The sequence below is a fragment of the Folsomia candida genome, unplaced genomic scaffold, assembly GCF_002217175.1.
Source record: "Folsomia candida strain VU population unplaced genomic scaffold, ASM221717v1 Fcan01_Sc037, whole genome shotgun sequence".
NCBI lineage: Eukaryota > Metazoa > Arthropoda > Collembola > Entomobryomorpha > Isotomidae > Folsomia > Folsomia candida.
In genome coordinates this window covers 335,688-622,091 of record NW_019091229.1, presented here as the reverse complement: position 1 = coordinate 622,091, position 286,404 = coordinate 335,688, and the positions used below count along the sequence as shown (strand labels likewise).

The window sequence follows — 286,404 nt, the reverse complement described above, 5'->3', positions numbered from 1 at the left end:
ACTTTTTAACACCACTTGGTATTATTTTAATACCGGATTTCTACAGAGTGTGCAAAAAGGCGCCTTTTTGGGAAAAAATTCATGCCTTTTTGCCGTTTTGCCAGTTTCAATGCCGAATTGCCTTTTTGCGTGCCATTTTGCCCGTTTCATGCCTTTTTGCCTTTTTCCTTATGTTTCCATTGGGTATCGCCTGAACCACTTTACAAATTTTACTATGGACAAGAAAGTGTGACAACAGTGTAATTGGCTATAAATTTTGGTTTTTCTAAAACGTTACCAAATATACACTTCTACAGAACTAAACAACATTATTCAGTCATGATAATTAAAGGTATTTATAAATATTTATGCACCTCAAGATGTGCTTACATTTTTTAGTGGTGTCGACGATCATCCAAATCGGCTTAATAACCATAACTTATTATTCACGTGTCAACAAATCCTGTGAACTCTGAAACATTACAAGATTACAACTAGCAAATCATGGGATCGTATTATCACATTGCCCCAATTTTACCAAAAAGGCAAAACGGCATTTCGGGCAATCGGGCATGGTCAAAATTCACGTGCCTAATAGGCAAAAAGGCATTTTAGGCACGGCATGCCTTTTTGCCCTTGCACACTCTGGATTTCTACATAATAGTGTATCCAAATAAAATGACAGACATTTCTGAGGTCTTCTGAAAAGTTACAAAATTACTAAAACTCACAGTATATATTTAAATAGTTTTCAGAAATGGCGCCACGCCTTTACCCCGTCCACCAATACGCCGACCTGGATGACCTTCTCGCTTCGTCCTCCATCACCCAAAATGAATCCTCCCCTCCAGCCGGACCGCTTTGTCTGACCAATTTTCTCCTCACTTTCTCCGACGAGATTTTCTTCTTTATCTACTCCTTTCTCGGAGTCGCCATCCCGGTCGTGTACGTTCGATGTTGTCGAATGCATAATTGTAGTACTATCAAGCGATCGCGAAGTGGTCAATGGACAAGTAGAATGGTCTTGGCTGCTCTTGGTCTTCAGTACATCATCCAGTCGGTGGGATTCTGTCTATATCTTCTTTTTCGGGATAATTCCGATCCATCTGCAGCAGGGATGTAAGTTTTTTTGAAGAATTTAGCTCAGAGCGCGATAATGTCAATGGTGATGTACATAGAAATACTGTGGAGGTATTTTTGAGGGTCACCTTATTTGCATAAATCTCATTCATGTTCATTTTAAGAGAGTTGAATAAGCTCTAAATATTTCTCTCGATAATGCGGTAAAAGTATGCAAATGAGTTGACTGTAGTGACCTCATTTGCATACTTATTTTCCAGCTATAGCCGAAAATAATTCACGGTACTCACTGTATGTACATACATACAAACAGTTCCATTGTGGTGCTTATTAATAATTGTGCACCAAAAATTTGAACTATTTAACTGAGATTTCAGGGCGAATTTTAATTTATTTATTTTTTAATTTTAATAACTAAAATTGGTCCGATCGAAATCTGAGCTTGGCTGTTGACACTTCGTGTTGTAAAAACTTACTTTAATTTTGGCTGCATTATCTGTATTTCAGGTCAGAGGACAGGAATAGTATGGAGGATGTTGATCGCATTTAAAAGGTGCTGGGCTTTTGAGGAAAAAGCGATTCAATTAAATTTTCACCGTGTGAAATATTCAGGCTAAAAAATTGACACATTGTAGGTTTAGTGGATTTAATAGATACGTTCATATAGCATACTTTACAATTAGTTTATACCACGCAAGTATGTAAATAAGTAAAAGTATCTCAAGCTTTATGAAATTGACGAGATTTGTGAGAAATTTTACAGGAAAGCTGTGTTCGTAAATTTCAAGTCTTCAATCATAATGTCCTCATCATCCTGAGATAAATGATATATCACATGACAAGGTTTCATTGAAATCGAAAAGTCGCCGAGAACCACACCCACTGGGGGTGGGGCGTGTGACCCCTTGAACACTGCTCAGAGTGTCCGGGGGGTCGAGGTATTTTTTAGACATGCGACTAAGTTTTTGTGATTTCAAATTCCGCTACATGCATTACTTATATTTTATGTATTTTTTTAACTTGTGACCTTGATTTCGAGGGGGTGTGGTCGAATTTCAAAAATCTGGGAATATATATTTCGACGATAGATCTGGGCTTTCCAAAACAGTCGCAATTTTGAAAATCGGCAACCAATTGGCAAAGTAGTCCTAGTTTGAATTTTCAATGTTGTTAAGCATTACAAGATCGGCCAATAAGCCTCTCAGCAAGATATAATCTAAAATGTGCTTAATTAAAATGCCTCTACCATAATCTTCCTTGACGATTTTACAGAAAATTTGTACTCAGGAATTTTGCATTTTTATATTTTTCACCATTGATTCGCCAACTAAAGATGTACTTATGCATTGCATATGAAAAGTTGTAAAAATACGTAAAGTAGCGCGGTGTATACTGGACAACAATGATTAGGGAAGTAAGGAATTCATCAACATGTAATTTTAGGTTGTATATTTACTTGTGTTTTTATGCACTTTCACCTTAAATAAGTCGGTGCATATCGACACCTAACCAACCTAAGGATCTGACCGACACTAGTAATTTATGCCGTTCACTTTCTCTTGTCGCATTGCATTTATCTATTTATGATTAAGCACCTTCCGTGTTTAAGTCTTTTAATCAGGGTTAAATAAACAGAACCTGCATTCAATGTCGGTGCATAGGTCAGCAATTGTAAACAATTTGTATACATTGTTACGTAATTTCTGCACATTATGAACTTAAAGGATAAAAAGTAAATATGCATGCATATAAAAATTGCAAATTTTAATATTTCTTTTTTTTACAAAATATGTATTTCAAATCAGTTTATGCTTCTCGTCGTGATTTCAATTTAATTACATTTTCTATTAAACTTCTTTTACCAATTTTAAAGAAACCAACCCGGAATTAATAAATACACATCTTTTTTTATTATTTTGCCACGTTTGAGTTATTTAGAAAATACATCAAATCAAGCTCGTTACCCGACAAAATTTCAAAAAATTTCAAAATTTCAAAATTTCGTTACCCGACAAAATTTCTACCCGCGAACCGCCCTCCTTCCCGCCTTGCCATGTTTGCTCATTTTCTTTCCGGATTTCTTTCCCTTCAGATTCCTCCCCGACTTTTTGCTCTTCTTTCCGCTCTTTCCGGACTTCTTGCCCCCCTTGCGCCCCTTTCGCTTACTACTACGTCCCTTCAGCAGCCTGACGTTGATCGACCTTCCGCTCGCCGCTCCGGTGGCGGTGGCTTCGGCGTCTTTCACAACTTCGGCGGCAGCCTCTGGGGCAGCGGCGGTCAACTAAAAGTTTTAAAAAAATAATTAGTGCCACTTCCGCTCGGGGAAAATGAGACTTTGATTTGACGGAAGACGGTCAGTTTGGCGAAACACTTTCGCCATAAAATAATTCCATTTGGCGTAAAAAATTACCCATTTTATAGTACTTTTTTTGGCGAAATCAATGTCCAATTTGGCGAAACATGCGGGTTTTTCGCGAAGATCTCACGGGTTTTCCGTTTTCGCCAAGTGTGATATTAATTTTGCCATTATGGCTTTTTAAGATATTTTTTACTACATTGGCAAAAATTTATTTTCGCCAAACTGACCGGGAATCGACTTGACGACTTACCTGTTTCTGAGCATCGGCCGGAGCAGCGTCCACAATCTCTTTGACGACCTCCTTTGGCGCTTCGGAGATAACGGTGGCAACCGCTTCTGGATCAGCACTGGCGACCGCGTCGGCCAGAGCGTCGGGATGCGTTTCGGACGCAATATCTGCCACGATTTGGGCGGGAGCTTCCGCAACGACCTGCGCAACGACAGCGGGATCAGCGGCGGCGATCACTTCAGAAGCTGGAGCAGAGGCGGACGTACCACCCGATTCGGTAAGAGCCTGTTGCAAAGCGGGTGACGCCGTGTCGACGAGTTCCGCTGCATATGCGTATAAATTTTCAAACTTGCCCCAAAAAAACATTTTTACCGCTTTTTACCTTGAAGATGCTCCGGTGCCTCGGCCACAACGTCGGCCTGATTAGCTACACGGGTAACGAGAGAAGTAATACACTTATCAATGGGGTAAGATAAGATAAGCCTATTTATCCCTACCTGCCGGCGCAGATGAAATGACCTCGGCCACAGCGGCCTTACTAGCTTCGGCAACCGCTGCTTGCACGCTTTCCGATGGGGCGGCGGCCACCACGTCGCTCACGACCTGTCATTTTTAAATTTTAAAATTCCCGCACATTCTTACTTTACCCTTTCCCTACCGCGGCGGGGGCTTCATTCACTAACTCCTTGACGAGGTGATCTGGCGCCTCGGCAATGGCATCAGCGGCGGCGGCGGCATCGCCCGCATACGCGAAACCGCACCCACAGACCAGCACGATAACTAATACGGCGGGAGACTGCATCTTTTTTAGGTGGGTGTGCTTATCTTGACGAGTTGAGCCAGACTGGGTTACAAATTGCGAAGATGGCAGGATTTTATGTACTAGCTGCCTACCTTTGTGCTTGTTATGATTTCCTGGTTTTTGAACAGAACCCTGCATTTCCTACGCTGCCTAAGCAACGGCATTCTTCTAAATGAGGGTACGCAGGTAGATGCATCGGGGTCAGGGGGAAGTCACCTGAAGTTTGAACCTGGTTAGATAAGAAAGTATGTATGTAAGAACTGACCCGGGGCATTTTCCCCTTTCATTGTTGAGGAATTTATGTATTTATGTAAGACATGAGGGACCGTGCATAAAGTGTGAGACAATTTTAGGCATAATCCTACTAGTAGTCACAGATTAGTCAATACATATGTATGTATTGATACTATAATTATTATGCAAAGGAAATGGAGACGTGGACGTGTCCACTAATTAAATATAAGAAATGATTTGTGTAGGGTCCTTTATACACATATACTTAAATACTTAAGCAAAAGAGAAAACGACCAGATGCACGTACGCATTACTGTTAAGCACGCCAAGCGGCGCAGTGTCTGCATATTTTGCGATTAATAAAAATAATTTGAAGCCTCCTTGACTAAATAAATATACTTATGTACATATTTAATTATTGTGATCATTGTTTTTACTAAATAAATAAAAAATAACCGTTCCATCCACAATTTTATGACTAAGAAACGTCACATGTACAATTTATTTACACTTTCCTTTGTTAAAACAAGTATAACAAAGTCGTGATATTTTTTATCGTGATACATATGTATATGTACACGGCACACGTTTGAATCTTCATAATATATACAATATCTACATTAAATCTTCTAAATTAAATTTTTATGAAAATCGTTCATTTTTTCTGCAATTAAGATTATATTGAAATTTTCTCCTCGCTCTAAGAGGGACCGGATGGATATAAGATAGTGAAAGTTGCAAGCTGCATATTTTTGCATTGACCCACTTTCATTTGTATAAGAATTCTAATAAACAGGTAGCAGATTACTGGGCAGTTCATGCCAAGTTACAAAAATTATCGTGATGCCTATCATAAATTTCCCCATTGTCGCCAGCAACCTCCTTCACATATCCCCCTTAATTAAAAAACTTAAATTGATGACACACCCACTGCATGACCCTGTTTCATTATTGATTATTAAAATGCAAACCCGGATCCAAAATCCACCTGTCGCATCTTTTCGTGCACAAACACACACACATGCACACACGTCGGGAGGGATGACAATTCCCTCGTCGGGGGAAAACAAGTAAGCTTAGCGGCTGCTTTCACCAACTTTCTCCATGACAGGACAGCATGATCATCATGATTCTTGGATGTAGTTGTTCTTGTTTAAATAAAGCTTCAGCTCGCTATCTTCGCCGTGCAAACAAAATAATCTCCATTTTTGATCCGGGCAAAATCCACCCGAAAATCTGTTTCCCTGCATCGTGGTCCAATTTGAAAGTGAAAGTTTCACGAAAAAATTAAGCTTGTAAGTCTGATTTCTAATTTTGTCCATATACATATTCATGCATATGTACATATGCAAAGTGGCTTAAATCATAAAACGCGGAATTTGCATAACTAAACACTTTTACCAAATTATTTTTGAAATTAATTCAAAATAAAAATACACCGCGCACCAAAAATCTAGTATACAGACATTAATTTCTTGGTCGGTATTGAACTTGCTACCAATACCCTTTGGTTGGTAGAGTCATACATATATAAATACCGCTTGGTATTATTTTAATACTAGATTTCTAAAAGTGCTCAAATTTGATTAACGTAACATTAATTAGATTTATGTATAGCCTGAGCTTCTTTCTTAAAGTTTATAAATGTTGCAAAAAAACAATTGTTTCAATTTAAGAGGAATTTTGTTATGCATTTTCAGGTCGGCTTTTTCACCTGGAGCAATATTAGTTTAAACATGTCAAAATTCACAGAATATGATGAGGACTTTACCTTTGAAAATATTTCATCCTCCTCGTCCGACCCAAATTTTGGGATGCAAAAGCTCTTTTCACAATCACACAACGCCCCCTCCATCTTTTTATCCTCGACGTACAAGTATGAATTCATTTTCGTGATAGTTTCCCTCCTCGCAGTCATAATTCCCGTTCTGGTCACACGGGTGGTCATGCAGGGGAAGCGGGTTCGATGGAATTGGAACAAGCGGTGGTCCAACAGAATGGTTCTGGTCGTTCTTGTATTGCACGTGCTCCTGCAGTTGAGCGGATTCGGATTTTATCTCTATTTTCGAGATAACTGCATCCAAATTGAGTCCAAATTGTGAGTAAAATCTTTAAATGTTAATATTCAATTCAAAGTCTCATTCGACTTGTGTACGTCTAAATACACTGTTAGAAATCTGGTATAATCAGGCAGGTGTTGATTTCTCGGTGTTAAAGTTATTACCCCTTGGTGTTTAAAATTACACAGGTCCGTAAAAAATTTCTTACAGAAGCGGTAAAACTTTAGTACCGAGCTATTACTACACGAGCTATTACAAAAAATTCCCACTTTAATAATCAACATTTTTTAGAAACAGTCAAAACTAGGGTTGCACCGAGTACTCGGCCACACCGAGTACCAGTGAGTTTTTTAAAATTCCAGTGGAACTAGTATGTTCAATTAATGTAGATTTTTTACTTAAAAATAACTTAGATACTATTTATTTGAGTTACCTTTAAGTAAAATATCTACCTTAATTGAACATATAAGTTCCACTGGAATTTTAAAAAACTCACTGGTCGGGCCGAGTACTCGGCCGTACCGAGTATACTCGGCACGGCCGAGTACTCGGTGAAACTCTCGGTGAAACTTAAATAACAAAAATTAACATGCATGGGAGTTTAAGGAGCACTATATAGGTATTATCAACATGGGTACATGATGATGACCGTAAAAGTAGTAAATTAAAAGGTCATAATACCGAGTTCGGTTGGTGCCGAAACCTGAAAACTCGGCCAAGTACTCGGCCGAGTACTCGGTGCAACCCTAGTCAAAACATACCCAAGAAAAATGCGATCTTTGTGCGTATTTTGACTTTTTCCTGAAAAATTTTGAGCGTGAAAGTTGAGAATTTTTTACAGATTATATATGTAAAAATGATCTATTCATTGAAACCTTCACGAATAGCGGTCCACCTCTGCATAGCAACTCAACTAGCGTTGTGATATGATAATTGTAAATAAAAATTGATATATTTTTTCTATTTCAGCACTATCGAATTTATCGTTAATAAGAGCGACTTGTACAGTCAATACGTTACCTAAACAATACTTATGGATGGACTGAAATTCCACCGATGTCATCCCAGTTAATTATGCCGTGGTACTTAACCAGAAATATTTATATACGTTCGATTATCATAATTTATTCTTTATATGTCAAACCTACTTATACAAGATGTACATATGTATTTATTATACGTGCTTGTAACAAGTTTTTATCGATTATCGAGTTTAACTATGATTACACATCATTTTATACATTTTGTATTTCTAAAAGTTTGTGATGCTTTATGTTCTTTAATTACAGAATATCGACGCGACTGATATTGTGATATTTTTACTTGATTTTTTTAGACAAAACTTTAGATAATTTCCGCCATGTTTTTTTCAATTTTAATAAATTTTATTTTTTAATTCTTAAATATATATATAATAGTAGATATATAAATATATCGTGAATGCATTGTTCACCTATCAAAACGATAACCTTCACCAGATCCTCACAATCCGATATTTATAAAATATGCAAATATAAAACGTAACATTCTGCAGAAACTCAAGTGTAAATACGTATGTATTTATAATTACTGAAATTTAGCCAAATTTGTGTATCACGTAGATAGGTATTTACCAAACATGCTTACTGAGACGTATTATGGGAATTTTTATATTTATTTCTTCGAAATAAATATAAAAATTTGCAAGTAGAGTTCCGGGTACAACCGTCAATTTACCATAGCTATTTTTGAATTATATACAACCACCCCCCTTTTAAAAATTGAGAAAAGAAACTGAGAAAAATGAGAAATCCAATGTACACTCGGGACAGCAAGAATTAGACCCCAACTTGCATTTGCAATTCTAATTTCCCCATGAATACGGACATTTTGATGCATCAAGACTTTCAAAATTCGAAAATTGGCGGTTTTTCGACCTACATATAAATCGTTAAAAAAGTGACCTTAGCGGTCATTTTGCGGCTGACAACCTGATGCCAGATTTTTCTCCTTCAGAAGTGCTACATTTTCAGCTTTTGTGGTCCGCTGCAAAATGACCGCTACCATGACTTTTTTGGGGTCAAAGTTTCTGAGGGAGGGGCTTATAAAGCAAGAGCCATAACAAACTCTTGCCACTAATCACAGAATATAGATTCTACCAGAAGAATCGATCTTATGTATTCGAGTGACGCTTATGGAAGAACGGGGAGAGCCAACCAAATAACTCGGTGTACATTTGGCCCACCTGGGGGATGGCACCTCCGCATCATCATCATCACCACATCTCCTGGCATCAACAAATGATGATGAAAGCACATAGGTGGCGGTGGCACCCCCATTTGTGCACCAGAACACATCATTCTGATCTGCGTCTCCACAAATTTGATGCTCTACGAGGGTGTGTTCTGGTGCACAAATGGGGCTGCCACCGCCACCTATGTGCTTTCATCATCATTTTTTGATGCCAGGAGGTGTGGTGATGATGATGATGCGGAGGTGCCATCCCCCAGGTGGGCCAAATGTACACCGAGTTATTTGGTTGGCTCTCCCCGTTCTTCCATAAGCGTCACTCGAATACATAAGATCGATTCTTCTGGTAGAATCTATATTCTGTGGCCACTAATGAGTGCAGAGAGAGAAACAGAGTGAGAAAATGGATCGCGCATACGATCCTAACGCACGATGGTGGTGGATACCCACCGCCAACCACTTTTCTCACTCTGTCTCACCTTCTCCTGTGAAATATGGGAAATGATTTTGTGTTACATTTGGCCTGGTTTTCTCCTACTTTTGTATGTACTTACATATGTGCGTATATATGCATGTAAGCGCAGCAAAATAATATGCGGAACTATGTATTTGGATAAATAGATGGCAGAATTCTCGGAAGAATTCCAATTCCAATAAACAATTTTTATCCATTTATGTGATATATTATGTATGTATATAATTTAGCCACGTACATATATATTTATCGTTTGTGCAATTGCATGATATGATCATTTTATAAGGTCGTGTCGAAAGCATAAAGAGTATGACAATATACTACTTATCATTTATGTAAAACAATATCCATCAGTTATATAATTCTAGGAATTCTCTTGTACGTCCTACATACATACACCAGGCATACACGTCTATGTTAAGCCTCTAAAATGGCTCCGTTCTAAAATTCCTTAATAACAATTTAATAAGAAAATTTTGAAGATTTTATACCCAAATTACGAAATATTATGAGTTTTGGAGATAACAAAAATTAATTTTCATGCGAAAACGAAAATAGTTAAAGTTGAATTTTGTAAAATAATTCAGGATTAGTATCCCTCCATTTAATCCCAAGCTTGAAATGTCATTCAAAATTCAACTTGGTCTACTATTCCTAATTGTATGTAACACTTTTAAATCATACACAGCAAATGACTGAGAGAAAAATACAGAAAGCGAAGCAGCCGCAACTTGGAATTCATTTATAAGTAAATTTAACCATGGCACGATCCAAGTATTTTATGATCGCAGAAACTACGGGAGTTGGGACATAATTTCGAAGCAACTCCAAAACCTAAATCTCCAATTCAATTTTAATTTTATCATGGAAAATATCAATGACCCCAAAAATAGATACATTAGAGCCAACGTAACCCAGAAAGATAGTCGTGGAATTATTCACGGTTTTCCATTCACAGAAAATAACTTCAGTCTGATATTCTCAAATTGTCATATCGTCATCATGTTTTCACCACCCGCCAATCCATTACTACTAATTTGGGGGATGGCTGCCTTCAATGAAGATCCAGACTACGTCATCATCATTGACCGATACCCGGGCCGTTTACAATGGCAATTTAACTATTATTTCCTTCACAGCTCGGATTTTCGACTGACATCCATTCTCCTATATAGTAATATGTCTTCGAACGCGCTGTCAGTTGTGTGCCATACCTGCACTCCACCTCAAGCGATAAATGATCAAAACGATGAAAGTATTTTACTCAAAAAATTGTTTCCCATTAAAGACTGGACTCTAACGAAGTTCGTTACTTACTATGAGCAGCTGATGAAAAATATGAATCAACACACCGTAAACTTCTCTCCGACTCGTAAATTTTGGAAAATCCCTTGCAGTTTGAAGCAATGCGGGCTAGAAACACCTCAAACAACTTGTCCTGTCTCCGAAATAAGGTTTAGATTAAACTTTACAACTGTAAATTCTGTCCACAATATTATTGGATACGCTATTTCAAATAGTTTTTATAGTAGCAGAGAAATCAGAGAAAAGTTTTCGATGCCAGGATTGGTTCTTAGATTGACTTGGATCAAGCATAGCATAGACTTTAGGAAAGTGCAGTATACAATTTATGCCTTACCAATTGAGTTAAATGAAAACTCTTTGTTAAAGATTTTTGATGCTTTGTCGTTTTCCATTTTATTCATCTTTGGCAGTTGCTCAAGCCTATTGATTTTTAAAAATAAGAAATTTATATTTGCCCCGGTCATGTGGACTGTCAGTATTTTCCTGCAACAGAGCACAGCCATAGTTATCAAACCAGGAGAAGCAAGGGTTACTAGACTTCGTGTATTTATGGCATATTTCATCGTCTCAATTTGGCTGTTTAACGCCTTCTTCGTGGGGAGTATATTTAGCGGGGAATTCGTATCCCTCTTCACCTCTAAGAGGGTGCCTCAAGTTCCCAGAAATTTAGCCGAGGTAGTCCAAGCTGAAGAGCTTCCAATGATTTCGTTTGCAACAACAACAAATAGATATGAAAATAATAGAGAGGTTTCTTCCATCAAGGAAACCATAATCCCAGAAATGCTTAGACTGACAAGGTACCCATCGGTATTTCGCAAAATGTTAAATGATCTCAAACTAAGGGTGGAATGGTTGGGAAATATTAATGAGTTTAGGTTTGCCCGATAGGCATCACTAAATACACCATTCTATGTTAATCAGACGAACAATAGACCCGCCATTTTTTCCGTGATTGATCCATCATTTATACATACAAATTTGGAAACTTGCTTTGGAGTATTTAAGCACTATTTTATAATCTACAATAATGAGGAGCATTTAGATACCGACCTCGTGCCATGGGTAACTTCTAGAACACCTTTTGGAGTAATATTTGAAAAGAATATTGGCTACCTGACGGAAGCTGGGATTTCTGATAACTGGAGGAAAAACTTTCAAGTATTTTTGTTTCTGGATGTTGTAACATTGTATCATAATTATACCGTGAAGCTTGGAATTCCGGAACGTAATTATACAAACTATTTTCAAAAAGCGATTCTCAACAGAAAAGAAAGCAACTCAGCAGAGCTTGTTAAGCAAGGAAAGCCCATTGGAGTGGACAAAATTAAAATGCTCTTTGTACTTTATGCAATATGTGTCGGTATCTCTGCAGTTGATTATCTAGTTGAAAAATATGGGTTACAAAAATTCCAAATTAAAGCATATTTAATTGTCAATAGTTTAAAAAATATTTTGAAATGCATATTTTTAACTTAAATACATTGAATTTAAATATTTGATGTGCGAAAGAGTCATTTAACTTGTGCCCCAAATTTTTGAGTCCAATTATAGAAGTAGTATATTTAATTACTCATTTCAATTTATTTGTTTATACTAATCTCCCATCATTAGCACATATACATATTTATAAATGCATATAAGTAAACATGCATGTATACAAGAACGGCAAAACAATTTGACAGAATAATGCAATTCCTTATTAAATAATTTTACATTGTCCAACTGCACAGTTTAAATACATAGTCGGAAAATAGTGCCAGAAGACAGCAATCTTTTGAACCTCAAAATCATTATTTTGAGGTGACAGCTTTAAGTAAAAATTTTCTCATGGAGTCGTGTGTACGTTTGTCGTGTTTTTCCGCTATGAATTAGTTTTTCTTATTTTTTGCGATTTGAGAAAGAGAAGTATGCAAAATACGTACATTCGTGACGGCACCTTTAAAACTTTCACTTGTTCCCATTTATCTAATTCCAGCATATTGTATCGTTTAATTGTGGACCTTAACAAAGACCTTGCAAATGGATGTAACTACATATGTAGATATCCATAAACAGACTTGCAATTCACTTTTTACATATTTTTGACATCTTCCACATTCAAGACTTTTTCTCTGAATAATACATGCATATTTACCAATTTGACCCTAAAGTTAGCTAGTGTCAAATTTAGTAAACATCATTATTTATGACTAATTAGAATACTTATTATTAATTTTCCCATAAAACATTTTAGTGCGTATTTAATTCTTAATTTTAAACGTTACATAAGTTCCACAATTTTGTTCCATATTTGTACAATGCTTTCGTAAACATTTTTGTGCCCTTGCAACTCATCGTCCTAAACTTGACAAGATACACAACTGTCTACATATGTACAAGTGTACTATATGTACAATATGTACTTCGTTGTACGAAGCACAACGAAGAATCTCATGCTTTGGCCGTTAAAACTGTAGTAGCACGAAAAGTTAGCTATATCAAAAGAAAACCCGTTAAATTCTATGAAAAATATTCTAAACAGTTTTTAAAGTGCACTCCAATAAAACGCGCTCCTTGCCTTTAAGGTCAAATTTTTTGCATATCCAAAATTTTTTCATGAAGCACAAAAATTCATCCCCCTTCTCACATAAAAGCCCCCAACTTCAAAAATCCCGCGTTCACCCCAATATTATAATCACATACGGGGCAACTGTGTACAAAATCGAGCCTGCATGCCTCACACTTTCTCCACTGGTGGTAAAAACCCACCACCGGCACCATAAACGCGCCCCAAAGAAAGATGAAAATTTCCACCCAGCCGAGGCCGCACGTGTCCCATTCTCTCCTCCGGAAGTTCAGGCCAACCGCGAAGAGTAGTGAAACGTACGAAATGGCGAAACAAATTAGCAAATTTCGTAAAATCATGGCCGCATACACCTTCGTTTCTCTGCTCTCGGTAGAATACACCTTGGTCTTGTCAAGCCAAACCCAGCACGCGGGGCATTGCACGGTCACTCCGGAGAAGGTGCGGCCTTGCGGGGATGAGATAGAATTGGCCGCGAGGATGACGAGATCTTGATCCGCGATGGCGAGGTCGACGGATGTGTGAGACGTTGAGGAGGAGCCATACCGCGATCGGAATGCCATGTGGGAAAATCTGAGGCGTAGAAGATATGAAACTTTTAGAAAAATTACATACATACATAACGTAAATATAGATATTTACACTTCGAAATCTGGCATCATATTAATCGGATATTGATTTCTCGGTGTTAAAGTGTACACAGCTTGATATTACTGGATTTCTAAGAGTGTATGCTCCAGAAAATATGTATGTATGTAAATAAAATTGGGCATAGGATCACTAATAATCAGAACTGATCCGTTGAGACAATTTATTTGAGGATAAACGCTCTTAAAAATTAAGGATTAAAATAATACCAAGCAGTATCAACATACATATGACTATACCAAAGTGATATTGATGAATAATATTACAGTGCATCAATAGCTCGGTATTAAAGTTTTACCATAGCGGAAGAAAATTTTACTGACCGGTACAATCTTAATATCAAAAGGTAGCAATCTTAACACTGAGAAATTAATAACTGCAGGACTATTGCAGCTTTCTAACAGTAAATTTGTGCTTCTAACATGATAACTAAATCAATTATCTTTGTACAATCTGTATTTTTTCCAAATTTGTTTGCGACAGGAAACGCATTTATCAATTTCCTAATACCGGTAAATTTTAATATTTAGAAAAAACAGCTCCAAATCCTGTCCACGCTCTTCCCTCAATAAATAACACAACCCTCAAAATCTTCCTTCCTTCACAAATGATGGGAACGTTTCCCACGTTTTCTATTTTTATCTATGCACTTCCAACTCTCGCTTAACCTCTATATAGCCCGATTAAATTTCTCTCACTTTCCCCACCACTGATTACATACGTACCTTATCCACTTACTTTCACCCAGAAAATTGATGTGTGCAACTCCTTGTCTTGTTTCCCCTCGGCTGCCCAGATTGGATCTGACGTCAATTCAAGATCACTTACTTAGCGATTCCTCACAAATAAGGTGGCAGAAAAGGTGTCAGCAAGGATCATGCTGATGAGTGCAATGCAAATAAAAATGTCTCCATTTTTCATACCAAGATATGTACATATGTACGAAAATCGATAAACGTCCATCTCTCCAACATAGCTATGAAATAAACTCGGAGAAAGTGGTGTCGCATCCTTGTCAGATTTCCGTTGTAGTGAATAAGTTGATCTGATTGAGAAGTAGGAGAAGAAGAAGAAAAAGATATGATTAGATTGAATTGAGCAATTGAGTGGGAAAAGTGAGGGGGCCGATAATTGGATCTTCTTGATTTCTGAGGGGAACGTTCATTTCAGGTGTGGTCAAATTAGAGATTGGTACACCGTTAGAAATTCAGTATTAAAATAGTACCAAGCGGTATTAATATGACTCTACCAAAGTGGTATTGATAAGTCTGTAATACCATGTAGTAATAGCTAGGTATTAAAGTTCTACCATACCAGAAGTTCTACCATATACACACCGGTATAATTTTAATACCAAAAAGTAAAAACTTTAATACTAAGGAATTAATACATGCAGGACTATACCAGATTTCTAGCAGTGTGTTTCTGTGCATATTTACTTCCAAACCTACATAATTATATTTAGCTTGGGTCGTGGTGGTTGAAAAAAATAAAATTGAACACATTCTTTGTGAGCGGTACGTGAAAATGGGGAGAAAGTTACATATGTACTTGTACAGATATCTATTGTGTAATCTATCGTTGTAAATAGCTAGGTTGCGAAATTTGCATATGTAGTAATATTTGTAGCTTGGCAACTACGGCGACATTAATTCAAGATTACAGAGTGTGCTGTGCTCAAGATGTGTATCTTCATTGATATTTACTTATCACTACGACAATGAGTACATAATTACATACGTGCATCCACACCAAAAAATATGTGACATTACACGAACATAGGTAGTTTTATTTAAGAAATATAAGTACGACATATGTAATATTTTGTATGTGCTTAAGTACTTATGTATCAACAGTATGAGTGTGTACACATATTGAAGAGTATGGAATTTTTTATTCACGGTTTCGCAAATCTGTCCAAGCAGTTGACCCTATTTTAATTAGGTTTTCATGGGTTATTTCCACTTTCTAAAGCATTTAATAGATAGGACGAGCTTGCATGTGAAATAATCTTGCGAAATAAAAGCATGTCCAATTGCTGGGTAAATTTGCAAAAAAATACCATGGGTTTCCCGCAATTTTATTTAGAAACGTCGGAATTTCGTTAGCTATGTTGCTACCCTCAATTTACAAGATATGCGAAGGTTGACGTGAGTATCCTCAGCGTACAATACGAAATAGAAAACAATTCAATTGCGAAATTGGATCTGCACATTATTCTAAAATGTGCATATTTATTAATCACGTATGCAGATCGCAGAGATGGAATTTGGCACATTTTGCATTGCACTTTCATCTTCTCACGTAATTTATTATAGAATTAATGCTAAATTGTATGCATCCAAATTCTGGATCCTATATAACGAAGTGAATAATTCTTTTTGCAATTTATGCATTAAACCACCATATTGCATAATGTTTACTGTCTATACCAAACTCACCAAGGAATTTGTAAAACTGCAAAAAATTGATTAAATTAAAAAAGTACGGCTTCAACATCTCTAGTTTGGATTCACTTTCCATTAGAAAGAAAGTTGCACAACGAAATCTACTCCGATTTCAGTCTACACCCAAGATTTCAATCAAATTTTGGCGTAAATGAGAATAGATGACGTTCTAAGGAATACTTTTCAATTCGATGTGCAAATCTCTCGAGAGACGTTCATTTTCTGCGTTGTTCTAGATAACTTGCTCCCCAAAGTGTAAGTATGGATTGCAAGTAAATGAAACTCGGTGAGAAAAGTAGGTCACAATTTCGGTTTAAAATATTGAAATATTATTTTGCGAAATGTATAAAGGAGATGAAAAGTTCAATAATTCTTTGTATTGAGCTTACTCACATAATCGTAAATACTTAAAATTTGTTTATCACATTCTCATAACGTTCCAAATTTTGCCAAAATTTTGTAAATTTTGCCAAAATTTTGAAAATTTTGCAAAATTTGAATTGTTTTGCAAAAATTAAACAGAATGGGAATAGTTTCTTAAGTTTTGTGTCATATATGAACAACTATTTAGTATTTATAAATTATTTGCTTAGTGAACTGTTATAACAAATTAATTATTCATTGCTGCCAATATTCCGAAAATTCTTTACAGAATATATTTTTTACAAGAAAATTCTCTCTTGAGTTTGCAAACTATATAAGCTTTGCAAAATGTATCAACTGCGTTGTATAGACTTCTAATCAACAACAGTGGAGATCTGTGTGAATTGATTACTTAAAGTACATAAATGTAGTTTCCTTGAAATCGCTAATTTTCCTAACACTTTTAACTGCGTTTACACCATGTTTTACCCAAAATCTACAAACAATTCTTGAAGAAAGTCGATCCCATTATCTCAGTTTCTTTGTGACCAATATGTCCCAAAAACCCCAATCACCAGAACTTACTCATATATATACATCTAACCACCCGTCAAAAATAAAATGAACCCGATCTCTCCCTTCTCCCCCTTTGTCCTGATCTTTACAAACGTATGTAAATATGCAAATCGGATCATCTACAAACCACCCCAGCCCAATCTCCACCTCGCGCAATTTACGACGCGAAACACAGCAATGGCATCATGTCACACATTCTCCAAGAACAAATTGAATTCCATGCATGACCAGTTACGAAACTGGAGAGACACACAACAGCACCACCCGAAATTCAATTTGTATTGAAATTTTCTTCTCCTCGTTCTTCTGTCTGCACAAAACGGAAGTGAAAGTCGTCCTTTGTGTCCGTATTTAACGAGTCGCACCGGGACAAGGTTCTCGTCACATCGTCATCATCACCTTGATTATCCCCACCAGTCGGACATGCTATTTTGCATACGGTGAAAAGAGAAAGTCGGCGTGCTAAATCACTCCGGAGGGAAATTCACCTTTCTTCCTTTCTTTTTGGAGATGGTGCGAGTGGGTTCGGTTCAGGCTGAAAAACTCGACACAAGTGAAAGTGCAATAGCCCAGAGAAATTATGGCAATGACTACTTCATGTTTATTTATGCCGCCGTAACCCCAAACACGGACAGGGAGGATCGCTTTCTCTCACAGTCTAGGTGAAAGTGGAGAAAGTAAAGGAAAGCAAAATAACGGGGTAGATCAGGCAGAAACTTGGTCACGTAGGGATATCTGTGAACGTATCGGGAAGATAGGGTTTCAATTGCGGTGAAAATTGAGAGAAAGTGGGAATATTGTTTTAACACTTTTACTTAGGGCTTTTACCTTTATCTAAAATTTGTCAGTTTTTTAAAACTCTGTAATATTTACAAACACAAGTTGTATGTACTTGTTAGAAATCTAGTATAGTTAGGCAGGTATTGATTTCTGAGTATCTGCTACTGTTTGGTATTACAATTATCCCGGGTATGCAGAAATTTTCTATCGATATGGTAAAACTTTAATACCAAACTATTACAACACCGTGTTACTTATAAATACCGGTTTGGTAGAGTGTTTTATGATTACCACTTGATGCATATGATTTTAATACTGGATTTCTAAGAGTGAAAAATTGTGATGTCTGCAAACAATTTAAATTTTACATCATGCGAATACGCAGAGTACTTCCGATTTTGCTTTCTCGTTTTGTCCAAAATTTGACAAAATTTTTGCCACGTGCCAATTTCATAAGTAAAATTTTCCATTTCTCCCACCACTCTGCAACCCAACTACCCAAGTATGTATCGCAGATCCATGTGTAACGTAGTGTGACTACAAACCTGGCTGAATTTGGGCATCATCTCCTCCTTTTATGGCACCCACAATAAAAAGAGAAAGTAGAGAAAACATAAATATAGCGTTTCATTCCATTCCATTCCTTACAAAAGGAAGTGATATTTCTCGTCATTGGGGTGACAAAGCGTAGCAACCGTGATGATGATGGTGACGAATTATTACTGTTACTTATTTCCCGTCCAACCAACAGCAATGAGGTGATACGAATATAGGGCTACATTTTTGCCGAGTCATACTTTCTCCCGTCGATACTCGTAAATATCAAATTTGACAAAATTCCCGTTGAAAGAAAGTACGTCCAAATTTCTCAAAATCGTTAGGTTAGCCATGAAAACCCATGAAATCGGGTTAACGAAATAAATCTCGACCGAAACAGATTAATTTGTAAGTATGTATGAATGTATGTATGTCCTGACACATGATCCACTCAATTTGGGAATTTTGAAAATTTCTAGTGCAGACTCTAGTGTAAAATGACAATTATGTCCATTTTCCAAATTTTTTATAGATTAACAAAAATTGATTTTTTACCCCTAATTTCTTTGCCAGTATAAATTAAGCAAATTCTGAATACTTATTATCTAACTTTCCAAATGAATTGCAGCACGTGACCACGACCACACTAGTGACGCCCTAGTGACGTCTGTCTGTCACTGGGGCTTGATGAATTAATGAGGCCAAATTACATAACTTGTTTTGGCTGTTCATACATTCAGCAATTCAACTTATGACACGCTAATGTTCCAATTCAACGTCACGGTAATCTGGAGTAGAAAAGAGTATTTTCTCTCATCAAGTAATGTCAAGTCAACCAGTTTCCTGTTGGCACTTCCAATTAACGCCGAGAGACGGATCTTGTATTGAATCGGGAAAACCTTGATTGAACAGGGTTTCCAAAATTACACGAGAAGAGATTTCAGAAAATGAGAGAAATGCACCAAAAATTTCAAATTGGGCGTATTCATGTCAAAGAAAACTTTCTAATTAAATAAATACAAAATAATTCGGTAAATAATCTTAAATGAATCAAAAAGTTTCAAGAAATTTCAAAATTTCAAAGATTTGCAAAATTTTACAGTTTTTAATTTCTTTCAAGATTCTGACACCCTGCCCTTTGACACGTCAAGTTTTCGCTAACTTTTATACATAATTCCCAGATTTTCTGGTGGGGGCATGTGCTTCACAAAACACGTGGTAAATTTCCGAACTTTGACCATTCATAAAACCCCCGCCCATCGTTGGAAACATATCATGCCTTGACCACATCAAATCGATTACATCCTTCCTGCATGGCCCTTTAATGGCTGTTCTGTTAAATCAATAAAATTTCTCAAATTTGATTTCACACTTGTACATAAATATTTCTGCTCCTCTTAGGACGACTTCTCGCCTCGAAATTTCCCAGGATTTGATGCTACGCTAACTACTTATGAAGTGGAAATGAATCAAATTTTATCTCTGGGGGAGAAATCAATTGTGCTCGCTCGCTTTCTCTCCCTTTTAATGCGACCATGCAGCCCACGAGGCAACCAACCAGGGAGAAAATCACCATGTTGCAGGGCACTACATTCCCCTCCCCATTAAACCATTAGCTGGGCTCTAAATTAGTGATAAATAGCTACTTGTGTGCCAACCAGGGTGCACAGTGGGGTTGGATTTAATCACCTAATATCACAGCATCAAGAAAAAATCACGCACAGACAAATTTTATGCAACGAAACGAGTAAATCCAACTTGAAAATTTCCCAAATTTTTGCATCAACAACCCAGAAAGATGAAGCATCCTAACTTGTTGCGATACATCTTTACATGAACTTCTATGCAGAATGTATTCACTTGTGTATGTGAAGGCTAAATTTGTTTGCAGAAGTATGTAATTAACAGTGTTTTGTTTCTGCTATATTTCTTGCACCTCAAAGCGAGAAACGAATGAAATTCAAGCTGCAAGAAACTGCACGAAATATGCGCCATCTAGCGACTCGCCCTATGAACCATAGTGACAGGAACTAGTTTCTTGTCCCTTTGAATTTTTCTTGGGGGTGCGTAAATAGCTGCAATAAACCAAACTTATTGTCCTTATTTCTTGCAAGTTTTTACTTGTACCCAAAACATTTAATTATTCATTTAGAAAATATCAAACGTTCGCCAACATTCAAAAAACGTTTTTTTTAAATTTATTTCGTTGTTTTGATCAACTAAATTTTATAAATATTAACTCATTAAAATAGTAGAAACTATTGGAAAGTCGATTTGCGTAAAGGCCATACATAACATGTAATAATTCTGATTTACACAATCAAATATTTCCAAATTCACAAATTATCCTCATAAAATCACATTACTCCCAATTCTCCCCAAACCCTGCCTCAACCTTAAACCATACAAATAAATCCGAGTAAAACTTGCTTAATGTAAACTAACTCAACTCAAAGCCTTGCTTTCTCCCTCTCTCCCTCCTTGTATTCCCATTCTGCTCAAATATTTCGAAAAACAATTACCCCTGATGGAAATTTCCTGAAGAGCTCGGAGAGCAAAACGGCACCCAAAATAAGAGGACTTTGACTTGCTTTCTCCTCTTTTGTTCGTCTCACTTTCTCCAACTTTCACTCCCTCCCACCCACGAATCCGCGTGCACTTTTCCCTGGCTGACAAGTTGTTCGGACAAAGTCATTAATCTCTTCTCTTCACTTCTCGGGTTTGTTGTGGAATCTAAATACTTGCCAATTTCATAATTAAAGCGGCACACTCTGTATGCAAAACTATCCTTCCGGTGGAGGCAGAGAAGTTGTTGTCGGGTTACATAATACAAGTTGGTTCATAATTTTACATCGTAAATCATCCAGTAGCGGTAACAAAACGAGGATCAGGATACGATAAGCGGACAAACTAATATTTATTTAACGGATGTTTTCGACGTGACCAAGTTGACGAAAACAAAAGCGGGGCAAATTTATTTCGAAATTCCCGCTGCTTAATTGGTAATTACATGTGTCCAATTAAGGCCAAGATTGTTATTTTGTGTTCATATGTATATGCACATAAATCTTAACCTGGTGGGAGAAAGTTATCTGGGGAAATGCAGTTCCACTTTCTCCATGACTTTCTCTTATTTAAAACCCATCGTTCTTTGATAGTCGAGCAACTGTCTGTCCTTGGTTTTCTTCGCGGTTGAATAATAACCCTCTCGCATTCGTAGATAGTGCGTAACACCAAAGAGAAAGTTGAAACGGAGGGGAGAAAGTTGGACTCTGACCAAATTCCTGTTTAAATGGTAATCAAGACGACAGGATGATTACTTCTGGGCGAGCGGATTATGTACAAGCGAAACACCACGACTTTCTCCCCCTCGCATTAACTTTCTCCCATTATGAATGTAATGGGGCAACTTTCTCCCATTTTTAGTGCATGCATTATTGCATGGCAAAAACTTATTGTTTACATCACAAATATGACAATAGACTCATTTTGTGCCGACATACCTGCACATATGCATGCTTTCTACAACTTTCTCCACTTTTTTTCTCCCGTGTCCTTAAACCTTACTTCCCAACCTTCACACAAATATGTAGGATTGCAGAAGTCGTCTCACTTATTGAAAGAAAAGTTTTCCAGGGATAAATTAAACGGTAGAGCAGGTCGTTCAACACGGAAAGGAGAAAGTTTTGGTGAACACAGATCACATAATTTTCAAGGGAAAGGTGAAAGTAGTCGGAAACTTGGAGAAGTCTTGAACTTGATGAAATTTTCAAGTTCGTAGATAAGATGAATAGATTAAAATGTAATATGAAACCTTAATAACATTCCTTGAAACAGATATTGGCACTTAACATATACAAATCTTTTATAGTTATTTCCACGCTGTTTTGAGATTATACGTAGACGGTGCGTGCGTAATTATGTGATTGATTTCAGAAGAATTTTGATTACTGGCTATCATTGTTTAACTCGGTGACATGTTAGATACAAAAGTTAATGAAACTATGGAAAATGTCATTTGTATTTATTTGCGCTTCCTACAAATTACATGAACCTGAAGATCATATGACTTACATGGATCAAAATGAAATAAACAATACTTTCTCCGGCAGTACTGACCCATGGGCACTCTGTGCGATTCGTCAACCGACAGGGGCGATGCATGAAAAGCTCACCCAGATACCACGTAACAAAAAATTCAATATCCCAATCCAGTGGGGGATTAGGTTTATTTTCGCTGGGAATTGAAAGGTGACAACGTGTACAATATGTGTGCCAATTTTGTTTAACTCCATCACCACAAACAATGCAGAAAACAAGGGATTTCGGTGGAACTAGATTTCGGGCTGGCGTAGGAAGCAAGGTTATTTGGTTGGGAGCGCGGAGGGCTACACTAAATATTATTTTACACCAGTTTATTTTTGTTTTGACGTACAACTTATACGAAATTGAATGACTTTTACATCAAAATAGAAATAAACTGGTGTTAAATAATATTTTATTATTGCAGCCCTGCGCGGCGCGATCGACAAATCACTCCGCTTCTCCTCCGCCAGCCCGAAATCTAGTTCCACCGAAATCCCTTGTTTTCTAATTTCTGCATTGTTTGTGGTGATGTAATTCTTCAAAAAATTGGCAGACATATTGTACACATTGTCAACTTTCAATTCCCAGCCCAATAAACCTGATCCCTCACTAAATTAGACTAAAATCGTTATCAACTTATCGTGCACACATGCAAACAAACGTATTGCTATTAATGAGTTTCACCCCTTAATAATAGGTCACAGAGGTGAAATATCAAAAAAATTATTGGAAAAATAATTTTCTATCAATATTTTCTAAATTGTGGCAAAGTTTGAAATTTTTTTCGGGACGTGGTATCTGGGTGACCTTTTCATGCATCGCCCCTCTCGGTTGAAGAATCGCACAGAGTGCCCATGGGTCAGTAATTCTTCGAAATAGGATTTTTGAAATCCCAGATAAGTTTTATTGTAAATGATAAAAATTCCTGATAAATTTTAAAAGCGATTTTAAATTTTAAATTGAAGAACTTAATGTTACTTGATGTAACTTTTACATCTAACTGTTATCAGTGCTATAGTTTTGCTAAATAAGTTGTGACATGAAATGACGTGAATTTGCCTAACAATTGATGTTTTCAGATAGAGATGATTTGTTACCACATCATGAATGTCACACTCACCTTGGAAATACATTACCTTGTCTGCTTACGTAAGTAAAATGAAATAATTCCTGTACAAACAAGAATTGTCTACACTCTCACTGACGTAACGCACCTCGAGAGAATTTCATCAGACGGGCCAAGGCCCACAAAAAGTTGTCCTGTTCATTAAACATCGTCTTGTTTACGTTCCTCCCAAAGTCCTCCGATGTCTCCGGATTCCCCATTTAACGAACTATGCCATCATCTGCTCCCACCACAACTGTTCTAACGTCTCTATTCGCGTAACCCGGTTTGTTACAGCCTTTGGGGAAAATGTTGGCCACAAGAACTATGTAACTCCGGAGTGGGACTCAAAGATCAAGGGTTTCGTTTAGGGGTATTCATCCAAATTAAATTTGGAAATGCCACATGAAAATGCATTTTAAAGAGAATCCGTCTAGCTAAAATTAAGCAAGGCTGGAAATTCTTCATATTTTTTATTGTTAAGGGTGTCTGTTACGTAGCGTTTATTCTTGCTTGTTTTGAATTACTAGAAACGATTATGACGAAAAACAATTTCTTGTGGTGTTTTTTTGCAAATTGGGTTTTTATTAGCGGGAAACAGTGCGGGTCTTACTTTGCGTAAAATAAACCTGATATGATTAATAAATCTGTTTAATATTCCTGACGGAAATTGTGATATATTTCCCATTTCTCCCATTAATACCGCCTTCGGTCAAGCGATATTGTTACATTTTCTACCCTCCGTTGCTCTCGAAACCCTGTCACACTTTCCCGAATTGGAGACAAAGTTCAGTACCACGTCACAAGTTAACGACAAGATGCATGTATGCCATGCTCTTAACCAGGTTAAAAATAAAATTTCGCAATTTATCGCCACATCGAGAAAGTTGTCACATTTGACAACCGCATTTCTTCCCAAGCATAAAAAAGTTCTTAACAAGACGAGGAGCCACATCTGGTCTGTGCACTTAAATGCAGTTGGTTGTCTTGCATCTTGCAGCATAAACGTATGTAAGTAAATTGGGTTTCTATGTATGTATGCATGTAATAATTAAATTAACCTAGCTTCTAAAACTGTCTCCAAGTTTAGAGTGCGACACGTTACGATACATACACAGATAAATAAGGTGTGAGAGAAGTGGTGCATCTGAAACAAGGTTTCGACTCGAAATATATTTGTCAATAAATTTAAGGAGTGGACAAGATGCTGCTAAGTGATACTGACTTATACTAAATTTTGATCTTGCAGGAAATGAGAATTTGTTGTCTCCTTTGTAATGCCAAAGTAACAATTAGGTAACTTATCTTATCAAATTGTTTCCAATTTGACGCGGGGATAAGTTATGTAAGGTGTATAATTAAGATATTAGACAAGTATGTAGGCATACAGTGCTTGCAGCCAAACTGCATCTCAGACAAATGATATCAGTAAATTCTAGTAAGATTTGGCAGGATGTTGCACTTGGCAGGAAGGATGTGCTCCTAAATCTGTACAGTGGTGAACATGCACTCACGTACTATAAGGAAATTTGCAATACGGCACATTTGACTAAAATCATATAAAATCAATCAAGTATGTAATCTATGATTGCACTACCACATTACTTATTCAAATCTTTATTTTGGGCGATCACATGTCACATTCTTACATATTTCATACCACATGTTTATTTCATACTACAGTTCGATCAGAAAATGTACATCGATTCATCGATTTAGTCTCCCAAACTCTAAATTAGTATTTCGCGAGATTACTTATAGGTAATCTCGCGAAATACAAAACAAGCCGATTTCGTGGCTAAATTTGCGACCAAAGATAGCATTATTTTCCCGCAAAGGTTTCGCCAAACCTGGCCATCTTCGCATGACTTTGGCAAGTAATGCGATACACCAAACTTGCGAGATTTTCTAAAGAACCGAATGTTTCATAGAGCTCATATTTCCGTCTCAATTTTATACTTTATATTTGCACCAAAAACCAACAATATTTACTTTCAGCTTTCACTTTTACTTCCACTTTCACCCAAGTAAACATCCCTCACCTAAGTGGGTCAGGAACCAAAAGTGCCCAGTGGTCACTTATCCATTTCCCAATTTTAGTGTCCAGTCCGTCCTAATTAAGTTTCGCCCCTCCACCTGTCAATCCAATGCGGAGAGGCGTCACTTTCTCGGACATTCCATAAAGCGGGTAACAGGATTGATGCGGTCCGTCCAAAATTTAATATCTGCTCCACGGCCGGCAGCTGGGTCAAAATGAAAAACGATTTTGTGGACGGATACCCTAATGGGAGACACACTCCCACTAATTGTCCTCTACGAGGGGGCATGAATATTTTAGCAGCGTGGGTATATAAAAGCGGCGAGGAGGACGAGTTGTGTGCAAGCGAAATATAATATTTCTTAGAAGCCAGGGTTCGAAACAATGGGTTTTTTGAGTCACGTGGTTTTTAACAATTTTCGTTAATTTACACGCCATTATTCTAAAAGTGCAATTTTATTTTATGGATCTGGAATTTGCGAATTTCGTCAAACTCCCTCTTAAATAATGCCACATTTGACTTCAACATTAACAAATTTGCATCGATGTGTACTGATATGAAAAGTATGCTAAAAAACTGTGCAAAATTCGAAATTTCGATTTTGCCGAAACCCTATCCCCTCCCAACCACACAACTAATAACCTCTCACTCCTGACTTTCCGCGTGAAGCTACAGCCTGCAGGGAAATGCCAGGATTTGGATGATGCGACCTAATAATCATCTCTCTTTCGCTTGCTTTCCCTACGCTCGGCTGCTTTCACTCTGACACTTTCTCTTCCTCGTGGTGCCCCACACTGCACTAAATACATATGTAGACTGCGGTATTTTCGGCAATAGTGATAAATTCTGAATTTCTACCCTCTTGTGAGTAAATATAACCAGTAATTTCGGTAGGGATACATAACGCGTGTTACAGGTTTTTTAAAATTCTAATGGAAATCTGGTAAAGTAATACAAGTATTAATTTCTCGGTATTAAAGTTGCTACGGCTAGGTATTAAAATTAAAAATATACGTGCCCCTTTAACTTTGCTAGCCATGTGATAAATTTTATTGCCGAGCTATTACTTATCAATACCAGTTTGGTAGACTCATCTATGATTACCGCTTGGTAGAGTTGCCAGCAAGCCGGCTTATTGAGTTGTGAGTAAAAACGAGTCGACTCATTGAGTTGTGAGTCGAAGCAAGCCGAGTCAGAAGCAAGCCGGCTTGGCTTGACTCGACTCGACTCATTAAGAATCTGAGTGAGTCGAGTGAGTGGAGGCAGCTTATTGAAGAAGCATATGTACATACGTATGCATGCATTTTGTGTTTACAAGTTGGAGAGAACTGAATTTGTGTGTGTATGTAAGTACGAGGAGGCGGAGCCAGCCGGCTTATTGAGTGAGTGAGTCAAGCCGAGTCAAGCCAATTCCAACTCACTCACAACTCGCAACTCAATAAGCCAACTCATTGAGTCGACGGCTTACTTGAGGTCAACTCGACTCGGCTTGACTCGACTCACTCAATAAGCTGAGTCAAGCCGAGTTGAAGTGGCAACTCTACCGCTTGGTATTCCGTTGATACTGGATTTGTAAGAGTAAAGTTCAAGCAAGATTGTGCCCATTCCACATCAAATATTGGAAATTTTGAGGTAAAAATCGCAGAAAAATCACATGAAATATGAACTGCCCCCGCAACGGGTAACACACTCCACGAGCAAATCTCTCATCCGGGGAGAAAGTCGGTTAACTAATTTCCATGGGAAACCAAACATGTTTCAGCCCAAAATGGGACGACGAACGTATGTATGTACAGTACATGCATGCATACGTATACTCATCACTTTTATCCGAGGCTCGATTTAATTGACAAATGATGCCGGTAATTGACACAAAAGTGGAAAATCTCGCAGTGACGTATGTTCATACGTACATATGCATCGTGATATGAATGGCTGACACTGCATAACTTCTGATTTTGTACATGAGTGGGTGCATATTTCATCATATTTTGTATATAGATTTGTACGCCTACATAATCTTCCAAAGTGCAGTATTTGCTGCGCTAATTGGCTTCCGACTCTGTGATTTCATGTTCAGATTTGAAGTACTGTGTTTCCGTTTTGGTGCAGAAAAACTAGGTCAAATTGGCACAATTTTTAGTTCGAACTGTTTTTGAAATGATGACAATTTTTGGGGAAAATTATTATTTTTCAGACTTTTCGAAAATCAAGAAAATCACACGACTGGGGAAAGTTTATATTTCCAAGACTCCCCTATTATTTTACATATGTCCGTGTTTTTTAATCGACACGGAACAAGAATAAAGTCACTAGTTTCGTCTCATTGTTTCCTTGTTTACCTAAATTAAAGTCTCAACTTTCCCCCGTGACGGGAATCATGTAACCCTAATCCATGCAAATATTCGAGCCACTGATTAAGCTCTTTTGTCTCCGAGGGACAATTGTTTTCCCTACTTTTATTGAATCCCTGTAGACCATCGTGAACCATATTAAACAAATGTGCGCTTATAAAGTTTGGTCGTTATGAGTAAAAGCCATTTCAATGGGACTCGCCAAAACAGGCCTGACAATTAAACCGATCTCCTCACTTTCACCAGGATATCAAGTTTACTTTGTCCCATGAGTCGAGGATTACAAAATAAAGAACTTTATGAGAATTTTGATCTATTTACATGCACCCGTCACACGATCCATGCCATAATTTAGCTTACAATTTTCGCTTATAACTTAAGCTATTTTCGCTGTTTGAATCCGGTTCCTTACGTAATCGACGTTTCCAAATTTTTGTGCATGCATGGTTCCACTATTTTATAAATGTCAAAACAGATTGGAAATCATTCATGTGTTTGTTTTTTATCAACATGACCGCCGAATATCTACGGTGAAGCTATTAAGTTGGAGTGATCAAAAAACCACACTTCAGTTGCTACATATAGAAATGTATGATCAAAAAAAGCATTTCATTTCTACACATACATTTACATATATTTCCATTAATACCTAAAAAATACATTAAACCTGACCTTCCGCATGTGACGTTCGTACAATTATGGTAAAGTTTCTTCTCACAAAGACATAATGTTTACCAGAGTGCATCTCTTCACCCCTAGCAATCCAAGTAAGTTTCTACCTTTTGGTGCATTTGATACACTATTTTGGTCACATCCCGATAATAATTTTCTTTATTAAGCTTTCTAACTTGGTTGTTCAATTTGAAGTAGAAATTTATTAACATTTTAATCTTCCTCGTAACTCTGAATGTCCCGTGCATAAAGCGTGTCATTTAGAACGTAAGGATCCTGCATATTTACATAAACTACTGTTCAGGTCATCTCAACAGGGTTATTATGTTACTTCTAAACGGACAACATTCTTAGTGCATGATCCTTTGGATGATGTAACAGTGGTCAGACAGGAGTTGAACTGGTCAGGAAAATAAAAGTTTGTTGCACACTCTCTGTTTTACCGAGATAAGGGAATTGCTTCCTGTCCTGCTGAGGAAAAAGCTGTTCCACTTTTTTATTTTGCTGTTAAATCCCCCATGGGCAGGGGAAGGTGTGCTATCTATTTATTATAAATAAACTGAACAAACAGTGTTAATTTTTACGCAGGGTTTCGATAAACAACAAAATATACTATAATGAACCAGAGTTCCCGAAATACTATGCGTTACACGGAGTGATTAATAAGCTCGCTTGATCCAGGGTTACTACATACCAAATATCTGGATTCATATAAGTACTTTAAGAAATTTTAACGTATATAAATAGAAAGAGAAATCTGTTTTTATGGAAATTTCAAATCAACAAAAATCGAAAAGACATGCACATTATACACGCGTTGTCTGTAACCCTGTAAAAAAAAGGTCGTCTTTATTGATTCCCAATTTTAGCCATTACATTTGAATTACAAGTGAACCAAACCTCACATAAGTGAGAAATAGATGGTCACAGGTTCCTAACTATGGTGCCCGTAGTGCAATGGACACCGCACAGACCTGTGCAACAAGTCAGAGAGGAAAACCACAAGGGAAAAAACTCTCTGCCAGTACTGGGAATTGAACCCAGAACCTCCATTCGGCTTGAAGCACAGTGTGATGACCACTCGGCCACCACTGCCTGCCCTCAGTGTAAGAGTAACGATCCTGAAATACCGGAAACTTTATGTAGCAGCAAATTATTATTGCTTGTGTATTTGTAATACGAATAATTCGTTAAACTAGAGTTCGAAGTTAATTGCTTTTTTGGGCACATTTAACTTATACTTATATCCGTTTATTTCATACCGATTTTTCTAAATTTTACACTTCTTAATAAATTCACCGTCTGCGAACAATCTAAAATCAGCGTTCCCATCTTATAAAAACGGGGAATACAGTAAATGGCTTTTTATAAATAAATATGCCAGAATTTCAAATTGCAACTAACTCATTCCACAAATTTGGTGAAAATTGAGATATTTATGCATTCGAGAACATTGAAAACTGTCATAAAGAAATGTGCACATACATATTTATCCATCTGTGAAATCCGCGTATGTACATAAAAATAAAGTTTGGCACAAATAGGTACATGTGTCACAATATTTGCAAAAATATGTCAGTCAGTCATGTCTCGGTTTATTTTCCTGCATCTGGATGGATAAAATCTTGTTTTTTACATAAAGTATTTATCATACGAACATATGCACTTTAGATAATTTATAAATATCTGTATCGACATTTCCTGGAAACTGGAATCTTTTAGTGGAAAGATTGGCTTACAATTTCCTCGCCAAAATTACCATTTTGTAAAATTGAAAACTCCAATTTGTGACATATGTATGTAGATAAAAATTTCCTCCATTAATTCTGTTAAGAAAACCACCTTATTTCAACCGCACATTTGTGCATACATATAAATTTTACATTTTTACGAAAATATAATTTAAATGCATGTTTAATATTTACTTAATAAATAAATAATTTTACAATTTTAACAAAGTAGTTACATGTAACGAATCAAACAAATTCAAGGACATCTTTAGCCCCGTGTTTCTTTACAAAGTATAAAATTTCGCAATTTTTACATGTACATATTTATTATTTTCCTTGTGAGAATGGCTGAATGACAGCTCATTTTTTATTCACCTCCTCCCCCAAAAATAGCTAAAACAGCATCGCTAAAAAGATGCAAAGCTGCAAATGGGACATTCACAAATTATGTACGTACTGATTTTGTACAACTTTCGAACCAAAATCATACATATGTATCATACAATTTGCATTATTTAACCAATATTTCCATAAGAATGCAAATTATGCAATTTATGAACGTCCCCTCCAGCACCCTGCTCACACAAGAGGACGACCACTTTTCCTTTCCGCCTCATTGTTTTGTCGCCTCGTTGCTCTCTCCTTCTTAAGAGCATTCTTGGACTAATTCCAGATTGCGCGGAGAAAAAAGGCATGTTTTTTATCTAAAAAATGTAAACATCAACAAAACACAACTTGGTACACCACATTAACGAAATTGGTTAGTTGTTTCGATGTGATTACGTACAAAAAGTCAGGAAACTTTTACTACGTCGTTGAGGCTACTTATTTTCTCAAGAGTGAAAAGATTAACCAAAATCTGAGCTATGTATGAGTCTGTAAATAAATATCTTGAGTAATTAAGTAATTGAAAATATTTTTAGAACTATTTTTCAAAGCGAGTTTTCTTCTTCATGGAAATGTATAAACAGATACAAATTCCTTGCAATTAAAATTATTGTTCAAATTTCACAGTGAGGTATTTCATAGTCATTGGTAACTTCGTAAAATTCGTCAGTTTCGTAAAATTATTGTACAGACTTTTAAAAAATAAAGGGACGCACTTGATCTGAGGATGAGTTTGAAGAAATTAGGGAGCTCATTTTCCTTAGAAATATTTGTAAAATTTTGTAAAAATTTGTAAGTTGTTTACAGATTTTACAATGGTACCGAGATCCGCTTAAATTTCTCTAATGAGTAGGTTAAGAGTTTATTTCAATTTTGTAAATATGTAATCGTACCATTTATCACGTATGTTATACATTAGCTGTTTAAAGTTATACAATTTTAATTAATATTTAATTGTTTATCATATTCAGCAATAAATAGAGCAATTATTAACTCTGTCAAATTATGTTCTTCTTAAACTGAAGCTAAAATTAAACAAAATTAAATCCTTCCACTCCAAATAATTACTTGCCCTACTTAATTATTAATTAATTACTCATTACATATGCCCATTTTCCATGTGCTACATACATACATATTCACTCCAGACTTTATCTACATTTTGCTTCCCAGAAACATGAGACCTGTTGAAACAAAAAAATAAATACTAAAATCCTATAACACTTTCATTGTATGCTGGCTGCATACACACTTTCTCCCATCATGGTCCACATCCACACCTGCGAGGCAGGCGGACCTAGTGAGAAAATATGATTACTTTTTATTTCGCAATGGCAAGGATTACATCAAAGTGGAAGTGCAAAGCATCAAACTTTCTCCTCCCGTGACTCACTTTTCCATCCATCATGCCCGCTTTCACTGGTGGAAATAAAGTGGGAGATTTTTCTCACTCTCACTTTTTTCACTCCTCTTCATATTATCGCAGGTTAAAACGGAGAAAGCGGCATTTGCTTAATATTCACCCGGAAATGAGGCATCCTGCTTGACTGGAGTTTATACTATGCTGTGAATAAGGAGATATTTTGTATGTTGATGTGTTTACTTTCTCCGGAAATTTGAGGAGAAAGCGGTATGTAGGAAAAGTTAGGTTTCGTCAAGATGTGTGTGTTCTGTACCTTAAATGATTACCTCGTCAATTTAGCTAGCGGGACAGAATTGTATTATTATAAATACTCATATATATTTAAACGAGGGAGATTGACTCGAATTTTTGTAAATGTGTAAAGGTGTCTAAATGTTTGGAAAGTTACACTTTTATCAAATTAATCCTATTCTATTTCGGGTATCAGTTTTAAGTTAATTATTGATTTGTTGTTTCTTTCGCTATGGTTTAACCACTGGAATATTCACGTATAGATTTTACTGTGATACAAACATCCGATTTGACCGAATTTCTGGTATCATGAATACTGTAAAATGTGCAAAAGCTTAAGCATGAAGATATGAGCTGAGAAGTATTTACTAGTTTACTAGTTTACTGTAAGATTGAGGTAAATAAATACGTCTTTCATTGTCTTTTAATTTTGCAAACCATATTTTCTTACGAAAGTTTACAATTCTAGTAGAGAAAACGTTCGTGATGTTTTAAACAGACTCCGGGTTAGATACATACATACATAGTGTAAAAAATCGTGATATAAAAAGTTCTACATTTTTAAGTATTGTCAAGTATTTAAATTCATTTGGCTGTGTATCCGTCAGTAATAAAATTAATGGGCGTACTCAGCACAAACCTTTTTCACTTATCAGCCGTACATATATTCAACACACAACTTACGGGAAGAAATTTGAAAATATTTTTGCTGGAAACCTTATGCGATCTTTATTCAAAAATTTACAGCAAATTTACATGTACTTTTTTGATTTCGTATGATTACAAATTTCGGAAACTAAATATAAATCAGTTATTCGCTGAAAATAAGCTGTTGACTTAGGATTGGGTAAGCTCTATTTATAATCAATAAAGTTACAGCTTTCACAATACATATTTTTCCGCCATGAAGTCCTAAAGTTTATTTACACACCTTTGACTAAATATTTCCACAAATACATACAAACTTCCTCATTTTTTACCACTGACGCATCCCTGTCCCAAAATTACGACTTTCTCTTCTGTCTGCTGATAAATGTATGCAGTCTCGTTCCACGTGATCTCCATGCTTTTGACGACAACTCATATAATCCGGATTTTGGTTGATTGCAGGGATTTGTATGCGTCCTGTGCGACACGATCTCATTTCGAATTCTGGGCAGGCCTCGCCATTGATACAGCACTGCTGCTTTCTACCCCACTGCTTTCCCTCCAGTCGTCCATCCCACCTGGAGGAGAAAGTATGTATGCGTTGTTTCATGGCCTGGAAAATAATGTCCCGTCTTCGCACAGGGCTACGAACAAGGTGAAATTAGTGCAGATCCCAAGTGGTAAAAATAGGTGTGATATATTGGGAAATTTGGAAGTGAAATGTGAGAGAAGGTTTAATAAAGAGGTTAACAGATAAGTAATTATTTATGAAGTAAAAAATTATTTCATTGTTTTCTCAACTTTTCTTAAATTTAACATAATTACACTTTTTGAGAAAACTTATCATGGCACCTAAATATTTCCAAAAACTTGAAAACTTACCAACAAAATAAATATTTATAAGGAAAAAACTTAGTTGATTGTCCTCTTAATTTTTATGTTGTCTAATTTCAAATTAAATTAAAATGTATTGAAATTTCGTTTTTATAAGATTATACTTAAAGATTCCAAAATGCCGGAAACTTTTTCAAAAAATCCTGGTTAACTAGCTTGCTTCAAGAAAAGTGGTCATGTTATATAAATATTTCCGAAATCAAACTTTCTCCTCTTTGCTAACAATACTCAATTATTTCCCATTTTTTGCCATGTAAATTTACCATTTCACACACTCCCAAATCCCACCGGGGAACACTGTCCTTCTATTTTTTACTCCTCTCTGAACCGTGAACTGTTAAGGCTGCGAGGTTAATCAAGCCCCGCCGGGTCGTGCTTTCTTTTCCTCTCCTTTTACTTCTTCCATTGGACAATCCCGCTTTCTCCGACTTATTACACAATTGCATTGCACCCACGTCCGAATTCCTTTCTCCTTCGGCTCCCTCCATTTAGGGTGATGGCAAGATAAACATTGTCTTTACCCAGATTTCATTCTCATTCTCACCCAATCATGATTAACTTTCTCCATTGTTCTCAGCTTTCTCCAGTCCTAGAAACCGTGGAGAACGAGGTGTTTAATTACTTCCAGGCTGGGACTTGTACCCCATTTCACAAACAATTACTTTCTCCAAAGTATAAAGGAAACAATATTTTTGTGGAGGGTAGAAATTGCGAGGGTACGAATTAATTTCGTATTAAGAGGCTGAGGGTTTAGCAGATGGGACATGAAATTACGATTTTGTGGTTGGAATTGCACAATTTTTCACAAATACAGAATTTAATCAATAACTTCTGAATAAATTAACAAAAATTCGGAAATTTCTAAACCACTCGATTCGCTCAGATGTTTGCATTTGTACTTTTTAGCAACTTTCTCCACTTTACTGGATTTCAAAACTTTGCATGAACCTGAAGAAATGAATACAAAAATTGAAAACCTTCAAAAACATGCGATTCACTCAGATGCTTGCAACATTTGCAATTTATTTTGTAGCTTTCAACAAGTAATTTGGCCGCAAAAAATTGGCATAAACCCAGCAAAATTAATATAAAAAATTTTAAAAAACACGTGATCATCTCAGATTTTTCTAACATTTCCAGTAAGTCTTGCAGCCTTCACCGTTTTACTCGGTTACAAAAATGGTCCAGAATAACCTTGCCTTTAAGATCAAACCACAAAACCGTGCCTCATTTTATTTCCTCCGGTCTTCCCAAAAAAACTTGATGTCGACAAGAATACCAATCTCGCAAAAGGCAAAAATCACATAAAAGTGTGGCGAGGAAAAGTTTGGTGAAAGCGACCCGACTGCAATTTGGAGATAGCACTTGCGGTGCATTTGACACTGCATTTTGTCCAATCTTTTAATCCGCACAGAGACAATTTTCTCCTGCTGGCCTACATCCGACTTTTCTGCCCACTGCAATTCACGGCAATCCGCTTATACCAGACATATCTCTTGCCCCGATTAAATCGTATTCTACCCTTTGAGTAGAATACTTTTGCACTTTTCTGGCATTTTATTGCGGGGAAAGACCTGCATTGTGGAAGGAAAAACCGAAGTAAGTAATCTCCATTTTGGAGAAAGGCCTCAAGTAACATGACATTCTTTTGGCACATGCATTATGCCATAAAAATGCACGCCTTCCCTACTATTCATTCATATAAGTCTAGTCGGAATAGCAGCCCACGCGAAAGTCGAATTGATGAAAATTGATATATTTTTGGGAGGAGAAACATGCAAGATTTTGCCCACATTTTCTTCACAATTACATAATTGTCGAAAAATAAAAGTAGTAAAGTTTTGCTCTTCATGTGAATGGCTCTAATGCTGAAGATACTTCTAAGAAAAAAATAACAATAATTGTTGCGACGTCGATTTTCCTGGGAATCATAAAACTACAACATGAGAGAGAAAGGAGAGAACAGCAGGTTTGTCTCTCTCGCGATTATTATTTTTCTTTTTAATTTTTTGTGAGTTATTGACCACTCCCAATCGTCGGGTTTGTGGCATTGTCATACTCTTGGACTCCGTTAGTCAGTGGTAGATGAGTTTTGAAACCTGGACCTCGGCTGACCTTTTTGTGCGACATTGTGATTTGACGTCAGCCGGCCTCCCCTGAGTTGTCTGAATAGACTTTTCCAAGTTCTTGTTCGTGCTTACTTCAGTCAGCTCCTCTTTCATTGGAAAGGAGACTCGGGGGGCACTCATATACTGCAAAGTTTCTTTATGGTTCCTGTCCCCTCCCACAACGTTGTCTCGCCGCTCTCCACATCCGTTTTGGAAGAATTTTCAACATATGCGCTGCGGGCAAAGCGGTTTAATTTGCCCTTGAACAAGAGCGCTCTGACCGACGGTGCTATACAAGTCTCGATCCTCAACAGGTCTATTGTTCCAGTTTTTAAATTTCTATGGCCAACTATTAATTGATAAATTCTGTCCAGTAATTTCAACAACGGTGCTGGAAAGGAACAGAATTCTGAACAACATCAACGGATTCGAATAAGAATTCAAACACAAAAAATGGATCCGATGCATGTCGAGGATGTAGTGAAGCTGGCACATCCGATAACCAATTCAGTGGTCCTCTCTGGTAGTAGAGGGGATGATAAATACAGGGAGCTGCATAATCTACTGGAAGGTCAAATATGGGACGACGAGCGACTTATGGGACCAGAGTGCCACCTTTGTGGTGAAGATGTATATGATTATACCAACCCTATTACGTACAAAGACTCTATTATATATATTATGTTCCAAGATGATTTAATTGAAGATTTTTGTTGGAAGGACGGATTGCTTCAATGTGTTTATTGTTTTAATTATTTCCACAAAAACAGGTGCAATTTGTCTATGTCGGCCCAGTCGTTTTTTAACTGTTTTCTTTCTAAAATCTGGGCGTGTCCTAATTGTATTCCTGATTTTGAATGTAAACCAAAAACTGTTAAACCGAACAAATACCTTAAACTAGCAAGAAGGTTGATTCCTTTACGAAACCAGTATGATGAAATGTACTCTACAATTAAACTTTTTAGCAAAAAATATGACTTATTTATGAACACATTTGAAGATTATGGAATAGGTTAGATATTATTCCCTTCATAATTAATCGATTTTAAGGTTACAATTTGGATTCCTGTGTTGATTTTACATACAATTTTTATGGTTTGATATGGTGAATGGATAAGAAATGTATAGTAGATTTTGAATGTTTTAGTTAGTTACATATTTGTTTATATTTTATGTCACTTGTGGAAGAGCATGGTTTGTTACTGTGAACTTGGTAGACACTTGAATAAAGCTTAATCAATCAATCAATCAATCAATCAATAAAGGCAAAGATATCAACTTGACCATTTCAAGCAATGAATAAAAATTTCCGTGCCGATGATACTCATCTTAATACATATGTGAAAATATACATTTGAATAATATTTAAATTTTAAATAGAATACTAAATTAAAAACACTATGCGACGGGTTTAAAACATTTCAAATTAAATTCAAAGAACAGCTTTAAACAGCTACTTAAAAGAGGACAATTCTTAACGAATCTGGCTTCCCAATAGGAAGCCATTTAACGGAAATTATTCCCTTTCATCTCAACAAAAATGGCTAAGTTTTTTAGTATATTCCTCGAATTTGATTAGGACATGCGACGTTTCTCAAAATTTGACATTTGGATTCATTAGTAAGAAAACATGTTCGCAAATAAATCCAAAATCCCGTTCAAGGAGGATTAATTAAGGCACCTATGTACATAATTTAATAAAATTCGCATCGCAACACAAGACTTCTGGCATTAAATGGTACTCGTTTTTATTTACCAACAATTTCCTCCTTCTTTTATATCTTTTTGATCAAATCGTGACAACTTGATGCAAAGGAGAGCTTATCGCATTAAGAAAATGTCATCTCCTTAACTGCGTCTTTTCCCCTTGTCATTTCATCTCTGCTTTCACTCGCCCTTGGGAAATGGACAAGAGAGAGAAAGCAAAATCTCCACAAAACGGGAAATCAGTCACAGTCACAACTTAACCTCAGGCAACAATATATATCGAAAAGAAGCCGTAGTGACCTCCCTCTGGACGCGTATCCTCACGAGAATTTGATTACGTACTCGGACAACCAAATGAGAATGCAGCCCAGAAGTGAAAGCTGAGATGACACCCAAATCCTTCCAGCTATCGGATTTCGTATATCTCAAAAAAAGTCGATAAATGTGCACCAAAAAACAACGATTAACTCTGCTTGCACCAAAAAACCGAAGCATTTCCCTTGCATCTTGTACAAACCATTTGGTTCCCTTATCAATCCAACAAAAAATCGACTATTGCACAATCCTGATCCCTTTATAGGTAGAATTTTGCCCTATTTTTTTGGAGTACAATCCATTATTCAGGACGATTGGAATGTTGTCTCCTTATCTTTCTGTCCAAATAAATAAATCTGTTTCTTTGTCGTGATATTCCTTCCGGCTATCGGGTTTTATTTACCGTTTTATTTTCTGAAAAGGTCAATATTGCGAGTGAAAATTCTTCTGCAAATAAACAACAGCAGGACAATATTATCACCGCAGCGAGTGTAGGTAAGCTTGCTAACGTACAAAAGTGCGAAAATCTTGCCAAATTATTCAAGAAGGGGACAACTGAAACTTATAGAATTGCATCTATAATAAATTTTTAGTATGATTTTTAGTGATCCACTTACGACACTAACTTGCCCCTGCTGTTACTAGGACACTTTCACTTGTCTCCATTAATTTCACTCACCCACATGAGACAAATAAATATTCTTCTGCATCTTGAATCGATTCCGTTGCATAACGGTATCGAGCAAAATCCATCCTAATGACAAAAAAGGCTTTCATTTTTTTACGTCTCGTCCAATTTTATGACGCTGCAGTCCCATCAAGTTGGCCCATCTGTGACATAATTATGATGCAAGTTTTCTGCACTCCAATAAAAGTAAGGTGGAATGCACTGTGGGCCAAGAGTTTTTTGGACTATACGTCTTGAAAAATGGGCATATTCACGTCATCGGTTTGATATCGCACAAAAATTTACCAAATAAATAAATTGTGCCGTAATTTTTCAACGTAAACATATTGAGCGTACTCACGTCAACCTTCGCATATCTCGCATATCTCGCAAATTGAGCATAGCAACATAACTTGCGAAGTTTTGCGAGATATGCGAGATTTCGCAAAAAATTTGCTGGAAAACCATGGGATTTTTTTCGCAAATTTACCCAGCTGTTGAGCATGTCCTTATTTCGCAAAATTATTTCGCAAAGTAATTCTGCAAGAAAAATTACAGAAATCCATGGAAATAATACCAAAATAGGTCTTTTTCTGTAGATTTGCGAGATAAGAGAGTTTTGCGAAGTCATATTTTGCGAATCCCCTCACAACAGAAATATTTTGATCTTCGCAAGTTTGCTAAATGAGTTGTGATGCGAAATAAGAAGTTGTCGTGAGTACGCCCATTGATATATTCTAGATAAATTTAGCAAAAGATGGCATTGCAAATTTTGAAAATTTCGCAAGACTGCAGTTTTTAGCAAAGGTTTAAATATACCTTTAATTCGTGTATTGCCAGCCAGCTATATACGCCAAGATTGTCGTGAATACGCCTAATCTACATTTTTCCCAATAAATCAAAAACATCCCCCTTTTCTCATGTTTTTTTCTTACAAGACAAAGTAAAATAAATGATGTAATCGCCTAAAAATATCGCCATAAAGTGCGATAACATCGATACTTTCGCCTTTCTAGGGACAATTCTGTATATCTCAAGACCGGAAATAAAGATATTCTTCCCCCAATGCAATACATTAAGTGAAAGTATGTCTGCCTACATACGTAAAACTCGCGGTGAAAGTAGGCATGCAAGGAATGCAATGCAATTCCATCCATATAAATGGGCCCAACATAAAGCACGTGGCGTATATTTCCGGGGAATCTTGATCTCCAAAATTTATGAGAGAAAAACCTAAAAATCGATGACATTATTTACCCATGGTCCCGAAAACAGCTCCATTTTTCAGTTTTATCTCCTCCAATCCCCTCTCCTTCTCCATGCCTGGATGGAATTGGGACCAGATGTCGAATTGATATTGGGCAGAATGGACGACATCAATTTCAGCCTCAAGTACAAGACTCGTTTCCATTTAAACAGCTTGCTTTCTCCTTAAACAGTGCAGGAGGTAGACTGCATGCTTACTTACTTTCACTTGAGAACCACAGGTGTATGCACCAAGTAAGCCCAACCACCCGTGTCAGCAGTTGTTCATCTTTCTCCTACTGAGTTATGTATGTATGCATGTAAAGAACGAGTCAATTCGATATCCGATAACCCGGCCATGCAAAGTGGGCAAACATGTGTTAACTGCCGACACGGGAGGGAAGGGACCTTGCAGACATGATAAGATAAATTTAGAACCCAGTGAAGCGTAAGGAATTTAGTAGCAGAAGATTCTGTAGACTGTAAGAAATCTGGTGCAGTCAGGCTGGTATTTATTTCTCGGTGTTAAAGTTACTACAGATTGGTGTTAAAGTGGTACCGGTTCGTAAAAATTTGCTACCGAAATGGTCAAACTTTAATATCGACCTATTACAACACGGTATTCCTGTATTAATACCATTTTGGTAGAATCATAAATGAATACCGATTTGTATAATTTTAATACTAAATTTCTTAGAGTGTACCGGAATCCATGACATCCTTTACGTATGTACACATATGCATCGTTTCTCAGAAATCGCCTTAACCCCAAATTTACATAAATTTATTTCGGCAGGTAAAATAAAGGTGGGTGGATTAGATGCAAGGAGTGATTAATAGTTCGATTCATTATATACCTTTCACCTGAACCATCTTTCTTAATTACCTCATTAATATTTACATCCATCTCCTTTCATACTTTCACTCGCACGATAATCACTAAACAACCCTTTTTTCTCTATCCATCTCTTCTGACCCGGGTGCATTCTGTGAAAAAAGGTGCCATCATAAAGACTAATGTCGACCTCCCCCTTCTTTTTCTCAATAGACGAAAAAGCTACCTATTGATTTACTTTCTCCTACAGAAAAAAGCTATCTTTTCTTCTTAGTAATTTCTTCTTGGCTGGCACGTGTCAAGTGGAAAATGAACACATTTTGGGTTACGAGTTGTACCCAGTGAAAGTTTATTTTTTTGACATTTCCTTGTCCATCCCCAATTACGCGGGGGCAATGATGATGATGACGGACATGCCACGTCCGACCCATCTTTAACAGTGTAACTGGCTACCCGGCCAGCCAGCAGCCGCCTTTTTGAAACCATATGTCACTACCATAATAAATAGATACGAGTGAAGAAAGTCGGGTTTTCTGGAGATCAAGTTGGAGGAAAATAGTCCTTGGGGCGGTCTGTTTCTGTGATCTTGATCCTTGAGGACGGACGTGATTTCGATGTCGGTTCATGTCAACTTATGCTCCGGATCAGACGCAGGCCGGATATTGGACAAAGTGTCACTCAATCAAATGCTTAGACTACCATTTTGCCATGGTGGTGGGGAAAATGTAAACTTTTTGTGTGTGGGTGTATGTAAGGCCTTTTTGGATGTAAATCTCTAAATTTCAGCATCAATCAGTTGGATTAAGCATAATAACTTGGTTAAATATGCAGCAGAAATTTTGAATTTAATTATTTATGTCTTTAAGTTGACCACATAATATACAAAAACAAATGAAAAAAATATTAAGGAAGCAAGAATTATGTAAATATGCAATTACATTAATGCATATTTCGAGTCATAATTTCCTCAGTTAATTTTAAATGGCCCATTATCGACACTTATAACCCCCAAAGTTGCCCAACTCGTGTCATCTGTCTCACATTTCCCTTCACATAATATGTCGTCAAGTTATTAAACTCTAATTATTTACGACAACTTACTGTCCCATAAATACACTAATACAAACTCGCTGAAGATGAGTATTACATCGGCGGCCCCAAATGGCATGCCCAATCTTCATCTAGAAAATTATTGCTGTTTTCACTTCCATCCTACAAAAAAATGCTTAAGATGGAGAAAGTTCGTCGCTGCACATATGGACATTCGCATTGCATTCCCGTTCACGTCCGACTTTCTCTTCTTTGATGCTTTCTCTCAGATTTCTTTCTTGTTAAGGACCGTGCAGGGGGATGTGGCAGATTTGGCGAAGTTTTTGCACTATAAATTGACACATTTTGTTAAACCGTGTTCTTTAATCATATGCGATGTGTCAAAAATGAAAATTTTTGCATCCTGAAGATCATTATTTTCGCAATATTTTTCTTTGCTAATTCATATGTACATTTATAAATAAATATTTTATGTGGGTCAAAATCCTCCCAAACTCGAGCCACATACTTTACACACGGTCCTTTTTTACATATGTATGCCGGGTAGAAATTGGGACAAAAAGTGTGGAGAAAGTGGAGAAATTTCTTCTTCTTCTTAAAGTGGAGGACATGTCATCATCTCTTTTTACTACCATTTCTGTCTCAATTTCGTCATTCACATGCAGGGTTCGGAAAAACCCAGGGTTTTAATCAAAAATTATAAAACCCATGGGTTTTAATGGGTTTTACCATGTTAATTGGGTTTTATTTGGGTTTTAATGGGTTTTATTGGGTTTAAATGGGTTTTATAGGGTTTTATTAGTTTTAAGTAATAACTTAACAAAAATAATTAGGAATTTGTATCTATTCGGAAATTATTTTGTTTTATAACACTTGAAATCTGTGATGCTAAAGGATGGAGTCAATTATTGAATTGTTCCGAATTTTCATATATTAGAATAGTAATGAAATAAACTGCTTTAGAATGAATTGAGATAACGTCTTCTAACGTATAGGAGATGTATTTAACTTTTAGAATGTAGTTTTTAAGTAAAACTCAATTAAAACCCAATAAAACCCATTAAAACCCAAATAAAACCCACTTAACATGGTAAAACCCACTGGGTTTTATTCATTTACAACCCATTACAACCCATTAAAACCCAATAAAACCCAACCCATTAAAACCCAGGTCGGAATACCCTGTTCACATGCCAACCACGGGACAGAAAGAAATACAAAAAAGTATGTCTCGTCCCTCCTCGCGCCGTCAGCAACTTTCCGTAATTGCAATTATGTAATCGCGAAATTTCCTAGAAAGTATATATTTTTACTCGCGCTAAAAATATCAAATGTTTAACGTAAACTTGAAATGTGTGCCTGGAAAAAGTTGCGTAAACTTTGCTATGTAATTTTGCGAGACAAAGTATGCACCTACGTAACCAAAAAAAATTATATAGAAGTTTCACAACTTTATTAATAATACGTGCGGCGCAGTTGATCAAGTATTAATGAAAAAATTTGGTTTTAATTTTAACTTTAAGGAGCCCGAGAAGTTGTGCGAAAATGATGTTATTAATTTGACTTTCGGATTGTTGGAAATATGGCACAATTTTAATTTTAAAATTTGTTAAGGTTAATTCTACCCCCCAAAATTTTCAGAATAAGATTAATGAATTGGTTGAGATTCGTATGTATGTATGTATGTACATACCTATGTACATACCTATGTACATACATACATGTACCTATGTCTTGGAATGTACGTACATACGTATCTTAAACAAGTTGTTTCACTCCCCCCGAGTAATACTCATCACAAAAATATCACACAAATCGAAATTGGCTAAGAAATCTAAGGGTGTGTGCAAAATCACAGAAATCACATCTAAATCCCAACCCAATTGAAATTACAAATATCACGGTTCATGCCGTGCTGTTGAATATGTAAATGATTTCAACCATTGCGTGTGTAAATAGTCATCCCGAGATTTATTCCGGGACCAATTCACCCAATTTAAAAACACTAATATAACGCATTCCGGCCCGTATTTTGTTAATTCCTCTATAAGTGAGACCGCTTCAAGAAATAGAGTTTATCCGCTTAACTTATTTATTTACAATTATGCAGTGATGCAATTTCTAAAAATATTTCGGAAGATTAAACCATCAAAGCGTTGCACCGACTGGCACAGAGATCACCCACGGCCACAAAGATATCCATTTACAGGGGGGCGTTCAAACATTACGTCACCTGCTTAATTTTCCAATCATACATACATATTTAAATGCACACTAAATACCACGTGCACTGCTGAAAATCTGCTATACTCACACATGTATTTATTTTTCGGTATTAAAATCATGCAGGTCCATATAAATTTGTTACCGAAACGTTAATACAGAGCTTCTACTAAACGGTATTACTAACCCACATCACTTTGGTAGAGTCATATATGAATACCGCTTGGTAGTATATTATTTCTAAGAGTGTGTGACAAATGGGAGGTAAATACATGCGCATTTATGATTGCCTTGGTAACCACTTAATGATCCCGTAATAATTGAGCGGCCCCAAATCCCTGGAAGCCCAATTCCATCTCAAACAACAAGACTAAACATGAGCGTACAAAGTTTCTCATATATCGTAAACAAGTTGAGTGCTTTTTTCATACACAGAAAGTCATTTCTTGCATTTGTTACACGAGATGATCTCCTTCTTCTTTTTCCTCCTCCGTCTGACCACTCATCAATCAAGAAGAACACTAGGGAGCTGTGCATAGTGAATGTTGACAGTTTGAGTTTGGTCAGCGAATGTCCTTATTATGTACATAAGTGTACAGACATCCTGACGGACACAATTAGAAATCCGGTATTAAAAGAATACCAAGCGGTGTTCATATATCTGTATCATTCTATCAAAGTTGTCTTTATACCGTGTAGTAATAGCTCGATATTAAAGTTTTACCATATCAGCAGCAAATTTTTACAGCCCGGTATAATTTTAGTACCAAGCGGTAGCAACGTTAATACCGATAAATCAATGCCTAACAGTGTAAAAAAAGTCACAAAACGGGAATTGTCACGTAATCATGACCACTATTTAATAACATTATTTATGCAGCATCTCTCCCAAATGGGCGACACATCAATCCACTCTCGCACCCGGTTACCTTCCTTCCTTCCTCCCTACAGGACATAATACGTTTAAGTATGTACAATGTATTCAAGATAAGTTGGTGTACAACACAATTGTCTCCAAATAATCTGTAATAATAGCTATAGGATTTTTTTGGCCAGACATCGTTTTAAAAATTGTTAGCATCGCAATGATAATTCTGTCACCAACCCATTTTGCTTGTGGGTATGATTTGAATTCCAAGTGTTTATGAAATAAGTAGAAGGACAGCGAATTCAATTAATTCATGATTCCTTCGTATTCTTTTAATCGAGAAATAAACTACGAAGGTTACTAAGATTTTGTAAGCATCGAATAAGGTTTTGTCATTAAAAGTCGCGTTACTAATTATAAGCTTAGGATTTTTGCGAAGCTTCGTCACTTCTTTTCTCGTCATACATAGGTACTTTATGATACTCAGCCAATTGTGACTACCCTCATTGAAAATACTGAAGACAAGTCAGTAAATATGTAAAGTCGCTCCAAAGCGGTTGAGGTACCGCTGTCCCCAGGAGGAAACTTATTTTTGGATATTTCCGTCCTCATCTTTGCAAGGGTGACAGCATGAACAGATGGCACCCTGCGTAAAGCATGTCGTCCATTTTTTGGAGAGGGTCGTGTTATCCACATACCTATGTATATATATGTGAAAAATGACACTGAGAAGGTAAGAATCAAGGTAAGAATCAAATCGCCCTAATTCTTAATGCACGGTCCTGCATTGTCTCGTCTTTATCTCCTTGTCGCATTAATGTATTTTTTCCACTTGACATTTTACATAGAGACAGATGCAACCAGAAAAGTACTTATAACGAGATCATCACCTAATTCTGCGTATTTACGTCGTAATAGATAAAGTCGTGATACATACTTGTATATTTGTGTAAATACATACATACACCTACGTGTAGATAAGAACGAGAAAGATTTCGGAATTTTCTCGATTGAATTTTTAGTGGAAATTATAAAGAAAATGGGCATTACGAAGTATTCATAATAACACTAATTATGCGAATTAATATTTTGTGTATTTATAGTTTTATTATAAAGCAGACTTGGATGAAATTTGGGAATCTTTGCGTTTATAAAATAATATGGTTAAAAAATCCGTTGTTACTGCAAAAATATGTACATATTTGCACGAAAATTGCAACTATATATTATGTATACGAAAATCAAGAATCCTGAAAGTAAATATCAAAACCTAGTTTATTTCAATTTATGTACATAAATAAATCCAAAAATTCGGTTAATTTTATTTCATATAAACTAATTATCTCAAATACATACAAATTCATTCTTTATTCTAGATTCTCCTACATACATAAATATACGAATCCAGATTTGGTTGAAATTAGCAACTTCGTTAATTTTTGATCGTCTGGAAGAAAGATTTATTAACTTCTGTGGAGAGAATCCGAGTTTGTTGGAGGGTGGCCTGATGCTGGGGGACGTTTCGGACTACGAGCATAAATAATGCCCTGCCGAGACATTCATCACCCACTTCCGCCCACTAATTTCTCTCCTCTTGTCTCCCCCCCAGAAATGCAATAAATAAGTGCAGAGTCGAAACACAGGAAACGGTCGCTTTCTGCCCAATTGGCTATTTGTTAATGGAGAAGAGTGAATCAAAAAGATGGTCAAGGAAGTGGGTTCAATAGACCGAGGGAAAAGTCACGGGTCATGAGTCATGGTCACTAAGGTCACTCATTTTGGTGTATATAGACGTTAGAATTTAGCTTTCAAAATTACGAGCAAAGTTTCAGGAGAGAAATATGATATTTAACCTTATCCAAAATTCTGAAAAGTTTGCCAATTTTTACGTGAACTCGCCTGAATCTAGACCTTCTTCGACGTGCAGATTTTTTCCCCAGTTTTTTAACAACCGGACAATCTGTAATGCAGAATTTGAGACAAATATTTACACGGTTTGGAAATATTGAGATGAACTCGATTAAATCATGACGGTCAAGATTTTTCGCTCATTTGTACAATTTGGCAATATTTTACTTTTTAGAAAATTTACGAAGTTTACCAATTTTGACGTAAGCTCGAATGGCTCATGTCATCTTCTTCGCTCATTTCTTTAACACGTGTTAATCTGCTATGCAAAAAATACAGTGGATGCAATCATAATCGGTTTCCCTCTAAAACCCAGACGTCCACCTGCCCACCCTTCATAAATACACAAAAATCCCCCTTTTTCCGAATTTCCGCCTTCCATTATTCCTCCGATTTCTTAATATCCGTCACCAACTGACATTTATCCAATTATTTCGTAAATTCCCCCGATAAGTGCATCCTTAAACAAAACACCCCTTCAACTTTCCCCATTTTCGAAGAATGCCAACTTGTCAAGGAATCTTTGCATAGAAAAACGGAAATTTTCAACTTGATTATTTTTCCCTCTGCTACAAATTGTTTCTAAAGAGTTGCATGTGGCGGAAGAGATGGCGAGATGATGGAGATACTCGATATAAAATTCTCTCCTCTTCTCGTCCCTCCGTCGTCCTCAAACTTCTCCAGGAACTCATTCAATTACAAATAAAAAGCAGACAGACGTCTTCTCCAGAGTCTCTTCAAAGAAGTCGTCGTCTAACGCACCACTTGGAAAGACAGGGTGCCCAAAAATGTATGTTTTACAATAACAACAATTGGTTTACAACCTGTAGAAAATTTAGAATTTTGAAAATCTTTACACAATTTTAGTTCACACAAAATAAAATTGATTATTCAAAAAAAATTGTGCAAATAGGAGTTAATCAAATTGTGTGCTTATGAATAAGGAAGACATTATGGCTTGTGTAGGAACTTATGTATTAATGAAAGTCTTCCTTCCTTCCATAGATAACTATGAAGTTTTAAAATTTTGAAAAAACGTCAAAATTTTTTTTAACCCAAGGTTTCAATTTTAAAAAGCAACCCACGAGTTTAAATGGGGTTTCTGGGTGTTATGTCTTGTTTTTCCAATTGATGTCCAATTTTATTCATTAAACTCACTAAAACCCAGTTAAAATGGTAAAAACCAACGGGTTTTAATCATTTGATACCCATTAGAACCCATGGAGGAACCCACCAAAACCCTGTATCTGTCTACCCGGCCTCCGGTTTTCCAAATTCCTGGGATTAAAATGGAAATAGGGTGAGCGAAAAGAAAAACAAAACTCTCTCCTCGTCGTCTTTTCCCCATTTTCTCACTTTTATTCTCCACTCCTCTCTTCAAAGTGGAGACTCGCAGGTTGACAACTCATAAAATAAAAACCAAACGGTTTCCCCCCAATATTTGAGCAACATGAAAGGCAGCTTATTCTAATTTTATTCCCATTTGCTGAATGATTCACTCGAGAAAACGAGAACAAGGGAAAACACGCCGTAAAAAAATAGCGATGCAGCTCCTCATATAGTTGCACTCTTAGAAAACGGGTATTAAATCATTGCCGGAGAATATTTACACACTGTTAAAAATCTTATAGAATCACACGTTTACTAAATATGTGTTGGTATTGATTTGGTAATAACTTCCTATATACCAGATTGGTAGCAGTTTGTTTCTGAGTGGTAAGTTTTTCTTTGCAAAAACATTACTAAGCGGTAATCCCTATTGTTACCAATGTCATTAAGGTCATACATATATTTACATGTACTCCGGTCAGTAATGATTTAACACCAGTCTTCTAAGAGTGTGTATGAGTACGTATGACGTATACGTTTGCGTTTACCCACGCTGATAATAACAGGCATTACCATTTAATACTGTTGTGGTAATGAAAAATTTACCGCTTAGCAACAAACTACCACCAATCTGGTAGGAAGATGTTACCAAATCAATACTGGTACAGAGCATATGTGACTTTACTAGATTTTTAACAGTGTAGATGGGTACGTGCATAATGTGTAATTTTATAATCCCTACACAGATATTATCTGTGTAGGGATATCATCATAAAATATGTCACATTTGTGTGCAGCTACTTACAACAGTACTTGCCGGGTCGTAATTGTTTCTCGGTTTAACGAAATGATCTCCTTTCTTTCTGCGTCCCATTCAATTTGGAGGGAGAGTTTTTGGCACAAGACCAAAATCGAAGGAGAGAAATGCAAGTCCAATATCAAGGAGAGAATTAGATGGAGAAATTTATGTATGCATCTGCAGTTTTAAAGTGACACATGTGCTGCATTATGCATATTTGTTTGTGTATGCACAATGGGGTACCTTGACCTCAGCATTTGGCAGAAGAGGAGTAAAATGTTACACGATACGTGAAATGGTTTTCTCACAGCACGTCTCTTGACATTAAGTTATGTAACTTAAAAAAATTGGAGATCATTATAATTTATAAAATTGAAAATTTAGAGAAAACACGGTGTCAAAATGTAGTCCCTTGTTGGAATTTGGCATGAATTGCATTATATAAATTTGATAAAAAGTAGTCATTTAATAGTTAATATACTTTCGGCAAAGTATTATATTTAGCATCACACCTCATTTATTGGGATGCCAAATATTATTTCGTAAATCTGTGCAAATTTTTCTGTTACTGTATTTTAAGTTATGGTTTCAATGGATTATTTACAACCTTTAAAGTATTTTATGTCAAGTGAGGATGAGTTTACGAAATGAAAACCTTCTTAATAGTGAATAAAATCTTGTAGTTTTCCTGCAATTTTTTTTCGAAATTTTGCAAAATTTCAGAAGTTCCTATCAGCTCAATTTGTGAGATATGCGAGATATGCAAATGGTTGACGTGAGTACGCCCCGTAAAAACAAATATATGTACAATTATCCATTTCCTTTACTCATCTAGTCCCCCAAATTATCCAGTATGTCAAATGCTTCGTAACCTTCAAACTAAATCATTTTTTCAAAGTGTGTTCGAAATGTCGCACAAAAATTGTGGATTAAATTACCTTCTCACTCCGTCTACGAGTTACGTAATGTCGTCCAGCTACAGGAATTTCCCTCTTCTTGCACTCACGCACTTTACATAATTTCCTGCCTTGAACTACAAACTACTTCCCATTTTTGTGGAATTGAATCTACCTTCCGAGGCCGTGCAAAAAGAATGAGGACAGATTTAAGAGGCCAAATAAGTCTATCTGTATTGTTCCCATGTCATTTATGACGACATGAAAAATATATGTACATGTTTCAAAATTCCCAAACATTTCCAAAAAAACATCCTTCACGTCGTCCCCGCTTGTTTTTTCTCCAGGTGTACATATTTTCTATGCGGCCCCCACATCCTCAACCTATGTACACTCTAAGAAATCCAGTATTATAATAATACCAAGCGGTATTAATATATGACTCTACCAAAGTGGTATTTATAAGAAATACGAAGTAATAATAGCTCGATATTGAAGTTTTACCATTGTGGTAACAAATTTGTATGAACGGTATAATTTTAATACCAAACGGTAGCAACTTTAATACCAAGAAATCCGTACCCGCCTAACAATGCAAGTCTTTTACGTGTACAACTCAGATCTGGTTGGGACCAATTTTATTTTGTTCAGCACAAAAAATAAGCATACCCGTATTTTTGCATTTTTCATAATGCGCTAATTTGAGCGCGGGGCGCGAATTTTAAAACATTTTTCAGCCAAAACCTCGGTTTTTAAAAATTCTGTAAATTTTCGAATTTTAGCCCGAATCAAAAAATTCGAAAACATGTCTCCTCAGAATGTCTTACCTGACTTATGAAAAATCCACGTATTATTTTTTGAAAAACTAAAAATTTGAAAGAGTTTATAATTTTAATAAATTTCAAAAACTGCCAAAAAATTTTGAAAATCAAATTTTGAGACAATTGGATTTTTCATAAGTCAGGTAAGTCATTCTGAGGAGACATGTTTTCGAATTTTTTGATTCGGGCTAAAATTCGAAAATTTACAGAATTTTAAAAAACCGAGGTTTTGGCTGAAAAATGTTTTAAAATTCGCGCCCGTGCTCAAATTAGCGCATTATGAAAAATGCAAAAATACGGGTATGCTTATTTTTTGTGCTGAACAAAATAAAATTGGTCCCAACAAGATCTGAGTTGTACACGTAAAAGACTTGGATTGTAAGTATCCCAGATTTATAACAGTGTAGCCAACCCAGCTACCTCCTTGTCCTCATAAATGTCAACATGCACGTCTCCCACTCCCTGCATTATTTAGGTTCAATTAAATTCGATCCGCATGTCTGCCCGGGAGCGGTCTCGTAACAGAATATGTTTCCGACTTGTTTCTCATTTTTGCAAAAAAAAATATTTTCTCGGTTTTCATTATTTCAAGTTTTTTATTATTATTTTATTTAGTGGAACTGCAGACGACGACATAACATAACACTTCCCCCCGTGGCGACTTCCTCCGTGACAAGGATGTCGCCACTGCCAACATTTTTCATCTTTATCCCCTTCCGCTTACTGCAAATCAGTCATGGCATGCAAATTTTTATGCAGAGACATAAAATCTGCACATGGTAAATTTTTTAGCAACAAATTTACTTATTTCTTAGGAATGCATACATAACTTTCTTTCAATCCATTGGGTGAAATTGGAAGTTTTAAAAATTTTATTGCTGAAACAGTTGACAATGATTTTTTAGTATTTACAATTTTGGTGAGGTGGATGTGGGCATTCGTTTCGTGTCGATAAACAAGACACAGAGTTTTTAATTAATTAAGATGAAAATTTGCTGAAACAATAATAAGATGCAAATTTATGTATTTCTAACACTATCACGTAAATATTTAATTATAATTATGTACATATTTTAGTTAGCAAACAAAATTCGAATTAAGTAGTAGTAAATACCCCAACGTTTCAAAAATATGTGTTCAAAATTTACTCAAAACATGATTTGCAATTTTTTAAACCTTTCTAAGACAGACATGTTTAATTTCGCAAACAAATGTGAATACCCCCAATGTGTCATTTTACTCCCGTATATTCCAGTATATTTACATGGAACTGATAAATTATTATTGGACAAAATTACGTAAGTACAACACCTCCAATCTAACCTGACATTTACATTAAGAATCCCAGCCACGACTTTTTTTACCTTTAACAAAATCTTAATCTAAATATATGAAATTTCTTTCGTTTGAAGTGTAAACATCGTCATTTATTGCATCTCTCGCATTTGATCAAATCCTCCTCGTCTTTATTACAATGTCAGTTCCATTTCCATTCTGGCTGGAATTGGTGGATGCATACAAAGGGAAAATATGCAAAAATCGAGACAAATATTCAGCCCAAGCTTGGCACCCACGCCGGAACTATTCGTCTCATTTATGCAGCCACGCATCCTTTCGTATTGCATAACAATGTGACAATCACGCTAGATTTGTAACCTTTGTAAAAAAAGTATTCTATGAAGGTTAAGCTTTATGATAGTTTTGGTTTTTATTTGTATTGCTTGCGAAGTACATATTTTATAATTATCCGAGTTAATTTTCACACTGACAAGACAAATATTTCATCAGTTTTTGATCTTCTAAAATGTTTTTGTGCATATTTTCTTAATTTTATAAATTTACAACTGTTACCAACATTTATGATTTCATGAGTTGGGTAGTTTCTACGTAATAAATATGTTACAATGACTTGAAACTAATTTTCTTATTCTATTTTTGTGCTTTTTTGTCCATCAGAATTTTCCAACATTCAAGTTTTTAGTAGTGGGATAATGACATTGAGTTTTAGTCAATTTGTTGCCAAGGAGGTTAAGCCTTGGGGGTTAAAGTGATACAAGTTTTGTCCAGTTGGACAGGTTAATATTGTAGCGGCCGTCATGGTGAGATCAAAATGTGTAATGCTTGTTACTGACTGGCAGCACAAATTAAAATTACGCTTATCGTTTACGTACCATTTCACATGCCGAATTCCCATTGGTTAGAGTGGTGATCATATTTCTTGCTACATATCAATAGTGTTTATTAGTATACATATGTTTCAATTTAAATATTTATCATAAGCAATAATCCAATATGTCTTAGAAGTAATTATATGCGTAATCCATCATTAACTTTAAGAAATAAGATTTAAGTTCGATTTGGAAAAATTAAAAGAAAGCAAATTGATTTAGCCAGGATTGTCGTAAAACTTAGATTTAACGGAAAGAATGTCTATTCTTTACGTTAAATCTAAGTTTCAGTCGAGTCAAGTCCCTCCATTTCGCCGTTAAGTTTGGCACAAGGTTTGTAAATTTGTAGAACATCGAACGTTCCGCAGAGTACCGGCGTAGATATAGACACACGTGGGATCAGCCATGGTGACCGGTAGGTCAACTGGACCGTTCGTCGTTGACCATCTGTAGGACGAGACCTGTTCACCAGATGTCCAGTACTGAGCTGAATAAATAAATGCGATAGCAACGATAATTTTACTTAAAACATATGCATAAATTTAACAATTTGCATCTAGAACAGTGTTTGATTTTCCGCATTTCCTGTACTTCCCGGCAAAAAGGTGCAATCTCCGAGGTGCAAGAATAGGCGCCATTTAGCGGTTCATCCATTGTGCCATAATAGCTATCTGGATCAACCGCTAGGTGGCCCTTATTTCTAGAACTTCTCGCACTCGTGCAAAAAATTATGTCTGAAAAACAATTTCGGTGCAGTAGTTTCTTTCATGCAGTTCTTCTCACGGCAAACGCTGATCTAGATCTTATGCTAATTTTTTTACTCGATCCAAGGATAGAGTTGAGCGCTGATAACTCTTGGGATGTGCGGATGTCAGCGAGAATCATTCCTTGTGAACTGCATCGTGTCTTTGAAGTTGCAAAGTTGGCCTAAATAATTTTGTTGACAAGCATGTTTAACAAATACGTCAGTAAAATTTGCATAGCTCTTAAGTACCGTGGTTTCTTCTGCGCGGAAGTAGGTTTTTCCTCCATACGCTCCCAGATAGGTGAGAGCCAGGGTGGATCCTCCCCCTTGGACGGTGCTATTCGGGGCTAGAGTAATAAGAATATTTAATTTCGATTAGTTGACAGTTAGTACTTATCAAAACAAGAATTTGATAGTGGCGTGTCCCTATATAAACTGGCGCTGAATTTCAAATTGCCCCTGACGGGATTAACTTACCCCAACCCGCGTTTACACGGGGAATAAACTAGTTTGAAATAAATTTTGGAAATTCTTGAAATAATTACCCGGATTTCCGGCCACGCAGGTGATGCCCACTCCCAGAAGAAATATAAGTTGGAGTTCCCGCCACATTTTAGTTAGCTCAAATTAATTACTAAAGTCTCTTGATAGTGGAATAGAATGGAATGATTTTGATGAGCACCTTGCACACGTATTTATATGCAGAATATGTGCTGGATTTCATTGAAAATTCGTCAACAGATTACAAATTTCATTTAATTAGAAATCATAAATCGATTATTCCACTTCAAAGTAAAAAAAATTCCGTCGTTTAGCACATTCTAGTGAAAAACATTAAATTATTGACGTCATAATTAGGTGCAAGTTGTTGCATTTCACTGAATTTATGCAGTAGGTTATCAGATAAATAGATTAAGCGGAACTTGTAGTCAAAATTAAGTGGATGTGCGTGCTTAATTACGGGTGATCAATCAGTTTTTTGGATAAATACATGCCATACTGTGGAATGAGTGGCTGTCATTTTACAAATGATTAAAATTGTCAAGAGGTGTATATGAATCTAAGTAAGAAGATCGGCGTCACGTAACCCTCACACTTTTTTATGTAAGAAACATTGATGCCTAAATAAAAACCAAGGCGAAGGTAGCAAACTTGTAAAAAATATTATCTAGAAAAATTATTTATTGAATTATGTAATTTTCAAAAAGTAAATATGACATCTATCGGGGTAACGGACTAATATAATTTTCCAGCCAAAGTTTATTGACATGTGCATGTATCAGTGTTGTAGTAGTTAACTACAAAACTGTAGTTAATTACATGTTAACTACAATTTTTTGCAAAAAGTAGTTGTAGTTTAAGATTCAACTACTTTTCTAAATTAGTTGAAACAAAGTAGTCAACTACTTTCTCGGATGCTATTGTTGACCAACAATACCTTAACTACTTTTCAACTACTTTTTAACTACTTTTCTACATGGATAAAAGAAGGAAGGGGCATCTCATATATATATATACATTATTCTCCCATAAATGGATGATTTGTTTGAGGCACTTGCAGCTTTGAAGTGCAATTCGATATTTTCGAATGAACTCAAGAGACTACATATCCTGATTAAATCTAAAGTAATAATCTGAATGATGCGATGACTGCCACGTTTTACACAACGTAAATAAAGGCCACGCTACCTCACCTTTCCACATAATATTCTGGCCATTGCAGATGGAACTTAAGAATTTAGTTATTCGTATTTCTTATTTAATTTAGTTGTTCAATTTAGTAAATTTGTCTTTGCTAGCAATATAAAAATAAGTTTACAATTGACGAATCACTTTAAGTGATTGTTTCAATTAAAACATACACTTTATTAACTGATTCACTTAACAATAAAGGAAAGAAAAATAAAGTTGACCAGAACTTTTATTGCCGATAATTTACTATATTGGTAAATGCATATTCTTTTCGTTTCGAAATCTTAATCACGTGTGACACAACGTAATATTTGAATGGCTTTTAATTCTTGGCTTTGATTTATGAGAGATGTGGATGAATAGGGAATGTCATGTTTGGTTGGAGAAGTGGTCGTGTCACAAGCGAGTCCAGAACATGGGGCGTCATACAGGAATCCATTCTGACTGAGGAGAACACACGTCCAGTCATCCATGACTACGGGAAACACAATTGTGGAAGTGGTCGTTGCCCATTTGAAACTCGGTATTTGTTGACCTGCCGTCCAGTGATCTGAAACACCCAATGAGTTAATGCTACATATATTCATATCCACCAGTCAACTTGACACTTGTTTCTTACTTTCGTTTAGCATTTTGCTAACCGCTGTTATCTCTTGAATTGAACGTAAATCAGCGAGAACCATTCCTTGCGAACTGCATCGTGCCATCGATTCTGACCACGTGGCCTGCAATACAAGTAAGTGCACTCTATTTAGATCAACCGTTACAGCACATACATGGGCAAAACCAGTGTCATAATATGAATATGATTTATGTTTTTATCCGTCGAAAATTTGTTAAGATTGAAACGTGGCGTGAGGCTGGTGTGCTTTCGAGATTTTAGACCTTTTCTTGGAGTTCACCGAGATGTCGCAGGTCAAAATGACGAGAGATGGATCTTTAAAACGTACTTCCAAAGTTTCATATCTGTGCACATATTGCGGCCACGAGTTATCACTGTTATCAGAAAGACGGACGGACATAACGAACTATAAAGAGGTTTCACCTCGAAATAAGTACATATATATAGTTATCGACACCACGTGCAATCACTTTTAGCCTGGTAAAGATTTGTCCAATACATATAATCTAACAAAATGTCTGTGAAACCCAAACTGCACATAGCTAAAACATGGAAACATTTAAATATTTATTAATGAATGGACAGGAAATTTAATTGCATTTGTGAAATATACATGTACCTAAGCTTTACATACACAGATAACACGTGGTTATGATTTTACTAAATTCGAATATTCACGTGGCAATAAAAACGTATGGAATATACTTACATAAGTATCTTCAGCCCGATAATACCTTCTTCCTTCCCATGCCCCCAAATAATTTAGGGCCATTATAGATCCCCCTTGCCCAACAGAATCCAGGCCTAAATCCAAAGTGTATCGGAAGAAGAGGATATGAACATCCTCCATAAATTTAGGTCAAGTGAATCAATTACGAAATACCTTTATCTGCCGCGACGCAGGAATACACGACTCCCAAAGGTAAAAATAAGTGAAGTTTCCGCCACATTTTAGATAGCTCGGTTAGCCAAGTGCCTGCACAATGCGATTCCTGTGGAATAAAAACAATGGTATGCTTTTCATGGAAGTATTACACCTGTATTTTTACGCAGGCTGAGAATCGGACTTTACTTTTAAGTCAGATAACGACTGATCCAGGAATTACATGTATATATGTATTTTATAATGTTATAGATAATTAAAATTAATGTGGAATAAGCCTCTTAAGACTTCAACAAGTTTATGATTCCTTGAATAGTAAAAAGAGGTAGAGTCACATGTATAAATCATTAGGATTACTCGGGATTTACATTCTTAGTTTTTGACGTAATTTAAGGTGATAAATCATATTCTCTGATAATACATATTGGTAATTGTGTGGTGTGGATTAGTGAATTACGTTTCTAAATTATTACAATGGACGTATATGTATATAATTTTCCATACATATATTTGTAAGTACACGTACATATACTCTTTTTACATATTTACATTCACTCAAAGGAAACTGATATTAAATTTAATTATGTAATTAATTAATTAAAATTAAATTCTTAACTGGCATCGGCATTGGTAACAATTTCCTACAGGAGTTGTAAAGGTTTGCGACTGATTGGCATCTTTTTTATTACCATCATTTTGCACTTCCAGTGATTATTTTACTACCCAGTTTTTAAGAGTGAAGTATTATATAAAAGTACTTGGAAGAGATATAAACCAGTACGTCAGAATTGTGTTTGCTTCATGTAAATAGTTTAATACCTTTGTCATTTTAATAGATTATGTACGTACCTACAATAAAAACTGGGGTAAATGGTTAATTTAAGGTAATTATTTATTAAATTCTCTTGATAAGATATACAATGGTATGGATTAGTTAATCCTGACCACTACAAACATTTATTGGTGCATATGTATGTATCTACATACTTACATGTATGCATACACGTATTTAGTTACATATATGAATATCTATGTAAGTTTGAAGTCGTACAAAATTAAAATAATTTCGTAACTTTAGCAAATTCCTTAATGAATGCGTGGATTACTTATTTCTAAATAACTAATCCTAATCCACGGAACGTGTAGATTGTTGAAAAGTTGGATTTAGTAAGGTGCTTAGTCATACATGCATACATAAGTTCAAAATCGTACGCAGTAAGAAACTTATATAACTAACAAGGGAAGGTCCTCGACTGCTCCCCGAGTTCAGGGTACCCACTAGGTTTTTTAGAATCTACCAGGACCCCAAATGAAGGATCCATGCATATTTACGTGCAAAACTCATATTTGGCGGCGCGGCGTGGCGCCAAACTTAAAAATCTGAATTTGCAACCAAACCTCCATAACTTTTGCAGTTTCCGTGGGATTTTCAAAATCTTGAGCTTAAAATGATCAAAAAATCCGAAATTTCAAGAAAAAAATCAAAAATTACAAAATGTTAATTTTTGAAATATTTTTAAAGTTTTTTCAGCGAACCCCTGTATTTAAGAAAATTCGGAATTTGTGCAAAAGTTTGAAAGTCCGTTGTTTTCAGTTTTTCAAAAACTTCAAGGAAATCGAAAGTTGAACCCCTTGTGATGATTTTGGTCAAACAATTTTGTAAATCCGTCCAGGATTTCAAAAGTTATGGCGGTTTTAAAAATAAAAACATTCAAATTTCGCGAATATGGCGCCACGCCACAGCGCCAAATATAAGTTTTGAACGTAAATATGCATGGATCCTTCATTTGGGGTCCTGGTAGATTCTAAAAAACCTAGTGGGTACCCTGAACTCGGGGAGCAGTCGATGACTTTCCCTTGTTATTTGGCATGGATTAACGTACTGCGAACAATGATATGTTCCTGTAATGATCCAATCTGGTCCGGTGTGAGGTATACAAATTTAGGTTCATGTGATCCTGCTGATAAGGTCTAGGTGGCTTTACGAAAATTACGGTATATCTATGTATATGTATATATTCACATTCGGGTTTAAGGACATAAAAGCGCAATAAAAGTGTCCACTAATACGTTACTTAAGCAGTATTATTTTTTACTCTAATATTTCTTTACATAAACCATTGTTATACATAAATTAATTAAATATTTAATTTTATATTTACTTCATATCCAACATTAAATAACAAGCAATTTTAAATCTGCATAAATTTAAACAAAACTAATTTCTTTAATCATGATCTGGAAACAAGCTTAAATTTAATGTAGGTACAACACTTACAAAAGTTAATTAATTATCGCGTAGCACAAGGTATATAATTTTTCCGTGCAGGGAAACACACCCAAGAAACCTCCAGGCGTAATGTAGACGCATGTTTCGTTTTCCCTGCGTAAATCAAGGTCCACCCTAGCATTCGTAGTTGCCCACTTGAAGTCGAACACTTGTTTTCCCGAGGTCCAGTAAACCCCTTAAATACAATTTTTGAAATTAATGATTCTTCCCGTTTTAATGCACATTTCAAAATTTGTTATTCACTTGGTCCCAACATTCCAACGAGCGCCGTTAACTCCTCGTTTGAATTGATATCAACGAACTTCATGCCGTAATAATTACAGCGGGTCACGGATTGGTCCCACGTGGCCTGTGCAAGTAATTATTGTATAAATATGGTTAGGGTTGGTAGATTCGATACAGAAAAGTCTGATCGTTCGGATCGGATCGGATTTTTTTATCCGGAAATCGGATCCATGTTAAAGTAAATGGTCGGATAATCCAGCCCGACTAGATAGAATGCGTGTTATAATAAATTTCCGCATAATCCGATCAGATCGAACTCTGCTTTTTTTCCTGGAAATCGAGTCGGATTTTTTTATCCAGCATAAATAGGATACGATCGGATCGATAGTATACTCATTGGTCGAATAATTCGGTTGGATCGGATCGGATCAGATTATCGACATAAATCATTAAAAACTATTGCGGTATATTTTAAAAGCTACACATGCATACGAACCGTAGTATCGTCGGCGCGAAAATACATTTTGTTCCCCCACTCCCCCAATCGATGCGGGGCTAAACAAAATGTGATCATTGCGTGAGAAAATATCCTTAGTTAAATTCCACTGATTTTATTATCTAAAATAAAACAAAGTAATAAGTATTTATCTACCTGCCAGGCAGGATAAGGCAAGTCCAAAACATAGTAAGGGTTGAATAAGTTGACCCCACATTTTATAAATATTTAGTTAACTGCTTAAGTTACTTCTAGAGCAGTGATTATCTCGGACCTCGAGAACCCGTATTTATGCAAAGAGCTAGATATACATATTTAACTTTACGGACAAATTCCAAATTATGTTACATGGAATTGACATTTATATAATTTATTGTCATCCCACTTCAGACTGTTGTGTAATATACTTATGTATGTACATAGATACATAATGGACAATGTTGAGTATGAGTTACATACATAGATATTTAATTGCGTAGGTCAGAATTGTATTGTATTTCAATTGATTGATTATTTTATCAGGGGAATTGATTAGCCGGAACTTGGTCAAAATTCGGTTAAGTAAGTTTGTGCTGTATGTAAATATGTATTTATGTATGTATGTATGTATGTATATACTCAATTAACATGTTGGATAATGATGATACCACTGCAAACAGAGTCATGTTCAATATGCAGTTATTATTTGCCAAAAAATTTGCAATTTGAGACTTAAAGCTATGCATGCGCATATTTGTCTTACAGACTTAAATATCCAAAATAATAAACCGGTAGGTTAAAAATGTTCTAAATTTTTGAGATGGCTGCACTTTATACATTGATTTGAAACAAGGTGACAATTTTATTTGTGTAAAAAAATCATAATTTCGTAATTTGGTAAAAAAAACAAGTCGCCGCGGCATTAACAAAATCTTTGCATTGTTAACAAAATTCCGAATTGCTAACAAAATTTTGTGCTGCTTTCAAAATTCCTAATGACCAAAAAGCTCATCCAACTACTACATGCATTGTATAATTAGACCTGCAATATTCTAAATTTCAATTTCGAAAGAAATTCATTGCATTTTCTGGAAAAATCTCTTTTGGAATTGGTAACATTTGTTTATCACTATGAGGTATAATTAAGCAATACATTAAGAACCTTTAATAAATACCCTAATTCCATCGTGGAAAACTAATATGGAAATTGCAATTATTTTGCAAAACTCAACATATTGGAAAATGGGGGTCCGCAATCGAGGCAGCGGCCGAATTCTAGTCCAAAATAATTTTTAAAATTATTTCGAGTCATACTAAACCTAAGGTTTAGTCAAAACCTGAATATCTCACAATTTGCAAATAATTCGCACATTTTGGCCCAGATCTCGAAAACTGCTGGTCGACCCCCCCTTTTTTATTACGAATTCTTTATCTACACAAAATTACGCAAATTTTAAGCTATCAAACTCGAAAATCGTTGGAAGATGAAAAAAACACTATTTCATTGTATATATCTATCTTAATCATAATTAATAGAGGACAGATGACATGATATTAAATATTCGCTTCCGCTACTTCATTATCACTGCCAAATGTATATTTATCTGCATCCACCACTCCACAACCTCGTGTTACCAACATAATTTATCAACGAGCCCTTAATTACCTGAATATTCATATATTGCTCCTTCCAAATTTTATTCTGGGTATCATATCCAATCAAATTTTATACTTTTACTTCTCATCATCAAATCATACTAAAATCTCCCTTAATCTTATCAACTCACTGATTTTATATCATTAATAAACCCACGGTTAAATTATCTGATTGAATAATTGAGCAATAAAACCAAGAACTAAAAACAAATCGGCTTTAAAACAAAGGTAAATGGTTTTAAGACGGACTCACGGCCACAAATAAACACTTGCATCACTTGACCATGCCATTCCTCTACTTAACATGCACATCAAGTCTCGCTCACTCGGCATTGTTTTGGCAGGCGGGGGGACCGTGCAGGCGAAACGTGGGTAGCATTACATCTAAGACTGTTTAGCACAAAAGTAAATATCGGAACAGATTTGATTGAATATGGAAAACGAATATGGGAAATTTTCCAGTATTAAAGAACAATGTTTCCATCATGGCTTGTGTTTTATTTCAAACTTTTCCACATTAATTTTTCACTGCATTGCAAAGATTTGCGAGGAATCCAAGGTGCATGAAATGCAAGAAATTCCAGGTGCAAAAAATGATAGGAATAAGCGCCACCTCATCATTTTATATTACACTTCGATCGTTTGCTAGATGGCGTTTTTTTCTTGAACATCTTTTACTATGCAAAAAATTATGCATTCCTGAAAAAAATTCATTCATTAGTTTCATACAGGTATTTTTCAGCATATGCCGACCATTGCTAAATATTTTGCAATAGGGTGCCCTTTGGATGAACAAATTTTGCATTAAATTTCCAAGACAAAAACTGCAGCTAGAAAAACATTCGTTTTCTTAAACAGTGTACAATTCGGCTACATTTTTTTATACTCTCAATAAAAAATGAGTATACTAATTTTGTTCCTGTTGTGACATCTTTTTTGCACGCCCCCATCTGCCTGGTGATCCTAGTTAGTCGGTCCTATTAATATGATTGCCCATTAATTCGCAAATCTAATATTTGTTCTTATATAACACATTGCTATTCTTAGCATGTCCACCTCACGTCGTTCGTCCTCCCTGGCTAATTCTGGATGCAAATTAAGGAAGATATTTACGATTGAGATGAATTAAATATTCAATTTAGTCACACATGACAAAAAATATCAGTTGGAATGCTGCCCATTGAAGAAGAAGTGCAGCAAAAAATTTGCAAAACGTATTGTTCGTTTTTTTGCCTGGGTCAAGGTGACTTGTACGAAAGTATGAGTGATCTATGTGCGAAACTCCACCCGTGGAAGATTTATTGCCATTTTGGGGCAAACTTCGTAACCGTGGTCATTTAGTCGAGGTGGATCGTCTCGTTGCGACAGACACACTTTTAGTAGGAAATTGGCAAAAATTTCGCAAATTTGCTAGAATTTTCGGTATCAAAATTTATGCACGCGTTTAAGGATTTGAAATTCTCCAGTAAGTTACACAGATTTAGAGCTTAGACGAAATTTAGGTGCAAATTGACCAAGGTTTTCTCAAAAATTTGCAGTGTTCGAATTTGCGTTTTAAGGGTTTGAAATTCTCCAAAATTAAACTTTGCACAGTTTTAAAAATTTTACGGTTTTATAAATTTTTAAATTCTTCGCATCTCCAAATTTCTGAAATCTGTTTTACTATGGGCGAAATGTAGAAATGTTGGGGAAAGTGAGAATCGCAAAATTGTGTGCGATTTTTCTCCTAAACTTGAACTTTGTGGGGAATATTTTTGTGGGGGGTGAGCTAGACGAGAATGGTCGGTATTTCCTCCCCGGGAAGAAATACCCTTTGACCCTGCTCCCCATTTTGGACGAACTTGACGTGCCCTCCGTTTTCAGGAGGACGCACTATCTCAAGTTCATCTTCAAATGCGTCTTCTTCGAGGGGCACTGTGACCTTATCGGAAAGTGGTTGAAACGTGAGTTCAAATTTTCTACTATTTTTTAAACAAATTTTTCTCTAATTTCTAAAAAAAATTGAAAAATCATTACTCAAATCTTTGATGCAATTCATTCACAAGTGAATTTGTAGAAAAGTTAAGCCCTACAGCGTTACAAAGATTACGAAGGAGAATTAAATTATAAATAAATTGTGTCGACAAACTTAAGAACATAGATTTTTAAGACGTTTTCACAATTTGCAAAATTATGGTAGAAAAAATTTTCAACTTTTTTTGTTTCTCCTCGTAAAGTATGATTTTTCACGATTATTGCAATACAAACTGATTATTAGGTACAGTCACGTCAAAGCCCAAAATATTTATTTTTAGTTCGAATACGTTATAATGTGCTAAATTCTCAACTGTAAAGTTTCATAAGTTCAGAATTAAGCAATCTCTCATTCCGTACTCACGCCAAGTTTCGTAACCTTGTAAATTTTATGCATATGTACATACATTTACAAATGACAAATCCCATGCAAATTAGTTTAAATACTACAAAGCGTTCTTTATTACGAAAATTCCTGAAAATCATTAACTTCTTACAGCCCGAGCCATGGCCGCACTATTTGGAACGTGTCTGGGCTGCACGCCTTTCCAAGAGAGGAATTTAGAGAGGTGGCTGCTCGGCCTTATCGACGCGAACCCCACCCTCTTCCGCGCCGCCATGGTCAAGGTCTGCGTCGACATGGATGTCCCCGTCGGCCAGGAAGACTTCGCACTCCTCGGACCCTTCCTCCCCACAAAAAACAGCTAACGTCACCGTCTTCATTAACTATTTAGCATGTAAACCTTGACACCGTGAGTAATAAATCTTGTGTAAAGTGCAACAATAAATTTAACCCTTTATTTACATAGCATGATTGAGTGGTGTGACGCGAAAGGTTTGACATTTTTATAAATATCGGGGCTAAATAGCACTCTGAATTAGGAAAACATGCACATATGTTCATAAATTAATGGGACAAATTGGCTTCTATTTTAGTATGTAAACTTTGTAAATTTTAAAATACAAAAATCAGGCCGAAAACATGTAAAATCTCCTTAAAAGAAATTATTTTTTGTTTAAGTTTGTAATTTTCGTGAAATTGACGCAGTTATTCTGCAATCTGCATCCCTCTGAATTATCCTGAATACAAACTCATACAAATTTCGTAAATTTGTAAACTTTGTACAAATTTCATGTTTTTTAAACGATTTTCATGTCTAAACTGATTTTGGAAATTTAAACCCTTATTTGTTTAAAACGAATAAGTAATTACAAACAAAAATTTATTATTTTATTCTCGCCTGTCAATACTTTCATAAAAATTACAAAGTTTACACAGTCACATAAACTGTCTCATATTCCGTTTGATGAAGAACTGTCAGCAAAAATTGTGCCAATCTTTTTCACCAAGTCACAATAAATCTCTCACTCTCTCTTAAAGAAAGAAAGCGATGCAATAAAGACGTGTCTTAAATAAACCGACTTTTATGTTCACTTTAAGAGAAAGCCGGCCATTCATCTCATACGTGTTGGGATCACTGTCTAAATTTTTAATAAAGCCGAAATTTCGGTGAGATGGATTACACGAAGGAAGCAAAAGAACGCTCTTTTTCTCCATTGTGCAGATACAGATGAAAGGAGAGAAAGAACTCTTTGGTGAAAGTGAAAGTGGGAGTTTCTTTTTCAAGGGAATGAATAATATGAGAATATTTAGAAAGTTTCCAGGTGAGAATAGCCAATTTAGTTGATGATTCTGAAAAAAAATATTTACACAGCGTGTGATAATCCGAAATAAATTAGTGACTAATTTCATCTCGACAAGTGCGTGAATCAAGAAATTTTATGCAAACAAGAAATATTTTACATTTTTGTAAAATTTTATGTATTTCCAATAAGTTTATCTGAATTATATGATCTGATTTACATGGTTTAAAGGCACATATGTATGTACATATCTTTCTCAGATTTTAAAAGTGAAACTTTATTTTCAGAAGTACATACATATGAAAGTAACCATTTAATTGTAAATTTTGTAAGTCCAAACAAAGTTTTGAAACCTATAATAGGAACATGTTACATAAAACTTACAGTTTAAATTTGTACAAAAATATGGAATATGCGGTTACAAATAAAACTCATTGATTTGCTTATGAATTTTACAAACTAATAGTCATGAGATCCATATCGATACAAATTAATCAGTATTGAATCACCCTCATATATGTACGTATACGGAATTTTGAAATAAATTGATCTCCACTTAACGATGATGTAACAAATGGATGGTTTAAACGATTCGCTTTTTTCAAAGAAGCGATTCATCTCGGATCGCATACATTTTTAATAAGACCGAAATTTAGGTGAGATGCATCTTTACCTCAATTTCTTTCCCATTGTGTCTGCATACATACATACATCCAAGAGAAAGGTGTTTGGTGAAAGTGGGAGCATTTTTCCCGTGGTAATGAATTGATTCTTGTGAGGACGAAAGGAGAGAAAGTGTTGGAGGATGGATTTATCTGTGAACGATGTGTTATTACGCTACCCGAGGGACCGCTTATCGTCCGCACATCCCTCCAACCAAGCCTTCCTGGTGATAAGCGACCCAGCATAAAGACGATGGAGGAAGGGGGGACACATGTTTCCGCCTCATTGAACATTCATCACGACAAATCTTAATCCGAACAATCCTCGAGTATAGGAAAGAGAAAACTTCCACAGACCGTAAAGTCGGCTAAATGGATGCACACGTGACAAAATTCATTTCACGCAGACTTCAATTTTGCTAAAATTGGTACAATTCATTTACCTACAGATTATCTGATGCACCAATATGGCAAAACCCCCCACCACATTAATCGGTAGAGTTACATATGTCTATCGCCATATTTCTTAGATTGTAACAAAATTCATCAAGTTCGTAGAATCCCATAACTCCAAAATCATGGGCGTACTCACGCCAAACTTCATGCGCACATACATACATAGCTCTCAAATATTGCAAATTATATAAATGTTTAAATACAATTTTCCAACTTTTGCGAAATTTGCGACATTATTCTTTATCTTTGACCATATGTATGAAATTCTTGTTATTTAATTTACCAAAAAGAATCGGCAAGCTTTTATTTCGCTGACACATTTACTTTCCAGCAAAATATTGGCATGCGTACATAAATCCATTAATTCCACTATTGACTAACACGTGTAATTCGCACATTTTAATTATTCCGTCACACCCCTATCAACATTCCCACATTCTTCCCTAATTTATTACCCTCACAATCAATAAATCATTCCCCATACATGTGTACCCACAAAATTCGCAAAAACGCATGAAATATTGGCACACACACACAAACGACACTTGACATTCAATACATCCCCTCGCGTTTCATTTCATCCACTCCACAATAATAAATACCAGGCCGTCCCGTCAACAAAAATGTCACTCGTTGTAAAACTTTTCTCCGCGAGGAAGAGGAGGAAAAAAGTCAAAAGCCGCTGCTTTTTCCCTTCTTTTTAGGTCCGAAAAGCTAAAAGCATGGTCAATTCAATCTCACCCGTAAGTGGGCTAGAGTAGCTTAGCCTGTCTCTCTCCTCACAACTTCCGAGAATATTATGCTTCGCAACCACCAAGAAGGAAGGGATGTGCGGAAAGAATGGGCAAAATTGCGAATTAATTAATTTACATATGAGCGAACATTACAAATATGCAAATCGGCATTAAAACAAACGGGGGTATTGGCATACTCGTATTTTAGGTAATAATTATTTGTAATGCGAACTTAATAATAAAGATGTGCAAGTAATAAAGATGTGTAACTTGAAGATGTGCAAGTTCGCAAATGAATTTGCAAGCCAAAATTTTTCGCGAACTATATTTTTTGCTAATGTTACTAAACTACGAACTAGTAATGAATATCCCCAATAATTACTTCCAGTATAACATCCGCATTTTAAATTTGGGTGAACATTTTTATTTTTTTGCGAGTTAGATAGATAACTTTGGCGAAATTTATTAAACCGTGTCTGTCATTTTAAAAAAATCAATTTAAATTTTCCGGAATTTAACTAGAATTGTTAAACATTTTAGCTTTTCATAAATTTGCGTAACTTTAGGATTACAATTTATCAAAATTTTCTACATATATTCATGATAAATTTATAAACCTACAGCTTTTCATGCTACAAATTTCTGGCCAATTCGATGCGCGGGTGACATCTCGTCTGCACGGCCCTCTTCTCTCCTACACATACTACAACAAACTTCTCTCCAGCCTGGTAATAATAAGTTGACTGTGAAGAAGCCGTCGTTCGTGGCAAAGCGATTCATCTCTGACTTCTTCTGGGAAAAAATAAAATCGAGAGCGAAAGAGATGATTTCACTAAACTTGGTAAACTTCTCTATTGGATCAACTAAATTAGGGGGCCTGCATAAAGAATGAGATCACCCACACAAGCTTAGAAATTCAAGTTTTTTTGGGCTGCCAAAAATGCTAAAAATACCGTTAACTTTAAATTTTAGTAGAGCAGAAAGTCAGGCTAAATTACAGTTCATGCAAAAATTTCGTAAAAATTTGTCACATTCATGTTGCAATTTCTCTTTCTTTGCGAGAGAGCTTGGAAACATCCGTACGATTCTGATGTAAATCAACTCATTTCTAAACAGAGAAACATCTCACAATCAAAATAGGAAGGCGCCTTGATTACAGGAAATTGCCAACCTTTTTTAATCAAGTTTTCCAAATAAAGAAATTCTTGCAAGGAAGAGGAAAATAATTCATTTACAAAAATTACAATCTTTCCACACAACCTAATTTCTCACCCAATCGCACAACTTTCCCTAAGCAAAAAAGAAACATGTAAATAAACCAAAAATTTCTTGTTTGTCCTAAAAAATTAAATGAATCTGACAAAACAACAAATTTATAATAAAATCTTAAACCCAAAAACTGTAAAGTTTAAAAAAAACCTATTTTTTAGTTAAACTGACCAAACCTAAAATTTTGATGGTCTTTAACATTAGGTTCAGTATTTAAAAATCTGAAGCCTGAAATTTTGCAAGTCTCCTAAAAAATTCATTTTTTAAACACTGACCAAACCAAGAATTTTCGTAGTTAATATTTAACACTATGCATACGTTGGTGCTTCAGTATGAAAAAAAGTCTTAAACCCAACCCCCACAAGTTAAAAAAAACTGTTTTTAAAAAATTGACCAATCCCTATTTAATTTTCATGCTATTTAGCACCACATTCATGCTTCGGTTAACTATTTAAAATAATCTTAACCCCAAACAGTTTCAAAGTTTCCCAAAAAATCTTTCTTCTTTTCCTCAAAACACTGACCAAACCCAAAATTTTCCTAGACCATTTAACACCAAAGACGAGAAGCTGCCTGCCTCGTCTCAAATTTCATCTTTTTCCTTCCCTTAACCATTTTCCATGTCCGCCGTGGGTGGTAGTCCTAAAGATCCTCCAGTTCCAAGTCCGGCCTACACCACGACTGCCTGCCTGCCTCGAAAGCTGACACTTTTGCCCCAAATTCATACATACCCGAGACCCAACAACACAACTAAAGTACGGACAATATTGTCCTTATATTTTGCAAAGCAACGAGACCAAACCGACAAGACGAAAACCCAGCTTCCACCAGAAACTCAAAGTCAAACCGTGTTTCCTCTGCTCTGCTCTGGATCTGGATCTGTTTTTTGGGTAAAATCCGATCCCACTTTGCACCAGAGAGTCAGTTCTCTCCACTTCCCTCACCACGCAACAACCCCGCTGTGACTGCAGCCATCATCCATCGCTTTAAGAACTGGCTTCCGCATCCGGTAAAAATCGCGTAAAAGAAACGAGACAAAATTTTGTGGGGAGAAAATAACGAGAAAAATTGCACATTTTCACTAACTGAACAGTTTTTCGTTGATAAATTTTTACCAATTTTACCGAGTTACCAACTGTGTTGATAAACAAAAATAATACCACATCCGATAAGTTTCTTATCCAATTAAGACAAAAATTTGTAAAGGAGAGAAATTGCACATTTCTCATTTATGCACATGGACAAATTTTAGTTAACCAGTTTTTAACAGTTCACCAATTTTTACCGATTTACCAATTTGTCTCTGTCGGTAATCATAATACCGCATTTGACAAATTTCTCTCCCCATTTATATAATACGAACGATGTAAAGTGTGCTCGAAAAACGAGAAATGTTGCACAAATTTATAAGTTTTAACTCGGAAATGGTTCGCCAAAAAACTCGAGAAAATCCTAACTGCCAATTTTTATACGTACCGAAAACATGTTACGTTTGACTCAATTTGCCTCGTACTTGGTTAAATGATAAATTACGTCGATATTTCATTTTACCAAACTAATAAAAGGTGGTGATCTGTGCTTTTAGTGGGGTAGAATTTATTTACAATTAATAGTTACATAGTTACATTTACTATTGTTGGTGGGAGTGACGATGTGTAAGAAGATGGGGGGTGCCAAATGTTGCAGATTTTTTGCACAAGGATAACAAGAAACATGGGAGGAAAAGTATTACTGCCACGAGCCCCACTCGTCCTCCTCGTCTTGGTCTTCGGATCATTTGGGGGTGTGGATGCTGCGAGTGGTCCAGGTAAGAAAATGGCTCAAAATTGTATAATTTTCCAAAAATGGGAAAATTCTAGGTTTCAAAATGTGACATTACTTAATGAAATAGCAATTTTGAGGATACATGCAGTTGCATGCAAACGTTTGTCGCAAGAACTGGGGTATACGAATAGGCTGTTTTGTTAGCGAAAATTTGCAAAAAAATAGAATTTGCGAACTTTTAGTTCAGTCAAATTTACATTTATCCAGCTCGTGCATTTTTCCACAAAGGTCTTCAAGTAAAAAACTATTTTAAGCAAAATAAAATTATTGAACTCTACATCAAATTTGCAAATATATTGCTAAAAATAAATACATACATAGCAATAAATGTATACAATTTTCTAAATTCCAGTTGAATTCACAATATAGCACAATTTCTCATATCGTTATGCTACAGTTTGCAAAATTGTGCCATGCAAATCAACTTTGTCAAATTTGCATCCAAGTTTAGCCTCGGCTTTGCGGTATTTAGGTAGGCACGTTTCCCCCTCCCGATACCCGGGCATTGTGCGGATTAAGATTTGTCGTGATGAATGTTCAATGAGGCGGAAACATGTGTCCCCCTTCCTCCATCGTCTTTATGCTGGGTCGCTTATCACGAGGAAGGCTTTGGAGGGATGTGCGGCCGATAAGCGGTCCCTCGGGTCGCGTAATAACACATCGTTCACAGATAAATCCATCCACCAACACTTTCTCCCCTTTCGTCCGCACAAGAATCAATTCATTACCACGGGAAAAATACTCCCACTTTCACCAAACACCTTTCTCTTGGATGTACGTATGTAGACACAATGGGTGAGAAATTGAGTAAAGATGCATCTCACCTAAATTTCGGTCTTATTAAAAATTTATACGATTCGAGATGAATAGCTTCTTGGTAAAACAAAATCGAACCGCTTAAACCACCCATTTCTTACGTAACCATCTTTAAGAGATCAATTTTATTAAGAGGGGCGCATTTTTGTGGACATGAATCCACTACAAATTTGTGTAATGGTTAGTCAGAAAAATACAAATGTGTAATCGCGTAGTAAATAAAGTAGCAAATTTGTTGGAAAACCTAATTTGCTAAAATTTTGAAAAGTTTAAAGAAAGTACATAATCTTGTGTATGATGGATAAATGTGCAATTAAATTAATTGTAATTTTTAATATTGAATAGATTTTTGAAAAATCATTAAAAATCGATAATTCATTCAAAAAATCAAAATCCACTTCTTAACTTTATCGCTAATTTCATAATTTGAGAACGACATACCGCTGATCACTCTGATCAATTGATACCAAGTTTTGTGTATGTAAGCGTGTAATCAAAATGTCGTTTTTGAATAAGAATTTTTTTTAAAATCTGAATTTCATTTAAACAATTTTCATCCAAAATCCACTTATCGCCTATTTCCTAACGTGATAACTACTCACACACCACTTATCACTTGCAATCTATTCATTCCCCCCAAATAAAAGTAAGGATCCCGTAAATAAATACTTTCACCCAAAAGAACTTCTTTCATCTGCACAATGGAGAAAGCGCGATGCATTTTCCTTCTCTCTTCTTTTTTTCCTCCTTCGTGTGATGCATCTCACCGAAATTTCGGCTTTATTAAAAATTTAGGCAGTGATCCCAACACTGAGTGAGATGAATGGGTGCTGAGTCTCAAAGGAGGCTTAAAAGACCACTTTATTGCGTCACTTTCTCCCTCGCACAAGACTTTCTACTCGCCTTATGTAATCATCAAGGCGGCGTTTTGTCTTTTTTCGCTGCTTCGTTTAGAGGTAAATACGGACCCTTTATGGGAAAATGTGTGTGTGCATGGATACGTCTTTGATAAAAGGGAAAAGGTTAAAGAATAGATAACTTTACATAGCCTGTCAAAGTATCAATTTGAAAAAAATATTGGATCCATTAACATCTTTTAGGACGGGATATTTGCACACTTTTCGCAATGAATTTCCATAGGAATATTCTTCAAAGTCGAAATTTACACCTATGTACAAATTCTAAATAATTATCGATTATCTGCGATAAGTAGTTTTACTTTGTTTAAGTAAAACCAAAATTACGAAAGTATGGCTTGTTAACTGTTTATTACGCTGTCGTACAATTTACATCAAACAATGCTCGATTTTTAAAACTCTCAATCCAATTTTTATAACTCAAGCAAGCAGCCAGCGAGCAAATAAAGAGGTTAAATCGATCTTGTTGAAAAATTTGAATTTTTTTAAAACTTTACAATAAATGTGTAACCTCAATAATAGTTTACGAATATCCGAGTGAATTACGTTACTTAATTTTATAACTGAACTTGTTACTTCAACGACTTTGCAATATTTACATACACAAAAAACCTCACTTGTTACCTACCTCGTCAAGTGTACACTTAATCAAGATCACAATGACACACAGAAACCCACCTCCACCCGTTAAACAAGCATACAGGATACCCACACCCTTTGAAAAAGTACCCCTCCCTTCATCCACTTCATAATAATTGAAAATGTACATACAACCCAATTCTATTCATGTATGTACACTCTTAGAAACTTGGTATTGAAAAAAACTTAACGGTATTGATACGTGACTCTACCGCCTTGGTATTAAACAGTTATACCATATTGGTATAGAACCGGTATTGAAATTATACCCCATGGTAATAATTTTAATACTAATTGGTATTAATTTTTTTACCACGTAGTATTAACTCAATACCGGATCAATACCACGCGGTAGAGTCACGTATCAATACCAACGGTTATTGATTTTTTTAAGAGTGTAGCTTTCCCACCTTTAAAAAAATTATTACCAATTTCACCACTTACGTAATCCCCCATCAATTTATTATGGTTCACATTCTGTATAAAATCAAATATTACATCAGTTTTCTTTTCTGGGATTTTTACCCCCTTACAAAAATTGTTGCGTTACTTACATACTAAAATAAATTTTTATAGAAAACTTCTGAACACGGAATCTCTCTCATCGTTATGAAGTGATATTATTTATTATGCATGCACCTCTCCCCGTGTCAAAAATAGTGGTGGGGGCCGTGCGGTAAGAATGGAACGTATTTTTAAGGGATGGGTACGCGGTTAGAAATCTGGTATGGTCAGGCAGGTATTGATTTCTCGGTGCTAAAGTTGCTACCGCTTGGTAGTGAAATTTTACCGCTATTTAACAATGTGTTATTTATTACACGGTAGTATTGATCAATCCCACCTTGGTAGAGTTATATCAATACTACATGGTAGTATTTTAATACCGAATTTGTAAGGGTGTAAATTTAACGAAATCCCTTATAAATTTTGCCTCTTTCTTGTTCCCAAGTTTCCCAGAACAATACCCACATTTTTAATGCGGGGCCCCTTTTCCTAGCTGCACTTTTTCACTTTCCAACTCACTTTTATCAAGTGGTGGAGGCTGGCAGGATTTACTTTTAGTTCACTTTCGGCGAGTAAGAAACAAGTCATGATGGATTTCTCACTTTTCGACTTTTCGAGTTATGTGGGTGCATAAATGAGTCGATTTGTTCCACAGTGAATATTTTACTGGGTGCTGGAAAGGAAGGAAGACCACTTTTCTCTGTAGATATGTATGTACATCACCTTCTGACCTCTTGGAAAAGGCCAGAAATTTCAGGGCGAAATGTCGCCATCAATTTCAGCCAGGCATTTTCCAACTATTTTTAAGGACTGTGTGCAAAAAACGTGGTAATTAGGTACAGAAAGGTGTATCGAAATGTCACAGCGCAAAAAAGTCAAATTCCTAATTGATATGTGACATTATTATACTTTTTCGTGCGTACGAAATTGCATGTAAATGTCTCAGTTTAGCAGTAATGCTATTTTGCTAATAATTAAGTAGGCCCCTGATATTGCTTCACTTTCAGTCTCAATTTGTACCTCGAATTTGACTTAAAACTCGGCACGCATTGCTACACTGGATTAATTTCTTCAATAATTTGTGCACTAAACTCAAGCTTATTGATAAACTTGCTAACTATTGTAACACGCGAGACATAATTTTAGAAAGTCTACAAAAATATGCGAATTTTTGAGCTATTTTATCCTAAAAAATTTATTTAAACACGTCACGAAAACTCCTTTCAAACCACAAGAACACAGTTTCATAAGAAGATGAAAAATTACATCACACTGTGTGATTCACACACCAAAAAACTCATCCTCTGTCTTCTCCTCAAGAATCCTGTTCCGTTTCACCCAAATCAAGTAAAAAAACACTATTTACTTCCGGTCCCCACTTCACCCTGTAAAATACTAAAAATTACCCAGCATGAAATTACCCCCGTTCCACCCCCCGGCACGTGGAGGCCCGTACATATTCCCCCCTCGAAATTGCCAACCCCTTAATTGAACCTAAATAATGCAACTTTCCTTCAATTCCGTCCATCTTGTTTGCCAAGCAAGCCTTCTCAATTTCGAGACCAGAATCAATCTCGCTCCTTTCTTTGTCCTGAGTAAACAAGAAACAAGAAACTCGCCTCTTTTGTTTCTATATACGTGCGTTATAAATAAAATACGACTTGTCCCCTCTCTTCCTTCCTGCCCCATTGTTTCGTAAAATGAAAGGGAAGAGAAATTTCCAAATTATTTTCCATTCATGAATTTTTTCAGGCAGAAATCTCTTAACTAAATTGGATAAGAGTCCAATTTGTCCCGTTACTTATTCTCCTTCCTACGCATAAGAATTTTGGCGCAAACTTAGATATTTTAGGAAATTTGTCCAAAAATATAAATTTTCGAAAATCTTCCCAGAATTTTGTATCACATTTGTTGTCAAATTTACTTGAAACTCGTCTACACATGTCACAAAATTTACGTCTCTCTCCTTAATTTCGGTATTATGGGACTGTTCATAAAGTGTTAACAACGATGTTATGCATGGTAATAAAATAATATTGCCGACGCGTCGGAAAATTTGTAGGAAATTTTTGAAAATTTACATATGCGACATTAGAACTGTTAGATAATTTACCCAAAGTCTTTAACAATTGTTTTAGAATTTTAAGTTTTCAGACTTTTGTCAAATTTATATAACAAAGATTAAGACAAATTAGACCTAATTTCTAGCAAATTTTACAGTTCTGCACGCACAACCCCAAACTTTTATCCCAAAACAGGGTGCCAAATTAGAATTCCACCCCAAATTATGTTACAAACTTGGTGACAGATCTTATTTCCCATAAACCGAATCCCATCCTATCCGCACGTTCCATGTAAAAATTTCCAAATCCGACGAGGGTGACTTGGGGGAATCTTGTTGTTCATGATTTTCTTGTTCTATTCTGGATATGTGCCAACACCAGCTTGGCTCCTTCCGCTGAGAATTCTTTTCCTTCCGCATGGGCACAATCATCCCGCGATGGGAGAAATCCTCCCAGGCAGCGGAACTCGACTTGACATACATGGCAGCTCATCATCATTCCCATTCAACCGACAACAATTACACCCAGCTCGAGAAGAATCACTACCAGGCGGCCAGTGGGGGAGGGTGCGTGCGGGTGAAGTGTGGGGTACACATACTTATACAGTTTTAGGGTGAAATGCGTGGTCCGATGAGTGCTTCAAAGATTTTTTTTGTACTGTTTTGAAATTTTTTGCGCTACAAAAAACTACAGAAACTGCAAGTTGCAAAAAATGCGAGGAATATGACGGGTCACCTTTTGTATTATACAAAAATACATACGTACATAATTATAGAAATTATTCGTAAGATGGCGCTCGAATTCCTTGCAATCCTGCAGAAAACAATTTATTGAAGTAGTTTCTTCATGTAGTTTTATTCTCATCAAACACTGACCACTGAATGTCAGGGAGGCCCGGAATCTGCAGGGGCAAAGGGCGACTTGGGATGAAAATTAGGAGGGCGCGAAATAAACTTTATGTGGGAAGCGTTGTAGCGAAATTTTAGATTTTTGGCAGATTTTCCTCAAACATTGTGAGTGGAAATTGTTATTTTTGTCATTTTCGTATTTCCATACCACGAGTTTGATTCGTACCAAAATTCCATCACATTATTTATGCACGGCTCCCATATTTTCACTTTTTTAGGTATAACTTTTTTTCCTATTTTTTTTTCCTTTGTGTTCTTTACTTCGCCACATTTTCAATAACTTCTTCTTCCTTAGCCAAAAAAATTGCCCGTCCTTTCATCCTCCTTTTCTCCCTGTAAGGGAAACCCAATAAGAGCGTCATGATAATAAAATTGCATACAGCAACAAGATTTCTTCATGTTGCGGGGGAGTAGAGGAACCATTACAAAGTCATATTTACAATCCAATACTATAAAAATTTCTTATTTAATGTTCCCCAACAGGAAGTATTTTGCAATAATGTGGATGAAATTCATAGCGAAAGTGAAAGCTGGACTAAAATGAAAGTAAATTTGATTTCGCTTACCTTTCATGCAAACTTTGCGTATTTTTGGACTAGGTAAACATTTCTAAAAAATTTCATGAAATATTTACAGATTTATGTTTCCAGTCCAGACGTTCTATCCTTACCTAAATTTTCTTAAGTTTCGGAATCAAATCATACTGCAATTTTAAATATGTATGTAACTTGCAAACTTTGAAATTGCATTCTTTGATACTGTGATACAAATTTAGTTAAATGATTCATACCGCAGGACGGTAATTTTTCGAAATAAAATAAAGAAAATTGGAAACTCTGATTAACTAAAATTTATGACTTTACAAAATTTCCGTCTCCCACGAAAAATAAATTTTGTACTTAATTTAATTTAAAAATTGCACAAAGTCCATCACATTAAAATTATTCCATTAAAATTCTCAAATTTTGCTTTCTCAATTTCCAAAATTTTAAATATATTTTTTATCTTCTCAACCTTTCCCCTCCAAATTTAATCCCTTTCCAGAAACACTAAAAACAAGTAGATATTTAGTCATCATCTCCAAATAATGGCTTCAAATTTGCCCATAAACTTCACCACAAAACTTGTCGCCCATTCAGCCAAAAGCCTCAATCTCGTCTTTCTTTCTTAAATGAGTCTCTTCAACTTCTTGGAGTGGAAATCAAGTCTCTTTTCTTTCCCTACAATTCTGTTTTGTTTCTCGTTCTTGGTCGTGGTCGTGGTCGTTGCGACGACGACTGCGACTGCACTTCCTCCTCCTCCGCTTCTTTGAGAAGTTTATTAGTCGTCGTCGACTGCTAATTCCTTCCCACCCAGGAAAGCAACACTCGTCCGCGAGAGAGGGTTAGTTAGCGGGTGCAATCGAGCATGGCCTGATGGAGGGGGACGGTTCCGACAGCCGCCATAAATTACGAGGCAGCCCCATTCATCACCTCCGATCCTGTACATAGCTATGTATGTATGTATGGTGAAGGAGAGGATGGTAAGGAGGGGGGGTCGTGCGGAGGGGATGTGAAGTCAAAATGCTAAATTGGTGGGGGAAAATTGGTCAAAATTTTGAATTGTACCAGTCACATGACCGGAAAACTTAGGTAAAGGGCCATACATACACTGGCACCTAATTCATTTGTATAGGTAATCGCTTTTATCTTACGCATTCCTGAGGAAATTTTTGTAAATGTTTGTCTTAATTTTTAAATTTCTGTACAAAACGTTCTAAAAAAGGGCTGTGCAGTTGGCACGCGTGGAGAAGATTGGCGTAAAAAATTCAGTGCAATATTTGTAAAATTTATACGTGAATGGCACAAAGTTTTCCAGAATTAAATATGAAATTGCGAAACAAAGACGGTTCACAATTACTTAGGATTAGATTTAATTATTGTTCATCAATTAACATTTATTATTATCATATTTATGTACACGATGAACATACACAAGTGTGTTTACAAACATAAATTCATACAACTTTCTTGCTACAAATCGGGTAAATGTATGGGTTACAAGTCCCCCCACATTTTCCCACATCTCTCATGCACCGTCCTTACATATATTTTAGCTGCATACCTTTCTCCTATCATACCTTTTTTATCAAGTTTTGTATTTTGCACTACTTTAGAAAACAATATTAATCAATGCAGTTTACCAGCACGAATTGTTAAAATCCATGTATATACATTAAATTGATTAAAAAATTTTTGGGGGATCAAATTTCATCCAAAATTTACCCACGTCTCCCTTGTCCAGCCCCTAAATACATACATTTGAGTTACTTTTGTCCCATCATGATTTTTTTACCAGGTGGGTGCAGTCATTAAATAAAGCTCGAGAGCAGAATCCAGATTACGTACGTACGTCCATCATTTTCTCCACTACTTCCGGTTCGGATTATGTTTCATTTCATGACCAGCTTGATTCTTGGTCCGGGCTCATGTAAAATAATGGAGAGGAGTTTTTGAGTCGTGGAAATAAATCCCGCCGAGTCAGCGGAGGAGCGAGCGGAAGTAGGAAATCCCAAAAGCCGATAACCTACCTCATCTCATCTCCCGGTTTTTTGTGGCTTTTCGGTTTTACCTCGCGTCCCTGGGGAATCATGAATCCTTTTCATTTCGATTTTATTCATTTTCACGAACCACAAAAAAATAAAATCTACACGGGCGGATGGAGGAAGGGACAGGGTGCAAGTGTGCAGGGAGGATCTCCTTATTCCGTCCCATTGACGCGACAATGTTTGTAATCCGGAGAAATCCAGAAACTTATAAAAAGATCGGGAAGAAAAATCAAGGCATATTTTTTGGCGGGGAGAGGGTCATTTTTCTTGCTGTTTAAATGCATAATTTAGGTATCGCATTTCTGTATACAATTTTAGATATAAATATATGCTGGGTTGCGATTTACGGAGTAAAAATTGCCACAAAAGAGGTTACAATTTTTTAGATTTTTGTGATTAATTTACATAGGTTTGTAAGTTCATATTTTTTGCAGAGTTGTGCAAACGTGAAGAAATTTATGTAAATAATACCAATTACGGTGTAAAATGTCTCAACTTAAAAAAATGGTATCCGGAATTAAATTTGTGCTTGCTATTTTTGAATTTTTTAATTAATCTTTTAATTCATAACTTGCTATATTTACAGTTGTCAAATTGACATATTTTTGTTGGGTTACAAATTCCAGAACATAAATAGCTCATTACGCTCAACTTTTGAAAAATGTATCCAAGATTTCGCAATTTTTCCAACCAAGCAAAAATAAGCAGATTTCGATGCACGCATCATGACATCAATTATATTTAGCGTAAAAATTATCTATCCCGTAAATAAAATCCTCCAAAATCCGTCCCATCCTGTCTGCACGGTCCATTTACCTTTAACTTTAACTTTATCCACCCACCCACCAACCAATTCAGTCAAGAAGTTGAATTTCTTCCTATTTTTTTTTCTTTGCTAAATTGAGTCTTCCTTCCGGCCTGCATCTCTCTCTCTCTCTCTCTCCGTCTTTTCCAGACTTTAACCCTCTCCTCAAGCTATCTCGTCACTATACTTTAACGAAAAGAGTCGTAAACTGGATAATATCCTCCCACCGCATCTTCTTCACCCTTCGCTCTCTTCGTTCGTTCGTAAGTAGTTTGGGAGAAGAGGAGTTAAAAAAATATCCAGCCCAAAAATAGCTTCTCCTCGAAAGTTTCTTCTTTTTGTTCAAAGTCAATTTGCTCAGTTTTACAGTTTCTTTATGTAACTACAAGAATGAAAATCATTCATGAAAGAGTCAATCTGTTGCGAATTCGGTGGTTAAATTTTAGTTATGGAGGCGTAACGAAGCGGTGGGTTTAAGCAAATTAGTTTATGTGGCCATTTTTTAGGCAGAATCGTAACCCTGTAAATGCATAAATTTGCAAAATCTGAGTTAAATTAGAGGTATGTTTTTGCAAATTAATGAATGCCGTCGTTTTTGAGTATATTGGTGGGATTTTTGTAACCCAGTAAATCGATAAATTTTGCAAAATCCGAGATACATACATTGATGAAGGAGAGGAGGAATGATAATTAGGGATAAATCTGTCAAAATTTGTTTCTTAAATTGTTTTACAGCGTGTTATAAACGTGTATTTACTCATTTTACAAAATTTACACACAATTAATCGTTGCATATCTCCGGGATTTTTGTAACCCAATAAATTTTCATAAATTTGCAAACATTGCAAAGGGAAATTATAATCTCGTTAATTGACACAAATCAAATACTTCCTGTGCAAATTTGTGTCTTTATTTTCCAATTTTATTTACCTCGTTTAATTTAAGAGGTTACAGACGTCTGATTGAGGATGAATTCAAACGAAAATATGTAACAAAATACATTAAAATAAATAAAGACCTTAGTCCACTCGAAAATCGCCAAATCTTTCCTGTCCCAAATTTCCATTGATTTCGCAAACTTCTTAAAGAGTCAAGTGCTACAATCGGCTCCACTTGAGGCAGTCTTTTCCTTCCTCTTTGACTGATGTCTCCTGTCGCTTCACTGACAGCGATGCAAGTCAGTCAGTCTGCCTTCTTGCCCTGCTTTCTATCAGAGTCAAGTAGCTTTTACCCAAAAAAGGGAGGCAGCATAAAGAATGTGAGTCAATATTGTGTTACAAGTGTCAAAATTGGAGCACATGATTTATGTATGATCCGAACCATACGCATTAATTTTTTATTGGAAATGTCTATTCATTTATCCTGACGTATGCATTTGCTATTTTTATTTAATAATATGCACATGATTCGGACGAGCTGTTTATTTCATGTCAAGCATCGTGATTATTTGCATCCGGTTTGTTTTAAGTTGTCCATTTCTTAAGGAATTTGCTAAATCGCGGGGTAAAATTATTGAAAAAACTGCAAAAATATTTCCTAATTTTATAGCTAACAAACACATCTGTTAAAAATATTTATCGATTTATATTTAAGCATGCTAAAAATTAAGTGAAACCCAGTAAAATTTAGAATTTATCGTAAAAGCATAATTTTTAATCAGATCCTAACTATTTAGTTATTTAATTATACTGCTTTCACCTCGCTAATCCAACAAAATTTATTCACACACTTAATTCTAAACTGTCAACAGGACACCTACATATTTACACAACCAAATATACAATCACTGTGTTTACACAATTTTATTTACCCATCGTATTCGCATCTCATCCTTTTACCAACTACCTAAAACTTGATGAAGATATCTATTTAATACCCCAAAATTTAATAAATGCATCTCCCTCTCCAAACCAAACCAAACCACAAAATCTTATCCAGTTGCACATTCCAGTCCACGTAATATTAATCAATCTTTGTACATATCCCCTCTCGTACATAATGTTTAATCCTCTCTCTTCTCTCCTCGGCTGAAGGAGACGGAAATATATCTTCCTCAAGAGCAAGAGTCCATTCACTTCGAAATGAATGCAGCTGCCGTCCTGCAATTTATTTATGTACGTTGCTTGCTGTGTATTAAGTGTATGACACGATGTACGAGATGATTAAATATCGTGCCGTTATGTAAGAGATGCATTAATCTTGAGTGGAGTGGGGCAGCTGATGAGAAAGGGTTGTTGTTGTAGTACGTATGTATTTAATGCGTATCATTTATTTATATGTATTTATTTAGTGGTCTGGTTTTCCGGAGTCATGCCTGCAAGAAATGGGTGTACTTATTAATAGATGTGAGAAATTGGGTTGGGTATCCTAACTGACCACACCTACAATAGGCAAGTGTCCTTCATGAAAATTTGAGATAGAAATTATACATCACAAATTAAAATCAGTAGGTTTTTGACAACACTTTTTAGGTACAGCTTCAGTTGAATATGAAAATTTAAAAAAACTCTAATTTATATTTCGATGGAATGCAATGAGAATTAGTGGAAATTTTGAACAGAGATTAAGTGGAATATATGTAAAAAAAAAAAAAACTATTCACCTATTTATTCATGACCCAATTGTTTAGTTAATTTTGCCTTTCTTAGCTTGTAAGATGTCACGGTTCAAAAAATCAGAACTTTCATGAATTTTTAATCGGAGAAAAAAATGACTGAAAATTTTGAAATTCATGAACTAGATACCTATATACTAATTCTTACATAACTAGATTATCTAACACCTTACATATGTACACGTTACGCAATAAACATTTCCATATCTCTCAAATTTCACAATTTCTAATTATCTCTATCCCCTAAATTTTAACCCTCTCTAAAAACCATCTCCTTATTAAACTCTCTCCAACTTTCGCAATAATCATTTCGTCTGTTCTTCTTTTCCCCTTAAAAAATAAAAGCATATCACACACACACATCTCTTTCCCCTCTTATATAATGCATATCCGCACTAAAAGCATTAAATTATGAAACTGCTTTCTCTTTCCCTCCCACCACAAAACTTTCATCTGCTTTCCCCGTATAAATAATTGTATCCCTTTTTCTCCAGAACTAATTAGAAGATGACGGCCTACATGGCAAGCATAGATAGCTGGAGGGTCTGCTTTCTCCAAAATACCATATCCACTTTCTCAACTTTCCCCCCTTTTCCGTGTTGTGCATGTGAATGCCAAAATTGAAGTGGTTGTAAAAATGGAGTAAAAAGATGATGAGAGTTTCGCTCTGATGACATCTTTTACATACGTACGCGCGGCTCCCAAGTTTACTTTCTCTTCTTCCCAGTCACTTTCTCTACCACTTCGTGACACAAACTTTACAAAAATCGGGAAGAGACTGGTTTCTTGTGCGAAACGCGACCCAAATCCATAACTTGGCGAGTTCTTCTTCTCCTTCCACTTTTACATCGTAATAAAAAAATGGAATTTTGTAAAAAAAATTCTTTAAACTTTATCTACTTTCACTTCCGTGCCAATTTTTGGTAGGGATTCTGTAAGCAGAGTAAAAAGTGGGGCAAATATTTACAATCAGTAATTATTTGCAGAATGTGTAAATTTTGTGGAGGGCTTTCACTTTTTATTCATAAAATTGTATCCTTTGATCAGTGTATGGAAAATTCGATTGGCAAAATTTTAGTTAGGAAACATTCCAATTTAAATTTCAAAAATTATTTGCAATGTTTCCTGTAAAGTAAAGAAATATATATCGGGAGAAAAATAACAATTGTTAAAAATTGTTATGTACTTTTGAGATTTACTTTGTAACACAAACGTCCTGCCTGTATTTCCTTAAAAACATCAAACATTTCCCACTTTCACTCTCCGTGCCAATTCTTTATCATGGCAAAAATCGCGAAAAATCTAATTATTATTTCCAACCTTTATCACACATATATCTCGTCCAATCTCCAATATCCGGTCTGACTTTCACTTCACTCCTCTATTCCTTTCTCTCTCTCTCTCTCGTTACACGTGGTGGTGTGTGTGGCCTGGTCCGAAAACGAGCCGTGATTTGGTCCCCAACATCCCAATCACGTCTCTCTCTCTCCACTTGGGTCTCTTCTTACTTTATCAAAACCTCTGAACCAGCACATGTTTCTGTTCCGTATCATTTCTTGCTTTCTCCACGGGTGGACGTGATGTGACATATGGTCGATTTTCTTCTCCCCCTACGCCCGTATCAAAAAACCAACCAGACCAGTTGGTCAACCAGCCAAAAAGTATGGTGTCCATCTAATTGAAAGTGGAGACAACTTGTCCCCCGTCACAAATCGCAGCCTCAGCATCCAACCTAACCCTGCAGCCAAAACATCTTCTTTCTCCATTGTCCACCCATCACACGACAGGAGGGAAATTAATCATTACGCTGGAAAATAAGGGGCAAAAAGGACACGACGGCTTTCTCCAGAGGGCGGAGAAAGTAACCTAATCCGTTGGCAGGGAAGTGATCAATACCTGGTGAAAGAGAAAGTAGGAAAGAAAACGGGGCAGATTATGAGGGGCAAACACCTGATACAGGGTTTCTAAAGAGCCTGGTGTTTAAGAGGGGCCAAGGTTTTTGCGGGTTTTCTGATTAATATGCAAATTATGAGACGAAGGCTACATTTATATATTTAAAATCAATGTTAAAATTGCTAGTAGCAAGCACAAAAGTGATCGTAATTTACTGGACTCTCCGTAAAAAAATATAAGTGTATTGCCAATTCAAAACGTTATATGAAAAACCCAATATCCAATGAAACCCTGATTTTCCTTACCTAACACTCTCAAACACAGCCCGGTCTACCTTATACTTTCACCCGTCTGAATTAATAGATACGTCGACTCGAAATGCCAAACATATCACTCACAGACAACCAACCAGTTCCGACAGGAGGAGCAAAATTCGGAAAGAGAAAGCAACCAGGGAGCAGGCTGTCTCGCGTGGGAAGAGAAAGCATCCTAATGAAAAGAGATTCCTTACCTATTAATGAGATAATTAAGAAAGATGGTGAAACACTAATGAATCCACTATCACTCACTCACCCATTCTTCTCTTTCGCTGTCGAAATTTCTCAAATTATGCAGCCTCACCAGCACCTTTCTCCTTTCTCTATTGGATTTACACATGTTAACAGTCCGTTATTGAATCGTGGTTAATATTATTACTCAAAAAGGTAAGGTGAACATGCCATACCGCCCGCACCGGTGGGTTTACTCGACTTGATCCATCTCACTGCATCTCATACGCCACGTGGCTCCGAGATATCACTTACAACCTTTACTCGACTCGTTCTTCTCACCGAAATTGATGTCCATTTCTCCATTCCCCATCTGCCACCAATTCTTCCTCAAGAGAAAGAGGAGGATTGTCGATAAAACTGAAAAATGGATTCTTCTCTGCTCCGCTATCTCCGAAAAATTCCTAGACTTTCACTCCTTCCTCGAGAACATCTCCATTCCTTCCAAAGACGATTGCCACGTTCCACTTCAAACCTAAAATACGTATTTACTGATCAATTGATCGCTTTCACTTGCCTTTAAACCAAGAAAAAAACGTGTGCAGTTTTACTTTCTGTCTAGTTTTTTTTCGAAAATAGAAAAAATGTAACACAGAACAAGATTTCAGCCAGACAACAAAACCTTCTCCTTCCTCTTCTCCCCCACCTTTTCCCAAAAAGGTGAAAGCAGAGTGAAAAGCACAATGGAGAGAAATCTCGCCCGAGATAAATAAATAGAATGCAACCGGCTTTGTCATCCTCCTCGTCAAAGATCATCTTTCTCCTGCTTTCTTTGTCCCGGCTGAATGACAGATAGACGTCTTGCCCGTGATTGCAGCAGCCCTTTATCCCCTCTGCAAGATATTGACTTTGTTGAAGGGGGATAAACGAAATTCGATAGCCGGAAGGATCCAACTGTAAGCTTTCTCCACGACCAGCCAGCCAACGCGACACTGACTTCTCGTCTGTGTTTGTCCAAGTAATCATTTCCTTCAAGGAGAAGAGGAGAAGGACGATGACGCCCGCCTGTCAACATCTTGTGCCAACTTATTTCGTATTGTTAGCCTCAAATTGTGACTGGGGAAAATACATATCGGGGAGAGAATGTTGCAGTCAAAACGGGAAGACTTTCTCCCTCAAGCAAAACTACGACAGAATGGAATATGTACATAAATGGAGAAGCTAAAAATAGGGGAGGCACGAGATTGCATCAATTCATCCATCATTTCAACTATCATAGGGTTATGTAAGGGATAATTTAAAAATAGCGCGGTTTTTGATCAATAATTTCGTTCGAATTCATCAAAAGACAGGCAAATTTCACGTTTTTCGATAAACTTTGACCCGAACTAACCTTTAAAAAAACGAGACACATCCTTACCTTTAACCTTTCCGTTTTGAGACCCAACGTCACTCGCTATATGACCCGTTTTATCAATAATACCATCTCTACTTCCTCTTCCTCCTCCCCGTTTTATTAATAAATAGCTAATCACATCGCAGCAGGTGATCCGTCGCCTATTTGACTACTCGCTTTCACTCTCTCATACAAAATCAACCCCGACCCAACGAAATCAATTGTTCTCGGGACAAATCCGTCTCTATCGCTGTCTGGCAGTCGGACTGAAATACAAATCCGTCCTCTCCCCGTCCCATTATCCAAAGTGATGATAAATAGTGCAAAGTAGACGAGATCCCATGATGGAAAGCAATTACAACTGATGAAAATTCCCTTTGAATTCTACTTCACCGCAAAAGGCGTTTGTTTTCCTTTACTGGTAAAATTCAACAGTTCGTCTCTCCCTTTCTCTTCAACTGAACTCTGCTCTGCTCCGCCTGACAAGTTGTACGTTTACTCATTAATCACGCGGAATTTGTGGTTCTATTCTCGTTCTCGTTTTGTCCTCCTTGATAACAACAAACGAAACGAACGAACGCTTGTTGCCAATTTCATAATTAAACTCTGACAGATATTTCATCCTTCTTTGGTATCTTTAGATGTTGGCTGTTGCATCAGAGAGTTGGGTCATAAATCATGCCGTACTTACTTTCCAGTAAAGATCAACTCGACCAATTTGCATGTTTTGTTGCTGAATTTATGTGGAGAAAGTAAAAATGACACTTGGCCAATATTACATACATCCCTACTTACCTACCTTACTTACTTTCTTCCTTGCGGTTTATTTATTTGGGGTGAAATAGAGTAGAAAGCAGTGGAGAAAGTGGGAGTCGTACTGCAGACCGGTTTATATTCTCGTGTTTCTCTCACATAAATCAGACCAGACAGCCGGGAAAGGGAAAGTTTGAGAGATTTCGTTCCCCCCTGGAGGCGATGGAGAGTAGAAAGTACGGTCTGGTCGATCCGGTTTCCTCGGTTCGACTGCTACTTTCTCTCTCCCCGTGGTTTTTCCTCTCTGAAGAAGAAGACGAGTGTGTCGCTGTGGCTTTCCTGAGGTTGAATAATAACATGGGCGCGCGTAGCTTGTAGCCAACTACACAAATATAATAAGGAGAAAGCAGAGAAAGTTGGACTCTGACCAAATTTCTGTTTAAATGGTAATCAAGGAGACAGGATGATTACTTCTTGGCGAGCGGATTACAAGAGAGAAACACACCACTTACTTTTTGCTCGGAAAAAGACACGACGACTGCGACTTTCTCCAAAGGAGAGACATGAGTATAACGCGTAATGGAACAACTTTCCCACAAAATTCCGATCTCGACTCAATCCCTCATTATTGCACACACACGGGAAAGTTAATGTTTACATGGGGCCGTTACTTTTTAGGTGACTTTCTCCCACATGCGTCTCCACTGGAATCTCGAGGGAATCAATACGCAATTTTGGCATAAAAAGGGATATTCTTAATCCAGTGATAAAATCAAACGGTATTAAAACTCGCGTAAAATGCATTATCTTTAAGCCCAGCTATTACATTGGGAAGAGACTGAAAAGGGGAAAGTTTGCGAAATTCGGGGGCTCCAATTCGGTTTTGGCAAAGTTTTTAAATGTTTCTGTATTTTTTGTGTTGTGTAACAGTGGGAAGAATTTAATTTTCATGAATTTTTTACATTTCTTTTGAATTTATCAATAGTATATGACAATTCCTTTACAACTTTATATTCAATTTCCATGCCAAATTAACGTTATTATACAACTTCTTCTTTTACAAATTCCCAAACTTTTCATCAAATATCTCCCCCTCAAATAGAAACTACTCAAAATTCAAATTAAATTCGTATTAGCGTGTGGAATCTGAATCGATCAAACAGTCAATTAGACGAATTCTTGTCTGCTTTCTCCCTATTTTTCGGGTGGAAAATGGATACTTGAACATGTCAAGTTTTTTGTTATGTAAAAATGAATCAAATTGTGTAAAAGTGGCTCTTCCACTATTACAGATGTAATTTATTTTCCAGTAAGGGATGTGTACTAATGAAAGTTTTACTCTTCCATTGTTGTACAGTTTTGGGCATACATAGTTATCAATAAAGGATACGTATTCCAAGCGACAATAACTGTCCAAAAATAATTTTGAGGATTTGAACGGGACACGACGAGAATAATTAAATGTTAAATAAGCTGAAAACTGTTTCAAAGCAGTGCTGACGATAAGTCGAAGAAAACTTCACTCTGTTCAAACGGATGAAAATTAGTAGACAATTAGTACAATTAACTATATTGCTAATTGACAATTAATGAAATGTTCATATATTGTAGATTTTCATTACATAATGAAAATTTATGACAATTTCATTTGATTTCATTTTAGAGTGCACTTTTTAAGAGCACAACAAAGTAAGACTTTCATTATTGCACAACCCTTAATTCCACCGAATAAAACCTCCTCCACGTATATTGACTTAAAAATATCTTGCATAAGATATTAAGTCACGTAGACAGAAAAACGTGGAAGTTACGCAATGAACTAATCACTCAATTAAATTCCACGATTGTAACCAGAATTAGAATTTTTGAGGCATAAATACCTTTCACTTCTGTCGTAACGACTTACATATATATGTACAATGGAGAAACACAAAAGTTGGGCAAGAATCAATTTATCTCCAGAAATAAATTGAAAGTTTCCGTACAATAATTTTTATAATGTGCTACACGCGGTGACAAGCTGGTTTCCCGCATTATTTACTTTCACCAAAAACGTAACCCGCTTTCAATTTCTCAGAACGTCACAAATTCTACTTTCCGTAATTATGTACCCTAGTCTCTCAAGGGCTTCATAATTCCATGACTTTTTGTCAAGTCTAAAAAAGGGGTCAATTTGTCGCGAGGGTGACCATATTTCGTGCCATGATTCCCCCGCGATTTTCTCATTTCTTATTTTCTTACCTGTTTCATGTCCTCGGCGCCTTCGTGAATGAATGAATGTCTTCATTACTTGGTTTCGGAGTACGTAATACTCCCGAGATTTGATCTGACACAACATCTGCTCCCCTGAACCGCAAAAAGTTGTCTTGTTCATTAAAGAGCATCTTGTTTACGTTCCTCCAGAGCAAATAAACTCTCTCGTTGCTCGGCTACAAATACATTTCGCGTCGTGAGTACGGTTTCCTGGTGAACACTTTGAGGCAGTGGGGTAACGAGGTACCACTATAAAATGGGGTAACACGAGGGCCCACACAAAATGAGGTAATGCTATTTTGTTAACACCCGATAAAAACTGCAATTTTTTTTCGAAATCATATCAAGAATTATTCGGCATGTTTTTTAAAAAAACGAATTTATAAAAAATCTTATGCATTTAAACTGTATAAATTATTCAGTAGATTATGTAAAAAAATATGTAAAGGTACTCATAATTCTTTAACCTCGTCTGTAGAAAAATATTAAATTTTTCAGTTCAGGCTGATTTTCATGAAATCGATTTTTGAAGCAAAATAATCTTTTAATCCCAAAAATTATTGTACAATTTTTACATGAATTTGCAAATTTTTAGAAATCGCAATCTCCAGGTTGTTATTGGTGTAAATTTTAGAAACTTTTACCGTGCAAACTTATTTCAAATGTCACGGACAATTTAAAAAATTCACTGATCACAAAATTTCTCTCCGCTTTTGAAATATTCTCCCCGTCCATTTATCCAATAAGGGCCCGACCCTTCCCCGTTACCCCACTGCCATATTCCCCACCTAGAAATAAGGTTCCGTTTCTTTCCCGTTATGGAAAAAGTTGGTCCAATTGACAACAACTTTCCACTTCCATGGCGAACCACAATTCACTCCGGAGCACCCCTGTCCTGTCAGAGCAAGAGAGCACTCCGAACCAACCTCTCCTCTTCTCTTATGTACATCCACATCTGCATGTGATCCCATCGCGTGTGTGCATCTGTCCCACATTCAAACGCTCTCGAGCTCTTCTCCGTCTGTCCCATCATTCTTTTTTCCAGCGAAACGGCGGTGGGACGTCGTCCCAAAATAATTTCTTGCCTGAACACACTCACTTCTTCTGTTCGGGTTCCTTAAAGGAGAAAAAAGTTTCAATATCCAGCAGCACCACGCGTTTGCATTTGCATTTCCTTCCTTACTCCCAGCTCGTGGAAATTCCCGCTGGGAAATGTCATCTTCCTCTTCGCCATGGCATTCTTGGTGGGTTTCTGGGGAAGAGGCGAGACAATTATGAGGGAAGAAGGTTGCCTAAGGCTAAATATGTGTAAGGGGAGGTCTGGTCTGGCTTTTGGTGGGGGAGAGAGGGTCGAGCATGAAATGGGTGGGGAGTAAATAAATATGGACTTAATTTAGCTCGGTGTGACCGGGTAAACTTTGCAAAATCAGCAAGCAACAAACACAAGTTTCAAAAGTGGAAATATGAACCAAAAATATTTTATGAGATCAAAATCTTTAAAAAAAATATGTCACCATGTCTCATTTCGAAAAAATCATGATGAGGAACTTGTTTAGATTTTTGCAAGATTAAGTAGAAATATTAAACTACAAATGTACATATTTTAAGTTTGTGAGGTCACTAGGATTTTGTAAAAAGATCCTGAAATAATTCATGCAAAATTTTAGATATTCGACTGAATTTTGTACAAATTGCGTGCAAAGACATCCACAAATCCCTCACCATTTTCAATTCAAGATCTCTCGTTGATTCCTCACACCACAATTTTTACAACTCGATTTTTGCCTTACTTAATCCCCACCCACTACTTGACACATACGTACCTATGTATTTTTTACCTCTTTTTTCCCACAAAATCATCCCAATTTTTCCCTACTTTGCTCTCCTGTTTTCTTTATTTTGCTCCCTCGTCAATCCAAATCCCCAATTAACTAATGGTCCTTTCCACTCCTCCCTTCACCACATTTTCTTCTCGACTTTCTCCACCACTTAGTTTCTCCACAGGGACACCGCAGAGTGGCCAGTGCCATGAAATGCCGCTTTCTCCCAAAAATACAGGAGAAAGTCCAGTCCATCCTTTCCCTGAAGTGGACTGGGCACTTATTGGATTTCCACTCTATCATGTCTCGTCCAGTTTAATTAACTTTTCTCTTCTTCCCACTTTCACCTGTCAAGTTGACTTTCTTTCCCGCAAATTGATTTCACGTCAGAAGAATTGATCCCTTCCAAAAAATTTAATATCTTTTCTTCTCTCCTACTTTCTCCGCCTAATTGTCGTCCCCATTACGAACTACGTATTTACTGACATGAATATTGGATGAGAGCAGTGAAATGTGTGGGCGCAAAAATATTATATTTCTCGTACAGCAGCAGCAACAACTAATAAGCGGTGGGCGAGTCGACAGCGAGGGTCTGTTTTCCATGGAGAAAGTAAAGTGCGGATGATGATGAGAGGTAATAATCGTCTCTCTCTCTCTCTCGGAGCTGCTGCTGCTTTCACTTTTAAACTGGGCGAATATTGAGGAGAGAAAGTGCCCTGTTTCTTCATGCGGTGGTAATAAATTATAGCGGGTTGGGTCTACCGGTCTAAAAATAATGGTATGTGGGCGATATCCACCCCGAAAAGTGGGTTATCTTCGGGACAAAGAAAGTAGGAAATAGATATTATAAATTTTTTAATGGCATCTTGTTAATTCTGAAACTTTCCCGCGTATCGTAAAAATTTTTTGCAAGGACAAAACGGGATAGGGACAGATAAGGAAATTAAATTCGAGACAAGAGTTCATCACGAGATTTCCATAATTTCCTGGTCTTTCGTAATCCTGTGAAATGCATGCAATCCAGCTCCTCCGGGGTGCTGGATGATGGAATTAGCATAGCCGACACTTTCACTTTGCTCACGGGTACTTTCTCCCATGAAATATTCACTCTATCCGACTCAGCCGACGGGTACGTATCCTGTGTGCCACCCATTTAAATGGAAGGCCATCCAGGATGCATATATACTTAAGTTGGGTCAGTGTTCCCAGGTGGGGAGAAAGTATGGAGTTTACAATGCACAAAAAGTAACCAACCGCTTATCGAGATGATAACCCGCGGAATATTTTTGTTCTGAAACTTATCGCAATTTTTTAAAATAAAAACTAGAATCTACCTACTCCAGTACGTGTCACCCATATTTTCATCATTTTGGGAACGGGACAGTATTTCCAACCTCCAATCTTAGCGGAGTTTGCATTGATGATGTTGCAGAATTTTGGTAAATTCCAGAATTTTGACTAGTTTTGCATACAATTTCTGTAAATATGACATCACATCCTGATCTATAATTTTCAAAAATCCACTGCAAACTAATTTCGCAAGGAGAAAGCATACTCATCTTCCTAACAAACACACGTACATACATTGAAGAATATGATCATTTTTCTAATAACTTTCTCTTCTTATCTACCCTCAATTTTCTCACGTTATCCAACTTTCATCCATCCCATCCCCTCTGCACGCCCCCTCCCTCTAACCCTTCATTCCTAATCCCTCCAATATTCCATTATCACTGCCAGCTCGCATCCGGCAAGAGAGAGCTCAAATTCTCAAATATTCATTCTCGATCAATTTCACATTATCCCCTTGCACACATACATATCGCATTCATTCATCCTCGCACACACAAACCAGCCCATCCACCAACTTTCCAACATTCCCAATTCTCCTTTAAACTTGAACAAATTCATCGCTTTCTCTCTCTAAAGCAGGTCTCCCCAGAGGGACGAAATCATGAAGATGAAGCCACTCCCGTCCTCAATCTACCCATTCGACCAGCCATCCACCCATCCATCCATCCCATTGTAAAAGTTGGTCTTCCAAAACAAAACAAACTTTCTCCAACAGACAACCCGCCCTTTGTTTCATAGACTGAATGATGCATATTATGTAGAAGAAGGCTTCTTCCTTTTGTTCCGATTTTTTCTTATTCTCGGACGCACAAAACTTTCTCTTTCCTCTTGTCCGGACACTTTCACCTGTTTAAATTTAACTTTGCACATTTAAACTCAAAATTTTCGTCGGGACGAAATAGTTATCCACTGGCCGGGTAAATTGTGCTGGGTGAAATGAAATGAAGGCCCGTACATATTTCTCTGCTGCGTTGGCAAGATAAGGGCGGGCGTTATTGGTCCCAGGAGACTCTTCATAAACATGGCATGGAATCCGGGGAAAGGACGGAGAAAGACAAAACAAACGAACCCAACTTCTTCTTTTCTGGAGGGAAACAATTCTCGGGAAAGAGAAAGTAGGGAGGGAAAACACTTCAAATTTAATGTATCAATTGGTCACCCGTTGTATTTTCTATTCTGGTGCCACATGTGGACCCAGTTTTTCGTCATTTAGGGGCATGATAGGAAAACGATGGGGGTAAAGGGTTCTTGTATGAGGCATCATTTAAACGTTAGGTTCGTAATGATGGCGAGATTTGTTTTGACTTTCTTGACCAAACCAGATTTCTACCCGAAAGAATTTTTTGTTCTTTGCAAAAAAATCCGTACAAATTGTTGGCCATCCAATGGCGCGACCCAGATGGGCGATCTTATCATTAACGTTGCCCAGATTTACAAAACTGGACTGGACATTGTCGCATTTTCGCGACGTACAAAATGGAAAACAACACTGCAGTAATTTCACTAGTGGAGTTAAAGTTCTCTCTGCGAGAGTGAAAGCTGTGCTGTGCGTGATGGAGGGGGAATCGTTATTTTTATGAAAATGAGCAAGATTTTATTTCCAACTCGTCCACAGGGACAAGTTCCACACTCACTCAGTCACTTTCACTCACACGATTCCACTCGGCCAAAATGGGAGAAAGTCTCGACGATTCTATGCAAATCAAGTCCGTTGCAATTCCAGCCAATTCCAGTTACAAAGTTGAGTGGCCGGGCAGACTAGGCAGGAAGCGAGGAAAATTTCAAGTGTACGTAACCGAGGGCATGAATCTCGTCCTGTTAAATTCTTGGGGATTGTCTGCTTTCCAATTTCTGGTAAAATTTGGATTTCATAATTTTATTCGGGGTTTTAGGATTTATGATGAGTTTAACAATCGTCGCTTAAACACTTAATTTGCGGATTATCGTCATTATCTCTGAATACGTAATATGGGATCAATCTGTTACCAAGTCGTTGTAACAGATTTTATAATTCTAAGCATATAAATTTCGTAATTTAGCACAGAATTTAAATTGCATATTTATTTACCACCGAATTCGAATAAACTAATTATTAATGCATTTTAATAAGCTAATCCTAAGACTAAATTCAAAAAAGCTAGTCCCCAGCTTGGCAAATACTTCAAATTTTTAAACCAAATCAAACCTAGTATTCCCAAAATTTCAGAAACTTTACCCCATTTTTCCACAATATATTCCCCTCAACCAAATCAGGCTCATCTCTCAGTCTTATCTACTAATCTCAAAATCTCATTGTTTCACTCGAAGAACAAATGGCTTTCCTGTTCTGTACTTTTTTTGTTTTTGTTCTATTTTATGCATCACCATGAACCCGTTACTATTGTGTTTTCCTCTTCTTTTTCTTCTTCTTTTCCCTAATTTTTGTCTACTCCTCTTTGCTGCTTAATGGTGTGTTACGAGGGAGAAGAAGAAGACAAGAGTCCGTGTGCCTGCATCTGTTCAAAGTTAGCCAGCCACCCACCCAGCCAGCCATGTGTAACAGGACAAAGATCTGATAAAGAAGCTCTACGCACACACTTCACTCTGCTCTTTTTAACTAAATAACGACCCGATGGATGGATACATTTAAAGTGCAGTGCAACCCTTTATTTATACCCAAACATATGTATCTATGTATTAGCTATCTACGCCTTTATTGTTTTGTCTGTTAACGTGGCTTGAAAGAGAGATCTCTGGCTCTTGAAAGAAAGAAAGTCTGAGAATCAAACACAAATCCATTTAAACACGAATTCAAAAACATCAACACGATTTGGAAATAAAGGATTTATATTGTGGAAATACATAATTCGGTAACGAGGGAGGTCTACTAGGGGCAAAGCGTGCCTTTTGGCGGTAGCTCAGCTAGAATGGAGATTGTTTCATTTTTGGGTCAAATCATAAGAAATTGTCAGACTTTTTTGTGCGAAAATTCAAAGCTTAAGTTGATATACCGTCCGATTTTTGATATGATATGTTTCAGAAACTTTGAAGTATTTGCCCGTGGAAAAATGTTTATAAATATTTATAAGTTATTTGGTAACAATCGCTGTCACCACGGCAGTGAATCCAATAGTTTCGGAATATTGACCACAGTCAAATTTATACTTCACGGTAAATAAGCACCAATCATCCATGCAAGACCTTCATTACCGCATTGGTAAGCATATCCCCCTCCCGGTAATATATTCTTACGACATCATACCTACACCCCGCACAAAGAACGCCTCATTTCCCATTCACCAAATTGCGTTCGGAAATCGCCAATTAAAATCAATCAATCCAAATCCTCCAGAAAAGAAACTTGTCCCAACGACATTTATTCGACCGTTTCATTCAAATCGGTAATCCCATTTCCTCAAAAAAATATTCCCTTCCACCACTTTCTCCATCTTTTATTCTCCTTGCTTACTTTCCCCCATCGGCACGAGCTTTCTTTATCCGTCTTCATTTGATCCTACTGCCCGCGTACGTACGTACGCATGCCATCATATTATTTCCGCCCTGCTACAAAATCCTGTTACGTACGTATGCAGACAATGTTGTAAAACTAACCGGTCGGAGAGGAGAAAGGCTTTCTCTCCCAGAAATGGGAACATTTCCCATGAAATGTTATTTGACTCCGTTTTACGCCCATTTTACGATATGACGACCATCACTTTATTTCCTGCTTGCTTTCTCCTCTTTTCATCCATCTATCCTGCTTAAGGAGAAAGTTAGATCGGAGGGGTATGCATTGCATTGTCTTCCCGCATTGGGCAAACTAATGGGGCGAACTCTGTTCTGAGCTCGTCATTGTCATCGTTTTCTTCTGAAAATAGCGATTATTTTCCACTTTCTCTTTCATGAGCAAATTAGCTGCTTTCTCTCTTCCTCTGTTTAATTACCAACAATTTGTAATTAACGCGTCCTTATCTTTAAGAGGTCTTTAACGAGGAGGCCATGAAATTAAGGGGACCTGTTGAAAGTGAAAGCGAGTATTTTTTTTCTCATCTCGGAAATTATTCGATTACCGGTTTTTTTCATAAAGTTAAGTAAAACTTGTGTGGAGAAAGCGGCCCATCTTCTTCTCTTTTTTCTTCAGCGGAGATGATTATTTGACGCGACGCTTCGTGGAGAAAGCTATCCATCATATTTCCCACTCTCTCCCCGTCTCATCCATTAGTGCGGGAGACCATTTTTTCTCTTACTTCTCACCTCTCAGATTATTTTGCTTAATGTTTCCCCGCGTGGAAATAAATGAGACTGTGTTGTTATTGTGGTGGAGTTGCCATGCCGACCGGAAATTGTGTAGATGATGAATTTCCAGTGAAAGTCTTGCTGCTTTGACGACAACTCATATAATCTGGATTTGGCTTGATTGCAGGGATTTGTATGCGCTCAGCGCGACTCGGTCTCTCATTTCACATTCTGGGCAGATGCAGCCCTTTCCCTTCCCCCACCTGGAAAAAGTATGTGGTATTTCATGGCCCGGAAAATAATGAGAGCTAGCTTTTCCTCCTGCCAAAAGTCATCTTGCGCCCGTGGGGTACTTACAGGAGAGAGGAAAAAGGGACCTGCTTTCTCTTCTACGTACGCATACATATCACCAGCTTTCTCTCCGCCACATTGAACAATCCACGTCGAATTCTTCGGGCAAAACAATGCCACAATTTGCCCAGATTTCCTTCCCATTCTCACCCAATCACGATTAGCTGGTTTGCTTTCTCCTCTCGGAACAATGTTTTCCTCGGGAGGAGAAAGTTCTAACAGCATTCTTGCCAAATTACCCGGGCTTCGTAGAGATCTCCCTATCTGTAAAGATTTATGGCGGGTTACTAATAAAATTCAATTCTTCGCCTTTCCCTTCCTTGCAAAGATGACGGGTCAGGTGGGTGCGGAGAAAGCAATACTTTCAGCGCCACTTGAACCCCAATATTCGCCAAGTCAAGTCAAGTGCAAATAAGTTGTGGACTCAGCCTTTCTCCCGACCCGACATTTGAGTAATTCATTGTTCATTCTTGACATATTTGGTGTGTGCGGTTTTGCGCTGGGTGCTTTCTCCCAGTGAAAGTCTTCGTTCGTGAGGGGAATAATATGCGTGGGGAAAAATAAATAGTTTCGCTCTCGTCGAAATAAGATCTCTCATTTAATTTCCCAATCGGATCGCATCGAATCTGCTGCTGCCTGGTTTCAATTTGGGCAAAATTTGATTACTTTCTCTTCTTTTTTTTCGCAGTTTCCTTCTTTGGGAGTTCGCATGTTTCGGTGAAGATTGTGGAGGCCAAGTCGTCCTCGGATATCTATTTTCGTCTGCGGACGGCCAGATTGGACTCGATGCTGTTTCTCGCGGCGGGAAGGACGGACTACTGTCTGCTCGTGTTGGACGCGGGAAGGTTGAAGGTGCATATTAATTTGGGCGCGGGGGAGACGGAGATTGGGTCAGAGGCCCCCTTCCTGCTGAACGATATGGCCTGGCATACCATTAATGTGACGAGGAGGGGGTCAGCCTTGACGATGCAGGTGGATCAACATGTTACAAGGTGGGTGAAAATATGAATTTATTAGTGAAAGTGTTTAGGGGAGGTTAAAATTTCAGGAATTTTTAAATTTAAGAATAATGGGTAATGGTTTTTCAAAATCTATTACTATTTTAGTATCGTGTAACACATGTTCGTAAAAAATCCTGAAATTTTATTTATAAAGTTGCAAAGATTACGAAGTTAAAAGTTTGAAACTTACTCCACAATTTAAAAAGCTAAACGTGTCTTAACTTTTGCATTGTTTACAAAAAATTGTAAATTATTTGCGCAGTTATTAACATTCAAGTTCGTCTTAGCGATAAACATGAATGCGGGAAATTAAAATTTGAAGTTGCCCCAAAATTTCCATATTTTAAATTTAAACTTTCACCATACGCACAATTATGTATAAAAATTCCACTTTACAAAAAATGTATCCCGAAATACTAAAATCCTCTTTTTTTACAAAAATAACATCATTACTGTTACCATTACTTAAAAAATACCACCAACAAATACGTGACTCGCATCTTTCTCCTTACCCTTCCCGACATGATTTATGTCTGTCAGTCCCTTGCTAAATAATGAATCCGCCTTTACGTATTTTTATTTTTCCTTAAACAATCCTCATTTCGTATTCCCTCATCATTTCAGGCATGCAAAAGAGGGCCACACTTTGTCAATTAGTCCCCTAATTAGTGACACGTGGCGTGACTCGTAATTTTCACGATGTATCGCTCTTTCCCCTCCCAACGTCAATCTTACCGTTCTTGTTTAAATCAGGGGTTCTCGAGTTGGGGATGGAATAAGCAAGCTTATCTTTGGATGTGTCCCGTTTTGAATTTTGATTAGCGGGAGATTAGTGTGGTTTTAGGCTTTCTTGCACATGTGAAGAATTAAAACCATAGTGAAATATTAGTAGTGTATTGCTGTAGGAAAAGCTGTGTGTTTAAAATGAGAGAAAATCAAAAAAATGGAATTAACAGTATTTGATTTTTGGCACTTTTTAACATTTCCTGCACTGTACTGCAAGAAACTGCAAGAAATGTAAGGTTTAAGAAATGTAAGAACTGGATATCAATTGGTAGTTTACCCGTTGTATGAGTGCTAATTATACAAATTATCGGCTTAATGGCGTTTATTTCTTGCATTTCTTTCAAAAAACATATGTAGGCAATTTCTTGCAATCATTTCTTGCGGGTGGTATTTTTGAGCGGCATGCTATAAATTGTACCTCAGAGATAAAAGTGTAACCCTAACCCCAAATAAAAAAATCACATTTTTACGCAAAAAAAATATTTCCAAAAATCCGAAACCCTGTTTTTTCCTCTCAAGGAAACTTAGTTAAATACACTTTCCTCCATTTTTCCAATTTTGCCCTCAAACTAAACCAAAAAAACGAAAAGTACGAGAGGAACTCCTTAGTAAATAAATAAAGCCCTGTTTTGCATCATATCCATCCTCCACTTATTAGGGAGCAGGAAACATGTCCCGCCTACGAAATGAGGCCTGCTTTCCCCAAAGTAAAGTAAAGTGGGGCAGCAACCACACACTGGAATCATGAAATTCAGTGCGATGCAGAATTGGAAATTGGCAGCGTAACCAAATCCCAGTTCCGCAAAGGCCGGGAACAACAAACAGCGGAAATCTAGTCCGGCATAAAGTATTTCTTGATTTATCCGTGATTTATTCATCCCCATATTTCTCCCGAAGCTATTCATTCATTCAATAGCCTAATTTATCTCTTCTCTAGGCCTCTCTCGTGGCACAATCTTCTTTGCGGGGTAGCAGTGGCGTATGTATGCATGTACATGTATGTATATTATTACCACTGTTAAGGGAAGATTGAGGTTAAGCCATAATTTTTTTGGAAACACAAAGCAGGATTTTTTTTTCTAGAAATTTTGATATCTCCTTGAATTGAACATTTATTAAATAGAGAGACTGCGCTTATCTGCTTGTTATGTATGCGAAAGCTTTCTAAAAATTGTTTTGGGAAGATTGCAAAATTCCACTTCAACCGACGAATATTCAGAAAATTCTGGGCGTTTGCAAATTTTTTGCAAGGCGTGAAAATTCTTAAAATTCCTAACTTATACTTATGCATTCGACATATTTTTAAAAGTTACTCTTCCCAAGGAAATGAGGACGACTACGTTTTAAGTAAATTGGCCAGCTGCAAAATTTACTGGTGATTAGTTTATGAGAATTTGAATAGGACAGTATTCAAGCCGCTCTTTGTAACCGAATAAACTTTTGAAGTTTTTTAGAATATGTCACCCACGACCTGTGTAACTCAATGAACTATTTGAATTCTTAGTTAATTTCATAATCTTTGCAAGATAAAGAATTTGGTTCATTTGAACATATATAAATCATTATAAATATCTCATTTAGAGATTTTCTTCTAAATTTGGCACCACTGCTTATTTAAAAAAAATTAATATCTATTACTTACTAACTTTCTCATCTTCACTTCCCCAGGGGAAACCTGCCCTCCCGCTTTCACGAGTTGAACATCCACTTCGGCGTCTGGCTCGGCGGACTGGCCACCTTCAACGAAATCTTTCTCGGCAACCTCCCCTCCTTCCGGGGCTGCATGGCGGACGTGACATACAACGGGGAAGATCTCCTCGCCAAATCCATCTCCCATCCCGCCCTCGCCCAATCGGCGGGTATCACGTGGAACTGCTCCGACGAATTCGACGCTACAGCCGGCGATCCATTTTCCCTCACTTCAACAAACTCCTATCTCATCACGCGGCTCGCGCTGCCCCGTGGCGGGACGACTTTCTCCCTCTCACTTTCCCCCAGCCCGGACCTCGTTGATGGCCTGATCCTCTACGCTTCCGGCCTCTCCTCCCGCCCAGACTATCTTGGGCTAGAAGTGAGACGGGGTAATGTGCGACTTGTCGCGGAAATGGGCGGGGGTCCGCTCCAGATCGTTTCAACCACGAATATCTCCCTCATATCGACTCCCTGGGTCCGGATTACCGTCCAGGTAAGTTTGGGGCATTAAAAAGTGAAAGTAAATTATGGCGGGAGGTTATGAATCGGCCAGATTACGGGGTGTCAGTCTTAATGAAATTGGGGACAAGTTTTGTATGAAGAAGTGCCATAATTTCCGGGGAGAGAAAGTGAAATGAGGCGGGGGTAGGATTAGCATAATGATCACGGTGATCATCGCGGAGAAGGAAGGAGATTTTCTCCATTATCTGGATACCTACCAACCAAGCGACCTAAGGAACGAGGCGGCGGGAGGGAATGAGGAATTTTATGAGATTAATAAATTTGGAAATTATGTATGAAATATGCATTTCAGGTGTCGCCCTATTCCATCACGCTGCGGGTTGGGAATGAAAACGGTAAGACGGATGGGCACTATTAAAATTGCAATTTAGTTTTAGTTAAGAAAGTTGCACATTTATGCAACAATGGGCGTACTCAAGGAAACGTGCAAATTCGCGGGGCTCGAACAATTTGTTGTTTGTGAGGGCATCTGCAAAATATGGTTTCGCAAATTTCGCTAATCGATGAAAACCATGGAGTTATTCTGTTTTTATTTAGTTCTTATGAATTCTGCGAAAATAATGACTTTGGAAAATTTATAATCCTGAGACATAAGAAATGCTCAGTTGCTGTCCAAATTTTCGAACTCTATTTACTATCCCATCGTTTTTCAAAAATTATTCTTAAGAAATATGCCAAATCTCGCGTAGCATACATATTAATTTACGTAAATATGTATCTTAATTCGTATATGATCAATTTGCCAAAATTTTTGTGAGTACCCCCATAGACCATAGTAATGTTTGCAAAAATTAGAATGATTTATTTCTCTAGAATGACCAATAATTGCTGTTAATTTTTCTAAATTAGTTGAATCTCTGGCGGCCGAGGGGGGTGCGAGGGGAGCCAGTTCAAGACATTTGGACGTATCTGAGCTCCTCTATATAGGGGTGGAGGAAAGTAGAAAGGTAAAACTGAGGGGACAAGGACTTATCGACACAAGTTTCAGGGTAAGTAGAGATTAATTTGTAGTTTTATATCTGTAATTTTATTAACGTATACTGCACATTTACATTACTGCGAATTTGTAGATTTTTATAGCTTTATTACAAATCGGCTTTATGTTGCGAATTTTATACATTTATGTATGTATGTATATAATCAGAGACGTATTTTCGGAACTGCACAAATTAAAAATTTAGAAAGTATAATTCTTAATAGGGTTGCCCCGGGTAGTGCTACTACCCGGTACTCGGCCTAAAATTTTTGCCGGGTACCCGGCTACCCGGCCGGGTACCGGGGAACATATATATTTTAAAAATAACGGGAATTTTTCTACTTTTTCTTGAGTTTGCAACAATTTTATAAGCTTTAAAAATTAAAAGTTACATTTCTACAGTGCAGACTTCATTTTCAACCTCCATACCAAATTTCAGATGAAAGTAATATTTTTTTTTAATTGGTGGGTCACCTTCTCTATGGTTACACTTTGCTCCCCCAATCCACCAATACGGCACCCACAGGTCAACTAGGTGACCGAAGTAGCCTATCTTTGAACTTGTTTCCTATATCTTTGTCCAATATGCATATGGTAAAAATGTCAACTTCGCAAGCTAATAATTCGAGCTAGAATGTGGATATTACAGAAATCCAAGAATCATGTTGGACACACAAAGAGCGTACTCACGACACCATCGCAATCATTTAGCAAACTTGTTAGGCTTAAAAAAGTTATTTCTTGACGGGATTCGTATCACCTCACAAAACAAATTTTGCGAGACTATCGATATCCTGCGAATCGATTTGCAAGATAGCACTTCGAAAGTCTTGCAAATCAAATAAGTCCATTTTGATGTCACGGATGTTCGAAATTTCTGTCGGTGATGATCCTGAAGATGAGTCTGCGAAACAGTGTTGCGAAAAAAATATAGCTTTTTAGCAAAAGCTTTGAGAAATCTTGTAGAATTCTAAAAACTTCGCAAGTCGTGTTTTATGTGCAAGATATGCAAATTCATTGATTGATAACTCGTTGACGTGAGTGCGCTCAAAGTAATTTTAAAATTTATATGGTAATTTCCAAATAAGTGTTGGCCGAGGTTGTACCCATTCTCTCCAAATATATTATTTTATATCAAGCACAAAATTTTGAAATCCATCGGATTATATTTTTTGTATAATTTTGCATTTTAAGTAAGAAAATTGAATATTTAAATTACCCGGCCGGGTAGACCGGGTACCTAAATATACCCGGCCGGGTACCGGGTATCCCAAAACAGGCCGGGTATGCCGGGTACCGGGTAGCTACCCGGTACCCGGGGCAACCCTAAAATTCTTATTATATTTTTATTTTTTCAAGGGCTGTATCAAAGAGCTTATCATCGACTCGAAAGGCGTCGGTCTCCCCCAGGCCGATGTGACCTCAAATATCTCAACAAGCTGTGGCGGTGCGTCCGCGAAGAAGACACAACCACCCACACAGGCGCCCGACACCGTCACCATTTCCCGGTCTCTATTCCGCCTCACCACACGGACTGAGGTGAGTGCGAAAAAAACGCCATAATTTACACTCTAGGTTTTGTCAGCAACGAGAAATAAATCCAAAACTCATGCGCCAAACAAGCATGACGCAGTTAAAATTAAAATTAAAAAATTAATTTTTTAAAACTTCCGCTTTCATGTGTGTTTGCTTCATGAGTTTTTGAATTAGGTATTCGCCATTAGTGATCTAGCGTCGCCCTAATCACTACCCAAAAATAGAGCACTATACGTAGTACCTCCGCGGATGACGATTTATCCTCAAGTTACTTATTTTGGGTGTACCAATTGGTATATGTTCATCAATATTTTTTTTAATCCCGCATTTTTCACCGTTTTAACTTAAGGTCGGCGAGCTTGAAATAATGCGCGTCATCCCGCTCCAAGTCGCCGAGGGTGATTCGACCCTCATAACCCCGCGCCACTTGGCCGTGACGCTGGACTTAGCAAAATTTGGGATTCGCGAGAGCGGTGTCCTCTTTCGGATTCGCAACGGCCCTGAAGAGGGTAGAATTGAGGTGACGAAAGGGGGTGGTGGTGGTGGGGGAAAGGACGCCTTTTCCCTCCTAGATCTTGGTGCGGGTCGTGTCCGCTACTGGCATAATGGACAAGAAAGCAGTCGCGACGGGGTGGAGCTGGTTCTTCAACTCTTGCCAAATGCGGGATTCTTACTCCCAGCTTACTTACAGGTGAGATGGAGAGTTTCTATTAAATATTTGTGGGGAAAGTAGTGACTGATGTAGCCAACGGATCTGTGTGTCTTATCAGAGAAATTTGTACAGCTAATGTACATAAAAAATAATTACCTCAAAAAATTTGAACGACATTTTTTTGAATAAATTGATTTAAATAATTTTGCACAAAAATTTAAAATTCATATTTAAGCCCATAAACTCCATTTCAACTGCAAATACAGTAGGGTCAGGCGCTTAAAATATAACGATTTTGGCCTTGAATAACCCCGGAACGGTTTGTCGTAGCGGGTCAAAATTTTGAACCGACGAGCATGTTATCCTCAAATAGCCGTGTGCAAAAATTCAACTCTCTACTTTCGAAAATGCCTCCCCCACAGCCCCCAGAAGGTGAGACAGTCATTTCAACTCGTTCCAAACTCCGTCTAAAAAATTCGGTCTCCGCAGAAAAAATATTGTTTTCAAGTATTCGAATCAAATAAGTCCATTTGACTTATATCGGGGGATTTTACAGGTATTTCACTATTCGAAATGATTTTTATCCCCATTCTAGGTTCAAGGTCGTTTGCATTATCTTGAATCAACGTTGTTGTTTTCGAAGTCGCTGAGTCATGATGAAAAATCACCTTGTTTATTTTTCTACCGTACAATTTAGGAAAATGTTATTCTAAAAGTGGTTTCAAAACACGGTCCACATCATACTTTGCAGATACGTTCACTTTTTGGGGGACTTTGATAAGTGGGAGGATACCACGACCGGACATTGCACCCACAACCATAAAATGTTTGAAAAAGTTCTCCTCACTGAAAACCACCAAATTTCTTGAATTTTTTTTCGGCATTTGTCGTGTAGTAAGCTCTTCGAACCCAATTAGTGACTTGTAGGGAAAATAGTTCTTCGTCAATTGTCACCAATCACTCACTCCAATTCCTCAACAGAAAATTTAAATATTTTTTTTTGCAAACACCGACGAAATTTTTTTTAGAACAAGCCGAAATGACTCTCTCACCTTCTGGCGACTGTGGGGGAGGCATTTTTGAAAGTAGAGAGTTGAATTTTTGCACACGGCTATATGAGGATAACATGCTCGTCGGTTCAAAATTTTGACCCGCTACGACAAACCGTTCCGGGGTTATTCAAGGCCAAAAGCGTTATATCTTACGCGCCTGACCCTGTAAATGTTGTTAAACTTACGAATATTGTGGAAAATTTGTACACTATGCAAGAGTTAACGATCGGATTGGCAAAAAAGGTTTGTATAGATTTAAATAAAAAATTCAAGAATTATATTTACCAGAATTTCGAAAACTGCATTATAGATTTCTATTAACCGGCTATGTACAATGTACATATTCTATGCAGCCAGTAGCTTGGGCTGCACCCCATTGAAAAAACTACACCTCGTCCTTTTTTCCCCTATTCTTGCAAATGTCTCACTTTGTTTACTTCTGGCGACCCATTAGCTCCATTTTATGGAGACTTTTACCTCTTCTCCTTCCTTCCACGCACGTGGCAGGGTCGTTACGCCCAAGAAAACAAAATCCGACAAGATATTATCCCCTGAAAGATGTGTCGACATCTCCCCCTTCCTTCCCACATACGTACCTAATGGTACATCCAGTATATCATATTTAGTACACTTTACATCTCCCCCTTCTCCACAAACGAGGTAAAATGATGTGCAATATGTAAAATAAACTGGGTACCCAAAAATATCACCACATTTTTGAAATATTTGCCAATAAATTGCCCCACACTGACCCCAGAAAAAAGAAGAACCTCACAAACTGCATCCCATCCTCGTTTCTTCGTGGAGAAAGCAATCAATCAGATCTCGTCTCCAAGAGATCGTGTCTCCTCACCACGAAGACCGGCTTTTCTCTCATTTCCTGCACCAAATTACCTTTCCCTCCCTCCCTTCTTCCAAGGATTACGTTGTCTCCGTCTCCATATAAAAAATGTCAACTTTCTCCCCTCCAAAAAGGAGTCTGCTACTTTCTCCAATTTTGTATAGATAGCATTTTCCCTTCCCTTCCCTTTGGTAAATATGTATGTTGACCAGCTGCTTAATTGGTTCGTTGGGTGACACTGGTCTGGTCCTGGTCAATGATGGATTGTGGGCACTTTCATGAAATAACTTTCTCTTTTTTTCTTGCTAGGACGAACGCCTGGTCAGTCTTCCCATCGAAGTCACGGCTGTCAACGATCCACCAGAAATAAGACTTGTGCCGGGCGGTGTGTTACGTTTGGCGGAGGTAAGTAATCCTGCTGCTTTCCCCGTCTTACGGTGGGGGCGCGAACCATGTTCAGCCCGTATTATTTTTTGGGCATGCTAGTTTGATAGAGTAACTTGTTAGAAACAACATTTCGTGTGGAACTTGGGCAGATTCGAAAAATTCAGCAAGTTTTAGGCGCCACAAGTTCGCGAAAACATTCGGTTTTCCAGCAGAATCTACGGTAGCAGTTCAGCTTTTTCACGAATTTGTGGCGCCCATAGCTTACTGAAATTTTCGCATCTGCACAAATCCCGCACTAAATGCTGTTCCTAACGAGTAATTCTCTCAAACTTACCTGGTCAAAAAATAATCTGGGTTGAACATGGTTTGCGTTCCCACCTTTAGTTTACTTTCTCTTGGATAATTCATTCCTCGGGTAGATCAAGTACCATCAGAGTGAAGAAGAACTTTTGTTTGGGAGAGAGTAACAATAAATTATTCCATGGACATTTTTTCTGCTTTCTTTTTTTCGCGACGCTGCCATTGTTCTTCTTTATTCTTTTAAAAGTGTCCAACTTTCAGTTTAAAATAATAAAGTAGAGAGATAAATGATGACATTTTTTCAGGGGACAAAAGTTCGACTGAGCGCGGACGTAGTGAGTTCGCTAGATCCTGACACACCTCCGGAAGAACTGGTGAGTGCATTATTTTTTTCTTGTTCTTGGGTTAAAAGTGAAGAACAAAAGGGGTGAAATGTACATGAGTTACGGTTCACTCGGGTGTTTGTAACCAAGTAAATTGTGTAGTCTGGCAGAAAATTGTTTAACAAATCAATACAAAATGGAGTGATACCAATCTTAGGGGAGAGTTGCGTAGTTTATTGGGTTTACTTACTGATTTACAAAAATTTTAATTTTATAGAACTAAAATCAAAAAGAATTTCGAAATTCTTGGTTTTAGTTTTAGCTTAATTCGTAATTTTTTCAGACTTTCACTCTCATCTCAACCGGAGCCGAGCGTGGAGGACATCTCGAGCTTGACAGTGCTGTGGGGAAAGCAATCCGCAACTTTACACAGGGCGATCTTCTCTCAAATCGTGTTTGGTTAGTAAAAAATAAAATAATTCCCGAACAATGATTTTTAAAAACACCAATATTTCGGCTGAATTTTATCTATTTTCGGCACCAATTTTTCTAAAATACTTTCTCCATCAAAGTCTTGCTTTCTAAAATACTTCTCAGAATTCAGCATAGAAAAATTTGAGAAAATCTTCATCAAAAATTTGCATGAGCTGCTCTAGTTTTACAGACGAGCCAGACTGACAGACAAACTGACTTTCATAAGCACTTACTTACTCGTCCCAAAAAGTACTAAAAAGTTGTGAAAGCACAACAATTTTTCTCTCCGCTACTACTCCTGCCACTACTGCAATTAAGTGCTTTCTCCTCAATGCTGCAGTTGACATTGCATTTCCTCTCGTTTCGCCCATTGTCACGACTTTCTCTTTTCTATTTACAAATGAAGATAAATCTTGTCCGGATCACGGGAAGACTTTCTCCTCCGAGTGAAAAGTCGAGTAAACAACTTTTCTCGAAGGATTTGCATTTCTAATTCCATTCTCTTCCTCTTCTCTAAAATCCAACAAGATTTAGATTTTCCTTTTGTCCAAGAGGAGAAACCAATAATAAAGTCTAAGGCAAACTGACTTTCTCTCCGGAATGTGTAAACGAATGTAGGAATGTGGCGGTAGTATACATTTTATGAGGTGGCCAGACTACCCATTAATTCAGACAGCCAGACCAGCGGCTTAGCACATTAAAACGGCTAATTGGTAACTAATGGTAGTGTGGTGGAGTTCGGCACAAATTCGAAATTTTGTGCATGAGATTTTATAAAATTTTCAAAAAATTCGTTTACAGATGTTTAACAAAAATTTGAACCATTGTTACTCAATTTTGTCAGTTATATTAGGCTTATATTGAAAATTTTTTGTCGATTTCGATTTTTTACATTTGACCTGCGAAATAAACCAGTGATTAAATCAAGGGGTATGAAAACACACTTTCTCTGTAAAAAAGTACAGAAAATTAACGGCTATTAAAAGACAAAATTTAAGAATTTTCATTAAAAAATTTTGACAAATTTGTATAAAATTTATTTTTTAAATCTTTGTCAAAATAAATTTTTGCCATTCCAACAATTAAGAAAACAAATGTTCGCAAATTATTGTGTATCAAATTTTGATAAGCAAAATTTCAAAAATCATAAAAAACCGACAAACCTACGGACGGACATAGACACAAAATATTTCCTTAAAATATCCTTCCCCCAACTTTCTCCGCATTCAAAAGCCCACTTCACACGAGGGATTACTAAACTAACTTGCCCATCCCTTCAGGAAACCCACCTGGGAGAGATAATGAAATAAAATGAGATTTGAAGCATTGTTTTGAAATAAAATTACGCAACAAACTTTTAATGGAGGAAGGGAGACAAAAGTAATGAAAAGTGTTGAGGTGGGAATAATCCAGCTTCTTCCCGGGAGATAGGACCAGCTAACTCGATGAGATGATGAGAATGTATTGGAGAAAGTCCTAATCATTTTACGCAGGCAAAACAATTAACAACTTTTCCCTAATCTGAATCTCTGTAGAGGAAGAGAGGGCTCGTTGGGAACCCATTAGCTTGCCCGGCTCACTTTCTCCTAGAATAACAAAACTCGGAGAGGAGTGTGATGTACGATGAACAGGGTTCAGAACATAGTGAATTTTGTGGCGGATATTTGTACCAATTTTTTCGAATTTTTAGTGGTGCATAAATTTACGTAAAATTAGAAACCAATTTTTTCAAGTGTACAAAGAAAGCTGATTTTATTATAGGACCACTTATAATTTATGCAGGTCAAAAACGATTAGAAATATGGGAAACTTCTGTTTCTGCATGTTATAAAAATTTTCATTTTTGATAGAAACATATAAGAGATTTTAAAATGATGTGAATAACTTCCGGAATTTTGGGACGATAACTAAAATTAAAAAAATTGCTGAGTAAACCCGAACGAATTATAAAAATGCATTTTTCTGAACGATTTGTAAACGTGAAAAATTCTATTTTTATAACTTTTCCTTAATTTTGACAAATTTACAAAACTAAGAAATTTTGTAAATCCACTTTCCCCACATTTGCGTCAAACCTTATCGTACCTTATCCTTACCAAATTCATAAAGAACAATTGACCTCCTACCTTGCACCTTGAACACAAAAGCCACACATTCCTTCCGAACCCTGCTGCCACGTTAATGCGTAGAGTGAAAGTCGATCGTAACATGTTTTCCATACGGGTGAAAGCCACCTCGCCGGGACGAGTTGTGTGGCAGTTCGTCCCTGTTTATGAGCCATTTTCCATCTGCTCTCCTTCTCCTGGTAGCTCTCACCATGGCACTGGCGAAGATATGAACATGATGAAGTCATCACTTATCCCACGCTGACTGTGTATGTGGTGAAAGTGGAGAAAGCAAGTCGGCTTTTATAGCCTCTTTTCATCACTCTCTAATCTCGCCTCGATCTCATCTCCGACACAGAAGTGGAAATGCCACCAGACTCACACCCACCCCGTCCCGTTATCAAAAGCCAGGGGCGTAACTGGGATTTAAAGCTTGAGAGCAGGTTTTTTAATGTAAAACATGCGAACTTAAAACAAGTTTTTTGTGCGCTTAATGAATTTAAACAAATGCACATTTTGCAAAATTTGAGAAATTAAAAATTTGCTGTCAGAGGAATAAACATGATTAACTTTTAAAATGACAAAACTGATTTAAAAAAATGTCATTAGAAAAAATAAATTTGTATTTTTACATAATCACGCAGTTTCCAGATGTTCGCATTTTTTTAGCAAAAACTAATAAGCTTGCAGATTTTGACTTTAAATTTCACATCTCATTATAAAATACTTTATTAGTTTGAGAAATAAATAACTTTCCAATAAAATGATCCGAATCCCTGGAGAATGTTAGTTTAAAAAAATTCTAAGATTGAATAGGATAACAGATTTTCCAAATTTACCAAGTTTTTTTAGAACGGGGCAAATTACCTTGATATGCTTAACTCGCTTGTAATGAAAGCGTTGCCATGAGTACGCCCATTGAAAAAAAATCCCAAAGTTTAGGAATTTTTTTGTTTAGGATCTAAACATGTCGTCTTGCTAAGTAGTTGCTGGGCAGACATCAATTAACCACAATGGCCAAAGTGACACAATCTTTCCCGCCATCACAATCTTAATTATATTATTTTTCTTTTCTCCCACAGGTATCAAGATGGTGGCGGCTCATCTTCAAAATTAGCGCTTCGTGTCACCGACGGATCCTCAACCTCAGGAACTGCTGTCCTACGCGTGGAAACATTTCCACTAAGAATCGCTCCCGAAATAAATACGGGACTTGATGTTGCCTCCGTTTCTGGAACGGCGGTTCCCATTTCTGCAGCCAATTTAAGCTTCACCTCAAACGCGGGAGATCAAGGATTGGTTTTGGAGTATCACGTGGTATCTGCACCAAAAGCGGGAGCCCTTCAGCTAAGGAGGAGTAACGGACAGTGGAGTGGAACCGACACTTTCACCCAGGCTCATTTAATGGCGGGCCGGCTACGGTTTCTCTTGCAGCGGGCAAGGTTCGTAATTTTAAAGTGGACGATGTAGATATATGTATAAACCAACTAACAAAAATAAGGTGCAGTAAGATTAAATTTAATAAAAGTCCGTGAGATCTCATGAAAATACATGTAATTAGATGACATGTAACCAGAACGATTCGGTAAATATTTCCGTTTCCAACAGAATTTTCCACAATTTGAAAAAATAAGCATTTTCTAGGTTTATTGTACAATTATGCACAACCTAATCAATTTTCATCTTGTAAAATGCAAGTACTTTCTTCCCACTCGCTATAAAATGATAAACTTTCACCATTTTTTTCGCAAAAGTGCAGAAAAATTCCAGAAAGCATATACATAGATTAACCCATATTGTTCTATTTTTACGTATCATGATATATATTTCGTGCACTTTCAGCAATTTCATGTTTAGTATCCATTAATATTCCATAATTTGCAGAATACTTTCGCCGATTATCGTTCAAGTTTCCACAACCTAATCAATTTTCATCGTCTAAAATGCAAGTATTATCATCCCACGCGCAATGAATTCCAAACTTTCTCCGTTTTTTCCTAAAATAATATATAAAATGCCCAAAAATAAATTAATACATATTGTTGCATTTTCCTACATGCTATTTCGTGCACTTTCAGCAAGTCCATGTTTACAATCCCCTCGACTTTTGCACATAAACAGTTTATCCTCCATATTTAATTCCTTGTATTTCATGTCTATAATACAAAAATTCTCTCCAAGCGATGAAAACACTTTCTCTCCTCCTAACTTTCTCCTCCCGTGTTGAGTATTTTTTCACATTATTTTATGTCTCAGTCATCATGCCGCTCTCAGCACATCGTTTTTTCTTCCTCTTTTCGAAAGACTTTTCACTTCTCACGCTCTTCTGCTTAGCCAGCCCTTTTTATTTCGCTTTCTCCTCCATCTTGACATGGTTTTGGCACGGAAGGACTTTCTCCTTGCGCCACATGAGCCGTGAAATTTGCCCCGTTTCTGTTTTCCCATTTGGGCCGGGATCTATTTCTTATCTGTCGGGGCAGAGCAGACGAGACAGCGGCGGGTGTAGATTTTGTCTTCTTCTGGCGGTGACACCCTTCTGTGCAAAAATGCTGAGGGGATGAGTAGTGAGGAGTTTGCCAAAAGGGAGGATTTGACGTGTTAAGTGGCCCGCGAGGTGATGAGTGCCGATAGGAGAGTGAAAGTGGCACTAACTTTGGTCAAAGTGGCGTCAAAGGAAGAAGTAGATGGGTCAATATTTTTTAGATATGTTAATTAGGGAATGATGGCTTTCTCCACATATATGTTTTTTTACATTGCGTCAAAATTTTATGAGTTAGTAAAAAAAACTTGCAACCCGTGAAAACATGAATCCAAAATGTAGAGTGAAAATTGTAGAAAAATTTTGAAAGTTCTGGAAATCCTGTCAAATTAGAGTTCAAATTCTACTTTTTACTAACTTTTTAGATAAAATTTAACAATGTTTCCGAGTTAACAATTGGATTTATTATAATGTCCTCTAGTTTTCACCTCACATTCAAAAAATTTGAACAAAGGCTGCACAGTTTACCCCCAAAATTTCAAAAAATTCAATAATCCTAACCCCACGTTCTCCCTCTTTTTCCTTAGCGATCGCGGATCCGAGGACGAATTCAGTTTTCACGTCGCCCTCGCCGAGACCAAGATGCCGACCGAGTTTCGTTTTCGATTTCGCATCCTCCCCCTCAAACTGATCCCTTCATCCCTTGTGGAAATCATCACTTTGAACGAGACGAGTTCAGCCCCAGTTCGACTACAATTTACCACGACGCCTCTTTCCTTACCCAACACCGCGATAAGTTACACCCTCGTGACACCCCCGACTTTAGGATACATCACACCCCCTCCGGGTTCCCCCGTTTCCGGGAGACCAATCCAGTTCTGGACGCAGGCAGATGGACTTGAAGGTCGTGTCGTGTATTCGTTCAAGTGGACGCCGTATTCCGCGCTGAACGATGCTTTCACTTACAACGTGACAGCGACTCATTTGGACTCCAGCGTGACGGAGGGACCGTTCAAGTGTGAAATTGCCCACATTACGCGGAGAAAGCCGGCCGGGTTGAGCATCAAGCCGCTAATTGTGCAAGAAGGTTAGTACGGAAATTTTGAAAATACTTAAATTTACGAGTTATTAATTCATTTTACGTTCTCGTAATATTGCATTAATAACGAAGCCAAAAAGTTAAATACCTGAGCTACACAAGAAAATCCGATTGAATCCACGTACCTTTACATACAATTTTTTGAAAAACATAATTTGTAAAAATGCAGGTTTATCAGATGAAAAGTTTTCCAAAACCAAAATATACGGTACAAATTCACGTTCCCATAATCTTGCAAACATTACGAAGCCGAAAAGTTCAATGGGTTACATAATTCCGATTGAAACTATGCATTCTTAAACGAATACTTTGTGTAACACGAATGTGGAAAAGTTTCTATACAATAAAAATATAGAGTAAAACCCGTACGGCACGGACTACCATTTCATATTTAAGTATTGATGGACCCTGCAAAAAGAATGTGACCGATTTTAGCGCGAATATGGGTCAAAAAATCGATCAAATATTGTCTCAACGACCCCATAATTCAAACAAATGTCTTGTTTTTTCTTGCTTTCTAATTCTTTCCCTTGATCTTCTCCAGTCACGCGGGAAATGACTATCTCGCAAGTAAATTGATGACGATTGATGGCACAAGTTTAACCCTTATTTCGTCCCCAGTCATCAATTCTTTACGTAAAGAGAACGAATTTTTCCCACGACTTGACTTTCCCCATTCTTCATCAGATTACAGTTTATCGCACAAGTAGCACTTTATCTACCAAAAAATTCGCAACATTTACAAAATTCCAATCCCCTAATCAAATTTCTGAAAATAAAAAAAAACTGTACAAAATTGTTGCTTATCCAACTTTCACTTTAGGTGGACGTGAAACTTTCTCGTCGAAAGTATTTCGAATTCGAGTCACATTTACAAAATTTCAATCTCAAATCAAATTGTTTCATAATTTAATTTTTTTAATTTCCAAAATTTTATGTTATATAAATTTCATTTATTTGTTCAACTTTCTCCAGGTGGACGTGAAAGCTTGTCGTCGAAAATTCTCCGAATTCGGATCGCCTCCGAGTCTGAAACGCTGTACTTCAACTTGACCACGTCTCCTTTGCATGGACGGCTCGAACGGGCCCCATTGCCTGGCACACCCACCACGACACCCACCCTGCTCACGGCATTATCAACCTTCACCTCATCTGATCTCGACCGGGGTCGTCTCTTCTATACGCATGATGGATCGGAATCTCCCCGTGATAAGGTCTCCCTCGTGGCATGGTCAGCTACACCCCCGGCACTGCTAGCACTCTCGTTGGACATTATTGTAAAAGGTGAAAGTTTTTGGTGAAATAATTTTGGAATATGTGTACAGTTTAGGGCGGGAGAAAGCAAAGTGTCTAGATTTTGGTAAATAAAATTCAGAAGTCATTTTCTACAGATGCACGGCAATCAATGAATCGGAAATGAACAAAAAGTACCGAAACTGGGGCGATATTTCGTTACCAATTTAGTAGCTGTAGGTTCAAAAAACTAAAGATAAAAAATCTGACAGGTTATCTGGCAGAGTTTGTTCACATGACACAAAAAGGAAGCATTCAAGTCAGACAAATTAAACGAAATTTGTTTATTTTTTGCGCGAACAGCAGCTAATATTTTAAATGGTTTAGAAAACAAGTCTTTAAGAATTTTATATTTTTTGAAGTTTAAGTACTCGATTTCTTACCTTAATTTTTAAAATATTTCGACTACCCTAATTTGACCTGTCTCCATTCATTTTCCAGGTGTCAACAACCATCCACCCGCCCTCTCTCCTACCGCCTCCCACCTGCTTCACATCACTTCCGGTGGGTCACGCGTCCTCACCCCCGCCGTGCTCGACTACCTCGACGGCGACTGGGACGGGGAACGTGCCGGGCTTCAATACACCTCAAAAGGAGCCACACCACCGGGAATCGGACAACTTTACTCGGTCTCCTCCCGAGCCCCGGTTTTCTCCTGGACGCAAGCCGACATCGATGGGGGGCGCTTAATTTGGCGGCAAGACGGCGTGTCCGTAACCCAAGGGCGATTATCTTACTGGGTCACGGATGGCAAGTTTGTCATCAACGGTAAGCAGAAGAGGTTGACTTTCACTAATTTATATGGGAGAGGAGAGAAAGTCGGGCTTTTGGGGAAAGTCAGGCTTGATTGGGTTGACGGAATCTTGGCAAAGGGAGAAAGTCTAAGAAATTGCAAGGTGACTGAGCAAGAATGCAATTTAGCAGGCTTTTCCTTTATTTCCTTTCCTTTCTTCACTTTCTCTCTTCTCAACTGTTTCCTTTCGTATTGTTCGGTTTCTGAGAAAAGTCGTCCAAGACATGGCTTTCACTTTCATTCAGGCAGTTTTTGGGACAGGGTTCAAGACATGGCGGTTCTTTTTGAAATCAAATGTGTGTTTTTAGCAGTTTTTCGTAAATTTGAGGATAATTTTCTATTAAACTGTGAGTAGTAAACTAAATTTGGAATTGTGCTCAAATGGAGAAGAAAGTCGAGTAGACTTTTCTATTTAAGAAACTTTGAAAGTCTAGAAATTAAAAAAATGTCTTTTACGCAAAATTATTTAAGTTTTTCCACTTTTAAAAATTCGCATGTTCACGGCTTTCACCCAACCAATTTTCACACATTTTACCCTATCACGCAATTTCCGCCAACTTCGCAATTTCGGTCAAGCAAACAATACGTATAAAAAAATTAAAACCACAAAAAACACATGACGATTTCTACCCTAGAAAAAAACACCACATTACATAAGAAACTCTGATGGATGCGGAGAAGCCTTGACAGATTTTTGGCTGCTTTCTCCACTTTCTCTATTTCTGCCTACTACATAAACGCGGCATGGATTAGTGCCGCTTGAATGGGTCGTTGTGTCTGATATGTGACTGCTTTCTCTTCCCTCTGAGCGGTGAACTATAATAAGAGTAGCAGTCATCATCATCATCATCGTCCTCGTACATAATGCTTTCTCCAACCAAATGTCAAAGTCGGGTAGGTGCCAAAGGAATTTTTTCACGATACATACATATTTATCAGAAATTCCTCGTCAACTTTCTCTCCACATTTCGGATATTGATGGACGTTCGGGTCAGATTAAGAAGAGAAAAGATTGAAAAGAATATTACACAATTTTACAAAATATGTGCCAGCTTCTGTATTTATTTATATTTTTTTAATCTCATCTGGTCTGATAAGCTTTCTATTTTTTATAAGTTGTCTACACATTTAATTCAATCGAACATTACGCAATTTTACAAAATATGTGCCAGCTTTCTCCGTATTTATTTATATTTTTTGCAAAACCTATGCTTTCTCTTTTTTCTCATTTAATTCACTCCCGAATAAAACACAATTTCCAAGTGCCTGCCAACTTTTTCTGTTATTTTTACTTCGTGTCGACTTTCTCCAACATAAATAAACATGAAAAGGCCCATTCAAATAATTTCTTCCAACCCATCACACTCACACGGGCTATTTTATCCCGGTTATAAAGTCTTTTCCGACTTTCTCCTCCACTTTCGTCCTTATTTTTCACAACCAGCCATAAAGGTGAATTTCCCTCCGGAGTGATTTAATACAATAAGAAACTATCTGGGACGACTTTCACCTTGCTCGTTATGTTTATGGGCGTTCTCTCGGCGTATGCAAAAATTCCTTAACGTGCAGAAAGATCATTGACATCGGGGCGAGGACGTGTGATAATCACGCCTTTGTGGGAACCGAGTCCTTGGAATGCTTTCTCTCCGAAAAGTGGACACTTATCTAACCCGGGAGAAAATTTCAATACAAATTGAATTCATGGAGATGCAGGTTAAATTCAATTTCATCCGGGATGAGGGCATTACCCGAGTGGGAATAGAATTACGGGAACAATTTGAATAATTTTCTGAGACGGGAAAAGTCATAAAGTTAGGGAGTGACTTGTACATATTTTTTTGGAGAAAGTGTGGGCATCAATAATTTTTATTTTGGGGATAATTTACCAGAAGAATAATTAATGGTAGAGTTATAGAAATGTATTGAATTTTTCTAAAGTAAAGAGAAAGCTGTTATTCAGAACTTAGGACTTTGAAACACAATTCATGCTCCAAAAACCGATTTTAAACGAAAGCATGGATGTACATATAAGACACACACATTTTGCATACGAAAGTATGCAAAATTTAAGAAAAAACGAAAATCTTCTCATTTATGATGAAAGACAGAATGCGTTTTGCACACTTCGATAATCCGATTTAAAATAATTACGCTAAATATTATTTTTAAAATACTTCATTTTTTTACATTTTTAGAAAGTCTCGAAATCCGATCAGGCCCACCATGGGTGAAACTTGGCAAGAGTTCGACCCTTATCGCGCGACGTGGTGCGAACACCCCGCTGACCCCGGATTCTATCCGGATCGAGACCAATGTGGATATCGAAATGAGCGAAATCGAGGTCAGAGTCGCGGACGGACCGAGCAATGGACAACTTTTGGTTGGAGGTTCACCCCGGTCGGAATTTTCTCTGGGAGAAATGTCAACGGGAGATGTCGTATATGTCACGACAGGTGGGGCCGACGGGGGTGGGGGCGATATGCACATGGGACGGGACACTTTTCACTTCCAAGTGGATGTCGGTGGTGCTGAGGCGAATGGACAGGTGGACGTTGCCATTTATCCGCAAGTCTACTGGGCCCCGCTTGTTGTAAGTTATTAGTGGTGATTTTGTTCCCAGTTTGTTCGTACATAGTATGTAATAATTTATTTAAAAAAAACTGGTTTGCAATTAAATTCTTGTTTAACCATTAGGTGGGAGCAAATCGTAGTGTAACTGTTGGCGAAAACAGCTCAGCCATTATTTCGCAAAACTTTCTCCACATAACGAATCCACACATTCCTCCGGCTGACATTGTCTACACGCTGGTTCGACAACCGGTCCATGGTTATCTCGCCATTGATCCGTCCCCTTCACATGGTCAGTTTTTTTAAATATTTGCATAATTTTATGAAATTGGGTTTTAATAAAGGATTTCACTCTACTAGTTTTTTTAACAAGAAAGTGAGATAACTTGGAAAATGCAATAACCTTTTGACTATAAAATTATTTTAAATATCGCACCGATTTACAACTTGCAAATTTTTAGCACATAGTGACGATTAATTTATGATTCTCAGCATCACAAGGAAATGTGTTTCATTTTTTACAATCCACAATCTTACAAAATCACTATTCATATTTTTCAGAAGACTCTGAAGATCTTTCACCAGTCGTGATGTGGGACCAAACCACGCTTAATGAAGGTAACTGAAATTTTACAGGCATATTTCTAAATAGTTACCCATTTAAACGCCAAAACTTGACAAGTAAAAACATGAATGCCAAATTACGAAATGACGAACTTTCTGTACTAACCAAGAACCTGTTGCATCTTCTTATTTGGGAGACGAATAATAAAAAATATAACAAACTTTACCTTTAGCTTTAGCTTTCCAGTTTTAAAATTGGGAATAGTTATTTTTATTCCTAAATTTCCATTATTTTCATTGATTAATTTATAATTCTTTCTTTAGGCCGGCTCCGATACGTGCACTCCACCCCGAACACTTTCACAGATTCGATGACTTTCACCGTGACGAATGGCGTCTCCTCTCTGCCCGCGTTGACACTGGCTTTCACCGTCATCCCGGGGACGCTATGGTTAACCTCTGCTAAACCAATTTCACTCCTCGAAGGTTCATCCGTGCTCCTGAACGCGACCCATATTCAAGCCAGGGCGCCCTTCTTTAGGGGAAAGCTAGTCGAATTGAGAATTCTGGAATTACCCGGGCATGGCAAATTGGGACTCCTCCCACGCCCTGAGCTACCCCTGCCGACGAGTCCGCTTCCTTATTCAACCCTCGCGGAAGGGACGGCCCTTCAGTACACGCACGATGGTTCAGAAACGCAAGAAGACGCTTTCACCGTGAGTGCGGTGGCCGTCGTGGGTGGGACAAGATACGTCAGTCCGCCATACAAAGTGGGAATTTCTATCATGTCGACGAACGATCAGGTTAGAACAAGAGTTTAAAGTAATTTCTAAGTAATGATACTGTCTACACAATCCTTGATAACTTTGTAAAATCAGCAAATTCAATAAGCCTATAAATTTTTACAAAAATTTATGAGGAAAATTAGCTCACAAATATTTATCAACCTGCTTATTTCAAGGACATCTTTTTAGTTTGTATAATTACGTTTGCAAAATAATTTTACAAAATGAACGGAATTTACGAGTTACCAATGACTGCGTAATAAATATCAAGTTATGAATGGTAGCAACCATTTCGTAACCTTGTTACATACAATTTTATGGCTGCATTTAGTGGCTCCTCTAGTTTTGTATGAAAGTAAATATTCATTTTTTACCAAATTTGCAGGTTCCAGTCGTGGTGAATAACACGGGCGGCTGGGTGTGGCAGGGTGACGCGATGAAATTGACTAATGCTGAGTTGGGTAAGTTTATACAAATTCCAGTTATTTATATACATTTTTTTTAAATCATAAAATTCGACAAAGTTTTAAATTTTTCTATTAAATTTTGCGTTTTTATTCTAAACGTTTCTATATTTATTTAATTTTCTGACCATTCCCCAGCCGCCACCGATGCCGACACGAAAGAAGGTCAACTCATGTTCTACGTGGTCGGGAGTCGGGGCGGGTTTCCCGCCTTGACCTCTCGACCTGACGACCCCATCACAAACTTCACACAGGCACAGCTGAACGCCTCCCTGATCCTCTTCACCCACAAAGGGGTTGACCTCAAACAAGCCGCATTCGATTTTGAAGTGTCGGACGGACTTAATGAAGCGGGAAAGGAGACTTTCAAAGTTGTCGTGAGGAAACCAAATCTGACCATGGTCGATGGTCAAGCTCCACTGCCGGTCTTCCCCTTTACAAGGGCTCCACTTACGGGGAAAAATGTGCATGTGACGTCGTCTGACGGGAAGGAGGTTCATTTCCAAGTAAGGAATTTTGTATAAAAAATAAATTTCACATCATTTTCAGAAACCAATTATTTATTAAAGACAGATTAGCAAATGTCTCTATTTTAATGAAATCCATTTAAATTGGACGATACTATTTAAATTTTTATCAAAATATTTACAAACTATTTAAATAACTATAAAATCTACAACTTTGAACTGTATTATCAAATTTTGCATATTCATGCAAATCTAGGCATAGCTCGACAAACTTGCAAAATTGAACATAAATGCATGTAAATAACTTCCCAAATGTTACAGAAACGTTTTTTTCTAAAAAATCGTGATATTTCCGTATTCAAATTCAAAAAGTTTTAATAACTTATTTATTTACATAGCAAATAATTTTCTAATCTGTTCATACGCGAAATAACTCGATGATTGGACCATGAGTACGGCAAATATCAGACATTTTACATCCTTATTTTGTAAACCTATTCAAAGATATCCATCCCAGACTGACAACTTTCTTTCACCAGCCGATATTTAATTCCGACTAATTGGAACATACTAATTAAACTCGTTTTTCAATAGGAACACCACGAACGACTTTCACAAATATTGCAAACTTTCTTTTATGCAAACCATTTTCTTTATAAGTCTTTCCACTTCGTCCCACTTTTACCGTAACGTATTTACCATCATTATTTTACACTCTAATAATTTGATTTTTAGGTCAGCTCACTCCCCAATTTTGGCTCCATCATGCTAGACATGGGTCACGGTCACTATGCTGAAGTTTCGGTATTTTCGCAAGCCAACATTTCCTCGGGATCCGTGCTGTACGAACACAGCAAGAGTGGCGGAGACAAGGACAGGATTCGACTTATTGCCTCCTCCAAGTAAGCAAATAATCCCCGGGGGATTTATTTTGTAAGATTGGTAAGACGTCTTAAAATCGAGAGGAGACAAAATTCGGGGGAAAGTGTCCCTTTCCTATTATACCGAATTAGTCTACCTGTCTATCTACCCGGGTATCTGGACGAGAATGACAGATCCGATTTTACGACACTTTCCTCATCCCCATAGACCATTAACCAGTGGCGGGTCGATGGCTGTGTAATGGGCCCCCACATGGTCCACGTTAACTGTGCAAAAAAATTTGGACAATTAGAAAGCAGCAATTTATTCAAGTGTTTACTACGCAAAAAGTTTTTACTTTTGTCCACCTTTTTTATATAAAATCTGTATCAGAAAATAGGAAAATCTTGCGATCTGAACAAAAAGTGGATTGTAATCTTCGCAATTCTTGTAAATCATGGATTTTAGATTGTCACGAATGTTAGACTGAATTGTCGGAGTTTATTCTGGCGAATTCAAAAATTTGCCAATTTTACGAATATATTTTCTGCAAATAAATATCTAGCGAATTTTTAAAAATTATGGAATTTGCATATACGGTTACAAATGTTTTGCAGAATTGTAATCCGAGTTTATTCTACTTCAAACTACAAATTGTGCTGAATTTACGCACAGGTTTTTTGTACATACATACTAATTTTGCACATTTCCCATCCTCCCCAGCCCCTCCTACTTCCGGCCCTGCTATCCCCAAACCATGTCATTTTCTCCATCAAACAAAACATAATGTAGAATCGATCCTGGAAATTTAATGGTGCTCATTTCATTACCCAGCTATACATTTCATTTTAATGTCGCTTTCCCAAAATTAAACGACCTCGGCCTCCGCCTCCTCCTCCTTTGCAAAATATTTCTCCTTTTCACGGCTGTATTTGTATTTTGGTAATGATGACCCCTGTTTGCACTACATGTTTGACTGGAGGTCGTTATGTCTGATTTATGAGGCAGTTTAGTGACAATAAGACTACATGTCATTAAACAAAGTTATTTCATTTGTGGCCTCGCCTCCGTCGAGAGAACAGATGTGCTCGTGTTGAAGTGTTGTAATTTACTTGGGTAGGAAATTTCAGGGTGCCAAGTTTTCTGGGAAAATTGAGAAAAATGGGAATAAATCATGATAAAATTTAGAAAATGTTATAAACATCTTGATAAAATAATGAGGAAATAGAAGTTGCCTGGATAATAATGAGCATCTGTACTCTTTGAAATCGAGTGTTAAAATAATACCAAGCGGTATTTAATTTATACATACATGGGTCTACAAAAATGTAAGTAACACTGTCTAGCAATAGCTCGGTATTAAAGTTTTACTATATGGGTAGCAAATTTTGACGGACCGGCGTAATTTTAATACCAAGCGGTAGCAAATTTGATACCGAGAAATTAATACCTGCTTTACTATATCAGACTTCTGAAAGTATTCATACTCTAGTTTTTCGTGCTTTATAAATTTTAGAAGTCTATAAATTTTATAGTTTTTCAAATTTTTTGAAATCTTTAGATCCTTCATTCCCACGCCCAAAAACAGAATAAAATTGTTCCCTCTTTCCTGAACACAAATCTGACTTTTAAAATTGTTTCAGATATGCCGACCCCCTTCCCAACATTTGGCTGGACGTGGACATTTCCGTGAGCGGGGCTGCCGTCGGAGGGCTTGACCGGTACGTGGGTGTGGTCGGTGTGGAGGTCAAAGAAGGCGGAGCGGTTCCTATAACGGAGCGAAATCTAAACCTTTCCGCTGTTGAGGAATTCATCGCGGCGCAACATTCCGGTGAGTGAATGTAAATATAGATGCAGGAAAAAGATGAAATTGACACTTTTACCAAAATGTCGATATGGAGTGGGCGTTGATCAAGAGAGGAGAGAAAGTCGAGTTTTTTTAAGTGAAAGTGAAAGCAGGGATGAAGTATGGGCAGGGTTTCGGTAGTATTAAGGAGCTCATGTTTAATGGGTTTTTATTAGAAAAACCTACACATTTGTTATCGTATTTTTAGGGAATCTGGAAAATGATCTGATTTTAAATTAGAAATATATGTATGAAATCATTTACAAATTGAGTTATGCAAGTGTCATAGTAATTTTAAATTCTTCCCCAAGTTGATGTGTTTGTGTACTTTACGACGTAAATTAAGAAAAGTTATGCATGTTTTGTATACTCTTCGTAAAAACTTGTGGGAAAAAATGCGCACAGTTCTTTGTGGGAAAACCTGCGCAAAAATTGTGCAAAAAATATTCAAATTATTAACTTTTTCGCAGCATAAGGATATATTTCACACCATTTTCTATTCATTTATGGCCGATTTTTCTAAATAATCGTTACCACATTGCATAGATTTTGAAGCGATTTTGTAACTGAAATTTTTGACAGACACATTAGTAAAATTTACAAAACATTATACCCTGATTTTAAAAAACAATTAGAAACATTAGATTACTCCGTGAAAACCTTCCTCCGATGGCATTTTTATGAAACCCTGTCTACACATCCCCGAGATCTCTTACTCTTTCATTTTTTCGCGAAAAAACTTCGCGTTGTGACATCAATCAAGGAAAAATTGACACAGAAAAGTGTCACGTTGATGGACAAACAAGTCACCGTAGAAAAATCTAATATTGTAGACACAATTACTGCGTGCATCTCATATCCAAGTGAGCTTATTGCTTGGTCGACTTGTTTGCTCAACTTTCTCCGAGCACTTTCACTCCCCACTCTCGTTATTTACCTTCCTCTCACCACCACCGGGACGACCACCTTTCATCATTTACTACCCATAATTGCACACTTGACAGATGGTCACCACACGACGTACATCAATTACACACACACAGGAGCTACCCGTGCGTAAGGGATGTAGTCGATTTCGACAGGATTTTGACCCGAGATGATATGCTTTCTTCCTACTAAATGGATGACAAACTTTATGCAGGATATTGATGTTTAAGGAGAAAATTGTATTGTAATTAGTGTACTAAATTGCACCCTGTATCAAATTACGTACGTTTGGGCTTATTTAATTGCACCAATCACTATTTAAGTACTGGATAGATCAAGATCCGCTTTAAATACTTTGCCACACCTCATTTATTTTCTACTTGGTTAAGTTTATTGCTGAATGTGTTCATCCATTAAGCTTAAAAAAATGAGGTGAGTCGATTCACTCGGATTTTTGTAACTCAATAATCTGGGTAAATTCATGTCATTTGCGTGCATTACATAGATAATGATAATTTTAGTATAATTAATAATTACACAATTAGCAATGATTAGACGTTTTCGGTCTTTTTTAATTATGAGAAATTTGCACATGATTTTCACATCTTTGCTAATTTATCAACGATTGCAAACGAACTTTACAAGCTACTGGGCATATCTTTGTGGATTATATAAATCAACCGTTAAGAAATTTATACTTATCTAGAACATAATTTTGGAATAAAAATATTTACCTGTAATATGCAAGTTTTTTTTACCTGCGTTTGAAATTTGAAAAATTTTATTTTGAAATTAGATTAATACGAAAACTAAGATTTTTATAATTATGTCAAATTATATAATTTATCTTCTCAGGTAACGTTTGGGCTGGTGGGCTGCCCTCATTGCGCCTTCAAGTCACCGAAGTTCCTCGACACGGGTGGTTAGTTGAGTCTGAGGAGACCCGCCTACGACCTGGGGCCCCCCTTCTGCCCCCACTTCTGGCTACGTCTGGATACCTGTCGTACCTCCATGACGACTCGGAATCCACCTCGGATGCAGTCACATTCTCACTTTGGCTCGTCATGTCGAATTCGACAAGTTTGACGACATCGCCGTCATCCACATTCCTTCTTAACGTAACATTGCCCATCGTCGTCACGCCGATTAATGACCAACCACCGGCCCTCGTGCCAAGCAAGGCGGTCCCCTTACCCGTCGTTCAGGTACATAAATTGCTGCTTACTTTTTGTCACGTCAGCCAAATTAACTTTGTAAAATCCGTAAGTAATTTTCAAATATTGGCGTAATTCACGCAGTCATTGGTAACATAGTAAAATCTGTACATTTTGTAAACTTACAAACATTTTACGGAAGTTTAGAAATATTTCGAAAGAAAATAAGCTTACAAATTTGTGTACCCTTCCTCAGATCAAGGGCGTCTTCGAATTTTGTGAAACTTTGTAAAATTATTTGTTAAAACCTATCAATAACTGCGTGAATTTGATAATTGTTAAAATTCGCCAGTTTGTGAGACCGAAATTTGCATGTCTTGTTCAACCTAACTTTGGGTTTAAGATTTTTTAACTTCGTAAATGCGTTACGAAATTAAAATGCTTAGTTTGCACAGTTACAAAGTTCTACGTACCTTATGACATCGGTTGAAATTTTGTTAACAAAAATGATTATAATTTGATTTTTAATTTCAGGCCCATTGGAGAAAGTTGACTCGAGCGGACCTCCTCGTCTCTGACCCGGACACACCCTCGTCCCAATTGACCTACAAGATTGTGCGTTTGTCTCATGGAAAAGTGACAATTTTACCACCCGGGCCAAATACGTTGTCACCATCGATCCCACCCCCGGATTCAGAATTGCTCAACAATCTGCCAAACGCGGAACGTTTTACACAAGTATGCAAATTTCTCACTTAAACAAAAATTGTATTCACATCGGTACTGTAAACCTTGCAAAATATTCCCGTCTCTTACAAGTTTATAAATCCCCGTGGGAACTGGTGTCTTGATAAGATTAAAATGTCATTCAAATTTTTAAAGGAATGACAACTGTGTACCAAATTCTATCGGTTGATTAGTAACCTTTGTAAATTTGTAATGTTGTTAACTGCTGTAAGTCAAAACTTTCGTTGGTATAGTTTTTTACAAATTGGTAAAAATAATATTTACATTTCAACTACAAATTTTCAGGAGTCTGTCACTCCATAATTTAAAATTGATGTTAAAGTTAACAAATATGACTAGCCAGCTTTGTAAGATTACGATACTGGAACCCATGAACAGCCATGCTCAATTAAAATTCGCTTATTTCCTTTCCAGGCTGATATTGACGCCGGTTGCGTAATCTTGCTACATTCTGGTCCCCTATCACCTGTCCTTCTCTCGGTTGAAGTGACCGATGGTGAGCACGGGCCTTTGGTCGCCTTCCTTTCCATCCCCGTCCAACCCTTGACCGTCACACCGCTCAGTCCGCCAAGTCTGCGCGTCCTGCAGGGCGCTCTAACCGCAGCCATGGCGCCGACCCACTTTCCCCTTCACACCAACGGTCTGGTCGACGGGTTGGTGTACAATGTCACGAGGCCACCGCTGCATGGAAAGGTGCTCCTCGTCGGGGCGGCACGACCAGTCCTGACCTTTACGCATCATCAACTCGCAACGGGTCAGTCTTTATGTAAACTTTCGAATATTTCGCGAACTTTAATTGCTTCAAATTTTGCGAAATTATTTTGGAATTTTTGTGAGCTACACTGCCCGGAACAATTATCCGGCAGGGTTTTGCATAGTTATATCTCGTACAAATGATGAGATAACAATTTGGTATTTTGCATGGTTATGGCCAATCGCATTTGTGGGAAGTTTGGGCCCCTATTTTGAAACAGTGCCAACAAGGTCAAAGGTTATGATTTTTTGACCTCAAACCCCAAAAGTCACCTACCTTAACCACTTCGCCCCTATAACGACTATGTGGCGTATTTGACCTTTACACCGAATACGACCATGTGGCGTAAGTTCCCTTGGCACCGGAATACGACGATGTGTCGTATTGACCCTTGACAACGGATACGACTATGTGGCGTAGTTTCCGTTCACGCCGGCATACGACTATGTGTCGTATTAGAAAAAAATTAGGTCATTGCCCTTCCAAGTCCAGGAAAGTATAGTTTTGAGACAATAACCCTTTTTTGGACGGGAAGATAAATTTCTCCTTCGGAATCAATGTTATAAATGATGGTAGAAACAATTTATAGCCAAGTGGCTATTTCCAGCCAACACGCCCAGTTTTGAAAATTCCTGTTGGATGGGATTTTCGTCACCTATTTCAACAGCGCTATCAGATAAGATTAGAGAAATTGTTTTTCTCGGATTTGGAACGCACCAACGGGCGTTTTTGGCCGGAAAACTAAACGTTCGATTGTATGAAATTAATATTATAGGCTAAAAATAATATTGCCAGTATGACAAAATACTTCAAAATTAATCATTACGCATCTGGAGCTGGTGAAATCTCTTTGGGCGGGAAAATTAAGCGACTGCCTGGAATTAATAGCATTTAATTTTCCCGTTTAAGATTGAGTTCTATTCACCAAATGCGTTAAAGTCTGGCTTAGAAAAGTTGATGCTATAATTATTCATTCCCGCTGCTGTCAATTCAAACTCATTTTAAGAACTTTTGGTCTTCCTGTCCAAAGTGTGCGTAAATTTTATGCAAGCTAGATGCACAAGAAACAATTTTTACACATTTTAGTGTAACCAATAAATTAATTATAGCCTATGTAACGAATTGAAAGCAATATTTGCGAAGTTTAATTTTCCTACACACATCGGCTTTTGGGGCGCTTGAGGCGCGATAATCGATTTTTGCAAAGTTACGTACTATTATGTAAGTATTACTAAATGTTTGTTTAACTTTCTATGCATTTACAATCACTTTTAAAATTCGGCGTGTTGGCTATTTTCGGCTATAAACTTTAGTGCTCGAAAAAATGCACAAATGCAAATTACAACTCAAAATCCGATCCCAAATGGTTATTCGCATCAACTTTCATAAAAAACTGTCCAGAATAATTCCGGTGGGAACACCATTTTTCTATTCATCTCCTAGTAATTAACGTCATGCAGTAGGTGAAAATGTCGGGGTCAAGGGAAGTAAAAATTCCATGTTGCTAGGGGTGAAAGGTATGAAAATATGCGTCTCTCAGGGGTGAAGTGGTTAAAGAAATTTTTTTCTTGGTGTTTTTATTTTTATAAAGAAAGCGCAACTCATTGTGAGCATTTTGATATGCATATCGCTTCAGTGCGATTTTTTTAACGCCCACAGTGATTTTTTGAAAAGTGCAGTTTTGGAAAGTTTTGAAAAGTTATAACATTGCGCTTATGGGACAAATTTTCAAAACTGCACTTTTCAAAAAATCACTGTGGGCGTTACAAAAATCGCGCTGAAGCGATATGCATATCAAAATGCTCACAATGAGTTGCGCTTTCTTTATAAAAATAAAAACACCAAGAAAAAAATTTCTTTAAGGTAGGTGACTTTTGGGGTTTGAGGTCAAAAAATCATAACCTTTGACCTTGTTGGCACTGTTTCAAAATAGGGGCCCAAACTTCCCACAAATGCGATTGGCCATAACCATGCAAAATACCAAATTGTTATCTCATCATTTGTACGAGATATAACTATGCAAAACCCTGCCGGATAATTGTTCCGGGCAGTGTATGTACCACTGGTAGTACATAAATGATCTAAGGACATGAATTTTTCTCTCATTTCCTGTAATTTACTGACGCAATTCACGCAATTTGATAACATTGTAGAATCTACAAATTCTGTAAACTTACAAAATTCACGCAGTCATTGGTAACTAATAAATTCCGGGCGTTTTGTAAAATAATTTTAAAAACATTTACAACATAAAAAAAATAAGTTCACAAAAATTTACAATCAAATTTTCCTTAGAAATATTTGTATTTTTTGTGAACTTATTTTTTTTATGTTGTAAATGTTTTTAAAATTATTTTACAAAACGCCCGGAATTTATTAGTTACCAATGACTGCGTGAATTGCAGGATTATTTGCTTGTACATTTTACGTGAATTTACAAATGGGTGTGGGTTATTTCGTGGGGCGATTTTTCAATCAAAATTACAAATTTCCCCTAATTAAATGCGTAATTCTTAATCGCTCTATTTGCATATTTCCAGGCGACCTGAGCTACCACGTTACCGACATTTCCGTTACGAACGATTCCTTCGAAATTGCCGCCTACTTTCCCACCTCATTCGACAGCCCACCCATACTTTCTTCCCGATCACGTCCATCTACCGCTCACTTCCTCCTTCCCGTCGTGGCTGTCCCGCTGATTAAACGAGTCCTGGAAGTTCGCTCGTTCGTGCATGGATTCGCCGTTGGCGGGCTTATAGCTCCCGACACTTTCTCAGTTTCCCCCGATCATTCAACCACCCTCTCACTCGCGCTGCTGGACGCTTCCCCGCTCGCCGGGGTAACGGGATCAAACCCGGTTTATGAATTACTTCTCCCGCCGAAACATGGTCGCCTGGTAAAAATTCAAGAACCGCGAAATTCCGCCGGTGGTGGTGGCGGCGGTAGTCGTCCCGCCGGTCGGTGGAGCCATGACGACGTGCGACGCGGTCTCCTACTCTACATCCCCCATGGCGGGGGAAATATAGCTTCAAATGAAATTTTCCCGCGCATCTCTGGCGGGGCAGAATGGGATGAATTTCTCTTTAAACTGATCGCACCTGGGGTTCAGCCGGCCCTTGGGATAGCCAAGTTTCCGCTGAGAACGCCCTTTTTCGTGGATCCGGATAAGGGGCATACCGAGATTATTTCGGACGGTTCGACCGATCCCGCCACAAAAAGGAGTGGCAGCGGGGGCAGGATGCGAGACATCACGTAAGCTTTTAGAGTAATTGCTAGGTGAATAAAAATTTTAATCCCGCCAAATTTTTAGATATCTCGTCACGCCCCATCTCACGAGGGACTCGCTGGTCCTAATCGGCCTCATAATCGCGGGAGTTATGAGTCTCAGCCTCGTCGTCGTGTTAGGAATTAGGTGCACTTGCTCAAAGAAGAATAAGCCACGTGGTCAAAACGGGGCGGGAAGACAGAATGGCGGTAATAGTGGATCCGCAGTAAATGGAAGTAGCGGAAAAAACGGTGGGGGAGGAATAATTGACGCTTTTGCACATCCCGATCCCAGCATGGATTGTGATGAGAGTGCCGGCTTGAGGTGAGTACAGAGACATGATTTTTGCATAATTAATTAAGTGTCACGTGATTTTGTATTATACAAATTTGTATTTTTCTTCTTCCACTCTTGCGTCCTTTCAGCATTGAAAGGGTGTCAAGTGAGTAAGTTGTGATTTTCACTTGCTTGAAATAATTTTTGATATCAAGCTAAGAAAGACTAATATTTTTGCGAAAGAATTTACATGCATACACAAATAGCTTGTGCGGCAAACATTTCTCACATTTTTGCGAATTGGGACTTGGCTTTGTTTCATTGAAGTTTTAACGTTGGCAGAATTATTGTTATATAATAAACTTAATTCAACACAGTTTGTTTTAAATAAAAGTTCTACATACATAGAATTAAAGCTTGTTTTGCAATCTTGCTCATTTTTGCGAATCTTAATCTTACTAATTCATCTTGAGTAACATATATTAATGCTACAAATAATGGGGATATTCATTACGTTTTCGCATCATTAGCAGCATAAGAAAAAAAGTTCGAAAGTTCGCAAACAATTTTGGCTTGTACATACATACATATTAATAATTTTCGAACCTGCGCATCTCCAAGAGTTCGCAAATTATTTACTTCAAAATTGTGTAGCCATGTCAAAGTGCGAACTCGTACTGCATACCCCGCAATAATTTCATACAACTTTTTGCTAAATTACAAGTTCAACAAGACCTTAAAATTCTGGTCCATCCGAATAATTCGCTAATATAAAAATCTCTTCGCTTGAAACAATCTTCCTTTACCACCATCGAATATAATCTATTATTCCTTTCTCACTTTTCCCCAGGCCTCTAATGATGTCCACGCTCTCCCCGCGTAACAAGGTCTCCTTATCTCGCGGGGGTGGTGGTCCAGGGTCCGACACTGGGTCGTGGACGTCCTCCAACCTTCGAAACGATACCCCCACCCCATCCCTCCCGCAGTGCAGGGTGACCCCCCTCTGCGCAACCGCACACGACAACCACTCCCACCACCAGCACCCCACCCCAATTTGTGATACTTTCGGCATCCTCGAGATCGAGCCGCACCCCGAGCAGTACGGTTTTTCCTATGGCAACCTGCCACCCCCACTCGACCTCCCGCAGGAAATGGCCTTCTCCACCCTCCACCCCTCCAACTGCTCGACCATGACGCGGTCCACCAACACGCCCAGCCTCCTTCCCCCCACGGCTGGGGGCACGCTGAGAAAACATCACCCACCTAAAAATCAGTATTGGGTTTAACTCAAGAAATAAATATTTAAAAATGAAATTATGTAGCTCGCTGGGAATAGTTTGGGGGCAGAATTGGTATATTTTTTGGTAGAGAGGGGTAGGAAATAATTGGGCGCGAAATTCAAATTTGTTGCCACATGCCAAAAATAATCCAGTTTATAAACGGTTCACCCATTGTATACTGCAACGATTTTTCGCTAGATGGCGCTTATTTTTTGCATTTTTTTAATCCCTGCAAGAAATTATTGATGCAAAAACACAATTTCCAGTAGTAATTTTTTTCACAGCTAAAACCTGCGAATATTTGAAATTCGTACCCAATTCTTGTTACCGCTTGAAACCCGAATCTACACCAAGTTTGTTACCACATTATTCCCAGCGTGGAAGGCAATCATCACCTCAATCAAAAAAACAAGGGTTCTATACATAAATATTTAAGAAATTAATTAATTAAATTTTAATGTTTCACATTTCCATATGTAACAATTTTAATTAATTAGATAAATTTACATATTACATATTCACGTGTGGAAAAGAAGCGAAACTGGGTATCTTGTTATGATAAGTACGTATTTATGAAGATGAAGGTCTGCTCACGTTATACATAAAGTAAGGATTTGTTATCAAACTTTGTCACATTTCTACCTCTTTTTTGTCTACATAATTACGTAATTGTTCTCTCGACACGTTTTACTGATAAATACATACATATTGTTAACTAGTTGTGCAAATATATTGAAAATATTTACGGAAATAATAAAAAGTTCTTGTTATCAATGAATATCTGTATATCCTGAATTATGTATTTATTACAGCATTTACTTATATATCAATTTTATTAAAACTAATTTTGTTTGTCGATGGAAGCAATTAAAAAACGAAAAAAAACTTGCTTTGAGACGGATGAAAGCAGAGATCGATACAAGATTGTGCAAAAATAATAACACAAATTACTGTACAATTACCCGTGTCAGATTGAATTTAAATTTCTTAAAATATTTAAATTTCTTAAAATTACACAAAATTGAAGGTTGAGGAGTTAACTGTTTCCCTCGGATTCATCCACTGTTGACTGTCATACGGCGTAGTTCATTCCCCTAGAAAAAAGTACAAAACGTGTTGAAGTGTGTATGTACTTGTTACTAATTCAAGAATTTGCATTTTTCGACTCACTTGAATTTCCTGGTTGTTGTCAGCGATAGGATTATTGTCGAACGTTTCATCCTCGTGAAATGCAAGAGGGTCCAAACCTGCCTCTTCTACTGGAGGAAATGGGAATGGTTCTTTGTCATCTACATTGAATTTAAAAGTAACAAAATTTGGAGGAGGAATATCTGCGTTAAGGTCTATTCCATTTTCGTGATTATTGATGAAGTCTAAAAAAATAGGGAAATTTCGTAATTTGTATGCATATTACTCGTCCCAATTTTACATACATGCATACTTTTCTTTATAGTAAATACGTTTGCAGCACATGGCTTGTACTGGGAGAACATACCTCGTGGGGCTGTGCAGGGTTCTTCCGGTTTAGATTTTTTCCCACGACTTATCTTTGATTTGCGAGGAGATTGGTCCGTTTTAATTTTAGAGACCTGCAATTATAGGAAATTACGCGGTTTACGTCTAAATCCTTGCAACCGGCTTCCAGAAAGTCAGCTGGATTTAAAATACTCCATGTGTGTCAAGTTACCCGGAGCCGTGTATGAAGTTACCCGTACATCTGCATAGCCTTAAAGTTTTTTAGAGTATGTATTTCATTTGTTTGAATTAAAATAAAGAATGCATGGATTCTGAGGACATGCTATTTATTGCTAATAAAGAATGACACTAGCTATAAATTATACAAATTAATTTGAAAACACGTATAGTCAAATTATTCGTGCTAGTTAGTAGTCACCTCATTTGCATTTTGACGCATTCTCAAGAGACAGAGTTTATTCAACATGGCAGGCTTGTATCACCGAAAATGGGCATAGTGAGATTTATGCAAATGAGATGCCGCGCCATAGTAAGTAACAAGATAGTGCATCAATTTTTGTAATTTCTATATACGAGCATATTTACATTCGGAACTGGGGAACCCCCATAAATTATGTTGCATTAGAAGGAGGAGGGGGGGGTCCAAGACTCCATTAATATGATGCCCTTGAGACATGTCAAGGGCACACAGGTCTAGAAATTTGCGATTTTTGATTACATAATTTGTTGATATCATAAGCAAAGGACCGAATTTCAAACAAATTCGCAAGTGTTGGGCACCGTAGTAGATCAGATGAGTTCATGAATAAGCTTCTTTAAGCTTTCTCTGAAATATCCTTGGTTCTTTCGTAATAATTTTCTGAGATACAGTGTCAGAGATGCTGATATTGGTCTTCCGTGAATTTACTTTGTTTCTACCTTTTTTATGCGTACGCAATTTTACCCAACTACTTGTACTAATTATTTCCATCTGCGTGCTAAATTTTACACCATTCGTACTCCATAACTAATTTTACCCTTCCTATTTTAAATTCTAACTAAATTACGACCACTCCCCCTTCTTAAACTGTTCTACGGGTTAGGAAACGACAACAACAAATTCCACGTGTTGTCCAACACCTTAGCATAAAAGTCCAACTTATACCCATCCTCAACCTGAAACAATTTATACCCCGGCAGTCCACACGGTATGGCAAAAACCGGCACTGCATTGACCATCCTTCTCTCCAGCGTGTTTCGAACTCGAGCCCCCCTCAAATTTCCTAACCCCTCGACACACTTCGTGTTCACCCCCTCCAGCGCCCTGAGCAGGAAATACGTCACGCAAAATATGACCACGACCACATACGACGCCATGAGCCAGGCGACCGTTGGCATTTTTCCGTAAAGCTTGATCGTCACGTATGTCAACCCGGATGCCATGACGGACACCACAAATTCCATTATTAAACTGATGCACATCAAGTAATCCCGCCCAACCTTGCTGATCACGTGGAGTTGCCGGAAATTGGTGACGACTGAGGCAAACTGGGACCCAGTTTCGGTGGGCAATTGGCTCGTCAGGTTTTCAATTCTTTCCCAGGTGAAGATCAGTGTTGTTACGAACGCGACAAGCATGGCGGTCATTTGGACCATTTCGATTGTTGCGATCGTCATGGTGAGGAAGCTGAGGAACCGGAGTGTCCAGCGCGCGATGGGATGAGTGGCTAAATACTGCTCGTACCACTGATCCAGGAGGAAACCATGGGGACACATTTTTAAGATGACGCCAAGGGCGGAGAAGAAAATGGCGAAAATTATGACAGGACGGGTCTGGGCTTTTAAGGAGAGGATGAGATTTCTATGGCGGGAAACGCTGTTCCGAATGTGTGGAAGGGATTCTGAAATATGTATATCACATTCATATAAGTCTCAAGTTGCTCATGTAAATGTACTCGGTGCATATATCATAAACTGCGTCAATACTAAGTTAATCTGGATTAGTAATCCATAATCGCGATTACGGATTAATGACTTCTAATTATCAAAAAATCAGAATTATGGAGTAGAATTAATTCTTTTTAAATGTCATTGATTATGGATTAATTAACAATCCAGGATTTATAATCCTTAACCAAGGTAATCCCACCTCTGGTAAGAATTTAATTACCTCTTAGTATTCGACGCTCCAATCTGATCAAATTCACCAAGAGGTACCCCACGTCCTGGGCGTAATAGGTTGTCAGTAACATAAAATCGAAAACACCCGCCATCATGAAGCCAAACAAGGGGAACATGATCCCCATCCAGGTTGAATTTTCATCGTCGTTAATCATTTGTCGCGTTAAGATGGCCACGGTGAAACTGCCGTTCATCCCGATGCAGACGAAGAAAACGTTGAACCAGTACCATTTACAGGACAACGGGTCGCGTATAGTGAATCGCTCCTTCGATGCGCTCCAAGCGATGGGGCGCTGTTCGAAAAAGGGCGTGTCAAACGTGGACGAATACACTTCCAGGAGCTGGGTCGAGATGAGGGGAACTTTTCTTTTCGATTTCGGCATCGTTGAGAATTTGACTGCTCTGTTAGAAATCTAGTATCGTCAGGCAGGTATTGATTTCTCGGGATTAATGTTGCTACCACTTGGTATTAAAATTACATACATTGGTCCGTAAAAAATTGGTACTTTAATACCGAGATATTACTACAGGGTATCACTTCGCAATATATTGCTAAGTGATATGTACATATATGTACATATCACTCCGGTAGAGTCATATATGAATACCACTTGGTATTATCTTAATACAGGATTTCTAAGCGTGGATAAATACTTGGTTCTTTGGTTCTTTTAGTTACTAAATATTTATTTAGAGAAGTAGGTATGTTTTTATAAAATTACATTTTTCGGAAATAAATAAATATGTACATCTACGCACATGCCCGAACTAAGCTATACATATTACTGCCTGTTACGTACATATATCCTCCTTATCAGAAACCAATTTGGTTTTTATGTACATAAGTAATAAATTAGTGCAAAGTCGAGCAGAGACATACATATGTACATAATATTTATTACATGTCCAATGCATACATACACTGTTAAAAATTTGATAGTCATATATGTACCTATTCTGTACAGGTATTGATTTGGCAATGACTAACGAGTTGGTAGTAGTTTGTTTCTGACTGGGGAAATTTTGCATTACCGCAACATTACTAAATAAACGGTAATGACCGTTATGACCTGTAGGGTCACATAAGCATGTATTCCAGTCCGTAATGATGTAATACCAGTTTTTTAAGTTACATATTTATACACTTTCAATAATTTCGTGATACAATTGACAATTGTTACCGCAAATATATTATGCGACGCTACCGCGTGGTAACGCTATAGTACCAAGTTTCATTCTGAGGGATTACCGCCCGTGTTTGTAATACTTTTAACGCCACAGCGTTGACATTGAGGGCTAAGAAGGATTTAGCCTGTTCTGTATATTCGTATGTTAACCTTCGGGAATAAATTATTTAACCGAAGCGGTGGAATTTCATGGAACTTCCGCCGGTAACAATTGCAATACAAAATTTTTAAGAGTGTACAAATTCACATAACAAAAATAATTAAAAACAGGGCTAAATTAAAAGTAATAAATTTTAAGGATACATTCATAGATATGTAACTTAACTAAAATTGCTGGTTTCTTAAGAGAGAGGGTGGGACGGTTTCACCGCCACTTTTTGATGACCGTGTACCCTGGGAACATGAATACTCGGATTGTAAACCCTATGAAAATTTTAAGGACGTAAATTCCCTATCGATGAAATATCTGGAATAAGGGGAATTTTAAAAATTACTAAAATCCTGAGAACACCATGGTGTTCTGAATTTTTGAAGGCGACAAGAATTACGCTGGACCCTAATTTCAATCATTATGACTCTTATTTCTGATTTAAATAATTTAACATTTAAAATAAGCTAACGGTGCAGTTCGATGGGCGGCGTATATATCCCCTATATTTGTACATATTTTGTATGTATATCCGATATGGGTATCCGATCCGAATCTGGTTTTCCTACCGGCATACGTCTTCCCTGGTTTCTCATCAAGACTCAAATTAAGAATGTATGCATTCACCAAGTTTTATTGAATTGGTTTGGACATATTTGGCGGAAAGTCATAATGAAATTGTATTTAGTTACGTGCGTATTTATTTAAAGACACTTACATACCTTAGCAATTTATTTCCAATCCGGGGTTTCAAATTTGTAAGGTTTATTGTCTAAAGAAAACCGTAATGAAACTACTCCAACCCACCCAAGGACAAAGAATATGTATTTATCTACATATATATGTAGATAGTACAAGTAATCAAGTACATAGTCTGCTCATAATTTTATAGAATTTCGCTACTTTAGATTTCTCTGGGATGAATTAATAAATTTATAAACTAAGACGATACGATAAGCAGTAAGGACGTTAAGCGTGGTGTGGTTCCTAATTTTTGGTTCGATTTTTGACAACTCGCTAAACAGTTCCGGTGTAGCCTAACGAAAGGTTCCATTGAAGCACTTCATTGGTTCTGAAATGGTGGAACGTAATTTTAACGCAGCTATAATTAGTAACATTTTTACACTGTACATACATACATATTATTATAAGAGCATCTAAACTTGTATTATGTAGATAAATATCAAATGGTGAATGCATACGGTAAGAGCGGATCCGTTCAGTAAAATAAATCATCGCATTATTATGTAAAATACATTATTCAATCTACGATAAATAAAGTAAACTGTGTCGATATAAACAATTATGTAGCTACATTCAAGCTTTTTTATTAAGGTGCCTCGATTTTTAAGGTGTCCTACAAAGTACCGTTTTACCAAACAGGGACCAGTTGTCTCCATCTTCTAACACTTGCGGGGACTGGATCGTGTAACAGTCATTACTCGGCAGTTGTTCAGTATCCCAGTCATTATGGAATTGAACCATCAGCCATTCAAAGGCAAGTTTGCTTCCTCTTTGAATACCAAAGCATCCTCGCAGCAGATTTGCCTTAGTGCTACCCACATATTTAAGTCCCCCAGACGCAGGGGCGCATCGCTTGGGAAGGACGGCCGTCTCATTGAACTCATTATTTCCAAAGTCATAGTCCAGGTCGCTGAAAATATATCAGAACGAATTTATTAAATTCATTACTAAATTTTAAACAAGCACGAACTTAGAAAAGTGCACTGTTCGAAATCTAGAGGAAGGTATTGATATTTCTCGCTAGTAAAGTAGCACCGCTTGATATTAAAATTATACAGGTCCGTCATAATTGGCTATAGATATGGTAAAACTTTTTTATCGAAAAGTTACTAAACAGTATCACCTATCAATCATACCACTTACATAGGTAAGGTCATGCATAATTATCGCGTGGTATTATTTTAATACTGGATTTCTATGTATGTCAAAGTGTGAGATTTCCTATTAAGTATGCTCAATTTCTTACAAGCTGTGTTCTGGGGGTGAAAATTCGTATTGGCCGTCTTGTCCACCTTGTTGTACGATCTGGCAACTCTCAATGCATTCTTGTCCATTGTTGGGAGCCCGTTCCACCACCAAGCCGTAAAGAATGGGAGGAACAAAGGTTTTCAGGAATTTTGATGCTGCCGCAACGACATCGGATTGGTCGGATTGTAGAAGTTGGCTTAGCATGTTCACACAAAGGATGGGGTGTGGTTTATCGTAGTAGTGATTATTTGTTAAGATGGTGAAGTACAAGGCTTGAGCGCCAACAAGTTTCTGGGGATACAAAAATAGAAAATTTGAAATTTGAATATACTGACAATTACTACACGCATATGATTACTGAATAAAACACCGTCTTTCTTTGGTATTACGAATTAAATTGGAAGGTACTTAACTATGTGCATAAAAAGTACAATATAGAACAATCAAATTAACAAAATATATTTATCTATGAATGGCAAACTCATTTAGGGGTAACTCACGCAGGCTTTGGTAACTTCGTAAAATCCATAAAATTTGAAGTGTTTACAAATATTTCCAAGGAAATTAGCTTAGGAATTTTTATAGATTTACTAAAATCACGGGGGTATTTTTAATTCGTTCAACTTTGCAAAATTATTTTACAAAATTTACCAATTTTACCAAGGACTGCGTGAAATGCTTCGTGGTAAGCATGAAGAGCATATTTTCATAACTAATTATTCGATATTTTCCATGAATGTATAATATCTGTAGGCACACACGAACTGCGTTCTCAAAAATTCGCGTAAAAAATACAAAAAAACATGTCTTTAGCGTGAAGTTCGTACATTTACGTCCTGCAGGAGGCTCAAGAATCTCAATATCTTGACGAAGTATGCGTCTCCCTTGTCCACTACGTCAACATACGCTAGCGAAATGATTGTGGACATGACGGTAGCCTTATCAGCTTTAAAAGAGCCCATTTCATATCGATACGCGGTCCCCTCGTCGGGCCAATTTACAATATCGGCTACAATATTTACGATCTTGTACTCCTCGAGGTCCTGTTCGATTTGAGCTATTTCCAAGTTGATGGAAGCAATTGATGCTACAACGTTGTTCAAGGCGTCGGTCAGGGTTTGAATTTGGGCTTTAAATTGATCTTGGCCTGGATAAAAAATAAATATTTGAGATAACTTTGTTGGCCAGATAGTGTGAAACGGTTCGTATACCGAATAATATCGTATTATTCATGTTGGATATTATGTATTAATATGCAACATGAATTAAGGTTACATAGGATGACAATTTGATTATAGAATAGATTTTTAATCTCACTTTACCCTATTCAATATCTTTCAATACAAATTTCTAAAATGATATCAATTTCATGAGTTTTCAGATATAATTTCAACCTTTGATTCTTTAATGTACAATTAATTTTTGGTAATATGAAAATTCGAAAAAATTACAGAATTGGTTTTTATTAGAAATTTATTCTGGAAAAAATGGTTAATGAATTGCTTATATTTTTACATCGATAGTTTGCTAGTACCAAAAATTAATATTAATTAATTAATTTAATTAATTTAATTAATTAATTAATTAATTAAATAAATAAATAAAATTAATTAATTAATTAAATTAATTAATTAAATTAATTAATAAATTAAACCATTAAAAGTTGTATTTATCTCAAAACTCATGTAATTGATGTCATATTAGAAAGTTGCAGTTATAGACATCTAATAGGGGTTGAGTGAGATTAAAAATCTATGACGGACTTATTCCACCTTAAATTAAGAGCTAACCTTCTTTCCACAAAGTATCCAATCGTTGCGTGAGATCTGAGATGGATTGCTTGATTGCCGCCATTTGTGCATCAAGGGTCGCAATATCCGCACTTTTGTCGATATCATTCAATTTCGTTTGCAAATCTATGATTTCTTGTTTAAGTTGATCAATTTCTTTTTGCACCTCGGCAGGATCAGGGGGATTGAACCCTCCAATTCTTTTGAGGCTCCTGGCGAGATCCACTTCACGTTCAAGTTCACCAATTCGTCCTTGCATTTGGTCAATATTTTCCGATAACTTGGACAATCCATGGTTCATTTTGTGATCAAAGTTGTCGCAATAAGTCGCATTGAATTGGAATGAATTTCTGCAAACCAGCCATGTTTCCGCCGTACTGCTAAATAAAAATAGCAATATCGTACACATTTATGTATGTGCATACAAAAAATTAATGAGATACGCAATTCTTGCAGTCATTAGTAACTTATAAAATCTGTACGTTTTATAAAATAAGATTACGAACTTTTATACAATAAAAAGATCCCCATAATCGGAGCAAGTTTACATAGAAAGATTTGTAAGCTATCTAATTTTCATTAACGATGTTTGTAAAATTTATTAAAAGTTTGCAAGTTTCCATAAGTTAGAAATTTTTCAAGTTGCTAAAGCCTGCGTGAATTGCCTCGATAATTTAGATTTTGGTGTATGTATGAGTGTAAACAATAAAATGCCACTTCTGAACTCATTTACTTTGCATGTAAAAATGGCGTCTTATTTTAACGCTCAGACTATTGTATGCCCACATGAATTCCATTTAATGTTAATTACCTTAAATCGTGGTTCAAATTGTTACCAAATGAAGATAATAATGCTGATAAAATCGCATTCAAGAAAAATTTTCCCACGCCTGGAGCTACCATTTCAAAAAATGTGAAAACACAAAAAACGAATTATATATATCTACGTAGAAATTTATTTTAAACGTAACTGATCAATTTGGCGACCGAAGATTAATACGATTATGATAAATTTAATGCGACAAATTAAACATCTATCAATTTATTTTATACCCAAGCGGAAGTCTTTCATTACGAAAATGAGTTCACGTTAAAATGCATTTTCAGCACGAATCCAGCCAGTTATTAATCCATCCGGACTTCTGTAACTCATTTGCATATGGACATGGTGTAAAATTGGATTTTATTTTATGTATGACACTTTGTTTCATTTCAATTAAGTAAGTTGGACTTTAAACATGCAGACAAAGCAAGTCTATTATCTTAAAGTATTTACACAGTATGTATGTACGTATGTATAGATTGTAAATATGTATGCATGTAAGTATGTATATAGGAAAATGTTTATACAAGAAATGGTTCTTGACTATGTTGGCCAATCAATAAAGCATGTACCGTACCTAACGAATGAATCAACATATACATACGCATATTTTAAGTCAGTATCAATATACACATACACTGCAAAAAATCTGGTGTAAAAACTAAGGATAAATTTACACCGAACTCTTGGTGAGAATGATTATCCCCAATCTGGTAGCATCTCACCCCAATGCTCACCACCCCGCGGGGATAGAATTACACCAAGCTGTGGTTGCACCGACTTACCAAGAAACGGTGTAAATAATTTCACTGGCGGTGTAAATTCATCACCGTTTTGGTGACAATAGACAACGTTTTTATTTTACTCCCCCGTGCTTCTCACACCGCCATCATTTCTGCTGCCATCACCATCTAAACTATCAGCATGACGAAATTAGTGAGAATTTTTAATTCTGGGAGAGGTAAAAAATTAATTGTTTGTGAAACTACTGGTTATCACGATTTTATGAATATGGGTAAGTTGATTTGTCAATAAATGTTCTTTGAATTATGTAGTAATTCGTCGACTTTTTAGTGTTCCAACAAATTATTTATTTTTTAGTGAGGACAAAGTTCTTGCTGCCGGAGGAGGCAGAATTGTCCCTTCAAGACGAAGCAGGCGAGGTGGATGAAGAAGTCCTGCAAATTCTTCTCGAACAGGCCACCACCCTCAATCTTATCTTCTATGTGAAAGGAGAAGACACAGGAGCGACAACATTTGAAGTCGTGATCTTGTAAGTAATACAAAAGTCACACAGCTTTTACATCAATTTTTAGTTGTTTAATATTTCCCTTTTCCTAGATGTTAGCTCAACCTCGACTTCAATTTTCCATAGTGAACAGGACGGGAATTTATTCAAACAGGTGAGCGAGGAAACATAAATTTATAGAGTATTTTTAAAATTAATTGATTTCTTGTTCTAGGTGCTGAACAATTTTCTGGAAGAAAATCAACAACTTTCTGCCGTCGTTTCCGATTGCAACAAAAATGGTTTCGTTGATTCCAGTTCTTCTTCCTACTTAATTAAGGAATTTGTTGAAAAACTTGTTCAGTATAAAGGGTTAATTTATAAAACAGATTTTTCTCCATAAAACACTCAGTTAATATATTACTTAATTACCTACATAATTAATATTTTGTTTTAATTTCAGCGAGACTCCGCCTACAAAGGACTAGAAACTTCGTGTTTTAGCAATTGTGGAAATATTGCCGTGTCGGGGATTCTCGTCGAGTACTCAAGGAATCGTCAGAAATTTTGAAAATGTCAATTTTTTAGAATCAAAATAATCAGTTTGTATTCGTTGCAGGATTTACTCTACGATGACACTAATCGCTCCGGCCTGATTGAGGCAAGGCTTCGCTTGATTCACGGGAACTTGAAAGGAAAAAATAAGGAACTCTCGTTCAGGGGCACCGGCTGGGGCCACGGTCAACAAAAGTCTCGACCAGGATCGCCAAAGTTTCGAAGATTTGTTTGTTGTTTGTTGTATTTGAAATTAAACGGCCTATCCTCTAAGGCTGAGGTGCAGGAAATTGAAGCTTTGATGACTGCAACGCTACCACATAGGAATCTACTTCGTTCTACCAACGAGCTGTCCATTCTAAAGGCCTACAATAAGTTTGGCGAATGTGATTTCTTGGTACTATTTAAAAATAATTTTACCGTTAAATATTGGATATTTTGACTAACCAACAAACTTAATTTTTCATTTAGGTAAACTGCCCTTCTCTTCTACATCCTGATTCAGAAACCAACTTCCTTGACACTTGGCCGTCTCTCTCCCAATGCATCATAGATAAGACGAAAAGTTTATGCAAACCCCCTTCACTCCTTAAATTTATCAATAAAGAGTCTGGTAAACTTGAGTTATTATGGGGATTTGAAAGCTGCGAAGATTTTGATGATGAGACCTCAATTTTTACAACAAACCAAGTTTGGTTCGGGGGTTATGATTATAGATGCAATTTTGTTGTATATTATGAAATAGGACCAATTTTTCCCCAGTTCGGTTTAATTTCCGAGTTAATTGTACTAGAAGATAATTCTTCTTTAATTCTAATTAATCCTTCGAAAGTACAATATTTTTGTCTCGAAACGTTTGCTTATAAAATTGCCCCGGTACAAGAAACGTTTAAATTAATTAATATAAGTAGTTTAGTAATTCATGACGCCGTGGAAATATAAACTAATTGTAAATTGGGCGGTATGTATGTTATTTTAAGACATCATTTTCAATTAATTTGTATGCCAATAATAACAAGTTGTATTTAGATTTATGAAAATGTTCATATAATAAACAAATATATAAAGTGAAATATATAATTTAATGTGATTTTATTTCAATAACACCAAATTTGCACAGAAAATGTCACCGGTTAGTGAAAAATCAACACCACGCAATATCACCCAACTGGTAGCAATACAGGTGTGGAGCGGTGCTGAATTGTCACCGTTTTGGTGTCAAAACTTTTTTACACCAACCGTGTTGATTTTACACCAAAGCGGTGTAGCCACATATAGACACCGCGCGGTGTAAATCTGGTGACGATATTTTTTGCAGTGTACGTGTAGTCATCAAGTATGTATGTATGTACATATGTAACTTATATTTCATGAATCACACTCTTTTTATATAAATGAACAAAGAAAATAGCACGAATTTGCGTACATACAGAACTGGGTATGTACATATTAAGGTCGGCCTAAAATAAGGTTGATGACTCTCATGGAAGACTTCATTGAATGGAGGGCATATTACAAACTGTAGCAAGAATTTGTACTTACGCAATGTTTTCCAATATGTATTTGACAAATTGGAATCCTTGATTTTTCAATAATTATGAGCATTTCGTTACATTAACCAAATAAATATTTATAATAAATATTTATAAACATATAATGTCATATAGGGATATACTGAATTTTCGAAATTCTATGAAAAAATCTGGAAAACTATGTTGGTCAGACCGATTTGTGATAGAAAAACCACGTCCATGTTGTTGTGAATTCTCTTCAATCACGATATTATCCGATGAGGTACATTAACATCATGAAAATCGCATCAGATTAACAATGACAATTTGTCATTCTTTCATCAACGACGGAGCGTGCATAAAGTGTGCGACCGATTTGAGTTAAGCGTTTTTCGAGGTTAATTTGATAAACTAGCATACGCCATCATGAGCCGGTAAATCTGAAATTAACCGAAACGTGCTTATGTACATGCTTAGCGCACGGTCCGAAATTATTATGCGTAAGATTTGTAACGTAATATCGGGTGCATTCGGGCAAAAAGAGGATGACTGTCAAGAGTTGTATGCCATTGCTGGGATGCAAATATTACATATCCACATCTCTCCCCATCAGCTGTACTTTTACATTTTACATACTTGATCTTTACCGGGATCACCAATTTTAAGCTGTTGTTTTACCGTTTAAGGAAGAAAACAATTGTTGAGTGCGAGCAATTTATAGAATAGCCCCCCAAAATAATCAAATAACGAACAGGTATTTGCACATTCTTACATTTTATTAATCACTGACAATTAATATGTAAGTGTTCAGTTGTACCGTGCCGATTTACATTTTAAGCAAATTTTACACAAATTTGGTACCAGCAAAGTTGCATGCAAATTATGCGCTTTCAATTAATTCCTGTCAATATGTATATCTGTAGTTCACTAACACAAAAATACTTATTAGGTTGATATATACATAGATAGATGCATACATACATCTATTAGATGCATACATACATCTGTGTGAAAGTGCTTCTGAAAATCTAATGCCACCATCTAAATCTAATTTCAAAACCATTCATTGCCAACCAAAATTTGTAGTTTGTAACCACTAAATAATATCTAATCTTGGCTTATAACGCGTATCCAATTAAAATATGCACAATTATCACAATAGCTAATTTACATAAATTCCCGGAGATATCCGTACAAAAATTTGATTTTTAAAAACCATTTTTCATTTTTCCTCCACCAATTTCCTCAATTTTTTCAGCCCCACTATGGCCGACCCCGACTCGGACGACGACCTGGAATGCTTCACCCTAAACACCCAAAAATACACTACCGCCTTAATAAAATTCAACAATGCGATTCCCACCTTCGAAGCCATGGTCCCCTCCGTGGTCGCCCTCTCATACCGCGATCGAGCCGCCTTCGTCGTCGAGAAGTATGAAGAGCACCTCTTCGCCCTGCACGACCGTCCCACCCACCTCCTCATGGGCTTCCTCCGCGACATCGACGAACTCGCCACGTTCTGCACCGCCGTCACGCTGGGATGGCGTCTCTGGCCCGATTACTGGGTCGGGCTGCAGCTTATGCTCAACTATCTGGCGGACGAAACCCTGATCGAAGACGTGAAACGGGTGGACACCCTGTTTTTGGCTACGTTGAAGGAAATCGCGTTAAAAGACGGGTGGCGAAATTGTCCCGCGTCAGGTAATCGTTTCTTCAGTAGAATTTTCTGACTAGTTTACATCAAGTAACACTAAAAAAATATTGAGTAAAGAAATTAATTTAACTAAGTAAGGGGCCGTCCATAAATTTTGTAACGCGAGAATGAATGCGGCATGACGTTTTTTCCAAAAAGACGTCTTTTTGCACACTCGGTGGGTAAACGTTTTGCGTGACAGCTCCATTTACGCCATACGTTAAAAGAGGGTGTGGGAGGGAGGGTCTGAAAAATCGTAATTTTTACGAGACATAATTTATGGAAGTTCCCTAACAATTTATTTATAATCTAACCAAAATGATTGTTTACGCTTTTTCAGGACCCGCGTTATCTGCCCAGGCGAAGAAAATCTTGATCCGGTACAAATCAGAGGAGGGCCGACCTCTTGAAGGAATTATGACCGGGTTGTCGCTGGGGGAAGGAGTCGACAAGAAAATTTGTGAAGGGATTGATTGCTTAGAAATTGAGACGGACGAGGTGAAATTTTTGCGATGTGGGAAATGCAAGAAGGCAGCTTATCATTCGAAAGAGTGTCAGGTTAAGGCGTGGAAAGGGGGGCATAAGAAGGTATGTGCCCCACCACAACAGCAGTGAAGATGGAAATATTTGTGTAAATCATTGATAATGCAATTCATGTAGCCCTTGGTAACATTGTAAAATTCGTAAATTTTGCAAAATAATTTATAAACTTTGACAAAATGGAAGACTAGAAAGTTCACAAAAATTTGGAATCTAATATTTTTTAAAAGTGTGCAAAACTTGTAACTTTACGGATTTGACCGAGGACTCCGTGAAATGTTGACCAATTGAGGATAAACATCTTATTTATTGACGATGGAGAAATTTTAATAGATCGTCATTGAGCAAATGCATAAAAGTAGAAATCGTGTCAGTATGAATTAAAATGTCAAAATTATTTATACTGAGAACCTATGTATCTATGTAACAAGTTCACTAATAATATAACTCTTTAGTAAACTTTTGTAACATTGAAATAATAAATACATATGCCTTATTATTAATTCTGCATTATCTAAATAAGTATATCAAGATTTGTAACTTTATTACCTAAAATTTAATAATTTGTTAAACTTGTAACATTGTTGTTATCTAAATCCATGCGTAGAGCGGAGCCATTGCATGCATGACATAACAATTAACAATAAAATTGATTACAGAACTACATCGATATTAGTAATTTATTTGTAACTTGATTACATTTTTCTCAACAGTGCCGAATAAATTTGTGCGTGCCATACATATTCATGTGCATTCGGTATTCGTTTTCCCAACCAGGTATGACATAATGTAAATTCAACATTGCCAAGCTACACTGACACAATAATTAGTACTACATTTATTTAATTAAAGTCAGAATTTACTATTTATGCACAATTTATAGAGAGAAAAAGTTAATCGTGGTGTCGTTGGTATCGTATTACAACCTTTGCTTCCTTATTTGTCCTGCAAGCACATACAAACAAAATTAAAGTGAATTGTAACCTTAACCTCATTTAGACCAAATACGTCATACATATCTCGTATTATTTTAAAATCCCCTCCGTGCCCAAATTCATCGTATAATGTACCATCAAGTACCATGACGGAAGCCCCTTGAGAACCAAATACGCCATATCGCATATTTGAAAAAAATTCAGATTTCTCAAAATTTCTCAAAATACGAGTGTTTCTTTGGCATTTTGTGGAAAACTGGATGGTAAAAAGTGGAATTTTTCCATATTTTTCTTCTAAAATTTTGAAATTTTCCCTATACCGACCAACGTTAGGAAGTGGATTTTACGTTATTTTCGGCAAAAAATTCAAAACTTGGAAACTGGTTGAACAAATATGTATTGGTCTTTTATAGGAAATCATGGAAATTTAATTGGTTGCTATTACATATGTAGATGGAGTTTTGAATTTAATATCGTATTCAAGGGAATTTTTTGCTAGAATGATGGTCGCAGTGAGGATAACAAAAATTTCCCTCCAAAAGAAATCATAATTCAATCGAACCAATTACAAGTGCAGGTTAATAGGTAAATTTATGGTGTATTAAAGTCTGGAAGATTACATTTATTTCCATATGCAAATAACGTTCACATGTAATTGTGTAGAATTTGATATGTAATTAATTATGATGATTACCTAAATTTTTCCAGGTTCCTTTAAATTCTCAGCACTTTTCATCGCCGCCACAATAGCAGCTCCCCGTGCCTAGACAAAATTTTACAAATTCCAAAATTTAAAATTGAGATAAAATCCCTACAAGTTTTTACATAAATTCAACCAAACTTGTCAAAATTTTCATTAGCAATATTACAAACACAATTTAATGTGCACACACATGTACTTACCACCACTTCTTTCGGATTGATCGCAAAATGAAACTTTTTCCCCTTGAAATATACCTGCAGAATTTCCCGAACTCTGGGAATCTTTGTGGACACTCCAACAAGAACAATGTCATCTATTGCTTCTGCCTCCATTTTGGCATCTTCTAATGCTTTCGTAACTATTGTTATTGTTTTTTTAAACAAGTGTTCATTCAATTCATTAAACTTCCGTCTTGTAATTTCCACTTGCAAATGGTAGTCTTCATAAATTCGATCAATAGAAATTATAATTGTTTGCGAAGACGAAAGACTAATCTTTGCTTTTTCACATTTTGCTCTGATTCGTCGAAGTCGTGAATTTCTATCACGTTCATTCCCAACCTTGTCAAGCTGGATATTGTGCGCCTTTTGAAACTCTTGGACACAATGGGTGAGCATGTTCGTATCGAAATCTTCTCCTCCCAAGTGGTTATCTCCTCCAACTGCTCGAACATTGATATCACACTCTTTCACCGTCAAAACCGAAACATCAAAGACACCACCACCCAAGTCATACACCAAGATATTTCTTGACTCGTCGTCCGTGTAATTCAAACCGTATGCAATTGCTGCGGCTGCAGGTTCATTCAAGATTCCAATCACGTTAAGGCCCGCAATTGTATTTTTGGCGATATTTTCACTCTCGAATAATTTAAAGGTCTCGTCCAGTTTTCGTCTGAGGAGATTATCATAGAGGTTGTTATTTGAGTTTGAAGATTTTGTCACCTGAATCGATTTTTGATATTGTTTTAGCGCTTCGGAGAAAGCGAGTTCATGAAGAGCTTTCAATTTTGAATCCGAGACGCAATAAAATGGATCCAATCCAGATTGTACCTGGGTCTTGTAATTTTCCAAGATTTTGTTAATTTCGTGTCTAGTCTTCGCGTCACGTGCAAGGAAATCGTTCAAATATTTTCTATGCAAATCTTGGAGTTCGGATTGTAAAGCAACTTTCTGCTGCCTGAACCTTTGCATATCTCCGATTTCTACAAAACTGTGTTCAAACTCGTCTAAAACAATGGATGACACGGTTTCGTGTGTTTTCTTCAGTTCCTCCTCGCTTTGAGCATGGATTTGTCTTTCTTTAAATCCATTCCTGTATTTGACTATAGCAGTTTTGTGCAGCTCGGAAATTTTGGCGTCAATATTTTTGAACAGGTCGGAAGTATCCTTTGAGGCTGAAAACAATAAAATATGTACCGTGAAATAAATTGTTTTAAATTAGGCTTCCAAAATCGGAGGACTTCTAGTTTGAAAAATAACCAGGGTTATTTTCCACAAAGCTTTGAATTTACGTAGAGTCAGAACGGGGTGTTGATTCCGAAAATATAAAAAGTTCTGAGCCACACCCCCTGGGGAGTAACTCCCCAACAAGGAGTGCGGTCGGTAAACATTTTTTGGACGCATTCATTTTGTTCCCTTGAACCAAAATTTGCATACATTTCAAGGGCTTACACCCACTGGGAATATTGTAACACGTCCCCGACTAATACATAATGCAATGTGCGTCATTTCAATATTTTTTTGTGTATTTACTTGGGTTGTCAAGTTGCAGATGCGTATATAGACCGATTATTTCGTCATTTCATTTAGCTTGAAAATTATATACGTAGCTATTTTCATGTTAATAGTCCTACTCATCCTAAACATTTCGACATCTTGCTCGCATCTATAGGATTTTTTGAACAAGTTTTTAATTTTTTACAAGGGCGAATTTTAACGATTTTGCTAAATACTTCCATAAATGCAATGTTAAACTTTTCAAATTCAGTTTATTCAAAAATAACTAACTTTGTTCTTAAAAAGTCGTACAGAAGCAAAGAGTTGGCCTATCAAAACACAAAATAAAACTACTAATCAATTCAATTACTAGTGGTATCTGAGAAATAACCTTCTAAGTAAACAAAAATATGACCTTTTACATTTTTGGCATTTTACAAAATAGGAACCGAACCCACCTAACCACAATCTTTCTGAGCCTCATCTGTATACATATGTATGCAAAAACTTACAATTAAGATCCGAACCACTTTTGAGGGTTTTAAACTTTTGCTGGGGTACCGTAGGGTATTTAATATTTCTTGTTGTACAAAACAATTAATTCTGAAATACTGGTTCTAGAAATTACTCTCCCAATTTTTGTATTTTATACGTGATTATAAATATATTAAATTTTTAATTAAGTATATTTAGTAAAAAATCGGCTTGAGAACACCAAACTCGACAACCAGCTTTACAAAATCGTCCGCTTTCGAATTCCTTAATCGCAAAAAATTTACCTTCTGCAATGCTTTCGCCACGTTGGTTGGGATTGTTTATATCATCTGTTACTACTCGACGACTGGTTCCACGCTCTAAGACAAATTTTCCACTATCCTTAATTGACATGCCAGAAACTGTACAGTTCTCTGAATTATCGCCCAGCGCAATATATTGATCCGCAATATTTGTAAAGTTTACATAATAAATATGGTTATGACTTCCACAAATTTGAATTCCACGGACGACATTATGAACATTTATATTAGTTAAGGTGCATTCATTGCCGCTCACATTAATCCCACGGGCAATAATGCTTTCCAATCTGTTACGTGACCCCTTAATGTTAAGGGAAAAGTCCAAGGTGTTGGTTGGCGATATTGACAAATTCGAAATTGAGCAGTCATTTCCACAAATATCGAAACTGAATGATGACTTAATCCTCGTTTTGTGTACTCCTTGTCCCAGGATTCTTACGTTGTCGTGTGAAACGATGAAATGACCTTGAAAATCACCTTCTTCCAAGAGTATGATACAATTCTGGGAGGGAAATGACAAGCACAGTTCCAAATCTTCTCCAGTGCGGCATGTTACTGCTTTATCCATGATTTGTACCGATTTCCAATTGTCAATTATTTTCTCAACGTCCTCCATGGTTTTATATCTTTCCGTAATATTTCTTTTCACTAAATTGACAACGAGCTCGAAGCCAATTTTTCCGATTAGAGGATGCTCTTGCTTGACTAGTTGGGTTGCTCGATCCGAAATTAGTCTGTCAAATAGACTACTAATTTCACTCTCATTAATTAAATCCACAACCTCCCAAATTATTAATCCCAGCGAAAACAAATCAGACTGATAGGAATATTTTCCACTTAAAACTTCCGGCGCCCTATATACACGAGTTCCAATGCTACTTTTAGTCAAAGTATGGTTGTCATTATTGAGTAGTGTGCGACACTGACCAAAATCTCCTATTTTTATGGGGAGCATACTTCGAGTGGAACATAATATTGGCGGGCTTCAAATTGCGATGAATAATTTTATTGCTGTGTAGAAATTTCAAACCGGAAACTATACCTTCAATAATTTTAATTTGCTTTAGTTGGATGAATATTGAGTCAATTGTTATTCCCGGGTGGCGTAGCCAGTCTGATAAATTCTTTCCACAGAGCTCCATCTGAATACAAGTCCATCTCAATTCTTTTAATTTTGCTAGTTTGTCCTCCCATTTGCCCTTAACTTCTTTCGGGCAAAGGCTGAAAACGTCGGATTAAAATCTCGCTTGTCAATGGAATTCTTAATCGTGACAATGTGTCGATGTTCCGGAAGTTTGATTGTTAAACTGCGCTCCCGCTGAGTTTGAAGTAATAACTTTTCGTCTTCTGTCGGATAAATGAATTTTATGCAGGTGCAAGTTTTGTCTTTGTGCTCTGCCTTTACTACAAATCCGTAGGAACCATGGCCCAGGTAGGATGTGTACTTTGTTACGGTATCTAGAAAATCTGTGGCGGTGGCCATGGTATTACGTATGTAAATTTTTCTGCACAGAATATTTTTCGAGATGTTTTAGAGGACAGGAATGAAATGCGTATGTGTGTCGCGGAGAAGAGTTTGTTATCTATATACTGTTATCACAAATTGATAAGCCGGCCAATTGAACATTCGGGCTGTACATAAGTGTTGGCAGAATCATAGCGATGAAATGGACTGGATGGGTTGCCTCTGCATACATAGTTTTATATTTGATGTATGTATAATATATATAGAGCATATTATGCTCTCTGGTCGAATTATGTATGTACGATCCTCTTTCTAGGCGTGCCTCCTCATTTGCATAAATCTCACTATGCCCATTTTCTACGATACGGAGTTTCCATATTTAACAAACTCTATGCCTCTCACGAAAGCGTCAACATATGCAAATGAGGTGACTAGCTAGCACAAATAATTCGATTATCAAATTGCGACACTTGCATTTTTATGATCATTTTGTGAATCTGTAACCCAGAAATTTTGCGGCATTTATAATTCCACCCCCACCCCCACCCAAATCCACCCCCACTTGCCTTTAAAAATAGCGTTCTTTGATGAGATAAATTATACGAAATTCAATTAGGAAGGATACAAATTTTGGATTTTATTTTCTAAAGAATAACAATAAGTATAAAGTAATTCTCCATCTGACTTTCTACCATCACTGGAATTTGTCACCTATGCCGATGAGAATGATTGAAATCCGCAGCTGACCCTGGTACTCTTTGGCCCCGCGCCGACATCAGTTATACTGTTGCAACGTTTGGGACATCTGAACACTTCGACGGCAGGCTGGTCGGGGGCCGTGCATTTGTAGACGATATCTTTCTTCCCGTCCTTGCAGGTGTCCCCGATTAGCTGCGCCCGCAAAAGTGGACCTCCTTCCCCTCATATTCCTACACAATTGCGGAGAAAACATTTAAATTTGGCGCCCCTTCAAGCTCCACACTCTTAGAAATCAAGTATTAAGATAACACCAAGCGGTATTCATACATATGTATGCGACTCCATCAACGTGGTACTTATAACTTTTCAGTGATAATTTTAACCTTACTCTCAATAATTTTTTGGTACGAATGTAACCGGCGGAAGTATTATGCAATTTTCCCGATTCGGTAATAATTTATCACCGAAGGGTATATAACATATGTACATACAGAGGCTAAATCCTTCTCAACCCCTACTGTCAACGCTCTAGTAATAAAAATATTACCAGCCCCGTGGGTAATTTCTTACCCTCAGAAAACAACTTATTATGACATAAGAATAGCGTTACCACGCGGTAAAATTGCATATTTAGTACCTCCACCGGTATCAATCGTGTCACGAAATTGGTGAGAGTGTATGAAATTTTTACCATACCGGTAGGGAGTTTTGACGGACCGGTATAATTTTGATACCAAGCGGTACCAGCTTCCGTTCTGTGTCACATATTACATATGAGATCGGGGCGTACATCAAATTCGAGGCCAAATTTTATGTATTAGCGAGTTGAGGGTCCGACCGTCGCAGCCACTCTGTCTGCAGGGAGACACGTACAGGCCCCCTGTCCTTGGGCCAGAATGGACGCGAGAACGAGCAAATTCAGCGTCAAGATCATTTCTGTAAGAGTAAATATATGCAAAGATGAAATTCCGCAATCTCATGGTCGTCACCATCTCTTTGGAAACCTTTGAGAAATATGTATGAATTTGGCTAAACATGTAAATTTACCAAATTCAGGTGAACTCGAGGAAGATTTCCAGAATGGGACCAAACTTGGATAGTTGCTGGCAAGTCGCATGAGTAGGGACAGAATGAAGAGAAATTTAAAATTTTAGCATTCATTTGCACGGGAAAGAGGTCAATTGCAAGGAAAAGTCAACTGCATTGAAAATATAAAACAATGGCGACATACATAAGGGGCCGTCCATAAATTACGTAACGCAAAAATCGTCATTTTTTAGACCCCCCCTCCCCTCTCGTAACGGCATCGTAACGCTTCTCGACTACCCGCCCCCCTCCCCCTTCGTAACGTAACATAAATTTGATTTCACCGCAGGTGATTTACTTAGCATTCGCAATGCATTGTGGGGAATTTTGGGGCCGCACCGATGAAAGGAAAGGGGGGTATCTCTCATTCTGTTACCACAAAATAGAGCCAAAAATCCAGTTTATTTTTACCTGTATAACCAGGTTATTTCGGTTACTCCATTCTGAGATATTTAAGGTCAAACTTTTGACCGCAAACTTTTTTGCATTGAGCTAGAAAATTTGTGACAACTTTGCACTTAAATATTTCAAAATGAAGCAAATGAATTGATCTGGTTGTACATATCTATGTAAAAATAAACTAGATTTTTTGGTATATTTCTTGGTAACAGAATTGAACGATGGACTCGTTACCCCCCCCTTTCTTGACCGGTTCCGCCTAAAATTCCCCACTGTAATGCAACCTTTTCTCAATTTACACCTGGAAAACTAATGAAAAATGTATATTTACATGCGTACAAAACCCTTTGGATGACATGAATTCAATATGCTCGGCGTATCCTATTTGGCGAATTTTAGTCGAGTTTATTAAATGTGTTACGTAACAAATTTTTTATACCCCCCACCCCCTTCATAACAATTCGTAACGCACTTCCCATGACCCCCCCTCCCCCCCTCTTGCGTTACGTAATTTATGGACGGCCCCTAAACACGCCATCGCTCCGACGAATATATAAATGTTCCCCAACACATTTATAAATATGACCGTTTCCAGCATGGGGATAAAAATGTTAGCATGCGCCGGTAACTTCCTCATTATTTTGAAACTTGTCGCCCCCATGCAAAATCATTTCTTCGGCTGTGCAGACACCTCAAATTTATTAATATTACGCACTAATGACTACTTAAATTGATCAATTATTCCACTAAGAATACACTAATTTCAAAAATTTATCATCCCATAGGATGTATTTATTCACACATTCTAAACGTACATAATGTAAATAAAACTGAAATCCAATTTATTTATTTAACCATTTTACCAATCTTATTTTACCCCGGAGGATTACACTCCTTTTTATGTCCCGCTTGCCACGCCTTCTTTTGACACCTTTTAGAATGATAGACCTCCACCTTACATTTCACGCAGTGGGGAAACGTCACCGTTTTCCCCTCCACTTCCAGACAGCCGACCCCGTCGCAAATCCTCTTCCCGACATGATCCCCCTTCGGAGTGACGCCGGCAGACCAAACGGTCAGCATGGTTTTGACGTGAAGAAGCGTCGTAACTTCGGGAGAGGTGGATTTGTACCGAAAAACGATTTTCTTAGCTTGAGACGCTATCCCGGCGCCGAGGACGGGATCGGTCGGCCACATCTGTTCAAAAATTAAGTTTTTATTCAAACGTTAGCAGGGTTCGGAAAAACCCAGGGTTTTAATCAAAAATTATAAAACCCATGGGTTTTAATGGGTTTTACCATGTTAATTGGGTTTTATTTGGGTTTTAATGGGTTTTATTGGGTTTTATTGGGTTTAAATGGGTTTTATTGGGTTTTAATAGTTTTAAGTAATAATTTAACAAAAATTATTCGGAATTTGTATCTATTCGGAAATTATTTTTGTTTTACAACACTTGAAATCTGTGATGCTAAAGAATGGAGTCAATTGTTGCTCCGAACTTTCATCTATTATGATAGTAATGAAATAAACTGCTTTAGAATGAATTGAGATAACGTCTTCTAACGTATAGGAGATGTATTTAACTTTTAGAATATAGTTTTAAGGTAAAACTCGATTAAAACCCATTACAACCCAATAAAACCCAACCCATTAAAACCCAGGTCGGAATACCCTGAACGTTAGTCATCCTGATTTCCGACTGAATATTTTCATTCACGTTCAGTCATTTTAGTTCAAATTCATTTCATTTCATTTTACTTCTTATGTCGGCTCATGTATTAAGCATAGGGTGAACATGAAAGAAGTGAAAACTCCTTTCATTCACAGTCACTCATTTGAAATGACGGAATTCTTCAGTTATTTTCATTTAAGTGGTAGGAAATTCTTTTTCATTCACTATCCTTCACTCAAATGAGTGAAATAGTGAAATTTCTACTCAAATGAATGAAAAATTCATGTTCATTCACTATCATAATCAGTCAAATGAATGAAAGTGAACAGGTCTACGTTCAGCCATACCTCGTGAAGCGCGATTTCCTTCAAAATCAACACGAATGGGCGTTCCATCCGTTTCACGTCTTCAACCAGGACGTCATTCGCCAAATAGTCGACAATTTTCTGCAATCCGACCCAATAATCGGGCCAAAGACGCCACCCGACCATGACCGCCTGGCAGAAGGTGGCCAGCTCGTCGTAACCTTCAACCACGTCCATTTTTAGGTCTTTGGGACGATCTTGTAATCCTTCGAGCAGGTTTTCATACTTTCCCTTGTAGACGAAACCAATGCCTCCGGTTTTCGTGGCGGCTTGGATAATGCAAGCCTCGTAGTTGGCGATCACCTCGTGGAATTTGACGAGGATGACGGTGTACTTTTGCACCTTGAGGTCGAAACAGATCTTGGCGAATTCTGGGGGCAGGTGACGATCCGTTTCGGTGAGATGGTACGGCTGAAAAATTGGAGAAAAATTACAAAATTAGTTAGGTTTGCTGCTTTCCGTTTAAACAAAAAATGCGAGCAGTTATCTGGCAGAGTTTGTGTGCATGGCAGAGAAAAAAACATAATTAAAATTAAATCTGAGAGGTTATCTGGCAGATATGAGAAAAATTTAAATTTAGAAAAATTTTCGGATTTTATTCGATTTTTTTAACGAACAATATAGAAGATTAATTAATTACACAAGTTTAATTATAATAATGAACAAATAAATGCACATTTTATTTACAATTGGACAAGGTAAAGTGGAAAGCATTCTAAAGCCAAAATTCATGCACAAGGTGTAATTTCATTAATATTACAGGAAAACAAACCATTACCGTTTTCAGCACCGTGCCGACCTCCCTATTCAGCTCAGAGGTGTCAATCTAATTCATTAACGAATTAATACAATTAAATTTAAGTTTAAGAACATAAATTTAGAAATAATAGAAATGTATGTACCGCATTAACATCACCCATGTCGACGAAACAACTTTTTATTATTGTGTGCTTACTCAGTCTGTAAATGATCTGTTTAAGATTTTATAAATTCGTTATTAATTAAATTCCACAAAAGGAGAAGTAGTAATTAATTATTTAAAGTATTACCTCCTGACGAGATTTGTATTTCTGCTTACGAACCTGGTTCTTTTCAACTGCGCGCGGCTACTGGTTTACTTTATGGAAGTGGAGTTACATACATATTCTGTAAGTTACAGACTGTAACATACTCGAAATTGAGATATTTGCGGATAAAATAATTTTTAGGTCGAGAGTGATTGCAGTCATTCTCATTTGCATAATATTTTTGTTTTAACGCATTAGTGAGAGACAAAGAGTTTATTCAGCAAGAATGATCGTTATGAACAAAATGGGCATATTGAGATTTATGCATGCAAATGATTTATGCAATTCCATTGTACCTGTTCATTCGTACAATAAATAAAATACTACCTCTACAGAATCTAATTTTTGGGCAGCATTTCATGTGTAAATATGTTCATTCATACAAGAGTATATTTGACATTCAAATGCCCCCGTGAGTGTCAAAATATATGTGTATGTATGTCATACATATATAAACAAATACATTATGTACATATACATCATACATTGTATGATGCATATGTACATATGTATTTGCTTACAAAATGTATGTATGTATGTATGTCTTGTCGTCCCGCGGAGGCAACGTCGAATTTATGGAGGTGCTGTCGGAAATAGCTTCCGGGCAGCAGAAGCGGAAGTTTTTGATCGGAAGCGCAAATTTCGGTCGGAAATTTCGGACGCCGGAGTACCGAGTAATTGATAAAAAAATAAGGCAAAATCTAATAACAATGGACGTCTTCCGGCGTATACTCTCCGAGTTTTGAAAAAAATTAGTGTCACTCGATAGCAAATATACATACGTAGTTAATTTGATATACCTAAACCCTAATTTTGGTAACATATTAAATGCATACTTACATACATATGTACATAAATATTTTAACTATTCCAACCCAATACATATTACTTTAAGCAAATGCGTGCACTTTAAAAAATTCCAAAGTTTATGAGACGGATTAATATCCATTTCTGGTCGTTTTTCAGAAGACAATGAGCCCTTCCATGGCACATTTAGTGATTTTCCACTTTATGTACTCGAGCTCAAGAATTCCACAAAGGATTTTTACCCTTTTTGTGTAATGCGACCTACATTTCTGCGTATACCCTTCACTGTGAAGGGCTCACCGCGTGTTTTACATATGCATGCACACAAGTACGTATATCTTACTTTATGCCACATTTTATGACAGGGTCCCTTAAAAATTGTAAAAATAGACCTTCGAAATGTATAGAAGATGCTAGTATTCCAGAAAAATGCTTCAGTCTTGTTCCAAACATACATACATACACACGCCACGAAACTACTTGTACAATATTTCTAAAAAAACTCGGAATGGCTTTTAATGTTAAGAAGATAGCATCGAATTTGTTCGTCTTAATCTTGTATAGTTCTGTCCTAACTTTTGGTACGCGAATAAATTAAGGCTGGGAAGAATTTTATAAATTTCAATTCAAAATTTCAATGTACGTTAATTTCAGAAGTTTGATTTTTTTACGTAGCTGGAGCGTCTCATCGTCAGGACCACATTTTCCCACATAAGGGATCCACTACTAATCAAAGATGCGAAGTGAGTATGTAGGATAAGATTTAATAACGGGTTTCGATTTTTGCGAATACTAGTTTAGATTTTTACAACTTATTACCAACCCTTTTAAATTATTGACAAAAACCGGGTTATAAATTTTTGCTAAAAACCTGTGTTTTATGAAAAGTTTTACATTCATATAATGGAAAACCTCAATTTTGGGAAAGGGTTATATTTTCCAATTTTTTCTAATCCGACTTAGAACTTATTTTAAAACCAATTTTTGCAAAGTCTCAATAACCAATTTTACGAAAATTTCCCAAAATCTGAAATACTACTTTCAAACTCAGGATATACCCAAGATATTTAAACCAATTAAACCACTCATTATTTTTTAATTTTCTTTCCCTTTTCACAGCCAGCCCCCATAAACCTCCCCCTCCTTCGAGATTGTCTCTCTTCCCTGGGCAGTGACCCCTACACCTACCTCATCGACCCCCTCTCGCACCCGACCTACTACGAAGTCGTCAACCACCAATGGAACACCCGCCACGAAAAGGTCTACCCTCCCGCCTACTTCCTCCCCACGTGCACCTCCGACGTGCAAAATATGGTCCGGTGTGGTCTCGCGAACCACATCCCGCTCGTCCCAAACAGCGGGGGACATTCCTACGAATCACTCTCGTACGGTTCCAACTCCACAATTATAGTCGATTTCCGCCTTATGACCTCCGTGACCCTGCTGGACGACGGGATCACGGCGGAAATCCAGCCCGGCGCGCTGCTCGCCACGGTCTACGCGAAACTCTGGATGGCGGGAAAACGAGGCATTCCCGCCGGCATGTGTCTCACCGTGGCCATCGGGGGCAACGCGCTTGGTGGCGGGGTCGGCTATATGGACGCCATGTATGGTCTCGCGACCGACAGTGTGGTCGAGTTTGAAATGGTGACGTCTGCCGGGGACGCCGTGGTGGCGAATGAGGTCACTAATTCGGACCTTTTCTGGGCGTTGAGGGGCGTCGGACCGGGTTTTATTGGGATGGTGACCTCGCTGAAGATGAAAACTTTCGACGCTTCGAATATCAATGTTACCTTCGTGTCGATCCGGTATGCACATCTGAAGGAGTTTGTAACGGCGATGAATGATTTGCAAGAGTGGGTCGAATGGGCGAGGGTTAACGAGCCGAATATCCTACTTGTAAGCGGGATTGGTCATGGTGAGTTTTTTTTCTTTGGGGGGTATTACATAACTTTAGTTGGAATGGGTTTTAAAATTTGGAATAAGGAATTTTATCCATTTTTGGAAAGACTTCAACGTCCTTTTTATGTCGTTTAAATTTGGATAGTTTTTAAGTTAAAAACTATCTCTTAAATATTTTAACAGATAGTTTAATTTGGCTTTAAGATTACGCAGTCTTTGATAACCTGCAAAATTCGTGCGTTTTGTAAGATAATTTTATAAAATTGTACAAAATTAACAGACGCCAATCTTGCTTGGAAATATTTATAAAAGTTTGTCAGTTTACAAAATTCACGGATTTTAGAATGTTACTAAGTACTGCACTGAAAGAATTGTTACACAATTTCCAAATATAATATTTCCAAAATTTCCGACCCAAAATTTCCAAGAAATCCAAATCCCCAAAATGTTTCATAATTTTTACACACATATTTATTTTCTAGAGAACTACACCTCCGAATTTCCCTACTACATCCCCGGCTTCGAAATCGGCTTATACCACATTCAAGACTCCACCATTAACCCCGCCTCATCCGACAACTTTTTCGCCGGGATCGATCTTATCTTCGGATCAGGACATAGTGACCCGAAACCGCGTATCCTCCCGGTAAAATTCCCCACCTACCTGGACTTCATCTCCTACGATTTGTACTACACCCCCGTCAATTTCCCCCTCTCGAACGGCACCACCGTTCAAATTGGCCGCATCTCCCACCCCATTTTGAACCAAGATCCCGCCTTCGCTTATCCCCCCGTGGGCTCATCTCCCCAAGCCTTTGAAGCCGTCCAACTCAAGCGGCTCCTCTTCCTCAAGAAAGAAATGGCGGTGGAGCGATTTCTTAAAACGAAGTCCTTCTTCGTCAAGAGAAATCTCACTTTGGACGAGATTCAAGGCTTGTACGACCTCATTCAAAAGATCCCGCTTAACCGGGCCTGGATTCTGATTAGTACGGAAGGTAGCCGAATTTCGGCGGTGGGGCGGACTGAGACGGCGTACGTTCATCGTGACGCTCTGTTTAATTTTTACCTGAATGTGGAAGCTATTCCGCAGTATGGCGACCCCTGGGGGGACTTGGACTGGTTGTACGGTTTGTGGGAGGCGGGACGAAGCTTCGATTCGGGTGAGACGTACCAGAACTACCCGGATTTAGATTTGGATGATCACTTTGAGCGGAATTATGCCGAGAATTTTGACCGATTAGTGACCTGTAAGGCGAAGTGGGATCCGGAAAATTATTTTAATTGGACTCTTTCTCTACCGGTTGTGGTGGATTAGAATTTGATAACATACATATGTAGAAATTCATGAGTTGACTATTATTTAAGATTGTATCTATTTATATTTAAGTTCGACACGTGCGTTTATCTACATTTTTATTACTTTGTACGAATTTTATTTGTTTGGAAGATATTCTAAATGAACTCGTAACTGATTTTAATAAATCTGAAATCTGAGGCAGAGACATGCACTTATGTATTTCTCGATATGATACGTCCTTCGAATTAGTCATTTCATTAAAACACCTTGATTTTCATAAATTGCATCATATGCACCAAATTCTGGGACGTTTTTTATTCATTAATTTTAAACAAATCCCAATTTTACAAAGATTGAAATACAATTTTATTTCCCCGGAGGCTTGCACTCCCTCCTATGCCCCGATTTCCACGCCCTTCCCTGACACTCTTTCGAATGATACGCGACCTTCCTGCATTTCCCGCAGCGGGAAAAGGTCGCCGTTTTCCCCTCCACTTCCAGACAGTCGACTCCATCGCAGATCCTCTTCCCGACATGGTCCTCCTTCGGGGTGACGCCGGCAGACCAAACGGTTGGCATGGTTTTCACATGAAGCAGCTCTTTGTCCTCGGGAGTGGTCGATTTGTATCGAAAAACGATCTTCTTGGCTTGCGACGCTATTCCGGCTCCAAGGACGGGATCGTTCGGCCATTCCTGTTCACAAATTTAGTTTTCATTCAAAAGTCAGTCGTCCCGATTTCCGACTGAACTGAACATTTTCATTCACGTTCAGTCATTTTCGTTCAAGTTCATTTCATGGAAATGAAAATGAATGAGTGAATGAAAATTAATTTCATATTTTCTAATCAGTCAAGTGAATGAAAATGAATTTCCTACTTTCTAATAAGTCAAGTGAATGAAAAAGTGAACAGGTATGTACATATGCGTCTGGCCATACCTCGTGCGTCGCGATTTTCTTCAAAATCAACAAAAATTCGCGATCCATTCGTTTCACGTCCTCGATCACGACGTCATTCGCCAAGTAGTCGACAATCTTCTGCAATCCGAGCCAATAATCGGGCCACAGAAGCCACCCAGCAGTGACGGCTCGACAGAAAGTGGTCAATTCGTCGATGTCTTGAACCACGCCCATCTTCAAGTTCTTGGGGCGATCAGCCAATCCGATGAGCAGGTTTTCGAACTTGTCTTTATAGACGATACCAAAGGCTCCGGTTTCGTTGATGGCGTTGGCAATGGCGGATTCGTAGTTGGCGATAATGGCGTGGAAATCGATGAAGAACGTGGTGTAAGTTTCCATCTTCATGTCGAAGCATACCTTTGCATAGTCAGGGTTCAGATTGCTGGGCGGTTTTAGGATGATGTCCGGCTGAAAAATCAGAGGAGAAAAAACTTAAGTTATTTAACTTAGAGCAAAACTATTGAAGACGAAATACACAATATGCACGTCCTTTATTTCCTTCGGGGGCGAAATATACAAACATGTGACACCAAAATTTCTTAAAAATAATAATAAAATTCTGATAAAAAGATCAAACTGGCGTAACTCTCTTACCACTTCCAGCGCAGTGCCGACCGGGCTATCCAGAAAAGGGATTCCGACCTAATTAATGAAATTCAATTAAATTCTGTCAACTTTGCAAAAACAAATTAGAAATGTTGCCTATGTACCTCATTATCAATGTCCATATTCGGAATTAATAAGGGACAACTTTTTTTTTACTGATTTATGTTATTTTGTGCTTCTTGGTGAATGATCTGTTAAAGATTTTATAAAATCGGCATTGATTAACTTATGTATTAAGTAGGTGGGTAGTACTACCCACCTACGTAATACATAATACAGAATTACTTAATTAATTATTTACAAACATACCTGCTGACGAGATGCGATGTGTGATGTGTCAGGGCAAAGTGTGCGGTTTTTGAACACGGTGCTGTTTATTTGTTGGAAGTGTCTCACCTTACCCCACATTCCATTGATGGGGGTTTGGAGTCTGAATTTTTGTTTCTGAACTTTCCCTTCTTCTTTGTATTCAAATAGCGATTTTGACACGTGTTCATTGCCATGCGTTTTTTTATGAGATGATAATGATTTTATTAAATGTCCCTGAACATCGATAATTTTTTTACGTTTACTTAAAATGTTACTAGAATAGAATTTTGATTTTTTTCTTCCATTAGAAAATAAATATAAATTGATGGAAAATAAACAGTACAAGCTAAATATATTGTTTAAATATAAATTTAAATATTTTTATTATTATCAGACATATTTTTATCCACGATTTACACAAGATTGTTTCATATAGAATATCTGAAATGCTGTTTTCCCATTAAAGACATTGCTCATACTCGAGGCAAAATCCCGTATTGTAAAAACCTCTTTCCAAGCCGATTAAGACGCTCGGTTTAGGGTCGCATTCACAGAAACCGGGTGTTTCCGCGGAATTCCAGAAACATTGGTCGTAATTGGCGATAATGCATACAGGCAAATTTGTGAGGTCCGGTGTGCACAAAGGTTCTGGTACTTGCGAAATCTGTTCGAGACAGGGCAGGTCCTGATTTTCGATTTCGTTAAAGTTCACATTAAGCAAAAATGGGACGAAGTAGGCTGTATGTACAAATGTACGAAAAATATATTCATATATAAGTCTCGTGGAAATTTGCATTGCAAATAATTTTCTAACAAACATAACAATCAGGTAGGGCCAGGCCCCCATTTTCGGGATGGCACCTGGGGCAATTGCGCAGGGTGGGGCCCTAAGTGTTCACATAGCAACATATAAATCTTCAAAAACAGTCAAGTGTTACAGTTACACTAAAAAATTATTACACTGCAATATTTAGAGAATCCAAAATTATTAGAAATATTCGTAAAATTTTGTAAAAGTTACAGACAAATTTACAGAATTTGTGGATTTTACAATGTTACCCCAAAAACTAAGTACGTGAATTGTCTCATTGGGGTCGGTCCACGTCAATGTCAATCATGTGTTGCGGGCCACGTCTCAGATTTTAGGGCTAATTTTACCATAAACACATACTACTTAAATAAAGTTATTAGTGAACAAATAAAAATTCTATGTTAGAAATTGGCCGAGAATTTAAATTTGTAAAAAATTTAAGAAAAATTTTCCGTTTGATGCACTGAGTGTCACGTAATTTTGGGAAGGTTTTTCTAAACCTAAAAGTTGTTGTAGGCACTATAAACTAAATTCTAAAATTTAAAAAATTTGAAAAATTTGAATTCTAGCCATCTTGTAATGGTAACTTCAAACAGCTATAACTTTTTGCACCCTGTCGTGTGCAACCCAAATTTCATAAATTATAACGTAATTTTAAATTTCTAATCCACCATAAAAAAATTGGGACGCACACGACAGGGTGCAAAAAATTATATCGAGTTTTCTGACACGCATTAAAACATACAAGCTTATGTATGGGAATATTCCCAAAAATTATCAAAAAACAAGAGGCGTAAACACAACTTTCAGCGACAAAATTCAAATGTCATACCAGTAAAGATTATTTTTAACGCTGAGTTAAAAAAATGTGACTAAAAAAATGTAGTTATGACCGCGTCGACATTTAAAAAGTTAGTACGTGCTACGCCCACTGCTGGTGAGCACCACCATCAGTAGTGTCGCTCGGAGTGGAGAGACAACATCTCCGCTCTCATGACTCTCGCCCGATCGTGGGTATTGACGTGGACCGACCGGCTAATGAACAATTGTTCATTAGCCGGTTTTAAATGTGGTTTTAAATATTAAGCATTTCTTGTAAAAATGGCATATGATACACATAAACATACATACGCAGCACTACCACTTTGGTAATAAATATTACCAAAGTGGTCGGATCGTTCGTAGAGACAGAGTCAAATTGAATATTTTAATGCGTACTTACATTCAATTCCAAAATTCTGTTCAAAATCGTCCGACTTGCACATTTGGTTATCACCGTTGACTTGAACCCAGTCGCGATCTGGGCGACAAATCCACAAGTCCGGGTTGGATGAGGGTCCGTACGGATTGGTGACTATGCTGAAGGGGTTCTGGCCCTTAGTCTCTTTCGCAGAACAGGGTCGCCACTGTGGATAAATTTAAAATCTACATATGCGAAATTTTTTTTAATAGATAACCGTGCTCAGAGGTCAACGCCGACAAATTTTGCGACACCAATTTCACTGATCTTTCGGCGGGATAGGAAATATGATGAGTCGACCTCGGAATTCCGTTCACGGATCGTGAAATGTAGTTTTTGATACAAAATCTCAAAAAATTGTTGAAGGTTCGAATAGCAGTTGGGATTCAAAAATTTCGAAATTAATTGTTATGTACCTTATTTCAATGGCCTGACTATTAAAAAATTATAACCACGTTTTTCTCCTTACCGTAATAGATTTGGTGTCGGATCCCCCCACACAAACGGTATATCGCTGACTACTCTGTTGTTGGGTTGGAAAATCAAAACTTTTCACGATTCCATGATTGGCGTTGAAGTATTGAAGACACGACTTGTTTGGGGCTGAAAATTTGTCATAATTAGCGGAAAATTACTACATACTGTACTGTTATCTACTTATTATCACCGTATTTGCATAAATCTCACTATCTAATTTTCGGCGATATCGGCTTTCCAATAATCTCATAGAGACATAGAATAATCTCTGCCTCTCGCGAATGCGTTGAATTACATATGCAAATTAGATGACACGCACAAATAATTCCACAGTGTGTGTACAAATATGCTAATACACATATATTAATTACGCAATAAGGAAGAATTGCATGAAATTTGTGTCGCCCAAATTGCGGATGGTAAACTGCTCAATGTTTCAATCTCAATGGATCCAACCGCATGAAAGCTGAGGCACACTGCGCAAAAAAATAGTTTCAAGTTATAACCAATTTATTACATATTTGATAATTAATGAATGTGCATGTACTGTGCTGCCCGGTGAGGTTTCCACAGGTCGTAAACCCATCCGAAATTGTGGTGGAACCACGAATCGTTACATGTTCCGTGGCGCAGATACCATTAATTTTCGTTAGCGGGTTGAAACACAAAGTCGATAAAGTCCACTCTCACAGCGCAGAAATTGTGGTCTTTCTAAATAATGAGTAATGGGATGCAAAAAAGACTAATTTTAGAGTTGAAATATTTACACAAATTACTCACTTTTTTGGAATACGACATACGCAAATAAAAATTAAACACGTAAAATTAGAAAAACAGATATGCATACATTTTTAACCTCTTAATGGCGAAGTACAAACATTTTGGTAATATTTTATTTTCGTTTGACAACGAGCTATACACGAATATATGTACCGTATAAATTACCTTGACACACCTAAATTTAACACAAAAATTTCCAAAAAAAAGAGTATTTCCAAATAAAGGTATTTGTGCAAAACTTTATGGTAAAGTTGATTTTTTATGTGTATTTTTCTTCCAAAATTTTTGAATTCTCTTTGTACCAACCAATATTAAAAAGTGGACTTTTCGTGTTTTTCGTAACAAAAACCCAAAAATTTAAAACTGATTTTAAAGTTTAATTGCTTGCTATCAAGTGTGATTATGAAATCAACGTTGTACCTTATAAAGAAATTTTATTTAAAAATCCGTACTACATACGAAAGAGGGTTAAGGACGCCAATGTTTTAAATACATGTTTTCATGTATATATATACTTTAGACATTCAGAATATATATACTTTATGGGGTCTGGGACCACCCCCTGCAAGTCTAGTGAGGAAAGAACCAAAATCTGCAGTTGTCCAGAATTTAACACAGTAGTGGATTGGGAGCTAACACGGAAGCACAAATGGGAAAAACTCAAAAGTATTCTCCCGGCTCTATATTTGCATGGAGTGGTCCTATACCCTATAAAGTATATATATTCTAAATCCACTCGTCTAGACCTTTCCAACAATACCCCATTTATGTGGCTCCGTGACCTTTGACATTGTGACCTTTCGGGCCCCGAAAAAAGGTCACGTAGGCCAGTTTCGACTTTTTGGGTAATTTAACGTTTGTTTGTCTGCAAAAAGTCTACACAATATCAGAGATTGAAGCAAATCTAACCAACGATCATTTCGTCATACTTTTTGAGTGATCTACAAATAGCAATTTTCACGTCATTTTTGCGTCGTTGCGGAAAACCCCTGAAAGTTGGAATTTTCACGTAATTCGAAAAACACCTGGGGGTATTGATCCAAGGAGTGTAACAAAAAAATAATTTTGAATTTTCATCCACCTGTTCCAGAGATATCTTGCGCCGACTTTCCATCATTTTCAAATCCAATAATGCCCCCACCCCCCGGGGAAAATTTTGACCCCCTAAATTTTGGTCAAACCATAGTATTTTCATATGGGGGAACATAATGTAAGAGATAATTTTCACTTTTGAAATACTTGGCGGATTCCTTTGTCGAATCCTATAATTCTTACTCAATACTATTCGGCCGGCTTAAGGATTTCCCAGTGTTGGTTTATAACCTTGATTTTGCGGTACCGCTAGTAGTACATACTCCGCATTACCATTCTTTTTATGGCACCCTATCCACTTATCTCCCCCGAAAAACAGTTTTCCGAAAGAAATTCGTTTTAAATGCGGCTGATGAATGCAGACATATTTTATAAGACCATTAATTGCGTCACTGCATAATATGCATAGGCCTAATTGGTATTATACATCGCTCAATTGCTATAATCCTTATACGAAGCGAAATGACACACATACGTAATGTACATATCCTGTATGCCGGTGAAGATAGAATCAAACTTGGTATGATGCGCGCATGATATGGATTACATAAATTCGTTTTATACATGTACATACTGTTATGCAGTAGTTTATTAAATGCACGTACTCACTAGCAATAGCCCATGTTGATAATAATAGTATTAAAATTTAAAAATATAATAGGAATGATTTACTTTATCTGATAAACCTGCTGACCATGGACTTTAAAATTTTGCGAGATTCTGCAAATCAACTTTATTAACACGTGATTATTCCTAGCAAAGAGGAACGTGATTGTCCAAATGATTAGCACATTTCCTGCCCTCAGTCAGTTGCCAATCAAGGCTGAACTTTTTATACCACATACAACAAAATTGGTCGACCTGCCTCCCAATACATGGTTCCTTACCGAACAAGAGGAAGCAATTATGTGGGAAGATAGAAAAAACGAAATTTAGTGAATACTTGAAAAATTTATAAAGCTTTGCGGCAAGAATTTCTGTGAAAATTATAGAGTGAATAATTAAAGTATATAACAAAATTAATAAGTCCAATGTAAATAACTCGATATTTTCCGACAACAGATTTGCAGATGATAATTTTGAGCAAATTCACGATAATCGAACGGGCGTTATAAAATATATAAATAAACTGCGCTCATATGTATCATAAGGGACTGTGTGGAAAGCATGTGATCTGTTTTAGGGGGGGGGGGTCCTATGTATATATGTTTTTCGAACAAATGCAAGTATCGCCCACTTCTAAAATCTAAAATTTTGAAGAATTTCTCATCCAATGGCAAATGAATACATGTCTAAATATTAAACACAATAGTTTTTACATCAAATTATCGAATTATTTAAAACAAATGTGCCGCCGACTCGATCGCATCTTGTCTTACCGAAAGTATCAAATTTATCGTATGTGTCACCAAAATTACAAGATATGTACCTTTTGTACATCTCTTATACACGAAAAACTTGTACTCTGCCAACATTGGCGAAATGGTAACACTTTTCAACGACTTGACCACCCTGCTCGACTTCTTCCTCCCCTGCTTCGACTGACATATAGTAAACCGGGACAAAATTTGCAACAGATTTTGCGAAATATCTAGCACACTGTGCAAGCAGGGCATCATTACGTGAATTACGACCAAAATCATAACCGCGATGGAAGGGAATATGACATAAAACCAGATTGGCAGGGTCGCATAGAATTTTAAAGTTACAAAATTGCACAGCACCCCATTCGCTAAACCGAGACCTTGCGCAACTAGGCAAATATTTCCGATATACGTTTCCAAGTTTACGACTAAGATTTGAACTTGGCGGTACTGCCATTCCGCGAGCGTCCCGCTGATCCGAAATGGGCTGCGATTCTGTTCGGTAAAGAGCGCGTCCCGCAGCATGTGCAACGTGCTAATTGAGAAGAGCACCATGAAGGAGATGAATCGGCAGAGTTCGGCGGGCGCTGTGAAGATTAAGTAGAATCTGAAGATGTGCGGGGCGGGATGGGTGACGTTGAGCATGGACAAAATGTGGTAGTACGGGTCAAACTGGAAGTAAATTCCGGCCAGTGTGAATACAATTGGGTATGTGCTGAACGCCCAGCTGAATATGGTCAGGATTTGCCAGACTCGACTTTTTCGCAGGGAGTGATGGCGAGCTGAAATGTGGAAATATATATAAAAAAATTAGGAAATGTGAGAAATCGGAATTTTAATATGTATTGAACATCGGACGTTCTCTCGTTAACCCTTGCATATTATATAGCTAATTGACCATACATAAAAATAAAAAGTTAGCTCGTGAAATTCACAAAAACTCTGCTGGGAAGGACACGTTGCATTTTTTACTTCTCTTGCTTTGCAATAAATGTTACAAACCCTTAAGAAACGAAACACCGACAAGATTATTTTGCAAGCGATAGAAATTACAAATAAGTCATACAAACAACGTGAAAATCGCATGACAAGACTGTTTTTATATTTACATAGCTTTGTAAATTTACGAACTCATACATACATACATATATATCTTGTAAAGTACTAAAGGACAAATTATTTTCATTAAATTTCAAATTCACTAAACGTTTTGCAATGCGAAATATCCTCAGAAACATATAGTCCTGATTATGTCACAATCCCTTCAATTAGTAATTAATTAGATATTTACCTTGACAGCACTAAAAATATTGGTTTTATTTATGTACCTCGACTTTGCAGGATCTTGTCCATCCCGAGCAAAGCGTTCCAGCCCTTGACACAATCTTCCCCGTACAAAATCATTTCCACGTTAACCGCAAATCCAGCCGCTGATGTGGACAATTGTACCACAAACATGAATACATACGCGGCATGGAGATCTTTATAAAATTTGAAGAGTTGTGACAAAAGTATGACCACGAGACCACCCACAGTGCAGAGACCGAAGCCGGCAAAGGTGTTAAAATACCAGAGATAATTTTTAAATTGTCCCGTGGCGAAGTTGAATTTTTTCTTGGAAGTGCACCACTGGATCGGGGGCTCGGTAAAATGTTGCATCTGCCTAGCATAGACGTCAAATGCGGTAAACATGCCGGCATGGTCCATCCTTGTTTGATTAGTAAATGACATTAGAGAGGTTGCGCAGGAGTAAATCTTTGTGATTGTGATTGCTACACTCTTTAACTGGTATTGAATCATTACGAATCATTACCGAACGGAGTACATGAATATGTGACTCTATCGGCACTGGTATTAACGGGAATTACCGTTCAGTAATGTGGTGGTAATGAAATCGTTACCACTCAGAATCAAACTATAACTAATCCGGTAGGGAATTTTTACCAAATCAATACCACTACGGAATACATACAGTCTTAGAAATCCGGTATAGTCACGCAGGTATTGATTTCTCGGTATTAAATTTGCTACCGCTTGGTATTAACATTAAACCGGTCCGTAAAAATTTGATACCAATATTGTAAAACTTTAATACCTGGGTATTACTACACGGTATTATTTATCAATACCACGCTGGTAGAGTCATACAAATATATGAATACCGCTTGGTATTATTTTAATACTGGATTTCTAAGAGTGTATGTATGTGACTCTACCGGATGATTTACAGTGTACGAGGTTGTAAGATTACTAGTTGCTCGTATTTATTTTGATTTTATGTAGATGGATTACCTATGGTAACATTGGATGTAATCTACAAAAGGCGTTAGGACATGGTTTTGACGAATTCATACCTTAATTGCGGGATGGTTTTTAGTTGTAGAGATTTCTAACATTTTTTATGTGAAAGCCCATGTCTCAAACTATAGGTAAGCATATCTGGCTTCCGATTTTATGTACTCTGCGAAATGAGGAAAGGTCAAATTTGGAGAGGTGTCCTTTTTTAGTTTTCCAAACCAGTGTTCTTATAAAATGGCGTTGAACAAAATATTTTTTTCTGAGGTCCTGGTGCAAAAATCGTCTTTGCGACTATTATCAAGGGACTTAGCATGCTTTTCACTATATAAAACCACTTTTGTATCATGCTTATCTTTTAAGTCCCTTTTGTAGTCTAGCTTCATACTTGTCTTAATGGAATGCTCTCTTGAACGCAACTCCTCGACTTTTAAGGCCCCCACATTTTAGGACTTTGATGCTAAAAATCCCTAACGTGGTTTTTATCCAAGGTAGAAATTGTATGTTGCATTGTAAGTACTTTTGATAAAATTTTGGTTACACCTCAGGAAATGAGTTTCCATCAAACCCTATAAAATTGTTACAAAAGTTCTCCTCGAAATTGAAGCGGAACTTTAAATTTTTTTTAACTAATCAAAACGCAATAATTTTATTATTTTGTCACTTGTACCTTGTAGGTAAAATAGTTCTGCAGCAGGGAACACAAAAAAGTTATTAAAATTTGTTTTCAACAAAATTTGACCATTATTTTCCTAAATTAGTTCACGAGTTTTTTACTATTCCCCGTCAGCTGATTAGCTAGGGTCCTTCTCCAAAACTGTTTACACAAAATCTTCACTGTTTAATTTAATATTACTTGAGACACTTAGAGCTTTGCCCTCAATCTTCATTTGACCTAGTGGGTCCGCTTTAAAGGTCAGCAGGTCAATTTTCCTGTGCACGGTCCGATTGATCACTTTTCATGAAAACGTATCAGCGACGATGGAGGCCCAACGTTATGTAATTCATTGTGGATTCTTTTATTATTACATGCAATGATTATCTAGGGTTGTAATATTAACAATCATTCACCTCTGACCTCTTAGGTTATCATGCTATATGAGTAATTCAGTTTGGAAAGTGTTTTTTTGGCTCCTTCCAACTCTGGGGGCACTGGAGGGGGCATTTATAAAGCTATCGGCCCAAAATTTTAAATATATCTTTTTGAGAGTATTATCTTGCAACTGGCCAAAAATCAGTTCAAAATTCAACTCCCCGCCAGAGATATTCACCCGCGAATTCGTCAAAACCATGTCCTAACGCCTTTTGTATTTCCAGTGAAAATTACAATCACAATCAGAAAACCTATCAGTACAGCTTTGCTTAGCCCGAACCAGGAGTGATTAGTGTTTGTCAGTAGTTTTCCATAAAATTATGTGCTACTATTTTACACTAATTTGTAGGTTAACTAGCATCAATCTTTCGTACTACTAGGCTCCAAATTCTAAAAATATTTACTATCCTTGTCCTTGACTACTTCCCAGTGGGGGTCGCCTCTATAGCCCCTCTGGTTAATTTTTGTCATATTTAATTTCATATTATTTCATGAGAAAGCAGTAAGCATCTCTGGTCCAAATTTCAGCTTTCTATGCTAATTTCTAAAAATCGGTATGGGTCACCCCACAGGGTCGCTCTAGATAAAAATTTTACCAATTTCATGCCATATTCTTTATTTTTTAATACACCGCGAAGCTCAAAGGAGCAGCATCTGGAAATTCTGCCCAGTTTTTTGTTATTTTACAAAAAATAAAATTCACCAATTTTGGACACCATGTCAAGGTGATTGAAGTGTGCTACACCCACCCTGACATGGGAGGAAGTGCCTGCTCCCAGGAAAGTATTGGGTTGTGGGGGAGGGAGAGTGGGAGCGAGAGAGAACTTTCTCCACACGAAATGTGTGGAGAAAGTCCTCACCTCCGGCCTCCTCCCTTTTGCAACCCATATATTTATATTAATTATATAATTTTAATTATATGGACAGCCATAAGCCCAAATTTTGTGGGCTTATGGCTGTTCTACATTATTTTACTCACCTCTCTCTCCAGGAAATCAGCAGGAGAGGAGGAGATGGAGGAGGAGATCCTCAAACCTGAGGGCGAAGAGGGAGATTTACTTCTCCCCTCCGAGGTTGAGGAGTCACTCCTCTCTGATGAGGCGCATCTCCGCTCTGCGGATGCAGTGAGTGGAGGCCAGGGGGAGGCGATGGAGATGGGGGGCGATGGAGAAGGACCATTGCCACCACCCCAAATCGCCACCAGTGCCAACAACCGTAGGGTGAAGAGGAGGGCGAGGAGGCGGCGCGCGAAGGAGCTGCGGGCTTGGGGTGTGCCTTCTGCCCCCAAATCCAACGATGACGTCACTGCCACCGCCACAACCACCACCAACATCACGGCTCCAACCACTACTACAACAACTGCCACCAGCGCCGCTGCGACTGGAAGCAAGGTTTTCCCCTCTACCCCACTCGGAGGGGGGGGACAGAGTGAAGAGGGTCAATCTTCATGAAATTGACCCCACACTCAAAAAAGACGCTGGGTCTTCTTCCTCCACTACCACCAACAACAAGAGAGGCAGGGAGACCCCAACCTCCAACAATCCGAGGGAGAAGAAGAGGCCCTCTACCTACCGGGAGGTCGTGATTGAGGGTAGTGAAGTGGTCATCACTTATAAAGATGACCCTCACCGCCCTCTTTCTAAAAAAGACCAAGAGGCCATCCAGGTAGGACTTCGCTCTGCCATCGATGCGGCAGCAGCGACAACCCTGCTCAAGTTTGGTGGACTTGTGATCCGGGGTGGGGGCATGGTTCTCACATGCCGTGACCCCACCACCAAACTTTGGGCTGAAGCGGAGGTGGACAAGCTTGAAGGGGGGAAATTCGCCACCAGTGACCCCAAACCACCGGAAGCGGAAGCAAAAGTGAGTTTTTGGGTCAGGGAGGCGACACCACCTTTGGCCAAGGTACTCTTCCCCACTATCTCTCGACTCAACCAGGGCATGGACACGACCACATGGAGGATGACCCATTCTATAAGGTCAGGTCAAGGTTTTGTCTGTTTTTGTCGTATTCCTAAATCTGGCGTGGCGGCCTTAAAACCGCCCGCCGAATTTAATTATTATTTTGATGAGTTGGTGTTTCGGGTAACTGAAACACCCCCTCAAAATTAACTTCGCGTCATAACCCTCACTCACAATGACGAACACTAACATCACTAATATTACACCATCACACTCATCTACATCTCTTCGAACCGGGTTGTCATCTTTTAATATGACAACCAAAAGTGTGAACTTGGTGCAAATTAACTTGCAACACTCAAAAAGGGTACGACTTCTCTATGTCGTACCCTAGCAGAGTTGCAGACATACATATGCCTAATACAAGAACCGTACTGGTATAAAGGCAAAATACGAGGTCTGGGGGGTTGTGGCAACCTACATTATTTTTGTCGGGATGCCCACTCCAGCAGATCATGTATTATTACAAGTAGGGACATCAAAGTGTGGCCCTTGCTTGACTTATGCTGTAGAGATGTCACAGCCATCCGTACCCAGTGGGGGGGTATTGGAGAGGTAGTGATATCCTCAGCATACATGGATAGAAACTATGCATGCCCCCAGAGGAGATGCGTCAGTTGGTCTCATACTGTGAGACCAACGGTCTACCTCTGGTGATAGGGAGTGATACCAACGCACACCACACCATGTGGGGTAGCACCAATATCAACAGCAGAGGTGCACAACTATTGGATTACATTGCACAGGTGGATCTGCACCCCATTAATAGGGGACACAGAGCCACCTTTGTTGTATCGAATAAGAAAGAAGTGTTAGATGTTACATTTGTATCCTCCCATTTGCTGGACCGGATAAAGGCCTGGTGGGTCGACGACAACGAAAGTTGCTCTGACCACAGGTATATTCCGACCAGCCTAAGCCTTGGTCCACCTGACCCTATCATCTACCGGGTGTTAATAAAGTCCGATCCCATTTTTCCTGTAAAAAAGTGAAGGCTAGTATAAAAAAAAACTACCCGTGATACTTACAAAAAATGTTCGACATATTTACCTTAGTATTTGGTCTTGTTACCATTTACTTTAACCATGCCCTCAACTCTTTGTTTAAGGCTCTGTGCTAATTTTTCCAACGTGCCTCTGGAAATCGAATTCCATACATCTTGAACTTTTTTTTACTAGCTCTTCCCTCGTCCGGGGTTGTGGCTCTTTGTATACATTTTCCTTAAGTATGGACCACTGGTTCTTCAGGGGATTCAAATCTGGGCCGTTAGCGGCCCACACCCCCTTGCTCCAGACCGTTGAAACTTGCGTCTTGATGAGACTCAAACTCGCTTTTGCTGTATGGGCTATAGCACCATCCTGCATGAAAACTATTTTCTTTCATTCGGAAATATTTCCTTGTTCCCCATGCTATCGAAATAGATAGGTAATATTTTTTCCATATAATGCTTTGCATTGACTGATTGGCCTTTTGGTATGATATGTAGAGGGGTCACGCAACGTGCACAAAATCCACCCACTACCATAACTTTAAGCCCGAATTTTGGGATCGCTCTTGATGGTACATCCGATTTGTTTTCTGTCCTGTAACGAACATTTTGTTGGTTCAATTTTGGATATAGTTCAATAATAGATTCGTCAGTCCAAAGGATGTGACTGCGCAATTCTTCACCAAGTCTTTTTTCACTCAAATGGGCACTTTTCTGAAGGAGTTCTTCAAATTTCAGACGGTCATCGATATATTTTTGTGACATGAGAGGTTTTTTTGGTTAGTTTGTAAGCTGTGTGACCCCACTTCGTAGTTTTCACAAATTTTTGCACGGTCACACAGTTAATTTGCTTCTTCTTCTCTTTATAGCGTTTTGAGTCATTTAACTCCCTTGCTCAATTACGTAATGAACTACCGGTTTTCTTGCAAAGTCTGTTTTTAATCATTCTTTTTGTGGTAGGTGACACCTTTCTGGGTCGCCCTGGTCGCTTTTTGTCGTGGACAAAATTTTTATTCTTCCATTTCCAAACAGTTCTGCGGCTGCAGCCCAATTTTTGCACAATTTCTGTAGGTTTAAGCCCCTGCTGATGCAATGTTTGTATCTCAACTCTAAGATGCTCATGACTTACACGTTTAGTTGTTCCTCCCATGGTAAAAATTTGAAATAAATAACTTCACTGGTTCAAAAGTTCCAGCTGAATTTGTAACAACCACGCTCCAAAAAATGCATGGGATCGGACTTTATTAACACCCTTTATAGGGACAGGAAGAGAACAAGGTGGGACCTATACAAATCAGTATTAAAAGGACTAACGGAACTTGACCCTGCTAGGGCGTGCCCAATGTCATCTACGGAGGAGATTGAGGCAAGCGCTAGTAGGGTCAGTAACTTTATCCATAAATCATACGATGTGGCCTGCCCTGAAAAAGTACCCAAATCCAGGAGGAAGAGGGTACCTTGGTGGAGCCGTGAGCTGACTTCTCTTCGGAAGGAGGCTCGCAGGCTTTATCGGGTTGCCCGCTTCGGAGGAGAGGAGGCATGGGCAGAATACAAAGCTGCTCGTAACTACTACTCCTACGAAATGAGGAGGAGGAAAACTGCCTCGTGGAGAAGGTTTTGTGAGAGTGTCGAGGAGGCACCTGTTGCTGCCCGACTCTCGCGCATCCTTCGCAACGATGGCACAATCAAACTGGGATCACTGGACAAGGGTGATGGTGTTTACACCAGGACCCTTTCTGAGACCTATGAATTATTATTGGACCAGTCGTTCCCGAGGGACCCTCAACGGGTTCCATGGGAACCTGATCATAGTAAAGTAGATGATGAATCTATAAATCTGATGATTACATCTTCAAAAATCAGTAACATAATTAACTCGTTTGGCCCACTAAAAGCGGCTGGAAAGGATGGTATCTTTCCAGCCCTTTTACAGCATGGGTTAGCCGAGTCAATTCCGTATTTGGTTCCTCTCATGAGGGGGTGCCTGACCTTTGGTTATACACCTCTGAAGTGGAGAGAGTCCAGAGTGGTATTCTTACCAAAGCCAGGAAAGGAGAGTTACGAACGGGCGTCCGCTTGGAGGCCCATCTGCTTAACATCCTTCCTGCTCAAAACACTTGAGAAACTGGTAGATGGCTGGGTCCGCACGCCTGATCTTGTTGATAGGCTGCAGAGACACAGTCAGTATGCCTATATGAAGGGCGTTTCCACGGAGGCTGCCCTTCATCAGATCGTTAGCCTTGTTGAGGGGGCCCTTGACTCTAGCGAGTACTGTATTGCAGTGATGTTGGACGTTAAGGGCGCTTTTAATGAGGTTAGATCTGATACCATTATCCGTAGCCTTAGGAGGTTTGGCGTCAACGAAGTATGTGTTCGATATATTGAGCATATGCTTCGGACACGAACCACTTGGGTAACTGATTCTACTTACGAGATTGGGAGGGTGGTGGAGAGAGGGTGCCCTCAAGGGGGTGTCCTCTCACCGCTTCTCTGGGATCTGGTCGTAAGTGAAATTCTGGAAAAACTACATCATCGGTTCCCTCAACTGTACTCACAGGGCTTTGCCGACGATCTCACAACAGTGGGACGGGGCATTGACCTCGGTACAGTGGGGAGTCATGTGCAGAGAGCAGTAAATCTTGTTAGTGATTGGTGCAAAGAGGTGAGCTTGTCAGTCAATGATAAGCTTGCCCTGGTACTATTCACTAAGAAATACAAATTCATTGCTCCTGTGATCAAGTTGGATGGTATTCCCATCCCTTATCAAAAACAGGTAAGATATCTTGGGGTCTTATTGGATCACAAGTTGAACTGGGGCCCACTGTGCAGGGCTAGGGCACTAAAAGGTATGCGTGCCCTATCCCAGTGCAGGAGGGCCATTGGTAAAACTTGGGGTCTTTCCCCCAAAATTACAAATTGGATCTACAAATCCATAATTCGCCCGGCCATGGAATATGGGTCACTCTTGTGGGCTCCGGCCACAAAGGTGAAGTCCCACATGGCCCAGTTGCAAAGAGTACAGAGGTGTGCCATGCTTGGTACAACCGGTGTAATGTCTAGCACTCCTACTGCAGCCCTGGAGTGTCTACTGGGACTTGTCCCAGTGGACATCCGGGTTCAGCAAGTTGCACTACGAACGTACCATCGCCTCGCTCACCACGGCCAATGGAAAAAATGGGCCGGCGGTGATCGTACGAGGGCGTTAAAGCATAACAAGTTTGTCGAAATCATGGCGTCTGGTATTGATGAATTCCAGATGCCGTGTGAGAAACTTGTTAATCCGCCAGCAGAGAGGAACTTCGAAACCTCTATCTGCTCGGTGAAAGATTGGGAGGATGGTAGCGTGCCCATGAATGCCTCCGACGTGAACTGTTTTACTGACGGTTCACGGATGGGTGAGTGTTCGGGTGCGGCTTACTACTTCACATACAACAATCTTGCTCAGGAAGCTGTGAGGTGCTCAATTCCTCTGGGATGGGCACCCACAGTTTTCCAAGCAGAAATTATGGGTATTATCAGGGCTTCTGAAACGTTGACCGACAATACTCATAACTATAGCACCGTTGACTTCTTCATTGACAGTCAGGGTGCCATCAAAGCGCTCACTAGCCCATGGCCAGTTTCATCACTGACTTCTGAGGCTATTGAGATGCTTAATCATATTGGGGAGACTAAGAAGGTAACACTTCATTGGATCCCTTCTCACCATGGATTTGAAGGAAATGAAGTGGCTGACCTGTTGGCCAAGGAAGGTACTCTTACTGGGTACCTTGGCCCGCAGCCCTCTATTCCTCTATCCAGAAGCACTGTAATCTCCAGCATTGTAAACTGGGCAAGATTGCAGCATATCAAATCTTGGGAAAGCAGCAACTGTTTAACTTCTAAAGCTTTTCTCTCTGCCCCTTCATCGGGGCTTAGCAGTAAGCTTTAACCCTAAATCGGAAGAATCTCCGATCAGTAACACAAACCTTAACCGTGCACTGTACTTTAAACGGGCACCTCAGAACAATGGGATTAGTTGATGAGGCCATGTGCTTATGTGGCCGTGGCCCTGAGACTGTATTTCATTTTCTTGGGTCCTGCGACAAGTATTGTGCCCTAAGGTCAGAACTCTTTGGGAGGCATGAGTTGCCACCAGAGCAAATAGTGACTATGTCTCTGCCCGATCTAATTCAATTCATAATCAGATCAGGGCGGTTTGTAGGTCAAGTTAGATCTGTAAATCGTGAGAGTCATGACTTAGCACAGTAAAGCGGTGTATACGGGGAGACTGCAATAAGCCTTTAGTGCTTGCGCAGCTGACGGTCCTGTCCAACTATGGCAGGATCGTCACCCCACCAATACATACATACATGTCATATTCTTCCGTTAAGACCCATAAGCAACTTATCCACCAAATTTCAGCTCGATATGACGATTTTTAAAAATCAGTATGGGTCACCCCTAGGGTCCCTCAAGATGAAAATTTTTCTAATCTGAAGTCATATTTATCTATTAGGAGCCATTAGCAACCTCTGTGCCAAATTTCAGCTTTCTACGACAATTTTGAAATTTTGGTGCATAATACCCCACCCACTCCGAAGACCCCCACCGGTCAACCACTTGACCGATTTGGCCCATCTTCGAACTCGTTTCCTAACTTTGTCCAATATGCATATGGTGAAAATTTCAAGTCAATCGGTCAACTCGTTCAAGAGTTATCGAAAGACAGACGGACAGACAGACAGACAGACAGACAGACAGACAGACAGACAGACAGACAGACAGACAGACAGACAGACAGACAGACAGACAGACAGACAGACGGACATGACAATTACATAAGCCCTGGTTCGGGCTAAAAATTACTTTTGTGCAGTCTCTATATTTATGAATATGTTACGTCACTGGAATTTGTTTCTTGTGAGGAAAGAGGACGTCTCGAAAATGTTTAAAGATATTGCGGTGCATCGAAGTCAACCGGATGGATTTGATTTGAATTTCGGCCCGCCCCCAATGTTAATCAAATGGGCACGTGATTTTGGTCCGTAGAAATTCTGTCCGGTTGACTTCGATCCACCGCAATAATTATGGATATTACACAAAGTATTTATAAATTCTGGATTTTGCACAATTTAGAAAGTTTTGATTTTGCACTCAGTGGAAATTCTGATTGATGACCCAGTAATTTTTACAACAGACAATTAGGATTTATATTTAACTTTCAAACCAGTGTATGTATATATGTTATTTTCTCTTAATAGTGCTCAACAAAATTTACAAAACTGGATTGTTGGATTTTACGTGGATTTCTTTTATACTGGTCGATCAATCGATCTGCACTGTTATGAAAAGGCATTTCACGTCGAATATTAATAAATTGGTTAATTGAATTTGCAAAACTATATGCAGTATTTATCTACCGATTAGACAAGGGCAACCATAAATAAAGTATACATAATTCCATCGACGAAAACTTGCTGGTTTATTTAAAAATTATTACGCCAGAAGCCGTTGGGTATTGTTCACCTAAGGAATTATGTATATTTCTATGTGCACAAAATTCAGGCCGAATTAAGCTACCTTCTTACATAAATATGTTGACTATGTAGTCAGCTATTAAGCCATGATTTGAATTTATTGCACAAATTTTATCATTTAATTATATTAAAAGCCAAAATTTGGGCATAAAAATTGGGCATAAAATTGTGATCAACTTTGAATCCAGGCGTAAATAGAGGATACGTCATATGCACATACAGTGGAATTATTTATGTTAGTCACCTCATTTGCATACATAATTGACACATAGGCGAAACACATGGAAACAAGGAAAGCCCTTATCGCCGTAAAAGGGGCATAGTGAGATTTATGCAAGTGAGGTGATACTCAATAATAATTTTAGAGTACTTCCATGCGTTATGCTCAATGCTAAAATTTCCTCATGGATCTCATGCATTATTCGCTAGCATTTCTATTAATTAAACGACTTTTAGCTTTTTCAAGTTATAGCGTCTCCGAGAACGATAAATACATAAATTAATTTTACGGTTTGATTGCGTCACCCATCTATAAACTCTTTCGAGGGTTGTTTGCGGCTAACTTTTTTATGATACATAAAACCAAATGCAAGACATACAAAAGTAAAGCCAGTTATATAAAACCGGGAGGCCAATGTCAAAACACTCAGTTAGTTATGTTATTTCGTTACGACGCAAAAAATACACTAGCGGCAAAATGTAACGCCCCCGGGTGGGCTCGAACCACCAACCTTTCGGTTAACAGCCGAATGCGCTAGCCGATTGCGCCACGGAGGCGAGCGATGAATAATTAACGACTAAAATAATGTCAAATTTTCAAAAATTATTAGTTCATATATCTCGTATGGGACGTCCATATAGTACGTCGTCGAAAACGTAGGGAAGTAGTCTTAGATTAACTATCTTAAGCTTAACATGGCGAAAACTCTGCGTTTTTGATGACATCATACATGTACATACATTCCCCTATCAGCACTAATTGCTTATTTACCTAATTACTACTAATTAGTCCCTCATTAGGGCTCTCTGCTCACTGTAATTACGATGGCCAATGCACTCATTACACCTTTCCTTGTAAATAGAACACCCTAACGGTCTCATAGGTCATTAATTTTTGAAAATTTGACACTATTTCACTCATTAATTATTCATCGCTCGCCTCCGTGGCGCAAACGGCTAGCGCATTCGGCTGTTAACCGAAAGGCTGGTAGTTCGAGCCCACCCGGGGGCGATACATTTTGTCTCCATGGTAACGCTTCATATTTTTTGTGTTGCATTGCACTATTAAATTCATAATTTGTGCAACCTTCCGCAGCGCTGAGGATTTTTGAGGATTGCAATTTTTTCAACAGTACCTGATTTGAAGCTGAACTAGTGAATATTTTTTTTGATGACTTGTCATTAACGTATAGGTACACTATTATAAGTAATCGAGTATAAGAATATGGGAGGTGTTGAGGTAAAACATACATAAAAATACTAAAAAAATCGTAAATATATTAAGGTCCTACTTCTTATACAGCTAATAAAACTTTAGAACGGAAAACTAAGATGATGCTTTTGGATGAAATAAATCAGCGATGAAGCGATTATTGCTAAACTAGCAATTTCATCATAATTTCATACAACTTGCATGAATGCAAGGCGTGCATTAAAATTTGCATGAAAAATATTACTCGACTTTGTTCGCATGAAAATCACAACCGCCAACCAAACAACACATGTTCAATTTTCATAAAAATGTGCACCTCTTTGGTCATTGTTTTAAAATATTGTGTATTGTTAAAATAAAATAATATTCAAATTTCCATGTATAACAATATTCGTTAAGTTTATATTTACATTCTCTTGCCTAACTGTGAACTGAAAAGGTGGTAAGTAAGATTAGACGATGATCACAAATGCAAAACATTATTGTTCTTATAATAAGAATCTTATTTAATCTTGGTTTTAATTTCAAATTTTAAATAAATAAATAGAAATACAAAATCATGGGTCGCATAAGCAAACGGAAACGACACGTGCAGAAGTTGGCTCAGCGAAGGGTGGCCATATCACGTGACAAGAAACAACGAGATTATCAAGTTTCCTCAGTATTTCCAGGTACATTTTTCGTCAAATTTCAGAACGTTCTTTTTTTACTGTTTAACTTTTCAAAATTATTGCAGGAGAATTATCCACCGACGAGGTAATCGAGGCGATAGAAGAGGAGGAGGACATTATTGTCCCGATAATCTGTATCATTTGCTGTTGTCCTGTTCCCCAAAAGAACAAAAAGTATCCCACCCGAGTGAAATTTCTGCTGGGACACGTCGTCCCATATTCGCACACACACTTTCGCCAGGAAGAGATTGAACAGCACATCGACCTCTGTGCCTCATGTGTGCGTCTTGTCGGCCAAGGGGAACAATTACATGGCGCGATTGTCCGCCTGGAGAAGGAGTTGGACCAGGTGAAGAACAATGTCAAGAAATTGGTGCAGAATTCCACCCTCGCTAAGCAGGAGGGGGAGGACGGGGAAAAGTTGGTGGTGGAAAAAATTTACAGAAATATTCGCGAACAATTGTTGAGTGGTTAGTTATATAATTTAATTTTTGATTAGTAGATTTCCTGATTTTTAATTATTTATTTATCACAAATTTGCCTAGACTTCGCTGGAGAGGAGGACCAAGAAAACTTTTTCGTCGCGGACTGGGCAGGAGTAGACTTTGATGAGAATGAAGAACAGCAGACGGAGAATATTTTCAGAGCGGAAATTGGAAATGATCCCTTAGAATTTGGAGAGGATTCAGTAGTTGAAGAATCTATTGCGAATTCAGATTCAAGTATTGAAAATATAACCAGTGCAGATTCAAATATTGCGAATTCCATCGCTGCAATTTCAAATTCAGTAGTTTCTGGTGTTAAACAAGATTACAGAAATTTTCCAGAATTTCAGAAGCTACACAAGGGCAAAGTTGTAGCTACGTATTCGAAAACGACTCCTAAAAGAAGCATTGCTCCAATCAAAATTAGCAAGTTATTGAAGGTGCAACACAAAGATAAGAAAAAATATATCCCAAAACCAAGGTGAGGGTCAAACAATTAATTGGCGAATTAATTAAGTAACTTATTAGTTTCAATTTGTGACACACAGCTTTGAAAAGTCTAAAATCCCGACAGTAAAGAAACCTAGTGTATTAATACATCAAACGGGGTAGGTTTTTACTGTAAATAAAATTATCACCATATTTAAAATACTTGTTCTCCGTTTATGCAAGCAGGATTTTTGGTCACCTCGTGACCCCGTCGAAGACTGGAGGGAATTTTAGCCTGCCCTTAGTCATTGATGAACCGATATCGGTCCCGGAGGTTCGAAAGCTACCTGAGCTCACCACCCCCACAAAAAGTGGGAATTATCCTTGTGCCATTTGTCCAGATAGGTTCGATACCCCCGTGGAGGCCACTTTACACCGGAAATTTATTCACCCAGGTACACACACAATACGACAAAGTTTCAAATATTTAGAGTCGCAAACTATCATGAAGCTCAACTCAAAAGATTGGCGAGATTGGCAAAATATGATTTGGCAAACCTACCAGTCTATTTTGAGTAGAGTCCCTTTCAATCATTTCGCACGTAACAATATGCTGAATATGACAAAAATTCTATCGTTTTTCAGTGGATAAAATTTTCTCGTTGTACACACTAATTGATTTATTTGATGACCTAGGTCTCACCCTTTGCGCTAGTCCAGTTCTAAGTCTCCAATACGGAAAAATATTCAGATCTTGCGACGTAAAACGTCACCGGATAGAAAGTCATCCACTCCTTCGGTGTCCCGAATGCAGGGAATCGTTCACCTCCACGGACCGATTAGCGTCTCACGTGGAGACAGTTCATCACCCGGACGGATCTGCGTTACCACCACTGCCAGAATTTGGATATGATGTCAAATTAATCCCGTGGGTGATCCCGATGACGAAGGATGAAATCCGAGAAGCGACCCGGGATCAAGGATTCTTTCGCGTTAATTTAACCAGGGTAGAAATTAAGGACACGTCTCCGCAACACGTGGTCGTCGAGCAAGCTATTGGTGAAAATGTTGATGAAGCAGTCCCCTCTGGTTTGGTATCTCAAATGACGAACGAATCAAACAATGAGCAAGAGTAAGAAAAATGGCATATGAACTAATTATTGAATTTATGCAAATTTGTGTCAAATTCATGGAAAGAAAAATATTTTTTAAATTTCTATCCATAGAATTCTGAAGAATGGGACGGATTCTGTAGCAAAGAATATTTCCACCACTCCAAATGCGAACGTTTTTTCTACCGAATTAACTCAACCTGGTAATTTTAATTTTAATAATTAAAGTCTTTAATTAACATTTACTATGATCCATAACGGACAAATAACGAACAATTTCTTCCCAATTAGTTCCACTGAAACTAAAGAAAAAGAAAATTATTTACAACTGTGGCGTCTGCAATACAAAATTCCCCGTGCAATCCGATCTCCTCCAACATTTGGCTGATGCGCACAATCAAGCCCCGAAATTCGGTTGTTTTGTGTGTCTCAAAGAATTCACTTCGCTCAGTGAATGCGAAGCGCACGTTTTATCCGACCACCCTGACACCAAAGTACACAAGCAAAAGGTCAAAATGAACACACGAAACATTGACAAGATCCCACAAAATAAGTATCGGATGTGGCCCTTTATGTGTAAACTGTGTCGGTTACGATTCATCTCGCTTCCCGTGCTACAGGAACATATCAAATCGGAGGATCACGTAAAAACGGTGGAATTAGGGCGATTGGAAACTTGCCCACGACATGGGTTCGTGAACTTTATTTATACTCGGCGTACTCACAACAATTTTCGTGAAAATTTCCAAACATTTTTCCTTGAAAACCATGATGTTTGGTTTTGCTCAAAAGTTCCCCAGCAAATAGGGATGTTTTTATTTCGTAAACTTGTCTTCTCCAGATAGAAATTATAGAAATCCATGGAAACAAATGAAAAAATCAAAATAATGAGGGTGTTTTTTACGAGTTCTCATCGTTCATGAGCATAAAACGAAGTTCGAAAAAATTTTGGCTTCAATTGCGAACTTGCGCATCTCTAAGGCTCTTAGTTATTTAGTTCGCAATTTTAAAAATTATATTGCTATGCGAACATGCAAACTCGTAATGGATACCCCCAATGACTGGGTTTAGCTTTGTCAAATTTAAGATTTGCGAAATCTCACAAATCTTTTGAGGTTGCTTGTTATTTACGATACGACCTCGTTCGTCGTGAGTACGCCCGTTAAAAATCTCGCTATTTTTTTAAATTTATGATATTAAATAAATCTATTTAGATGCGAGGACAAGTATCGTGGCCAAGCAGAGTTGGATTCTCATCTTGCGGAACACAGGAAAATTAAATGTCCCCAGTGCCACTTTAAATTTGCAGATTCCAACCTCCTCCTACACCATCGGGTCCGATGTCATAAATACGTCCTCACAGAAGCAGAATCTTTACAGCCAGTTGTGCATCCATGTCGTGTTGAAAATTGTGGAAAACTATTTTCCAGCTTTAACCACAAAGCGCGACTCGCAAAGCACATGGCGAGCACGCACGGAATAGGAGAACACACGTGTCACCAATGTGGCAAAGTTTTTTCAGAATTGTGAGTCATTCTAAAAAAATCTATTTGTAATTTTGTGTAAATTTATTCGGATCTTTACGAAATTGTGAATCTGGTAAAATTTTGAGTAAAAAATCCGTCTAATTGTTGAGGAAATTCCCGCAGGCTTTGGTACATAAAATTGTAAAATCTGTAAGTAATGAAAACTTGCAAACTTTTGCAAATATTTCTCATGAAACTTCCAAATTTTGTAAACTTACTCAGATCAAGGGCATCATGATTTACATATATATTGTTTTGTAAAGTACATACAATTATTTTACAGATTTTACAAGTTATCAGTGACTCACCATGCGAATTGGTGAAATTCGCATTCATTGTAAAATCATAAATTTTGAAAATAATTTTGCACAATTTATGTAACTAACATCCGACCGTGGGTGCGATTTCCGGTTTCATCCCGGCAAACGGGGGGACAAAATCCCGGAAATTTTAACATGGGCCTTATGAGAAAAGGTCCCTAAAAAAAAAAAGGTCCTGCCCCCCGTCTGTCCCGGCGAACGCGTTCGCAGGGTTTTTCGCACCCACGCATCCGACTGAACAATTAATTTGTGTAATTAATCTGAAACGCATTTAGTTATTTGACTCCTTTATTCCCAGGCGTCTCCTCAATCACCACGTGAAACACGTGCACGACAAGGTGCCAGGAAAGCATATGTGCGACATTTGTGGGAAACGTTTCACTAAAAGGCGTTACCTTAACAGCCATCGACCAATTCATGGCGAAGAGCGCCGTTTCCTTTGCTCCGAGTGTGGAAAATCGTTCAAAACCAGTACGAGTTTAACAATTCATAAATACTCGCATGACCCGGAGCGTTGGACGAAACATTATCCGTATCGGATTCTAGTGGAAAAACGGCTTCAAACCCAGAGAAAAAGAGAGGCAGCGGCAGCATCGATTTCCGGTGGTCCAACTACTGTAACGAAGAGGAGGACGCGAAAATCCAATATTTCCGGAGCAGAAATAGTCGACCAATTTGTCAGTACTGAAGAGGAGGAAGTTCAAATGTGAAATTCAATAGTTCGGTAATACCGAACTTCGGTTCCAAGCAGGAATTTAATGTTATTTATCTCACCTATATTTTTTTTTGCATGAAAGCAAATACTTCTGTGATAATATAATTTGTACGTTATTATTATTATTGTTTAACTACATATATTATTCATTACTTGAAAACAAGCATTGTGTTGGAGTGAGTGAGTTAGAAGTGCAGCATATTTGACGTTATAAATTATTTATCTATGTATTTACATATTTATGTGTAATAAACGGCAAATGTATTTACTTATGGTATATAAGTTGATAGATATATATGTAATACATGAACTTAAATGTTCTACATATTTACATGCATGCGAATATTTGTCTCCCAAATAATCTTCAAAATGTCAGTGTTACACTAAACACATAGGCCAACCTGACATACATCCAGAAGTATTTGTTCACTTTTAAAGCTATGTAAATAAATCTGTATTTTCTCATTACCAGGAAAATTCAGGTCGTTTAAAACAAACGTTATTTTTATAAGTACAGCTCAAACTATGAATTTAATAATGTCGTTAAGATCTTTGTGTGTATGAATGCATGTATCGGTACATATGTACATACATACATATGCAAATTATTATATAACTTCTGGTACGTGCAACATTTTTATAATTCGTGATCTAATTTAAACAGCATCAATATGAGTATGTACAAATTTACATATTTCATAATCCGAACCAGCTTCCTCTCACGATAAATATGTAAAGGGTTCGGATTTATTTTCTCCCCAGTGAGTTTTGACTCCCCGCGCGGAGACATATTCAGCTGCTATTTCTGAACCTGTTTATGCTTATCTTTGAAAATTTTACCATGAGTAGTCCGATACCATAGGTCGATCATGACCGTCATAGAGTCCTGATAAAACGTTTAGTTGCGCAGCAATTAAACATTCTAGAAAAATCGGAAAAATTATGATGCATCCAAAAAACGGTATGACTACGGACGATCAGAAATTTTGTCATATACAAAAAGCGGTCTAAGCGACCTAGTACGAAGTCACCAACTACAAAAACAACAATTAAGCTCAAGATTCGTCAGGAAACGGAAGTTGGGTACTTAATTGTTGAAAAGAGTTAATTGACTCAAACCGGTTAAAAATTAAAAACATGCAAATTTACCATACTACAATTCAAAAGTTTACAAAATCGACGAATTGGAGTTACACTCCTCCTATACCAACCCAGGAAACACCAATATCTCATAGAATCATTGATGACCGTCTTAAATTTGAGGAAATAGACCAAAAAAGTGGCGATTTTAGTGAAAAAATGCAAGGTCAAGAACCAGGGAGTCATTTCCTGGGGAGTAATGAATCCCCAATTGAGCTATATCTAGAATTGAATCTGCAAAATATGAGATACAAAACCGACAAAAAATGGCATGTACCACCGAAGCGCGTCTCAAAATTTGAATCTAAAGTTATGGTAGGGTGTGTTTTTTTGCTCTTTTCCCATATTATGCAAATAGGGCAAGATTTGCATGCAATATTTTGCGCCAAAAATTCTACCTAAATAGTTTGATAGCATGGTAAATGAGGAATTGTTTCCAAATTTTAGTAAGTAGTTTTCTTCTAGGATGGTGCTTCAGCTCACACAGATGACGGTAAGTGAGGGGCAAACTAAAACGGTTTGGGGTAAGGGGGTGTGGTCCGATAAAAATCCGGATGTTGGTGTTTTGGAGAACCTATAACCTTTACTTAAGTATGATGTGTATAAAGATCCAAAACCACGCACAGCAACAGAAATAACAATGAAAGTTCAAGCAAAGTTCAATTTCAACAAAAAACTACTTTGAAAAATGATCACTTAGCTTCAAGCAAAGGGTTGTGGGCGTGGTTAACGTTGGTGATTGAAAGGCCACACACTAAGGCATGTTTGAGGAAAAAACTTGATTCCCTTCGTCACACAGTTTTGAGAAATAAGCTTACGTTTTTTGGCTAGAGAAAGTGGGGAGAAAATAAATCCGAACCCTTTACATACATAAGCGCATACATACGAATGTATGTACATATACATATCGTGTCTTATGGTACATAATTTAATCCTAGACAGTCGTGCTCATTAGGCTAATTAAATGATTTCAGTCTTTGTAGGACTTGTCAAATTTGTCAGTTTCATTGTCTATGGACACGTGCAGGTAAAAATATGTTATGCAACATATTTACATACACACGTACTTATCATTAAAAAAACGTTATCATCCAAATTACCTCGTTTTAAATTTATCTGGTTCATATTCCAGGAAACAATCAGACTATGTTCTCGGGGTGATCAAAAATGATGTCACTTATTTATTTATGAGGGAAACCTGCTCACAGTATTTGCGCCACGTGCTAAAAAATGGCACAACCCGTGACACGTGGAGAGGATTTTTTATTACTAAATTGATGGACAGCCCCTTACGTTGCATACGTGACCACACGGATCATTAGTGTGCAACTTGTTATAAATAGGGTAATAATTACCGTTCTGTATTTCATTCATGTACATATTTACATAGTTGGCGATAGTGTATAATTTAAAAAAAAGTTATGGCGAACCGATATTTCTGCATCGTTATCCTCCTAGCAATCGGAATCGTGAGGGTAAATAATCTATTTACATATTAACTTCATTAGGCAAAAAATACAAAAATCTGTAATTTTCTACATCTCGTTAAAGGTAAATGGGGCCAAAATTACCTGTACGGCAAGCAAGAAACCAAACTTGGTCGGTGTAGCGCCGAAATTTGCAAAATGTTTGCCTTATGTTAATCAGCATGAAGGAGTAAGTAGTCAATTAAGCATGCAAATAATCGAAACCATTACCGGGTGGTGATCGTGTATAAACCTGTCTTTGTCCAAGTTGATAATGCATATACAGTGCAACGCGTTTGGAATTTTGCATAATCCATTGATGCAAATCTGGCATAGTCAGGCAGGTATTGATTTCTCGGTAACAAAGTTGCTACCGAGTTGATAGTATCTCTGTAAAATTACTCCGGTGTATAAAAATTTGTTACTAATGGCAAAACTTTAATACCGAGCTATTACTACACTGCGAATTACTTATCAAGACCGCTTGGTATTATTTTAATACTGGATTTCTAAGAGTCTATGCAATTTGTCTCATGATTATTTTTTTGTGATCAGAGAGTAGGTCGATGTGTCCTGGAACAAATTTCGAAACCGATCGATTATCCGAAATCCTTAGCATATTTGAAATCCGTTCTGCCGGAGAAGCAAAGAAAAACCGTGGAGAAGGACTTGTCCCCTTGCATTCCGAAATTGAAGGAGTGCAAAGATTCGAAATCTGATCCGGAAGGAGACTCATGCACCCCGGTGACCAAATGTTTTATGACATATTTGAACGTGAGGCTTTACATATTTATTTAAATGAGTTTAGAATTTTATGTTTTTATAAATTATATTTCATATTTTTAAATTTATGATGATTTTTTTTTTAAATATTTCAGAAAATGTGCAAATAACTCTCATAGGGGAGCGTTAGCACATGGGGATTTTGTAACTTCTCAACATGCACTCATTAAATGTATTATAAAAAAGAAAATCTAATTGTTTGTATATATGTATTTGCATTTTTATGACTAAATGAAAACTACTTTTTGTAAAGAAAAATATATTGGGGTATTCATCATGGCTTTGGATCAAATTAAAAAGAAAAAAAAACAAAGTTCACAAGTTCGCAAAAAAAATTGGGTTGAAAATTCATTTTTGCGAATTTATGTATGCATCTCCAAGGCCAGTAAATATTTAGTTGGGAAAAATTTGTTCACAATTAGGTTACAATATTAATATACATAAACATGAGAACTCCTAATGAATATCCCCCATTTTTGTTAATTCCTTTGTGAAACATGACAAAAATGTTATACAAAAAATGGAAAAATATTGTTACATAGAAATATGTTCCACGTAAATTGATACAACTTCAGATTGTTCATAGACATTATTTTGTTAAAGCTGGATCCCCTTTTCTTCCTAGGAAACAACACGTCATCCCGTCCGTGCATGTGCCCACCAGGGAAGGGATCAGGTTACATTGCGCCCTGCACACAGACCAGGACATCCTCGCTCCATTATTGTACAGGCATTGTTGTCCTTCTGAAATGATTAACACGGTTTCCGGTTTAATAAAGAATTCAACCTTTGTTTCTCCTAAATTGAGAATTCCGGAGAAGCAAAACTTTGAATTACATTTATTTATGTATTTATGTACCTTCTTGACATTGGCCACACTGAAGAAAAACAGTCATCCCCACCAGGAACAAAATTAGGAACCCTTTCGCCCACATTATTTGTCGGGAATAATGGATCACTGGTACATATAAAATTGAGAATAAATTTGTAATTAGGTTTAGCAGATAGCTTATTTATGACAAATTTGACCTAAGCTTACTTACGTTTTAATGGAGATTTATTCACACGAAATTTTCTGTATTGCGTACGTACTGAGGAGAGTTTGTAATTCGAAGGTCTTATTTTAATTTGAGGAGCATAAGTCGCTTGGACAAGGACAAATGATGGCAATACCGTAAGTATGAAATTAAAAGTAGCCTACCCTACAATAAACCGTTACATTTAAGCAGAACCGTTAAAAAGGTAGGGAAGCGATTCAAACATTTACATACGCATGTATGGTATGTATGTAATCAGGTATTTATGCACAAAGTGTGTACATATATTTAGAATTGTATACAGTTATGAGACGACATATGTAAATACATAGAATTAAACAAACAGAATAAATATGTAAAGGTTCTGGAGAAAAATATCCTGAACATGTACATATGTATGTACATAAATATGTACAAGTGAATTTTGTTATCATATATACGATTATTTAGACAGATTTATACACTTTTTTACGCCGAATGTGTACAAAATCATCGCTTCCAATTTTTTTCTTTCAGGTGACTTACTAAAAAGCCAAGATTTTCGATCAAATCATTTTTACTTTTGGTGATGTATGTATTTATGTACCTACATACAACTACGGTTTCATGTTTTAACAGAGTAATTGACTTAAGGCTACAGCAAGAAAACGAATTTATTTAATCGGCTTGGTTAAAAGTTTTGAATAACAGAAACAAAACTTTGTCAATACCTGAATCCTCTAGTTTTTCAACCAACTTTCGAGTTAAGGTTAATTACTTATTTACTTATCTATTGCGGACAAACGAAATATATAAATATATGAATAACTGATGAGAATGGATCATTGCACTCTAAAAAAATCTATTACCAGATTATCACCGAGTGGTGAATATATAGATATATCTATGTGTCGCTTAACTGGATGGTTATCATATGCATATACTTATGTATATACCGCTCCGCTCGGTTGGTCACCGCATGGAAATAACTCACCACCTGCTTGATGAAACTTCATCACCACCATGAAGACGGCTAAAACAATCACGATCACTAGGGGGCCACGTCTATCACCAGAATTCTTAGAGTGTACCATCTAATAATATGACAAGTTTGAAATGATTTGCCAAGAAGGTTGCCTTTATAACTATGTGAGTAGGCCTTTGTAACTAATTTGTGCATGTGGAAACCATTTTTTAAACGGTGGATGATTGCTTAATAGGAGGAGTTATCATAGTCTTTCGTATGTACATATCAATGTAACGAGTCCCGGGAAAATCAGTATATACATGTATCTGTATTTCTGTATATATGTACATAAGTACAAAAAACTTTTACCTTAAAACTTTCACATTAAAACTTTACCTTAACTGGAAAATTATTTAAAACTAAAGCAACATTACCCATTGCTGGTTTATCATAATATGCAAATGTATAGAGTTATTTGGACACGTAGACATACATAAATTACTTATTTAGTGCTGAAATAACTACATATGTACATCCCTACCATTCGCCAGCATCGATCCGAATCGGTACGACATTAATGCCCGACTAGATAGCCTCACTAATTTAAATACAAACTGATCTATGTAATCTGTTAAATTGCTAAAAGCCATTACTCCAAAGCAAATCACGTTATAAATTCAGTATTAAAATAATACCAAGCAGTACTCACGCATGACTTTACCAAAGCGGTAATTCCGGAGTTAAGTACAGCTCTGCATTAAAGTTTTACCACAGCGGTAACAAATTTTTACAATCCGAGATATTTTATTAATACCAATGGTACAGGCTGACCCAACTGTGCAAACCCGTTTCGCGTCGATTTCACCGAATTTGATAAGAAAAATTGCAAGTTGAATTCGGGGTGCAAGGATAAATCTAGCATGTATATTTTTAAATTACATGCACCCATCCCCTTTTCAGAAATTTGAGAAGGAAATTTGAAAAAATGTGAAAGTCAATGCACACTGGGTAAAACAAAAATTAGACCACAGGTTGCATTTGCCAATCTAATTTCCCTGCCCCTACGAACATTTTGATGCATCAAAAGTTTCAAAATTTGAAAATTGGCGGTTTTTTGTCATACACAGAAATCGTTAAAAAACGCATTGTTCCCACACTTTTACTTCTGACAACCTGATGCCAGATTTTTCTACCTGAGAAGAGATACATTTTCACCTTTTATTGTCCGAAGTAAAAGTGTGGGAACAATGAGTTTTTTGGGGTCAAAGTTTCTAAAGGAGTGGCTTATACGGCAAGTGCCGTAACAAACTTATGGCTGCCTATGAAAAAAATATATAGATAATTGCAATTACTTAAGTTATTAAAATTGCCCCAAATTAAAAACTAACGCTCCTTTGAATTTATACTGATGATATCCAATCAAGACCACCATACGGCACTGTGAAGTCACAGTATGCAGTGGTGGTGGATACCCACCAGAATCCGAGTTTCTCACTTTCTCTTCTTTGAATATGGAAACCGGGTTTGTTGCACAGTTGGTCTGATTTCCCTCCAATAAGAAGAAACTATGTAGAACACCGAGAAATGAATAGATCCATGCCTGGCTCTATGTCAAATTTCTAACAGTGTAGTTTAAAGAAAGTTAATAAACTAAATTCATTTGCATATTTAAAACTCCTAAGCGTACAAAATGGTTAATTCGCCAGCAAATTTTTCCGATACGGCACCTCCAGTAAGTAAGGGAAAGGTAAATTCTAGAAAGGTAAAAAGTCCTGCAGCCAAATTCAATAACCTAGAAAAATTTCTCAGCACTCTAAAATTTTTGACGTCTCGCATCATTAACACGGACACGCCTCAAGTTAAAAATCCCTCCTTCATACCAACGTCTTACACTCCCCTCATAAAGCAGGCCCTTCGCCATTCCATGCACTTCTACTTAGCTCCGATCAACTACCCGACATCTGGGAATGCCTCGTCCTGTCGAAAGTCTCGCCTTCACCACGCCATCTTCCTGACCTCCGTGGTTAACGATCTCGTCCACATTTTCCGATTTCTCGTCTGATTCTACAGGTACAACCCGTCGGACCATCCCTTATGGCGGGTAGTTTTCATGGTCTACTTTCTCTCGACAATCGGCGTCGTCACCATGTTGAAACTTACTTTGTATTTTAACCGAATTGACGACTTTATCCGACTTGTCAACCGTTCCATCCAGTTGGAAACGTTGTCCCGCGAAAAGGTCGACTTTCAACTACCCGTGGAACGAAAAGTGCTCATCATATGGTTAATATCCATGGGAAGTATTGCCTCTGTTCCATTCTTGATGGTTTCACTGGCCTGGTTGTTCCCGTTCATGCCACCGTTAATTACGATGCAAGACGCGGGGTGGGATGAGACTTAAACCATCAATTCGTGGCACGTCCCCCTGTGCAAGATGGGGATCGGAATTTTAGAGACTTTGACATGGCTCGGGGTTATAGATTGTATCCTTGCCGGAGTTTTCTCTACCTTAATTTATCCCAGGATTGCGGTGGAAATGTGGCTTCAAGTTTTGCAGAGGTTAACATTTTTTCATTAAGATTGTATCACGTGGTTAAGGGCCGTCCATAAATTTCGCAATGCGAGAGGGGAAAGGGGGGGTCTAAGGCTCCAATGATATCGTGCCGATGTATGTTACCCATGTTAAATACAGGGGGGATGGGGTTTATAAAATTTTGGCGTTACGTAATTTATGGACGGCCCCTTATCGCAATTTGATCACATGAAGGTGTATGATTTCTTGCACATTTTTCACGCTTCTGGCACCTTTTCGTGCACAATTTCGATATTTCTGGCACCATTTCCAAATTTTATGCAGTTTTTCCACATTATTTCCATTTTTTCACATTTCTTGCACCGCAATGCAATAAATTATACTGGCAAGAAACAACTATTTCTTGCAGCTGTTTTTTTACGGCCAACCAACTCTAATGACACTAACAAAATTTTGCATTTTAGGAACATTAATGAAGCGTCCATGAAACAGTACCGGGTTGCGGAATCCCTGCAAAACTTATTTCACGACGTGGCACGCTTCCCCGTAATGTCACTCGTCTTGGGGGGCGTCGTCATGGCGGAAGTGCTTTCTTTATATATTTTAATTACTTCGTGGAAACCAATTCCAATAACGGTTGCTGTATTCTTCACTCTGGTTGCTTTTGACTTCAGTGTGGTTATTAACTATATTTTGAACGACCTCTCTCGATATTTCGTCGCATCGGTGGGGTACATTGAGACGGTCAAAAGAAGCGCTAAGGGGACAAAATGGTCGAATGGGTTTTTGAAGTCGTGTCCCCCCTTAAAGTTCCCGGTAGGGGATGGAACATTCTTTGATAAAATGAGTTCATTAAATATCTGGCAGACTTGTATTAATCATTTGGTCACTCTTTTACTTATGTGAGATATGTAACTTACAAAATTCATAAGGGTTCCTGCCTATGCGAAATGTTAAAAGGGGGAGGTTGAACTAGAAAATTCAGATTTTTGTATTGCGCAATTTATAAACGACGCCTTAGGGTCGTTTGCAAATATGTCTATGATTGAAATATTTCTAGTTCTGAGTTATTAAACCGATGCATAATTAAAGACATGGTGCAAGGTGCTTCACTTATTGTGAGTGTGTATATATGTAAGCCACCCTTGGTTGTGTGACGAGAAGTTCATGTAATCTAAATTGGTTAACCATATATATTTTTACTTTACAAATTTAAATAGTTATACACATCTTATGTATCTCTGTCATTACATCTTCAGATTTACTTTATTTATTATTACAAATGGCTAAAATAAAAGATGGATATACAATAAATTAGACTTCAGACCTGTAGGAGGTAAGGTGAGTAGTGGCAAGTGCGCCAGGAATACGGGTAGCTCCTACATACATACGTAGCCCGTCAAATACTACATAACCAATTTAACCACTTTCTGCACATCATAAACATAATTTCCCCGAGAAAAAAGATTCCACTGATTACAAGACAACCCCCACAAATATAGAACACCGTCACAATCTTAGAATTGAAATCAAGTTTTGCCACCTTTGGTAGCTTCGGATGTGTCCAATTTGCATAATGATGAAAAAGTTTCTTCGGCCTGACTAACTTGTACAAACCCTCCCAGTAGCCGTATATACCCGATGTTAACATCACACCGAGACGATGAAAAGTATAATCTCGCGCAACTGGGGAAACTGGCCAACCAAGGAACTCTGTAAAGAAGTTATCCTCCCCAATCATGTAAGTAATGCCATCACTATTATCGTTTAAAAATGGTAAGACGGCTGCGACATTCTCCTTCTCATCCATGTATCCAGTTTTATCGCATGATGATAGATGTCTAACAAGATGTGCAGTCTCGTTGTACAAAATAGGTTGAATTGGTACCGTCCTAAGGTCGGTAATGTTCACCAGTGGATAAAGTAGCTGATAATTTACAGGCATCAGATTAACTAACAATTGTGCAATCTTCAAATAACTTTTCAAGCGTTTATTATGACGAAACCATTCTATAAAAGGTAGCGCCCTGTGTTGAATGCCCCCGAAGAAAAGCTGTACATAAAATGAGTACGGTAAATCTTCTCTAACATTCGTAGTCATCAGTCGTAACGGCATGAGGACCTTCATCCCTTCAATATTGAGCAAACCTTCCCACGGTGCACGGTGCGTTATTGGGACAATCATTTCGATCGTGAATGCTGTTTTATACCAGCTGGTCAAAAGTGTTCCTGCCAAAATAATCCAAATTCCGACGACGACAGAAATTTCGTATTTCTTCGGGAATTTTAATAAATAAAGAACAGAACTTTCCAACATGATTCCTACTGCGAGTCGAAACCCAACAGACCCAAACTTCTTTTGTGATCCAGACAAGACGATTGTCACTACGAGAAAGCTGACAATGAAACAAATCCATGCTAGATTGCCGAAAGGAGATGTTAAAGCGTATAACAACGAAGAGTCCTGCCAGACTTTGTAGCATGATATGAAAAAGTATTTGTGAACTTTACGAAGGTAAAAAGAGTCACCAGGAAAAGCAAAAAATCCACTATAAGTTTGGCGTCTGATGGAGAAACAACGTTGAAAAGTATAGTGGAATGGGATGTTTTGCATTATCCAGAAGTCGATAAGGTCGCTGAACTTTTCCACTCCTCGTACTGCGGCAATTGCTTTGGGTTCTAGAAATTTATTATCTTGAAAAATTGATAGTAATTTTTCGTGGGACTTGCCAACTATCCAAAAATATTTGTTGAGGTTTGTCACGATAATACTGATTCGGGTTAATTGTTCAAAGCAGAGGTGTTCTTCGTTAGTTTGGCAGGATATATTAAATGACGCCTTTGTCAGTGCAACGTCCATTCCTGGCAAAACTTGGTAAGGGAATAGATAAAACAGGTTTAAGTATTCCATCCCTATCACTTCCACCTTTCCATTGACCCGGGTGGGGAAAATGTTCATCAGAATTACTTCCATTCTAGTGTAATATAAAGGAGGAAGGCCGAGTGTACTGTACAACCCCTTTTCGCCTCGATGTCACCGAATTTCGCATAAAAAATTGGAACCTTATATTTTGGTGAAAGGATCAATATAACGTAGCTATTATTAATTTATATGCAACCACACCCCCTTCAAAAATTGCGGAAGAAAATTGGGAAAAGTGAGAAAATAAATGTACACTCGGTACAAAAAGATTTAGACCCCAAGTTGCATTTGACATTTGACTTCCCCCTTGAATACGAACATTTTGATGCATCAAGAGTTTCAAAATTCGAAAATTGGCGGTTTTTTCACATACACATAAATCGTTAAAAAAATCATGGTAGCGGCCATTTTTAGTCTGACAACCTGATGCCAGATTTTTCTTCATGAGAAGAGCTACATTTTCAGCCTTGGTTGTCCGACTAAAAATGGCCGCTACCATGAGTTTTTTGGGGTCAAAGTTTCTGGGGGAGGCGCTTCATAAGGCAAGAGCCGTAGCAAGGCAGCTTATGCAATAATGACATGTATATAATAAATAGCCAAAAAATTTAAAACTTAAGCTTTTCTGAATATATAATGATAATGTGCACTCAAATTTTTACGCTACAGTGCTTATCAGTGTACTTATCAATTTCTAAGATAAGCAAATTTAGTCTGTCCAAACCGCCCCAAATTTAAAACTTAAGCGTTTCTGAATTTATAATGATACTATGCACTCGAGAATTAACGCTACAGTGCTTATCAGTGTACTTATCAATTTTTAAGATAAGCAAATTTAGTCTGTCCAAACCGCCCCAAATTTAAAACTTACGCGTTTCGGAATTTATAATGATACTATGCGCTCGAAAATTAACGCGACGATGATGATGGCGACGAAAGTGGGGGTGGCGGTGGTGGCAGGGGTGCAATGGGGGGTGGTGGTGGAGGTGGCTGCTCGCTGGGGGAGGAGTAATCCTCCATGGTGCACTTTTTAAATATTTTATTAAAAATTCGCACGTTTTTTTTATTTTTATTTGAAAAACTGGAGAGTTTAAAACGATGAACCAACTCGTGTGAGAGATGAAAAGCATCTCAACACGAGTTGGTTCATAATCCCGGCACTGTCGCAACGAGAGCCAGCGGTGGTGGTGGATACCCACCAGAGTCTGATTCTCGCTCTGCTTTTTGCTTAATATGGAAAAGCGTTTTGTAGTACAGTTGGGCTGGTTTCTTCCAAAGATGACCTGAATTGTGTAGTGTATGCACGAACAATTTCCTTTCCATGTAAGCCACTGGTCACCGAGACTACGAGGAAGTAATGATTCTCTGATGTTCTTACGTGGTAGAAATGATCAAACCAATAATAGTCGAACCGCCAAGAAAAATTTGAAATATTGCAAAATTTTGGTAGAATAAATGGCGTTGCCCAGCAATGATCAACTGCATTGCGTCTTCGTAAGAGGGGGAATCTCACTGGTATTAATTTCTCCCAAACAGTACTTAATCTTACAAGGGACACTCACGACCTGTCGTTTGAGTCCAGGGTACCCACTATGTTTTTTAGAATCTACTAAATTTGGCGCCATGGCGTGGCGCCAAATTCGCCAAATTTGCATGTTTTTATTTTTGAAACCGCCATAACTTTTGAAAACCTGGACGGATTTTCAAAATTTTTGGCAAAAATCATGACAAGGAGTTCAACTTTCGTATCCAATGAAATTTTTTCCAAAATTATCACTTTTAACTTTTCGCAAAATTTCGTAATTTTCTTATAAACGGGGGTTCGTCGAAAAAATGCTAAAAATATTTCAAAAATTATAAATTTTTTATTTTGATTTTTTTCTAAAAAATTTCGACTTTTGTGATCATTTTAAGCATAAAATTTTGAAAATCCGACATAAACTGCAAAAGTTATGGGGGTTTGAAACTGGTCGAAAATGCAAATTTTGAAGTTTGGCGCCACGCCATGGCGCCAAATATGAGTTTTACACGGAAATATGAATGAATCCTTCATCTGGGGTCCTAGTAGATTCTAAAAAACATAGTGGGTACCCTGGACTCAAACGACAGGTCATGAGTGTCCCTTGTTAGTTCTGTTACTAAGATAATTGGAGTCATGGTCAAATTGATGTTCGTAATGGAGTCATTATTGGTCGATATAACTGTCGTGGTACAATGGACGAATGGTTGTACGACCTTGCCAATTTCTAATGTTTGCACCGTTGAACTTGCCCTAGTTACTAGGAGTACATCCTGAAGTAGGGTGAATAGTTTTAGCATTTCCATGAGCCCAACTATTAATAATTCAAATTAATCTAAATTCACAACTAAATTTCTCAATGGGGTCTACATACATATATACATATGCGTAAGTTTGTTTTGATCGGGCGACGCTTCCGGGTGACTTATTTTCTGATTAATACAAACGTAAATTCATGCTTATTCTAAATATTTCCCGGAAAATAGTTTTGTACACATGTGTTCATACATATGCACAACATACATTGCAGTTAGTATGTACCCAAACATGTATTTAACCTTGAAATTGCGAATGAATTTTTAATTCTCCAATCGTAACGCAATTCAATGTTTCAGCTGAGGTTCACCAAAGTAGGTTTTCCACTACTTCCACTTGATTATTTCCGTGTCAGTGGCGCAACGTACGTAATTGACGACGGTCAGGGCTGTGGAGACTTGGTTCGAAACCCAGTTCAAGTAATATTTTACACTTATAATTTACATGATCCTGAAAAAATCATGTGCACGGAGTAAAATTACCTACTTGTGAATATGTTCAGGGCTTGCGAAACTTTATGTTGTGGGTAATGTTAGGGTTGCCGTGAGTAGAGAAAATGCTGTGGCCCGACCCGTAGGCCAACTATGATACCTGTGCCCGCACGGGTGCCGTTACCCGTTACTGGCTACGATAATTAAGTTGAAACCTAACTAAGTAGCAATATACATAAAATCTATTTAATTAATTATTTCCTGTCTTGCGTTGATACATATGTATGTATTTAGTTTGGGATAATGCTAAGTATGAAGTAATGCATGCTACATATAATAATTAGTTAGATGTCGTTAGTTTTTCTGAAACCTAACTTTTTTCCTTATATTTATTTGTTGAAATTTTGACTTAAATGGCATTTTCACTTTAAAAATGTCGTCTACAAATAAATTTATTACACTCTAAATAAAATCATTACATCATTATATCATTATATGACTCTGCAGAAACGGTAATAATAACCACCGGCTGGTAAAGAAATTGATTGAACCCGAAGTGTTAATAAAGAACACTTTTCGGGATAAAATTAACACCATGATGTATGACAGATGTACTACAATATGTTGTAAAATGTCTACCGCCAGGTAATAAACCGTACCACTTTGTATACGGTGTGCTATTCATACCGGTATTAATGCTTTGCATTACGTATACCCCATTATTACCAAATGTTGTGCAGATTTCCACCGAAAAGAATAGATTTTTTGCTTTTCTTTACAATAATCTTTTAATCAATTATATTCGTTGTAAAATCATTTTAAAACATACTTACATAATTACAAAATTTAAGAATAATGCAAAACTATTGAGTTACATACATACATATACATATTTACATATTTATTCTTCTATTCCCCCTTCAAATTCTGATAAATCGTCGATTTTGGATGAGTACACATCGGTTGACGTCATCAAATAAAATGTCCTGCAGATTAAAAATTCACAATTTTTAGAAACTCTCAATACAAGAGCAAATTTAAATAATTCACGAAATTTTCACTCACCAGACCGTCCCCTGACTTAGAACATCTCAATGAAGGCAGTAGCTTAATTATTACAGCTGTTAAGTGTTTCTGGTCGGAGGTTGTAGGAGAAAGTCTTAAATTTAATTAGTCAAATTAAATATATTATTAAATATTAAGAATTCTTAAGCGTCTCAAACTTTCACCTCAATTACATAACTACGCAACCAATTCATTAACTAAAGTTGTCGACGACGGTTTATCGAAGCAGTTTTTCTGATTGCACTCTGCTACTAAACGGAAATTTCGGCGCTCTCAATCGTTGCAGCGTTAACAATCTTCAAAAATTAAAAATAATTTTATATAATTATTTTCGGATTTCGGATATCTAAGAATATCATTAAATGATTGTAACCTGACTGAAAATATCAACCTCATTGGAAATTTGGGTTTTTCGGAAACCATTACTGGATATCGACGTCTCATCAGGACGTGCAACTAGAAAGATATAATATGTTGCAGACTAGAAATAATTTAAGCTTAATAAATTACTGACCGTAAATTATTGATGAAACTGGACAGGCCGGATCCAATTTTACTTCGGTTTGTATTTCGCCTTTGACAAAGAATTCAAAGTTTTGGGTTATAAGGTTTTCAGCAAGGATAGGAATACTTCGTCGTCGATCTCCGCCCCCTTGGTCGTCTTGCAGAAAAATCTCTGCTCCGATTTCCAACTCAAATTTTCGTTTCACTGAAAAAATAAACATAAGGTTGTTATTTACTCGTTCCTATTAAGATGGTGCTCGATCACCATCTTGATAAGGAACCTACTGTTATGCCAAACGATCCGACATGAGGGGACATGCCAGGTTCGGGACACTTCTATTATTAGGATACTGAGTACGAGAAAAAGAGAGAGAGAGAGAGAGGTGTTCAGTATGGATTTAGCTTTAGGATAAGTGTGGCTTGAGCCATGGTCTTAGTTAAGGATAAGTAGTCAGAGTTATGGAAATAAAGGAAAGTTTAAGAAAAACATCCCGAATCTGTCGACCACGGTTATTCCGCACCCCTCATAGCCATCGTCGTTCGTAACACTACCTATGATAATTTTATACTTACCTGTTTCCTAAAATCCTATTTAATTTCCAAAAGTTTTTATCAGTTTTTCCCACATGCAGAATTTGGAATTGGACACGGGGATTATTTCGGCATGTTGACTTGAGTTGAGCTGAGCGGAAACTAAAACTGAAAAAAGCGCCGCTGCGTAGCGTCTCACAATTCATACAAAATGTATTAAAATTCTTACCTCTGTGGTAATAAACTACACCAAAATGTAGATCTCATCAGCACCACAACGGAAAAAATTTGTACTGCACTTGATTAAAATTATGGTAAAGAGTGCTATATAAGTTTGAACGACATTATTACCAGCTGGTAGAAATTTATTACCAAAATTATAAAGATAGCTTAAAATATTGCGGTGGAAGGCTAGTTACCCGTTTGGTATTGATACGGTACTAACCCCGTATACTTTTTGTAGGACGCGTAATTACCAAGAGCTCGGTAAAGACGCTTATTAGGAATTCTTTACCAAGTTGCTAAGAGTGTACTTTCAATTGGCTTTAACCCACAGAACAAGTGAAAATATGGTCAGTCCTACGAAAATATATGCACAAACAAGTAAATAAAATTAATACGTAAATTTTGGAGCAGCGCTTATGCCGAAAATTAAATAAGAACTGAGATATCCTGGTATTCTCGCTACCCCCTCGAACAAACATTTACCCGCAAAATCGTGTGGGTATGCGGGTAACGGGTAATCGCAGCAAAACTAGGTACTTTGAAATAAGTAGTTTTTTAAATAGTGAGGTTAAATCTATGTATGTACATTTGACAGTTTGTCTGTCTAGCTCGTTATTCTATTCAACAAAATTACTTGTTTCCTGATTTCACTTTGCATGAGTTATCCTCCAGAATATTATTTGCAAACATTTGAATATGTAAATTGTCGTGCAAGTATTGGATCCAAACCGTATATTAAAATTATGTTAATTTGGCCATATTAAATTTTGATGAAAGAAACGACCTAGCCAATTATATTGGGTGAATTTTTCTTACTTCTTAAAACGGCTGATTACACGTTATCATTTGATTTGCCAATTTTAAGATATCATATAAGAATGATCAGTAAACTTATTTCTTACTTAAAGGAAAACCACTTTGCACAATTTTGTCTTTCTCGCATCGATTTATTAAGCCCACAGGTGAAATATGCGACGCCACCTATCCGTCCATACCGCTGCATGTTATTCTACGTGTTCACAAGAAAATCTTGTGAGCCACACCCACTGGCTCTACAGACTTGGTTTTAATCTCAAAAAAAGCTCCAGAATGTTCTTCGTCTACTCCCGGATATAAACATTTAAAAAAGTTGCTAAAAATGTTTGAGATAATGTATCAAAGTTTTCGAAAGAAATAATTTGCATTTCCAACAATTAAAAAAAAGTGTTATGTCCGGGATTAGAAGAAGAATATTCTGAAGCTTATTTTGGGACCAAAACCAAGTCTGTAGAGCCAATGGGTGTGACGCACAAGATTTTCTTGTGACCTAGTTCCTAGTTTTTATTTTTAAACAGCTGGCATTTCAACAATTGTGGATGGATTTTATTCACTGTTTTTTAAAAATGATCTGAATGAGTTATATTTTCAAATTTTTAATTGTTTTGAAGTTTACAAAATTTCACGCGCAAACGGCAAAGGTCACAAGGTCAAATCTCACATATCCCCATAAACTGGGTATCGTTGGAAAGATCGTGGCGAGAGGATTTAGAATATATATACTTTATGGGGTGTAGGACCACCCCCTGATTATTTAGAGACCGATGAGTATTATTGAGTTTTCCTCGATCTAGTGCTATGTTAACTCTCAATCTGCTCCTGTGTTAACGTCTATATACCTGCAAAACCAAAACTCAAAAATGTTCACTGGCCTCTAATTAATCGGGGGGTGGTCCCAGACCCCACAATGTATATATATTCTGAATCCTCTCATCAAGACCTTTCCAATGGTACCCCATTTATGGGACTGTGAGCCTTGACCTTATGACCTTTGGCCGTAGTACATTCAATTTTTTGACCTTCAAAAAAATTCAAAATTCTTAATGAATCCGAAAATACAACTCATTGAGATCATTTTTCAACAAAAATGAAAAAAAAATCATCCAATATTGTTGAAATGCCAGCGATTTGAAAAATTGTTAGTTTTGTAACTTTCGTCATTCACCCGTCCTCTTAAGTTCAGATAAAACAATTAAGTACAGCAAATTAATGCATTATTCTCGTGCATGTACATATGTATGTAGACTGTCTAATAAAGCCGAAAGAGATTTTAGAGATATTTATGTACACTGTAGGTTAGCGAATTTTACCATAGCTTCATATGTAGTGTTGCCGGTGAGGTGAGCTAAACTCACCTCAACTCACGTGAGCTGAGTTATGAGGTGAGCTGAGCTTGCCTTAAATCAGCTGAAGTGAGTTGAGCTCATGAGCTAAACAAGCTGAGGTGAGTTGAGGTGAGGTGAGCTGAACTCACAAGCCAGCTCATTTAGCCAAGAAGCAGATTTCCCATACAAGGGAGACGAGAATAAATGCGCGATTCTCTTCCACTCGTACATATGTAAGTACACAACCTGATGCCTGATTTAACACGTCGCATCTTTGCTCCTGTCTAATTAATTACCAAATTTTTTTTACACAATCAAGTCAAGACCTCAACCCCGATAAGAATTTCTTATTGCCGAAATTTTTATAAAAGTCAACTTTATTTTAACTGTGATTGCTAACCAGGCAAATAAAGGTCGTGAATATTTATGTAATCCATGGTCAGAGTGTCAATAATTGTGCATGTCGCAAATTTCTACTTCTTTTTGGTAGTAAATTAATACTATTAATGAAATCTTACCATTCGTAGGTGTTTTTTTAAGTTTTTAAATAGGTCACACAGCTTTAAAGTTCACGATCTGGTTGCAAATAATCCGACACTGACAATTTTTTTATGTTCAAGTAATAAATAGTAGAAAACAATTTTAAACTGCGAACAGATTATTGTATAATGGTATGTCATCTTTTGTATAGATAATACAATTATATTTCAATGCAAATCCAGCTAATAAATTTATACAATTTAAATCTGTATGTATTTCAGTATTGAGCTGCGTGCTCAGAAGGAACAAATGAGCTCAACTCACCTCAACTCACCTCAACTCATTTAAAGTGAGGTGAGCTGAGCTGAGTTTTTGTAAACAAGCCAGCTCAACTCACTTAACTCATTTAAAGTGAGGTGAGCTGAGCTTGCCTGAAAACTCACCTCGCCTCAGCTTGTGGCAACACTATTCATATGTATCAGTGTGAAATCGAAAATAATTTGTGAAGAAGTTTTTCGTTATTTCAATGAATAAAAAATATTTTTTGCTTTTTTAACGATTACATGCTCATGAATATAATGTAAATTAGATGATATAAATCTCAAGTTTTTCGGGGGGAGATTAACATTACTTGTCCCCGGCACATTTTCTGGGGGGACATTGTCAACCTTTTCCGCCTGCTTCTGCCCCCACTGTGTAGACATATTGTGAATTCAATCTTAGGTACATAATACATATATGTAAGCTTTTATCAGGGCTTCACCAGCCATCCAACGTATGTAGGTGGGAAACGGGAAAAATGTGAAAAACGAAACGGCAATACGAAACAACTTCTTTAAGACTTAAGATTTTCAACCTTATTTTCATATTCTCCATTATGAGAACATAAGTTGGTAATAGGTTCAATTCGAGCAATCTCTAATATTAATATGTACATACATACATATTAATATGGAAAAATTGAACAAACAATTCAAACTATTCAATAGTGCCCGTATTATGTATATGTTAGCATTTTCAGAAATTCATGGATATGACAAATATGAAGTTTAATTACATCTAGCATTAAAAATAAAAATAAATCACAGAAAATCAATCACACCCATTATGCACTACCCATTCTTTGTACATATGGAAGTCGTCAAACTTCTTATCAAAGTGTACATAATGATAAAACACGAGTCCGAAAGTTACCGATATTCCGATCCAGCTGAGGACACGAGCAAATTAAGTAAACCCAGTTGGTATTTCAATTAAAATCTAATTACCGTTCTTAGTACATATTTAATTGTTAACTCGTAAATCCATACATACATATATAAATAATTAACCATTTTAAGATTTCAACATAGCAATGGAACCAAGTACACTCTTAGCAACTTGGTAAAGAATTCTTAATAAGCGTCTTTACCGAGCTGTTGGTAATTACGCGTCCTACAAAAATTATACGGGGTTAGTACCGTATCAATACCAACCGGGTAACTGGCCATCCACCGCAATGTTTTAAGTTATCTTTATAATTTTGGTAATAAATTCCTACGAGTCGGTAATTATATCCTACAAATTTAGATAACACTCTTTACCATAATTTTTGTAAAGCGCAGTACAAATTGGTGCTAATGAGATCTACATTTTGGTGTAGTTTATTACCATGGAGGTAAGAATTTTAATACATTTGGTGATAATTGTGAGACGCTAAACAGTGGCACATTTGTCAGTTTTAGTTTCCGCTCAGCTCAACTCAAGTCAACATGGCGAAATTAATCCATTCTGTCCAGAAGTTTTTATCAGTGAAAAAACTGATAAAAACTTCTGGGAATTATATAGAATTGTTGAAACAGGTAAGTATCAAATTATCACATGTATGTAGGTGCCTTATCAAGATGGTGATCGAACACCATCATAATAATAGGAAATAGTTAATAATAATCTTATGCGTTTATTTTTTCAGTGAAACAAAAATTTAAGTTGGAAATCGGAGCAGATTTCAACTTCGTGTAAATATGTATACATGTGTGTGTATGTAATTCCATAGTTTGCATTATACTTAAATTTTATAATTATGTATGTTTCAAAACTATTTTACAATAAATATAATTTTTGATTGAAAGATTATTGTAAAGAAAGGCAAAAAATCTATTCTTTTCGGTGGAAATCTGCACAACATTTGGTAATAATGGGGTATGCATATGAAAAGCATTAATACCGGTATGAATAGCACACCGTGTACAAAGTGGTATGCTTTATTACCAGGCGGTAGACATTTTACTACATATTGTAGTACATCTGTCATACATCAAGGTATTAATTTTATCCCAAAAAGTGTTCTTTATTACCACTTCGGGTTCAATTAATTTCTTTACCGGCTGGTGGTTATTATTACCGTTTCTGCAGAGTCATATACGTGTGCATTTTGGTAATGATTTGGTAATGATTTTATTTAGAGTGTACTAGCATGGAGTTAATTGAATCAGTTTTCGAGAATGAATTGGTAGAGAGTGTAAATTATAAAATTATGCATATAGCAATTAATTTGCACTTATTTTCATGCGCATACTTAATTTGATAGTTGCTGTCAAATATGTTCTCCTGGTTGAATCTGGACACGATCAAAATGGTTCGACTCGTGAGCGCAAAGTGGAAAAGAGTCGCAGGGGAACGATTTTCGGAAATCAGCCAGGTATAAAATATTTACTTCTATGTATGTACGTATGCATTAGGGGGTTTCACAAACTATTGGTTACTATCTAGCTTGCGAGCAACGATTAGCCTTATAGGACAAAATACGCTTGAATACTGTTAGAAATCTGGTATAGTCAGGCAGGTATTAAGCTGTTACCGCTTGATGTTAAAATTTTACAGGTTACTAAAAATTGCTCTCGGCATGGTACATAAAGCTTTAATACGAATCTATCACTACTCTTTAATTTTCAATATATTGAAAATTGGTATACCAATTTTGTAAAGTTATGTATAAACTAGCCTATAAGCCCGTCCTAAAGACGGGCCACATTAAATTTTTGAACCTTGCTAAGGATTTTTTTTATTTTGCCACGGATTTTTTCTTACGTTGCTAAGGAAATTTTTTTACGTTGCTAAGCAATTTGTGACCTTGCTAAAGAAAATTTTTTGCTTTGCAAAGCAATTTTTTTATGTTGCTAAGCAATTTTTTTGACCTTGCTAAGGAAAATCTTTTATGTTGCTACGCAATTTTTTTGACGTTGCTAAGGAATTTTTTTATATTGCTAAGCAATTTTTTTTGGCTTTGCTAAGGAAATTGTTTTTTCGTGGCTAAGCAATTTTTTTGACGTTCCTAAGCAATTTTTTTGACGTTGCTAAGAAATTTGCTTATGTTGCCAAGCAATTTTTTTGACGTTGCTAGGAAAATTTTTTGACGTTGCTAAGGAAACTTTGTTGCTAATTATGTTGCTAAGCAATTTTTTCGACGTTGCTAAGGAAAGTTTTTTATGTTGCTAAGCAAATTTTTTAACGTTGCTAGGGGAATTTGTTAATGCTGCTAAATTTGGTTGATTTTTCATAATCATATTCATAATCATATTCATAAGCATATTCATAATCATATTCATAAGCATATTCATAATCATATTCAAAATCATATTCAAAATCATATTCAAAATCATATTCAAAATCATATTCAAAATCGTATTTATAATCATATTCATAATCATATCATAGACATCCAAATCGTTAGATTCAACCAGTACGCAACTAATCTAATTCTAATTCGAGAGTAAAAACAACATCTAAATATGAATGTATGTCGCGTGCTTTCCACGACGTTCCTGAATTCTAATTGGTAGCCGGCCTTCCTAATTAGCCAATCATAGGATTGGGATTTTTGTAACCTTGCTACATAATCTGGTTAACATTGATAGGAATATTTTTAACGTTGCTCAAGAATTTTTTAACGTTGCGCGGGAATATTTTTAACGTTGCTATGGAATTCTTTTAACATTGCTAGGGAATTTTTTAAACGTTGCTCAGGAATTTTTTAACCTTGCTAGGAAATATTTTTAACGTTGCTCAAAAATTTTTTAACGTTGCGCGGGAATATTTTTAACGTTGCTACGGAATTCTTTTAACATTGCTAGGGAATTTTTTAAACGTTGCTAAGGAATATTTTTAACGTTGCTAGGGAATTTTGATAACGTTGCTAGAGAATTTTTTAGCGTTGCTAAGGAATTTTGTAAACGTTGCTAAGGAATTCTTTTAACGTTGCTAAGGAATTTTTTTAACGTTGCTAAGGATTTTTTTAACGTTGCTAGAGAATTCTTTTAGCGTTGCTTAGGAATTTTTTAACGTTGCTAAGGAATTTTTTTAACGTTACTGGGGAATTTTTTTTTGAGGTTGGTAAGGAATTTTTGTAACGTTGACAGAGAGTTGTTTTAACGTTGCTAAGGAATTTTTTAACGTTGCTAAGGAAGATTTTGAAGGTTGATATGGAATGTTTTTAGGATTGTTTAAAACCAGACCGAAATCATAACCGAAATAATAACCTAAATCCTAACCCAAATCATAACCTAAATCATAACCGAAATCATAACCTAAATCATAACCGAAATCATAACCGAAATCATAACCTAAATCATAACCGAAATCATAACCGAAATCATAACCGAAATCATAACCGAAATCATAACCGAAATCATAACCGAAATCATAACCTAAATCATAACCTAAATCATGACCCAAATCATAACCTAAATCATAACCGAAATCATAACCTAAATCATAACCTAAATCATAACCGAAATCATAACCGAAATCATAACCGAAATCATAACCGAAATCATAACCGAAATCATAACCGAAATCATAACCGAAATCATAACCCAAATCATGACCCAAATCATAACCTAAATCATAACCGAAATCATAACCTAAATCATAACCTAAATCATAACCGAAATCATAACCCTTCTGATTGGTGGAGCCAGAATTTCAACAGCCAATCAGAATGCAGAGATGTCACGGAAAATTTCACGAGACGGACTTTTCGAAATTATAATATAGGTGTATAAATACAGCTGGGTATTATTTTCATACTGGATTTCTAAGAGTGTAGAAATTAATTTGGGTGAATCGTTGCTGCGATTGTTGCACTTACGATACTTTTAGCAATTAGTAAATTTAGGAATCCGACGATTGTTAAATAAGTATTTACCGCGGAAACCTTTATTTTTGGTCCCAAAAAATGCGGATCCAACATTATGCAATTAAAAACTTGCAGGTTAGTGTCCACCTAAAACTAGAACTGGACTGGACAACTACTGGAATACAGTTATACCTCCACGACCAGCTCTATCTTACTGTTGCTTTGGATGAGGACATCCAAACAGTTTTGAACGATCAACTCGCACCCTTTATAAATTTCAAATTGGATTTTACCATTTCGGATGAAACAGTCATGTTTCAAGATCAAGTTGAGGAAGCTTATTTATGTAAGGACAAATTTTGCTTGGAGATTTCTCGGTGGAAAAATAATAAGTCTTAAATAAGTTAGTCTAACAATAAACATTTCAAGTTAAAATGTCCTCTGATACCGATCAATATAATAAGTCTTGTTTCATAAATATTTGCAAAAAATTGGGCATCCCATCGTATAATTTGTAGCCACTGCTTGCATCTTTTCCGCAACAAGAAATAGGCGCAGAAAGCGGCTCGCCGTTTGTAGTACAATTACTTATTGGCATTTTCCGGTAGATGGCGCTCACTTGTAAATTTCTTGCCCTTTCTATATACTAAAAAATTGTGCCTTTTAAAATTATATCTTGACAATTTTGCACTTGACACACATTTCCAATGCTTGAATGACGGTTTAAATCAAATCAAGCATATCAATTTTTTTCAGGTTTGAACCAACTACTCCACAAAATGTGGCGGCCGAACGGGTCACTAATTCATTCCGCGTCCCTGCTCACAGTGATGGAGTGTGATATCGAGATTTCAAGGAAATTGTTAGCTGAAATTATTCAAGTATGTAATTCATTTTTCGACGTAGAAATCAAACCGAAAAAATACTTCCTTCGTGAAAGGAATGGTAAACTACTTACAGCAAATTATATTGATTAACTTGCCGTTAAAAAGTCGGTTTCAAAAATTAGTTTTTCATTTTTCCTCCCCTACCGTTAAAACTGACTTGCAATACGTTAAGATTAAATTATGATACGTTAAGCTTGGAAGATTTATCCGGTGATTTCTTTAATTTTGAAAATACGAAGAAAATTATTTTTGAGGACACGTGGGTACTCGATTTGGGCGCAGTTGTCGTATCCATGGCTGAAAGGGGGGAGCGACTTGGAAAATTGGAAGAAATCGATGTAACAATGCACACCAAGCATGAAGTATGTACCACATTGAAGAAACTCAAAATTTAATTGATGCGGTTGAGTGGATTACTTAATTTTATATTTCAGAAAATCGTAGCCCTCGCAGCACTGCGTGGCTTGAAAAGATTGATAATTCGAATTGCAGATTTGAAAATGATGGAAGACATAATGGCCGAATTGAAAGAATGCATCGCAAAACATGCTCCAACGTTGGAATTTTTGCATTTGGACTTTATGACAACAACAACGATTTCATCAAGATTGTGTAAATTTGTTCCGCTAGAATTTCTAAAATTAAAGCGACTTTACCTTGAAGCATATTTAACATATGTTGGGGTTGGAGATCATGACTTGGACATTTTTGGCCTCAATGAAATCGTAGAGGTAAGTACGTGCATAAAATTTCGGCAAGTCGCAGATCCTTTGATAAGTAATGTTCAAAATTATGCATATTTCTAAACCTGACTTTCACCGCATGAATGTCTTTCATCCTGCAAAACTTGTATTTGCAACTTAAAAAGCTGCTTTCAAAATGTAATTTTTATTTTTTTTAAGTTATCATGAAATCAAAAACTGCTAAAAATTTAAGCGTGAAAAGTTTAAAGGGACTTTACCAGTTATGTTCAATTTCTTAAAATAATTTGGCAAGCGTTATAAACACCATTTCTATAATGCTTGCGTATGTAATTGTATTAATATTTAAAATATGAATGGTTTATGTACACATTTAGAAATCCAGTATTAAAATAATACCAATTACGGGTATGATTCTACGATATATGTACGTACTATGTATGCTCTACCAAAGTGGCAGAAGTAAACCTTGTAGTAATAGCTCGGTATTAAAGTTTTACCATATCGGTCTAAAGTTTGCACGGACCAGTATACATAATTTTAATACCTAGTGGTAGCAACTTTAATACCAATAAATCAAGGCATGCGTAACTTCTAACAGATTTCTAGTGTACTGTACATACCCATGTAGCTAAAAAAATTATGCTGTCTGGGCAAGTTCAAATTATAATGTTGGATTGCCTTTGATAAATTTTATAAACTAATATGAACTACATAAATTATTTATCAACAGGATGGTACTTTAAACAGCAGATTTCCTGTACTAAAAAGGCTTGAAATTGTGGAACGACCAAAAACGCGGTATCCAATCTTGAAGAACGGCACGATTTCAGAGCTTCGGCTGAAATATGGTGTTCAAGTTGTGTAACATGGGGCGTAAAATGTGCTCAACTGATTTGACCAGACTATCAATTTTATGATGATTTTTAGCGTTAGGCTTATTATCCGCCAAACATGCACAATTTTATCTCCAGTTAAGCATTTAATTGTAAATAAAGTAGTGTAAGAAGACGTAATTCCAATGCAAACTACAAATTCGTTATCTCACTTTAAACTGCATGTCCAAGTTGAAAACTTCTTAACTGAAAATGTAGTGTTCTCAAAAAATGGGTCCGGATTATCGAACTGATCACCTTTGTCAGGACGGGCACTGACAAAGCGTACCGTTCCCATCCGGCCCTTTGTACATGTGTACATATTTAGACAACATTAAAACCCATGCATGTGCCTAATAATAATGGCGGAAAACAACTTGTTAATGCTTTTTCGTAGACATATTGTATTTAGAGTTCTAAGACGTTGCTAGGAATGTCAAGGCCACGTGAAAATAAAAACATTACATGTTTCAACTATTTTGCATAATACTTATTTGCTTAATTTGAAAATGATTCAGGTTGACGAAGTCATTGCGGCTGTTGAAGCACCGTTGTTGTCCCCATTAGCACCATCGTTGTCGCCATTAGCACCATCGTTGTTACCGTTAGCACCATCGTTGTTACCGTTGGCACCATCGTTGTTACCGTTGGCACCATCGTTGTCGCCATTTGCACCGTCATTGTCGCCATTTGCACCGACATTGTCGCCATTTGCACCGTCATTATCGCCATTTGCACCGTCATTGTCGCCATTTGCACCTTCATTGTCGCCATTTGCACCGTCATTGTCGCCATTTGCACCGTCATTGTCGCCATTTGCACCGTCATTGTCGGCATTTGCACCGTCATTGTCGCCATTTGCACCGTCATTGTCGCCATTTGTACCATTGTTGTCTCCGCTGTTATTGTTGCCATTAACAGTTGTAGATGCTAGTGTCGTGGGTGCAAGAGTCGTCGGTGCTTTAGTTGTGGGTGCGTTAGTTGTCGGTGCCATGGTTTTGGGCGCAGCCGTGGTGGCTGCAGTTGGTCGTGGCCATTGAAGAAAATTTAAAAAATTGCTCCATCCGAACGGACGTGGTCCTTGCTGTAAATTAAGTTGTACATTTCAAAAATGTAATTATTTGCATACAAGGGTGACACATTACACAAATCAAACTTACAGGATGTCCAACTGATAGAGCAACAGTGGCCATCACAATGGCCGTAAACAAGATCCATCCCTTCATCTTCCGTGATTTCTTATGAAAAAATTTGAAACCAAGGTTTTAGAAAAGAAGAATTTGAAGTGAAACAGAAGTGATGAGGCATTGATCAAGAGTGGAGATCATTTTATACATTTTTTAAGATGAATTTTAATTACAAAGTTAAATCGTATGTATTAGGTTAGTACATCTGTATAATATATGTAATCACTATTAAATATTTTCAACAGAAGTTTTGTGTTTGAATAACACCTCTTTTTTGAAATAATTCTTGTTCTGACTGGTTATGTCCATGAATAATTTAACGACAACTACAAGGTGTACGTACATATTGTGAATGCATATGTAAACCATCCTTGATTGTGTGACCAGAAGCCTGCATATATACATATTTATGTATTTACTTACATACGTACTATATACATATGTACAGAATAGTCTTACATGTGTGTGTATGTATCTGCACATCTTATTTATCTAATCTCATCGTTAACGCATAATAACACACATAATAGATTGCGCGTCTGCTCCCGTAACAAAGTAAATCCACATGTTAATTTTAATTGTTAGGCAACAATTAAGATAATCTTAATAAAGTGCTTGTCAGAATTTTCAACTGATAAATAAATAGTAATGGGAACACAGAATTTGTGCCAAATGTTTTTTGGATGGTTGCATAAATCGTATACTGCCTATTTGCATGTAAATATCACTTAAATCATTATGACAACAATCATACATACATTTCAATTATACATTTCATATATATGTATCGATACATTAATCACGCACAACTGGGTTACACTCTGCGCAAAAGGGTAACACGTTAATATTATCGTGATTATCAAAATTTCCATTGTCTACATAATGAAAGTATTTAGCAAATACTATTTAGTATATCGTAAAAATTTAATGATTCTAAAATTCTGCAAAGGGGCTAATAGCATTTTAAAAATATATTTCCTACTCTAAACTGCATACATGCAGCTACTATAATGACGTTTCCTATATTTGTCAAAAAGTATCCAGATTTTTTTTGTCATACATATATATTTACATTTACTGGTGGGATATTCTTTCTGGGAACGTCAGACAGACAAATACATAATTCATATACCTAAAAGTGTTTAGTCCCTTAATAATACTATACACAGTGCTACAATTTCTCAGTGTCCACACTAATAAATAGTTAGAGGAAAAATAACAGAAAACTGATTCATCATAATGTTTTGCGAATCTACACTGTTAGAAATCTGGGATATGTATGTACTCTAGTAAGGGAGCGTCCATAAATCACGTGATCGATTAGAGGGGGGAAGGGGGTCTGAAATTTGTCACCAATTATCACGGGTGGGGGGGGGGGGTAGATGGTCAGATGTCACATGACATGAGTAAAGTTTTTTTAACTTTTGTATATGCCAATAAATGTCATGAGAGAGTTATATATAAACTCTCTTGGCATACCACACGCACGTTATATAAATTTGATTTTCATTTTGCATATTTAGAAACTTGCTTCGACTTAAATACTTATGTCTGACTGGCGTATTAAATAGGTATTTACACATGTGTGTAGTGTAGCTCTAATTTGATTAATGATTTAAAAAATATTGTTGTTCCGGACAACATGATTTAATTTGAGCATCTCCTGTCACGTGACCGGTGGGGGGGGGTAGCGAAATTATCACCACCGGTCACCTAGGGGGGGGAGGGGGTCAAAATTGGCCAAAAATCGATCACGTGATTTATGGACGCTCCCTAACGCCGGTATTGATCTCTCCGTGTTAAGGTTAGTACCGCTTGGCGTTAAAATTATACTGGTCAATCCTAAATCTGCTATCGATGTGGTATAACTTTCCCACCTATTAGATATTATTGCATTGTATTACTGATGTATGTATCAATACCACTTTGGCAGAGTTAGACATATATACATATTTATACGACTCCGGCTCGGTATTATTTCAATACTGGATTTCTTACAATTAGAGTGCATGCATACTGACGTCAATATCCTTCTTGACACCATAGGTATTAGGTATATAGTAAGCATTCTGCACATACATACGATGATGAATAATTGCCTTACATAGGAGTGCATATTTTAGAGCTAATTGATTACATCCCCTGGATGTAATGTTTTTTACAAGAAAACCGGAGTTAACTAATTCCGTACCTACTTATCCTATTGAACAATGCGACGGAAAATCCAACATCTACAATAAACCCATGATTTCGCATTATTTTAATCTTTCACTTTTTTGTTGCATTTTTATCTCTTTATATTGTTTACAGTGGGGAGATTGTCATGGGCAAAAACAAAATAATCACAAAAAATTACACAGTATCACTGTAGCCGAATCATTTTTTCATTTTTATTATAGAACTTACATAAATATTTAATTTTATTGTGCATTTACGTCACGACTATATACTGCGTGTCTTAACATACATACATGCATATTTAGTATATGTATGTAATAGAAACTTATAAAAAAAGATGTCAAACAGACCATAAGTACCGATTCCAAATTAAAAATTTGGTCATTCCGTAGAAAACTTTTCTTCGTGTATAGCTGAAGTAAAAATGATTAGTAAGAAGATGAGCTCCAATTCTCGTTTAAGTCTTATTACATTCTGCATTTTAACAATTATCCAAACCACATTGACTCTTAATGATGGCAGTGTATCTAAAGTAAACCGGACGAATTTAGCCACCAGAGGGTCTTTAGACAATCTTATTCCGCTTCCTTTTAAAGACAATTCGACCACTACGAGTACCGCATCCCCTTTGAGCAGTTTGTTAAATCTCGAAAACCATGACGATGGCCAGATTAATGGTAAATCCAATTTTTTAACTCATTCTTATCCACATGAATAAAGTAGTCCAGTAAAACTCTTTATTTATTGGCAGAACTAAACAGAGAAAAACGGAGTAAGTGTTCACATTTTTAGCCACAATCATAAGAGAATTTTAAGACTGGAAACACTGTTGTGAATCTTTACGTTTAGAAAAAGGAAAAGGGAAAGGAGGAAAAGGTCGTGGATATGGTAAATAAATTAATCCACAATCAATTTAATTACAGTACTTATATAAAGAGGTATACATATTTGTATTTATGCATAAAAAATTAATACATTTTTTTCAGGTGGGTACGGAGGTATGATTTATTGTCATTTGTCTGACATGTCTGTGTACAGGTAGATTTTATTAATTATGGAATTATGAACTTGTAGGATACGGTGGGTACAGCAGTTACGGAGGTGCGTAAGATGAACCATTGATAGAAATAATACTGCGATGCCGCCAGCGGTTTTAACAATACCACGCTAATCATATAACCTTAGATAAATAATTAAACACGTGTTTCAGGATTTTTCATAATGCTCAGTTTAAAAGAAATTATGATAGAATCCGTGAGCGAGAATTTGCATTTTTGCTGGAATTTTATTTAGCATTTTTTCGCATGGGAAGAAAATACAAATTCTCGCATTCTCGCTCAAGGTTTATTGCACTTATCGCAAGGCTTAGGTCTGCCAAGTTCCTTTTTTTAAGTCAAACCATTATTACGCTCTAATCTCAAAATATTTTATGTGCAATTTTTCCGTAATATATTAAAATATCTCATTTTTATTTTTATTAATTATCGGCAGCAATTATTTATCAATTTATCGTTACAGGTTACGGTGGGTATAACAACTATGGTAACGGGTACAGAAACTACCGAGGGTATGGAGGTGTGGAAAATGTAGCAAATATCTAATTAATGAAAATATAAATTAAACTTATCGCACTAATTACAGTAATCTGAAGGCCTAGACTCGTGAAAATACATTTTGAAAGTAAAATCCTTCTCAGAAGTAACCTATACGAAGTTCAGAGTAACGTTAACATGATCACGAGTAACGCGTTTACTCTGGATTTAGCATAGATTACTTAATTAAGAATCGAGAATGCATTTTTAAAAGGGTGACATTATTTTTAAGAGTGTTTACGAAGCCTGCATAGTCCCAACACCTAATGTAATATTATGCAGTAATTATGTAACTTCGGAATTCTCTTTAATGTAATTTTTCTGAACAGGGTACCGTGGAAATCGTAACTTCGGCGGGTACAATGGTGGTGGCAATAATCGAGGTGGTAACAATGGTGGTGGTAACAATGGAGATGGTAACTTTTAAAGGTATGGAAGGATAACGAGGGTTTAGAAAATTATTGTAATCCAATCAAATGTTTAATTTTGTAAATACATGTATGTACGAATTATTTTCCAGGGTGCAATAAGACATTTTTTGGGATCCGACGTTTTTGGATTGTTTGAATACATTCATGTATTATAGCTATATATTTACTAATAATAATTATACGAATATCAGGTACAATACTCGAAGAACTGCGACTTAGCTATTTCTATCTAACGTTAAACCTCTCCTTATTTTTTATAGGTTAAATCTATTTTAAATAATTATGGCTGATTTTGTGGAACACTTTTTAAATGTTTGTCAGCACCCTCCGCATTTAAAATCAAAATTTGTAAAAATTTACTTAATTTATCAAATGTCTGAAATAAAAAGTACATCCATATTTAGCGAATAATATTTCAACCCATATTGGGTCAGGTGAGAGGCCACCACCCACCACTCAGAAATACATTTACTTCCTATCTAATTTTACAAATACTTATGGAATTAAACCACTTTTGGCATAGCATGCATATAATTTCCCCCACAAGAAAAATCCCACAGACTGCAAGACAACCCCCGCAAATATAGAACGCCGTTACAATCTTCGAATTGAAATTAAGTTTTGCCACCTTAGGTAGCCTTGGGTGTGTCCAATTTGCATAATGATGAAAAAGCTTTTTCGGCCTGACTAATTTGTATAAACCCTCCCAATACCCGTATATACCCGACGTTAACATCACATCGAGACGACGAATAGTATAATCTCGCACAACTGGGGAAACTGGCCAACCCAGAAACTTTGTGAAGAATTTATCTTCTCCAATCATATATGTGATGCCGTCACTATTATCGTTTAAAAATGGTAAGACGGCTGCCACATTCTCCTTTTCATCCAAAAACCCAGTTTTGTCGCACGATGATAGATGTTTGATAAGATTCGTGATCTCCGTGTACAAAATAGGTTGAATTGGTACACTCTCCAGTTCGATAGAGTTCAGCGGTTGATCCATTATCTGATAACTTAAGGGCATTAGATTTACTAAAAATTGTGCCATCCTAAAATAACTTTTCAAGCGTTTATTATGACTAAACCATTCTACAAAAGGTAGCGCCCTGTTTTGAATACCTGCAAAGAAAAGCTGTACATAAAATGAGTGCGGAAAATCTTCTCTTACATTCGCAGTCATCAGTCTTAACGGCATGAGGACCTTCACCCCTTCAATATTGAGCAAACCATTCCACGGCGCACCGTGCGTTATGGGGACAATCATTTCAATCGTGAAGGCTGTTTTATACCAATTCGTCAAAAGCGTTCCAGCCAAAACAATCCAAATCCCTACAACGAGAGAAATTTCGTATTTCTTTGGGAATTTTAATAAATAAAGAACAGAACTTTCCAACATTATTCCTACCGCGAGCCGAAACCCAGCCGACCCAAATTTCTTTTGTGATGCAGACAAGAAGATGGTCACAGCGAGAAAGCTGGTAACGAAACAAATCCATGCTGAGTTGCCGAAGGGAGTCGATAAAGCGTTTAGCAAAGAAGAATCCTGCCGGACTTTGTAGCATGATATGAAATAATAGTTGTCTACTTTATGAAGTTTGAAGGAATCGCCATCGTAAGCAAAAAATCCATTATTTGCTTGGGGTCTGAGAAAGAAACAACGATAAAAACTATTACTCAAAGGGACATCTTGCAATATCCAGAACGCGACTAGGTCGTTGAAAGATTGTACGCGACGTACTGCGGCAATTGCTGTGGGTTCTTGAGTCGTATTGTTGCTAAAGATTGATAATAGTTGCTCATGCGAATGTTCAACTATCCAGAAATATTTGTTGAGATTTGTCACTATCATGCTGATTCGGGTGAGTTGTTCGAAGCAGAGGTGCTCTTTGTCCGTCTTGCAGGATATATTAAACGATGCCTTTGTTAGTGCAATATCCATTCCTGGGGAAACTTGGTAGTGGAATAGGTAAAACATGTTTAAGTATTCCATCGTTATCACTCCCACCTTCTCGGTAACTCGAGTTGGAAAAAGGTTGACGAGAATTACTTCCATTCTAGAATAGTATGATGTTGACCTGAATTGTGTTGTGTATGTCTTAACAAGTTCCTTTCCAGTTATGCTTCCGGTCACCGAAGCCACGAGGAAGTAATGATTCTCTACAGTTCTTATGTAGTAGAAGTGATCAGACCAATGGGAATAGAACTGCGAATTGAAACTTAAAATATTCCAAAATTTTGGAAGAATAAGTAAGGTCGCCCAGCAGTGTTTGATTTTATTGCGTCTATGTAGCAGGGAGAATCTGCCTGGTATCAATTTCTCCCATCGAGAACTTAATATTGGTTCTGTTATAAAGATGATTGGAGTCATAGTTAACTTGATGTTCGTAATGGAGTCATTATTCATCGTTATAACTGTCGTGGTACAGTTAGCGAATGGTTTTAGGGCACTGTAAATTTCTAATGTTTGCGCCATTGAGCTTGTTCTTGTGGCCAGGAGTACATTATAAAGAAGTAGGGATATGACGAGTTTTAGGATTTTCATGATTTATACATAAATATGCCCAGGTATTGAGACTATAAGCTAATCTAAAATCACAACCCAAGTTCTCACTGGGGCGTATACGTAATTTTGATTTAAATTTGATTTAAATTTTAGATTTTGATTCGTAATTCATGCACATTTATACGTACGTGAATATGTATTTATGTAACTTTTGAAATGTTATTTGTTTCTATTTTCCTCAATTATAGCACAATGGACTATTGACAAAGTAATCAGTGTAAGTCGTAGTCGTTTGTTAGCGTTAGTCGCGCAAGTTCCACTTGAATATTGTCGGATGAGTAGCTTAACGTAAATAACGGCGGCAGTCAAAACTGGGGACACTAAATTAATTGACCACCCCGCTAATTTGTTAGGGTCAGTTAAAACTCTACATACATATTCTTCACTTACATATGTACATATTCCGCACTTACAATTCATATGATTCTGAAGCTTGTAAAATCGTGTGCAGGGAGTAAAATTATCTACTGGTAAATAGGTAAAGGGTTTTAGAAACTTTTCTATGGATAATATGAAATAGTTTTTTTAATAATGAGGATCAAATGTATGTACATATGTATGTATTTATGCACAAACATATGGGAATGTAATTTAATGTCTCTCCAAAACAATGGGAATTACCCTCCGAATATTTAAGAAGTGACCTAAATGGAAAGCAACCTCTTAATCCTCTAAATTTTCCCTCCCGTTAAATGGAAGTAGCCTCTCATTTTGCATATCATAAATCTGTGAAAATTTCTTATCAGTGATGGGTCTTATTACCAGTGTCCGGTTGATTATGTTCTTAAAAACCCTAAATCTTTATGAAAAATTTGTATTAGATTTATCAGACGACATGGTTGTTGTAATACAGATATATTTATTCCGAGCTTTCGATACTCACTTGTATCATCTTCAGGGACAATTTTAGAAAGCGAAAAACATGATTTATTTCACCAAAAACCAGGATTCTTCAATCACTAACGGCTACGGCCGGTGTTTCTGGGTTCGGCCGTAACTCAACAAACTTATTTTTTTTAATTATTTTTAATTGTTGGGTAGCAGCGGCTACCCAGCCTTATGTAACTGCTTGTCCGTTCGTCTGTTTGTCTGTTTACTCGCAGAAATTAAATATGTAACACAATTTTGGGTAACTATGACTCGGGCTACACACACTCAATTCTAGAAATTAGCCAGCAATTACAAAATAGTTAAAAATTCTTTCGTTGACCCAGCTACGGCCTCACCCCTAGAGTAAATTGTTTTAAGTCATCCTGACCAAAAACATCTTATCACATAATATCTTTGTAATTCAAAAAACGATATCGTTGTCAGGGGCGCTTGATTAGGGGTAACAATAGTGAAACCCAGATAGGATTCAGGTTCATGTGGTCTTGAATCAAGACTCTTGATTCAGGACGTCAGACGTTTTTCTAATGTACAGACTTTCAAGAAGACTTTCAGACTTTATGTAAAATGTTTAATTGCTTAGATCCCCAAAAGATGTATTTATGAAAAACATTTTTTTAATTCGTTTTAAATTGCTTAAAAATTAGTTTGTTTGACTGCAAGATTGTCAAAAATAGCTTTAATATTTCACACTGACAAATAACAAGCTTTCCACAGGCTTTGGTTTGATATTGCTTTGGTTTGATATTACTTTGATTTGTAAATATATCCGTTTCTACGTCTTACATTTATAAACTATCGATTTTTTTACCAGGCTGTATTAAGACATTTCGGCATTTAAAAATTTTAAACTCAGGGTAAATTAAGATAAGATAAATTAAGACATTTTTACCTGACGATTTAAGATAATCTCAGGGCCCATTAAATTTTACCCTTACATTAATGATCGGAATTATTTATGTATTGCGAGATTATCGTATATTTTTAAAGATGAATTTCGTCAAGCAATTATAAAAGAATTTTTCGATGTTGTTCTGAACCCAAAACCTGTACCAAGTGGAAGGGTGAAGAACCTGTTAAGTCCACAACAGCCTTGAGTACCATGTAGTTTTTAAAATGCATGCTTTTATGGAAGCCTTAACTTTAATTGCATATAAATGATACGCTTTTTACATATATAAAATGCTGAAATTATGGCTTGTAGATATGTACATTATTTTAAGAGGTAGTTTGCCACCAAAATCCTAATTCAAAAATAACTTTAAGAGGCAGGTATCCATAAAGGGTACTTCTGAAATATTTGGAGGGTACTTCTCATTTAATTGGAGAGGCTTTAAATGCATGCCAAACATATGTACATTTTGCAATGTCTTTAGCTCGTTAATTGTCTATATTATTCAGCAAAATTACTGGTTTCCTGGCCTAACCCCTTTGCGTGGGTGATAAATGATCATCCAGGGCAACCTTTGCTAGCATATGAATAGGTGTGCACATTGTCATGCAAATATTGGTTGCAAACAGGGTTCGGAAAACCCCGGGGTTTTTGTAGAAAAACCCAACCCCATGGGGTTTTCCGGGGTTTTGGGGGTTTTTGTGGGTTTTTGGGTTTTTGTGGGTTTTTGTGGGTTTTTGTAGATTTTGGGGTAGGTTGAACCAGAATTCCTAAAATTATATATTAGAGAAAAACTAATCTAATATACGAATTCAGCATGCAATTTTAACCGTTATCATTGACTTGGACTGTTACATCGAAAATTCATGTTTAACATGTAAACCTGGAAATATGTCATAATATTTGGAAATTCAAGTCGCACAAGAAAATTCTCAAAACTTCATGATGAATGAGAAAATTTAATTAGCATTGATCTAAGTTGTAGTTTAAGGGATTTTGTTTCAATCTGCCTCAAAATCCTACAAAAACCCCGGAAAAACCCACAAAAACCCGCAAAAACCCGCAAAAGCCCCATTAAGCATTAGGGTCTTTCCGGAGATTTGATACCCCAAAAACCCCAACCCACAAAAACCCAGGGTAGCGAACCCTGGTTGCAAAAAGTATTTAAATTATGCTAAATAAGCCATATTAAATTTTGGTCAAAGGAGTAATCTAGCCAATTATATTAAATGTATTTCTTCTTTCAAAGTGTGAAACGGCCGATAAGTTCTAACAATTTGGGTTTGCAAATTATATGTATCGGATAAGAATGTTTCCCATACTTATTTCTTACGAACATGAAAACCCAGTTTGCACAGGTTTGGCTTCATCGCATCGATTTATAAAGTAGCCAATAGATAACAATTGAGTACAGCAAATGTATTATTCTCGCGCATATTTATATGTATGCAGATATGTACATCGATACATTGTGTATTCAGTCTTAAGTAAAATGAGATTTGATGGACATAAATATATTTATTTACAAGTGGAGTGGGAGACGCGAGTTTTAGAATCATGAAAAATCGGTCGTAAATCTAGTCTTGTGAGTGTCTCAAATTATCGAAATATGTATGTAGATGTCCGTCATTATTGCAGAATGTTTCGATACCATGGTCAGATTTAGGCACTGGACGCTTTGGGGACATCAAGATTCTGGGATAGGAAAGGGTGGGGTATGTATTTAACATGGACAGACGATGCAGAGTCCCCATTGGTGGCATCGAATAACCGTGGGGACATTGTCTTCCTGTCGTCACGCTTCGGCCGCCACTTGATTCATGGACCCGTGTACTGAATATATACATAAAATGTGGTACTAAAGTGTTGCCAATAAATATTTGGCAACAGTGTTGTTTAATACACATACATAGTGTTGCCGCAACACTAATAATAAATATTGATATGCATACATACGTATATCAATACTAAATACTGATAAAAAACACTAATATATGAATAAATAGGTACGTGCATGTGTATGAACTGAGTGGTACTGATAACTAGTCATAACGCTTACGTTGTACGTGTACAATTTCGTGCGTGGAAAGCAAGCTACATAGGTATATGCTTTATATGTACATCTATTTTATTATAATGAATTGTCCGATTGCTCAGTTGGCCGGTTTATCAATTTACGATAAAAGTAGATAACGAACCCATCTTAGCAAAATACATATTCCATTCAAAACTACGTTCATTACTCTGTCCGTGGTACCCCGACAACTATTATGTGCCAGAAAAATTTATATTTATAATACTATGGCCACCGCCTCAGATTTCCTTGATAGCGTAACAAAGTACACAACATACCTTGGCACAGGTTCCTACGGGTTTGTATTAAAGGCAGAGCATAAAGACAAAACTTGCACCTGTATAAAATTCATCTATCCAACGGATGATGAAAAGAGAAATATTCAAACTGAGCGGGAGCGCAGTGCAACCATTCAACTTCCGGAACACGAAAACATTGTCACGATTAAGAATTCTATTCAGAAGAAAGGTTTTAATCCTACCAAGCTAAAGGACGTTTTCAACCTTTGTCCGAAAGAAGTTAAAGGCAGATGGGAGGACAAACTAGCAAAACTTAAAGAATTGAAATGGACTTGTATCCAGATGGAGCTCTGCGGCAAGAATTTGGCCTCCTGGCTACGCCACCCGGAAACCACCATTGACTCAGTATTCATCCAGCTTAAGCAAATTAAAATTATTCAAGGTTTGGTTTCCGGTTTGAAATTCCTACACAGCAAAAAAATCATTCATCGATTTGAAGCCCGCAAACATCATGTTCTCCTCGGAATACAGGGTCCCCATAAAAATCGGAGATTTCGGTCAGTGTCGCATACTACCCCATCCCGATAACCCTACTTTGACTAAAAGTGATATTGGAACTCGAGTATATAGGGCGCCGGAAGTTCTAAGTGGAAAATACTCCTACCAATCTGATCTGTATTCGCTGGGATTAATAATTTGGGAGGTTGTTGATCTAATTAAAGAGAGTGAAATTAATAGTCTTTTTGACAAACTAGTTGCCGATGGAGCAATACATCTTGTCACCGATAATCATCCTCTCATCGGTAACCTTGCCAAAGAACTCGTTATTAATTTAACTGAAAGACACGTTAAGAAAAGATATCAAACAATAGATGACGTCGATAGAATGATTGATAATTGGAAATCTGTACAAATCATGAGACCAATATTAAAATGCCGAAATGGAGAAGATTTGGAGCTCTGCTTATCATTTTCCTTCCCGAATTGTATCATTGTCTTAGGAGAAGGTGATTATCAAGGACGTTTCATCGTTTCACACAACAACGTAAGGCTGATGGGCAGAGGAGTAGACAAAACGAGGATTAAGTCATCCTTCAGTTTTGATATTTGTGGGAATAACTGTAAATTTTGGAATTTATCAATATCGCCAACCAACACCTTGAACTTTTCCCTTAACATCACCGGTTCACGTAACAGATTGCAAGGCATTAGTGCTAGTGGAATTAATGTAAGTGGGAGTGAATGCACCTTAACGGACATAGCTGTTGATAACGCCGTCAATGGAATACAAATTTGTGGAAGTGATAACAACATTGATGGCGTAACCTTTACAAATATTTCCAATCAATATATTGTGCTGGGCGAATATTCAAACAACTGCATTGTTTCTGGGGTATCGGTTAAAGATAATGGAAAATTAACTTTACAACCTGGAACGAGTCCTTCTCAGAATTTGATATTTTCTCCGCAAGATGATATCAACCCATCCGAGCTACGTGACACTAGCCTTGTAGAAGGTAGACATGCGATTAGGCCATCCAAACTCAGATGATTTTTTTGTCGATTTTTCCAATTTTAGAGAAATTCCGCAAGCCGGTTTTAAAACTGGTTTAATTCCGCTCTGCAAGTATTTAGAACTGGGGGATTTAAAGTTGTCATGATGCTAGAATTAGTTATTCTATATCGTTTCCATTAAAATAATGCCGAATTTCTGTTGTGTAATTTAGAACCGGATTTATTTACCAAAATTTTGAATCGGAATCCGGGTTAACAGAAATTTAAAAATCGCAAAAATGAATTTTCGGTTAGACAAACCTGTTGTACCTGATTTTTCGAAATCTTCCGATTTTGGATGCCTTATAGAGCATTTTATCTTTACAGTATTTTCAACTTCAACACAAATAACTTTTCAGAAAACTATTAAATAATAATTACTTATGTAGATGTGCCTCCTCAACCTGGACCATGCAAGGCAAAAATCTTGGAACCATCCCAACGGGCAAGTCGAGATATCCTCGCTGATCGAAATCCCCACGATTATCTCGAAATATAAGCGAGGTCTACATCGCTCAGAAATCCACAAGATTTCCTTATCGAATTCCATGGGATATTTGAGCTACTAACAGACATAACAAAACGTCGTGACACTCTGTGCGAAATCGATACGATTTCGAGAAAAATTCGAGAATTGCAAATCAGCATGTAACATATTATGGACGATTAGTGTCAGAATTACTCTCGATATCCCTGCGAATCTACAAGTATTGTTAAGATGGTAACTCGAAGTCGTAGCGAATTTTTAGCGAATACAAAAAGGACTAATTAAATATATCCAGATCCAGCTGATATATTATTACTACCATTGTGACAATGGGACGAGTAAGTAAAACTCCAACGTTCCGTCTTTGTAAAAGGTCACAGTTTAGGAAAATCAGCGCTAATGTAGCCAAATTTATGTATAACAATGTAACAGATAATATTTCACATTTTCAAACTGATATAGTTAATTTTAGCAGTTCACAAATAAATCCCCAGTCCGAAAATCAGAACACAATTGAAATCAATTTTAACGAAGACAATTTAGAAAATAGTGTAATTGAGTCGGTGAATGAGTTTACAAATTTAAGTACAGACCAATTTGCTTCAGTGCCATATAATTTAGAGCAAGATTTAAGAGAATGGGGTGTGAATAATAAAATAACAAGATCGGCATTTAATGGATTACTGACAATTTTAAATAAACAACCAAGCCTACCAAAATTACCTGTCGATGGCAGAACTTTACTAGCAACCCCGACAACATCACTGGTTGAAGAGTGCGGTGGGGGACAATATATTCACTTTGGTTATAAAAGTATAATTGAGCAGTCAATTAAATTACTTCGACCAAACCCTAAAGTAATCAAAATTCAAATAAATATTGATGGACTCCCACTATTTAAAAGTTCATCTAAACAGTTTTGGCCAATTTTAGGACGTGTAATTGAAACGAAAAAAGTGTTTATTATTGGACTTTACTTTGGGAATGAAAAGCCAAGTGACGTAGATAACTACCTGCAAAAATTTGTTCAAGAAACAAAAGCTTTAATCGAAAACGGTGTAGTTATTAATAATGTAAAATATGAGTTTAAACTGTCAAGCATAGTATGTGACGCCCCTGCTCGTGCATTTGTCACTGGAATCAAGGGTCACACTGGATACTACGGTTGTGGAAAATGCATCGTTAAAGGAAAATATAAAGAGAATCGTGTAGTATATTTAAAAACGAACAGTGAATTGAGGACAAATCATTCATTTCGTGCTAATCAACAACCCCCTCATCATAATTATAGAACAGTGATTGAAAATTTACCCCTCGATCTAGTTGGAGACATCCCATACGAGTTCATGCATCTTGTATGCTTAGGAGTGACAAAAAAAATTCTAAAAATTTTTGTACATGGAAAACGAAAAAGCTACAGACTAAATAAAAAATCAATTGACAAAATATCACTTCGTCTTGAAAAGTGTCGACCTTGTGTGACAAGTGATTTTGTGAGAAAAAGTCGCCCTCTCTCTGAAGTTGACAGATGGAAAGCTACGGAATTCCGCCTGTTTCTTCTCTACACGGGACCGATCGTCTTAAAAGGAATAATTAGTGAAGAATATTATAGACATTTTTTGGTGCTATCAATTGCTGTTAGGTTGTTATCAATCACTAATCAAACCGAACCGAATTTAAAATACGCTGAAGATTTATTACTTTATTTCGTGGAACAATTTAAAAAATTATATGGAAAAGAAAATCTATCATACAATGTACACGGCCTAATACATTTGACCAATGATGTACGAAAACATGGGGACTTAAATTCCTTCAGTGCATTTCCATTTGAAAACTTTTTGGGAAAAATTAAAAATTTAATTAAAGGGTCTCATCTTCCCCTCCAACAAGTATACCGCCGCATCATTGAGCAACAGAAAAACGAGGTGAGCATGCTTCCGCATACTGCAACTAAAAATTCAGTGACTTTTAGTAATGCTAAAAAAAATAATTCTTGCGCATTTAAAAAAATAGTATTTAGGGACTCTATAATTAGTAATAAATCCCCTGATAATATCATTTTGCTTAAAACCGGTGAAGTAGTAGAAGTTAGTCACTTCGTTAAAAATGCAACTGATGGGAACGTAATTGGACGTGTTTTTACTTCAAAAAACAATTTCTTTGAGTATCCGTGTAATTCATCGATTGTTAACATTTTTGAAGTTGATAGTGCTACTAGTCCCATAAATACTTTTAACATAAGTGATGTTCAATTTAAGTGTGTGGCTTTAAAACGAAAAAATAAAATTATCGTTATTCCTCAACTCCATAATTTCAACGAATAAAAAATGGAGCAAAAATACGCCGTCGTCGTATTTAAAGAGTGTAAAGATAATCAAGACATAGAGACTGTGGAGGCCATTCCAGTTTCATGGATATCTAATGGTTCCATTTTATGGCCGAACAATTATGGACATAAAGTTTTAAAAAAAGCAATCAAACGTTGTGAATCGCCCAAGGAAGACTGGACACAATATCAAGGAAGAGTTCTTGGACAATATGGTGAGTGAAAAAATTAAGTAATTTCCATGAAGTCAATAACTAGTATATTGTACTCACAATTTAGCAGTTGCACGATAACTTTAATTTGGTGAGATCTTGAACAATAATTTGTTGTTCCTTAAACAATAAGATCGAGTTTAAAAACCTACAAATGATTTATTATGTATTCTTTACATTTATTTACATATATATATATATATTTTTTTAATATTAAGGGACTTTGCAAGAAGCTAGACAGGAGTCCAAAGTTGCAGAGGGAACATCTGATTTATCCAGCGCCAAACGCCGTGTCGTGAAGAAGAATGTTGGACCCGTTACTCAGCTACCAAACCCTCCGCGACATCAAATTGAAGAAATGGCTTCAACTTCTCAAACTATTTACACAATTCAAGAGTTGCTGGCTGCTGGTGTCGATACGGGAAGGAATCAAGAGGGGGACCACTTTGCAGGAAATGAGGGCGACGACTTTGGAGGAATGGAGCGTGGCGAAATAATCCTGAATAATGCAATGAGCCAGGCTCCCCCGCAAAGGGTAGAAGAAATGAATAGAACCGTTGGCGATCAAGGTACACAAGATAATAAAGGGATTATTTTTATATTTATTTGTGAATGCAGATCATTTATTCACAAATGCAATATTTTAACATTAATTAATTTAAAAACAAAACAATAATTTTTAGGATTACTCCCTGAAATTCTAAAGAAAATAGAAAGAATAACTATTGTACTCGATCGCCAACAAGATCAACTGGATGAAATTGTGCAGATTTTAAAGAATAATCAGTATAATCAACCGCTCGCTTCCAGTCAGCAAACTTTCTCCTTTCCTTTCGGATTATTTCCACTTCGGGATTCTGCAGCTCTTTCGTCACTGGATGAGCAATTAAAAAATGATGAGGCTGCCAAAAATGCATTGGTATGTAATTAGACCATGAATATGTTTTTGTTTAAAGATGTTTTAATTGCTGTATATTTTATAGATTCGTAAGCTGAAAGATTGCGGGGGTGCAACTTTGTTAGAAGCCGTTAAAGGGATGATGTCCTTTTTAATGACGGATGAACTTTGTTCACTCTATAGTCACAAAGGGAAGCGGGGAAAATTGTCGCTGGCCGATCATGCTCTTCTTGTGAATTCGATTTTTGGTAAGTGAAAATAAAAATATCGTATTATGGTTTGAGTTCATTAATCAGACCCTTTCGTATGAATTTTTTATCGAGCGGGGTCATTTAAAGCTAATTATGAGCGCGTCTAATTATGTGAATTGCTTAATTAATTATTAGATGCACTGATGAGAAATCCACGGACATCTGGAGAAGCAACCTTGATTAAGTATTATGAAGTGCTTCCGACTGTTTTGAAGCAAGCCCATGATCGAGTTAGACAAAGGAGGTAAGTACAGAAACATTAAATTAATATATATATTTCTATGAATATATATCAAATTGAATCGTTGTATAATGTATGGACTATTTTATTATTATTTAGAAATGTAGCTGCTCAACCTGGCAATCCTGAGTGAAGATAAAATTATAAATTATATCATTAACTTATTAATTTTTTGATACAAATTGTATTGGTAGTTATTTGTTGTAAAATAAATTAAGACACAAACAATGCAATGTATTTTGTATGCTACTTTTTTAATCCCAATGAAATCGCATAAAATTCGAGAGGAATTCGATATTCAGGCAAATACGAAATCTCGTCGATTAATGCTGGAAATCGTGTCGCCAATATCTCCGAATAATCGAGAGGATTTCCTTAGGTCTCGCTGGACATTTAACTGTAAATTCGAGATCTTTTCGAGCTACCCTCGCTTAGAATCGAGAGGCTTTTTTATCTCGAAATCGTAGGGAATTCCTATGCCTTTGCCCGTTGGGATACATCCGATTTGGAGAGCCTGTTCAAATCGTTACTTTCAAACGCTTACCCATCGCCGGTGCACCTCATCAAGGTAAATCGTTCCTCCTCACGGTGGTTCTAAACGTGCTGGAGCGTTTATCACGTGGACAAATGGATTACTGGGAGGATCTCGAACAGTTGGATAGCTTGACAGGATTCCGTTCAAAAATGTCACCGAACGTGACACTGTCGGTTTGTGGTTATGGTCGAAACCATTCATCGTCACGAAATCAGACGGTACCAAGATTGCCGTGATGCTGACAGACACTCAAGGAGTTTTTGACCCTTATACGACAGAGAGGGACTGGGCGATGATTGTGGGCCTCAGCCTCCTCACGTCCTCCTGCCTTATCTACAACTTGTTCACCAACATGCAGGAAGACACGTTGAAAATATTTCACAATTTTGTCGAATTTGGAGTGCTTTCTTTGGAAGAGGATTCCACTGCAACGAGTGCCTTTCAAAAACTCATCTTCCTCATACGGTATTGCACATGCTTAATACAAATTAATGTCTTTGATATTTGATATGGTACGAGTCCTTCGTTTTCCAGTAATACCTACTTGTACGTACATATTTATATGTGTCTACGAATATCGAGTAACATTACACTTAATTTCACTCTTGTAGGGACTGGAATTTCCCAAGTACTCACGGATACGGACAGCTCGGTGGTTCCATCTTTCTCGAGAAGAAACTTTCCGTGACGCCCGGTATGCCACCGGAAGTTATCAAGGTGAGACAAACGCTGGCCACATGTTTTGAGGAAATTTCTTGCTTTCTCATGCCCAATCCGGGCGAGGCTGCAAAGGAGAATAACTTTTCCGGAGCTTTGAGCACTCTTAGTGAAGCATTTCGTGAAAATTTGCGCATCTTTGTGGACAACTTGATTTCAATTGATGATCTAAAACCAATCAAAATTGGGAACAATATCATTGACGGTACCAGCCTGTTAAGTTACTTTGAAAAATACGTCGAAGTTTTCAACGGGAAAACGATGCCACCACAAAAATCACTTTATCAAGCCATGGAGGAAGCCAGGTTGGGAGCGTGCATTACAAAATTCTGCAACCAGGCGAGGGAGAAATTTGAAAGAATTCAAAAATCATGCGAATACATTCCGAGGCTTGAATTCAAACTGCGACAAGTTTGGGGGCGAAGCTTTGACAGGTACATATGCATAACAGGGTGATGAAAACCCCGGGGTTTTGTTATTGAAAATCCATACCCAGGGGTTTCACCTGGGTTTTGCGGGTAGTCGGAGTTGTCCGGGTTTTGAAAATTTGAAAACCCCGACTAGTTGGTACTTCTTATTTTTGATGCCCTGAAACCCACCAGAACCCCAAGAACCCGGGGTATCATACCCTGATACATAATTTTTTATGTCGATAACTGTTGACAATTTGTTACAAACCACATGCATACATATTTATTTAATATTTTGATCAGAGTTCGTGGCGGAAGGGAATAAAACTAGAAATCACGAGTTTGTCAAGCAATACCGGGCCAAACTATTATCCGATTTGAAGACTTTGTTTGGGGAAATTTTTGCCAGAAATGAGTCATCTAAGAACTTCATTCTTAACCAAATTCTGGACCTCGCTTTAGCCAGGTATAAGTCAATTTTGGCAGAGAAAACACGGCAAACTCTTCCCGAACAAGACATAAAAGACATATTGGAATCTGAAGTGAAAAATGCTTTACTAAAAATTCGTCAAGATTGTGGAGGAAGGGAGGCCGAATTTCAGAGAGAGGCAGAAACCAACCTCAAAGGGTTAATGGACACGGAAAACGCGACAATAATAGACCAAAATTCCACCAGATTTAAGGAAATTGAACGCATCTGTCAAAAATCGCTCCAGACTTGTACCCTAGAATACAGTGCTCGAATGGATCTTGCTTTAGGAGAGGAGTTAAAAAGTGTCACACAAGAAAGGCTTAACCAATCTCATAACATGTGCGAATCCATGATCCTACCCATATTCAGGGGCCCCCTCGATAATGAATCGGAAAGTATCCAGGCACACTTTCGGCATCAGTTTAACACTGCACTCAATCAAGTTCGGAGTGAATATGCAGAAAAATGCAGCACAGCGCGAAATGAAGCGTCATCTGCTGCAAGAAATTTGTACACCGATTCGTACAACTCCTACGCCGCCGCATTGACCGCCTTAGCAGAATCTGGCACCGCTTCAGAAAGCGACCTCAAGACAGAACACCGATTCAAAGTTTTGGAAGCATGTCAAAAATTGAACCAGATTCATATTCTTTGCTCCCCAGAAGAGGCGAGAGAATTTGAAAATAATATGCGGAAGAAAACCACGCAGTTTTATGACGAGCTAATCGCTAGAATCCACAAGTCGAAGAGATATTAGAGAGTTGGAGATTCCTTGTACTCTGACTGTAGACTGTACTGTGGACTCTAGATGATGACGTCATCAGCTTTTTGTACTAATTCTACAGTCTACAGTAGACAAATTGAAACACGGGCTCAATTTGTACTACTGTGGAAAAATCAAGGGTTGGCAACTAGGATATCTCTAGAACGCCTCAATGTAATCAGACGCCGTTTTCGCCATTTTGCTTCTAATTTTTGACCCTAGGTCGAGTTCGAAGATGGGCTCCCTGTGGTCAAGGTCAAGGTCACCCTGGCGTGAAGTAAACGCAAAATTGTACCTTAATTTTCATATGCGGTATCATTTTAAAGGAAATTTCACCAAGAATTTATAGTCGTCAATACTTTTGACCTACGACCAACCAATGACCGAAAGGACGAGGTCAAAGGTCGCAATTTAAGTGTCGACTGTTTTAGACGTGTATTAAGGCGAGAATTTAAGAAATCTGCATAGCTTTAACGTATGAAGACCCCGTGACCATGTTCACGAGGTCAAAGGTCAAAAATCTTAATATTTTATTTCAACCGTTGCAGACGTAGTTCACTTTGAAGCGAGGAGTTCAGAAATTACTATCATTTCGGCTTATATCAGCCTGGTGACCGTTTTAATCGAGGTCAAGGGTAAAAAATTTCGACTTTTTGGTTTGATCGTTTTAAACGCACATGTTGGAGGGATTCTCATTTTGTATATCATGAGTTGATTTGTCTCAATTTTTGACTCATCTATTTCGCGGAGTTTTACAATACAATTTTTTCAGAGTACAAAATAATGAAATTCTCCAGGTCTTTTGATTTTTGTACTAATTTTTGTATTGTACTGTAGTCACAGTACAGTACAAGTAAAAGTACAAAAAATCTCCAACTCTCTATTAACCAAATTTTCTCAAACAAAAGTCGGAAAAATCGCACACTTTGGCTTTTATCGCGAATGCCTAGAAAGTTTACAGAAATTCAGATACATATGTAATTTATTAATTGGGATATGTATGTATTACATGGGTTATGCAACTTAATATAAATATATTTGGTGTATGTATGTACTGGTACTGTAATTTATAATATGCGTGGCCTACATATAAATTTAGTTACATATTTTAGTTTAGCTTTTTTGCTAAATATAAGAAGTATTTTTGAGAATCAATCTTTGTTCATCACATAAGTATATTTACATATTCGTAAATAAATCATGTTCAAACACAGGGACGATCTTCTGATTTAGAAGAAATAACCAAGGTACGAATCCATTTAGAACGTATTAACTCCTGTCTGGGAAAATGCACCAGGATTCTTGGCAAATTTTTTTCAAAAATTAAATTTCCTTGATATCCTAGCATCCCGATCGTCCTTATCTGGTCGTAGTTGACCGATCCAATGTGCAAAAATCGTCCCGGCCATATAGTAACAAATGCATAAGTCACCGTCCCATTTTTGCTTGACGTGTACCTAGGAGGTCAACAAATTATTGTATCTATTCATAAAGCCTAGTAAGATAAAGCTATGTGTTTCTACAAATTTTGACATTTGTTTTCTAAAAATCGAGGTACTGTTCGCATTTCAACGTCGAATCGCTTACACACATTTATAAATACTATATAATTATTTTTGCTGGTCAGCTCATAATTTACATAAATCTCGACTATGTATGTCCACTTTCTCCGACAGAGGGGTTCCGTATGAGTAAACAACTAAACAAAATAGTGTCTCACAGCAATACGTCAAAATATTCAAATAAGGCGACACGCATAAATAACTCAGATGCCTGAGTACCCATAATGTATTACATGTTTCGCAGAGAACGAATGTTACAAACTAAGGAAATTTCCAAAATTATTATTATGTGCATGTATACCGATAGATATTTATCCCCAAGCGTGCTGTGTGCAAAATAAAATTTAGTTGTGTGGTTTTAGATTTTGCAATAATTTCAGAAACTTTCCACGGGAAAGATTCCAATTTAATACATAGAATTTTCAAAATTTCCACGCAAATTTTTTTCCCAAAAAAACTTACCAAACTCCTTTAGTGACGGTGTCATTCTGACTTTTCGTCCATGGCACGGTGCCATACACGGCGTCACCGTTCACTCCTAGCCACTCCCCCATTTGAAGGAGGCGTTCTTGTTGGATTGGGTCGATCATTCCGTCCTTCGTTGGTCCCACGTTGACGAGGAGATTGCCCCCACATGCCACAGTTTCGACCAAAGTGGTCAGTAATTCTCGTGGGGTTAAGTAATCTCCGATATCCGCGTTTCTTCGATATCCCCACGAATGCTTGTCCAGTGTCATGCAATTTTCCCACTTGTGCGGTAGCAAATATCCTGCACAGAAAAAACGGAATTATTTATTGCGAACTTATTAATATTTTATAATTTTATCTTCCTTCATCCCATCTGTTTGAAAATTTTTTTGCAGAATTTTGCAATTTTAAAATGATTCTGAATTTGACTTTATGTAAGAAGTTTTGTCATCTTATGTAGAAAATCAAGAAGCTAATATTTTCATGTTTTCAAGAATACACTATTTCAGGATAAAATCTATTTAACATTTCAAAACTATTACTGTTTTTAGTGAATTTTTTTTAACTTTTTCCATGAATTAGCCAATTTCAGCCTCGGGAAATATGTAATAATAAAATCTACAGAAAATAAAATTGCGAAGGTGTACCATTTCAAAATGCCAGAAAGTTTACCGGAAGGGTATCTGCATACATACGTATGCAATGAAGAAAAGTGTGTCATAATTTCTACAAATTTTACCTGGATTCAGGCGATCCCCACCTGTCCAAAATCCTCCATGCTTCCCCCTCGTGTCATTACCCCAGCGATCATTGATAACCACCTTATCCTTGACTCTGCTCTCGTTAAATAACCAAGTAAGAAATTCCCGAGATTTCCAATATGTCGAGGAAGCTTCCCATTCCCCATCCGGCCAAACGATGTCTGGAGCATATTTCTCTACCTGCGAAAAAAAACGTGCACCAAATACTTACAATGTTCGAAATCTGGTGTATTAAAGTTCGTACCACGTGGTATTAAAATTATATCGACCCGTAAAAATTTGCTAGCGATAAGGTAGAACATTTACACCTAGCTGTTCCAACACGGTATTGCTTATGTATCAATACCGCCTTGCTAGAGTCACATTTGAATACGGATTGGTATTATTTTAAGATCATATTTCTACGAGTATATTTATCGAAGAGCTACATAACTAATATTATATTTACATGCAGTACCCACAATTTCACGCAGACTCGGAGCTACTTTAGCTTCAACGAAGCCATCCGTTTTCAACCCGTTCGCCTTGTCGTCAATCCACGAAGGATGAAACCACTCAATCATGCAGTAGTAAAGGCCAAATCGAAGGGACGTCGTGTTCCTGATGGCTTCGGCAAGATCGCCTGTAGCAGATTAAATACTTAAGAATAAATCGAGCCACATAATTGAGTAGTTAATAATGAGGCCATCCATTTACGAAGTCAGTGGTATGTTAACTTGTAAAATTTGTAGAATTTCTGAAATAATTTTACAAATAAGAATACGCACTTCATCAGAGTAAGTTTACAAAAATGTGCAAGCTAATTTGCTTGAGTCACATTTGTAAAAGTTTGTATTTACTTTTAAAGATATTACAAAGTTACGAACAACTGCGTGAATTGCCTCCGTATAAAAAACATCAATTTACCAACGAGATCTCGCTTAGGCCCGGTATCCATAGCGTTCCAATTGGCAGAGTATTTTGAAGGCCAGAGGGCGTAACCGTCGCAATGTTTACTTGTCAAAACGACATACCTATTTTCATTTGAAATTAATAATTATCAAATAACTCGTACCGATTTATTAACGTACATTCGTTTAAATTCTTACTTGGCTCCCGCCCTTTCAAACAATTCCGCCCAATCTGTCGGATTGAAAAATTCTGCCTTAAACTTGGGACCAAATTCCTGATAGGTGAATCCCGGTTTGTAATTGTGAGCCATGAATTCATTGCAAGAAACACATTTACCTGTAATAAATTATGTAAGAGAATTTTTTCACCATCTTCTTACTACAAGAATTTACACGTAGTTTGAAAAGGTCAGAAATATTCTAACCAGATTTCCAAGTTTCCCAGAAAACTTCGCTTGAAAATCCTGGCACGCTGAAGACCCCCCAATGGACGAAGATCCCGATTTTGGCCTCATCAAACCATTCAGGAATGGGACGCTTATCCAGACTAGTCCAGTCTGGAGTGTACTCGGCCACACAACAATTTACCACACCCACAATTAACAATATTGGTGACACCAGGAATTTCTCCCAATTTTTCATAACTATCATCAGTATATAACACTCAACGAATTTATTCATAACACGCGAGAACCTAGCATAAATATCTACATATTTAGCAAGATGTGCATAGATATTTATTTGCAAAGATTCGCAAATCCTTTTTCTTAAAAATGATATAATTTTTGCCCCCAAAATTTACGTCCCGTCACAAACCCTGGATATTTTTTGACGAATGTTTGATATTTTCTAAGGGTTTGCAATTTGAATTATTCAATACATTCACGTGAGTGAGTACCCCCAATAATTTTATAACTACAAAATTATTCTGGAAAAATAATAGGATTTTATTGAATTACTTAAATTGATGATTAACAATTATATTGAAATTAAATATTTGATTACACCAACAAGAAATGGAAACGAATGAATTTTAAACAAAAGCATGAAAACTGCCTGCTTTTTGAAGAAATATTATGCAATAAACACCGTTTTGTTTGGTAAACATCTCAACTCTTATTTCCGCAATGTTTTCGACAAATAATTAAACATACATAACTACTTTAAATAAGCTCCAACCATCGTTAACGGTCTCCATGTTTCTTCCGGACATGTCTGCAAAGCAAAACAAGAAATTAATTACAATAACAAAATACCATAAATTTTTACATCTCATCACAACCCACATGTCGAGGTTGTTCTTTCTCGAAAACAATTGTCCGCATCGTCCCACTCCACATTTGTGTATCTTGACGCACAGCTTTTTCAGGAGTTCTGGAGGGTGAACCACTTTACAGATGATGACTTCATGGGCGACACGGTGTCTCTCGGAGAGCAAAACTTTTCCACATTCAGAACACGGATACTTGACGTCGGGATGGACCGTGCGTAAATGAAGAGCGAGTTTTTCCACGCTGGAAAACACCTCGTCACATTGGTCACATTCGTTTATGCCTCTGATATGAGTTCCATTAGGGGATTTCTTGCGAGATTTCGTCTCACTTTTTATTTTCGGGATGGTCGTCGGGTTGGGGACGATTGGCGTTTCGGATCTACAAAAAAATAAAATATTTTAAGAAATCTAGAATTTGACGTAATCGAGATTATTCGAGATAAGTTAATACATTAGGGGGTCAAGTCAAGGTCTACTAAATTAGAAGCAATGACGACCACTAAACAATAAAATGTTCAGTGTTGCTTAATTACTTGAGTTTGTAATTAATTACTAATTACTTAATTACATCTGACGAGAGAAAGTAATTAATTACTCAATTACTAATTACATCAGTCGAGTAATTAATTACAATTACAATTACTTCCGTCAAAAGTAATTAATTACTTAATTACAAATTAATTACATTTTTTATAATCATGGCGGTACAATCTTAAAAGTATTGTATAGTCACGCAGTATTAATTTCCAGGTATCAAAGTTGCTACCGCTTGGTTTTAAAATTATATCAGTCGACTGGTAAATTTTTACCGATCCGTAAAAATTTGCTACCGATATGGTAAAACTTTAATACCGAGCTATTATTACTTTGTATACTGCTGACTGTATTACTTATCAATACCACTTTGGTGGAGTCACATATGAATTCCGCCTGGCATTATTTTAATACTACATATATTTCTACGAGCATAAATGTACTAAAGAACTGCAATTAACCTTTAAGATTAAGCAGCTAATTAATCTAATTGTTGGAAGTGCATTCCAAGAACGGAAGTTAACTCAAAATTAATCTTCAAGATCGCCTAAAAACCATCTTGCAAATTAAGATTTTTCACAATAGGTATTCTAATTCGAAGCAATCAAGTAATTAATTACTCAAGGTAATTAATTACTTTGTTACTCAATTGAAGCAAAGTAATTAATTAGTAATTACAATTACATTACCACAAAGTAATTAAAGTTCAATTACTAATTACTTTCTCGATTTTTCTTGTAATTAATTACGTAATTAATTACTTTTGTAATTAATTACTACAACACTGAAAATGTTTTAACTCACTTAATTTCTCTGGTATCGTCGAGGTTGGGGGGACCACCGACAAAAATCGTGGGGGCATTTATAGTGTCGCAGGATGTCGGTTCTGTGTCGTCGTGGAGAAAAGACGGCTCAGTCTTTATCATCTCGGCAGGTCTTATATTATTGTCCACTTCAATTTTAACCGGTAAAATTATAGGTATTGATGATGTAGTTATTGGAAATGATAAAATTGAGTTTAATTTTTAAAAGCACAATTTCTTAATTGTATGTACCATTTAACCTGGAGAAGTAATAGGACTTGGAAGAGGCTCCGTTTTTATCTGCATTTCCTTGTCTGCATTGTATTTTAGTTCATTGTTTTTCATAGATCCAGTAGTCCGGGTTGGGTTCATCTCTTCTTCATCATCATCTAAAATTTTTTAAATTCAAATTAAAGCAAAAAGTAATTTCCGAGAGGACATACATACATAAAATAAAAAAAATGAAATTAAAGATTTTCCATGCATTTTCAAAAGATGTTGATCTGTTCCGATTACTCACCTGCACTCGAAATTTTGCACTTTTTCTCATGCGCTATCCACCACGTTTTTCGTGTGAACCCCTCCCCACACTCGGAGCATTTGTACGGACTTTCCGTGTCATGTTTGGCGATGGTGTGGCTGAAGAAATTAACATTCAATTAAGAAAACTATGCCTAAACAAATTATCTACTTCAGATCTACATCAAATTCAGGCAATTCATGCAGTCCTTGATAATTTCGTAAAATCCGTAAACATGATTTTACAAAGTTTTACAAGCTAAAAAGACGCCAATGTTCTCAATCTGAGCACATTTACCAGAATTTAAACCAGTTTTTGTAAACTGATTTCTATTAACACTTGAATAAAGGTTCAAATCATTAAATCAAATCAAAGAATTAATTTCCCTTCGAAATTGCAGAGTGTTTTAAGAGTTTGTAACCTTACATGACTTCTGGATTTTACAATTTGGCCGTACATTTTGCAACATTTCTTACAAAGCACTGCGTTAATTTCCGCATTATAAGTTAATAATTTAGTCGTAAGCTAATTTTCTTCTGAAATATTTGTAAATATTTGTTAAAGTGTGTAGCTTTACAGAATTTATGGATTTACAAGCACTGCATGAATTCCTTCAGCATAAATTAATAAGTGCGACTCACTAGTCCAAATCCTTCTCTCTCGAAAACATTTTTCCACATTGGGCCACCCCACAAGTCCAAATTCTTACTCCCAAATCCTTCAACAGTTTTGGGGGATGGATCACCTTGCAAATGACGGCCTCATGGGCGGCACAATGTCGCGGAGAGGACAACTCCTTCCCGCAGACGGAACACGGATACCGGACGTTATCATGGGCCGGACCGACGTGAAGGGCGAGGTGCTTCTGGCTTACAAACATTTTACCACAGTGGGGACATTCTACGGTTTTGGGGCGATAGCGATATTCCTCCTTTTTCCTGACCCTTTTGTGACCGCTCTGTTTTTTATCGGTGCCCCGAGTGACGGCATTGTTGGAGACAGAACTGCAAACAAGATAAGTACTCACGTAAATCTTGTAACTTCAGTGTAGCAAAATAACTTGCGAAGTATGGCGAAGTGTTTTGCGAGATTTCGAAAAAAGCTATTGGATTTTAATTCGGAAACATAACATGCAAATAAATGGGCATTTTTTATTTCGCAAACTCATCCTCTCTACTGATTCATAGCTTGGAAATTATCCATGAAAACTAATTAAACTCCGATAACATAACTGTTTGTACACATTTGCGAAATTTATGAAAATGATTTTCACAATGTATAATATACATTGTGAATCCCTCACGACAAAATTTTTTTGAGCTTCGCAAATTTGCGAAATGATTTGCAATGCAAAATAAGACGTTGAGTATAGGACGCCCTGCAAAAACTTGGCTAGATCCTGCCCAAATGTGCAATTCCATTGGTTAAATACAGGTAAAACGGTATCAATAATTAATTAATTGTGAAACAAATTACATAGTTAATAACTGTAACATACCGCACAATTCGGCCTCTTCGTGTTCTTCGTATTACTTCATCACCACCTCCGACGACAATACTGTGCACAATGTCGATCTCATCCTCCATTTGGTCGACGTCCACGTCGACATCCGGTGCAGCCTCGGTCTCGATCTTGATAAACATGGGAGGAGGAGTGGTTGCAAGATCTGCAGAAAAATAAGGCGAATAAAATCACTACATACAATTTACATACCCAAATTAATAGTTTAAGTTATACCTGCTTTTTCAGAATTATCGTCAGTTTTATTATTTGAAGTAATCTCATCATTTCCAAGTCTTATTGATTCCTGTAGCCTACTTTGTTCACGGCCTGAAATGTACACATAAAGTTAGTAATTTAAACGTAGCATAATTACATAAATTGTTAACGTGTTAGATATTTAATTTACTCATCCAATTTTTCACGATCCTCTCGACACGATCATCGCGAATTAAGTGCACTCTGGGGGTTAACTTTACTACGTCAGAATTAGGGCCCATCTTCAATCTTCATTAGATAAGAGTTTTTTTTATTCATTACATATTTTATCTAATGAATATGCAACAAATGAGCAATTAAATTTGCAAACAAAAAAGTTCAAAACAGTAAATTTTTAACGTACCAATAAGGTTCCTAAATTGTAAATCTCGGAGGAAACGTTAGGTTAGATTCCGGATATCTGAGAATTTCCCAAAATATTCGATATTCAATTCAATATATATAAAATGTCAAATGACAACAATATGAAAAATGACGAGTAATCATAATTAATGATAATTGAACACACAGGAGATAAATTACCTTATCAAACCGGTTTCACCGAGTTAAATAAACTGTAACTAATTATCGTACGAAATTTGGAAATGTATCAATTCAATTTCAAATCACAAATTAAAAAAATGCATGTATGTGAATCGCAAATTGCAAATTGCATACTATGAAATAATATGAACGAACTACGAGCCTCGCAGTCTCAGTTTTCAGCTGATTTGGGACAATTGAGATTTGTTAACTTTCTCTCTTCATGATGCAAAACGAGACTGCTAATTGCCATAATGTGTAACTATGTATTTATTTGTATTTCTCAACTTGCCTCCGCTTCTTCTCATCTTTCTCAAGGCTGTCATTAAATCTGGCTGTTCTATTTCTGTTGTATTATTGCATGCTTAATGAAGTTAAATTTTAATAAAATTTGGTATTGCTATTTTAACAACGGGTTCTCCAACTCATGGAACAATATCTACAACCAACTAATGCATTGTATATATAAATAGTGCAAAAAATTATGAAAACGTTTTCCCAAATAAATTTGTTCGAAATACTAAAATCTTTGTGTAGTACATACTTATGTACATATACAGAGGCTGGATTAAACTTTTAAGTCGTCTAACAACGGTTACATACAATTTTACGTCGGCGAATTTTTTTTAGTAGGGCGATGAATACATTCACTGAAATATGAATATTTTTTTAATGCAATGTTCTATTTGGTGGTGGTACACTCTATATAAAAATAAGTACAATTTATCCAGCGTTGTGCAAAGTTTGTCAAACGGGTTGATAAATTTTACCTTTTGGTTGTGTCATCCTCTTTTTTTACTTAGCCTTGAGTAAATTTTACTTATTTTTATTTAGAGCAGAGTGTGCAAGGACAAAAAGGCATGCCGTGCCTAAAATGCCTTTTTGCCTATCAGGCACGTTAATTTTGGCCATGCCCGATTGCCCGAAACGCCTTTTTGGTAAAATCTGGACAAATCATAACTTAATTATTCACTGAATTATTAAGTTATGTTTATTAATCCGATTTGGATGATCGTCGTCACCACTAAAAAAAATTATGCACATCTTGAGGTGTACAATTATTCACAAATGCTCTAAATTATCATGACCATGACTGCGTATAGAAGGAAGTAATGTTGTGGATTAATTGTGCAGAAGTGTAAGGTTGGCAACGTTTTAGAACAACCGAAATGTAAAGCCAATTACATTGTTGCCACACTTTTTTGTCCATAGAAAAATTTGTAAAATGGTTCAGGCAATACCCAATAGAAACATACACAAAAAGGCATCAAACGGGCAAAAAGGCACTCAAAACGGCAATTCGGCATTGAAACGGGCAAACCGGCAAAAAGGCATGCATTTTTTCCCAAAAAGGCGCCTTTTTGCACACTCTGATTTAGAGTGTGACATCCAATTCAAAATCAGACAAGGAAAAGTAACTACGTCAAATGCAAAATGATTAGATACTGACATGAAACTTTATCATGTATACATACATATTATTTACAAATAAGGCAAAACATGTCTTGTCCATGTGAACGTCATAAAATCAATTAATTCGAACATATTCCTCGCATTGTGGGCAAGTTAGTGACGCCGATTTTATTACACTACACTGATTGCATCACTAATTTCTCCTTAGTCAATTATCCATCCTCCTCCACAGAAGTTAGACCAAAAATTCCCCGAAAGCTGTGAAGTATTTCTTCAAACAAAACGCAACATACTTGAGATAGTCTTCTTCAAGTATGTACATATATAGATTAAGAACGTATCTATTTGCTGTTCGATTATCCACACTCTAAATAAAGTTGTGTAAAATTTATTCAAAAATTGCGTACAAATTGTGTAACAAATAATATGGTAAAATGTATCCAACGCTTTATAAAATTTGGACACTTTTAAATTTACCTAGGTTTCCTCAATTGTTGCGTCATCCTCAACATATCCTACTCAACTTTGGGTTAATTTTACACAACTTTTGTTTAGAATGAAGCTTTAAAGGTGAGCACGTGGCTCCTGATCTTCCTAAATTTTTGGGATTTTTTTAAAAGAAATGTGTATACGTAGACACTATACCTTGAATATTATAATCAATTATTCTACCTAATTATGTACAGATGGCCCAATTATCTGTATTTTCGTTAATCCTCATAATTTGCACTACCGTGTTTGCCATCAATCCTGCATCCAACCCCGAAATTAACAATCTGCAAGAAAACCAACTTTACTGCATTCAAGAATCCACGTCTTGTGGATTTCTCCATTACAACGGATTATTCGATCAGGATCATCTTTTCGGGTTAAGCGTCTCCCAAACCGACTCGTGCTTCGATGATAACCGATTCCTATTTCGGAACGTCGTCGACAGTGAAGGGTTCATCTGGATACAGAACGTCAATCTGAGCCTGCCCCTTCAAAAATTTGGCGCCATTACCGACAGATGGCAACAATTTTTTTCAATAGGATCCTTCGCGGGGACGGGGGAAATTCGGGTTTATGCTTCTCGCCAAGAGACCGGGTTAATATTGAGTTCGGGGGACGATCACGCCATCGGAGGGGGAGGCATGGGCCAGTTTCGTGTTCTAAATACTACAAATTTATTAAGTTTGGCGGCACGTTGGGAATTTTTGTACCAAGGTGGAACAACATTTTCAGATAGTACGACAATTACCCCGACAACGACGCACAGTTCGGCGGGAAGGCTGAAAACAATTTTCTTCGTAATCATGTCCATGATAGTTCTTAATTTGATATTTGTATGATGTCAGATGAATGTATTACTACATATCGAGTAGATAATTAATACAACAAAGTCATGGAATAAAAAGTTAAAATGATACAAAAATATGTTTCAGTAAATAGGTTACAAACGTATTTATGACATTATTGGCAATTAAAAAATAAATATGATGCTGTAAACCGATCTAAATTATGTCCATCCGTCCTCCCCTTAATAACGGGCCGTTATCCTGCTGAGGAACGGACAGACAGACAAAGTCTTTAGACTTTGTCTGTGAATTATTACTAATTGTGAATACACAATAAGTACAATTCTTGCTAAAGCTGAAGCTATGTAGATATTTACTGAATAAACGTGCACGTTTATTAACTTCTACTATAAATTCAGACAGAATAATAAACTTGACAGTTACGAATGTATCACAAAATTTCTACGTAGTCGCATTATTTGTAATACGTTCTAAAAAATTGCATTTGAATGCTAGTGTAAGACTTTTCGCTTTTGAACCCCCACCGATAGCATATAGTTTATACATATGTATGTCCATATATGTCACCATACCATTTATGCTTCACCCTCCCGTTACATTAGTTTTTGAACGGTCTGATACATATATATGAATGGACAACTTTCGGCACAATTGGATTCCGACACCCATTTGCATGATCATAATCAGACAAGGAAAATTAATTACGTCAGCAGCAAAATGATTAGATATCGGTATGAAACATATGCATGTAGTGTTTACATACGTACAAGGTAAGCTCATAGAGTTATATTACTGTACGGGTAAACGTATAACTTACATATTTTGTCAATGTGGACGACACGGAATCAATTAATTCGAACATATTGTGGGCAAGTGTGTGACGTCGATTTTATTGTAAAGCTTTGGTTGCATCACTAATTTCACCGTAGTCAATTATCTACCCTCCTCCAAGGACTAGGTTTGATCAAAAATTCCTCGGACGCTGTAACGTACGCATATTTTAAGGTAATCAATATTTTCTCAAACTAAACGCACCGATCGATGCATACTGTTATCTGTAAATTATATAGATTAAGCGCTTACAGTAAGCAAAAATTTAAATCGTACCCTATTCTGTCATGTCATAAATCCATGGTTTTCTACTTGATGGAAATTGATTATTTTTATGTGATGCATCAGTCTTGTAGGAAATTTAACGTAGATTCCGAAAATGACACGCATTTTTTGTTTTTCCTTGCAGATTATGAACCACTAATTAAAAAGTTGGGGAGGATTTAAAATCCATGCAAAAAATTAAATCGTACCCTTGCGGGTTTTTAATGAAACCAGTGTCTAAAAATTAGTTAACACTTTGAAATGCCTCAGTTCACTACAATTACAACTTTGACACGCCGCGGCATGAATTCTACTATTTCTTTGTCACTTCCGGTCATACGTTTACCCACACTTCGCTTAAAATAACACGCAAGTCATGTTTGGGCTTCGATTGTCGGTTCGAAATATCCTCCTCACCAATTATGCCCATAAATCTTCGATGAGATTTAGGCCAGTAGGTCAGGCAACCCACGAAAGACCATTAATTCCTTTTCACTCGAGGTTCCGATTAATAAACTTCGTACAAGTGCGAAGGATTTTAGGATCTGCGTCGAAGTGCAAAATTATTTTCAACATGAGTCTCAATTTTCTCGCTCAGCGGACTTGGTTTCCCTCCAGAATTGTCTGCTGGACTTCCTTGTTGATGATTTACTCAGTAAAGATAAAGTTCCAATACAATTCCAAAATTTTAGGGCCCAAACAATTGCAATTCCTTCACTATTACACGGTCTTTTTCATGCATCTGGGTTTATGAGCTTCTCCAGGTTTCCTCCACATCTTCACGGCTGCATTTGACCTAAATGTGTTGAATATGATTGTGTCATGCTGACTGACACGTTTTTAGACTTTCAAATTCCTTTAGCTGAGGACCAGGGTCCAATTAGGACGCTTCGCCATATGCGACTTATAAATAAATTCCTTTTTGCTCGCACTTCGACCCTTAAACCCCATTTCCCGAATCCGGCTTCTGATTCTCATAGTGGAAACTGTTCTGTTGAATTGTTCTTGAAGTTAAGGTGCAATTTTCGGAGCCAAATGTCCTTAGTTGGACAAGTTCTTGCTGGTTAGATTTCGATGCTCGCCCTTGGTCAATGCCGTTTTGTGTCTGCGTCAATGAAAATTACCCAAGAATCCAGGTTTCATCCATGTTTGGACAATGAATTGGATAATAGGCTCCTAAACCTTCGTGACCAATGCAATTTTGTACTAACATATCCCTCTCCAATGCAGAAAAATAACCCTCTTTCTTCTCACGGCATATATCTATTTTCTGCTCATCTTACAGGATGTCTAGCAGCATCAAAGTCAAAAAATTTGAAACTTTTTACATACAAATATTAAAAAACCGTAAATAAATCGAATTTCATTTAAAAATTATTGTTTTTGAGTGTGTGGAAGAACGAGATGATTAAAAACTGAAAGGGTACGATTTAATTTTTTGCACGAGTTTTCATTTGTCCTCTATTATTTAATTAATGGTCCATCTTCGGTAAGGAAAACGACAAAATCCATGTGATATTCGGAATCTACATTAAATTTACTACAAAACAGATGTCTTCCGTAGTAAGAATTGATTTCCAGAAACAAGAGACCCATTAGTTTATGATACCTCAGAAAAGGGTACGATTTAAATTTTTGCTTACTGTATGTTATGTATTTGTTACTCTGTCTGACCATAAATAAGGTTGTATAAAATATACTTAAAATCGAGTAAAATAGAGGATGATATAACAATTGGGTAAAATTTACCCAAATTTTGATCAAACTTAGCCAATTGTAAATTTACCAATTTTTACCTAGATAATTTTAGTTTCATCCACTATTTCCGTCAATTTTGTGCTTCTGTAAATTTAACACAACTTACGTGAAGTGAAAGTGCGAAGGCGAGCATGTAAATTCTGAAACTCTTAAATGCTTGGCAAAAAATAATTAAAACTTAAATATCGTAACTAATTATTCTATACATTCACAGATGGCCCAATTATCTGTATTCTTCTCATTATTCCTCACATTCTGCACCACCGTTTCTGCCATCAATCCAACCTCCTACCCGGAAATTAACAATTTTCAAGAAACCCAACTTTTCTGCATTCAAGAATCCGCGTCTGGTGGGTTTCTCCATTACAACGGATACTCCGATCAGGATCATCTCTTCGGGTTAAGCGTATCCCAAACCGACTCGTGTTTCGAAGATGACCGATTTCTATTTCGGAACGTCCTCGACAATGACGGGTTCGTCTGGATACAGAACGTCAATCTGGCCTTGCCCCTTCAAAAATTTGGTGCCTTTATGGTTGACAAATGGCAAGAATTCATTGTCATAGGACGATTCGCAGCGACGGGAGAAATTCGGGTTTACGTATTCCGCCATGAGACCGGGTTAATATTGAGTTCGGGGAATGATCATGCCATCGGAGGGGGAGGCACGGGCCCGTTTCGTGTTCTAAATACTACAATTGTATTAGACTTGGCGGCACGGTGGGAATTTTTGTATGAAGGCGGAACTACATTTTCCGACAGTACGACAACTACACCGCCTGCCACATCCCCCACAAATTCAGTCACCCCCACAACCACAGCTGCAACTACGCCCAGTTCGGCGGAAGGAAATTTTAAATCAATTTTCTCCCTAGTCATATCGTTGATAATACTTAATTTAGCCTTTGTACATATAAGGACAGAAGAATTTATTGAGTAAATATATAAATATGTATATCACAAAGTCGTGTAGCACAGGGTTATAATGCTATCAAAAATATTGCTTTTTATTAAGCGAATAACAGCCTAAATAATTATACACGTACAAAAAATTACATTTTTGTATGCTTAGATCTTCGCTGACAGTATTACTAAATACTAGTTTGTTTCCCTATCCCCGAGAAACAACCCAACCCCTCACCATCGTGATGTCTTAAAACATGCCTGAAAATAATCAAATCAACATTACCCAAAATTGTGTCTATATAATGTAAATGACCATTTTATCTAACCCGACTCACATCATGAGGTAGTTCTTCACCCAAAACAATTTTCCACATCCTTCCACAGGACAGGGCAATATAATAACGCCCAACTTGCTCAACAGATCAGTGGAATGGGTCACATTGCACTTGGTCACTTCATGACCGGCACACGATTTTGGTGATAACAAAACCTTCCCACATACGGAACACGGACACGGGCCGTGACGATGCATGACATGGACGTGTTGGAGGAGATGATTGCTCCCGTTGTCGAATGATATCTCACAGACGAGACATTTTCTGATTTCGTCACCTTTGCGGGTCTTCCTGTCTAACTGTTTCTTCGTGTGGGACACAGCCTTTGCTACAGGTCTGCAAAAAAGTGAAAGCGAATTATTAACGCAACCTAACCCACGCAGGCCTTGGCAACTTGTAATGTAAAATCCTCAAGTTTTGTACAATAGTTTTACAGACTTTTACAAAATATCTGTACAAACAAAGACGCATTTCATACGGCTTCATAAGTTTAAAAAAAATTGTAATATAATTGTCAGTTTAACTATTTTTAAAATTTTATAAAAGTTCACAGATTCTTTACCAAGTTATCAAGGGCGTTCACATTTGTGAATTGACCATGCTTAATTATTGTTTTAAACAACAGTTTCAAAAACTCACAGACTCATCGTTATTTCCACATTATCATCTTCCTCTTTGAAGGTGGGAGGTACCGCACCGATATAAATACTGTCAACAATATCGATCGAGGAGGAGTGTTCGAAGGTGTCGTCATAAGATGAAGATTCAGTCTCAATTTTAACGAAGGCTTGAAGCTTATCGAGATCTGGGTTCGTGTTTAGAAGCGTTTTATCTACATAAATGGATCAGAATTTGACTTTAAGCAATTATCTAATCCTGTTAATTAGAACGCGATAATTTCCTTAAAAAATATAATACAAATAGCACCTTCGTCAAAATTTTGATTTTCCTTGTCGCTATAGCAGTGAATTTTATCGAGATCCGGATTCGCATTGGAATTTACAAGCGTTGATTTAAAAGGATTATCTAATTAATATTGTTAATTATAACGTGATAATTTTTTAACAAATACATAAATAACACCTTCGGTATAATTTTGTGTTTCCTCATGGTTTCCTCCCTGTGCATCTCGTCATTATGGGGACCAAAATCTATTTCTTTACTGTTAGGCGATCCCTGAGCAAGATCTGAAATTTAAATAGAATCTTCACCACTGAATGTACCTATATATGTATTTACATATTTATAAATGACAAACTTAAATAAATTCATGCCTGAATGGTCAGAAAATAAAATTTCACAAGTTTTCTCGTGCCCTTCTAAGGTCTCCTTTAAGCTAAAATTACTCCCACAGTGGCGACAAATGTATGGAATCATTCCCTTGTGTGAGGTCAAAATGTGGCTAAAATTAAACATAGACATACAAAATAGCGTCTTTAGTTAAGTACATATCAGAATTCAGGTCTTTGGTGACTTTGTAAAATCCGTAATTTTTGACCCACAATTTTACAAACTTTTACAAAATAAAAAGACACCCTTGATCCGAGTACGTCTAAGAAAATGTAAGCAAATTTTTCTCAGAGATATTTGTTATATAAAAGTTTGTATTGTTTGGATTTTACACAGTTACCAAGAACTGCGTGAACGAATTGCGTCATTCTCACTTTTCCAAATCCTTCTCCTTCCAAAACATTTTTCCACACGGGAATACCGTACAACGCTCAATTTTGACGCCCAACTCCTTCAGCCGACTGGGGGGATGGACTACGTGACACACGACGGCCTCGTGACCCGCGCGCTGACTTGCGGAACTAAGCAACGCCCCACACACGGAGCAGGGGTACTTGCCCCTGATCGATTTCTCAATGTCGCCGTGAACTCCGAGGAGATGGGCGTACAATTTCGTATACCGGTCAAAAACTTGGACGCAGCGACCACAATAGAAGGTTTTGACCGGCTTTGGATTTGTGTTCCGGTCATAAGACCGAGCTTCCGGTCTGTAAAAGAAGTAAACAAGATTTTGAAAAGTATTTTGTACCAATGGAAATACGTTTCATATAAATATTTCATTATTTTAATTATTTTCGCGAAGTATGTACATACAAACATATAAAAATTCATTCGAATATATGTAATAATACTTACTTAATAATACTTAATATAACAATCCTTATAATAATAATACTTATAATAATAAGTACACACATCTTGTGTGGTTTGCATTCTTCGAAATAAACATCAATTAAGTAAGATACATATTTAATTAACAATTACAAATAAAAAGATTTGACACGAACCTATGCATTACGACGTCACTGACGCCACCGAAGGATGAGCGTCTGATGCAAGAAATGTAACGCATTTCCTTCTCGACGAGTGAAATTGCGTTCCGATTTTTTGGATTACTTGAAACAAAAATTGGGCACGTTTCCTTATGCAATTGAAGTCTTCTCTTGAAGGTGAATTTATCCCCGCAAGCGGAACATTTGTAGGGATGATGGCCTTCATGCTTGGATACAATGTGACTACAAAATTTTAAAATTCAGGATACAAATGATTAATTAGTGACTACTTATAAATTTCACATTGTGACTACTCACAGTTCCACGTGGACTCTCTCAATAGTAATTTCCCACATCCTTCCACCGGACATTTATGTATACCAAACCGCTTCCACCGTTCCGGAGGATGGGGCACGTTACACTTGACGATTTCATGGGCGATCCGATTCTTCGGGGTGGAAAACCCCTTGCCGCACACGGAACAATGGTGCTTCACTTTATTCCTTCCGTCAAGGACACAGTTTTCCGTGGGAAGGTTATACGTGGTCACGTCGGGTTTAATTTCCCCTCTAGAAAATGAATGCTAAATTAAGTTTCGTCGAGGTTTGTAAAAATTGTGTATTATTTACGAATAATTCTGTCCTGACAACGGTTGATCCTTCTCAAAAGCAACGAAGATAGGTCCACTGATAAAAATGTTGGGGACTGTGTTAATTCTAGAGCAAGATGGGAAAAAATAGTGACTAGATTTCCTCCTAATTTTGGAAAGTGGTTCCGAGCCGTAATGCAGAGTTAGTGTAGTAGTCATTTCTAAAGGCATCAAAATTTAAAAGAACAATTTTTAAATAAATGCTGACAAACTTGTTAATATTTTCACTCCGAGAATCTATTTAATAATCACCTTGACAACTAGATGTTTCCATGGCGACGGGGTTAAATGATTCCATGCTGCTTCGTGGATATGTGGCTTCATCTATTTTTTCCCTATAATATGCGGACGAGTTGGGAGATCCTCCACCAAAAATACTTTCGACATCCTGTTCCTCGTCAGTAGCTTCCACCTTTATAGATAAAGGAGTAAATTCGGCACCATATGTTGTCTGGCTTGAACCCATGTCTGTAAAGTAAATATCATTTCAAAATTCACAGAAACATTGGCAAATAATAGTTTTTATATAGGGAGCCTTCACATGTGATTGACTTGAAGGAATTGCGATCCGGAATAATACGGATACTATTCGTTGACCTATGATCCCTTCAAATCGAGCACTTATGGTCATAACCCATGACCCACCCACCTTGCCACAGTTTATTTCCAATTACACTGACATTATTAATATTACTGACGGGGGAAGCTCGTTTCAGCCTTGTTTTCTCAATCCTCCTTAACCTGATTTGGCGACGGTCTGCAATATACGGAAGATCAAATTATGAACAAATTACAAGATCACTTGTGACATTTATTTATTTGTTATTTGTATCTTACGGATTCCGTTTTCCACGGCGCTTTCGTCTCGACGCAAGCGCACAAATGGGTTTAAATTAATATTTATTCATCGATTCACCACGCTGATTTAGTATCTGACTTTGGAAAAAAACGAGCAAAGTTAACTAATTTCAAATTTCCGTACAAATATCGTTATTGAAATTCATGGAAAAATTGCACTATAGCGGCCTAGCTCGGATATGGCTGAAATCTTTTGTGTGAACACCCTAAGGAGGGGAGCTTGCGAGGTTGATAATAACACATCTTGGTGCCCTTTGGATATGTGGTAGGGACCCATGAGTGTACTAAAACCCTGAAGTAGTTTGACTCCATGGCCACATTTGCGCCCGCCACACCCACTCAAAAATGTCCAAAAAACGCTTTCACCCCAGTTTCCACTCACTCAAATCCACGCCAAAATCCAATTTTACTCGGATTTTGAAATTTCTTTCACCATTATACTCCCAGATAGTTGCTTTCTTCAATCCAATATCAAACTCAATTTTTTCGAAATTTTTAGTATTTTTAAAATTTAAAATTCTGAATGAGCATTGTCGTAGTCATCAACAAAACAAATTATGTTTGCGAAATAATCATCAATAAAATTGAGTTTGATATTGGATTGAAGAAAGCAACTATCTGGGAGTATAATGGTGAAAGAAATTTCAAAATCCGAGTAAAATTGGATTTTTGGCGTGGATTTGAGTGAGTGAAAACTGGGGTGAAAGCGTTTTTTGGACATTTTTGAGTGGGTGTGGCGGGCGCAAATGTGGCCATGGAGTCAAACTACTTCAGGGTTTTAGTACACTCATGGGTCCCTACCACATATCCAAAGGGCACCAAGATCTGTTATTATCAACCTCACAAGCTCCCCTCCTAAGGTCCGCTGAGCATAAAAATACCTTTTTTTCGCGGAGGTCTCAAAAACTGAAATTTCTAGAAATTTTCGAAATTTTGTATAAAAATAATTTGTTGGTCTTAGATTTTTATGAAAATGATTTTCTTGACTAACTAAAGTATCCTGAATATGAATCTGAAGGAATTTTTAAAAAACATTCAATAGCAAAAAAGTTATAAATTTTTGAAATTTTGTATACAAATTGTTATTCGATGTTTCAGAGAATTCCAAGACTTTGTCTCACTTTCCCTCTGACAGGAATTTTTTGTGGTAAAATCAAATTTTCGGGGTAAGATGAGATTTCTAGCTTCCGGCTATCCTAGGTAGCACTACTAGCTAGCTCTCCTAGGTAGCACTACTACCTAGCTCTCCTAGGTAGCACTACTACCTAGCTCTCCTAGGTAGCACTACTACCTAGCTCTCCTAGGTAGCACTAGTAGGTAAAAATTCCACGCTTTCCGCCTACCTAGTTTACCTAACCTAACCTGCTCGCTTCGCTCGCTAAAATACGAACAATACCCCAATACGGGCATAATTATTACTTTTTGAATATTGAATATTTTTCAAAAATTTCTTCAGATTCGTGTTCAGGATACTTTAGTTAGTCTAGAAAGTCATTTTCATGAAAATCTAAGACAAAAAAATAATTTTTGTACAAAATTTCAAAAATTTCTAGAAATTTCAGTTTTTGAGACCGCCGCGAAAAAAAAATATTTTTATGCTCAGGGGACCTTAGGGTATTCACACAAAAAATTTCAGCCATATCCGAGCTAGGCCGCTATACTGCAATTTTATCAAATTCATTTTTCACTTAACTTGAACAGAAAATTTGAAACTTACCAGCAAGTATTTATAATATCCCACAAACTATTCAAAATATAGGTGTATACTTTTAAATTTTTGGCCATACAGTTTTATCTAGATTATCAATTATTAATTATTTATTAACAATTTCAAATTTCAAATTTTGCACTTCAACGTCAAACCTTCATGAGAAATTGCAATTTACTCATTTTCATAGAATTTTACAATTATGAAAATAATCTACTTTAATTTAATCCCACATTACTAATTAATTGGACTATTACGTGTCAATACATATGTATGCTTTAAATAACGTGTACATGTATAAATTTCAAAATACATTTTCAAATTTTGTCGGTAGCATTACTCAGCAAACTTTCCAAGTATAGCTTTATTCATTAGTTTTAAAAACTGTGTATTAAAATTATCATATGTACTTGTTACCATTTAATTTCAAATTTCATTTAATACTATAAACTGGAAATGTTTGTTGGCAATAGAGTTGGAAGCAAAAATACAGTTTCATGAAAATTGAGTACCCCCCTTTTATACAATTTTTTTATGTAGTAAATAAATTGTTACAATATTTTCAAAATCTCAGTTAAATTATGATAGATCCAACTTTATAAATTTTATCGATTTTTTAAGTCTACTTGCAGCATTCGAATTGTTGCATTCCTTTTTTCTTACATGTTGCTCCAGATAATGCTTTTTGTTTGGACCCACTCGGTTTGTAACCCTTAAATTCATTTTCGCAAATTTTAATTAATTTTACGTCTCCAGACATGTGCTCGTCGTAACAGTTCTTCGTCCAATGGCAATCTATTTAGAAGATTAATAGAGATGTCAGATTTACATATTTTAAGTAACTCTTAGAAATTCAGTATTAAAATAGGTAATACTAAGCGGTATTCATAGATGACTAACCCTAAGTGGTATTGCTAAGTATTACCGTGTAGTAGATAATAGTTCGGTATTAAAGGTTTACCATATCAGTAACAAATTTTTACGGAACGATATAGAATTTTAATACCAATGGGTAACAAGTAACACCTTTAAATATTATTTTTTAGGATTTTAGGTACTCCACTGATAAATAGGAGTAATCTTAGGTAAGATTGAATATATGCATGTGTGTATAAATATATCTATGTACCTGACAACATATACGTATGAGAATAACGAATTTACTGTACAGAATTGTTATCTATGTATTAACTACAAATCGATGCGACGAAGCCAAACCTGTGCAAAGTGGGTTTTCATGCAAGTAAGAAATAAGAATGCGAATCGTCTTTTTCTGATATCCTATAATTTTCAAACCAAATTGTACGAAGAAAGAATCGTTTTACACTTTCAAACAAGAAACTCGTCTGATATAAATACGTAATTGGGTAAATCATACCTTTGACCAAAATTTAATATGACACATTTAACTCAATCTATGCACATAAATACATACGGTTTGCAACCAATACTTTCACGAAAATATATGTACCTATGTGTTTAAATGTTTGCGAATGATGTTGTGGATAATAACCAGACGTCGGATATGAATGACCGATAAAACCTCAAAATATGAATGAAAAATTACCGTAAAAATCCCCAAAATATGACCATAAAAATGAGTTTATTTTTTAAATTTTTGGCTAAATTTTTTGAAATATTTTCGTGTAATGCTAAATTTTTATCAATTAAACAAGTTCTAGGGTGATTTAATTCATTCCCAATGAATTAAATCACTTTAGGCGAAAGTGAACGTAAATTTCTGAAAGTTTCTCACAATGATTCATTGTGAGAAAACTGAATTTTTGTCATTTTCTGTCAATTTGTTAAAAATGATAAAATGAACGAAAAAAGCCCGAAATATGATCGGGAATATGAGTATGTCCCAAAACCCGAAAATATGACAAATATGAGAAAATATGCTTTGACCTACGTGACCTGCTAGTGACCATAAACATTTTCAGAAAGTTTGGCCACTGTAGGTCAATAAATGGAGAAAGTCATTTTTCATTCATATCCGACGTATGATAATAACCTACGGAAAAGGGTTAGACCAGGAAACCAGTAATTTTCCTGAATAGGACAACTAACGAGCTGGCACACTGTCAAATGCATTTAACTCTTAAACTGTTTGGCATTGCCCATGACAAAAAGTTTCGAAAATCCTTTAGCTATTTACCGGTGGACAATTTTACCCCATGCCTACAATTTTACAAGCTTAAGAATAATATGGGTTTTAAGTTCAGAATATCCATCCCATGGTCCCAATAAATAGCTGGGGAAGTCGATCCATTCAGTGTCCATTTTGACTGCGTCGTTTGCGTAACGCTACACATCCGAAAATATGTATTCAGAGGAATATCTACATACGTTCGACGATTTACATTTGAATAATGCATTGTGCTAGAATTGGGGAGAATAATAATCAATTTGAGGGTTACGTAAATATATATTTACATATGTACGTATTAATGTACATGTTAACAATTTGTACAATACATGTTACACATACATACATATGTAAATACATGCATGATTTACAATATTGTCTTCCACCCTAAAAAGTTATGGTAATTAATTCTGTATTAATTATCAAATAAATCATCCTTTATTTGATGGGATAGCCTTGTCAAATTAGGTTTGCGCCTATTACAGAAGCGGGTTGTGATCTGTGATTAGTCTAAAGCGTTATAAATAAGTTGGGCGTAATCATGAAACTATTCCTAGCCCTACTTCAGAATGTACTCCTGGTCACTAGGACAAGTTCAACTAAGCAAAAGTTAGAAATTGACAAGGCCCTAAAACCATTCGCCCATTGTACACCAACAGTAATATCGACCAATAATGACTCCCTTACAAACATCACGTTAACCATGGCTCCAATCATCTTAGTAACAGAACCAATATTAAGCCCTCGATGGGAAAAATTGATACCAGTGAGATTCTCTCTCCTACGAAGACGCAATACAATGCGACACTGCTGGACAACCTTATTTATTCTACCAAAATTTTTTACTAGTTCAAAATTTTTTGGCGATTCGACTACTATTGGTTTGACCATTTCTACCACGTACGAACTTTAGAGAATCATTACTTCCTCTTGGTTTCCGGGACCCGTAGTATCAGTGGAAAGGAAATAGTTAAAGCATACTCAACACAATTCAGGTTATCTTTATACTACAGTAGAATGGAAGTAATTCTGGTCGACATTTTCCCTACGCGGGTCAACGGAAAGGTGGAAGTGATTAGGATGGAGCACCTAAACATATTTTACGTATTCCCTTACCAAGTTTTGCCAGGAATGGAGAAATCACTAAGGAAGGAGTCATTCAATATATCTTGCAAAGCTAACGAAGAGCACCTCTGCTTCGAACAACTCACCCGAATCAGTATTATCGTGACAAACCTCAACAAGTATTTTTGGATAGTTGGCAAGTCCCACCAAGAATTACTATCAATTTTTAAAAATAATAAAATTCCAGAATCCAAAGCAATTGCCGCAGTACTTAGAGTAGAAACACTCCACGACCTTATCGACTTCTGGATAATGCAAGACATCCCATTGCACTATACTTTTCAAGGTTGTTTTTCCATCAGACGCCAAACTTATAGTGGATTTTTTGGCTTTCCTGGCGACTCTTTCTACCTTCGTAAAGTACACAAATACTGTTTCATATCATGCTACAAAGTCTGGCAAGATTCTTCCTTGCTGTACGCTTTAACATCTCCTTTTGGCAATTTAGCATGGATTTGTTTCATTACCAGCTTTCTCGCAGTGACCATCTTCTTGTCTGGATCACAAAAGAAGTTTGGGTCAGCTGGGTTTCGGCTCGCGGTAGGAATTATGTTGGAAAGTTCTGTTCTTTATTTATTAAAATTCCCCAAGAAATACGAAATTTCTCTCGTCGTCGGAATTTGGATTATTTTGGCTGGAACACTTTTGACGAATTGGTATAAAACAGCCTTCACGATTGAAATGATTGTCCCAATAACGCACGGTGCACCGTGGTATGGTTTGCTAAATATTGAAGGGGTGAAGGTGCTCATGCCGTTAAGACTGATGACTGCGAATGTTAGAGGAGATTTACCGCACTTTTTGTATGTAGAGCTTTTCTTCGGAGCCATTCAGCACAGGGCGCTACCTTTTATAGAATGGTTTAGTCATAATAAATGTTTGAAAAGTTATTTTAAGATGGCACAAATGTTGGCTAATCTGATGCCCATAAATTATCAGCTACATTATCAACCGATGAACGTTACTGACCTGAGGAAGGTACCAATTCAACCTATTTTGTACAACGAAACTGCACATCTTGTAAGGCATCTATCATCATGTGATAGAACTGGATTCTTGGATGAGAAGGAGAATGTCGCTTCCGTCCTACCCTTTTTGAACGATAATAGTGATGGAATTACATACATGATAGGCGAGGATAACTTCTTTACAGAGTTCCTGGGTTGGCCAGCTTCTCCAGTTGCGCGAGATTATACTTTTCGTCGTCTCGGTGTGATGTTAACTTCAGGAATATATGGGTACTGGGAGGGTTTGTATAAATTAGTAAGGCCGAAGAAACTTTTTCATCACTATGCAAACTGGACACACCCAAACCTACCTAAAGTGGCAAAGCTTGATCTAAATTCTAAGATCGTGACGGCGTTCTATATTTGTGGGGGTTGTTTTATAGTAAGTGCTGTTTTTCTTTTGGGGGAAATTAGCTATGCCTATTTTATGCCCAAAGTGATTAAATTGCTCAAATCTTTGTAAGGTTGTTTAGGTTTGACAAGAAATGTAATTGTTATATCAGCATAACAACATTCTTATTGTCATAGATAAAAGCATAAATATTTATGTAAAAATCGACTTACATAGTGTAGTAGTACCAAAAATAGCTCATTTTTAAAGTAAGGTAGCTCATTTTTGTAGTAGTACCAAAAATGGGCTTTGGATTAAAATATCAAAAGTTGCATAACTCATGGAATTGTTTCAATTTTATAACTTACATTTGAAGACATTGAACAAGGGTTTAGTGAGACCAAAAGCTCTATCACGGAGATTTGAGGCCTTAAAGAATTCATTCAAAGATTGGAAATGTGTTGAAGGGCAAGATATAGTTTTTGAAGGCACAATTTTTGTGTGGAAAATGCAAGAAATATGTAAGACAATGCCATCTACCGGAAAATGCTTATGATTAACGACATATAACGGCGAGACTGAAAATTTAAAACGTTATTTCTGTGTCCAAAATTAGTGCCGAACATTTAGAATACTGCAGAAACTTAAAATAGCAAGACTAGTCAAGTATTTCTTATATGAATAATTTTAATACCAAGCGGTAACAATATTATTTGTATTACCGAGAAATCAAATAGCTGCCTGACTATGCCAGATTTCCAACAATATAATGTAATACATCATTTGGGATAAATATGTAAATCATACCGATGGATAATCCGTATATTACCAATTTATCGCAATAAATTTTACATAGTTTTACGCGTACTGGGACGTGAGATTTACTCTTTGACACGCGACCCTTGAAGGGATCCTGATCACAATTGTGTTGCAGGTCGGACGTGACGTGGTTGCATTTTGTCCAGGAACAAACCTCTTCTGAAAGTTCGAAAAGAAATACTACTTATACAAATATTCATTGCTGCATTTTTACAAGACTGATTTTTAATTTTACTACAAATTTACATGTACATATTTAGCCAGCTTTACAAATCATCGAATCACAAAACCTTAAAACTGCATAAATTTTAGACAGTTTGCCAATTCGTAAAATTTTATCTATTGACATATGTAAGTGGGTATATATGTAAATATGTATATTATAAAACAGGAACATTCTTAAAGCAATTTAATTAAATTAAGACTGGAATTTTTCAAATTATTTAAAAAATTCACTATCATGTAGATAATTTACTTGATAACTTGTAAGGTGCGCAACTTGGATACATCTAAACGTAACCGTAAAATATTTGGAACGCAATTTTTATCTTTGAACGAAGGATTTTTATGCATAGAAATGTTTCGGTCGACAGATTTATAATTCTGAATGGAGTAGAAATTTCGAATTTCAATGCGTTTTGACAACCTACACATATCAATTTGTGTATAAGTAATCTCTGTTAATAATTAATACCAAATTTATAAAATCAGGATTTAAAAATTAAATCATTTTCACGAACTTACAAATTCTGAAATCGTTTATTTTAAATGCAAAGTTAGCGTAATTATTTTTGAGAAACTTACCATACGAGGAAATTAAGGTAGGTACAAATGTTACAATAATAAACAGTAGATAAATTAGGATCCGTATCATATTTCCGAGTTTTTAGTCAATTAAAAAAAATAAAGACCTATGTACTTTTAACGAGCTTTAAGCATCGCTTTAACCAATTTTCTTAATGGGAGATTGGGAGACGAAATTTATTATGGAACAAATATTTCTGACGCGTGACGATTTGTTTTCATTGTCGGTAAAATTGCGTAATTGAATTTTTAGTATACCCATTTCAGATTTTATTTTAAACAATGGAGCACTTTAAATTAAAATGAATCATTTTTAAAAATCAGACTTGTTAATGAATGACGCCATGTTTTATTACGAATGCTTAAAAAATGTGTACATATATAAGTGCGTTCATTATCTTCGGACATACATATGCAAATAATGTATTTGCATATTTATTTGAAATACGTATATATGCAATACGATATATCTAATTTTAGTATTTAATTTCCTAGTTTTTATGAAATGAAAATTGATCAAGCAAGTGTAACCACTGCACAAATTTTCTTACGCAAATAAAAACGAAAATTTATTTAAAAAATTCTACCACGCTTTATTTAATAGTAGCGATTATGATAACTACATACATATTTTCACAAGTTATGCACATCTTGAAATTTAATCTTCATCCAACTCCTCCACCGGGGTTTTCGCCTTATCCAAGTAGATCAATCCGGCACCCGCGATGATGCACCCGATCGCAAACAGGACGCCCATCCATGCCATCAATCCTGCCATCTTGATTCCAATTGAGGCCAGCTTCACGGTCGACTTCACCAGTTCAGAGAATGTCTCCTGAAAATAAAGGACAATTCGATGTTTTTATTCATACTGAAATTCACACAGTATTTGGGAACTTTGTAAAATCCATGACCTTACAAACTTTTACAAATATTTCTGAGGAAAATGAGCCTCCACATTTTTGTGAGCTTACTCAGATCCAGGGCGTCTTTTTATTTTGTGAAAGTTTGTAAAATAATTTTGTAAACCTGACGGATTTTACATATTTCTAAAATTACGTAGGACATTGTGAATTCCCTGAACGATTCTTTTTTTAAATAAAATTAGGTAATTTACATATGTACCTGTCTTACGTACAACATCGGTATCGAGATTTGGCTCCGATTTGCCAAATTTGGCATCTGATCGCGTGAAATTGATTTGATCCGAAATTCCACAACGCCCCGTCCATACGCCGGAGTTCCGACGGGGAACAGGTCCCCGATCGATCCGGGTTCTGCATTTTCTCCGTTTTCGTCAGTTTTGACGATGTCCTTGATATCCACGATGGTCTGGGTGAGGAGCACGGCGTCCATGAAGATTTCGATGTGCCCGTCCGTCAGTTGGACGCCAGTGCCCTAAAAATTCAAATCACAAAAGTTTTGTATGTATGTATGAAGAACTTTAAAAAAATATTTTAAATCAATACTTGGAAATTCTGCATTTTAGAAATTTCTCAAGATTTCTGGAATTTTATTTCGAAATAGGCATGCGTATTTATCTTACCATTTCAATTTCCTGATCGGGCAGAGTAGTATTCGGACTAACTTTGTCAAACACGACCGTAGCGAGAAACGTAGAGATGACGAAAGCCCCACCCGACCCGACGATGAGCAAGTTTTTCAGCAATTCGTTGTTCTTTGCCGTCATTTTTTACGATACCAAGTAAAAAATATTGTTACCAGAAACTTTTCCAAGGAAATATTAATTTTATCGAGGACCAATTTGTATCATAGTCCACAACCCGGTTGGTTGTATTTTAGCAGATACAAAACACCGTCTCCGTGCAGAAAAATTTTCCACAACGGGGAAAGTACAGAGCCCCACCACAAGAGAATTTTCCCAGAACCGACACCGAAACAGCAATTGCTATTCGTGGGGGGTCATGCATGCAATCTTGATCAAAAAGTGAAAGTATTTTATAAAATCACATCAGGGGAGAGAAACAACTACCAATTGAAAAAAAGTTTTTAAAATCAACTTTTTCGCCGCTAAAGTTCAAAAAGGGGAAGTAAATGTGTTTTTTTGTGGTAAAACCATAATTTTATGTGGCGAAAAGCATTGACCTGTATTCCCCCTAATTATTTATACATTTTTGATGTGTAAATCAAAATTTTGAAAAATTTTGACATTAGTGGTTGACCCTTCTCATAAGCCGGATTGAGTAAGTTATGCATGGTGCGGTTGAGGCCAAGATGATGAGAAACTTGCGGCCTCCTTCACTCTATGGTCTGGAGGTAAGGGTTTCTAACTCATCCGCACCATGCATAACTTACCCAATTCGGCTTATGAGAAGGGTCAACCACTAATTTCAAAATTTTTCAAAATTTTGACTTACACATCAAAAATGTATAAATAATGATGGAGAATACAGGCCAATGCTTTTAGTCACATAAAATTATTGTTTTACTAAAAAAAAACACATTTACTTCCCCTTTTTTGAACTTTAGCGGCGAAAAAGTTGATTTTAAAAACTTTTTTTCAATTGGCAGTTGTTTCTCTCCCCTGATGTGATTTTATAAAATACTTTCACTTTTTGATCAAGATTGCATGCATGACCCCCCACGAATAGCGATTGCTGTTTCGGTGTCGGTTCTGGGAAAACTCTCTTGTGGTGCGGCTCTGTACCGGCAAAGAAGACGACGACAATTGGCTTCTCTTATCCCACAACATGACCGCAGTACTTAATTTTATAATCCAGTCGGTATTGTTTGACATTTCGATATTCGAGAATATGAGAAAAAATCATGCAATTTTAAACATGTCGACCTGTTTTAAATATTGGGACGCATATGTATACATGTAATATACATCTGCAATATACGTGCTAACGTATGTATGTTGAACCCCGATATATTTGTATGTAGAAGATACTTATCTAATCTCTATTTTATATGAGCTGCGATCCCCAAGGTAAAGTAAAACCTGTGGCTTTCACGAATATGGAAATTAGATTATTTTCAAGAAATGGTAGAATAAGGATATACTTTTGAATTAAATCTGCCCATCCGGCTTCAGATATAAATCGTTAAATTGGTTTTCCTTCCTTCGTCAATTTTTAATGAGTGGTTTGGCTATCTCCTTTGTAGAGAATTAAAGGAGTATACTTTTTTTCGACTTTTGATTCCTGGGGATATTTATTTACTGGCTTAAATGAAGTTCATGTTAATAGGTTAAAAGTCATTTCATGTTTTTTACAATAATATTGGAAAAACTAAATGTAATTAACTTACGCCGTAAATTTATCTAATAATTTTTTGGGGCAAATTTTGCATAAATTTTTGCCGTAGATTATGCCTAAATTTTTGCGTTACATCAACGTTGGTGTAAATTTTGATGTAATTTCTTGTTACATTCATATGCAGATAGGTATATGCGTACATTAGTAAATATGTAAATACATGCATATATATTTTCATTTCATGGAGAAATCTCTTTGTTTTGCAGAGCAAATCGAGTCTCATTCGTCCCATTTTTTGAGACGAATTTCACATTGGCACGAATTTAATATCAGCTGCTCAACAAAACATTCGGCACAATTTTCGCAAAATTATTCCAAATTTAAACTTGTAATTCACCTAATCATTTAATTGTTACAAGTTGTATTTCAATTAAATTAATTATTCGAGATCAGCTGACGTTTGGCCACTCAATTATTTATTTAGAATCGTAAAAGTGGTGAGGTGAGTAAGAAAAAGAAAATATTTACTTCCTGAGGAAACATGAAATAATTTAATAATTTAATAATAAACAATCCAAGAAAAAAATTAACTAACTGTAATTACAGGTCATCATGTCCAGCGGAGCCTGCTTGCTCTGTTCCCAAGTCGTGGACGCCACCACTCCGCCCTTCGATGATAAGGAAACTAGACAAATACGAATCTCGACCCTGTGTGAAGTGCTCTTATCGTCAACTCATACTCGCAGGAAAGTTACTCTACAATTTGAAGAAGATGAGACCTGTGAACTTTGTCCCGTTTGTGCCCCCATGATAAGCGAGATGGGACAATTCCGTGACCAAATGTCCGCCCTGGAGGAACAAATTGGGACGAAAATTACCGAAATTCGCGAAATTATGCAAGCTTCTTCTGGGGAAAATGGGGACGATGGTGGGGACAAGGCTCACAAATTGAGGACAAGTTTACTTAAAATGATGGGTTGAGTGCAATTTTAATATTCTTCTACCCACTATTAAACATAAATTTACTTTGATTTATTCATGATCAGGAGATAATGACGACCAACTAGACGACAATTTTGCACTGGATGAAGTGCTTATCAAAGTCGAACAGGATGACGGAGATGTGTTTCTGGGTGGGGACGATGGAAGCTTTGACGATTATAATTCATCCTCCGCCGTTTCCGACATGAATAACGAGGAAGACACGTTTCCAGTAAAATATGAAGGTATTGAAGATGACGACGACTTTGACGAATCAGCCTTCTGCATCAGTCCACACCCACAAAAGAGGGGAAGAGGCAGACCTCGTAAAGATACTGTAGTCGTAACAGCTAATCCACCACGGTATAAAATTTTTAAAGCTAATTTTACCATTTTTTAAATGTTATTCAAGTTTCTACAAAATTTTAAACAGTGATTAAGTTATAATTTATAACTCATCAGCAACACTGCTTAAAATGTTGTTTATATATGCACTTTAAATATGTAGTAAATAGTCAAGTAAAAGTCTAGTAAATGTCATGACTAGTGCATTTAAGGCCAACAACTCAAGTTACAATTCATCGGCAACATTTTTTTCTAGTTTACTAATCAGTCCACATCCACCAAAGAGAAGGGGAAGACCCCCAAAATCTGCTGTAACAACTAATCCATTGCGGTATGAAATTATAATATTTTGAAGGCCAATTATGCCATTTTTCAAATTTTACTTATATAAAATTTAAACTACAATCAACACCTTTTTTCGCTTTACCCTTCGTAAGTTTTTCTTATTTATAGACCTAAAACTAAACGAAACCTTGAAAGCGATTCTTCACTCGGAAACCTCCTGTCAAAGAGGATAAAAGCAGAAAACAAACCTCTTCGTGAAGCAACACGTCACTCAACTCGTCCTAAAAAGACAGTTCTTCCTCCAAAAGGTGTCAATAAAACGCTGACCGTGTCGCTAGAGCGGATTAGCGTCCCCCCAGTTACAAAATCCAGTCCGATTTCTTCCCCCTCATCATCCCCATTCCACAATGAAGACACCACATCCTCCCACCAAGATAACCTTCCTTCCGATGATCTCGAACACCAGAAATCCTACGGCAAGAAAACCCAGCCCATTCGCCCCCACAATTGTCCCTCTTGCCGAAAAACATTCACCACCGAGTCCACCCTGTCCTATCACATCGCCCGTATGCACTGCATTCCTTGTACAGATCCGCATTGTACCCTCGGATTTAGCTCAGTTAAGGCGAGAAATTCCCACCGAAGCGTCGCCCATCCACGGATCCCCGCCTACGAGGGGGGCGAAGGTTTTAAAACTAGGGCCCAAAGTCTCCAGATGGCGGAACAGGTGATTGATATCTACAAAAATCAGGCCAACCGAGAACCTAGAAAGACGATGAAACTATGCCGGGAGCAAAACATTCCAAGAAGCAGTGTGTACCGTTACCTGAAAATGTTTAAGGATAAGGATACCATAGAATTCAAAAAGCCCCCAGGTCCCTTGCCAAAATCGGAACGTCCTCCTCCCCCAACTTATCGCCCCTTTAAATGTTCCTCCTGCCCGAAGAAATTCATCTCACGGCCCGCCCTTTTCAGCCATGTGGCTCGAGACCACACCCGCGCGAAGGAACATGTCTGCCATCTTTGCGGAAGAAATTTCTACACTATCTTCACTCTCCGAACTCATCTGAGGACTCATGACGAATCGTTGCGTCCACGGTGTGAGACTTGTGGAGAAAAGTTTTTGCATGGAAGTACCCTCCAGTCTCATCTAGTTAAGGTGCACGGGGCTGATCCGTTAGTTTGCGATGAGTGGTAACTACTTTTATACTAATTTAACTCGAGCGCAAACCATGTTAAACCCAGATTATTTTTTGACCAACGCAATATGAAAGACCAGAATTTACATTTACTGCGATACTTTTACAAAATCCGGAGAATTCTGAGCGCCACTAGTTCGCGAAAACGCTCCTTTTTCACAAGGAGTCGAAGCGAGAAAAGTCTGATCTGCTGCTGCAGAGTCCGCTCGAAACCCGAGAAGGGGCGCCATAACGCTCTGAATTTTGCATTTGAGCAGTAAATGTTGTTTGAAACATTTACTTGGCTGGTCAAAAAATAATCTGGTCTCTATTATAAGTTAAACTTTCCCACGGAGTAACGTTCTAAATAATTGCAGTGGAGCAACTTTCGCCACACTGAAAGGATTACAAGACCACAAGCGGACGCACACAGGACTAAAGCCGCACAAATGTGATGTAAGCGGAAATATTAACTTTTCCTGACAACCATTCAATGAATTTGAAGAAAACGAGAAATTATTTGGTGCTTGCAAACTTTGCAAGGATTGTCTCCGAAAAGAATTTATTTCTCTAGGCCAGTTTTATTTAGTTAGCAAACATTGTATGCAAAAGTTACCATTCTAATAAAGAACATTGTTGCACTTTTTCAGCAATGTGACTCCGCATTCTCCTCAAAGCAACTACTTCGGAATCACATAAAATCCCACTCTGACCAGCGACCACACGCCTGCCCCCACTGCGAGCGAGCCTTCAAAATGAAGGCCCAATTACAAATACACATTAGGCGGATCCACACCCCCGGCTATGTCGCCCCCACTCCGTACAAATGCGACCAGTGTGGAAAGGGCTTCCAGTTCCCGTACGTTCTGAACACCCATGTCGTCCAAGCCCACACGGGGGAGCGTCCCTTCACCTGCGATCAGTGTGGAAAGGGGTTCGCCGTCAAGTCCGCGTTAACCCTGCATTTGAAGGTGAAGCACGGTATTGAGGTTGCCGTGGTAAAAAATAGGCTCCCGAGGTCCAAGAGGGACACGTTTCACGTCCCGGTAGAACAAGATAATTTATACACAGGTCCATACTCGGGCTAAAAATTCATGTTTTGTAAAATTGTATAGAAATTAGTTCCAAAAATTATATTAATTATTTACTCACAGAACCTGAAAATAATATACATATTTGCACATTTATACCTACATTTGTCTCTTTGTGCAATGGTTAATGAAGTGTTTCTTCCATTGGTATTAGCTCACGTAAGAAAAATGTTTTATGTATGTATGTACGTATGATTTAATTTTTTGTTAAATAAACCTGTTTAAATATACTTGTCTTAACATTATGTGTAAAATTGCTTGCTATCATCATGTGGTTTATGGTTACATGTTACAGTGATGGTTTAAGAATTATATATTTATGCACTACATATTTAATAATAACGATACCTAATTTTCAGAAACGTTTAGATTTTAGGTTGATATACATATATAGGTATTTATCATATGAAAGGGGAAACTTCCTCCAATCAATGGCCCCATTCAGTCCTAGAAATTGTGGACTTTTTATCCAGCATTATTGATCACTGAAGAGTTTCTAAAACCAGTTTCATTGCATATGTTTGTACATAATTTAGATGACCTCACTATTCACGGGAATTTATTTATCCTTTGTGTTTACTTTTCTGATTGAAAAAACTATGTAGTTACATATGTAACTGTAAATGTAAAATGTGAACAATTCAGTATTCATACTGTTGACTGTTTTTAAGTATATATCTGTAGTGCAACGAGGTATGTACAAAACAAATATAAATACTTCCTATTTCTGCTGATTATGATAATAGAAATTTTTAATGTATGTAAATACGTATGCATACGTATGTTAGTATATACAATAGATTCTTACAATACAAGTGCAAAATTTAGTTGATAAATGTTACACAGGCGGATCCTGCATAAAGCGTGGCATCAATTCGAAACACATTCTTTCATTTTTACGCAAGTCACCTTGGTTGAATAAGGATTAAGGTCCTACAACTTCGTCAAACGACATGATTTATGTTCTGCCCCATACTTCAATATGCAAATTACTTGCGTATGTATTTTTAAGCATCAGAAATTGTCACCAATTTACTGCATATTTTGCGCATCGAACTCTTACAAATATCTCCGATTACTTGCATACAAAATTTTTCCCAAGCAAAAGTGTCCCATGCTAAATACGTCATTACAAAATGTGGCTAATCTTGTCAGGAATCTTACCAGTTTTAACGATACCGGTTAATTCACATCTGTCCAATTCAATCTCATTGTTCCAGCCCTTTACAGAAATCCAGGCAATAATCCAAGCCGATAATTCCGCCGATATATATCATTCCTTTGACAATTTTGTAACCGAGTTGGCTCAACCCATCTCTTGGGTACCGCTGCAACTCAAAATTACCGGAAATTTATTCATTGATAAGTACATATCTATCCGGGAACATTTTAAACAACTGAAATTCCAATCCGCAAAATTTCCCAGAATTCTCGTCATCTTCGGTAAATCTGCCGCGTCATTTCTTAACCACGTCTCGTCCCGGACATTTATTATTTCTCGGGACATTTTTATTCTCGTGACCGCTTCAAATGTTGAGCTAACCACAATTTTAGACGGAAGGTATCCCAATTTTTTTCCAAAATACGCCTATTTAATTCAGGGTGAAAAATTATTCACCCTACTTCCGTACGAATCCAGCCCTCCCGCCGTAACTACTAGTCACATTTTAAAAGTTCCCTCCGTCTGGAAGAAAGTTAGCCGCACAATGATCCGCAACAATAATTCTCGTTCCAAATTTCCCGGTTCATACTTCATTTTAATTTCAAATTCTTTAAATCTTAACCTTTGTGCCGACCCCGGTAATTTATCGCCATGGAATAGCTCCATGTCAGTGAGAACTTTGCTCCTATGTGAGCTATCTACCCGCCAAAATCTTACCCTAGTTTCCGTCCCACGATACCCCTTTCCTTCTTTCCAGACCGGTCTGCTACTGCGACCATACTCGGCGTGCGACCTTTTCTTAACGGGGGAAGATTTAGAGATTGGATTCCTAGTTCCGGTCCATTTGGCCGGACTGGATTTCAATTTTAACGGGATTTTGGGACCGATCGGGTTACCCGTGGCGATTTGGACGTTAGGTTTTGCCGGGATTATGATCTTGTTTTTCTATACCAGTTTAAAATTCGGATCTATTGTGACCGAGTTTTCGTTAAATGTCTACTTCTCGATGGAAACCGTGTTACGGCCGTTGCTGGATCAATGCCAGGAAAAGTTGGGGGTAAAAAGCGACTTCTTCCGGATAGCGTTGGCTCCTTGGCTGTTTTACTGCCTCATAATTTCGGAAACATACCGAGGCGAACTGGTCAGCTATTTGGTACGACCAGAAATTGTGGATGGACCAGAAACGTTTCGGTAAGTTAAGTTTATAAAACTGGTACACTCTTAGAAATCCACTACCAAGCGGTATTCATACTTATAAATATTTATGATTCTATCAAAGTGGTATTGATAAGTCAATAGCTCGTATTAAAGTTTTGTCATGTGGGTAGCAAATTTTTACCCAGCGGTATAATTTTCATATGAAGTGGAGCTTCTTTAATACCCAGAAATCAATACCTACCTGACTATTCCAGAATTCTAAAAGTATAAATTCATGCCCAATTTCCAGCGGTAATTTGCAGCTCTGTAGCCCTGTACAAAATATTTAATTCTTTTCATTACAGCCAGCTCGCCACATCCCATCGCTCAATAATAATCCCTGGCACCGCTTACCCCGTTAACGATTCTACCCACGCCAACATTCCCGTGGCAACACATCCCACCCAAAACTGTTCCTTTCGCCCCTTCTCCAACGTGTTCACCGCCCTTTCTAAGGAATCCTTATTCAACAAGGACCCCACTTTCACCAAAATCATGGCAAAAATCATGACCTGCAAGGGAACCACGTTTGTCCCCCATTTCGTCGCCCAGCTAACCCGACTCGTAACCACGCCCGACGTCCTCATCTCCGAAGTTGAACAGTTACCAAAAATGAAAATGATGGCGGAGGAAGTCGCACCACAAAAGGATTTCCAAATTTCTACGGACAAATTAATCCATCCGATCTACATCGGCGTGGGAGACGATCTTCTCGGTCCCGCAGTGAGAAAGATGCTGAGATCCTTTAGTGAAGCGGGGTTTTTCGGGTATTACGTTAGGTCCATTAAGGAGGCGGGATTTTTGAATTTTTGGGCAAGATGGACCGCGCATCCGATCAATAAGGGGAGGCGAAAGGAAAAAAGTAGGGGAGTTGTGAGACTAAATATGAACCATATCAAGCCTATGATAACGCTTTGCTTGATGCTGGAACTGATCGGGCTGATATTGTTTGTGAGGGAGGTTGTAATTCGTAGGGGGAAATGTGTATCGTAATTTTATGGAGAAATTTGGGCATGCAAAATTCGGGCTGATTTTAGGGGAGAAATATATGCATATTATGAAAAAAAATATGCGTACAAAATTTTTTATTATAACATCCCTACGCTTCTCAGAAACATCGCTCACGTCCAGACTGGAATGGACTTCGAAAATTATCCATAATTAAAATGCAGATCGTTTACTTGTCAAACAGAAATTTCTATGAGAAAATTTTATTTTGTTTACTACAAAAACTGTGCATATTACTCTCCATTCGCGTTGAACTTTCACAGAAATTTATAATTTTGAGAAACTACGGCACTGTCAGTCTCGAGGTCCCCAGCCAGCATAATTTGAGGTAATTTGAGACTAACAGTGCCGTAATTTCTCAGAATTCTAAATTTCTGTAAAAGTTCAACTGTGTGTGAATGGAGAGTACCTGTATTTTTTTATTTTTCATAATGCGGCACAAATTTTAAACGGATTTCTTGCCAAAACCGCATGTTTTCAAAATCCTGTGATTTTTCTAATTTAACGCCAAGTTAGCGCAATGACTGCAAGAACAGATTCGATTGGAAGACCGAGCATTTTCACGAATTTGTGACACCCATAATTTGCAGAATTTTTCGCATTTGCACAAGTTCCTCAGTAAATGAAGTTTCTGAAGAGTTGAGTTGCTTCTTCAAGCTAACACTATCAAACAATAATCTGGGTTAAACATGGTGCATGGTTTTCGTACCCATTGTTATTTCAAGAAAAAAGATTTGGAAAAATGGTTTTTAGGAAAAGCAAATTTTTCAAGGTTTTGAGATTTTTTAGTTGATGTATGCAAATAAGCTGAACAAAGTGAGGCAAGATGAGTCACAAAACAAGATAAAGAAAAGTCTGAGTTGCTGCCACAAGTCAGAAAACCGAGCGTATTCGCGAACTTGTGGTGCCCATAACGCTCTGAATTTTACATGTCTGTAAAATTAAGCGCCTCGCCACAAATACTGATTCTGCAGGGCTGGTCTCTTAAACTGGGATTGTTAAAAAATAATCTGGGCTGAACATGGTTTGCATACCCATGTTAAGTAAAACTTTCTGATGCAATAACGTTCTAAATAAACCGTTAAACGCATGTAACGAAGGGGTGAAACCGAGAACTTTATAACATTTGTGAGGTGACATATGTATCAAATTTAACATATGGTGTCAGTTAACAGTTAACAAACAGTCATTTAACAAATTCATGTTCCTTGAGGTCAAAATGAATGTCACCATTGAATTCGAGGTTAAATTTCAGTTAAAATTTACATATGTATCAGATATAACGTTTAGTCACCTCTAAGTTACCTTTGAGGTCAAAACGGATGTCACAATTGAATTCGGGGCTAAATTTCAGTTAAGATTGACATATGTATCAGATATAACGTTCAATGACCTTTCAGTGACCTCTAAGTGACCTTTCGTGACCTTTGAGGTCAAAACGGATGTCATCATTGAATTTGGGGTTAAATTTCAGTTAAAATTGACATATGTATCAGATATAACGTTTAGTGCCCTTCAGTGACCTCTAAGTGACCTTTAGATGACCTCTGAGGTCAAAATGGATGTGACCATTGAAATCGGGGTTAAATTTCCTATTGAATTGATATATATATGCAACTTGACCTTTAAATGACATTTCGTGACCTTTTGACCTTGAAGGTGGTGACCTTCATGGTCCATCTTCGAACTTGACCTTTGTTTTTATATGAAGTATTTATGTTCAAAATTTCAAGTCAATATGTCAATCCGTTCTTGAGTTATCGCGCGGACAGACAGACGGACAGACGGACGGACGGACGGACAGACGGACGGACGGACGGACGGACATATCAATCTTATAAAGGGGTTTCACCCCTTAATAATTGCAGGGGAGCAACTCTCGCCACACTGAAAGGATTACAAGACCACAAGCAGACGCACACAGGACTAAAGCCGTACAAATGTGATGTAAGATGAAACCTCACCGCCAGTCCATTAATCAACTCACTGATAATGCGATGACGCCAGCGGTCTCGCTCCGATTTCGACGAAACGATGATAATTATGTAGCCTTAGATAAATAATTGGACACATGCTTCAGGATTTTTCATAATGCTCAGCTTAAACGAAATTATGACGAAATCCGTGAGCGAGAATTCCCATTTTCACGGTGACATTTTTCTCGCAAGGGAGAAAAATACAGATTCTCCATTACAAATTCCATCATAATTTGGTTTAAACTGAAAATTTGTGGGCACGAAGTGGTTTTCTACGATTTTCGTTTGTTGCATTTTTCAAACATTTCAAAAATTTTGAAAATTTTTGAAAATTTTTGAGTGATGGTGAAATACATGTTCGTTGCAGATGATGATGATGCGTAAAAATTGCATGCATAAAAAATGGACAGTGACGAGACCCACTATATTGGCTATCCTGCCTATATATATTAAACCGGACTGGGTCAGTACGCTCATTTCGGGAAGTGTTGCGGGCCGACCACAGAATATAGATTCTCCCAGAAGAATCGATCTTATGTATTCGAGTGACGCTTATGGAAGAACGGGGAGAGCCAACCAAATAACTCGGTGTATATTTGGCCCACCTGGGGGATGGCACCTCCGCATCATCATCATCACCACATCTCCTGGCATCAAAAAATGATGATGAAAGCACATAGGTGGCGGTGGCAGCCCCATTTCTGCACCAGAACACACCCTCGTAGAGCATCAAATTTGTGGAGACGCAGATCAGAATGATGTGTTCTGGTGCACAAATGGGGGTGCCACCGCCACCTATGTGCTTTCATCATCATTTTTTGATGCCAGGAGATGTGGTGATGATGATGATGCGGAGGTGCCATCCCCCAGGTGGGCCAAATATACACCGAGTTATTTGGTTGGCTCTCCCCATTCTTCCATAAGCGTCACTCGAATACATAAGATCGATTCTTCTGGGAGAATCTATATTCTGTGCGGGCCGACAAGGAAATATGTATATGCAAATCACGTGTAAAAAAAGCGCATGACACAATTTAAATGAAGGATTTTTCATGTTGTCAATTATTGTCATTTCATCATCCATTAGTTTGAGCCGTCTCATCTTCTTCTTTTTCAATAAAGTTTCTCACGTTGTTGAGAAAGGTGAGACGGCTGAATTCAAGTGTGAAGCAGATAAACCCGACAAATTACTTGGATCCACAAAGGAAAAAAAACTGGCATAAGAGGAACCCACCCCGACCACACAGTAGATTATTGTTATTAATCAAAATACGGGGAATTGTGTTTTTCTTTCTTCCTACTTTCTTAATTCCAACGAGCAAAGCACAATTAAATATAACGTAAAGACACTATACTCCGGGTAGGTGATAGCTTGGTTTTTACAATTAGTATGAAATTTGAAAATGGAACTATCTGCCAATACGTAGGTTTGGCGGAGATATTTGCATTCAAAGCAGAAAAATGCGCAGGAAATTTGGAAAATGAAAAATATGCCAGCCTTTTGGTGCGTTTTCTCCTCTTTTTATGCAAATATCTCCGCCAAACCTGCGCATTGGCAGATAGTTCCATTTGCAAATTTCATACTAATTATATTTGTGATCGATTGACACTAATTTCGTCCAAATCTGTGAGCATACCGTGGGAGACCTCCATTGTCAGTTGTTTCGTCAGAAACGTGGCACGATTGAACCTCGCATTTCCTCGGTTTCTGGGTCCACGGACGTCAATAATTGCATCGATTATGGAAGCCAGCTTCCCTAGATTCGTTCCATCATTGTGAAGCCAGAGAGTTGGTGTGACGACCGTGACGCTTTTTGGGACAGCGACCTGATTGATAGTCTACTTCCCAAGGAAAACGGATAAAGGTGCGAAACGCTGCAAAATTTGGAGATTCTGAGAACCTGAAACGCGATATCGTCAAGCTGCCCGACTGCTGGGAATATTTCCAAATGTTCGGAATGAATGGATGGTCAGACTGGAGGGGAAGATGAATAATTATGCAACTAATTTTGTTCATTGATATGCATTTATCTGTATTCAATTAGTTAGTTAATGAGATGTTGCCCAATGAATAATGGAGTGTGGGATGAGATTTATGTAATTTAACTCCATTACATTTCCTTATTTAATTTATACAGCAGTACTAATTATACAATTGTAATGATACAGTTTTTGACTTTTGATACCTTTTATGATTTTCATTATGAGAATATGCACATATTTCACCCATTTAATGTAAATATCCAATAAATTCAAATGTAAGTATACATACACAATGTTCAATCTTGCCCTCATGTTTTTATTCTCTCTCTGGGTATGACTTTCGCAAGTGAGTTTCATGCAATAATGATTAGTAAAATCACATTTTATTTGCATACGTATATGCCTGTAATTCAGATTGGACCACTTCATTGGAGATTGGATTGGACCACTTCATTTCCACTGGGGGTTTGGGTAGCGATGACCTCAGTATAAACCACCTCGCCTCCATTTTTTGAAATATGTAAGCTAGAATTTAACTGTTCATTTAATTTTGTCTCAAAAGTCATTCTCATGGAATGGTGGAAAAATTAAAGAAAAATCACTTGATTATTATGCGTTTAAGACGAAATTACAAATTAAATTACAGACATGAAGCGGGTGTTTGCTACATGTCTTGCACTGCAAAGCAAATAAGATAAGATATTCGAGGTGCCAGAAGCTGTAAGAAAGTGCAAAAAATGTGCATGCCCCATTAAGCCACACGCAGTACGAGATATAGCGGAGCGACGTAGGTTTTTGCGCCTCGGATTTCTTCCAGGTCAAAATATGAAATATAAAATAATAAAATAATCCCTGCAAGAAAGAAATTTCTTTCCGTTATTTCTTGCATGTGGTTACTCGCATCCGAAACTGCGAATTACCTGACCACTAATTATACATTATGTAAAGGCGTGAACAAAATGCGACCAAATTTCCATTCGGGTAAAATTTATAACCATGTGTCAATAGTATTTAGATTACTAATTGCAATTAAAAGGGATATTTTTCCATAGCTAAGAAATTAAGGTCTGTCAGGAGATTAAATGGTTAATAAGTACATACTCATCCATGCAGTTACATGAAAAATCTCACTTTTCCCATGTAAAAATCCACTTTTTTCTCAGTTTCTTACCCAATATCGCCCTCATATTCCCAATTTTTACATTTTATTACGTAAAAGTATCATATCTTTCAGATTTTATCGGGGTTTCCCAATAATTATCACTAATTCCGATAAAATCGGGGAAAAACAGTGAAATTCAGGGGGAGGGAGTTATTTAGAAAAGCTACGTTTTTTCCCACGATATAAAACTCCGTTTCTCACCCATTGCTGCAATTCCTTTCAAAATTTTTGTGCTACTTGATCCAAACTGATTTTAGATATCATAATTACACAAAAATTTTCCATTTTTTGCTCTACTTTTTATAAAAAATGGTAAAATTTAAGGGGATTGTATTTACAGATTTACGGTCGCAAAAATACCCCAAGTCGCAGGAAACTCAAATTTCTCAATCAAGAAAAATCATCTCCAGCAAAGCAAAGTTTTTTTTTGACATTGAAAAAACAGTTATTTTAATTTCAAGATGTAATAAAAATTTGAAAATTTTATAAATTCATAAATGGGGAGGGGAAAGGTTGGAATGGAAGGAGGTCAAAGAAACGACGGGGCAGAGAAGAGGACCAAGAGTTTCATTACGAGGAAGAATTTGATAAGACAAGATGACGATTCGGTTCAAGGTAATAGTTAAAAAAGTTGTAAATTAACAAGGGTGGAGAAAATACTGTCAAAATACATGTATTTGGAGCCCTGTTCTTCTCAGGGTTTGCATTTCCGGAGCTGTTACACCCACAAGAAGACGATAATTTACGTAGAGAAAACAACGAAAATCACGTGTTGTTTCTTTTGAATAAACATTTTATCGCTGTTAAAAGACATGTTTTTCAAAGTATTTTGACAGCGATAAAAAGTTGATTTTTTCACAAAATCTGTATTTTCGACTGACTGTTGCCTCCTCCACGTAGATTTTCGTCTTTTTGTAGGTGGGCAAAATAATTTGTGAAAATGCGGCGTTTTAAGATCAGTTAATTTTGCATTTCCAGGGCAGTTACACCCACAAAAAGACGAGAATCTACTACTTTGAGCCCGGATTCTGCCCCCCATTTGGAAAGAGTTCGAGAAGCAGAACAACTAGAACAAGGCCACGCTGAACTTGACGGTGCCCCTCGACGGGAAAAGAAATGCCTACACGGCAGGTGTGTTTATTTATGTGCTAATTTTTCATTCAAATGACAATAGACAGTGACAATAATTCATTACAAATTGGTTGACAAACTATGACGTAATTTGCATGATTTTGTTTCAAATTCAGGACGACGTACGTAATTTTCCGAAGGGGGATGCTTACACCGTCACAATGGAGATGGAGATGACGACCCTGATGAGAGGAGGATGAGGAGTTTCAAGGTCGAGATGAAAAGTAACCACAAATTAAAAATTCTTAAAACACAAATCAATTAAAAATTGAGGTCTTAAATTGTTTATTGTTTCGTCAAAGGTTTTATTATTTTTAGCAGAGTTACAAACTTATTTGTTAATCAAAATTGCAATCTATTTCGTACCGTTGCACAATCGATTTCTTCTAATTCTTAATTTTCAAGTAAGGACATGATGATGACCAGCTTAATTTTTACCAAAATGTTTACCAAATTGGTACTCCTTTTTTACAATTTGATACTAAACTTAGGGTGATTTATCCTCTTAATTCTAAACTGATGACTTGAAGAGCTCAAAATCTTCATCAACTTTTTTTACCAATTTAATTTCTTTCACAATTTGAATCCATGTAACACTAATTTCTTCTTATCCTTAATTTCACAGTGGTCGGCCAAATCTTGACCAGCTCGATCATCGAGTTTCTTCGATCTGGAAATGGGGAAGCCTCTCGTTCAGACGCAAGACGTTGTTCTCGACGTGGCCCTTCGTCACGCCCCGCATTGCACTACATTTCCTGCAATCGGAGATTTTTCAATCAATTCCCCATCCCCTTTGGACTAGATGCCCGTCACGGGCATTATCAGTCCCTCTGTCTCGGGTCGGAGGAAACCGCCATCAGCGTTTACGGTAAGACATAAATTATTAAAATCGTAAAAAGTACCACATTTTGCGTCTCTGAGAATTTATTTTAAAATTCTGGACGACAAATTTGTAGTCGATGATTTGATTAATGGAATGGCGCTGTGTTATTTAAGCTAGTTAAGACGAGTTCCAATTTTTCTGAAGGCTTCTTCAACTTGAGATCTCCTCCTTCAAAAAGTGCCAAAATCTGTAGGGCATATTTTTACAAAATTGGCAATTCCCTGCTCTACAAATTTGTCGTCCAGAATTTTAAAATAAATTCCCTGAGTGAAGAAGTGACTAACAATATGTTGACTTTGACTTGCAGGTTCACGTCAAGGGTCACTTTAGTATGGACATTGTATACGAGTCTGAAAGCGGGGTCGTCCCTTCCAAGGAACTTTTATCGGGGGACATGTAAAGCGAAATGTTGCAATCGTACAGGTATTTAAATTAATATTCAGGGTTTCCTTTCTTTCGGGGTTGCTACATTTCTTGCACTATCACGAAATTTATGGTACAAGAAACTGGGAGAAAGTGTGAGAAATATGCACCGTCCAGCCACGCGACGTATGAACTATTTACCGCGGCGGGGCATCGTTTCTTGCGCCATGCATTTCGTGCAGGTCAAAATATTTACCTGCAAGAAACCACTTTCTCCCCAGTATTGCTTACAACTTGTTACTTGCACCCGAAACACTGTAAATATCATTGTTATTAAAATTATTACTTTAACTAGGCGCTAAATCCTTCCTCTTCCAGGGACCGGTTTTCCGACAAGTTCGAAACTACCTTTCACCTGGAAAAGAAAGGCTTCAAGAAAACCTCGATTCACTTTGCCAAAGCTGCCCTTAGCAATCTCATCGGAGGGATTGGTTACTTCCACGGCCATCCGAAAGTCCAGCGGCCTTACAACTCTGCCCCCGTGCCGTACTGGACGTCCAATCTGTACACGGCCGTCCCCTCGAGAAGCTTCTTCCCCCGCGGGTTCCTCTGGGACGAGGGCTTCCATCTCTTCCTCATCAACAAGTGGAACCCTGAAATCTCCATCGACATCAATTCCCACTGGCTCGACATGATGAACACGGAACTTCACGGAAGGCTGGATCCCCCGAGAACAGATTCTTGTCCCGAGTCCCGGTGGAGTTTGTCGTCCAACGGAACGACGTCGCCAATCCTCCCACGCTCATCATGGGGCTGTTCGACCTCATTCAACGCCACCGCGAATGGCTCCTGATCAATCATAAGGCCACCTTGCAGCGAATGTGGCCCCGTTTATCGACCTGGTACCAGTGGCTGAATAAGACCCAGCTGGGAGAGATGCCCTTCACTTATCGGTCAGTTAATGAATTGATTAGTTAGATATGTTTATATTTTATCGGGGTGGGCTAAATGCTTTGTTAGTATTTTGAGCTCAGATTCTTCCCTGGGTTTGGATTTCCCGGGATGTTGCACTCACAAAAAGATAATAATCTGCGTGAAGAAGGCAACAGTCGTACGAAAATGCATGTTTTGTGAAGAGATTAAGTCAAGTCAAGTAAACCCAGTGTTGTATAACTACTCATAAAAGTAGTTGAACTACAACTACTTTGATTCCATGTAGTTGAATTCTAACTACATTTTCAACTATTTTAACTAATAACCAACTACTATTTACCAACTACTTCTTAGATAACTACTTTTTTAACCAAATATTAGAATCATGAAAAAATAATGAAATTATTTACAACAGATTCATTCGACAATGTCGATTTGCACTTCAAAATTCTAAGTGCTTCAAACAATTCCCCACTTCTGGGAGATTAATTTAATGTAAATGAGATACCCCTTCCTTCTATGATCCATTTAGAAAGGTAGTTAAGAAGTATTTGAAATCTAGTTAGGGTATTGTTGGTCAACTACACTACACCATCTAAAAAGTAGTTAAACTACTTTGTATCCATTACTTTGGCAAAGGAGTTGAATCTTAACTACAACTACTTTTTGCAAAAAAAGTTGTAGTTAACTGCTAGTTAACTACGAAATGTAGTTAACTACAACAACACTGCGTAAACCCTTATTAATATGTCCACAAATATCAGTTAGTACAAATTGGTTTCAAATTCATAACATAAATTACGGGGCTACTAAACCAAGTAAATATGATTAACAATTCTGGTTCTAACTTAAACAAGATTCGCAACATTGCTACACAACTTGTGTAACACAAGTTTCGTTATGTGTAAAATTGATTAAAAAACCTATGAATTTATGCAGATGCTTATATTTCTGGATGTTATAAAGCACTGCGATTATTATCAGTTTACTATTTCTTAAAACAACATTGAAAGTTTGATATTGAATGAATTGTGGTTTGTAATTGAATGAATCCGAATTGTGATTTGCTGTGAACATTTCATCATTGTCAAAAGACTGTATTTTTTAGAAGATCTTGAAAAGAATATATTTCGACCCAGATAAACAGGTATATTCGTACGACTGCTGCCTTCTCCACGTAGATTCTCGTCTTTTTGTAACATTCACGGTAATCCAAACCCTGGGAAGAACTGACAATGCGATGGTGTGAAGTGTAACCCTCCGATTTGGTTGAAATTTCGAAATTTTGTGGTCCATGTCAATACAACCAACGTTTCTTCAGGCAGTTTGTGCGATGGTAAGAATTTGGCAAAATATTTGAGGTGGTGAAGGAAGAGGCTGGAAACCTAACAAATTATCATCACCGCTGTCTCCTCTTTATTCGCCACTGACCAGAAACTAGACATTTCAAAGTTTCCAGAAACTTGGATAAGTTTCCATACAAAAATCCATGAAATCATAGCATTTAGAGTTCGTATGTACAACAGATTGGTCAAGCTCGTTTCCGAGCTCGGGAAGTCCTATTTCGACCTTATTTGAGCGGAGGAGAGTGTGAAGCTATGCATGAAGTTTTGCTGTTTTCCATACAAAAGTCGGACATGGATTTGAGGAAAATTATCTTTCAAAATATCGTGCTATCCGGTGGCTCGACTTTATTTAAAGTAATTCATAATCAACAAATATTCAATTGTAGTAATTAGTAAATACATATTAAAATTAATCAATTATTAAATATTCAATTAAATCAATCAACAAATATTCAATTTAAACAGTAGCAAATATTCAGATTAGTCAATTAACAAATATTCAATTTAAATAATTAGTAAACATTCAGTTTAAACAGTCAACAAATATTTATCAATTAAAATTCTTGCCTTATTTATATCGCAAAGTTTCTAATATATAATTATTATGCCGTTTGTCAGGGTTTTGGTGTCTGAAGTGAGAAAACAAGCACCAAAGGATATCAAAATCAAGGCAAGTATACCAGTATGAACTTATGTTATGGTAGATAAGATATGTACATGATTAGTTATAAACAATGATCAGTAATTACATATATAATAATGTTACCATAAATTATGCACAGATTTCCGCACGTCAGGAACGTCTATACTCGACCTGGATCGGTGGCTCGATATTGGCGTCGTTGGACACGTTCAAGAAAATGTGGGTTTCGAAAAGGGAATTTGAAGAGGAAGGCCAACGCGCTATTCACCGAAAAACATTTAGATTTTGGATCTTTATTTTATAAACTGTTTGTACATGTATAATTTATGGATGAAAAACTACCACAGTATTTAAATTAGTGTGTCTATTAACTATACTACATAGTGAGGCATTTCACGAAACCCTTCGTAACTTGGTAACCACCTTTAAACTTACGAACCTTACAAACTTTTGACGAAACCTGGGAACATCTCTCAAGTAATTTTTGCTAACAATTAAGCTATTCATAGAAGATAATCATCATGTTTTTAGTTCGTAAGCTTACGTGGTTACGGATTTATGAAGGTTGACGTGAAATGCCTAATTGTTTAATTAAGTAAAATCATGGCGTTTGTATTTATTGCCAAAAAGTTTATACTGATTTCTTTCCAAATTATGATGAGTCCGTATGTATGTTATGTAAGTATGTATTTTACTTAATGTATTATAAAATACCAATGAACTGAAATTCTCTGTCAAATCAAACACGCTATAAATACGACTACTTCTGTTATTCGGTGCATTGCCATCCTATTTAAAATGAAGAAATAATGAACAATGTATGATTATGAATGATTGTTGCTCTTAAAATTCCTAAAAAACTGAATAGGTGTAAAGACTATTGTATAATTGAGTAGGTTTCTTTATTTATCAAGTTTAATACGTTACTTATATATTATTACAGCAGCTAATCATTTTATACAAACAATAAAACTGTAGATTATCACAATAATAAAAAGCAGCAAACATTACAAGAAGAGGAGGAATATTGGAATATCTATAAAATAAGTTAATATTTATGTTACATATTTTTTCATATTGGGGTACAAAATCAATCATACCTTGTTGTTGCTAGAGTATTGCGGAGGCTATCTTCACACCAACTTTGTAAATGTGATAAGGTTTACAAGGTTTACACAGTTTACAAAGATTGGTGTGAATTTCCTCATTGTAGAAAAAATAGCCAAGCCAATGACAACAAGAAAGTAGTGGCAACCTGTTGGACATGAGGATCATTTAGGAACTAAGTACGTGGTACATTATATCTACATAATTATTAATTATCTGCGTAAATATATTCATAGGCTATCTTTATCCATATATTTACATATCCTGCTACACATAGAATAGCTATTATTAGCCTCAATATTCTTCCGCCATCATGAGAACGACGAGCGACGACCAGCCGGTGAAGGGTCGGCAACCCTTCCCTTTCCCCGTCGCGTCGTCGTACTGCTCCCAAACGTAGCCCGTCTTGTGGTACTGACTGATCACGTTGTTGACCACGTTCTCCCGTAACTTGTGATACTTCTCCCCCGCCAAGACCGCCCCACCCTCTCCATTTTCGAATAGTCGTGCAAGGCTTTGACCGTGAAGAAGTTGATGTTAATCCAGACGGGGCCTCGCCAGTAGCGCGGGTCGTGCTCCGTGTTCCGCTTGTTGTCCAGGGGCGTGTTGGCGGCCAGGGAGCGAAGCCCGTGCGGGGTCCGGAGCAATTTAGGGTGATCTTGTCCAGCGTGGCGGTGAAGGTGGGCGAGTCGGGTTTTAAAATGCCAAAAATCAAGGGGATCAAGCTGACGTAGCCGAACATGTTGACAAAACCGAGTTCCGGTGGTTGCACGGCGTGCCGAAATTTTTCTTGGGGTTGAAGCGGACGTTGCCCGCTTTTCGGGGGAATGATGGATGGGTGCTTTAACACGACTTTGTCTGAATGGTTCCCATAATCGGTATAAGCTCCGAGTTTCGATCACCAGTGGAACTTGTCTAGGAGGTCTTGATCCGTTAACTTCTCATACGTGTAGCGAAACCGGGTGGCGTCATAGTCCAAAAGTTCGGCCAGTACACATGTTCAAATTGGAGAATATGTTTGACTTTTTTTGAGAATTTTAACAATTTGGGTATTTTCTTGCAAAATATACTAGCTTAGCACGTATGTACGTACGCCATATAAAATGGAAAAATTCATTTAGAAGTATGGGTCTTCCCAATTTAACAATTTAAATCTTAACAATTTCAAATTTCCGCTTGACTAAATTATCATCTCTTTATCCTACCCGAGCAAAATTTCTCTTCTCACGTTATATGCATATAGTTGGGGTATCAACTCCGGGGCAGCAAATGTGGTTGTACGCTCAACCTCAGGGAAAATGCGATTCTTCCCCTAGTTTATTTCATATTCCATGGCTCAACCTTAATGGATGCATAGTAGCGGTATCAACTCCGCTAGGCTGCAATTCCGCACTTGCAGAGCTAAGGAAGCTAAAGCTAAGGAAGCATGTGCATATGTACATACATATACTAAGTTTGACAATATTTACCATTTCAATAATGCATTTATTTTGCTTGCCAATTTACATGTGTTAAAAGTCGTTCGGCTGATGAACTTTTCAAAATTTCATTAGAGATTGGTTAATATTTTTTCAGTTTTTGAAACTAGGAACAACTTAAATTTAAAATTACACTTATTTAGATTTATTGTGATTGAATGACGCTGGTCGCAGTGTGGTTGAGTTATTTGAACCTATTCACGTGGTAAAGTAGTACCAAATACCAATGGTACGAATTTTTAATTGTTTTGATTGTTTTGTTAGATAATTCCTTAATTTTTGGTACATATGTATTTACTAAACATAATAAAACGCATGTAAATAAGTATAAATACAAGTATGAGATAATACAAAGAGTCACCATTTCCATGGTTTTATATTTATATTGGTTTTATATTGCAGTTTTGTATTGATTTTGTCGAATTAGATATGTACGTGTAAGATTGATCTTTTTTTCCAAATTTCATTTAATTCTGCAATATAAATGAGTCTAAATTAAGCAAAAAAGCCGAAAAAATCGTTATTAAGAAAATTTTGTCAACTTGGCAGTGCTAATGACTGCATTATACTTGCAGGTACACACATTAAATGGGATAATAATTTTGACCCTTTTGAGAATTTTTGTAATTTGGAAATTTTCCCGCATAATATGCAAGCTTAGCACGTAAGTATGTACACCATATAAAGTGGAAAAATTTATTTTGAAAGTATTCTTTGTGCTCAATTCAGAAAACGCTACCAAATTTCCGCTCGGCTAAATTATTACCACTTTAGCCTAGCAGAGTAAAACGCTTCCTTCTCTCTCCTACGCTGTGTGCACAAAGTAGCGGTATCAACTCCGCTCGGCTCGAATTCCGGCTGGGATATGAAATGTTGTACGCTCAAGCTTAATGTTATACGAAGTTGCGGTATAAACTCCGCTCATCATTTTCAACGTCATGATTTTTATGTCTAAAAAATTGCCTTACATAAAAATTTATAAAAAATTGATATTTTATAGTAGGTAACCTTGGTACATATACGCATGGATTATGTGAAG

The 286,404-nt window shown here is 37.1% G+C and overlaps 25 protein-coding genes, 5 long non-coding RNA genes and 2 other non-coding genes across 48 annotated transcripts; 15 read left to right on the top strand and 17 right to left on the bottom strand.

Annotated features, from left to right (window-relative positions):
* Window positions 1-53,220: 53,220 nt before the first annotated feature.
* On the bottom strand, window positions 53,221-54,593 carry LOC110861086. Its single transcript, XM_022110199.2, has 4 exons — window positions 54,465-54,593; window positions 54,169-54,266; window positions 53,996-54,101; window positions 53,221-53,661 (listed from the first exon to the last, which is right to left on the bottom strand). Exons 1-4 carry the CDS (start codon window positions 54,529-54,531, stop codon window positions 53,492-53,494), a joined length of 441 nt encoding a protein of 146 aa, XP_021965891.1. The 5' UTR covers window positions 54,532-54,593; the 3' UTR covers window positions 53,221-53,491.
* A 1,200-nt stretch (window positions 54,594-55,793) lies between these two features.
* LOC110861004 lies at window positions 55,794-57,424 on the bottom strand. Of its 2 annotated transcripts, XM_035860876.1 has the most exons (5): window positions 57,306-57,424; window positions 57,117-57,225; window positions 56,943-57,037; window positions 56,231-56,336; window positions 55,794-56,161 (listed from the first exon to the last, which is right to left on the bottom strand). In XM_035860876.1, the coding sequence occupies exons 2-5, from the start codon at window positions 57,181-57,183 to the stop codon at window positions 55,896-55,898; spliced, it is 534 nt and encodes a 177-aa protein (XP_035716769.1). In that variant the 5' UTR covers window positions 57,184-57,225; window positions 57,306-57,424; the 3' UTR covers window positions 55,794-55,895. The 2 variants fall into 2 exon arrangements, with proteins under 2 accessions (XP_035716769.1, XP_021965809.1); XM_022110117.2 differs by having other exon boundaries at window positions 57,117-57,418.
* A 1,753-nt stretch (window positions 57,425-59,177) lies between these two features.
* Window positions 59,178-60,478, bottom strand: LOC110861093. The gene is made up of 4 exons (XM_022110205.2): window positions 60,284-60,478; window positions 60,128-60,186; window positions 59,650-59,755; window positions 59,178-59,581 (listed from the first exon to the last, which is right to left on the bottom strand). The coding sequence occupies exons 1-4, from the start codon at window positions 60,342-60,344 to the stop codon at window positions 59,400-59,402; spliced, it is 408 nt and encodes a 135-aa protein (XP_021965897.1). The 5' UTR covers window positions 60,345-60,478; the 3' UTR covers window positions 59,178-59,399.
* A 2,472-nt stretch (window positions 60,479-62,950) lies between these two features.
* LOC110861098 lies at window positions 62,951-64,568 on the top strand. The gene is made up of 3 exons (XM_022110211.2): window positions 62,951-63,227; window positions 63,301-63,705; window positions 64,275-64,568. The coding sequence occupies exons 2-3, from the start codon at window positions 63,444-63,446 to the stop codon at window positions 64,481-64,483; spliced, it is 471 nt and encodes a 156-aa protein (XP_021965903.1). The 5' UTR covers window positions 62,951-63,227; window positions 63,301-63,443; the 3' UTR covers window positions 64,484-64,568.
* A 4,913-nt stretch (window positions 64,569-69,481) lies between these two features.
* LOC110861002 (chondroitin sulfate proteoglycan 4-like) lies at window positions 69,482-131,786 on the top strand. 3 transcript variants are annotated; one of them, XM_035860830.1, is made up of 29 exons: window positions 69,482-70,347; window positions 97,428-97,731; window positions 100,195-100,711; window positions 101,033-101,075; window positions 101,590-101,729; window positions 103,076-103,255; window positions 103,602-103,943; window positions 106,107-106,202; window positions 106,790-106,858; window positions 107,151-107,266; window positions 110,469-110,828; window positions 112,453-112,952; window positions 113,940-114,248; window positions 114,699-115,025; window positions 117,246-117,640; window positions 117,745-117,910; window positions 118,180-118,236; window positions 118,507-118,985; window positions 119,353-119,428; window positions 119,570-119,937; window positions 120,634-120,800; window positions 122,403-122,590; window positions 124,388-124,737; window positions 125,221-125,424; window positions 125,848-126,187; window positions 128,728-129,439; window positions 129,498-129,776; window positions 129,878-129,898; window positions 130,579-131,786. In XM_035860830.1, exons 1-29 carry the CDS (start codon window positions 70,218-70,220, stop codon window positions 131,012-131,014), a joined length of 7,671 nt encoding a protein of 2,556 aa, XP_035716723.1. In that variant the 5' UTR covers window positions 69,482-70,217; the 3' UTR covers window positions 131,015-131,786. The 3 variants fall into 3 exon arrangements, with proteins under 3 accessions (XP_035716723.1, XP_035716725.1, XP_035716724.1); XM_035860832.1 differs by having other exon boundaries at window positions 129,878-129,894; window positions 130,579-130,713; XM_035860831.1 differs by lacking the exon at window positions 129,878-129,898.
* Window positions 131,787-131,869: 83 nt separating this feature from the next.
* Window positions 131,870-132,641, bottom strand: LOC118439524. Its single transcript, XR_004837469.1, has 3 exons — window positions 132,504-132,641; window positions 132,179-132,381; window positions 131,870-132,102 (listed from the first exon to the last, which is right to left on the bottom strand). It is a non-coding gene; the product is annotated as an uncharacterized LOC118439524 (long non-coding RNA).
* A 4,081-nt stretch (window positions 132,642-136,722) lies between these two features.
* On the bottom strand, window positions 136,723-140,891 carry LOC110861088. Of its 2 annotated transcripts, none has more exons than XM_022110200.2 (5): window positions 140,573-140,891; window positions 139,762-140,141; window positions 138,799-139,118; window positions 137,970-138,262; window positions 136,723-137,633 (listed from the first exon to the last, which is right to left on the bottom strand). In XM_022110200.2, exons 1-5 carry the CDS (start codon window positions 140,662-140,664, stop codon window positions 137,327-137,329), a joined length of 1,392 nt encoding a protein of 463 aa, XP_021965892.2. In that variant the 5' UTR covers window positions 140,665-140,891; the 3' UTR covers window positions 136,723-137,326. The 2 variants fall into 2 exon arrangements, with proteins under 2 accessions (XP_021965892.2, XP_035716810.1); XM_035860917.1 differs by having other exon boundaries at window positions 139,762-140,138.
* Window positions 140,892-142,303: 1,412 nt separating this feature from the next.
* Window positions 142,304-143,391, top strand: LOC118439482. The gene is made up of 3 exons (XM_035860809.1): window positions 142,304-142,369; window positions 142,432-142,764; window positions 142,839-143,391. The coding sequence occupies exons 2-3, from the start codon at window positions 142,669-142,671 to the stop codon at window positions 143,307-143,309; spliced, it is 567 nt and encodes a 188-aa protein (XP_035716702.1). The 5' UTR covers window positions 142,304-142,369; window positions 142,432-142,668; the 3' UTR covers window positions 143,310-143,391.
* Window positions 143,392-144,436: 1,045 nt separating this feature from the next.
* LOC110861064 lies at window positions 144,437-146,775 on the top strand. The gene is made up of 3 exons (XM_022110177.2): window positions 144,437-144,632; window positions 145,137-145,579; window positions 145,912-146,775. The coding sequence occupies exons 2-3, from the start codon at window positions 145,144-145,146 to the stop codon at window positions 146,184-146,186; spliced, it is 711 nt and encodes a 236-aa protein (XP_021965869.1). The 5' UTR covers window positions 144,437-144,632; window positions 145,137-145,143; the 3' UTR covers window positions 146,187-146,775.
* Window positions 146,651-151,813, bottom strand: LOC110861065. The gene is made up of 4 exons (XM_035860863.1): window positions 150,247-151,813; window positions 147,950-149,145; window positions 147,741-147,809; window positions 146,651-147,056 (listed from the first exon to the last, which is right to left on the bottom strand). The coding sequence occupies exons 1-3, from the start codon at window positions 151,217-151,219 to the stop codon at window positions 147,741-147,743; spliced, it is 2,238 nt and encodes a 745-aa protein (XP_035716756.1). The 5' UTR covers window positions 151,220-151,813; the 3' UTR covers window positions 146,651-147,056.
* A 2,882-nt stretch (window positions 151,814-154,695) lies between these two features.
* Window positions 154,696-157,047, bottom strand: LOC110861001. The gene is made up of 5 exons (XM_022110114.2): window positions 157,000-157,047; window positions 156,853-156,921; window positions 156,729-156,776; window positions 155,933-156,361; window positions 154,696-155,110 (listed from the first exon to the last, which is right to left on the bottom strand). The coding sequence occupies exons 2-5, from the start codon at window positions 156,868-156,870 to the stop codon at window positions 154,787-154,789; spliced, it is 819 nt and encodes a 272-aa protein (XP_021965806.1). The 5' UTR covers window positions 156,871-156,921; window positions 157,000-157,047; the 3' UTR covers window positions 154,696-154,786.
* Window positions 157,048-158,247: 1,200 nt separating this feature from the next.
* On the top strand, window positions 158,248-161,257 carry LOC110861054 (chitooligosaccharide oxidase). Its single transcript, XM_022110166.2, has 4 exons — window positions 158,248-158,405; window positions 158,500-158,567; window positions 158,944-159,742; window positions 160,209-161,257. Exons 1-4 carry the CDS (start codon window positions 158,333-158,335, stop codon window positions 161,039-161,041), a joined length of 1,773 nt encoding a protein of 590 aa, XP_021965858.1. The 5' UTR covers window positions 158,248-158,332; the 3' UTR covers window positions 161,042-161,257.
* Window positions 161,258-161,294: 37 nt separating this feature from the next.
* LOC110861094 lies at window positions 161,295-163,004 on the bottom strand. The gene is made up of 5 exons (XM_022110206.2): window positions 162,897-163,004; window positions 162,692-162,778; window positions 162,576-162,623; window positions 161,961-162,389; window positions 161,295-161,716 (listed from the first exon to the last, which is right to left on the bottom strand). The coding sequence occupies exons 2-5, from the start codon at window positions 162,707-162,709 to the stop codon at window positions 161,390-161,392; spliced, it is 822 nt and encodes a 273-aa protein (XP_021965898.1). The 5' UTR covers window positions 162,710-162,778; window positions 162,897-163,004; the 3' UTR covers window positions 161,295-161,389.
* Window positions 163,005-168,739: 5,735 nt separating this feature from the next.
* On the bottom strand, window positions 168,740-170,638 carry LOC118439489. The gene is made up of 3 exons (XM_035860816.1): window positions 169,989-170,638; window positions 169,006-169,442; window positions 168,740-168,895 (listed from the first exon to the last, which is right to left on the bottom strand). The coding sequence occupies exons 1-3, from the start codon at window positions 170,458-170,460 to the stop codon at window positions 168,740-168,742; spliced, it is 1,065 nt and encodes a 354-aa protein (XP_035716709.1). The 5' UTR covers window positions 170,461-170,638.
* A 2,423-nt stretch (window positions 170,639-173,061) lies between these two features.
* On the top strand, window positions 173,062-178,929 carry LOC110861000. The gene is made up of 4 exons (XM_022110113.1): window positions 173,062-173,476; window positions 173,523-173,953; window positions 174,757-174,908; window positions 176,259-178,929. Exons 1-4 carry the CDS (start codon window positions 173,062-173,064, stop codon window positions 178,927-178,929), a joined length of 3,669 nt encoding a protein of 1,222 aa, XP_021965805.1.
* Window positions 178,930-181,220: 2,291 nt separating this feature from the next.
* Window positions 181,221-181,294, bottom strand: Trnan-guu. Its single transcript has one exon. It is a non-coding gene; the product is annotated as a tRNA-Asn (tRNA).
* A 380-nt stretch (window positions 181,295-181,674) lies between these two features.
* On the top strand, window positions 181,675-181,748 carry Trnan-guu. Its single transcript has one exon. It is a non-coding gene; the product is annotated as a tRNA-Asn (tRNA).
* Window positions 181,749-182,226: 478 nt separating this feature from the next.
* Window positions 182,227-187,684, top strand: LOC110860999. Its single transcript, XM_035860878.1, has 11 exons — window positions 182,227-182,391; window positions 182,497-182,620; window positions 182,686-183,090; window positions 183,166-183,586; window positions 183,654-183,713; window positions 183,781-183,989; window positions 184,231-184,666; window positions 184,761-184,849; window positions 184,938-185,337; window positions 185,861-186,172; window positions 186,791-187,684. Exons 2-11 carry the CDS (start codon window positions 182,509-182,511, stop codon window positions 187,200-187,202), a joined length of 2,856 nt encoding a protein of 951 aa, XP_035716771.1. The 5' UTR covers window positions 182,227-182,391; window positions 182,497-182,508; the 3' UTR covers window positions 187,203-187,684.
* Window positions 187,685-189,486: 1,802 nt separating this feature from the next.
* On the top strand, window positions 189,487-190,798 carry LOC118439504. Its single transcript, XM_035860875.1, has 4 exons — window positions 189,487-189,822; window positions 189,899-190,003; window positions 190,369-190,587; window positions 190,692-190,798. The coding sequence occupies exons 1-4, from the start codon at window positions 189,769-189,771 to the stop codon at window positions 190,704-190,706; spliced, it is 393 nt and encodes a 130-aa protein (XP_035716768.1). The 5' UTR covers window positions 189,487-189,768; the 3' UTR covers window positions 190,707-190,798.
* A 205-nt stretch (window positions 190,799-191,003) lies between these two features.
* LOC118439505 lies at window positions 191,004-191,806 on the bottom strand. The gene is made up of 3 exons (XR_004837454.1): window positions 191,640-191,806; window positions 191,456-191,554; window positions 191,004-191,340 (listed from the first exon to the last, which is right to left on the bottom strand). It is a non-coding gene; the product is annotated as an uncharacterized LOC118439505 (long non-coding RNA).
* Window positions 191,807-201,704: 9,898 nt separating this feature from the next.
* On the bottom strand, window positions 201,705-203,331 carry LOC110861117. 2 transcript variants are annotated; one of them, XR_004837452.1, is made up of 7 exons: window positions 203,128-203,331; window positions 202,941-203,066; window positions 202,378-202,572; window positions 202,237-202,319; window positions 202,028-202,159; window positions 201,864-201,957; window positions 201,705-201,784 (listed from the first exon to the last, which is right to left on the bottom strand). It is a non-coding gene; the product is annotated as an uncharacterized LOC110861117 (long non-coding RNA). The 2 variants fall into 2 exon arrangements; XR_002549028.2 differs by having other exon boundaries at window positions 202,941-203,331.
* Window positions 203,332-206,949: 3,618 nt separating this feature from the next.
* LOC118439506 lies at window positions 206,950-207,785 on the top strand. The gene is made up of 3 exons (XR_004837455.1): window positions 206,950-207,401; window positions 207,463-207,585; window positions 207,696-207,785. It is a non-coding gene; the product is annotated as an uncharacterized LOC118439506 (long non-coding RNA).
* Window positions 207,786-213,707: 5,922 nt separating this feature from the next.
* On the bottom strand, window positions 213,708-214,609 carry LOC110860998 (N66 matrix protein). The gene is made up of 2 exons (XM_022110111.2): window positions 214,484-214,609; window positions 213,708-214,407 (listed from the first exon to the last, which is right to left on the bottom strand). Exons 1-2 carry the CDS (start codon window positions 214,547-214,549, stop codon window positions 213,838-213,840), a joined length of 636 nt encoding a protein of 211 aa, XP_021965803.1. The 5' UTR covers window positions 214,550-214,609; the 3' UTR covers window positions 213,708-213,837.
* A 2,416-nt stretch (window positions 214,610-217,025) lies between these two features.
* Window positions 217,026-219,130, top strand: LOC118439511 (glycine-rich RNA-binding protein 2-like). 6 transcript variants are annotated; one of them, XM_035860890.1, is made up of 8 exons: window positions 217,026-217,365; window positions 217,440-217,460; window positions 217,538-217,576; window positions 217,675-217,686; window positions 217,763-217,789; window positions 218,207-218,263; window positions 218,330-218,368; window positions 218,610-218,710. In XM_035860890.1, exons 1-7 carry the CDS (start codon window positions 217,113-217,115, stop codon window positions 218,335-218,337), a joined length of 417 nt encoding a protein of 138 aa, XP_035716783.1. In that variant the 5' UTR covers window positions 217,026-217,112; the 3' UTR covers window positions 218,338-218,368; window positions 218,610-218,710. The 6 variants fall into 6 exon arrangements, 3 of the variants coding, with proteins under 3 accessions (XP_035716783.1, XP_035716782.1, XP_035716781.1); XR_004837464.1 differs by adding an exon at window positions 218,801-219,130 and having other exon boundaries at window positions 217,027-217,365; window positions 218,330-218,709; XR_004837463.1 differs by lacking the exon at window positions 218,330-218,368 and adding an exon at window positions 218,801-218,892 and having other exon boundaries at window positions 217,030-217,365; window positions 218,207-218,255; window positions 218,610-218,709.
* A 6,191-nt stretch (window positions 219,131-225,321) lies between these two features.
* On the top strand, window positions 225,322-231,578 carry LOC110861074. 3 transcript variants are annotated; one of them, XM_022110187.2, is made up of 7 exons: window positions 225,916-226,890; window positions 227,317-229,958; window positions 230,174-230,524; window positions 230,639-230,874; window positions 230,939-231,101; window positions 231,240-231,348; window positions 231,445-231,578. In XM_022110187.2, exons 2-7 carry the CDS (start codon window positions 229,745-229,747, stop codon window positions 231,476-231,478), a joined length of 1,107 nt encoding a protein of 368 aa, XP_021965879.1. In that variant the 5' UTR covers window positions 225,916-226,890; window positions 227,317-229,744; the 3' UTR covers window positions 231,479-231,578. The 3 variants fall into 3 exon arrangements, with proteins under 3 accessions (XP_035716752.1, XP_035716753.1, XP_021965879.1); XM_035860859.1 differs by lacking the exons at window positions 230,174-230,524; window positions 230,639-230,874; window positions 230,939-231,101; window positions 231,240-231,348; window positions 231,445-231,578 and having other exon boundaries at window positions 225,322-226,890; window positions 227,317-229,744; XM_035860860.1 differs by lacking the exons at window positions 230,174-230,524; window positions 230,639-230,874; window positions 230,939-231,101; window positions 231,240-231,348; window positions 231,445-231,578 and having other exon boundaries at window positions 225,322-226,890; window positions 227,317-229,300.
* Window positions 231,579-236,262: 4,684 nt separating this feature from the next.
* Window positions 236,263-238,565, bottom strand: LOC110860997 (plasma alpha-L-fucosidase). Its single transcript, XM_022110109.1, has 6 exons — window positions 238,349-238,565; window positions 238,122-238,260; window positions 237,940-238,046; window positions 237,495-237,655; window positions 237,012-237,213; window positions 236,263-236,573 (listed from the first exon to the last, which is right to left on the bottom strand). Exons 1-6 carry the CDS (start codon window positions 238,563-238,565, stop codon window positions 236,263-236,265), a joined length of 1,137 nt encoding a protein of 378 aa, XP_021965801.1.
* Window positions 238,566-238,856: 291 nt separating this feature from the next.
* On the bottom strand, window positions 238,857-243,515 carry LOC110861082 (zinc finger protein 665). 2 transcript variants are annotated; one of them, XM_035860901.1, is made up of 11 exons: window positions 243,356-243,515; window positions 243,177-243,233; window positions 242,964-243,103; window positions 242,792-242,884; window positions 242,552-242,720; window positions 241,695-242,057; window positions 241,054-241,172; window positions 240,794-240,922; window positions 240,535-240,682; window positions 239,210-239,575; window positions 238,857-239,138 (listed from the first exon to the last, which is right to left on the bottom strand). In XM_035860901.1, the coding sequence occupies exons 3-11, from the start codon at window positions 243,052-243,054 to the stop codon at window positions 239,108-239,110; spliced, it is 1,509 nt and encodes a 502-aa protein (XP_035716794.1). In that variant the 5' UTR covers window positions 243,055-243,103; window positions 243,177-243,233; window positions 243,356-243,515; the 3' UTR covers window positions 238,857-239,107. The 2 variants fall into 2 exon arrangements, with proteins under 2 accessions (XP_035716794.1, XP_021965885.1); XM_022110193.2 differs by having other exon boundaries at window positions 242,964-243,061.
* A 3,344-nt stretch (window positions 243,516-246,859) lies between these two features.
* LOC110861112 lies at window positions 246,860-249,940 on the top strand. 3 transcript variants are annotated; one of them, XM_022110224.2, is made up of 3 exons: window positions 246,860-247,071; window positions 248,713-248,781; window positions 249,134-249,940. In XM_022110224.2, the coding sequence occupies exons 2-3, from the start codon at window positions 248,764-248,766 to the stop codon at window positions 249,857-249,859; spliced, it is 744 nt and encodes a 247-aa protein (XP_021965916.1). In that variant the 5' UTR covers window positions 246,860-247,071; window positions 248,713-248,763; the 3' UTR covers window positions 249,860-249,940. The 3 variants fall into 3 exon arrangements, with proteins under 3 accessions (XP_021965916.1, XP_035716809.1, XP_021965917.1); XM_035860916.1 differs by having other exon boundaries at window positions 247,307-248,781; XM_022110225.2 differs by lacking the exon at window positions 248,713-248,781.
* Window positions 249,941-249,988: 48 nt separating this feature from the next.
* LOC110860996 (zinc finger protein 226) lies at window positions 249,989-253,557 on the bottom strand. The gene is made up of 11 exons (XM_035860815.1): window positions 253,344-253,557; window positions 253,072-253,252; window positions 252,829-253,011; window positions 252,458-252,685; window positions 251,825-252,157; window positions 251,435-251,562; window positions 251,244-251,288; window positions 251,088-251,186; window positions 250,800-250,992; window positions 250,161-250,496; window positions 249,989-250,083 (listed from the first exon to the last, which is right to left on the bottom strand). Exons 1-11 carry the CDS (start codon window positions 253,555-253,557, stop codon window positions 250,011-250,013), a joined length of 2,013 nt encoding a protein of 670 aa, XP_035716708.1. The 3' UTR covers window positions 249,989-250,010.
* Window positions 253,558-262,189: 8,632 nt separating this feature from the next.
* Window positions 262,190-263,769, bottom strand: LOC118439508. The gene is made up of 3 exons (XM_035860879.1): window positions 263,439-263,769; window positions 263,018-263,290; window positions 262,190-262,727 (listed from the first exon to the last, which is right to left on the bottom strand). The coding sequence occupies exons 1-3, from the start codon at window positions 263,580-263,582 to the stop codon at window positions 262,551-262,553; spliced, it is 594 nt and encodes a 197-aa protein (XP_035716772.1). The 5' UTR covers window positions 263,583-263,769; the 3' UTR covers window positions 262,190-262,550.
* Window positions 263,770-265,428: 1,659 nt separating this feature from the next.
* LOC110861055 (zinc finger protein 567) lies at window positions 265,429-269,247 on the top strand. Its single transcript, XM_022110168.2, has 7 exons — window positions 265,429-265,615; window positions 265,720-266,089; window positions 266,160-266,457; window positions 266,696-266,770; window positions 266,893-267,918; window positions 268,280-268,358; window positions 268,553-269,247. Exons 2-7 carry the CDS (start codon window positions 265,726-265,728, stop codon window positions 268,988-268,990), a joined length of 2,280 nt encoding a protein of 759 aa, XP_021965860.1. The 5' UTR covers window positions 265,429-265,615; window positions 265,720-265,725; the 3' UTR covers window positions 268,991-269,247.
* An 8,628-nt stretch (window positions 269,248-277,875) lies between these two features.
* LOC110861090 lies at window positions 277,876-282,807 on the top strand. Of its 2 annotated transcripts, XR_004837465.1 has the most exons (8): window positions 277,876-278,096; window positions 278,460-278,612; window positions 278,729-278,836; window positions 279,238-279,480; window positions 279,803-279,918; window positions 280,237-280,811; window positions 282,318-282,491; window positions 282,756-282,807. It is a non-coding gene; the product is annotated as an uncharacterized LOC110861090 (long non-coding RNA). The 2 variants fall into 2 exon arrangements; XR_002549024.2 differs by lacking the exon at window positions 282,318-282,491.
* The last annotated feature ends 3,597 nt before the right edge of the window (window positions 282,808-286,404 follow it).

Coding starts and splice junctions, on each gene's coding strand:
- LOC110861086 (XM_022110199.2), bottom strand. CDS start 54,531: ATGTGGCGGGAACTCCAACTTATATTTCTTCTGGGAGTGGGCATCACC. Junction 54,102..54,168: donor TCCGCGCAGAAGAAACCACG/GTACTTAAGAGC, acceptor AAAATTATTTAG/GCCAACTTTGCAACTTCAAA. Junction 53,662..53,995: donor CAACTCTATCCTTGGATCGA/GTAAAAAAATTA, acceptor TTATTTATTCAG/CTCAGTACTGGACATCTGGT.
- LOC110861004 (XM_035860876.1), bottom strand. CDS start 57,183: ATGTGGCGGAAACTTCACTTATTTTTACCTTTGGGAGTCGTGTATTCC. Junction 57,038..57,116: donor CTGCGTCGCGGCAGATAAAG/GTATTTCGTAAT, acceptor CTTTGGATTTAG/GCCTGGATTCTGTTGGGCAA. Junction 56,337..56,942: donor ATCGGGCTGAAGATACTTAT/GTAAGTATATTC, acceptor CTTGTATTGCAG/GCCACGTGGTCAGAATCGAT.
- LOC110861093 (XM_022110205.2), bottom strand. CDS start 60,344: ATGTGGGGTCAACTTATTCAACCCTTACTATGTTTTGGACTTGCCTTA. Junction 59,756..60,127: donor TTCGCGCCGACGATACTACG/GTTCGTATGCAT, acceptor TTACTTGCACAG/GCCACGTGGGACCAATCCGT. Junction 59,582..59,649: donor CGTTGGAATGTTGGGACCAA/GTGAATAACAAA, acceptor ATTGTATTTAAG/GGGTTTACTGGACCTCGGGA.
- LOC110861098 (XM_022110211.2), top strand. CDS start 63,444: ATGTTGGGGAAAGTGAGAATCGCAAAATTGTGTGCGATTTTTCTCCTA. Junction 63,706..64,274: donor TATCGGAAAGTGGTTGAAAC/GTGAGTTCAAAT, acceptor AACTTCTTACAG/CCCGAGCCATGGCCGCACTA.
- LOC110861002 (XM_035860830.1), top strand. CDS start 70,218: ATGTTGCAGATTTTTTGCACAAGGATAACAAGAAACATGGGAGGAAAA. Junction 110,829..112,452: donor TTTCTCTTGCAGCGGGCAAG/GTTCGTAATTTT, acceptor CTTTTTCCTTAG/CGATCGCGGATCCGAGGACG. Junction 118,237..118,506: donor CCAAACCACGCTTAATGAAG/GTAACTGAAATT, acceptor TTCTTTCTTTAG/GCCGGCTCCGATACGTGCAC.
- LOC110861088 (XM_022110200.2), bottom strand. CDS start 140,664: ATGGTAGCTCCAGGCGTGGGAAAATTTTTCTTGAATGCGATTTTATCA. Junction 140,142..140,572: donor AATTTGAACCACGATTTAAG/GTAATTAACATT, acceptor ATTTTTATTTAG/CAGTACGGCGGAAACATGGC. Junction 137,634..137,969: donor TCACCCCCAGAACACAGCTT/GTAAGAAATTGA, acceptor ATATATTTTCAG/CGACCTGGACTATGACTTTG.
- LOC118439482 (XM_035860809.1), top strand. CDS start 142,669: ATGACTGCAACGCTACCACATAGGAATCTACTTCGTTCTACCAACGAG. Junction 142,765..142,838: donor TTGGCGAATGTGATTTCTTG/GTACTATTTAAA, acceptor TTTTTCATTTAG/GTAAACTGCCCTTCTCTTCT.
- LOC110861064 (XM_022110177.2), top strand. CDS start 145,144: ATGGCCGACCCCGACTCGGACGACGACCTGGAATGCTTCACCCTAAAC. Junction 145,580..145,911: donor GCGAAATTGTCCCGCGTCAG/GTAATCGTTTCT, acceptor ACGCTTTTTCAG/GACCCGCGTTATCTGCCCAG.
- LOC110861065 (XM_035860863.1), bottom strand. CDS start 151,219: ATGCTCCCCATAAAAATAGGAGATTTTGGTCAGTGTCGCACACTACTC. Junction 149,146..150,246: donor TGGCGAAAGCATTGCAGAAG/GTAAATTTTTTG, acceptor TATTGTTTTCAG/CCTCAAAGGATACTTCCGAC. Junction 147,810..147,949: donor TCAATCCGAAAGAAGTGGTG/GTAAGTACATGT, acceptor AATTTTGTCTAG/GCACGGGGAGCTGCTATTGT.
- LOC110861001 (XM_022110114.2), bottom strand. Junction 156,362..156,728: donor TCGGCACGGTGCTGAAAACG/GTAATGGTTTGT, acceptor CCAATTTTTCAG/CCGTACCATCTCACCGAAAC. Junction 155,111..155,932: donor AGGAAATCGCGCTTCACGAG/GTATGGCTGAAC, acceptor ATTTTTGAACAG/ATGTGGCCGACCGATCCCGT.
- LOC110861054 (XM_022110166.2), top strand. CDS start 158,333: ATGGCTTTTAATGTTAAGAAGATAGCATCGAATTTGTTCGTCTTAATC. Junction 158,406..158,499: donor TAGTTCTGTCCTAACTTTTG/GTACGCGAATAA, acceptor TTTTTTACGTAG/CTGGAGCGTCTCATCGTCAG. Junction 159,743..160,208: donor TGTAAGCGGGATTGGTCATG/GTGAGTTTTTTT, acceptor TTTATTTTCTAG/AGAACTACACCTCCGAATTT.
- LOC110861094 (XM_022110206.2), bottom strand. Junction 162,390..162,575: donor TCGGCACTGCGCTGGAAGTG/GTAAGAGAGTTA, acceptor CTGATTTTTCAG/CCGGACATCATCCTAAAACC. Junction 161,717..161,960: donor AGAAAATCGCGACGCACGAG/GTATGGCCAGAC, acceptor ATTTGTGAACAG/GAATGGCCGAACGATCCCGT.
- LOC118439489 (XM_035860816.1), bottom strand. CDS start 170,460: ATGATTCAATACCAGTTAAAGAGTGTAGCAATCACAATCACAAAGATT. Junction 169,443..169,988: donor CAAGATCCTGCAAAGTCGAG/GTACATAAATAA, acceptor TCCACATTTCAG/CTCGCCATCACTCCCTGCGA. Junction 168,896..169,005: donor ATGGGGTGCTGTGCAATTTT/GTAACTTTAAAA, acceptor CTGCTTGCACAG/TGTGCTAGATATTTCGCAAA.
- LOC110861000 (XM_022110113.1), top strand. CDS start 173,062: ATGGAGGAGGAGATCCTCAAACCTGAGGGCGAAGAGGGAGATTTACTT. Junction 173,954..174,756: donor CGACACCACCTTTGGCCAAG/GTACTCTTCCCC, acceptor TACATTGCACAG/GTGGATCTGCACCCCATTAA. Junction 174,909..176,258: donor GAAAGTTGCTCTGACCACAG/GTATATTCCGAC, acceptor CACCCTTTATAG/GGACAGGAAGAGAACAAGGT.
- LOC110860999 (XM_035860878.1), top strand. CDS start 182,509: ATGGGTCGCATAAGCAAACGGAAACGACACGTGCAGAAGTTGGCTCAG. Junction 184,667..184,760: donor GAATCAAACAATGAGCAAGA/GTAAGAAAAATG, acceptor TTCTATCCATAG/AATTCTGAAGAATGGGACGG. Junction 184,850..184,937: donor TACCGAATTAACTCAACCTG/GTAATTTTAATT, acceptor CTTCCCAATTAG/TTCCACTGAAACTAAAGAAA.
- LOC118439504 (XM_035860875.1), top strand. CDS start 189,769: ATGGCGAACCGATATTTCTGCATCGTTATCCTCCTAGCAATCGGAATC. Junction 189,823..189,898: donor TAGCAATCGGAATCGTGAGG/GTAAATAATCTA, acceptor ATCTCGTTAAAG/GTAAATGGGGCCAAAATTAC. Junction 190,004..190,368: donor ATGTTAATCAGCATGAAGGA/GTAAGTAGTCAA, acceptor TTTTGTGATCAG/AGAGTAGGTCGATGTGTCCT.
- LOC110860998 (XM_022110111.2), bottom strand. CDS start 214,549: ATGAAGGGATGGATCTTGTTTACGGCCATTGTGATGGCCACTGTTGCT. Junction 214,408..214,483: donor CTCTATCAGTTGGACATCCT/GTAAGTTTGATT, acceptor CTTAATTTACAG/CAAGGACCACGTCCGTTCGG.
- LOC118439511 (XM_035860888.1), top strand. CDS start 217,113: ATGATTAGTAAGAAGATGAGCTCCAATTCTCGTTTAAGTCTTATTACA. Junction 217,790..218,206: donor TGGGTACAGCAGTTACGGAG/GTGCGTAAGATG, acceptor TTATCGTTACAG/GTTACGGTGGGTATAACAAC. Junction 218,264..218,609: donor AAACTACCGAGGGTATGGAG/GTGTGGAAAATG, acceptor TTTTCTGAACAG/GGTACCGTGGAAATCGTAAC.
- LOC110861074 (XM_035860859.1), top strand. CDS start 227,744: ATGGGACGAGTAAGTAAAACTCCAACGTTCCGTCTTTGTAAAAGGTCA.
- LOC110860997 (XM_022110109.1), bottom strand. CDS start 238,565: ATGAAAAATTGGGAGAAATTCCTGGTGTCACCAATATTGTTAATTGTG. Junction 238,261..238,348: donor CTGGGAAACTTGGAAATCTG/GTTAGAATATTT, acceptor AATTTATTACAG/GTAAATGTGTTTCTTGCAAT. Junction 238,047..238,121: donor TTTGAAAGGGCGGGAGCCAA/GTAAGAATTTAA, acceptor AAATGAAAATAG/GTATGTCGTTTTGACAAGTA.
- LOC110861082 (XM_035860901.1), bottom strand. CDS start 243,054: ATGGGCCCTAATTCTGACGTAGTAAAGTTAACCCCCAGAGTGCACTTA. Junction 242,885..242,963: donor GATCGTGAAAAATTGGATGA/GTAAATTAAATA, acceptor TGTACATTTCAG/GCCGTGAACAAAGTAGGCTA. Junction 239,139..239,209: donor AGAAAGAACAACCTCGACAT/GTGGGTTGTGAT, acceptor TTTGCTTTGCAG/ACATGTCCGGAAGAAACATG.
- LOC110860996 (XM_035860815.1), bottom strand. CDS start 253,557: ATGGGTTCAAGCCAGACAACATATGGTGCCGAATTTACTCCTTTATCT. Junction 253,012..253,071: donor TTGTCAGGACAGAATTATTC/GTAAATAATACA, acceptor TTCATTTTCTAG/AGGGGAAATTAAACCCGACG. Junction 252,158..252,457: donor AGTGACGTCGTAATGCATAG/GTTCGTGTCAAA, acceptor CTTCTTTTACAG/ACCGGAAGCTCGGTCTTATG.
- LOC118439508 (XM_035860879.1), bottom strand. CDS start 263,582: ATGACGGCAAAGAACAACGAATTGCTGAAAAACTTGCTCATCGTCGGG. Junction 263,291..263,438: donor CCGATCAGGAAATTGAAATG/GTAAGATAAATA, acceptor TTGAATTTTTAG/GGCACTGGCGTCCAACTGAC. Junction 262,728..263,017: donor CGATGTTGTACGTAAGACAG/GTACATATGTAA, acceptor CTTTATTTTCAG/GAGACATTCTCTGAACTGGT.
- LOC110861055 (XM_022110168.2), top strand. CDS start 265,726: ATGTCCAGCGGAGCCTGCTTGCTCTGTTCCCAAGTCGTGGACGCCACC. Junction 266,771..266,892: donor GTAACAACTAATCCATTGCG/GTATGAAATTAT, acceptor TCTTATTTATAG/ACCTAAAACTAAACGAAACC. Junction 268,359..268,552: donor TAAAGCCGCACAAATGTGAT/GTAAGCGGAAAT, acceptor GCACTTTTTCAG/CAATGTGACTCCGCATTCTC.